This window comes from Silene latifolia, chromosome 10 (assembly GCF_048544455.1).
Source record: "Silene latifolia isolate original U9 population chromosome 10, ASM4854445v1, whole genome shotgun sequence".
NCBI classification, from domain to species: domain Eukaryota; kingdom Viridiplantae; phylum Streptophyta; class Magnoliopsida; order Caryophyllales; family Caryophyllaceae; genus Silene; species Silene latifolia.
In genome coordinates, this window is record NC_133535.1 from 73,898,001 (window position 1) to 74,186,358 (window position 288,358).

At 37.9% G+C, this 288,358-nt stretch overlaps 1 protein-coding gene, 1 long non-coding RNA gene and 4 other non-coding genes across 6 annotated transcripts; 2 read left to right on the top strand and 4 right to left on the bottom strand.

The window, feature by feature from the left end:
* Positions 1–204: 204 nt before the first annotated feature.
* Positions 205–152,150, bottom strand: LOC141605683 (uncharacterized). The gene is made up of 3 exons (XR_012526426.1): positions 152,072–152,150; positions 1,945–2,054; positions 205–405 (listed from the first exon to the last, which is right to left on the bottom strand). It is a non-coding gene; the product is annotated as an uncharacterized LOC141605683 (long non-coding RNA).
* LOC141610037 (small nucleolar RNA R71) lies at positions 19,364–19,470 on the top strand. Its single transcript, XR_012527932.1, has one exon. It is a non-coding gene; the product is annotated as a small nucleolar RNA R71 (small nucleolar RNA).
* Positions 152,151–187,633: 35,483 nt separating the features above from the next.
* LOC141610165 (small nucleolar RNA R71) lies at positions 187,634–187,740 on the bottom strand. Its single transcript, XR_012528061.1, has one exon. It is a non-coding gene; the product is annotated as a small nucleolar RNA R71 (small nucleolar RNA).
* Positions 187,741–204,092: 16,352 nt separating this feature from the next.
* LOC141610180 (small nucleolar RNA R71) lies at positions 204,093–204,199 on the top strand. The gene has a single exon (XR_012528075.1). It is a non-coding gene; the product is annotated as a small nucleolar RNA R71 (small nucleolar RNA).
* Positions 204,200–257,616: 53,417 nt separating this feature from the next.
* On the bottom strand, positions 257,617–258,456 carry LOC141607778 (uncharacterized). The gene is made up of 2 exons (XM_074427128.1): positions 258,252–258,456; positions 257,617–258,107 (listed from the first exon to the last, which is right to left on the bottom strand). Exons 1-2 carry the CDS (start codon positions 258,454–258,456, stop codon positions 257,617–257,619), a joined length of 696 nt encoding a protein of 231 aa, XP_074283229.1.
* A 28,859-nt stretch (positions 258,457–287,315) lies between these two features.
* On the bottom strand, positions 287,316–287,422 carry LOC141610163 (small nucleolar RNA R71). Its single transcript, XR_012528059.1, has one exon. It is a non-coding gene; the product is annotated as a small nucleolar RNA R71 (small nucleolar RNA).
* Between the last annotated feature and the right edge of the window lie 936 nt (positions 287,423–288,358).

Here is a 288,358-nt window from a genome sequence, read left to right on the forward strand (position 1 = left end):
GTGCACAAACGTGCGTCGGGAGCAACAAGCTCTGATACCATCTGTGACACCCTCATTTTTAGCGTTAAATAAACACGTAAATTGTACAGAAAAACTGACAGGATATGTTTGTAATTGGTTCAACTAGATAAAACCTGTAATTTTAAAAACGTTTCTAAACCATTCACAAACATTTCCAAATGAAGAGTGCCAAAACCTGCAAATACTAACAAACTAATTTACATAACATAGCTAAAGTCGCGAGAATATAGTGATACAAACCAAAGTAAAAGAGGGAGACATATGTCCCTCCAAAATATAAACACAACCATATGTTTAAAGGTTTACTACAAAATATAACCAAACTAGGTCCAAGGTTCTTTTGCTCACTAGCTCGTCCGTGTACCCCATCTAATCATCATCAACCTGTCAATCGCATTTTATACAAACACGAAAGCCACAATTCAGTGGGAAGTAACTTCGAGTCCTCCCAGCCACGAAATGTCATATTTAATGTAACATGTAAACAACATGATAATTAATTTAATTATCAAGTATTCTAACATATGAACACCAAACTAACCAATTTAAGCTATCATGTGAAACATATAACAAACAGTAATCCAAACTTTATCAATTGTAACCGGCTTGCATCTCACCTATTACAATTCATAAAATCACCATACAAGAAAGAACAATATATCAAAGACAGGCATAAGTTCTTAGCACGGTCAATAGTCACTCTGTAACTCGAGTCTATACCACGAGGTAGGGAAGGTAATCGGACCGGTATCTTGGCTCAGAGGTTCTATCAAAACATGGCCAAGACACAACACAACCCTAGTCCTAAATCTGCGCAGACCTAGACATGCGGATACACACCACCGCACCCAAGACCCACAATTTTAGTAAAACCATGTGAGTACCCTAAGGAGTCCACCAAAGGGTTGGCTAGTACTTAAGCTGACCACTTACTCTCAAAATAAGTAACGAGGTCATGCCCCAACTTGGATATAAACCCACCAAGTCAGGAACACAAAGGCTATTAAGCAGTGAACATATACTCGTCAAAGACTATAAAGGCCTATCTATGACAAACACAACAACCTGCAAGAAGTATTCAATACTAGTTCCATTTCAAGCAACATTAACAATATTAAAGGTTTCAGGGAATCTAGGGCCGTTTCTACAATATAAGAAACCATTCAAACCAATCAACAACACATGTGAAATAAAAACATAATAAGTGGCCTAAAACAAGATTAAGGCCAATTATCCATTTCTCACAATAATTCATCCAACCGAATTTTTACCCGCAACCCCAGCCCTGCGACAGGTACGGGTTCAATCGCGGCTGACCAATCACACAATTGACTGACATCGATTCAGTCAAAGGGACTAAGGACTCAGTTTTCGGCATAATCATCCAAACATTGCAATTATCGCTATAAAATTCATTTCTAGCATATTCATTACAATTTCATATCATAGCCTATCCTAACATGTGCAAACTACCAATATAAGCATAATTTTACCATCAAAATTATATTTACTACTAACATTATTCATTTCATATGATTACCCATATGTTACTTATACTAAATATAACATTAATAAACCCGAAACGACGAACAACGCATGAAAAATCGCGCAAACAAGCAACGGGCCGACCCGGGCCAACCCAGGGCTGCCGTGGGCCTGCACGGGCCTGCCGGGCCTGCTGGGCCTGCTGGGCCGCCACCCCTAATCCTCCGTTTCTCCGTTTTTGTTCATTTTAACACCGTTTTAAGCATCAATTAATCATTCCCATTTCATTTCCATACTAATATGTGAACTTATACTTATAAAAGACATGAATTTAACCCATATTTTCATGTGAAACAAACCACTTAAATAACATTCACAAAATCATACAAAAAGCAAAGAATGTGACATTTATTCGTCGAGTAACTCGAAATATGTTACCTTAAGCTAAGAATGAGCAATTAGCACCTTGAACACCAAACCCTAATATACATGCTAGCCACTATCTTCAACTATATACGAGTCTCCAAACTCGTCTTCTAAATCTTCACCTAAATAAACAATAAAAACACAATTATAAGCACTATAATCAAAACCCTAAAAATGGTGGACAAAATAAATTTAGGGCAAATGAATTTAATACATACTAGGATGTTGGAAATGAAGAGAGGATTCCAAATATGTAATCCTTATGAAATTTGGAGTAGAAACGAGTAAATTATGATGAAAATTAGCGGAGAAAGCTTAGGTTTTAGTATAAAAATGGTGTTTTTAGTTAGAAGGCTTTAGAATGTTCAAGGAGAGTGAAGTAGGAAAAGAAAAAAAACAAAGGGAAGGAGGGAGTAGTGGTGCCGCCCAAAAGGAGAGAGGAGACGGGATTTTTGGCGGAATTTCATTAGTCGGTTTTGGCTCGTTTCGATGATAATTAGAACCGTTTGTCAAATGCAAATTCCGATAATGCCAAAGTTCTTTAACACGAGATTACAAGAAGATTGAGTACTCATATGACCCATTTCCAAAATCGTTTGCCCAATTTTCACAAGAATTGCCATTTTTCCCGATATGCCCTTATTTCGAAATAAAAGGTTTTTACATGGTTTAAACTATTTTTAAACATTTCGAAAGTATCAAAATAAATACTTTACTTCAAAATATAATAGAATTATATTTCATTGAATTATTATTACTTCAAATACATTAATATTAAATTCAACTTGATTAATAAATTACTTCCGTAATATAATAACGGTCCGAAATTACGGGGTGTTACACATTTAGCTTGTTCTCACCGTTCTCACCGAGTATTCGGTCTCACCGGATCTTGACTCTCTCTCTCTCTCTCTCTCTCTCTCTATATATATATATATATATATATATATATATATATATATATATATATATATATATATATATATATATATATATATATATATATATATTTAGAATCGGGATCTTGTGCGAACTAAATTAGGGTGTGAACCCTACGAACTTATATAAACAATTAGTTTACGTCATTTTACGCCCAAATCACATATCCCAATCCACTTTATACCACTCTTTTTTACTTCTTCTTTCTTCTTTCCTTACCAGGCAGCAACTAACCAACAACCATAAACCTATGCTTCACCAAAGTTACCATCTTGCCATCAGAGCTCCGTCAACCACCGTCGTCGGCCTCACGTTATCTTTGCAGTGTTCGCTAGAATTCAGTATATTGTCTTTCCATTTTCCTTTTCACATGAAGCCCTCACCTTCCACGACTCCCGCTGGAGACCGACACCGTCTCGCCAATAGTCTTCGGTCAGCCAATAATGTTTCTGGATCGGAATTTTCCGACAAGGTCACAGGTAGGATTATTTAAAATTATTGTTCCTTTTTGTAGATTTAAAGGGTCGACTGGATTGGCCATTGATGCATGTCTTTTATGTAAGATTTTTACCTCATTTTTACACGCATTTCTTTGTTATTTACTTGGCATATTGCTACAAATTCCCCCGAATAGTCTACTTTGGTTTGTCTTGTATAAATTGCAGGTATGAGCTAGAAAGGAGCAAAATCAAGCCAAAACTTGTTCTAATCTCATGCATTTTGAAGAATGAGGAATCGGAGCTCGAAATCCGTCACTTAGGGATGCGTGAAGTGGCTTCGGAAGGTGTCTAGGAGTCCACCTGTGCTTATATAGCTCGATCGACCCATTTTGCTACTTAAAATGGTCGATCGAATGCTTTATACTCCAGAAATCACTCGATCGAGCTCTGCCTTCACTCGATCGAGATAGCCATCCTCTGAAGTCTTCGATCGAGCACCATGTTTATTCGATCGAACTGTTTGTCAAGATTTCTTCTCGATCGAGTGGTTTCATTCTACTCGATCGAGAGCCTAGGTATTTTATGCGGATCTTGAGTTTATTTCGAGATTGCTCTTTTGTATTTAGGATAAATAAGTGTGACGGTAGTCATTAGTTTCTGGCTTCTCCCCTCCTTCGACTTCTCTTCCCCTTACTCTCTCTCTTAGAACTTTATACTTGGAACCCTAGTTCTGGATTGTATTTCCCTCCTTCGACTTCTCTTCCCCTTACTCTCTCTAAGAACTTTATACTTGGAACCCTAGTTCTGGATTGCTCTTTTGTATTTAGGATAAATAGGTGTTTTATGTGGATCTTGAGCCTAGGTGTTTTATGCGGCGTTGATATGGTGGTTGTGGGGCAGTGGTGATTGTGGGACGGTGGTGGGGGTGGTGGCGGTTGGCGGTGGTGGTGGTTGGGTTGTCATGGTTTATGGTTGAGGGTTGGATACACAAACTACGAAGCCCGGATACACATGTTATTACTACCGGACATACAAATGATTTGTGTACCTCGTAGCAATATCATGTGTATCCGGTAGTAATACTATGTGTATCTGAGCTAGGAATATGGGGTATCTTGGTAGTTCGTACGATTCGTATTGATCTCAAGTTCGTACAAGTTACCATGGGTAATGGATGGTTATGCGGTAGTTGGCCAGAGGCAATTCTTATGAAATTCTGAGGTGACCGGCGATGTGGTCGGTGTGATGAAGTTTAGATCATCACAGAAGGTAGTTGGAATCTTGGAGTGTGCTTTAGTTGTTAGTTTGTTAAAAATGGTGGAATTAGTAAAGGTGATAACATGCTGCTTATGAACATAAATACATAATGCCATCTGAGATAAGGGGCTCTAACTCTCCAACTGTTATAGGAACTAAGCTAGCAAACAACTTTCATACTGCACTGATGATCTTATTATCGTCAAAATTAAAGTGATGGATTCGTCACCTATGCTATCACTGAGCAAGTCACAGTAGCTGATGTAGCCGCTGAGAATGCCATCGGTTCAATCTTATTGAAGCACTTTCCAGACCATGTTATCTACGGCGAGGAAAGCGGTTGGGTGATGCCTAAAAACAAATTGCCAGACTTTCTATGAGTCACTGATCTAATCGACGGAACCACAAGCTTCAAGAATGGGTTACCTTTATTCAATTTAATATCGACAGGAAAATTAATGGAATTACAAACATAATACGGAGTACAGGAAAAATACTTATATAAGCCTCAAAATATGAATTCCAACATGAATCCCATTTTCTATTATGCCAACAAAAACCATTATCTGGCAGTTCAAAATTGTGGCGTAATTTAAAGAATCGTAAAGTAATTGTATATCTCTAACAAGCTAGATACACATTCTTACCTTACTAGATATATATCTTTAGCAAGCTAAATGCATTTCTTAAAATTGTTCGATATACGCCTTTAAATTACTAGATACATACATTTAGCTAGCTAGATACACTTCTTTAAGTTAATAGATACACTCTTTTAAGTTATTAAATACATATCTTTAGCTAGCTAGATACGCTCCTTTAAATTACTAGATACACTCATTTACCTTTACTAGATACACATCTCTGGCGAGCTAGATACACTACTTTATATAGTTAGATACATTCTTTTTACCTTGGTAGATACACTCCTTTATTTATCAAGATATATCTTTGGTTGAACGTCGTCCTACTTAAAGAGCTTTTTTCGCTACTAGGTACTCCGTATGTTTTAAAACGTCATAGATTCGTTTAAATGGTTATTAAATACGTTTATCCCAAATGTCGGTTTCCCTTACTACGTAAGGAGCTCTTTCACCTACTAGGTACGTGTTAAAGGGTTCTTGATTCATTTAAATGTACGTTTCTCTCAAATGCTCATTTCTGTCTTTTTTAAGGCGCTCTTTTAGCTACTAGGTACGTTTCAAGAGTTCCTAGGTTCGTTTAAATGGCTACTACGTACGTTTCTCTTAAATTCTCGTTTCCTGTCTTATTTATGCTGATTTTTTAGCTAATAGGTACGTTTAAGGGTGCAATAAGACGCAATAATTCTTTTGGTTCATTCTCTTGATTTTGTACTTGCTAGTTGGTATGTTAATGGACCATCAAACTTTAACGTGGTTACTTTTGGAGCAATTATAGATGGAAAACATGATGATACTCAAGTACTGAGTACATTTCATTCTAACCAACACTAATTCTTGAACTTCTAAGTTTACAGCATCAGTCGGTCTGGTTGACTAAAATAAAACAAATGAATTTGGGAATCACATCCTAGAAAATGAGTATTGTGTATTTGGTTGCGATGATATGATTTTTGCTGTGTCCACGACCATACCCACACCTGCGATTTCTCCAACAACAAAGATGACACAAACCTATCACCTGGCCTGTCGCACCCTCGCCGGACATCCACCAGCCACCACAAACTCTTGCCATTGCCAAACAAATCAGGCGCATCCCCTACCCCACACGATTCCGGCAATAGCGAACGAAATATTAGAACTCTCCGACAAGCTCACCTTTACTAATATTTTTTGAAATTCTTTCTTTTTTTGTAGATCTACATGAAGAGTGAGAGACGGAAGGTATTTGTTGGTGGGAACAGACAAAAATGGTGGGAAAAGGGCGTAATGACGCACCGACAATGTTCCTCGCCGTCGATGGTTGCGGAAGTAACAGTAAGCTGTAAAAGAGGGAGAAAAGAGATAGGCGATCATAGTTATTGAGTGGTCTAGGTTAGTTGCCGGTGGTGCGAAAGAAGAAACTGGAGTGGTCGGAGGAGATACACCGGCAACGTTTCTCGCCGGCAGACGCGACAGTGACATCATGTGTGATTGTATCATTGTGAGAATTAATGAAAGGGAGGATAGCCTGGTGTTCTATTAAACAGAAGACAACAATGAGGGTTGACTTGGAAATCTTTAGGGATATTCTACATGGTACCCCTAATTTTTCGACTTTCTACATGGTACCCCTACACTTTTTAAAACATACATGGTACTCCTAATTATTGTCATTATCACTAAGTGTACCCCTAAATTTTATTTTCCGTCAATTAAACTCAGTTTAGGCATTAAGTGATTACTTGGACGCGTAACCAAGTTTGTCATTTATCATCTCATGACATAAGGACTCTATTAGGCTCAATATCCGGTGAGGCCGTTAATTATGGCGAGGCGGCCGGCCTCACCAAATTACTTCATGGTTTTGTGAACCCTGGACTTAATTTCGTGAATCCTAGACCCGAATTTGTGAATCTAACACATAAACAAGTGACATTGGACATATATTAGCATTGATAAATATATATTGTAATCGTATATTTATATTTGTTCATCTATGTGGGACTCGAACCCACACCTTGCGCAATAGCACAATGCTCTACCTTTTGAGTTAATAGATGATATCGTACCAAAATTAAATTATGCATCAACAAGTAACAAAGACATGAAAACATTAGTAACATTAAGTACATGTGAAACATGACACATTGACCTATACAATTATTTTTTACTATGAAATTAACCAATATAAGTCCTAGCTTCACAAAATCAGGTCCAGATTTCACAAAAACAACTTTCAAAAAATTAAGTCTAGAGTTCAATAATCATGACTAGGTTTCACAAAATCAGGTCTAGGTTTCACAAAATGAAATCCAGGTTTCACAAAATTAAGTCGAGATTTCACATAATAAGGTACAAGCTTCACAAAATCAGGTTCAGGTTTCACAAAAACAAGTTTCACAAAATTAGGTCTAGAGTTCACATAATCATGTCTAGGTTTCACAAAATGAAATCTAGGTTTCACAAAATGAAGTTTCACAAAATCAAGTCGAGATTTCACATAATAAGGTACAAAGTTCAAAAATCAGGTCCAGGTTTCACAAAATTAGGTTTAGAGTTCACATAATCATGTCTAGGTTTCATCAAATCAGATCTAGGTTTCACAAAATGTAATCCAGGTTTCCCAAAATCAAGTCGAGACTTCATATAATAAGGTGCAGAGTTCACAAGAGTAGCTCCAAGGTTCACAATATTAGCTTCAACATTCACAAAATCTTAACCTATAGTCGATACAAGTCATACAACCTGCAAATTTAGAGGGTTATGGCTAGGTTTGAACCCTTCTCGATCAACTGTGTCGAAAACCATAGGAATAATGGGGAGTTGGAAACAATTACGACATCACAAGGCAGGATACTTATGTATAGCTGAAAAGTGACAGACATACCAGTCCATTATCGCAATGTTGGATCCCTTATTTAGCCGCTTCAGAAATGATATCTTCAAAGCGACTATTTCAGCTTCTACCTTCTTTGTACTTTTCACTTGGTTTTTTAACTTGCTTGGTAATTCTTAAACCCTATAAATAATCAGCAACGATAAACTGTGATCAGAGTATCAGACCAATTCCTTGCAAGATGAGATCACTTCAAACTTCAGCATAAGCCGATATAAGAGCGCTTTTATTGCCAGTAATTGACACTTTTGCAGGTTTGTTATTGGACTATAATTGATTGTTCTATACTTCAGTATGTTTTAATCATTAAAAAAACACACACACACACATACATACACACACACAAATAGGTACATTTTTCCTTACAGTATTGCAACTATCCGGCTTTTGACACTTGGGGGAAGCTGAGGGATGTCAGCCTTGTTCTTGTCTTTCTCTTACCGAATATCAAACAAATAATAGTTATGTGTGCACAACATGTCGAAGGTCTGTGCATGTGTAAGTTCACCTGAATATTGAAAAGTATGCATTAGTACTTACATATCATAGTATTACCTTCATCGGAAAATAGATAGACATAAACAATAGAAGGAAAATTGGAAGTCTATGACGAAGACAATGCAACTAGAAGGAAGATCAAGATATAGCAGGGCAGACTCGGGTGTCATTGGCATATTCTATAGTAGATGGCTGCAATATCTCATGCACGAACCGACCTCAAATTTATCAGCAGCCATCAATACATTCAGCAAATTAGTGGCTGTATTTGGAGATAAAGTGTTGTTGTACATAAAGTTCAGAATCTCCATCAAAGCAGCTTCCTCTGTCACAAGATAATAAATTTAGTAATTCAGACATACATCATGTTTTTGTAGCAGAGGGAAAGGCAAGGAGATGTCAACTAGGTTATTTTGTAATGTCATAGTGATGGTTCGCATGACCTCAGTTCAAAATCCCTTAGCATAAAAAACTGCTTTCATGGCTCCCCTTACATAAAAAACATACAAAAAAGGCGTAACTGTGGCTACTACAATAGTGTGATTGTAACTACTCCAGATACGTAAGTCCTTTTTTTTTCCTTATCGCGTTACATTTTCAAGCAGATTGAAAACGAAACAAAGCTTTCACTTTCAGAGCACTACATATGTTTCACTAGAAAGAAAATCAAACTTACTATCAAGCAAACAGAAGTATAGTAGAGAGATCAACTACTACAACAATAATATTACCCCAATGCCTAAAAATACTCCTACAAATTGCAAGATAACGGGAAGTTTAGATCTACACAGCCATACCCATATGCTAGAAACACAAAGAGGCTGTTTCCAAATGACACAAGATGAAAATTGCGTCGAGAACTACATGAATGACTGGGACTTCACAATAAAAAGAAGAGCAGCTACTTTAGAAAGATCAAGTACTGAGGATAATAAAACTGTTCAACAGATAGCATGTAGACAAAACTGAGAGGGGAAGAAACAACTAAACAAGTAAAAAAGCTACTCACTGACTCACTCTATCCATGTTAAAAGTTCACGGCTCTTTGCGCATAAAAATAACAGAGTTTAAGACTCCATTCGTTGAATCCAATTCCGTATATTTGATTAAAATACTCCTCACATATATTACCCACATGTATGAAATTGAATTGAACAGAGGGAGTAATATGTACAGGAAAATTAAAGCTGGAGAAAGATGTGGCCGTTCACACTTTTAGAATGGCCACAAATATCAGGCGCCAGGAAAAAATTTCGAAGTAGGAACTTTAAAAGTGTATAAGCAAAAAAGCAAAGTAGGAACTTCGAAGGTAGATACACATAGTAACAAGTCAGGAAGTATTAATACTCTAAAAAAGGATCAGTCAAATATTGGAGCATATCAGATTCATTAATACGTAGAGTTACATGCCTCTATTCTGACTCCTTCATTCCATTAGAGAATAGTTGCAACAATAACATTACAAGTGTAAGTATACTCCCACATGGACAAGTACGAATTACAAATTGAGGCCTTTTAAAGAGGAAACCAACACTACCGCATTTGTCTGCTAAGCAGGTTGGGGAGTTTGGTAAGGAGGATGTGGACTACCTTGTAAAAAAATGGACTCTTGGCCGCTAAGATAGGTGAGATAATGTGCAAAGTTTGAACTCTAAGAATAGGTGTACATTCCATGCTCCATGAAGAATCATTGCTATTAGCCCCTTCATCACCTATACCACCACCAGAAAAATATAGATTTTGTAACAGCACAATCACAAATGAGCATTGGTTGTTCCAATAGCAAAATGTTATGGCAACTATGGTAAGCTATCAGCCAGTCCTGACTGTCTTACCTTTGTCAAGGGCAAACCTCTTACTCAGATCTGGTTGGAAAGATCCGACTGACTATTGCATAATATTTCAGTGATCAGTTTGATTTTGGTTTAAAAAAAAGCTTATTATTCTGATGGGAATTGAATGGCTCTAGTTTTAAAACAGGTTCCTGCCAAAAAATACAAAAAGTGGAACTTGACAATAGCCATTGGTTGTTCTAATGCCATCTGGCATGCAGATTTTGCATTTTGGATTGATATGAAATCAATTTTATACTAAGTCAAAGATAAATGAGCAATGTTATAGACGGTTTCACATAATCAGTACAAAGTTCACAAAACTAGCTTCAAGGGTTCACAGTACTAGCTCCAACATTCACAATATTAGCTCCAACATTCACATATCAATGTAATAAACATCAGAAACAAAGCTACGATAACCGAATTAACCTCGAAAATGACTAACAAATCAAGTTGATTGGTCGGACTATGTCTTTTCGGTAACTTGTCGTTAGGAGCACCTAGACCAAAACACAATTTATAACTTCACCAACAACTCTACAATTAGTAAAGAGGCAAGTAAAGGTCGGATCCCAAGGGATGGGAATTGAGATGAGATTTCTATTGCAACTAGTGGTGTCTTAGGGGGTGTCACAATTGGGGCTGATGTAGAAGATCACTAAACTAAATAGCAATGAAAGTAAACAAGCAAGATGAATTAAAAGGGATGTAAACAATTGATAAAAAGCACTAGGGTGTCATGGGGTCATAGGGGATTCATGGGAATTGATCATACAAACATGTTCTCAAATTATAAGCAAGCAATTATTGTTGTGATGGATCGAGTTGGTTTATATCTTACAATCCTAGGAAAGTTTGGGTCCCGAAGCCAAATCAATTAGATTGTACAACACCTACAAGTCGACTTAGTCTTCCTTACTCAACAACATGCATGGTCTAATGAGACTCGAATTGGTTTATGTCTTACAAGTCTCATTGAAAAGATAGGTGATACATAAAAAATGCAAGGATTCATAGGCTCACATTTCATCAAACATAACATGTGCATGAGTTGAGATCACAACAAGCAAGCAAATAAACTATGAAAGCATATTAATTTAAGCATGAATCATTCCCCATGTTGGTTTCCCCTAATTACCCATTTAACCCTAGCTAATGAACTACTCACTCATTATCATGTTGAACATGCTAGCAAGGTTGTCAATCATGCCAACAAAGTGAAACATGATGAATAAATGAAAGTAATTAACAATAATTAAAAAGGGATTAAGAGAATTATACCTACTAATGATTCCAATAATAAAGCAAAGAATAAAAGAAGTACTTGATGCTTGATTGGAAGGTTGTCAATCTCCCAATAATAACCCAAATAATCTTCAATTACCCAAAATAAAGGATGAACAAGAGAGAGATTAAGGAAATAAAACTTGTATTAAAACTTGATTAATTGTTGATTACAATATTAAAGAGAGATTTGATTGATATTAACTACACTAAAGATTGTTAAGAAGAACATGCTCTTCTAATTAGACTAATGGGGTATTTATAGTGGGGATTAGGTGGATGAATTAGGGTTAACTAAGGGCTTAAATGACGATTAAGTCCCTACTTAAGGAAATGCCGGTCTTTTTGGAAAGACTCCGGTCTCTAGGGAGACTCCGGTCTCTAGAAAAAGATGTGCATCCTTCCTTGAAGCTTGAAGAAGACGAAATGGGTCTGCCTGAGAATCCGGGCGTCTTTAGCACGGGACGGGCGGATTCAGTGGTTTCTGCCCGGGCGTCTTGGGGAGAAGACGGGCGTCTTCTGGAGCTTCTGTCCGGGCGTCTTGGAGTGAAGACGCACGAATTGTGGTGGTGGAGACGGGCGTCTTCTGGGGAAGACGCACGGATTGCTGTGCAGTCTTGTTTCTTCTTCTTTTCTTCCTTTTTCTTCATAAGATCCTTGGGGATTTCCTCAGGGATGCAAGGATCTTTTCTCATCATTGCCCATCTACTATAGTATGTACAAAGGCCTTCTAATCTTGTTTCTCCTTGATGCTTTATCATTGAATTCAATCAATTTAGTCTCGTTTTGCCATGAAAATGCAAGGTTTGCACTCCTTTCCTACCAAGGGATCAAAACCTCAAAGAATATGTAAAACAAAGAACTAAAGACAATAAATGACCCAAATATGCACTAAAAAGCATGGGAACAAGGCTAATTCGGGGACTAAATATGCTCTAATTATGGTCACATCAAATATCCCCAAACCGAACCTTTTCTCGTCCCGAGTAAAGAGGTGACAAAGACTAGGACCATTATTTAAACTAACCTAATAACATAGCCGATATGAGACAATTAGCGGGTCTCACTCCGCCCCTTCAACTCACAACAAGACAGCCATGAGGTAGGATGCCTTCTTGCAAGGCAAGGTGGGTCTTGCCAAAATGGCGACACATCCAAACATTAAGCACACAAAATCAAATAATGGATGCATCTACAAAAGAATAGCCACTTTCCTCATCTAAGTGGCGGAAATTATCTACAAGGGAAGCAATTCAAGGGTACACACTCCTTCATAGATGCAATTTCTTCAAACTACTAAGCCTAGAAGGATACCAATAAATCACCTCCAAGTTGTGTCAAGCTAGGGTACCTTCGTCCTTAATCGTTAAATGCTTTTGTCAAGAATAGACTCTCTATGGTGTTAGAAACACTGGAGGATCGCGGAATTCGCCCTCTTGCCTAGACAAGAAGAAGGGTCGTCCCCTCTCTACCATGCACAAAAATGGATACGATGGATAAAGGGATCGATAGATATTTGAGTTTCACTTTGGGAGTTTGCTTTTGTTTTTGTTTTTCCCCCCAATTTCTTGTGGCATATAACATTTGAGAACACTTTCTTTGCCATTTCTTTTTGATTTTTGGCATTTCAACACTTTGACAACTTTCAACTTTTCTTTGCATTTCTTTTGAAAATTTTCAAAGTCACCCCATATGTAGTGAGGGTGGCTTATATTTGAAGTTTTAGGAGTTCTATTTTTGCTCCTCTTTTTATTTGATGCATTTTTTTTTGCAAACTTCCTTTCACTTTTCATTTCATTGAACTCAAATTGATTTCTTTTTGTGCCCATTCCCTTTGATGACAAAAAATGTGGTAGAATATGGATGATGGATGGATGCATGGTTTCAAGGGTCACCTTGGAATAAACGGTAGCCAAGGAGTTATCACACCACAAGGTACTCTTAACTAGGCCTTAATCCATGGGTCAAAGGATACTAGCATGATACATCGTAGGGTGTTTTACGAATATTCTAACAAGCAAAGTCTTAAGAAGAAAAATCATCTACTAGGGCCTATATACACTTGTCAAACTTCCGAAGTAGACGGTTTCGCAAAATTTTTCTAACATGCAAACTACCTGCCATGATGCAACTAGCATATAAACATCCTAATGCAAATTATTCTACCAACTAATATGACATATACACTAAATGCAAGTTCTAAGTTCACATTGTTATACCGCATCAATCAAAATAAAGCCACATAGTCATTAACATAAAGAGGAAAAAGGAGATTGGAAAGATCATACCATGCGGTCTTCAATATCCTCATGTCTCGGATGTGGCGTAGTCGATCAATGTGAACAAGGATAAAATAAACACAATATATACATGACTACACTACAAAGGAAATGAATTTGTTTTTGGTTTTTCAAATTTTTAAATTTTTAAATTTTTTTGGATTTTTGAATAAAAGTTAAGTTAGAATTCCCCATCTCCACACTAATATGGGCATTGTCCTCAATGGCAAAAATGATGGGAAATCATGCAAGCATGATGCATGAATTCTACTCTAAATGCAAGCTACACTAATCTACACTACATGATGCATGGGTTTTTGTTTATGACGGAGAGCGTAATTTAGATTACCTCCCGTTGCGTATGCATGTACTTCCCCAAACCGAGTTAGACATTATTTCTAATGTCCTAAGGTTGGGTGTAGTTCATGCACACAAGATGCAATGCATGGAACTAAATTTGTCATTTTGGATTTTCAAAAGGTGGGAATAATGAAATAAGAACACCTCAATGGGGCCGAGGTGTGAGTCCTCTACGTTGCTAGGACTACTCCAACCATGATCAAGATAAATAAAATAAAACAAAGAAAGAAGTAAGCAAACCTCAAGAGGGTAGGAGACTCCAAAGCTTGCTAGTCTTCAATCATATCATCATTATCATCATCTTCCTCAATAGAAGTGGACTCATCACCACTTCCCTCTTCACTTTCTTGTTCACTTTGTTCATCATCCTCTTCTTATTCTTCACTAGCATCTTCATCAATGCTATCGACAACCGCATCGCCGACAACCTCATCGTCACCCGGAATCTCACCCCTAGATGCACTCGGAAAGAAGACTTCCCTATCCGCCCAACTAGGCAAAGGACATGAAGGATCAAGTAGTCCTTGCCTAGCTAAATGAAGGAGGGGTGGATATTGGGCTAAGTAAGCATCTTCCCGATCCTTAAAAGCTTGCTTGTGCATCTCTTGCATAAGAAGAGTCATATAATCTTTGCTTGCTTCAACACCTTCGGGTTTGAACTCTTGGTACTTGAAATGATAGGGTGGTGTGACAATGGAAGAGGAGGGCATTTCAACTTCATCCCTTTGTTGTCGGATAATATTTTCGGCTTCTTTTGAGAGGGGAAGGAGGGGCTTCTTTTGAGAGGGGAAGGAAGTAGATGGTCCGATGGACACTCAAACGACAAATCTTAGAAGGCAAAGTAAAAGATCTAGCCTCATTGGTGAGCCACCCATACTTGGTGTCAAGAGGGTTATGAGTGACCCACTTGTACTTGTTAATCATAGCATCCATATCAATAAGATGACCCCCCTTTTTCGCCACATACTTGCTATCCTTGTTGAAGTTCGGATCAAAGTACTTAGCTCAAAGATTGACTAGACCTCTATTCACAATAACGGTGGTGCCTTAGTTCCCACAATCAACATTTAGCCATCTATCCACCAAAATCCTTAGAGAATTGAAAGGCTTGGTGAATTCCCTTCCAATGTTTAAGGCCGACTCAAGAAGAACACAATCGAGCTTGGTAAAGTGGTTGGTGTCTTTTCTTGCAATGATGGTATTCCCTATGACCTTATGCCACACTCTAATGCCCAGATGGTGGACTAATAGAGTGCGACTAGCATGACAGTTCTCAAATTTTCTTCCGGAAATCGCCTCCCAAAGACGAGCGGGGTCATACTTTCCAGGATTCTTGAAATAAATATGTGAATCACTAAGACTTAATACTTTACCCAATTCCTCAAAGTTGATGCGCCTACTCACATTAGCTAGGCGGAACTCGATGTTTTCCATTGTCTCTACCTTAGTAACTTTCAAAGAACTCAATAATTCTAAGGTAAGGGAGGGTTATGTCAATTCTTTTGTTGCAAACAATTTTCCCAACCCCATGGCTTCAAAGAGGGATTTAGTTTGCTCAAGGACACCCAACTTATCTAAGGCATCTTCACAAATAAACTTGGTGGATAGAAAGGTATCATACTTGGTAAATGTTTCCCTATGGGAGTTAGAGATGAAAATTACCTCCGGATAGTTCGAAAGTTGAGCAATTTCCGGAGTTGTTGATGTTGTTGCTTCCAAGGGAGGTTGTTGTTGTTGCACTTCCAAGTTTGAACTAGCTATCACCATAGCCAATGAGGCTTTCTTTGCTTGAAGACTCTTTTGTCTTGTTGAGAGTGCCTTTGCCTTAGGTGCCTTTGTTGCTCCTTTTGTCCTTGCCATTGATGATTTAACCAAGAAAAGAGTAAAAATCTTCAATTTCCAAGTATACCCAAATCGATTTTAAGGTGAAAGGCTTTGCCTTTATAATTTCAAAAATCGACTCAAAGGTTGAAGATTTTGGTGCTTGGTTTGATTTTTGTTGAAAGAGGAGTGATTAATTTTTGTTAGAAGGATGTTTTGATTTGATTTTGATGAATGTGGTTGAGGAAATCTTGTTTTGGTGATGGAGAGGATGAGGGTTTTGAGTTTTGGGGTTTATGGGTAGTGTTTTAAATGAAGGAATAAAGAAATGAATGGGGGATGTGGTTTATAAAAGACCCGGAAAATTTTGAATTGCAGGGGGAAGACGGGCGTCTTTCCTTCGGGGCGCTCGGATTCTGCCTGTTTTGGCTTCAGAGTTCTAGCCTAAAGACGGGCGTCTTTCAGTAAAGACGCTCAGAAAGTTCAACTGCGGGACAGGCGTCTTTCACTGAAGGCGGTCGGATTCCTTTCCAGTGAATTTTCTTGTTTTTCTCAGCCAAAAAGACGGGCGTCTTTCCTTTCAGGACGGGCGTCTTTCTGAGGACGGGCGTCTTCTCTTGAAGGACGCTCGGATTTATCAACAGTCCCAAAATTTCGAATTCTCAGCTCAGAAGGACGGGCGGATTCTAACAAAGACGCCCGGATTGCCTGAAAACTGGCGGATTCCCTAGAAAACGCTTGGATTCTGCCCCTTTTACCCGGATTCAGTTCCATCCGTGTACTTGCATATCCCGTGTCATTTTTCATTCTTTAAAATCCCGTGTTCTTCATTGTGGGGGCACTACTAAGGCATGAATAGCCTAGGCAATTGCTATCCCCACACTAAGCTAAAGCACTACACATCAATTGAATCATTAGTCCCTCCCTCACTTCTCTAAAAAATGATAATTATCTTGATCAAGGCATAAAAATCCAAGAATGACAAAAATGCAATGTAAAAATTAAAATGCGAGTTAGAGTTAGAGATATTTACAAATGGTGGTTTAGGGAGGACTCCACCAAACTCTCATCCTTAGTGAGATGTCATGGGGGCATGTCCAAGGTGTTGTTGATGTTGCTCAACACCTTGAAGAAGTAATCAAAAGCTTGTTCATTATCATGATAAAGATCTTCAATAGATCTTTGCCCTTGTTGTCGGTCTTGATCGATAGCATTACCAATATAAGGATTGAAAATCCCTTCGAAGTCATCGTCCCAAAGACCACAAACTTCATCTACTTGATCACTAAAGATCTCTTGAGTTGATAGAGACAACTCTCCCACTTTCTTGTCTTGGCCAATGAGGCCATCCTCGTCATTGCTTGACTTTGGTGAGCTTTTCAAGCTCTATTTGTCACAATTCACTTGCTCTTTGAATGGAGCATCTTCGATTTTCTTCTTCCATTGGAGTTCCGACTTCTTCCTATCATCCTTCCGGCTATAATGATCAATCATAAAACATGGTTCATGCAAACAGGGAGCTCTTATGGTCTTGTCAAGATTGAAAGTTATGCTCTCATATCCCACTTCTAGAGTGAGCTCTCCATACTTCACATCAATCACCGCACCCGGGGTGTGTAAGAAAGGTCTTCCTAGAATGATTGGAATGTTGGAATCTTCTTCCATGTCAACAATGACAAAGTCCACCGGGATGAAAAATTTCCCAATTCTTACGGGAACATCTTCCCATATCCCTAATGGTGTCTTCGTCGATCTATCGGCCATTTTGAGTGTGATATTGGTGCATTTAAGCTCTCCCATCCCCAACCTTTTACTCACCGAGTACGGCATAACACTCACACTAGCCCCTAGATCACATAAGGCTTTGTTGGTCGTGGTGTCGCCAATGATCCACGGTATTGAGAAGCTTCCCGGATCTTTGAGTTTTGGAGGTGAACTCCCTTGAAGTATTGCACTACTCGCCTTAGTGAAGGCGATAGTCTAAAGCTTCCGGATCGACTTCTTCTTGGTGAGGATGTCTTTCATGTATTTTGCATAGGCCGGCATGTGATTGATTAATTCCGTGAAAGGAATTGAGACTTCCAAATTCTTCACAATTTCCATAAATTTTCCAAGTTGGTCATCAAATTTGGGCTTGGCTTGACGACTTGGAAAAGGAAGTCTAATCACAATGGGCTCCTTCTCCTTGACCTTGTCTTCATTTTTCTTTGAAATTTCTTCTTTTGATGGTTCTCCATCCTTGGAGTTTTGCACAATTTCTTCTTTGTCGCTAGCTTCCACAACTTCATCCTCAACTTGCTTCTTCGGTGCTTCATACCTTGTACCACTCCTCAAGTGAATGGCATTAACCGTTTCATGTATTGGAGGATTACTTTGAGGTGGTAATTGCCCCTTTTGTCTTTGTGAGCTTGAAGATGCTAGTTGGGTCAATTGGGTTTCCAACATTTTGGTGTGAGCTAGGATGTTGTTGATGGTGGTTTCCTTTGCTTGACTATCTTTTTTCATTTGAGTGAAAAACTCTTGTTGATTTTTTTGCATTTGAAGGACCAATTTTTGAACATCAAAACTTTGGTCATTTTGTTGATTGTATGGAGATTGATTTTGATAACCTTGGTTTTGGTTGTAAAAGGGTCTTTGATTTTGGTTTCTCATGGGAGGTGGGGTGTATGTTGTTTGAGGGTTTTGAACATTTTGGCTTTTGTATGACAGATTTGGATGGAATTTGGTGTTTTCATTGTAATAGTTTGAATAAGGGGTACCACTCTTGTAAGCTTGGAAAGCATTCATTTGTTCATTTGTTCCCCTACATTCACTTTGGTCATGTCCCAAAGTTTCACAATTCTCACATATCCCACTTGTGATTGATGAAGATGCCGTCATGACATTAACATGATGCTTTGGTGATTTTGAGGCTTCTTCAAGTCTAGCCATAGCTTTTTCAAACTTCAAATTGATGGTATCAATGTGAGCGCTAAGTTGAGCACCCAATTGAGTAATGGAGTCCACTTCATGCTTTCCTTCTCTAGTAGCCTTTCGAGGTCTACTATATTGTGAGTTATGGACCGCCATTTCCTCAATTTTATTCCAAGTTTGATTGTCATCAACTTCGGTGAACATTCCATTTGATCCCATGTTGAGAATGTTCCTTGAATCTTCATAAAGACCGTTCCAAAATTGTTGTACCAAGAACCACTCGCTAAGTCCATGGTGAGGACATGAGCGACAGATTCCCTTAAATCGCTCCCAAGCTTCATACAAACATTCTTCATCCCTTTGCTTAAAGCCCGTGATTTGAGCTCTTAGCATGTTAGTCTTTTCCGGTGGATAGAACTTTTTGTAGAAAGCTAGAGCCAACTTTTTCCAAGAATCAATTCCGAGAGTAGCCTTATCAAGGTCTTTCAACCGTTGTTTCGCGGTGCCAATTAGAGAAAAAGGAAATAAGACCCATGGAATTTGGTCTTGAGTTACACCGATTTGAGAAATCTCATCACAATAGTCACAAAAAGTCTCCACATGAGAATGAGGGTCTTCACTAGGCATCCCCCCAAATTGGCTTCTTTCGACTAATTGGATAAATGCGGATTTGGCAATAAAATTTCCGGTTAGATGTTGTGGTGTGGGAGTACCAATGGGTAGGTTCTCCTCGGTGGGTACGGAATGTGATGAAAACTTAGGCATTGTGGGTTGATTTTGTGTTGGATTTTGTGTTGGATTTCCCTCACCTTCTCTTGCAAAAGGGTTGATGAACTCAATAGTATTTGGTTGAATATCTACAACCTCACCAATACCTCTCAAATTTCTCCTAGCAAGTCTTCTATTGGTTGTCAAAGTTCTTTCAATTTCACGATCAAAGGGTAACAAGTCACCTTGTGACCTTCTAGACATGCAAAATATCAAAAAACTCGAAAACAATTAGAACAAACCTTGCGGAGTTTTACATCCCCAAGGCAAAGAAAGACACAACTAATAACAATATAAGAAAATCTAAATCAAGTTAACACCGTCCCCGGCAACGGCGCCATTTTTGGTCGGACTATGTCTTTTCGGTAACTTGTCGTTAGGAGCACCTAGACCAAAACACAATTTATAACTTCACCAACAACTCTACAATTAGTAAAGAAGCAAGTAAAGGTCGGATCCCAAGGGACGGGAATTGAGATGAGATTTCTATTGCAACTAGTGGTGTCTTAGGGGGTGTCACAATTGGGGTTGATGTAGAAGATCACTAAACTAAATAGCAATGAAAGTAAACAAGCAAGATGAATTAAAAGGGATGTAAACAATTGATAAAAAGCACTAGGGTGTCATGGGGTCATAGGGGATTCATGGGAATTGATCATACAAACATGCTCTCAAATTATAAGCAAGCAATTATTGTTGTGATGGATCGAGTTGGTTTATATCTTACAATCCTATGAAAGTTTGGGTCCCGGAGCTAAATCGATTAGATTGTACAATACCTACAAGTCGACTTAGTCTTCTCTACTCAACAACATGCATGGTCTAATGAGACTCGAGTTGGTTTATGTCTTACAAGTCTCATTGAAAAGATAGGTGATGGGTAAAAAATGCAAGGATTCATAGGCTCACGTTTCATCAAACATAACATGTGCATGAGTTGAGATCACAACAAGCAAGCAAATAAACTATGAAAGCATATTAATTTAAGCATGAATCATTCCCCATGTTGGTTTCCCCTAATTACCCATTTAACTCTAGCTAAGGAACTACTCACTCATTATCATGTTGAACATGCTAGCAAGGTTGTCAATCATACCAACAAAGTGAAACATGATGAATAAATGAAAGTAATTAACAATAATTAAAAAGGGATTAAGAGAATTATACCTACTAATGATTCCAATAATAAAGCAAAGAATAAAAGAAGTACTTGATGCTTGATTGGAAGGTTGTCAATCTCCCAATAATAACCCAAATAATCTTCAATTACCCAAAATAAAGGATGAACAAGAGAGAGATTAAGGAAATAAAACTTGTATTAAAACTTGATTAATTGTTGATTACAATATTAAAGAGAGATTTGATTGATATTAACTACACTAAAGATTGCTAAGAAGAACATGCTCTTCTAATTAGACTAATGGGGTATTTATAGTGGGGATTAGGTGGATGAATTAGGGTTAACTAAGGGCTTAAATGACGATTAAGTCCCTACTTAAGGAAACGCCGGTTTTTTTTGGAAAGACTCCGGTCTCTAGGGAGACTCCAGTCTCTAGAAAAAGATGTGCATCCTTCCTTGAAGCTTGAAGAAGACGAAATGGGCCTACCTGAGAATCCGGGCGTCTTTAGCACGAAACGGGCGGATTCGGTGGTTTCTGCTCGGGCGTCTTGTAGAGAAGACGGGCGTCTTCTAGAGCTGCTGCCCGGGCGTCTTGGAGTGAAGACGCACGGATTGTGGTGGTGGAGACGGGCGTCTTCTGGGGAAGACGCACGGATTGCTGTGCAGTCTTGTTTCTTCTTCTTTTCTTCCTTTTTCTTCATAAGATCCTTGGGGATTTCCTCAGGGATGCAAGGATCTTTTCTCATCATTGCCCATCTACTATAGTATGTACAAAGGCCTTCTAATCTTGTTTCTCCTTGATTCTTGGTAATTGAATTCAATCATTTTAGTCTCGTTTTTCCATGAAAATGCAAGGTTTGCACTTATTTCCTACCAAGGGATCAAAACCTCAAAGAATATGCAAAACAAAGAACGAAAGACAATAAATGACCCAAATATGCACTATAAAGCATGGGAATAAGGCTAATTCGGGACTAAATATGCTCTAATTATGGTCACATCATAGATTTACCTAGAAGACAACAAATTGATTCAACACAAACTAATTGATACAACACAAACTAATAAATTCTTTACAGCACTAGTCGATTGACCACTCAAGCAACAACACATTTAAAAAGACGAAATAGCTACTGAAATTTCATCAAACCTCTGAATATAAAACACGTTCTTTGAACGACAAGGTAATCACACTCAAGCGTCCAAAAACTCACAAAATAAAGCCGAAACAACTAAAATTAACTAAGAAACGGCAAGAGCAAAAGTCAGAGTAAGAGGTATATGCTCACAAACCTAGGTATTATGATCAACATTTCATAATGAGTGTTTCGTCAAAAACCTAGGATACATAAAATCGATCATAACTAACCGTGAACAATAACAACGAAACTTAAGTTGCGAGCATAATCGAGCAAAGTAAAAACCCAAAGAAATCGATGAAGTCAAGTGAAGGAAAATAGTAAAACAAGAGCAAAACTAGGAAATTAAACTAATTAAATAAGATCCTGACAAAAATTTAACAAATTAAGCAACAAAAATCAAAAACTAGTAAAGAAAGGGAAAGGAACATACGATGAAGCGGAGAAATCGATCAAAACCTGCATAAACAAGAGCGAGAATCAGTAATTAAATGAGTTGATAGAGGACTGAACAAATTAAATAATTTGATCGAAGTGTGATGGAAGCGCAATGAAATCGAAATGAAAATTAGGGGATCAAAATTACCTCGATACGAAAAGAAATTAGGATGATAATGACGATCAAAATCTCAGTGGTAAAATGGAGATCGAAATGCGAGTGAACGGCGAAGACGAGCTGAAGAACCGAGTTGAAGAAAACGTGCTGAAGAACCGAGTTGAAGAACAAGAGCTGAAGAATGAGAGTAAAGAGAGAGAATGCGACTGTGCGAGTGATTGTGTGTCGAGTAAATGAGTAAAATTGAAAGAGGAAAATGTGTGTGTGATGGGGTTTTGTATGGGGACATGTGGCATCATCTGGTGCATCTGTAATTTTTTAATTTGACGGTTTAAGATTGGTACAGCTACCTCACCCTAAGATGGGTGCCTCACATGATTCAATATATATACACGGTCCGGATCCAGTGAGGCCGTTAATTATGGTGAGGCGGCCGGCCTCACCAAATTCATTCATGTTGGGCAGACTGTGATATTGGGCGCTTCCTACTGGGCTTAAAATTTAGCCCACTTAAATTATTATATCTAAAATATAAAAATCAAACGACTCAAATTTTCTTCATCATCAAGCTACAGCTCTTCCAATACTTGCAGCCATCTTTCCCAAATCTGCTCCATAACCTAATCAATTGTAGCTGATTGTTCGTAGATTTCCAATTGCAGCGATTTGCCGATCAACAATCAATTGCAGAGATTTGATCAATTTGATCAATTTCAGAAGATTTTTATTCGATTAATTTCAGAAGGTAATTTTATAATTTTGATGAAAATTGAATATATTGATGATATAAAGTCCGAATTTGATCAAGTTGAGCGATTTCATAAATATAACGTTCGAATTTGATCAAGATTACGTGATTTTGCTTTACCTAACGATTTCATACAACTTTTAACGATTTTGCAGCTCGCTTAAGATCAAAAATTGCTATGGAGATTCTAGATATTACAATGCAAGTTGATAATAGCCGTGTTGAAATAGGTATTGTATAATCTCATGTTAAAAAATTGTTTTGTACTGTTGTTTTAATTTGTGAATCTTGAAAGTGATTTTGTGGATCCTAAAGTTTGTTTTGTGAATCCTAGAAGCTAATTTTATATAACTTGGTGGTCGTAGTGGTTAAAATCATCTTTTTAGCTCTATTCCTTATTCTGTTAATCTCAAGTCATATTCTGTGAATGTCAGACACTATTCTGTTAATCTTAGAGCTTGATTTGTGAACTTAGCCGCTAATATTCTAAAATTTTGGACATAAGTGACATGATTATTTTAGATAGAGAACAAACTAAATTAAAATAACAAGTTTATGAAAATAAATTAAAATAACAGGCAGCAATGCCTGATGATTATTGACACTTAAGAACAAACTCGCCAAACAACATTCTAAAAGCAAGATATGATATCTGATAACACAATTTGTTCAGTTAATAAAGCACCTATTTGCTCGAGGCAATGCACATAGAGCAATATTGATATAGCTATAGGTGCAACATTCATCTGCATCAGCTAGTGATCTTCCTGCGTGTTTAGACTCATATTGGACTCTTCTAAATAATGGAGTGTAGTTAAAATAATTTTAATCAAGCCTGGATGCAACCCACAGAAAGGGCCTCTGAACGGGGGAATAGGTAGCCCGCCATTTAGATCTGGTAACCCCAAATTGCTCGAACTTCTCCTGTAACTTAAAAGCCTGTTTGCAGCTAGCTTCATCTGAGCGAAATTGAATTAGTACTACTCTCATAAAAGGCACCAAAGACTCTATATAGTAACCTTGTCTCATTAAACAATCTGCCAATTTAGAGAGGTCGCGACAGACATACCGCCCTTGATCCATATTACCTGGAACATTTGCCAAAACACAAGTATAGGGGAATACAAATAAATGAGACAATGTGTACAATAGGTATTTTTGAACATTTTACAGAAGAGAGAAGGGAGGTTATTGTGATATACTATGTTTCAGAAATTAGAAATATATAGGCCTTGAATTTGGCACAGCTGATTGTTCAATGTCCTAGATATTAATAGTTTTTGGGAATGGAAGTGTTATTAACATATATCTTGATACATACAACCTGGCCTAAGATTAAAAGTTTAAAAGTGAACTTATAATCTGAACCAAAAATCAATATTAAAAGTGAACTAATAATCTGAACCAAAAATCTTTTTATTTATTTGTGAATCTCAGACCTTATTTAGTGAATCTTAGGCCTTGTTTTGTGAATTTTACAGCTTCTTTTGTGGACCTGGTAACACTGACTCTATTGTTAAGTTGTTGTTAAACGTTTGAATTGTTGTTAACCCGTGACATGATTATTTTAGATAGAGAACAAACGTAATTGACAATAACAAGTTTACGAAGCTAAATTAAAATAACAAGCAGCAACGCCTGATGATTATTGACACTTAATAACTAATACATACAACCCGGATAAGATTAAAACTGAACTAATAATCTGAACCAAAAAGTGAACTTGTGAATCTCAGTCCTTGTGTTTGTTAATCCTAGAACTTGTTTTGTGAACCATTTAGGAATAACCTATTTTGCTCTTTTTCTTTATTTGTGATTCTCAGACCTTGTTTTTTGAATCTTAAGGCTTAATTTGTGTAACTTGAAGATAATATTCCGAGACTTGATTTGTGAATCACCTATTTTGCTCTCTTCCTTCATTTGTGAATCTCGGACCTTATTTAGTGAATCTTAGGCCTTGTTTTGTGAATTTTACAGCCTCTTTTGTGGACCTGGTAACACTGTCTCTGTTGGTTAAATTTTTGTTAAATGTTTGAATTGTTGTTAAGCCGTAACATGATTAGTGAATGTGAGATGTGACTTTATGAACATTTTATTTTCTTAGGTGTTGATTCAAATGTCAACAACAGCACATAGGGTAGTGTGATGCCTCGTGTCAGTTATGGTGAGGTTCCTTGCTCAAATGTTGGTTCTGGTCAGGATGGTGAGGGTTCTACTGTTGTCTTAACAACCCCTACAATGCCATCTACTTCCACACCTACTACTTTGGTAACTTACACACCAGATGGCAGTGAGCAATGGATAAGTATGATTGATGAAAAATTTACACCCGTGGTTGGCAAAACATTTGTGGACTTAGAGTCAACAATGATGTTCTATAAAATTTATGCTATTGCTTGTGGGTTTGAAGCAAGGAAGTCTTCAACTAAGAGGTTTAAAGATGGTATTATTCAAACAAAATGCATGGTTTGCCATCATGAAGGTTTTAATAAGAGGAAAAGACGTCCTCCCCAAGCTGGTGCAAAAAAAACAACCGTTGAAACTGGTGACAAAACAAAAGTTGTTGAAATAAATGGAAATAGAAAAATAGCTGGTAAAATCGGTATGAAAATGTTGGAGTAGTGTCCTCCACAATAAGTGCGTTTACATATTAAATCTTGTACAAAGAATATAAGGGACTTATTATTTATTTGTCAGCTGGTCATCGTTAATCGGTAATGATTGGCTGACTAGAGTTTGACATTACTGTCGTGTGACGGCGGTGATCAGCTGATCCCTTTAGGTCACACCTATAGGATAATACCCAAAAGGAAAAAATAATTATTTGTATGAGATACAAATTAATTAAATCCTTGTATTTATTGACTTTTAATAAGTCGTGTGAGTTTATTATTTGATTACGGGTTACGAACTCGGGCCAAGAGGATTTATTATTTAATTATGTGATAATTAATTAATAAATATTTATTCGAATTTATTTATTAATAGTTAATTAATTAAATTTATACGGCATGTGTATATGTTTTGAGGCGGAGGTAATTAGCTATTTAAATTTACAAGAGGTTGTAAAATTAGCTAATAAAGGTTCACAAGATACATTTTATATTAATAAAATGGTCCAATAATTACTAAATGGTTAAGTGGTTATTAGTTAATTTGTATTATTTAATTGTTAAATAATTAAATTAATATTTAATTACGTAAGATAATTAAATATAAGACTTATAAGCATTTGGGGCACAAATGTCGGAAGTCGAAATGGACCCAATATTTATGTGTGCCGCCACATGTCATGATGTTAGATCATCATGTGATTAGGCTTATACCCACTAACAAATGTTTCATTCATTTGTTTACATTTGGGTTGCCTATATATAATCCACCTTAAACATTTGCATGTGATGATTTTTAGACCAAAAATTCTCTATAAACATCATTTTGGCCGGTCCATTAGAGTGAAGGAAAGGAGTCCATTTTCTTCATTTTTCCTCATCAAAACTTGATCATATATTCAAAATAAAATTCACAAATAATAATATATATTATCTAATATTATTAGTGTAATAATATTACATAATACAAGGTTAATTACTACTATTAAATAGTTAGTAATTTTAGTTGTGTTTTGGGTTGATTCTTGGGTGCAATCTTAGGTGGCTTTCTTCTTTTAGGGCTAAGGTTAAAGGAGGATCATCCATTCTATTTTAGCACAAGAAATACAAAGATAGGTGATCTTTGTGGTGCCCTTAACCATATACTTACCATTGTAAGGAACTTTTCACTCTTATTCTTTGCATGCATGTAGATTAGACCATTACATAAAATTAGCCAGTAATTTTACCGTCATAAAATGAGTATAATATGGTCTAATAACTAACAAGTGGTATCAGAGCATTGTTACATACATGCATGTAGTTATAAGACGATTTTATGAATTTATGACATAAATTAATAAAATTTGATATTTTGTTGTTAAAATTAGTTTTATCACAAAATATAGTCTTGCATGTATATAATATGGTCTTAAAATGATATGGGTTGAAAATTTAATTTTTTTAATATTTAATCACTTTTTATGACTTAAAATGGCATAAAATTGAGTAAAAATGCACTAAAATTAATTAAGAGTTAATTAAATTATGTTGCATGTTAATTCTATGCATATTTATTTAGAAATAACTACATGCATGATCTATTTATGAGAAATAGAAATTTTAAATTAATGTGATTAATTTAGGTAGTTTATGGATTTTTATTTGATAAAAGTTGGTAAATATTGGTTATTTTACAAATCAATATTTATTTAATTTTTGGGCTCGAAATTTTTGGATTTTTAGGTCCGGGAAATTGTTCCAAAGTGTAGAAAATTTTATTTTGAAGCCGTTTCAATTTTTATGATTTAATGTAGAATTAAATCGTAAAATTTGCCGTTTTACCGAGAAAATTGTAAAATTGTTTTAAATAAATTTCAAAACCAAAAAATTTTTCACATGCATGCCATTTTAGTGAAAGACCAGAATGTACAAAACTTTAAAATTTATTTTTCCATAAATATTTTAATTAAATGGAATTTTTCCATGATAATTATGAATTATTATGTTATTTTGTTAAAAAGTTTGTTTTAAAACCCATATTATTTCAAGATAATTAGTGGAAATAATTATTTTGATTTTAGACCAGATTAGTATGATAAGTTAATCTTAAAATTGTTTTAATAATTAATTATGGATTTTTTAATGGTAAAAATTACGTCAAAGCAAGCTCAAATGATAGTTGTTGGTAAGTTAGACGATTTGGCATGACATTTTTACATAATGCATTATTATTCATATATATGAGTGGTTTCTAGTACTTGAATCATGTAATTTCACCTAATATGGCCATAGGTAGAAGTTGGTATTTTTCGTAATGTAAGGGAATATCGACTTGTTTTGTAATTAATTGCGATTTCGCATCGCCCAATTTGTAATTAATTAATAGTTTTATTTTTATTACAAATTGTATAATAAGAAATTGCTATGTAATTTAATTATTAGTAGTTAAATGAAGCATCTAAAGACGGAGTTTTCATAAGGACTGTGTTTTCGGAAAGGCGTTCTGAAATCCTAAAGAAGGAGGCCATATTATTGAAGACTCAAGGGACCAAGGAGTTGGTTTCCGAAGTGTAATTTTTTTTAGTTAATTAGATTAAATAGGTGGCCATATTAGGGCTTGATTGTTTTAATTTTTATGCATCCATGCCAAATCGTCAATACATGTTTTATTTTTGTTGTTGTTATCGATTTAGTTGTCTAGCATTCACCAATTTTGTTCACTTAAAAGTGATAGACAATTTAATTGATAAGATCTCTCACTTTCAAATGAAAATTGAGATTAGCCTTACCCAATAATAGCACCTATGAATCTCTTCTTCATTAGAGGTAGGTTCCGATTACCGAGGTACACTCTTTTTACGTTGGGTAAGTAGGGTAATAAGAGTCATTACGCGTGAAAATTGGTCGGACTCAACGGGATTAATATGGGTTGAATCGGTCCACCGTGCCCATATTTAATTCTAGGGCTAAAAGATATATTTTAAGAAAATCCGTCGACCAAGAGTTCAAATAGTAGAATCAGTCAAAGTCGTTGACTCACCAAATTTATATAGATATGGGTTGAATCGGTCCACTGTGCGCGTGTTTATATAAAGATGGATCTTGGAATCATTTATATAATTCAGTGGAAGATCACAATATAAATGGGAACTTGATAAAATAGTTTTACAAGTAAAATGTTTAAACGATAAATGTTAATTTTCCTTTCATTTCCTTTTGTAGTAATCACGATGGCTTCTTCTAGTCAAACCGTCTCAATATCTAAAGATTCATGGCTTCGTTCTTTTATGGACAAATATGTTTTAAAAGCCGACGGTAGTAATTTTAAAGATTGGGAAGAACAACTTCGATTAGCTGCCGCAGGTGATGGCAAATTACACTACCTAGTCGATCCCTCTCCCCCTTTGCCTAGTACTAGGGCCACTGTCGATGTAAGGGAGGCTTTTAATGAATATCAAAGAGAATATGCTGCCATAAAAAATGTTTTGATTTTTGTAATGGATCCTCCCTTACAAGGGCAATGAGTCAAATTCCGCAATGCTCATGAGGTGTTCTCGAGGCTTTCTACCATGTTTTCTCAAGCCCCGAGGATAATCCAATTTGACACCGTAGTCCGTTTCTTTGAGGCTAACCTCAAAGATGGACAACCCGTGAGTTCACACGTACTTAAAATGATTGAGTACGTAGAAACTCTAGATGGGTTGGGCTGCAAGATCCCTGATGAACTTGTGGTAGACCGAGTACTCCACTCTGTTTCACATGTCAAAGGATTTACCCAATTTAGGGTAAATTATAATATGACAAACATGACGAATAGTTTACATGAGCTCCATTTTCTGCTTGTGCAATCAGAGAAGGACATGGGATTGAGTGGGAGTACGAGGAGGGATGTACTTGCGATTAACGTGAAAGGGAAGAAGAAGTTTAAGAGGAATGCAAGTAAGAAGCCCGTACAGGTAGAGGGTAAAGGTAAAGCTATTGCGAATAGCTCTACCAAGCCTAAACCTAAGAAGGGTAATCCTCTGAAAGACACTTGTAATTATCGTAATAACATGGGACATTGGAGGCGTGATTGCTCCAAATACATGGATGACATCAAACCTGGCATTCTGAATCCAACATGTAATTTCTCAACCCAATCTTTTATGACACACATAAATTACGCTTCAAATACAACTTGGGTATTAGAAACTGGTTGTGGTTCTCATTTGTGTAATCACTTGCAGTGCCTAAAAAGCGTAAGGAAGCTAAATAAGGGTGATGTTGATCTCGGAATGGGTAACGGATCTAAAGTAGCCGCCGTTTCAGTAGGAACCTCTGTACTTAATTTAGCTTTGGGTTTGCAGTTGTTTCTAAACAATTGTTATTTTGTGCCAACATTGTCTAGAAATATAATATCAGTATATGTGTTAGCTACATAAGGTTTTGATTTTGTAATCAAAGACAACTGTTGTACTTTTTCCCTTAATGTGATTGTATATAGCCAAAGCTATTTCAATCAATGGTATTTATATTCTAGACACTTGCAACGATGTTTATCATTTAGATAATAAAAGAGTCAAAACAGGTGATCCCGATCTATCTTATTTATGGCATTGTCGATTAGGACATATCAACGAGAAACACATTAAAAGACTAGTGTTGACTGGTATAATTAAACCATTTGATTTTGAATCATTTGGCATATGCGAATATTGTCTTCTTGGCAAGATGACTCGTGCACCTTTTCTAGGAAAAGGATCTGGAGCTAGTGAGTTGTTGGGTTTGATACACACCGATGTATGTGGTCCAATGACTATCACTGCTAGAGGTAATTATGACTATTTCATTACTTTCACCGATGACATGAGTAGATATGGGTATGTCTACTTAATGAGGTATAAAAGTGAAGCTTTTGACAAGTTCAAAGAGTTTCAGAATAAAGTAGAAAACCAATTAAATAAGAAGATTAAAACATTACGATCAGATCGTGGTGGGGAATATTTAAGCAATGAATTTAGAGATCACCTTAAAGACTGGGGTATTGTATCTCAGTTAACTCCTCCTGGCACACCACATCTGAATGGTGTGGCTAAAAGGAGGAATCAAACTTTATTAGATATGGTCAGATCAATGATGAGTCAAACTGAGTTACCTAAGTCATTTTGGGGGTTTGCCATTTTATCTGCTCTACGCTCACTTAATCAAAGTCCCACTAAAGGGTGGGATTTATCTGTATGCATCCCTTTAACTTTAAGGATTATAACGAATATATAATGATGAATGCTAGTATATGAACACAATGGATGTCCTATCCACGACCTGACACCGAATGTTTTTAAACATTTAGTACTCCATTACGTTGTCACAAAAATTTGTCCTACGAGGGATCGTTATAATCTCGTATCTATGATCGATCAGTCAACCGTTTGACTTATGGCTCATTGAACCCACCATCAATCGACTGCACAATATAATAGCCAGAGTTATCAGCTCATTAAGGTGATTATGGACCAAAGAAAATATAATGTAATTCAGTTCACTTTGTGGCGTTCAATGATGTCAGTACAATCCACATGAAAAACAAAATATTATATTAAAACGATGAAGTTATAAATAGTATATGAAAAAGATAATGTATCAAATTCATAATCAACTACTACAACTCAGGAACACGTTTAATTCCCATGGAAATAACGTGCCCTTCATGCTTGTCAAAATTCAACGGCTTAGTGAGAGGGTCCGCGATGTTATCATCCGAAGCTATCTTGTCAATCACTATCTCTTCTTGCTCCACGTAATCACAGATCAGGTGAGCTTTCCGATGTACATGTCTAGATTTATTGCTAGACTTTGGCTCCTTAGCCTAGAAGATGGCACCTCTATTGTCACAATAGATGGTGATCGGGTCATTCGAACTAGGAACTATCGTAAGTCCTTGTAAGAATTGACGCATCCATATCGCTTCCTTAGCTGCTTCCGAAGCGGCATAGTACTCGGATTCAGTGGTAGAATCTGCTACAACACTCTGTTTGGAACTCTTCCAGCTGACCGCAGCACCATTAAGAGTGAAGACGAACCCGGACTGAGATTTTGAATCATCTCGATCCGTTTGGAAGCTAGCATCTACGTAACCGATTGCGCATAGCTTAGTATCGCCTCCATAAGTCAATACCCTATGCTTAGTCCTCCGTAGGTACTTGAGGATATTTTTAACAGCTATCCGGTGTGTTTCACCTGGATTCTTTTGGTACCGACTCGTCATACTCAATGCATATGCCACGTCTAGACGTGTGCATATCATGGCATACATGATTGATCCTATTGCAGATGCATAAGGAACACGACTCATGCGCTCAATCCCTTCAGGCGTCGTGGGTGACTGAGACTTGCTCAACTACATCCCAGACGTCATTGGAAGGTTCCCCTTCTTGGAGTTGGTCATGCTGAACTTTTTAATAATCTTATCCAAATAAGACTCATGACTAAGTGATAACGTCCGTCGTGATCTATCTCGGTAGATACGGATTCCAAAAATGCGTTGTGCCTCACCCAGATCTTTCATCTGGAAATGGTTCTTCAACCATTCTTTAACCGAAGATAGGAGAGGAATGTCATTCCTAATCAAGAGTATGTCATCGACATACAATATCAAGAATACAATCTTGCTCCCACTCGACTTGATATATAAGCATGGTTCCTCGACCGATCGAGTGCCACCATACTCTTTTATCACCTGGTCGAAACGATGATTCCAACTCCGAGAAGCTTGCTTAAGTCCATAAATGGAGCGCTTAAGCTTGCATACTTTCTTAGGATGTTCTGGATCTATGAAACCTTCGGGTTGTACCACGTACAACTCTTCCTCCAAATAATCGTTTAAGAAGGCGGTTTTCACATCCATTTGCCAAATTTCATAGTCATGAAATGCGGCAATCGCTAAGATTATCCGAATGGAACGTAGCATGACTACAGGTGCAAAAATCTCATAATAATGCAATCCGTGCACTTGAGTGAAACCTTTTGCCACTAGTCGTGCCTTATAGGTATCTGATTGCGCGTCTACAGAATGCTTTATTTTGTAAAGCCATTTGCACTGTAGAGGTTTTACCTTATTAGGTAAATCAACAAGATCCCATACGTCATTCTCAAACATAGAGTCCATCTCGGATTGCATGGCTTCGAGCCATAGCTTTGAGTCGGAATAGGCCATATAACCTTTATAGATAGCGGGTTCATTACTCTCTCGGAGCAAAACGTCATTCTCCTCGACCATACCAATGTATTTGTCCGGAGGATTAGAGACTCTACCCGACCTCCTAGGTTCCTCAGGAATGTTAACCGTATCTTCTGTTAGAGGAACAACTTCCTCTATCTGTTCCTCGGTTGTTGGTTCTGGAATATCCGAAAGCTCGATGGTTCTATTACTTGTCTTGTTCTCGAGAAATTCTTTATCTAAGAACGTCGCACTAGCCGCAACAAAAACTCAATGTTCGGTAGGCGAATAGAAGTAATGACCAAAAGTTCCTTTTGGATAACCTATAAAGTATGTCTTGACCGATCACGGGCCGAGCTTATCCTCGTGTCTCCACTTGACATAAGCCTCGTAGCCCCAAACCCGAATAAAGGACAAGTTAGGGACCGTTCCATTCCATATTTCATATGGAGTCTTGTCGACAGCTTTAGTCAGACTTCGGTTAAGTATAAGAGCAGCTGACAAAAGAGCAAAACCCCATAATAAATCAGGCACTCCCGTGTGACTCATCATGGATCGAACCATATCATGTAAGGTTCGATTTCTCCGTTCGGACATACCATTTAATTGAGGTGTTCCAGGTGGAGTTAACTGTAGAACGATTCCACAGTCTTTAAGGTGTTGATCAAACTCATTTGAAAGATATTCGCCACCCCGATCTGAACGGAGTGCTTTAACCTTTCTACCCAGTTGGTTTCCATCCCTATTCTGGTATTCCTTGAATTTCTCAAACGACTCACTTTTATGCTTCATTAAGTAGACATATCCGTATCTACTCAAATCGTCCGTGAAAGTGATAAAATATCTATATCCATCTCTAGCGGTAATTGACATAGGTCTACAAACATCAGTATGTATGAGTCCTAATAGGTCACTAGCGCGCATTCCAACACCTTTGAAGGAAATTCGAGTCATTTTGCCAATGAGACATGATTCACACGTGCCATATGTAGAAAAATCAAATGCGGGAATAGTCCCATTATCGACGAGTTTTTTTACAAGTTTCTCATTTATGTGTCCCATTCGACAATGCCATAGATAGGTTTGATCTTTGTCACCAACCTTTAATTTCTTATTATTCACATGTAATACCTCCGTGGTTTGATCTAAGATGTAAATTCCATTCATGGAAACTACTTTGCCATAAATCATTTCATTGAAAGAGAAAATACAGCTATTATCCTTTATTAAAAATGAAAATCCGTCTTTATCAAGTACGGAAACTGAAATAATGTTCTTAGACAAACTGGGTACATAGTAACAGTTATTTAAAAATAACTCAAAACGACTAGGGAGTTGGATTACATATGTTCCCATCGAGACAACAGCAACTCTAGCTCCATTCCCGACTCACAGGTCCACATCACCCTTTCCGAGAGGTCTGATGTTTCTTAGGCCCTGCAAATGATTACACAGATGAGAACCACAACCACTATCAAGTACCCAAGCTCTGAAACTTGCATGGTTAATCTCAATCATATGAATATAAGATGACATACCAACAGGAACGACGCGGCCTGCTTTAATGTCCTCACGGTACACGGGACAGTTCCTCCTCCAATGTCCAGTCTTGTGACAATGGTGGCACTCAATGTCACCGCCTTTGCTCTTTGCCTTGCCCTGTGAGCCATTAGTCTCACCAGGCCCACTCTTACAGTTTCCTGGCTTCTTGAATTTTGGCTTACCTACAGCTAGGTCGCCTGGAGCTTTGCCCTTATCTTTACCCTTGTTGGAAATCGTGAGAACATCCTGCTTCATGCTCCCACTCAATTTCATATCCTTCTCGGTCTGTACGAGAAGTGAGTGTAGCTCATGAGGACTTTTCTTTAAGTCATTCATGTAGTAGTTCGCCCTGAAAAGGGCAAAACGATCGTGAAAAGAATGAAGCATACGGTCAATGACTATGCTCTCACTGATTTTACAATCAAGTGCCTCCAATTTCTCGACATTCTCAATCATGTTAAGAATGTGTGGGCTAACCGGTTGGCCCTTTTGGAGTTTCGCATCAAAGAAGCGACAGGTATGCTCATAAGTAACGATTCTCGGTGCTTTTGAGAACTCGTTAGTGAGCGTGGTGAAAATCTTGTTCGCACCTTGGGCAATGAAGCGTCTCTGCAAATTGGTTTCCATTGCAAAGATGAGTACGTTCTTTATCGCACCCGCTTCCATAACGAAATCACTATAAGCAAGTGACTCGTTAACTCCCGCATTGGGGCCTGGGTTTACCGGTATTGGCTCAGTTAAGTACTTGAGCTTACCGTCAGCAATGGCAGCATTCCGTAGAGCTGCCTCCCAGTCCGCAAAGTTGGTTCCATCATTCTTCAGTCGCGTGTACTGATATATGTTGTCCATAAAAACTTTCAGCCAGGACTCGCGTCTAAGTGTGGCACTTGGCATTGGGATTTCGTTATTTCCAGCCATTTGTTGTAACAGTAAAATAAACGTGTTCTACACTGCGAAAAGAAGAATAAATAATAAGCATGTGCATCGATTTTAATTTAAGTCTAATGTAATACTGTTATAACGCGAAGACTCATGCATTTATACAATTGGCCTTCCTCAAGAATTATATAAATGATCCCAAGACTCAATTATCTGTAAATTGATAAGCCAACCTTTTGACTAATTCTACTGTTAGAATTCTTGGTCGATAAATTTCTGTAAATTGTATCTTTAGTCCATCATAATCACGAGAAACTCTTCGGACTATAATGTTGAGATAAACTAAGTCAACACAAACTACTTACCCAACGTAGAAGGGGTCATATTATGCCTACCGACGAAGAAGGGATTCATAGTTGTTTGCCCTTATAAAGACTAATCTCAATTTCCGTTTTAGAGGAAGATCCCATCAACTTTATTTTAATTCATTTTAAGTGAACTAATATCTAGCATGCATGAATGAATAAACTAAGGTGATGGCTTAATAAACATGTGACATCTGTATGTCTATGAAAACTAACATACAACCTATATGTGTCAATTTTCATGCATTTTAGTAGGTGGTTTGGCTTTAGGCGGAATATGATGCATTAACTAGCATGTGAATGAAAAGCAATAAGAACGGTAAAACGTAAAAATAAATAAAGTCCTAGTGTGGCCTATCCTATCAAAATGAACATAAATACAACTTTGGAATCCATCCATGGACCCGAGAAGCTTGTCTTGATGTTCCATCTTGATCCGTGTAGCGGGAGTGAACTCCAATCTCCATCTTTAGTCTTCTCAAAAAAATTACAATTTAAAATTACATAATAAACCTATTTACATTCTAATTTCAAAACCGTAATAAATAAAGAAAACCAAACGGAGATACGAGATATCAAATTACATTAAAAATTATGTTCCCATCATTACGAAAACATAATTTGACTAAGGCCACACTAGGTATTACAAATTACAACCGATTGCAAAAATGCGTAAATAAAACCATTCAACGATTCATTCAACTATAATAAAATGCATCAACTAAAAAAATTAAACATGCAAGACATAATTCTTTAATTATGTAGATTAATTTTATCCAAACCACCTATTTAATTGATTAAATTAAGTGACAACTCCTCAATTACTCACTATAAATTTAATCTTAATTCATATTAAACTTGTAATATGAATTTAATCCATCAATATTTTAAACTGCTTTAAAATAATTAGGTATCTATGAATTATGAACCGCTTCACAATAATTAATTGGCCAAAAACAACGAAAAAAAAAATTTCTCGGTTCTACAGCTAAAACCGAATGAAAAAAAAACAGAATTTTTTTTTTTTAAAAAATCTGCCCAGCCGTGAACATTAATAGAAACATAAATTTTTTTTCTATCTTTTCCCGGCAGAAAAAAATAAAACAGCCCAAATTGTTTTTTTTCTTTTGCGGCTGAAAAACCCTAAAACAAAAACTCAAATTTTTCTTTTGAAAAACAACCGCACCCTTTGATCGGAAAAGCGGACAATTGTTTAAAGTTGGTATTAACAAGATTGGCATATTCAACTTTTAATCTAAATACATGTTCAAACTAGATTATTCAAATTTAACCTGTTAAAAGAATATCTAAATCATGATAAAACCGATTATCATAATTGATTTGAACTTTTGATAAATTAAGTTATATGCCAAAAAACAGCAAAAACAATTCATCAATCCGACAAAACCGATTTCCATTTACATCTCGATTTATTAAATCGAAACATCTACAAATTATCATATTATTATCTTAACTGATTAAAACAACAATATGAAAAATCAAAATGGAATTCAAAGCAACAAAAAAAAAACAAAAACAACTCGGCTGACTAGTCGAGGCAGTCAGTCGACCATGAGTACTGGTCGATCGACCACACCGAGAATCGAAAACAGCTACGGCAAAAAGATTTTTACAGTCGAAACCCTAATTTTTCGAGACCAATTTTGTTTACATCTAATTTTATGAAAATCATCAAAATAAAATTCGTGGCCTTGGCTTTGATACCACTTGTGGGATTTATCTGTATGCACCCCTTTAAATTTAAGGATTATAACGAATATATAATGATGAATGCTAGTCATAAAATAAATTACATAAACAAAAAGGTAGAGAATAAAGAAATCAACCTTCGGTCCTAGCAAAAACGGCCTAAGAACAATATCGCAATGATATTCACCTATCAGTTGCACCCAAGACGATATGAGATACGCCCTTGCTTCTTGCTAGAATCGATCCCTTAATTTTCTGTAAAAATTTTAGGGTTTTTCCGTTTTTGTGTTTTTAGATGAGAGGCAAGATTGAGTTAGAAAAATTAGGCCAGAAAAAAAACCTCTTAATCACCCTATAAACCGTGTAAGTATAGTGATTAGGGTAGATTTCCTTTTTAAATTTTTCGGCCCATTAATCCGAAACAGGTACATCAGTCGATCGACTGACACACCCGGTCGATCGACCATGTAGATAATGCATTATTTATAAATTGTGGATTTATTAATGCTTGCAGTGGATTTATTAATGCCGATCTATGACAATATCGTATAATATATACTTTAACTATAAATATCGCATATTTATAATTAGCTAATTAAATATAACCGATTATATTTAATTATGAATTAACATATTAATTCGTCCAAGCTAACATTATATACATTAATTAAATATAACATATTATATTCAATTACGAATTGACAGTTAATTCGTCTCAGCTAATATTATTTAATCGGCATTAAATAATCGTCTCATCAACACATTGACTAACTGTTTAGTCATATTAGGCATCAATGTGATTATATTTTCATACAATCACATCTCTCAAACACATCCTTTAGGTGTGACTTTTAGGAACCAGTTGATCACCGCAATCTGTATGATAATAACGTCAAACTTTCTAGCAAGCCAACCGTTATTAGGTAATCGTTAATCAACTGGTAAAATACGAAGTATACCCTTATGAACCTATAAGAGATTTATAAATGTTATCACCCTAATTTGTGGAGGACACAAGCTCCAACATAAAGCAAATGACAAAACTCCATATAAGATATGGAAAGGGAAGGTTCCGAATTTGCGATACATGAAAGTATGGGGTTGCATTGTGATGCTTATGTCAAGACCAAGTCTGGCGATAAGCTTGCACCTCGTTCTGATAAATGTATTTTTGTAGGCTACCTAAAGGAAACTTGTGGATATTACTTCTACAATAGTAACGAGAACAAAGGGTTTCTGGCTCGTGAAGCTGTCTTTCTAGAAAAAGAGTTTATTTCTAGAAGACAGAGTGGGAGAAAATTTGAACTTGATGAAGTTCAAGAGCCATAAACTGATGTGACGGTATAGGAAGATGTTCCTTCTACATCTGATTTGGTTATTGTTTCTTCTGAACCTAGGAGGTCAGAGAGGGTTAGTCGCCAGCCTGATAGATATCTTGGTGTTATTGAGGAAGATCGTGACTATGAGGTTTTACTTTTGGAAAGTGATGAACCTAAGTCCTACAAAGTAGGTATTACTAGTTCTGACTCTAAGCTATGGCTCGAGGCCATGCAATCCGAAATGGATTCCATATACGATAATCAGGTATGGGACCTGGTTGACTTACTTAAAGATGTTCGACCTCTTCAGTGTAACTGGATATTTAAGATCCAAATCGGCATGGATGGACATAAGGATGTATACAAAGCTAGATTGGTGGCAAAATGTTTCACTCAAGTTCATGGTTTACACTATGATGAAACTTTTACACCAGTTGCTAAGCTTAGATCTGTTCGGATAATGTTAGCGATTGCTACATTTCATGATTATGAGATATGGCAAATGGATGTCAAGACCGCCTTCCTGAACGGGTATCTGGAAGAGGAAGTGTTTATGACACAACCTGGAGGTTTTGTGGATCCTAAAAATCCTAACAAAGTATGAAAACTTAAGAGATCCATTTATGGTCTTAAGCAAGCGTCAAGGATTTGGAATCATCGTTTTGATCATGTTATTAAACAGAATGGTTTTTCTCGAAGTGTTGAGGAACCGTGTTTATACATGAAGTTTAGTGGGAGTAAAGTTGTTTTCCTCTTTCATATGTGGACGACATATTACTTATTGGGAATTATGTAGATATGCTTGCTTCTGTCAAAAAGTGGTTAAGAAATCACTTCTAAATGAAAGATTTGGGAGAAGCTCAGCGCATCTTGGGTATCCAGAGCTATAGGGATAGATCTAAAAGGATATTAGCTTTGAGTCAAGAAGCCTATATTGATAAGATTCTTGACCGATTCAATATGAAAAATTCCAAGAGAGGTTTTCTACGTATAGGTAGTGGGATTACTTTGAGTAAGTCACAGTGTCCTACTGAGCCTAAGGATATTGAACGCATGAAATCGATTCCCTATGCTTCCGCTGTTAGATCGATCATGTATGCTATGATGTGTTCTCGTCCTGACGTCTCGTATGCTTTGAGTATGACGAGTCGTTTTCAGAAAAATCCAGGTGAGAGTCACTGGATAGCCGTCAAGAATATTCTGAAGTACTTTAGAAGGACTAAGGATTCATTCTTAGTGTTTGGAGGAGAATATGAATTACGTATAAGAGGTTATACGGATGCCAGTTTCTAAACCAATAGGGATGATTTCAAATCCCAGGCTGGTTTTGTCTTTTTGATGAACGGAGGAGCGGTTTGCTGGAGAAGTTTTAAGGAGTCTGTGACTGCTGATTCTACAGTGGAAGCTGAGTAAATTGCAGCATCTGAAGCTGCGAAGGAAGTTGTTTGGATTAGGCAATTTTTAGAGGGACTGAAAGTAGTTTCGACCGCCGAAGATCCTATCACTTTATATTGTAATAACAGTGGGGAAATTTTTCAAGCAAAAGAGCCCAAGTCTAGTAACAAGTCTAGACACGTACTTAAAAAATTTCATGTAATTAGAGATTTAATTGAAAGGAAGGAAATTACAGTCTGTAAGGTTGGGACACCTAATAACCTTGCTGATCCTTTAACCGAGTCATTGTCTCAAGCTAAACATGATAGTCATGTAGTTTCTATGGGATTGAGACGAATGCCGGAACTATTATAAATTATACGATATGTAATAATAATAAGATATTGTATTTATTATTTCATATATGAAAATTATATTTATCGTTGTATTCAGTTTTTATATCTAAATTTAAATACTTGGTTTTGTCTAAATACGTTGTGGTGATAACGTCGAACCCTATTAAAGTGAACTGGATTAACATTATATTTTTGTCCCTTGTTACTTAATGAGGTGACGTCTCGGAGTGACTAGATTGTAAGGTGATAGATGACAAGTTCGACTGTTAGATGGCTGGTCGATTAACGAGGTAGATTGTGAGACGATTTGTCGGACAGTGACCATTTATAGAATCCTTAGTTGCTAGGTCGGGGCGAGGATTTCTATTTATTCTTTCGAGTCAATTCTTTAGACCGGTGACTTTATGACTGAGTTGGTGCGGTTTTCTGGTGGCTTAGGTTTTTGTTGTAGGTCGCGCCATAAAAGGAGGCTGATGAGCATTTACCGGGTCATTGTGATCTGTATCTAACGAAGAAAATAGATCAACAGGATTGTCCATTTATGTCATATTTTATCTCAAGGCCACTCGAGGAGAGGTGACTGGAAATGCGTGGCCACGCTCGGATGAGATCTATAGTAGATTATCCGGTCAGACAGTCATTCTCCGGATCGAGGAAACCACTTTATGATATGATCACGTGCAAGAACAACCTGAAAGACATCTTGCATTGAGTGGGAGATATTACTGGACAAGAGAATTGGTAACGCACACTTGTGTCAGACAAATGGGAGATTGTTAGAGTAGTTTCCTCGACAATAAGTGCGTTTATATATTAAATCTTGTACAAGGAATATAAGGGACTTATTATTTATTTGTCAGCTGGTCATCGTTAATCGGTAATGATTGGCTGACTAGAGTTTGACATTATTGTCGTGTGACAGCGGTGATCAGCTGATTCCTTTAGGTCACACCTATAGGATGATGCCCAAATGGAAAAATTAATTATTTGTATGAGATACAAATTAATTAAATCTTTGTATTTATTAACTTTTAATAAGTCATGTGAGTTTATTATTTGATTTCGGGTTCCGAACTCGGGCCAAGAATATTTATTATTTAATTATGTGATAATTAATTAGTAAATATTTATTAAAATTTATTAATTAATATTTAATTAATTAAATTTATACGGCATGTGTATATGTTTTGAGGCGCAGGTAATTATCTATTTAAATTTACAAGAGGTTGTAAAATTAATTAATAAAGGTTCACAAGATACATTTTATATTAATAAAATGGTCCAATAATTACTTAATGGTTAAGTAGTTAGTAGTTAATTTGTATTATTTAATTATTAAATAGGTAAAATGATATTTAATTATATAAGATAATTAAATATAAGACTTATAAGCATTTGTGGGACAAATGTCGGAAGTCGAAATGGACCCAATATTTATGTGTGCCGCCATATGTGATGATGTTAGATCATCATGTGATTAGGCTTATACCCACTAACAAATGTTTCATTCATTTGTTTACATTTGGGTTGCCAATATATACTCCACCTTAAACATTTGCATGTGATGATTTTTAGACCAAAAATTTCTCTATAAACATCATTTTGGCCGGTCCATTAGAGTGAAGAAAAGGAGTCCATTTTCTTCATTTTTCCTCATCAAAACTTAATCAAATTGTTGATCATATATTCAAAAGAAAATTCACAAATAATAATATACATTATCTAATATTATTAGTGTAATAATATTACATAATACAAGGTTAATTACTACTATTAGCTAGTTAGTAATTTTAGTAGTGTTTTGGGTTGATTCTTGGGTGCAATCTTAGGTGGCTTTCTTCTTTGAGGGCTAAGGTTAAAGGAGGATCATCCATTCTAATTTAGCACAAGAACTACAAAGATAGGTGTTCTTTGTGGTGCCCTTAACCATATACTTACCATTGTAAGGAACTTTTCACTCTTATTCTTTGCATGCATGTAGATTAGACCATTACATAAAATTAGCCAGTAATTTTACTATCATAAATTGATTATAATATGGTCTAATAACTAACAAGTGGTATCAGAGAAAAAGGGTGGAGGTGCACATGAGGCTGAGAGTTCCAATAAGCAAACAGGTACAAGAATAGCCAAAATTAAAAGGTGAGGTTGTGAAGCGATGATCAAATTCATGTTCCATGAAAACATGTACTAGATTGAACAATTCCGTGAGGGTCACAATCACCTACTGATCTTGGTGAAAAATAGGGAATTTGAGAAACTTGTAGAAAATATAAGTAATCTGAACGAATATCATAAGCAATTGATTATCCATACTTCGAGATTGAATGTCGGGGATAGTTTAACATACAACTTATGAAAGGAGCAAGCAGAGGGTTTCAAAAATGTGGGAGCTTCCCTTATGCAATTCAAGTATTTCCAATGGAATGTGAAGTGTCTACTTAACGTAAGGATGGACAAATGTTCGTGTCACGTTTAGAAACCCTCAGAGAAACAAAAAGGTTGGTATTTGCGTATGAAACAGATTCTGACAATGCTTTGACAAGGATTTTTTGGAGAAATGCGGTTTCCATAAGATGTTATGCATTGTTTGGTGATGCAATTTCATTCGATCCAACTTATGGAACTAACAAATATAACACGAAATTCGCGCCTTTCACTGGCATTGACAATCATAAAAAGTCAATAACATTTGGATGCATGCTTTTAGAGCATGAAGACGATGATTCATTTATTTGGGCGGTTCAGTAATTTCTGAAAACAATGGGTGGCAAAGAACCAAATTACATCATCAGTGACCAAGACCCCGGAATAATAAATACAGTTCCAGGTGTGTTTGTATATCTTACTTTTGTGAAACTAGTTATTTATTTGGTGAATCTAAGGACATTATTCGTGAATCTAGTTATTTATTTGGTGCTCTGTAACTTTATTCCCAGTATGGCAGGTTATGTTTTGAAATTAGTAGGTACTATTGTGAAACCTGGGTCTCATTATGTGAAACGTGGCCTTCAAATTTGTAAAATCATTTAGTTATTTTGTTGGTGAATCTAGGGACTTTATTCATGAATTAAGGTACTGGTTTTGTGAATTTAGTTATTAAAAAATGATCTTGAAAATAGATAATGTGATTTTGTGACTTGCAGCTGTGTTAAAAAAAGCAAGACATTGCTTTTGCATGTGGCATATTATGAAGAAAGTAACAGACACGTTTGGGAGCACAATTTGCAAAGAGACTGATTTCTTAAGCCGTCTGAACAATGTTATCTGGAGCGAGGACTTGGAGCCTGAGGAATTTGAAGAGATATGGGCTAAGGTCATTATCGAGTTCTCGTTTGAAGGAAATAAATGGTGGACTGGCAAGTTTGCCGAACGAGACAAGTGGATACCCGCTTATTTCAAGAATGTGCCGATGGGCAACATTTTAGAAACCACACAAAGATCGGAGAGTTCGAATAGCTTCTTCAAGAGATTTGAAAATAAATATGGGACTCTCGTAGAATTTTGGATGAGATTTGAGAGTGCCATGGACCAACAAAGGCACAATCTAAAGCTTCATGAAGCACAGAACGACAACTCAATGCCTGAAACCCTATTCGGGTCAAACTGGGAGGCCTATGCAATGAAGGTCTATACACATGAAGTGTTTTTCGAGTTCCAAGAGGAGGTTAAGTTTTCGGTAAATGCGTGTAGTGTTTGTAGATACACCCCACCAGATCCAGTAACTAACTTCCAAGTTTCAATTATTGAGGACGCAAACAAGAGAAAGAGATATGCAGTTGAGTACAATAGGAGAACAATGGATGTCAGTGTTGGAGTACGTGTCCTCAACAATATTGCGATCACATGTTTAAATCTCAAGATAAGAATACGTGAGGGATGATTCAGTTATATAGTCAACTGATCAACATTAATCGGTAAAGATTGACTAACTAGAGTTTGACATTACTGTCGTTTGACGGTGGTGATCAGTTGATCCCTTAAGGTCACACCTATAGGACAATTCCCTTAATAGATAAGTTGATTAATTGTATATCGATACAAGTTAATCAATTCCTTAAATTTGAACAATTATTTTGTGAGTGAGAATTTTTGTATCTTATTGTAATTTGCTTAAATAAGATTTATTTTAGTAATTAAAAGATTTTATTACTAAAATTCATTATTGTTTGTGAACCAATTAAATTAAGAACGATTGATTAATTATAATTGCAAAATATTGTGAATTATATTTATATGACCCATTTTATAATTGTGATCATAAATTACTAGCTAATTTGTCATATGTAATTAATTTATTAAGAAATGATATTTATTGTATATATATGCATTAAAATTAGATATGGGCATGGTGTGTGACACATGACCTAACAAATTACATTTGAAAAAATCACAAAAATAAAATGGTGTCCATTTTATGTAGGGTACAGGTTTTTGAAGAGGAAAATGGGTTTATTATGTGTGTTAATTTTGAATGGCAAGCATGATCATTACCCTAATTCACTAGCTTTACACACCTAATATTTAGAAAAGAGAAAAAAGAAAAGAGGAAGCCATGCATTGGCTTAGGGACACCACCCCAACCGGCTCCCCTCTCTTATCTTGAGAAAATTGTTCTCATTTCTCTCTTAATCATTTTTATCATTCACATCATCACAATTCACATCTCATCTCTCAAAAATAGTTTTAGAAACATTGCTTTATTGTTCATCTAAATTCTAATATCACATAATAATATTACTAGTGTAGTAATACAATTATTATTAGAATTATTAAGGAAATCATATATATTAATCTACTTAATTAGTATATAAGTTTTAAGGGTTTTCTTTTTGGTGCAACAAGAGTAGAATCTCTATACTTGGGATTTTGGAGGATAATCCATAATATTTAAGCTCAATAAAAAAGAGGAAGGTGTCCTTATTTGTGCCCAAAATTTTGAACCATATATAATGTAAGGAACATTATTTTTCTTTTTATCTCTTATTTTAGTTATGCATGCACTAGATCTTAAATCACCTATAAAATGTTAATTAATAGATATGATAAATGTCTAATAGTAAGTATATGAACCTAACAATTGGTATCAGAGCATAGGATATTGCATGCATAATAGATTTATAGTTTTTTCGAGTTATAAGTAACTTAATTTAAACAAAAATTTTGTGATTTATTAGATAATATCAGGAAATAATATTGCATGTTATATATTCTAGTCCTAAAATATATTTAGGTTATTTTGATGATTTATGGTATTTTATTGTTCATTTTAATGATTTTTAGTTATTTTATTACATTTTAATGACTAAAATGGTATTTAAAATGCTAAAAATAGTTAGACATAGTTTCTGACCTTGAAATTTTTATATGACCTCACATGCATATTTTACTTATTGTATGTAAAATTTCTTATAAATTTGATTTATTTTGCACGATTTATGATTTTTATGAGATAAAAATGGATTAAATGGAAGTAAAATGGTTAAAATTAGTTAAACTTCGAAACAGGCCATGAAACTTTAATATGTTGTCTCATGCACATTTTATTCACTATGTGTGAAATTTAAGATGAACTTGATTCATTTTGCATGATTTATGAAGTTTTAGTGTAAATATAACATAAATAGTGACTATTTTAGCAAATATAGCTAAAACAAACTACATTGCATTGGAAAATTATTTTAGGTTGAATTTATATCCCAATTATCAGATCTAAAGTAGAAAAATTGATTAGATTAATTTTCATAAGCTTTAGATGTTTTATTTGATAAAACCGATAAATCGCAACTACATTTTTCTCGAAATAAAATTCGAAAATTTTATCCATGATTTTTTATATTATGAGTGTCATGGATATATTCCAGAATGTTCAAAAATTTAAAATTTGAAATTTAAAATTATTGTAATTTAATTTGGATTTATTTCATAAAAGTTGTGATTTTAGGGTCAAAATGAGCATAAATATTATATCAAGTTGAATTATTGTCAAAAATTGAGTAATGAATAATTTTTGAGTTCTAAAAGAGTTAGGATAATTAACTTGGACTAAAATTATATTTTAGTATTACTTTGCGATTTTAAAAAGTTAAAAATCGTGAATTTCTATAAAACCGGGTTATATGTACGATATAAGTTAAATTGGGCGATTTGGCACATAATTGGCATGTTAGATACATATTATAATGCTGCATATTTCATTGTTGAATGACATATTTTATTTATGTAATTTTGAATTATGTAATTTTATCTTAGTATGGCCTTAGTTTTAATCGATATTACCCGTAATGTAAGGGGATATTGATTCGGTTGTAATTTAATGTGATCTCGTATCACTTTTTTTTTTTTTAATAGTTTTTCATATTACAAATGTATAATAGGAATAGCAATGTATTTTATTATTATTTGTAATTCCGGATTCCTTCAAGACGGTGCCATTCGAAAAGGCGTTCCGAAGAAGACGGTGTTCTTGGGAGGCGTGCCACTTGAAGATTCAAGGGACCAAAGGAGTTGGTTTCCGAATTTGTAATAGATTATTTGATTTTCTATTTTAGGAAGGCCATACTAGGAATTTATTATTTGCTTTGCATTTCTTTTAATATGTTGCATGCATTGCCAAATCGCCACAACAAAACATGCATATTATATTGAGTCTTCAACCGTGTCAATTATGATTATCGATAATTCGACTTTTAGCTCACTTAAAATTGATACATAATAAATTGTCAAGACCTTTATTTTTAAAAGATTGAGACTTAGCCTTACCAAATACTAGGAGCCTATGAATCTCAATTTCATAAGGGGTACAATACGATTTTTCGGGGTACTTCAATTGACGTTGGGTAAGTGGGGTAATAAATAGGTATTACACTTCGAAAGTTTGGTTAATCTCAACGAAGGTATTTTGCGACCGTAGCCGCAATAGGTTCGGGCTAAAGATGAACATAACGTAAATTCATCGACCGAGAGTTCTAATTGTAGAATCGGTCAAGAGAGTTAACCCACCAAGTTATATTAGTAAAGGTGTAGAGGGCCCGTTGGGTCACATCCAAGTTAATATGAATTTCGGATCTCGGAATCATTTATCATAGTTGGGTAAAGGTAACTATGTAAATGCTAAGACTTGTTTAAAATGTCTACAAGTTTTATTAAAACGATAAATATAAATAATTCATTCACTTTCTATTTTGTAGTTAATTTGATTAGTTAGCAATGACAAATCCAAATTCATTCGCATCAACTAGCGCAAACGCTCCACCACTCCCTAATGCTTTTTGGCTCCGATCCTTTATGGATCAATGTAAACTTGAAAAGAAAGGTTCTAACTTCGCCGATTGGGACGCGCAACTCCGTTTGGCCGCAGAAGGTGACGACAAGCTTTGTTACCTTACCGAAGCCGCTCCCGCTACACCTACTACTAGGTCAACCTCCCCCGTAAGGAAAGCTATGGGGCCTACCTAAAAGAGTCGGCCGCAATCAAGAACGTCTTGGTTTTCTCAATGGAACCCGATCTCCAAAGGAGTGCTATTAAAATGAGCACGGCCTATGAGATCTACACCAAGCTTGTGACCATGTTTTTGCAAGCTCCAAGGATCATCCAATATGAGGCGGCCTCCGCATTTTTCGAAATCAACATCAAAGAGGGCCAAAAGGTTAGCCCTCATGTGCTCAAGTTGATTGAGCTTGTTAAGACTCTTAAGATCCAAGGGGTTGACATTCCCGAACAACTCGTTATAGACCGAGTTCTACATTCCTTAAACAAAGTCAAAGCATATGTACAATTTATGGTAAACTGCAATATGCAAAATATGAAGACTTTTCTCCATGAATTGCACAAATTGCTTGTGCAAGCCGAGAGGGACATCGTTCTAAATGTTAGTTCAACCAAGGATTTGCTCGTTTTCAACAATAAGAGCAAAGGGAAGTTTAAGAGAAGTGCTAGCAAGGGCAAGAAAGCCACTCCCTTCAAGGGAAAAAGAAAAGCGATTGAGAAAAGCTCTTCTAAAAGGGGTGCTACTTCTGAGGACAAATGCCATTATTGTAATGGTGTAGGACACTGGAAGAGGAATTGCCCGAAGTATCTTGGTGATATCAAAGCTGGAAAGATTGTTCCTGTAGGTAATAAATGTAATACCCTATATTTTAGAAGATGGTTAAAGGTTTGGTCAACATCATTTTATTAAAATGTGATTTTTGGAAATGGATATTTTATATTAATTATTTATTAGTTATTGAGACATGTAATTATGAGACGGGAAATAACAATTAAATAATACATAATAATATATAACGGAGGATATGTATACATATGACGCATACTAGTATAAGTATATATGGTGACGGTATTATACGATAAATAAGGTAACAACTATTTTATATGGTATTAATACGGTATTAATATTAGATAATAATAATAATAATAATAATAATAATAATAATAATAATAATAATAATAATAATAATAATAATAATAATAATAATAATAATAATAATAATAATAATAATAATAATAATAATAATAATAATAATAATAATAATAATAATAATAATAATAATAATAATAATAATAATAATAATAATAATAATAATAATAATAATAATAATAATAATAATACCTAATAAGATAAGGAATGTTTCTCCACCTACCTATTAAGATAAATATAATATGACCCTCTACTATTCTTTTGTCACTTGTATTCACATATATCACAACTAAAAGTGAGAGATAGAAATAAGAAGGAAAAGGGAGCTTTATATCTATCTTACAACCGTCTTAAGGTAACCGTCTCATAAACTCTTTCTTATAATTAAATTATTAAAATAATATGTTTAGTCGACCCAAGACCCGACCTTGGCCATTGACTCGACAACCTAGTCTGACGTTGACCACCCCGTTGACCTGTTGACCGACGACCGTATCATAAAAATTATTAGGGCATAAGTCGGGTATGTGTTGTATACATGACCGATATAAAGACCCTTAGAACCCGACCCATATACTGTTTCGACCCAAACAAATTAAGGGCGGGCTAGAGTGGCGTATATGGGTCTTAGTGGTGGCATTGTCGGCGTAGATAAGGCTGGTAGTCGGTGGTGACGAGTGGTTTTGCAGGTACATGTCAAATTGTATATTTTCTTTTGTATGGCCCGTGTGGGACCAACCAGAGGGTGGCGAGCGTCCAGGTGTTTTAGTCGGCGTCAGGGAAGTGTTAGGGTGGAGAAAGGCTGCCACTTGGTGGTTGTGGTGGCCGGAGTGAGCAAAACAGAGGAGGCGATGGGTTGTGATGTCGGGTGGAGTTAAGGGATTAAAACCCAATGGTGGCGGCTTGACCTTGACCTTGGGGGTTGGTGTTACCAGTGGGTCAATCATGGATGGGATGAGGACCACGGTGGTGGCAGCGGTTGTGGCCACTGGTGGTAGGGCTGTTCATGGTTGTTGTTTGTCGTGGGTTGTGTATGAATGGGTGTGTTGGGTGTTTGTGTTTGATATAGTGGTGTAGGGTGACTAGGGCGGCATGGTGAGGCCATGGGTGGAGGCTGCTGGTGGTGACAGAGGACTGGTTGTCTAAGCGGTAGTGAGGGCTGATGGTGGGAGTGTTTGGTTGTAGTGCTGGTGACGTGTAGATGGTGTTTAAGGCGGGTTTGTGGTTTTCGGTTTCGGTGGATGCGTGTATGTTAGTGTATGTTAGTGTATGGGTATGTCGTGAGGATTTCTGGGTTTATGGGTGATAGTTCACATTAGGTTTAATTTATTTGTTCATTGAGTCGGGAAATTAATCAAGTCTAATTAAAATGAGTTGGGAAAATTAGTTAGTGAGTTATTAACTCGGATTTAATTAATTAATTAGTTTATATATTGAATTATTATTAGAATGTAATTATTGTTTATTATTATTATTATTATTATTATTATTATTATTATTATTATTATTATTATTATTATTATTATTATTATTATTATTATTATTTATTTATTTAGGTGTCGACCTTGTAAGACGGTAATATTATTATTACTTGGTTTGCATGCTTGTTATTCGGATTTGTTGAAGGAAGGGTTTGGATTATTATTTCGCTTGCTTGACTCAGATTTTCTATCGAGGTAGGATAGCTACTCAATCACTTTAATATTTACTCGAATGATGATATTTGATTGTATTGGTTGAATTACTGAATTAATTGAATTTGTGATGGATGGAATACGTTTATTGTATGATTGTATTGAGATGATTGATTTATGACTACCTCAGCTTGTGACTGAGATGATTTGACTATTGACTACCTCAGCTCGTGACTGAGATGATTATTTTGATTATTGGATTCCTGAGCTTCGTGTCTCAGATGGTAAGATTATTGTGTTGTGCATTTGAGTGCATTTTCATATCTTGAGCACTTGCATTGGATACCTCAAGACTGGTTCTACAGGACCTGTTTCTGGGATGATGAGACTACCTCAACTTCGGTTGGGATGATGAGACTACCCCGGCCAGGGATTAGCGGGATGAACGGGAGCGTCGGAGGATTGATCATGAGCATACATTGCATTTGCATTTAATATTGTTCTTGTATTCATTTATTGTAGTTGTTTGGCTATTCCTACTCAACCTTGGGTTGACGTGTACTCGGTAAACACCTGTGATGAACCATAATGGGGAGCAGATTTGACAGGTACTAAAGATTAGCTGACTTAGAAGCTTATGGGAATGCGTGAGGACTTGGCCAGTCTACCTAAAAGTCTAGACCACATAGATTATTAGTCACTTATTTATTTCCGCTGCGAGTTATATCTTATTTATATTAAGTTTAGTTGGTTTATTTGTAGTAAACATGTAATCGCTAAATTTTATCTAAAGTACTTTGGTTTGTTGTACTTTGTTATTCACTACCTCGGGAAACTGAGATGGTAACAGTCCTACATTTTTGGGAATGTCTTGTTAAAGGCTCCTGAATAAATCAGGGTGTTACAATAAATATATTTCTCCCTATCATTTATGTTTTGATTTCAATCTCAACTTTGGTATTTGGATACAAGTTGTGATTTTTACCCTTTCTAATTTGTTTTTAAGGGCATCCGAGCAAAGACAAAGGCAAAGACAAGCAAGCCTAAGGAGGGTCTTCGAGGGAAGCTAGAGTAGCCGCCCATAGTAGAAGACCTATGAAAGCTTGGCCTTTATTTTGATAGTCTTCCTTTTATTGTTTTATTTTGAATTTGTTGTTTTAGAACTCTTTTAATTTCCTAGTTGGACATGGATATTGGTTTATTTCCTTCTATTTTCAAGGACAAGTAGTTGTATTTGAATTTTGGTGACTTGGTTTTCAACCCAAGTCACTCGGTTTATGGAAATTTTCCGTTCTAAAACTTGTCATTATACACCTTTAAATATCAAAACATAAATTATGTTGACTTAAATAATCATAAAGAATTACAACGATTGGATCATCGTAATTAGTTCATAAGCAATGAATTGATTCTCACTTATACTTTTATGACTTAATATCACATCTTATTTGATATAACATAGAATGATTATAAAGTCAAATAGAGTTATTTGAACTCTAAAATGGGAAATTTTATAAACCAATTGGCTTGACCACTTATAACTATGACTTGTGACCCCTTATAAGACTCCATACAAGTTATGGGAGGACTTAAGACCCTAAAATTGTGTAAGACATGGATATGAGTCCAATCCTTTACCTTATAAGGATTAATCTATTTGAAGATAGATTACAATGTCTTTATGGAAGAGTCATCAATTAAGGTGATCATATGCGATATTTGCTTCCTTCACAATCAAAGTCTGAAATTGTTTGTTGTTTATAAGGCTAGCTTTCAAGAAAAATAGATGTATTTTTCAAAAGATAGAGTGGGAGAAAATTGGCAACAAACATACGACTGGTTAGGAACTAGTGAGGAGACCAAAAGAAAGCGTTCTTAAGTGAAACTCATGACGTGTGAGGCGACCAAAAGAAAGCTTTCTTAGGAATATCTTTAGACTAGTGAGAAGACCAAAAGAAAATGTTCTTCACATAATAAGATTATATAGTGGTGGTATCAAGTAAATTCAATTCTATTTTACATAAGATCCGTATGAACCAAAGTGAAATTTGTGCAAAAGGATAAAATTGTTTAGAGTTGCATAGACAGACATAAAAGATGTCTACAAAAGCTAAGTTAACATGTAACTATTCTAAGATCCATGATATCATTGCTACACCTCATAGTGTGTATGATCAAGTTATAGATGTTAAAACCAATTTCTAAATAGGTATTTAGAAAGGGGTGTGTGTGCGACATAAGCACAAGGTTTTAATTAACACTTAAGATAGCAATGATCTTTTCAATCATGTGATAAGAAAATGGTTTCACTCGAGTTGTCGAGAAACCATGTATATGCATGGATTTGAGTGGGAGTCAAAATTGCCACGTTTAGACATGAAGTTCAGTGGGAGAAATTGTCTTCCATGTCAATGCACTACAAGAAAAACTAAAACAGGCGACCGAAATTTGGCGACTGATAGAACTAGTCGCCAATTTGGCGACCGATTTTCAGATTGGCGACTGAAATCAGTCGCCAATCTGGCGACTGACTTTTTTAAAAAGGGAATCAAATTTGGCGACTGACATTTTAAATTTGGCGACTGATTTAGGGGTAGTCGCCAATTTGGCGACTGAATTTCAGTCGCCAAATCAGATTTCAGTCGCCAAATTTTTTTATACAAATCAGACCCCCCTCTCTCCTACTTTACTCTTTCGAAATCAAAAAAAAAAAAAGGCGAAACAGCGATGACACCCACGACGAGCGAAGAGCGACACAACTACACTTCCACCGCCACTTCCACCGCCATTTCCACCGCCACTTCCACCCTCTTTAATTAGGTTAGTTTTTTTTGTTTAATTTCAGTTTAATTAGTTTAATTTGTTAGATTAATTTGTAGTTAGTTTGATTAATTTGAGGTTAGTTGGTTAGATTTATTTGTAGTTAGTATGTTAGATTAATTTGTAGTTAGATTTAGTTTAATTTGTAGTTAGATTTAGTTTAATTTGTGTTTGAATTAAAAGGGAATGATTAAGGGGGTTTTTGTCTTGGTTTAGGGTTATGGGTGGGGGTGGTCCGGTGGGTGGCGGTCGGCCGTAGGTGGGCCGTGGTGGGGTGGGTGGCGGTTCGGGTCGTGAGGTGGTGTTTGGTGTTGGTAGCTAAGTGAAACCGTCTCATTATCATTAGTATTAAGCTAAGTGGAACCGTCTTAATTAATATTATTATTATTATTATTATTACTAATTTAAGTGAATTCGTCGTATTATTATTAATATGAAGCTAAGTGAAACCGTCTTTTGCATTAATGGAATTAGCTAAGTGGAACCGTCTTTTGGATTAAGAGAAATTAGCTATTAGCTAAGTGGAACATTCTTTAGGACTTGATTTTGATAAATTTAGTTTGATAATTCATGTTATTGATGAATTGAGGTTAAATAACCTTGTTTTTTTGTTTTTCTTTTCTCCTTTCAGGGTTGTCACCGCGCTGCTAGGCACCACCGTACGCGGTAGCTGTTGCTTCTTGTTTTCTTTTCATTTTTGCTTTTACTTGATTAGGTAACCTCCTCTTACCAGTTACCTTTTAAATTTACTAATTTTAGTTCAAATTATGCTACGGACTTTAGGATAGAAACCTTTATTATGTGGTTGAATTGTGCTATTGATTGACTTAATTAATTTAGTACTTGATTGTGTTGTTGTTTGATTTGATGTTGACTTAGTACCCGTTCAAGAATTACTCATTAGGAGCAATTCTTGAATAGTCCCCATTTTGGGACTGTCTTTGTATGTTTCAAGTCATTTAGGTAGTAAACACGTACTTGTGATTTATTAATGAGGAATGAGTTTGGTGGCGATCCCTTTAATGTTCTCCGAATACATGTATATGTGGAGTAATTAGTTATTCTACATAGATGTGTATTTGGAGAACTGAAAGGAATTGTTTGCGCCGAATTTTTTCCTCATTAATAAATTACAAGTGTGTTTGCTAGTGACTTGAAACGTACATTGACGGGTTTAGGTTGGAGTGATAAGGACCCCATTCGAAGATGGATTACTTATTGACAATATTTATATATTGTTTTCATATGTTTATTGTATAATGTGGAGTATAATGTTTAAATTTTGTATGTAATATTATTGTTATTTTTTAAAAATGTTTAAATTATTGTGGGGTCTTCTTTAGATTAAAATGAAGAGATTGGAACGTTCATGGATGTATGAAGGAAGATTAGACCATTCCAATAAGAAAAGACGTCCTACCTCTAGATTTATAAAGGGTGTTAGCGAGTTTATTGAATTTGCTAAACAACAAGATGAATATGACTTGGTAGACAAAAAACTTAGGTGCCCTTGTGCCAAATGCAAGAACCTGAAATACCAGCTTGACATTGTAGTAGAAGAACATCTCATTATAAACGGGTTTAAGCCAAATTATTACAATTGGATTTCACATGGAGAAACATATTCTCCAATTCATAAACAAGCTCACACCCAACAAATACAAAATGATGAGAACCCATATAGAGAGATGGTTGTTGATGCTATGGATTCCACTATTTTTAATAGTGATGACCATACAACTATTTCTGAAGACCAACCGCTACACCCACAAGCAAAAGCCTTTCTTGACATGTTAAAAGCCTCAGAAAAACCCTTGTATGAAGGAAGCAGAATGACATTGTTACAAGCCGCTTCTAGGCTAATTACCTTGAAATGTGAGTTTAATATGCCATTTGTTGCTGTTGATGGTATTGCCTCGTTCCTTGAGGAATCTTTCCCCGATGATAATATCATGACCCGAAGTTTCTAAACTACCAAGAAAGTAGTTAAAGGTCTTCAGTTACCGCATGAAAAGATTGATGCATGTCCTGAAGGATGTATGCTATTTTGGAAAGATGATGCTTTGCTTGACAAATGTAAAGATTGTGGGGCAGATAGATATGAGACAAGTGAAGGAGATACAGTTTTGGTGTTGAAAAAAGGCAACGGTAGTAAGAGGGCCAAAAAGAGTAAGAAACCAATAGCATGTAACCAATTGTTTTACTTTCCTCTCGCACCAAGACTTCAAAGAATCTATGCCACCAAAAACATTGCCGAACAAATGAGATGGCACAAAGAAAACCCACGTGCTCCGGGGAAGATGAGTCATCCTAGTGATGGGGAAGAATGGAAACGATATGATCAGATGTATCCTGATTTTGCCAAGGAACCCCGCAATGTACTACTTGGCTTGTGTACGGATGGATTTGATCCTTTCGGTAATTTTGGGAGGAAGTATTCTTGTTGGCCCGTTATGGTCACACCATACAATTTACCACCTTGGTTATGTATGAAAAGACCATTTATCTTCTTGTCACTTATTGTTCCCGGACCAAAAAGCCCGAAACGTAATTTGGATGTTTATTTACAACCATTGGTGGAGGAGTTGAAATATTTGTGGGAAGTTGGGGTGAAAACTTATGATGTGTCTAAAAAACAAAATTTTCAACTTAAATCTTCCCTTTTGTGGACAATAAATGATTTTCCCGCCTATGGTATGCTATCTGGGTGGTCTACACAAGGACAAAAAGCATGTCCTTGTTGCATGGAGGAAAGTAAAGCATTTTGGCTTCCCAATAGCAAGAAAATAAGCTGGTTTGATTGTCATAGATGCTTCTTACGAGAGGGAAATCCACATAGGAAGAACAAGAAAGCTTTCACAAAAGGTAAAGAGGTGCTTGATGCCCCTCCGAAACGAGTGCCTGGGGATGAGATATGGAAGACGGTATGTGATTTACCATCCCCTATTGATGGTACCGAGGAAGAATTTAAAGAATTGAAAAAGCAGAAAAACGGTTGGTTTAAAAGAAGCATTCTTTGGGACATTCCTTACTGGAAGACAATGTTGATAAGACATAATTTGGATGTAATGCACATAGAAAAGAATTTCTTTGAGCAACTAATTGACATGATCATGGATGTAGAAGGTGAAAAATGTGATAGCATTGCTTCTAGAAAAGATTTGCAGAAATTTTGTCATCGTCCCAAATTACACATTCGCGGCGACGGGTCTAAGCCAACATCCATTTTCACTCTCGACAAAGCTAAGAGAAAAGTATTGTGTGAGTGGTTACAAAATTTGAAGTTTCCTGATGGGTATGCATCAGATTTTAGTCGATGTGTTGATCTTAAGAAGCTGAAGTTGCAAGGCTTGAAAAGTCATGATTGTCATGTATTCATGGAGCGATTATTAGCCGTTGCTTTGAAACAACTCGTGCCGACAAACGTTTGGAATGCAGTTGTTGAGATTAGTCAATTCTTCCGAGATTTATTTTCCTCTTCAATATGTGTTGATGACATGATTCGTCTGGAAGAGAAAATACCACAGATATTGTGTAAGCTTGAAATGATCTTTCCTTCTGCATTTTTTAACTCCATGGAGCATCTACCGGTTCATTTGCCATATGAAGCCAAAGTTGGGGGACCCGTCCAATATAGGTGGATGTATCCATTTGAAAGGTAATTAAGATAATCTAGCTACTTTTAAATTAAAATTAATAATAATAACTAATCTATTTATTATATGTTAACTTTATTATTAATAAAACTCATCATTAACTTTTATAGGTTTCTTAATCATTTGCAGAAAAAAAATTGGTAATAAAGCTAGGGTGGAAGGTTCTATATGCAATGCTTATTTAACGGAAGAGATTGCAAACTTTTGTTCTCTTTACTTTGAAAAACATATAGAAACCAAAGTAAAAAACTTGAATGTTGAGAAACCGGATGAAGTAGACAGAAGTTTACCCGAATTTTTTCAAACTCAAGATGATGAAGGGTGTTCATCAAAGGGGCAAACAAGATATTTGGATAATAAGGAGTATAATCGTGCCCACCTTTACGTGCTATCTAATTGTGACCTCTTAGAGTCATACGAAACACAGTTTGTTAATGATTTCATTCAGAGGAATCCTAATATAAGTAAGGATGATGTTTGGGACAAACATGAGGACCAATTTCCATCATGGTTTCAGAAACATGTAATTGAGTTGAATATTCAAGATGATTTGATAAGAAGTTTGGCTTTTGGTCCTTCAAAAATGGTAAGAACGTGGAATCGATACTCGGTTAATGGGTTTAATTTTCAAACATTCAACCACGGTAAAGGTAAGGCTAGGTGCAATTGGGGGGTTACTATTTCTTCTCTTGATGACAACGAATACTATGGTATAGTTGAAGATATCTTTGAAATTAGTTATAGTGGACGTGACCGAGCTTATAAAACTGTCTTATTCAAGGTTGACTGGAAGGATAATTCTGTGGCTGGAATGAGAGTACATGAACAATACAAGCTTGTAGAAGTGAATCGTACTAGAACATACTCTAAGTATGATCCATTTATACTTGCACATCAGGCTCATCAAGTGTATTTTGCTACTTATCCAAGCACAACAAATGATAGAAATCAAAATGCGTGGTGTGCAATCTTTAAGACAAAGGCACGGTCACAAGTTGATACAACTTTTTTCCAAGAAGAAAACGTTTCAAATGAAACGCTTTTGTCTCCACCCGATGAAATCAACTATGAGCATGAGAATAAAGATGGTGAAGACATGGAAGAGGAAGAATATTATGATGTGGAAGAGAGATTGCCGGGGGAGGATGAGGCAGAGGAGGAGGAGGAGGAGGAGATAAGGGAAGAACAGGAGGAGAGGAGGGGGGAAGATGAGGTGAGGAGGAGAAGGGAGGAGGAGAAAAGGAGGAAGGACGAGGGGTTTGGAGATGAAGATGATTATGATGATGATGATGACGATGATGAGGATGAGGAAGAGGATGAGGACGAGGGGTTTGGAGATGAAGATGATGAAATTGGTATAATTTTGTATTCCTCAAGAGTAAATTATTAAAATTTAGAAGTCTGTATAATTTTCATTTATCATTATTTGTGTTAATTTTTATTTGTATTACTGTCGATGGCTGGAGCAGGTCGAGGTAGGAAGCGTGGAGGCGGCTCAGGTTCTGGATAGAGTACGCATCCGGAGGAGGAGGAGGAGGAGTTTGTGCAGGAGGATCCGATGCAGACAGACGGTGACGGTGAGGAGACTGACGCTACCGACGAGCCAAAGACGGTGCCGATACGGTACACTTCGGATCATCGGATGATTCTTGAGCCGGCGGGATTATGGTAAGTTTTATTCTTTATTAGTCTACTATTTTTTTTTTTTTTTTTGTAAAATAATAATTGTTTGTAATTTTACATGTTCAAAATAAATGCAGGTTTATGGACGATTGCGTGATACGAGGTGTCACGAAAAGCACGAAGACTAATTTCGTGGGTCCAATTTCTACATCGTGGACACAAGCTTCTAATGCACAAAGAGAGACGTGGTTCAATAACTTTCGGGTATATATTTTCCGTAATTCTTTGTTTTAGAAACCAAATAATTAATTTTGATAAATTTTTTAAGAACCAAGGTTATACTTTTATTTTATACTAATATGAAATTTTGTCGCTTTTTTTTTGTAGCTATCATTTGCTTGGTCACCGTCTCAAGAACAGAATGTCCGTAACAGGTACAATGACGTCGTTACTCGACGATATCGGGACGTGATCTGGAAGGTAATTAGGCGCCCAAAGGAACCAGAGCACATGAAAGGTATTTAATTAACTTGTTTTGTTATTTGTATTAATTAGCATATACTCTCTTATATTATAAATAATATCAGTAACTTATTAGTTATGATTTCATATGTGTAATTGCAGGTGACAAGTATGAAAGCTTAATAAAGCATACCAAAAGTGAAGCTTTTCAGAAGAAGTCTAAGCAAGCATCCCTCAACAAAAGAGGAGGAAAGGAAGACGCCGTGAACGAGCCTACTCATTACGCGGGTTCACGGTCGTTCTGGGATAAAGTATTGGTTGTAAGTTTGTCTATTATTTCACACTTTTTTTTTTGTTTTCAATGCAACATGTTTATTTTATGTTAGATTTTTTGTTGATTTTATAACATGTATGTTTTTTTTTCATTCAGAAAGGAAAGAAGAAGTCAAAGCCGATTGCGACGGACGGAACTTTTTCGACACGCATTCCAGGGTTGACCACAAAGGGGTTATAAGTTGGACTAAGCCAAAAGACAAGCAATTATATGTAAGTTTTCCCTAACACTTAATTTTTGTTAATTTATTCTCTTTTAAAATGTCGTATATAAGGTGGTTACCATATTAACTTACAACCATTTGTTTAATATTGTAGGAAGCATTTGAACAAGAAAAAGCAGCCAATCCAGAAAAACCGGATAATGACATATGGTATGAGTTGGCGGATGGCTTCAAGAAAGGGCATGTGTATGGTACCGGAAGTTCAACACCTGCTTTCTATGAGAAAACGCGTAGAAGATCGACTTCAACAATTCCCAGCAACACGTATCAACCGGGAATTATTAGTCAACTTCAAAGTCAAATAAGAGAGCGTGATGAACGTGATGCCAAACGTGATGAAGAACTTGCCAAACATGATGAAGAATTCCGCCAAATGAAGCAAAGAATGGAAATGTTTGAGAATTGGTGGCAAGGTTGTAACCCCGGACCTAGACCCAACTACGATCCAAATGATCCGCATGGTCCACATGGGGGGAGTGGAGCCGGTGTTGGCTTCCAAGTAAGATGATTTTAGCATGTAAGCTTGTAAAACTTGAACTTTAGACTTGAACATTAGAATAGCTTAGCTTGTAAAACTTTCATTTTCAATATATGAAATGAAGTTTGAGAAAATGGGAGGTGTTGGGTTGAAATGTATGGTGTTGTGTGTGTTGAAATTTGGGATGTATGGTGTTGTGGAACATCGGTTTGTATGCAGGTTGTAAATATTTGGCTAGCAATGAAAACGAAAAAAACCACCAAAACATACAGTAGCTTTGGCGACTGAAAAGGGATTTGGCGACTGAAATTCAGTCGCCAAATTGGCGACTGATTCATGGTAGTCGCCAAAATGGCGACTAAAATTCAGTCGCCAAATTTCCTCAGCCAAACTGGCTACGTCACCCAAATTTGGCGACTAATACCAAATTTAGCGACTGAAATTCAGTCGCCAATTTGGCGACTACCTCAAATCAGTCGCCAAATTGGCGACTATCATATCAGTGGCCATTTTAGTCATTTGGCGACTGATTTTTCAGTCGCCAAATTTGGCGACCGACTTTAGTCGCCAAAGTTAGAAAAGGCAACTAAGGTCCGCGACTGACGTTTGGCGACTGATTTCAGTCGCCAAAATCAGTCGCCTGTTTTAATTCTTTTTGTAGTGATGTCATTTTACTCATTGAGGGTGACATGCTAACACTTCCATCTACAAAGGAGTGTTTTGGTTTTCAATCCTCAATAAAAGAAAACATTATGCATTCTAAAATTCCAAATTTATTATGACATAGGGAATTTTAGATTGGCACTTAGATAAGTATCTTGTATTGATAAGATTCTTTATCTATTTAATGTCAACAAGGTTGAGTAGGTTATTCATACTCATGAAAGTGGAATTAATATGATAGAGTCATATTCATTCTCTGAACCTAATGAGTTGTTGATCTGACAAAATCGATTGCTAATGTTTCCGCCATTATATGCACATGCCCTGATTAATCATATGCTTGTAGCATGATAAGTCAATAACAAGTTAATTCGAATGAAGGTCATTTTAAAGCCTTTATGAACATCCATTAAAATTCTTGAGGGAAATTGGGTATTTGTTCTTAAGTTTGGATGACATACTAAGTTGTGTGTTGAAGGGTTACACAAACTCTGGTTTCCAAACCTATAAGGATTTGCCGAAATCCTAGGCTGGTTTTATTGACTTAGGAGTAACTGACTAGAAAATGTTTTAGTTTCAACCATGGCAAGTTCTACAAACAGAATCTAAGTATATTGTGATAAGATGGTCAACATAAGGTGTGAGAGTAGATCCCTCTACTAAAGACTTTATCACAAGTTATATGATAACAGTGGGAGCATCTTTCAAGTATAAGAGCCCAAGTCTAGTAAGAAGACTAGACATCCACGTAGATAAATTCATGTCAATTGATATAACATTGAATAGAAGAAAATAGCAATTCATAAAGTTGGACTGTATGGATACATGGTATATCCACTTGCCAAGTTTTTATTGCAATTTAACTGGTGTAATAAGGTATTGACTATTCATATATGATAATCACATTTATCGTTTGAGTTTCTTTAAACTCATCCATTACGTTGTTATATCCAAATGGGTTGTTGAGATAATATTAAACCCCATTGAAGTGAACTGGATTGACATAGTATGCGCCCCTAGTTAATTATAGGAGGTGACATCTCGAAGTGACAAGAGTGTGATATGATTGATGGCAAGTTCAAGGGCCATATGGTCATATGAGATAACTAGTCGATCACATAGACAGACTGTATGAGACACTATGTCGGGCAGTGACCGCTTATAGAGTTCAAAAAATTCATAAAGCCTGGTCGTGGCGAGAGCTACTATAATATTCTTATGAGTCAATTCTTTTGACTAGAGACTATTCGCCCAAGTTGACACAAGTTTCTGATTGGCTTTGATTTATACTCTACGACTGTCGTAACTGAAGACAAATGAGTATATTTTGGGTTATGATGAACTGTGGCTATACGAAGGGAATAGTGCGATAGTAATTGTCCACCCTCTTGTCAGGGTTGTTGGAAATCTTAGGGCCACTCGAGGAGTAGTGAACTTAAAATGTGTGGCCATGCTCGGAAAGTATCTATGGTAGATAATTCCGGTCAGACAGTTACTCTCTAGATCGAGGAAACCACTCAAGATATGATCAAATGTAAGTACGACCTGCAAGACACCTTGCATTGAGTGGGAGATTGTAATAGGACAAGAGAATTGGTGACGCACACTTGTTGCAGACAAGTGGGAGATTGTTGGAGTATGTGTCCTTAACAATAGTGCGATCACATGTTTAAATCTCAAGATAAGAATACGCGAGGGATAATTCAATTATATAGTCAACTGATCAACATTAATCGGTAATGATTGGCTAACTAGAGTTTGACATTACTGTCGTTTGACGGTGGTGATCAGTTAAACCCTTAAGGTCACACCTATAGGACAATTCCCTTAATAGATAAGTTAATTAATTGTATATCGATACAAGTTAATCAATTCCTTAAATTTGAACAATTCTTTTGTAAGTGAGAATTTTTGTATCTTATTGTAATTTGATTAAATAAGATTTATTTTAGTAATTAAAAGATTTTATTACTAAAATTCATTATTGTTTGTGAAATAATTAAATTAAGAATGATTGATTAATTATAATTGCAAAATGTTGTGAATTATATTTATATGACCCATTTTATACTTGTGATCATAAATTACTAGCTAATTTGTCATATGTAATTAATTTATTAGGAAATGATATTTATTGTATATATATGCATTAAAATTAGATATGGGCATGGTGTGTGATATATGACCTAACAAATTGCATTTGACAAAATCACAAAAATAAAATGGTGTCCATTTTATGTAGGGTACCGGTTTTTGAAGAGGAAAATGAGTTTATTGTGTTTGTTAATTTTGAATGGAAAACATGATCATTACTCTAATTCACTAGCCTTACACACGTCGTATTTAGAAAAGAGAAAAAAGATAAGAGGAAGCCATGCATTGTCTTAGGGACACCATCCCAACCGGATCCCCTCTTTTATTATGAGAAATTTTTTCTCATTTCTCTCTTAATCATTTTTATCATTCACATCCTCACAATTCTCATCTTATCTCTCTAAAATAGTTTTAGAAACTTCGCTTTATTGTTCATCTAAATTCTAATATCACATAATAATATTACTAGTGTAGTAATACAATTATTAAGGAAATCTTATATATTAATCTAGTTAATTAGTATATAAGCTTTAAGGGTTTTGTTTTGGGTGAAACAAGAGGAGAATCTCTATACATGGGATTTTGGAGGATCATCCATAATATTTAAGCTCAAGAACAAATAAGGAAGGTGTCCTTATTTGTGCCCAAAATTTCAAACCACATATAATGTAAGGAACATATATATTTTTCTTTTTATCTCTTATTTTAGTTATGCATGCACTAGATCTTAAATCACCTAGTTAAAATGTTAATTAGTACATATTAGAAATGTCTAATAATAGGTATATGAACCTAACAGTCAGTTATACATGTAAATTGTTTGAAAGAAAAGGTATTTTATACAACCACATCATTTGGATTTGCTCGGGAAAGTTTAAGGAAATACCTGAGAAATACATTTTGCGTAGGTGGAGTATGAATGCACTCAGAAACCCGGTTTATGATTTGAATGGAAATCTTCTGGAAAACTGCGTTCCTACTGGTAATAGTAAATTTGGAATGACTCGGGCGTGGTCTGAGATTTACGCAACTGTTGGTATGCTCAAAGGAAAAGAAGAGTCGGATCTGAGAGAGTTTTCCAAGCTAATTAAATAATTCCGAGAGAAGTTGGAGCCAAACCGAAAGCCTTTGACCAAAGAACAAGAATTAGAGGTCCTTCTCAACTGAAAAGCTCCAAAAGAAGTCAAGATCTTACCACCTAAAGTCTTTAAAAACAAAGGTAGTGGTAAAAGGTTGGTGAGCAGCAAAAATAAGGCAATTATGAAGGCAAAAAAATCGAAACGGTTGTGTGCTAATTGTAAACGCATGTCACACCATGATAAAAGAAATTGTCCAAATGAGTTTGCAGAGCATCCACCTGAGAATCAAGTATGTATTATTCTACTCTTGTCTTTTAATTTTATTATTACTTGAAAACGCAACTTCTTTTTTTGGTCTCATATTAGTTATGTCCTTGTAATATTTGTCTACTAACTTTTTTTAAAAAAATTTATCTAATTCAAGGTTTGATTCTTCACATAGGGAAACACATCAGAAGAAGAGGAAGAAGGGAAGAAGAGGAAGAAGCCGAGAATGAAGAATGATGTAAAGGAGTATTCTTAAGCAACGAGAATAGAGATGACGACTGAAGAAGACAAGTTTTAACTAAGTTTTATTTTGGTTTTGAACTTGAGCAGTTGGTTAGAAGTTTGGTTTTACATTGGGCAGTAGGTTTTGTTTCGCAAAGGAGTATTCTTTTACTTGGTGATTTTGTGATTCCTAGACCTTATTGTGTGAACCTTGAAGGTGATTTTGTGAATTGGACATGAATGGTTGATATTTTGATTTAATAAATTTCTTTTTCTTAATTTGCGAATCCTGGAACTTATTATGTGAAACTGGAACATGAAATTGTAAAACTTTGTCATGAATAGTTGATCTTCACCTAAGAAGTTTCTATTTCTAATTTTGTGAATCCTGGAACTTATTATGTGAAACTGGAACATGAAATTGTGAAACTTGGTCATGAATAGTTAATCTTCACTTAAGATGTTTCTTTTACTCAATGTTGTGAATCCTGGAACTTATCTTGTGAAACTGGAACATAAAATTGTGAAACTTGGACCTGAATGATTGAAATCGTTTCGTAGACTTTTAATTTCTTGTAGCATTACATTCTCGGCTACTCATATACACAACTCTTCAATGAGCGTTACACGAGATCATATACAAGATTAAAGACTAATCAATTCATGGTACCATTACAAACAAACAAGGTCATATGGCCGAATTTCACCATTTGGAATATTGAATACATCCACACAAGATATAGTCTGCTGAAGCAACAGACCTCCGCCATTGAACACATATCCATCTGAGAAAGATCATTTGCTTGCAAAAAGACTTTCACGTCATCAATGAAACAACTATACCATCAAAAACAAGTAACAGTAAACTTATTTACAAAATGTTCACCCAAGTTATGAACAAATGGACTTTGCATCAATTTTAAGACGGGGAGTACCGTTTTAGTATTTTTATCCCATTTAAGAAGTTCCAAAATTATCTTCTTTCGATATTCCGGCAATTTCTGCAAAAAGTGACGTAAATTAATGAAACTAAACCATTTGAGATTTGATGAACGCATGAGACACAAAAGCATTATGGGATTGGGTACTTGCTTTTGGTCAGAGAAGGACTATTGCAACAGGGGATCAAAACAGGATCAAATATGAAATTTTCGTACTCAATGAAACCAATCTAAAACACTAGGCCCTGCTCAACATATGATAGCATATGAATCAAGTAGTTATCTAACATCACCGTAGACTCATAGAGATATGCTTGATATATTTAATATGTAGTAATGGCAAGCTTGGAGGCAAAACCCGTCAATTTATACCAGCAAAAACCAAAATATTCACCGTTGGTCCATAAATTTTCGTATACTAATGAACTTACCACAAAATATTCACTGCTGGTCCATAAAATTTCATCGTCCCGCACTCAACCACTTCAGCACAAAAACTCCACAATCAAAACTTCACAAAAAACACATTTATGAGCGCAACTTAAAAAAGAATAAAAACACAAATATAACCTAAAAAACGAAGATACATGCTTACATATCATGTTGTTTGTTGAGGGACTTGAAGATTGTCAAGTCCGTTCATGTGCATCAACCGCAAAGATTCAAATGCAGATGAACCACCCAGAACAGATGGAACATTGTACAACTGAAAAGAAAAAGGCAATAAAAGATCAAAATATATTTTGGGTTATATTTTTAAGAGATTAAAGATAAATACTCTACAATATTTTGGGAATAAATCATACAATCTCTATGGCTGTGTGGTTGTCAGGATCCGCACGTAAATCGGTGCTTGAGTCGAGGATGAAATGTAGTTTCCGCTTTAAATAGCAAACGCAAACCCACCAATGCTGACTCTTATCGGTACCCATAGGGATTAAAACCTGAGATAGTAAATGTAAAAGACAAAACAATCAACAATACACATGAACGACAATAAATAAAGAAGAAAATAAATATCAGAAGAGGGATATTTCACCTTTTGGATATTGCTACCATCAAATGGAATGTAATTAGACTTCAGGTATTGACCCCAAATAGCTGGGTTACGCTAATGATTAACAGTCTGCATGCGACAAAAGTAGGACTAGTTTGTGTAATTTCATAAACCATAGCAATATTAAGAAAGCAAATACTTAAATATCAACATCCAAGGGATTTGAAGCTGACATATACTGTCGTTGACAAGTATAGGACATTTGTTCTACCCATTGTGGACTTAACTCCATGCATATAAATCACGTACAAAATAAAATTTGTTAGGAAAAAGAGACATTGAGTGAACAAAATGAAACATGAGAAGAAAAAGGAAAGGAAAATGATACTTATACTACTTACCTGGTCCAGAACTAAGCCACGCGGTCCAAGGGTCTGCAAAACATCTCTTGTGACTTCCATCCACGGAGTGGACACCATAGCATCACTTAATTATTGAGGAAATGAAATTAGTCGATTTATCTCTTGCAATATAACTTTTTTAAAAAAAACAATTTAAAAATCAAAGCAAAATCATTACAATTTAGTTTTCCTCGATTTGGGTCTGCAAACATAATCCAGCAATTACTGGTCAAAGTGAGGTAGTGGTCGAGAGCCACTGCCATAATACGAAAATATAAGATTATTTAATCAACTAAAGTATTGAAGAATGTAAAGGTTTCGCAAGAAAAACTTGATAATATTAAAAGAATAAGGTTGTTATAGCGGTACACGACTCCATTCTAGTGCATCTTTTTTCACTCTATCTCTTAATAAGTTTTTATCACATGTAATAATGTGATGGCACACCCTCAATGCAAAACGCTTCAGCTGAGCTTCCTATAAATGGAAAAAGCGGAATAATTATGTGTTGCAAACGTTTACAAATTTCTGTTTATCAATGTATAAATAAAGAATAAATGTTGAAAAAGTAATCTTACAGTATTTATGGGTATTGGATAATCACATTTATTTCCTTTGTAAATCTCCAATATGTTCAATAAATAGACGCCATTATCAATTTCATCAAAATTCATAATTGATTTTGGGATAAACACTTCGGGCATCGTCCAAATAATACTTGTCACTATTGGGAACTTTGGTTTAAGAAGCAGGATGAGCCTGTCTTTCTGTATGAACAAAAGAGAAATTAGTCTTTCTTATCATAGGTATGAACAAAACTTATTTTGTGAAATTTGTAAGGTGCTAGACTCTCAACACAGACACTAGCTAGGATTCATGTGAACCATACATCTTAGATTGTGAAACTTGGAGTGAAATGGTCAAGGACAATAAGCTACAAGAGCAAGAATTCAGTCCAAGTAGTAGAGTTTAGTTTCACAACTTCACACCACAAGTTCACAAAATAAGATTTAGGATTCACAAAATAAAGGCCTACTTTCACAAAGGCAACTCAAATGTTCACAACCCTGCATTGTAAGATTCACAAATTAAGTCCTATAATTTCTAATTAAACAAACAGCTCCAGAATAGAAAGATAGAGTGCTTTCTTGTAACCTAAGATTCAAAGACCTTTAGTGTTGGATTCACAAAATAAAGTCCTACTTTCACAAAGTCGATTCCTAGTAGAATGACAATAACACACATTTTCCTAAGCAAAATGGAAACAATATACGTACCACAAGTTTTATAAAACAAGAATAATCAATAGATGTGCCTTTCATAGGATGGATGATTTGTAATTTGCTATTGTGAGTTCTTATGTCGATACAAATCAAGAATAGTGAGAATCATGCGGAGACTATTGGAGCGCAAACCTTAAAAAAAGGACAAAAAGTCACTGAATTAAAAAGACAAAAATGTTTTGAATAAAAAAGACAAAAATGAACTTAAGTTGAAATATAAGCAGACCAAAATCAAAGACTTACTAATCCGCGGATCTGCCTAATCCAACCCTAAACTCTTTCCCTTGCTACTCATTCGAATGACAGCAAGAAAACAAGACACCCTAGAAGGGCCGGGTGAACCCTATTTTAGGGGACGGGATTAAAACTAGGGGGCCGGGTATCCTAAAATGGGACGGGAAAGGGTTTAGGGTTGGATTAGGCGGACCGCTACCGCAGATCCGCCTAATCCAACCCTAAACCCTTTCCCTTGCTACTCATTCGAACGGTAGCAAGATAAAAAAGACACCCTAGAGGGGCCGGGTGAACCCTTTTTTGGGTGACGGGATTTAAAGTAGGGGGTCGGGTATCCTAAAACGGGACGGGAAAGGGTTTAGGGTTGGATTAGGTGGACCGCTACCGCGGATCCGCCTAATCCAACTCTAAACCCTTTCCCTTGCTACTCATTCGAATGGCAGTAAGATAAAAAGACACCCTAGAGGGGCCGGGTGAACCCTTTTTTGGGGGACGGGATTAAAACTAAAGGGCCGGGTATCCTAAAACGGGACAGGAAAGGGTTTAGGGTTGGATTAGACGGACCGCTACCGCAGATCCGCCTAATCCTACCCTAAACTTTTTCCCTTGCTACTCATTCTAACGGTAGCAAGATAAAAAGGCACCTTAAAGGGGCCGGGTGAACTCTTTTTTGGGGGACGGGATTTAAAGTAGGGGGTCGGGTATCCTAAAACGGGACGAGATAGGGTTTAGGGTTGGATTAGGCGGACCGCAACCGCGGACCCGCCTAATCTAACCCGAAACCCTTTCCTTTGCTACTCATTCAAACGGCAACAAGAAAGAAAGACACCCTTGAGAGGCCGGGTGAACCCTTTTTTTGGGGGGGGGGGATTTAAAGTAGGGGGACGGGTATCCTAAAACGGGACGGGAAAGGGTTTAGGGTTGGATTAGGCAGACCGCTACCGCAGATCTGCCTATCCAACCCTAAACCCTTTCCCTTGCTACTCATTTGAACGGTAGCAAGACAAAAAGAAACCCTAGAGGAGCCGGGTGAACCCTTTTTGGGGGACGGGGTTTAAGATATGGGACGGGTGCCCTAAAATTTAGGACAGAATTATTTAGGACGGGAAAGGGTTTAGGGTTGGATTAGGCGGAACGCTTTCCCTTATTTGACGGAACCGTTTCCAAGTGCGCGTAAACAATTTCATAGAAAAGACATTGATGCTAATATTGAAAACAAAGTTGAATATTACATGATAAATGTTGTTATCTAAAATGTTAAATAAAGAACTACATTATTATACAAAAGGTTCCCACAAGAGTTACATAATTATACAACAATTATTCAAAAGGTTGACTAAAGAAGTACATAATTATACATAATAACTACTAAAAGGCTAAGAAAAGGGCAACTGTAAAACCTTCACGTATGAAGCCCTAAGTACACAGAGAGTACATTGGCAAAAAGTGTGGCAAACATGGGCTATATGTCGATCTCAAAAGGGAAATGAAGAAAAGAGAAATTTTCATGAGTTAGTAGCAAGTCTGTAGTAATGGCAATTGATATGTTTCGTGCCTCAGATGACATAGCCAAAGCACACAACAACTCTTTAACTTCGCCCAATACAATATCATTAAGATCGTTAAGATTGGGGCTCCGATTTTGATTTTTTGCTTGGTGATTATGGAGGATTAATTTGGATGTCTTATCCTCCGTCATAAAACATTTGCATCTTTTATAAACTATTCTAGGACCCCTACGAATAGTCCTTACACCATTGGAATCATTTATGACTAGAGAACGCAAGAATGCCATGTCAACATGAATAACAATTGGGTGGACAAGAAAGAATTGAGACCAATTTCTACAAACGATGGCCATATGTGCCTTATCTTGGTAAAAATCAAGGCGTGTGAAGATTTCATTCATTAGATCTTGATTATTGAAAACAACTTGTTGTTCTTGATAGCGTCTCCCATTGACTTTGACTTCCTTTAAGGGAGCAAATGAAAAACCCATAGCCGTTTGCTTTTCAGTTACATAATTTTCAACAAATCGTGCTTCATCTTCTGTTATAATATTCATAACCCACCCCTTGCACCAATTTTCCATAAATGTTTGTTTAGAGAAACGTAACTGACACTTAAATGGAATGGACCTAAATTTTAGCAAGTTAGTAAAAGACGTTTAGTTAGACACAATAAAACTCAAAATACATAAGAGAAAATTATAATTTTAGACTCAAAGTATTAAAAACATCAGCCAATATCATATCATCCTGCTGAATTCTGAATTCCGTGCAAGTAAGCAAACGAGGGGAATGGGTTCAACCGAGGGGAATTGGTTCAGAGGGTGCATATAATGGTTAGGTGAAGAAGCTGACAAATTGCGGGTGCATATAAATGAATTGACTACCCTAAGGAGTATAAAACTTCCACGTTATTTTATAGTTAAATTATTTATATACAACACGCTCAAACATTTTGTCCAGGACTAGAAGGTTACGTATGAAAGTTTTTAATTTTTTTTTTTTGTGTGAAGCAGAGACCTTAGTTTGTGACACTAGAAGGTTATTTTGTGAAACTTGGACCTCAATGGTTGATTTAGTGAAACTTGGATTGAAATGGTCACAGACAATATAACAAGAGAAGACAAACAGGGTTATAATAAGAGAAGACAATATCAGAAGAGAAGACAAACAGGGACACACAAAACCAAATATGCTAGCAGCCGAAAGCAAAGAACAACTAAAAGCTAGCAAGCGCATTCGAGGTATATACAACAACACTAAAATGCTAGGTGGAAGAATGCAAGCGCATTCGAAGTATAAACATAAGTAATGGATCAACGCAGATGAGATGTAGCTGTTGTAGCTACCCAACACTCAAGGAACAACACATTTTAAAAGACAGAGTAGCTACTGAAATTGATTCAAACCTCCGAAAATGAAACACGTAGAAAAATAATGACAAGCTAATGACAAAATATCGTACTCAAGCATCCTAAAACTCGCAAAATAGAGGCAAATTTCTAAAATTAACTATGAAGCAACAACAACAACAGGCAGACTGAGAGGTGTATCCTTAGAAACATAGGTATTATGAGAAACATTTGGTACACATGAGGTTCGTCACAAACCTAGGTTACATGAAATCGGTCATAAGGCTCATAACTAATAATGAACAATAACAATGAAACTTCAATTAAAAGCATAATCGAGCAGAAAAGGAACGCATAGAAATCCATAGAAGTCGAGTGAAGGAAAATAGGAAAACAAGAGAAAAACTCAGGAATGAAAGTAATGAAATAAGTTTTGTAACTTAAAATTGAACTAAATAAGCAAGAAAATGAAAATCTAGTAAAGAAAGGGAAAGGAACATACGAAGAAGCTTAGAAATCGCCTTCAATTGATTTTATGAGTTCCTACTGTGTTCACTGATGCGCATAAAATGATAAAACTTGCAATATAACAACGATAATTTTATAAATTCAATTAGTTGATTGAAATTAGGGTGAAAAATAAGAAATGAAGGCATGATGAATCGAAAGTAAAATTAGTAGATCAAAAATACCTATTTTGCGGATGATAATGGCAGTACAAAAGCCCACTGATAATGGCGGTGGAAAGATCAATGATATTGGCGCTGCAAAAGCTCGGTGATAATGGCGGTCTTCAACTCAGGGATAATGGAGACGGAGCTGAAGATGGAGCTCACTGAAGAGGAGTTGAAGAGAGAGAAAGAAGACAGAGTAAATGAGTTGAGTAAATAAAATGGAAATGGGTGGGTTAGTTAGAATTATGTAAGAGACATGTGGCATCATCTGATGACTTTATAATTTTTAATCCAATGGTTTAGGATGGGTACAACCGTCTCACCCTAACAAGGGTGCCTCACATGATTCAATTTTATATATATATATATATATATATATATATATATATATATATATATATATATATATATATATATATATATATATATATATATATATATATATAAGGGTAGAATGGTAGGTGTGGGGATGGCAGTGGATCCAGGACCCTACCCATATCCGCTAGATCGGACCCTGATGGACCGAATATAGATCTCATTTTTATTGATCCAATGGATATGGTCTATGGGTCAGATATGAATCTAGAAAAATTTACGTGGATATGGATATGGATTGGTCGCTTAGATCCAGATTCTACCCAAATCCATACTTTTTGTTTTATTTTTAGATTTTTAGATATATAAGAATCATTAACGTTTATAAAACTCATGTTTTCTTATCTTTCATTCAATTTACTTATGTCAGTTTTCTTATTTCATAGTCATTAACGAATTTAAAACCTAATTTAAATATTCGAGAAACAAGAAATAACTTTTTCATCGTAAAAATAATAATTTACGTGGTAATTTGTTACTTTATCATGATAAATATCGACATATTTAATATCCATAATTCTATTAAACATTCTAATGCGTGTTATGTAATTTTAATAGTGAAAATACATTTAGAAGATGAGGAAATTATTGAAAATTTTTGAAAAAGATCGGACTCATTTAAGACCCATATCCTACCCAGATCCTGTGGATCTTATGGATCTGGATATGGGTCTGAAAATTTTGGACCCTGTGGATATGGGTCGGATATGGATCCAACATATATAATATGGATATGGATATGGATCCTATAGGACCCTACCCAGACCCTACCTGTTGCCATCCCTAGGTAGGTGGGCGTATATAATACGTGTATTATGTATTATTATTATTATTATAATAATTATTATTTATTATACCGTCTCATAATCTAACACGCATAAAACATAACATAATATTATTATTATATCCTCCTTACTAAAATGTGGGTAAGGGATGTTACTGTTCCTAATGAACAGTACTCACACGCTCCACTTTTGCCTCTCTTCCCTAGAAACGTTACGTTTTGAGCATAACAAACCAACACCATAACCAATTTTATTTCCCCAACTATCAGTCTCTCACCTCAATTAATTTTTACCTCCCAAACTCTCACCCGGCCTCACCATCACCTTATCCTTCTTCTCTTTTCTCATCTCACCATTTTTCTTTCTTTCTAACCTTCATGTCTTTGATTAGAATCATCCTTTTTTTCCATAACGAATGGATTCGAAGTCCATTGAAGTATCAGTTTTAGAACTAAAGTGTCCACATTTAAATGACAACTTTAGGCAAAGACCATGATTGTTGAAAACAATGTTGTGATCATGAATATCACTACTTTAATTGTTGTGGTTTGGAGAAATCCCGACATTCTGGTACTCAAACTGGTACCGCTGAAGAATTTGTAAGGCCTATTTTTTATTTATTTAATTTTATCTATCTTTTCCCTCAACTTTTTCTTAACCATACATACATCTCCACCATTTTCCATGAACCCTAATTCTAATGACGGCTACAGCCTCAACTCTTCTAGCGGAGGCGCAAGGATCAACGACGAAGGACACGGTTTCGACGGAGGTGACGTTGAATTATTTTTGTCGAGAATTAGGGTTTATTGTGATTTGTGACCTTTTTATTGAAGAACCAGGGGTGATGTTTTTCCCTGAGAATGTTGTTTTGGGAGATTTCTCTGAAACTTTTTTCTGCAGGTTTTGTTGGGTTATCATTTAATTTGGAAGATTCTTGTTCAAAATTGAATTGTTAGATTCAGTTAACTATCATTATTTTATATTTAGAGTTTCATTGCTTTTCAGTACTTCTATTAGAACTTTCATGTATAGGATCTTAGATTCGAATCCGATTATACGAACTCATTGCCATCACAAATTTGGAATGAATTTTTATGTTTTGGGAGTCAAGGTTCATTTTTTGTTAAATACAACAAATACTTATATAGACAAACTCGCAAAATAATGTTTTTACCAATGGTTGAGGTCTGTTTAGCATGCTTAATATTTGGAGTCTTACCTCTTCGGAATACATTTTTATTTATTCTTATCCTAGATTGAATGATTTGAAATCGTCGGGAATTTTGTTAATTGCTGTGGTGGTTATGTTAACGTTAAAATATTTCTTTCACCTATGTGATTAGTTGTTACTCATTCAGGTTTCATGTGTCAAAAATCTTCCAGACGGTGTGCTAAATTTGTTGGTTATTAAAGTAGAGGTTGATAACGTGTCTACCTGTTTCCATAATAAATAGATGTATGTTTTATCTTCCTATCTTTGTTAGTTAGGCAATACAAATTAACAAAAAAAAAGGTGTGAGTGAGTGTAGAGCCTTCTATCATTTTAGATGAACAATACTATAATAAAAACAAATGATAGTTGTTTGTTCCTCGTTTATTTATACAATGCATGCATCGGTTTGATTAAGTTTTCACCATTTTTGTTGTCAAGCAGTGTGCCATCGATTGGGAAGCCAAAGCCCGAGCCAATCCTTTTGGAACTCTAACCTAAGTAGGCGTAGGAAATTTTTTTTTTTTTTTTTGGTAAAATGTGAGATGTATATATTATATATCAAAAGGAAATAATTACAAGGCTTAGAAAACAAAGGTTTTGGGTTCGAGGCTCACAAAGAGCCACTCTTACATATCATTTCCTAGACTCATTATCCAATTCTTCTCTGCACTTGACATGTGAATATCTTGTTTATGCCTGATACGATATTGCACATCTTTCTTTATCAACTGAACAACCCGTTTTGGACTAACCAACACTGCATTCATCCTATCATTATTTCTCTGTGTCCACTAGAGCATACACATTCTTCTGCACAGTTGAACCTGCACCACTTATCCCTCCTGCAGATGGGATTTGAAGTCTACACCAGGCACCAACCTGCATCATAATACTTTTGTTATACACACACTCAAAGAACAGATGTTCCTGAGTTTCTGATGCAGTATCACATGTGCAACAACTATAAAAACTGCAGCACCCAATCCTGAACAGTTTCTCCCTCGTGTTTATCCCTTTGTTCATTATAAGTCACGAGATTAAGGAATGTTTTGGGATGTTCCAAATGCACCAAACAATCCCATACCAATTAGGTTTGGTATTGTGTGGTCTCAGCCAGGCATATCCCCTACTAACTGTATAACCCCTAGCATCAGGGGCCCATTTTCCATCAGAATAACCAATTTTCATGATCTCCTTGACTTTACAAATATTCTTCCAAGTCCAGGTAGCATCAGCAGGCGGCTTGTATTCATGCCAGGTCTGTTGTTTTCCATAGTTCAGCATTTTTAACCCCAAGACCTCCTTCATTTTTTGGCAGAGTTACATTGTCCCACTTTACCAGTGGCACCCTGTGGTATTCTGCATATCCATCCCAGAAAAAATTTCTACAAACAACTTTTATTCTTCTAATCACATACTTTGGAAGAATGAAAATATTTGCCCAATAAGCATAGAGAGTGTTAAGAACGGAGTTGATTAGAGTCAGTCTTCCAGCATAGGAAAGATTCCTGGCACCTAGGCTTCCGATTCTTCTCAGTATCTTCTCTGTAAGGACAGTGCATTCTTTTTTTATAATTCTCCCTGGCTGAATAGGAAATCTTGGCGTAGGTAAATCTTTAGTGTTTTCTTGTTAAACTAGCCGATGTGTTACTTTCACACTGATGTTTTAGCTTATAGGCTATTACTGAGTTAAAGAAAAAAGTAATGCCTTCAATGACCTTACATATTTCTCAAGCCGAGGCTCTTTATAATGTTGTCTGTTTGCACAAAGGATATTATAAATGTGATGTCATCTTTAGCTTCTAACAAAACTGATGCTACATTAGAAAAGATGCCATCTTTAGCTTCTAACAATCCTCGGTGCATTGAGAGGTGTGTGTGAACAATTGTTTTATATTCTTTATCTTTGCTTCATAATAGATCATGGCCACTTAGTCATTTTTCATGCCTAAGAGTTGACTTGTACATGGTATACATTTAATCCTTGATATTAGTAAATGATTACTCTTCTGAAAGAGAATCCAATGTATAAGGTTTAAGAACTGAAGAGGCAAAATGGATAAATGACTGTTCGAGCTTCCCTAATTAGTATGACCACCATAAACTTTTATACACATTGGTTAAGAGCCACTGAACATTTCTTTTTATTTCTATTAGTTTCTGGTGAATGAGGACACAGAAGAACTTACAATGAATGAGGATCTTCAAATACCTCCCGCGTCCCATCAGGTGGAAACGATTCTCGCCAGGTTTGTCTCAACATTGGCAAGAATCTATAACTCTCTAATTTATATACGCTTTCAGTTTTATGATCTTAACGAAGACTATAAATGACTTTGATTTTTTCGTCTTTTTGTTCCCAAAGGTTTCATGATAAAATTGAACAAGTGAAGGATACTTCAGAATTCATTAATGAATACCTAAACAAGATCAGAGAAGAATCAAGTAAATATTATGCTCATGTATCTCAGATGGAGGAGGCTCAGATAAAGTGTATTTCTGAATTTCAAAAAGTATTTAATGTTTTCCATTAAAAACTTATTACCAATATGACTGACTTTGAGTCACTAGACTGACTTAGTCACTAGCCACATTCGCCGAAAATAAAAAATGGTACGTGGGCCTCTTTGCACTCAAGACCTTTTGTTTTCCATTTTCAATTTTGTGACGATATGTAGATTTTATAAATGAGTGTGCAGGTGGGTGAAAGGCTTGGTAATATGGCAGAAACTGATGTTACAAACAAATCTTGATGGATTTAGTTGTGATTAAATGTAACAGTGTTTATTGTGGTTTACTTCGCCTGTTATTCAAAATTATTTCGACAATTGTTGAGAATTTCACTTGGATTATTGTAGCTGCCTTCTATAAGCTAATTAGTTGAGAAGTTGCTCATTTCATTTGTGGTTAATTAAACGCAATAAGTGATTATTTCCTTTTGATGCCTCTTATAGCTTTACTTTCGACTGCTTTAATAATTTAACTAATTTCTCGATCTTATATGTGTTCTCTTGTTAGATCTGGGTTCTATGAACTGTGCTTACGGTTTGGATGCAGGACTGAGCACCCTAGCCAAGAGTTGTTCACATGATGTCAAAACAGTGGCAGGGGCATGTTCAGGGGTTTCGTTCCGGCGCCCATTTTTCAAGGCATGAACTATAATGGTTTGGGGGTGTCCAGGCAAGGCAAGGCAAGTATTCCCCTTCTACTTTTGCTTAGGTGGAGACAATTCATTAGAAACAATACTAATTTGGGTGGTTCATTTGTTGGAAGGTGATGTCGAATGACAATTTAATTTGTCGTAATAACATCGACTCTTCGAGTGTAGTTAATAGGATTTAAATATCATGTCTAACTTAGTGTCATTAGCCCGGTCGTTTTTCTTGGTGGATATTTTTATTGCTCCAAACAACCAAATGCGTTCACATTTATTTGTGTTAAAGGACTTAGGTATCGTGCTGGTTTCTTTGGCATTGTATTGTGTTGGTTTTGTAGATACCCAGTATCTCTCGAGTCTCTAACAAACACTCGATGATTATCGGTCTACAACATGTTTAGGAATCGCAACGTTTAATCGACAGTTTTGTATAATTATACGTCGGAAAACTTAAAACGATTTCGAACACAAAAATTTTCAAAACTTTTCAAAAGTACCTGGAGTGTTTAATGCACGACGACGCGGTCGCAATGACACTAACTAGAGTCAAAACTGACACCGGACCAAAAATCGACTCAAAAATTCAAATCCCGACTCCAACAACGAGTTAAACACAAAAAAACAAACTTCTCAAAACTTCCATGTTAAGTATTCCCGGAATGCTTGATTGTCAAGTACAAATCATGTCATCCAAAACATAGGATAGAACAAATCATGGTTTCAATTGCGTGATAGTGACAAGACAGCTCGAAGACCAGCGAAATGGCTCGCGCCTCTTCGAGTAGCCCATGCGACCACGTCGCTCAAAACGCACACAACCACCCATTTCTCTATAAATACCCACCTTCACACACCATAATCCTTACGCGAGTGTCCGCCCCCTCATTTCCCCCTTAAAATACAAGCCTTACACATTGTTTGGTACCGTTATCATGCATTAAATCACTTGACCGACCATCTCGACCAACTACACCATCACTAAACTTAACAAAACACTTTTTTACATTGCTAAAACGGTTTTCAAACCGAGTTTTCCGATCAAACAAGTTGATTCATTTTCGTCGATTTCTCGTCTCAAGCCTAGCATGTAAGTATGAGGGTGTAAAGATCCTCTTCTATCATTTTTTTCTTCTGTTTTATGACTATAACATGCGAAAACATGCATAACATGATTCAAGTATAGGTTAGATCAGCGAAAACCGGATTTTGGCCGGAGACAGGGGCTGCTTCTATAACAAGGAGGCTCGCGCCTCAATGCCCTCTCAGGCTTTAATCCAGCCGTGTTTGGTCTAATCTTTCCTTTTTTTATTTCATTTCTTATTTGCAATCGGTTTTTACCATTTCAAATATTTTAAATCATTTTTCATGGTAAATTTTTAACCATGTTGGTTTCTCATAGCATGACGGTTTAATCTGTGTTTCGGTGATAATATTTGGTTAATTACATTTTAAAAGGTATTTTAAAACCTTTTATTTCATTTCTTTACATTTCAAAACAAACATATTAGTCACAAATACAAAGTCATCCATGGTTCCATATACCATGTCGGTTTTCAACCCGAGTACGATGATAAAAATTAACTAATTACAAACAAATGAACTTAAAACAATTATTTCATAATCATTATCAAAACTATTCATGTCAAGCTCGCAAAACCGAACCCGACATCGAATATTGTCAATACAATGATGATTATTCAAGTCCCATTCCTCACATTAACACAAAAGCGGTCTAAACGACCTTTTCAAATCAAGACGGGTTCAAATACCCTCTTTTCAAACCATTTTACAAAAAACTTAATAGTCAGAAGACGTCCCTTGCATCGCTTGATGGCTCGCGCCTCAATAAACCGCCTGATGCAGACCCTGTTTCCTTTCCAACACTTGTCTAGGACGATCCCGACTTCGGTTAACCCGAATACAGGACGGATCAGATGACAAATCTCCCCTTTTACATCGTATTTGCAAAAACGCCTTACTAAGACAAATGGATCACGTTATGCACCATAAACCTAACTCGGTAAATGGATGTTTAATTTCCGTCTTGCATGCAAATCAACATTAAATCCAACTTGACATCAATTACTCGATATTTGGATAAACAACTGACATAGAAAGTGGTCGGACTAAATCTTTTCGGTAACTTGTCGTTAGGAGCACCTAGACCAAAACACAATTTATAGCTTCACAAACAACTCTACAATTAATAAAGAGCCAAGTAAAGCTCGGATCCCAAGGGACGGGAATTGAAATGAGATTTCTATTGAAACTAGTGGTGTCTTAGGGGTGTCACAATTTGGGTTGATGTAAAAGGTCACTAAACTAAATAGCAATGAAAATAAACAAGCAAGATGAATTAAAAAGGGTTGTAAACAATTGATAAAAAGCACTAGGGTATCATGGGGTCATAGGGGATTAATGGGAATTGATCATACAAACATGTTCTCAAATTATAAGCAAGCAATTATTGTTGTGATGGATTGAGTTGGGTTATATCTTACAATCCTAGGAAAGTTTGGGTCCCGGAGCCGAATCGATTAGATTGTACAACACCTACAAGTCGACTTAGTCTTCCTTACTCAACAACATGCATGGTCTAATGAGACTCGAGTTGGTTTATGTCTTACAAGTCTCATTGAAAAGGTAGGTGATGGGTAAAAAATGCAAGGATTCATAGGCTCGCATTTCATTAAACATAACATGTGCATGAGTTGAGATCAAAACAAGCAAGCAAATAAACCATGAAAGCATATTAATTTAAGCATGAATCATTCCCCATGTTGGTTTCCCCTAATTACCCATTAACCCTAGCTATGGAACTACTCACTCATTATCATGTTGAACATGCTAGCAAGGTTGTCAATTATACCAACAAAGTGAAACATGATGAACAAATGAAAGTAATTAGCAATAATTAAAAAGGGATTAAGAGAATTATACCTATTAATGATTCCAATAATAAAGCAAAGAATAAAAGAAGTACTTGATGCTTGATTGAGAGGTTGTCAATCTCCCAATAATAACCCAAATAATCTTCAATTACCCAAAATAAAGGATGAACCAAAGAGAGATTAAGGAAATAAAACTTGTATTAAAACTTGATTAATTGTTGATTACAAAACTAAAGAGAGATTTGATTGATATTAACTACTCTAAGAATTGATAAGAAGAACATGCTCTTCCAATTAGACTAATGGGGTATTTATAGTGGAAACTAGGTGGATGCATTAGGGTTAATTAAGGGCTTAAATGACGATTAAGTCCCTACTTAGGGAAACGCCGGTATTTTCTGAAGGATGGGCATCTTTCTTGAAGTTTGAAGAAACGAATTTGCGCTGTCTTGGAATCCGTGCGTCTTAGGCTCGGGACGGCCAGATTCCATTGTCTCTGCCCGACCGTCTTTGGGAGAAGACAAGCGTCTTCTGGTAGCTGCTGCCCGGGCGGCTTGTATGGAAGACGCACGGATTGTGGTGCTGGGGACGGGCGTCTTCAGGACAATCCGCACGGATTGCTGCTCAGACTTGTTTCTTCTTCTTTTCTTCCCTTTTCTTCATAAAATCGTTGGGGATTTCCTTGGGGATGCAAGGACCTTTCCTCATTATTGCCCATCTACTATAATATGTACAAAGGCCTTCTAATATTGTCTCTCCTTGATGCTTGGTCATTGGATTCAATCAATTTAGTCTCATTTTGCCATGAAAATGCAAGGTTTGCACTCATTTCCTACCAAGGACACAAAACCTCAAAGAATATGCAAAACAAAGAACTAAAGACAATAAATGACCCAAATATGCACTAAAAAGCATGGGAGCAAGGCTAATTCGGGGGCTAAATATGCTCTAATTATGGTCACATCAAATATCCCCAAACCGAACCTTTGCTTGTCCCGAGTAAAGAGGTGACAAAGACTAGGACCATTATTTAAACTAACCTAATAACATAGCCGATATGAGACAATTAGCGGGTCTCACTCCGCCCCTTCAACTCACAACAAGACAACCATGAGGTAGGATGCCTTCTTGCAAGGCAAGGCGGGTCTTGCCAAAATGGCGACACATCCAAACATTAAGCACACAAAATCAAATAATGGATGCATCTACAAAAGGAATAGCCACTTTCTCATCAAGTGGCGGAGTCAACTAAAAGAGAACAAATTTAAGAGCATATATTCCGTCACAAATACTAGTTCAACAAATCACTAAGGCTAAGAGGATGGCACTAAATCACCTCCAAATGGTGTTAAACTAGACTACTTTCGTCCTCAATTTCCAAATACTTTCGTCAAGAGCGATTGGATGGCGTGGAATGATGATCCCCATGATGCTAGTAGCATATGACATGACAAGTCTCGAGTTCTCTACAAAAGTAAAGGTCATGGATCGTCCCAAGCTCGACAAAGTGGCTTGACAAAAAGGCTTTTTGGGAATGAAATGCTCAAATCGTTGTAAACAAGGGTACATATGACTAGCATTCAAAAATTGACCTTATTCAACTTTCACATTTCAAAAATTAGAGATGGGGTTTGTCCCTTCCGTGCTAATGTCCTTTGGTTTCACCAATCGCTTATTAGGAAACCGGTTAACCTCTAGACAATAGCTTTTCGGGGTGATAGTCACTCTGTCTTTGGGCGGTTGAATTCACAACCGTGTGGGGGCCCAATTCAATGGATCCCTCTCCAAAGCACATCGAAGTGGTACGCCTCCATCAAAACGACTAAAATTCTCAACATTTCAACATTTCATAACATTTGAGGTTTGCTTGGCAATAAAACGTTTCCACATACAAAATCTTTGAAATGAGCACTTCAAACTTATTGATAGAAAGTATTTTTGGGTTGCCATACCACAAGGTCAATCAAGGTCAGCTAGACAAGTTAACCAAGTCCACATCGCATCACGGGGTTGGATAAGTGACTCACATGCAAACCCTTGACTAGGCTTTGGGTCATGAGTCGAAAGACACAAGTATGACACAATCTAGGGTGTTTTACATCCATTCTAGTAGGCGAAGTCTTAAGTTGAAAAAGTATTTGTAATGGCTTAGTTGCTCTTGTCAAAGTTCTCAATTAGGCACTTTTCAAAATATTTCATCTAAATGCAACTATATGCCATGATGCAACTATTATATACATCCTAATGCAAGTGATTCTACCAACTAATATGACATATAAACTAAATGCAAGTCCTAAGTTCATATTGTTATACCGCATCAATCAAAATAAAGCCACATAGTCATTAACATAAAGAGGAAAAAGGGGATTGGAAAGATCATACCATGCGGTCTTCATTATCCTCATGTCTCGGATGTGGCGTACTCGATTAATGTGAACAAGGATAGAACAAACACAATATATACAATAATATATACATGACTACACTACAAAGGAAAAGAACATGTTTATGGTTTTTCAATTTTCAAATTTTAATGGTTTTTCGAAATTTTTCAATTTTTTTGGATTTTTGAATAAAACTTAGATTAGAATTCCCCATCCCCACACTAATATGGGCATTGTCCTCAATGGCCAAAATGATGGGAAATTATGCAAACATGATGCATGATTTCTACACTAAATGCAAGCTACACTAATCTACACTACATGATGCATGGTTTTTGTTTATGACGGAGAGGATAATTTAGATTACCTCCCGTTGTGTATGTATGTACTTCCCCAAACCGAGTTAGACATTATTGCTAATGTCCTAAGGTTGGGTGTAGTTCATGCACACACGATGCAATGCATGAAACTAATTTTGTCATTTTGGATTTTTAAAAGTGGGAACAATAAAATGAGAACACCTCAATGGGGCCGAGGTGTTAGTCCTCTATGGTGCTAGGACTATTCCAACAATGATCAAGATTAATAAAATACAAGTTAACAAAACACAAACTTCTTTTCATGAAACTTCGAAAATTAAAGAGAGGAGATGAGGAAACTTCACTTAAACTTAGGTGGGTGCCTCTCGCCCGCTCCACCTAGCTATGAAGTAATCCTGTAGAGATCGGCATCATCTCCTTCTAGATCGCTATCCTATATCTCCTTTGATGCATCACTCATACTCGGGTCCATGAACTCGTCCTCTTCACTTTCAAGCTCCACCGTGTCCCCTCCGCAAGAATTGTTGCTTCCCTCCTCTTGTCTCCCGTTTGCCCCTTCGTTTGTCCTCTCCGAATTGGGGAAGAGTAAGTCCATTTGAGCCCATGAGGGAAATGCTCCCTCCTCACTAATCATTCACTTTTGAACCATATCGTGGTATTGAGGATAGAGTGCATAGTAATTGTCCACATTGGTTTCATATTGGCGGTAGTGCAAATCTTGTAGAATTCTCGTGACAAAGTCGTCACGGGGGAGGATGAAGGGGTTGGGATGGTTATACGGTTGATAAGAAAATGGGTAAGGAGGCACTTTGATCTTCTCATCTTGAGATTGTTGCTCTTGTTGTTGTTGTTGATTTGGAGCTGGTGGTGCTTGTCTTGGTTGGGTTGGGTTTGGAGGGATGAGGTAGGATGGTATTGGAGACAAAGGTCCTCTTCTCGGGGAAATCCATGGTAGGCCGGTCATTGGAAGATAAATCAGATCACTTCCTTTCGTTATCCACTTGATGCGGTTTTCAACCCCCTCAAGGGTTATCCAATGATGATGAATGAGAATAAGGTCTTCATTTATCCTCGTGTTTCCCGAAAGAGGAGCATACTCATTATTCTCATTGAACCTCGGATTGAAATGCTTTGCAAGCCTAGTAATGAGTTCTCCATTCACAATGTGTTTCATCCCGTCATCATCACCATTCCTAAACTTTGCCCATTTCTCGAGTAACACTAGAGGTGCATTGAAGTGGGACACACTTCTTCCTTGAATATTGAGGTAGGATTCCATAAACACAAGGTCTAATTGGTTCACGATCGCCGGATCTCGGCGAGCAAAGAGGGTGCCCGAGAGGAATCGATAAGTAAGTCTCAAGATCGGATTTTGAATATGAAAAGCGAGACATTCCTTGGTGTGTATGAAATGCCGACCGGTCATGGCCCTCCACAAAGGTTCAACACTGTATTTCTTTGGCTTCGATGTTCGGGTAGGCGAAACATCGAGTCCAAACACATTTGCGAATTCTACAGGGTCATCATCCTTGAAACATTTTCTAACCTAAATTCTATGCAAATTGTTTTGTTCAAGGTTGTAATCTTCAAAAAGCTCAAAAACTCAAGTACAAGGGATCGGTAAGTTTGCTCATGCATGTGAAAAAGGGTAGAGAGTCCAAATACTTCAAAGAGGGCTTCTACTTTGTGATAAATTCCAAGTTTCCTCAAGGTATCATGACATAAACACTTAGTAGGGAGAATGTTCTTACTTAGAAGCCGGTGGAAGACTAGTCTTTGCACATCATTGATAAACTCAACATTTGAGAAGTCATCAAGTCTTGTAAGATCCACTATTTCTTCATGCTCCCTTCTTAAAGTGTTGACATGGGAGGTGGAAGAACTTTCCCTCATCCTTGGTCTTCTCCCATTCCTAAAAGAAGATCTCCTTGGTGCCATTCTTTGATTATTGAGCTGGGATTTTTGATTTGTTAAAGAATAAAGATGCTCCTTGTAAATTGAATGTTGCCTTTGGAAACCCAAGAAAATTGGGGCTTTTTGATTTTGTGGAGTAAAAGAGTGATTTGGATATGCTTTGGGGTCATAAGGAGGTGGGTTTTATAATAAAAGTGGAAGGAAGGGTGATGTGTCACTAAATGTGTGGTGGGGTGTAATTTAATTAAGAAAAGACGGGTCAAATCACCGCAGGAAGACGGGCGGATTCGAGCAGAAGACGCTCGAATTCAAGTTCCACGGGACGGGCGGATTCTGGGTAAGATGCCCGGATTCTGTCACAGCTAAACATTCCAAAATATGACGCCACGCTCGCCCAAGCGAGGTGTTCTCTTTTTACCTTGAGTAAGTCGGGTGGTAAGCGGTTATCACACGCCAAAATTGGTTGGACTCAACGGGATATAATAATAAAAGCTTTTACTAAGATTAGTTAGTAAACAAAATAAAATAATTACTAAGATTGTTAGTATTATTTACATATGATCAAGGGTTAATTTTACAAGTATCTAGTTAATACTTGTAAGATAATTTTTGGGTGTAGTTCTTGGGTGCAACTTGAAGGAGACTTTCTTGTTGAAGGTTTTTCTAGGAGGATCATCCATCTTCATTTAGCTCAAGAACAAACTAGAAAGGTGATATAGTTTGTGCCCATATTACCATAAAAATCAATGTAAGGAAATTGTTTTTCCTTAACTTTTATTTTTATGCTTTTATTTTTGCATGCATGTTACATAGATCACCAAAATGATAAATTATGAGATAATTTAATTTTTATTAGAGAGTCTAACATGGATCTATGATCTTTCATGTCTATCACACGATACCACTTATCGTGAGGTTAGAACCTCACACAAACGTTTATACACATCATAGACCCATAATCACATCCAACTAGTCAATTCTGATCACGTAAGTTACCACTCAAAAAGGTTACCTGTCGCTCGAGCTTAACTCATATGCCCCTCATAACATATTCCCCCATTCGCATAACCATCACCTCCTGCCAAGTATAACCATACCATTACCATTCAACTATTAGCATCCGCCTCATCTAACCACATCTTATACTCTCTCACAACCAAACACATCAATCAGGTCTCTACAAAATCAACCTCTTTAGAATGACCATCTTTCCTATTTATAATCACTCTTAACCACCAGTGACAACACCTAAACACTACCATTGTTCGGACATCAAGCCTCTTACACTCATCTCTAAACATCACGATTTCCTTTCTATCTTTGGTTAACATCCCAAATCATGACATCAGATCCACCAACAAAATTTACCTCAACTTTCTTCCCAATACCATCCTTAATTGTATCGTCACTCAACTCACCACCAAGATCTCATATCGTGCAAATTATTTACCCAACTTTTACTTTCTTTAATTCCTCGAAACTCATGATTATCATGTCGTCCTGGAACTTCTATATCACATGACCTCAATGAACATGTTCCTAGTTTTTACTCCCCTCATTCTTTTCTTTTACACTCGACAAAATTAATTAATAATTCAACTCTTCATTACTTCTATCTAACTCTCTAGTGCTTCGGTTACCTTCACATTGCTCCAAACTCAAATCCCATTATTTTATGTCGATATCATCTCACTCTTTCTTACCATGGATCTTCTCTTATTATGCTATAACTCACAATTGTCACTAATCTATCCATAAAATCAACGTTCACTGTTCAAACAATTTCATTTCAAGTCGTTAATTGCCCAAGGAAATCACACATTAGTTTCACCTCTTGATAATACAAATTCCCAAACTCACTCACAATCTGCAAATTCACGTCGCGACATATTTCCATTAAGTTCACTATATACCACTCTTCTCCATCCCTCTAAAATGACCTTTCATTACATATATTCTTAACCAACACAATTCCTAACCATCTCCCTCCATAATCCCTTACGAATCTCAAGTTACCACCATTCGCATCCCTCATTTCAATCTTTTCATTCTCACGTTCCATAAACTCATATCATCTCTTGCCCACATTCACTTACTTTTACATTACTCAACACACAATCATATCACTCATCTTATCTCACAAAACATGCTTCATGCCTCAATCAGGTAATCAAAGTTAATTTCCTTTCTCCACTATCTATCGGAACCACATATAACTCATGTCCTCCCACCGAACTCACACTCACTACAGGTGCCACTCTTTACATCATAAGATTGGGTAACTTATGCATCAGGACCAACACATACGTTAAATAACGCATAAAAAAGCAAAAAGGAACACCTTTAAATTAAACATAATAGTCAAAGAGTCAAAAGATGAGCATATGACCCAAAACAGGGGTCACTAGATCGAGTACCGGCCACTCGATCGAGTGAGTGAGTTACTCGATCGAGTAGGTGAAGGTCAGAGACACGCATAACAAATTACTAGGGCTACTCGATCGAGTAAGGGCTACTTCATCGAGTAACAAGAGGTGCACTCGATCGAGTAAGGGCCACTCGATCGAGTACCCTACGCATTTCTCAGCAATGTCCAATTTTCGTAAAACGGTCATAACTCACTCGTTTCTTGGTCGTTTTAGGCGTGTGACCTATCGTTAGAATCGTAAAAGAACAGGCTATCACCTCCAATTGGAATCACATCAAAATCATATATAAATATTATGTTATAACAGTTTAAAGACAACCTCTCTATAATCGAAAAACACAACTACTTGATTTTCACCTCCAAACAACTTAAACAACAACAAGGTAGGCAAAAACAACTCAATACTCATAAAACCAGTATTCCTAATCACATGTTACTATCTTCAAAAGCCAAGCAACAACATCCATTATGTACATACATCATTCAACTTACCAAGCATGTATTACCTACATGTTTTTTATTCTATAACTTTACGTAAACAAAATCACAAATATATAACATCAAGTCTCCTATTCACATGTTACTAGCATAACAACATTATAAAATCTCTTCCATCATACCACATGCTTTATCCGAAATCATATTATCATGCAACAATTATTCATCTTTTTCCACCAATTATTCATGCTCTTACTCAAACTTTCAGCTATCTAAACTCGTACAACGACAACCAACAACATGTATATATACACATAATTCTATGTAAAACTCAAACAAAACAATCTTTCTTCTGTATCTCTATAATGCAATATCGTAAAACAATTATCATGCTTTCAATCAATAATGTATACCATCACCTTATTATTATCTTTCTCTACACATTCCCCATTCTCCAGATACATACATCCACCGATTTATACCACACTTTGCTACAAAGATACACAATTCACAAGATAAACACATAGCGATCCCGACTCATATCCCATGGTGACCGGTTCAAAATTGTAGGGCAAGTTCGCGACTTTAGGACGTCTCCCAAGTCTTTGCATTAGCTCCTACAACTCCTACCTGAGTTCATTTTAGTTAGACTCCCTAGGTTCATTAGATTCATTGGTTATAGGTTTCAGGATCATCGCTCTGATACCACTTTGTAACACCCCTATTCTTCAAGTGCCTTACTAGGACCACTTAAGGGATAGAAGTGCTACCATCTCGGTTACCGGAGGCAATGATAATCATAAGACAATAAAGAAACATACTTTAAAAGTAAATATAGTTTAAGCGATTACATGTCTCAAACCAAAACTGTTAAATGAAATACAATCAAACCAATACTGTCTGCTAATAAAACTGAACAACTAAAGGACATCATCTGACACAGTGGAAGACTCTTCTAACTGCAAGTGATGACTCATCCAGCTAGCCCAAATGCATCGTATCAAACCTGCTGAACAACTGCTCACCATCCCCGAATGGATCACCACAGTTTTTAAAACAATTAAACGGGGTCAGTACTAATTACACGATACAAACAAATATGAAGCAAATAAAAAGCAGCTCAATCAACACATCAAACCCCAGTCTCCATCATCAATCTCCACACAACTGACTACACACTAAAGTGTGTAGCCCTGCCAGAGTACCCATCGCAACAGGTACTCCACACCGCCTGTAGGGGACCGCAGCCGTTCCCACCTAAGCCCGGCTCATCTCATCGAGCGATAAACCCATGTTCCTTAATGTGCACATCCCTTCTGTGGCGGGTTCCACAGAAGGCGAATCAAGGGCGTGAAGCCACTCACGCAAGTGACTCCACTCAGCCAGGGACGCACCCCGAAGATCACAGACAGTTAATCAGTAATCACCACACAACCTCAACAACCGTCTGAAACATTCAACATTACAATATCACAACCGTCTGAAACAATCAACAATACAATATCACAACCTTCTGAAACAATCAACAATTACTATCTACAGCACAATCACCACACACATCATGTAACTAATACTGAGTAGGGAAACCCTACCTGGAAAGCAACATGAAATAAGACGATCACAAACCTGACTCAGAATCTCTCCTCAACAAAGCCTCCTCCTAAACATACACACATATTATCACTACCGTAACCATATAATCATAAAAAAAACCCCAAATCCCCAAATTAGGGTTTAAGCAATATTAACCAAACGATATAATCAAGATATGTAGAGCTTAACCTCGACGCAAGGATCACAAAGGTATAAAGAACGACAAAATCCGACACTTCTAGCTCCGGGATTTGCTAATAATGCGGCGAGGATGATTCAACGTAACTTCCAATCTTCTCTTGAAGGTTTTTAGATTGTAAAAGTGTTTTGAGAAAAGTGACGAAAGCCTTATATATCATTCCCTCATTATTAACAAAATCCGTCAAATATCACCCGTAAACCCACTTACTCGATCGAGTAAGACACTTACTCGATCGAGTGCCCTCTACTCGATCGAGTACCCAACCTACTCGATCGAGTACCCTACAGGTAGACTACTGTTTTGCGTGAAAAACTAATTACTCGACAGAGTAAACCCCACTCGATAGAGTACCCAAGACACATAAAACCGTAGTATTACACTGGGAGCTTGTTTCAAACCATATAAGGCTTTATCTAATTTATAAACGTGGTTTTGAAACTTGCTATCCATAAATCCTGGGGGTTGCTCTACAAAAACTTCATCATTAAAATAACCGTTAAGAAATGCAGTCTTAACATTCATTTAAAATAATTTCATTCTTTTGCGAGCTGCAAAAGCTATTAATAATACAATACCTTCAAGACAAGTAACGGGAGCGAAGGTCTCGTCATAAACAATCTCTTCTTGTTGATTGTATCCTTGTACAACCAATCTAGATTTGTTTCGCACAATAACTCCCGTGTCATCCAGTTTGTTTCTGAACACCTATCTGGTGCCAATAAAAGATCTATATTTAGGTCTAGGAACCAAGGGCCACATTTTATTCCTTTTGAATTGTTCCAATTCTTCTTGCATGGCAACGATCCAATCTGGTTCAGCTAGGGCTTCTTTGATATTGGTAGGTTCAATGGTGGAGATAAAGAAGTAGAAGGAGAAAAAGTTGTTTCAAACCTCAACGAGTTTGAACACCTTTCCTTAAATTTCCAAGAATGTTCTCCATGGGATGATAATCTTTATATCTCTATTTCTTAGAGACTGAAAGCACATCATTATCGTTTGACACGAGCTCACCTTCTTCAAATGATTGAGATCCAAGAGTTGCTCCTCCCAAGTTCAATCCTGGGGTTACAGTAGAATCAGGTATAACTCTTGATTTTACACCTTGGTTTGGATTTAAAGTTGTAGCTTCATCAGTTCTAACTTCATTTTCAAGGTTCTTGTTTGGAGAGGAGGTTATAGTATCATCAAATATAATCTCAGCTCCCTTTCCGTTTTTAGTTGAAGGATCTCCACGTTCATCATTCGTGCCTTCAATTTCTTTATCTTCTTCATCCAGCTCTGGAGGATCATCTCTAGATAGACAGAAATCAGGTTCATTCATATCTTCTTCCTCATCCTGTTCAGCTTTATCAAACATATTATTCTCATAAAAATAACATGAAGACTTTCTTCGATGCATAAAGTTCTTTTATTAAAAGCTTTATATGCTTTGCTATGATTAGCGTATCCAACGAAAACCGCTTCGTCACATCTGGGATCAAATTTGCCTCAACGGTTTTTGCCATTATTATGGACGGAACACTTACTCCCTAAGGAACATAGATGAGATATGTTAGGCTTTCGTCCTCTAAGGAGCTTATAAGGAGTCTTCTTAATGATAGGTCTAATCAAAGCTCGATTATGAACATAGCATGCAGTACTAATAGCTTCAGCCAAAAAATTGCGAGGTAGACCACTACACAATAACATAGTGCATGCCATATCCTCAAGGGATCTATTCATACGTTCAACAACACTGTTGTGTTGTGAGGTTCGTGGTGCAGAAAAATTGTGACCTACACCATTTTCCCTACAAAATTCTATGAATGCATGAATATCAAATTCGGTGCCATGATCGGTACGTATAGAAACTAATTTTAGTTTGTACTTATTTAGGGCAAGCTTCATTAGAACTACAAACTTACCAAAAGTTTCATCTTTTGAATTTAGAAAGAGAGGCCAAACGTACCTTGAATAATCATCAACTACAACAAAAACATATCTGGATCCGCCTCTACTTCTTACCTTCATTGGACCACACAGATCCATATGTACTAGTTCTAGTGGTTCTTTGGTGCTTACCACTCTCTTAGGTTTGAATGACGATCTCACATGTTTGCAACGACTACACGAGTCACATAGAGTTTCTTGATTAAATTTGATCGACAACAACCCTTCCACCAAATCCCATTTTTGAGTTTATTCAATATGGTGGAGCTAATGTGAGCAAACCTTTTATGCGATAAACAAGGATCGTCTAAAGTAGCTTTCATGCATGTAAACGAGTTAGTAGGAATAGCATTCAAATCAATCATATAGACATTCCTTTTACGTTGATCCTCAAGAATAACACTACTAGTTTCTTCAATTATACGATAAGTATCTGAGTGAAAAACAACTTTATTTTCCTTTGTCACATAATTGAGAAATACTTAGTAGATTATGCTTGAGTCCTCTAACAAGATAAAAATCACTAATAGCATGAGAAGTAGATATACCAATCTTGCCAACGCCAACAAACTTAGCTTTCTTGTCATCCGCAAAGGTAACCTTACCTCTACAAAGGGTTCAAGTGAAAGAAATAGGTTTATATCTCCAGTCATATGCCTTGAACAACCACTATCAAGGTAAAATAGATTGTTTTATTTCCCCTTAACTTGCAAGAAGATTAGATACAGGTTTTAGGTACCCAAGCTATGTTGGGTCCTTTGACGTTAGTCACTCTAAAAACTAGGTCTTTCCTAACCCATACTTGTCGAATGATTTTCTATTTATTGAACACGAAGGTTTGTCTATTAGATGTCCTAGAGTATGCCTTGGGTTTTTCATGGTGTTGACTTTCAGGTTGTTTTGGGGGAGTCTTAATCTTATGAGACTCTTTAGGCTTTTGTGGTTGTTTTGATTCATCGTTCTTTTTCTTGTAATCAAAACTCATATCATAAAACAAACGAAAGTTATTATTTCTTTTTTCATTCAAGTTTGGTTCATTTGTGGGAATATCATTTTATTCAACTACTGTATCAGATGCTTTAAAAAATTGAATGCCTTTTCGTAAATCTTGCATGCATTTAACACAGTTGTCTTGAATATGTCCCGTATAACCACGGTAATTGCAAATCAATTATTCAGGTAAATTAACATATTTTCTCTTCCTAAAATCTCGTTCGGAAGGAGTTGATTTGCATTTAGAGTGGTTTCTACGACTCTAGCACTCATGTCCTAAACCCATTTTCATATTATTGTTTTATTTCTTAGTTAGAAAATTTAGGACTTTCGTGCTTCCTTCCCACTTATCATGAACCTTTCTGGCATGTAAGAACAAATCCTTTAAAGATTTAATTTCCTTTAAGCATTTGGAATGATCTAGTTCCACATCTTTAGAGGGATTATTCTCTTTATATTTGTCACGAAAATCCTGGAATCTTTTGTTAAGAACTCGTACCATCTAAGAATGTATTTCTTTGTATCGGATAACAAGGTTTTAGATTCTTTCAATTGCTGATTCAGATAATCTATTTCCTTCTTTTGATATGAAACTATAGCTTCTCCAGATATAACCTTAGATTTAAGAAGCTCTTTGACTTTTCTCAATTTTAAGGTTATAGCTTCATTAGCTATATAAGCTTGGCTTGGGGATGCTTAATGTTGAGTTTTAGTTCTAAGGTTATAGCTTCATTAGCTATAACTTTAGACTCAAGAGCTATCTTAAGCTTCTCAGCATTTATCGAATATGAAGTTGTAGCTATATTAGTTGTAACTCTAGATTTAAGCTTCTTGGCTTTAGCCTTTAGAAGGTGATTCTCCTCAGCAATATTTAGAATCTGTTCTTCCAAATCTTTCAGTTCCAGATCTTGTTTGTGACAATTATCAAGACTTTTCTCGAAGTATTCAATTACAGCTTTCTTGGACAGTTTCTTAACTTCTTTCTTAAGTACAAGATAACTTACCTCTTCTTCTTCATCGTCTGAGTCAGATTCTCCTAGAAGACGAGATTCTGAACATGAACTCCTACTATCATCGTCACTGTCAGAAATTAAGTCAAGACTGACGTTGCTTAGGCATAGATTAACAACTTCTTCATCTTCAAACCCCTCATCATCTTCTGTGTCGAGATCTCCCCAACATGATGCCATCATGACTTGTTTAAATTCATTTTTGGTCTTTTCACACTTAGTCTTGTCCTGGATTTTCTCCCATGTGGGACAGTCTTTGATCATATGATCAGACTCTCCGCACTTGAAGCATCCTCTATTAATGAACGATGTTTTTGACTCAGTTGGTTTTTTATTGAAGGATTTATTATTGTTATATGACGGCTTTGTTTGCATGTTTCTGAAAAGTTTCTTTTTGAAACATCTAGGAAACAAGACCGTATCATCCTCAATGTCAGAATCAACCTTTTCACTTGCTGATGCTTTCAGAGCCATGCTCTTATTTTTACTTGGTTCGGCATCTTCGTTATCAAGGACGAGCTCGTGAGCCATGAGAGCTCCTATAAGCTCTTGATAAGATAGAGACTTAACATCTATTGATTCCTCCATTGCTGTGATCTTAGGACACCATTTTTTGGTTAGACTCCTAAGAACTTTTCTAGCAATGTCCTCAGATTCAAACATTCTACCAAGATTTTTGAATTCATTTATAATGCTGGAAAATCGTGCAGACATGCTAGCAAGAGATTCGTTTGGCTCCATTTTAAAGAGCTCATATTTTTGAATCAGAAAGTCAATACGATATTTCTTAACAATTGTCGGTCCCTCATAGGCTAATTCAAGACCATCCCATATTTCCTTTGCCGAGGTACAAGAAGAAAAAAGATAAAATTCATTTGACCTCATGCCGTTTTGCAACAGGCTTATAGCTTTCGAGTTTTTCTCAGCCTTCTTGTAATCAGCCTCCACATAGTCTTCTTCCTTTTTCTCATAGGTAGTGCCTTCAGTATATCCGACCAAAATTTTATTCAGTCTATTTTATATGATCTTTCAGCACTCTCAATCATGTCCTTTCAGATAGTGTGTCATCATGTTTTTCCAAAGTCAATAATTCTTCCTATTAAAGAAGGGACACTTTAGTTACATGAAATCCATTTCACACGTGTAAGGTAGCGGAATAGAAATAAAATAAAAATAAAAAGAGATAGACGGATCGTCCTCTTTGCGGTTAGGCAATCAAGAGCACGAGGCTCTGATACCAATTAAGGAGTCTATCGATCCGAAATACTCAAAGGGGGGGGGGGGGTGAATTGAGTACAAAAAATTTAGCACACTTTTTAAATTGACCATATCAGCGTGAATTAATAATTAATTATTTAAAGTTTATTGATCAAACTTTAACTAATTAATTAAACAGATTAAAACGTAAAGAAATAAACGAAAGAAGATAAGTGACACACGTGATTTTGAAGTGGTTCAGTTTCACAAGTCGAAACCTACGTCCACTATTCGAGATTAATAATTTGAGTACCTTTCTACGGATTACAAAATTACTAACCCACTCGTATAACTAACTCTAGTTGTAATTCAATTGAGTACTGTTAAATACTCGGTTTTGTCGAACTTGCGTTAATAAGAAAGCACTTGATTGTTCTTCTAATTTATTCACACAATTGAACGAGTAAGAAACAATGTGAAGTACTATTATCCAATAATGTAATCTATGAAAGTAAATAACAATATGAAGCATGACTTTTCGTAAGGATTTTCGAATTACAAAAACAAATTAATTACTTGATAAAGTGTTTACTCGATTTGTTTGCCAAAAGGATGTTTAAGATTGCGAAAAGTTATTTTTAAATAATGAAGTACTTGTGTATATATAGTAGAGAGGAGAGCTAGAGTTTAACGAAATCCTAGAGGTGTCATGCGGGCCTAATGAATTGTTTCACAAGAAACAAATCTTATCTTCTCTTAATTTAATTCACATAATATCATATTATAAGTAAATAAGATAAATCTATAAAGTTGTTAAGATAGGAAAATATCTTACAACAACTTATTCTAGATTTAACCTAATAGATTACTTGTACAAAGGGCTAGTACGAAGTGGATGATGGCTCATAAGCCTATCATCTTATTTCGAAACCTTAGATGAAATATTGATGCATGAATTAGGGTTTAGATCTAGATAAATTTGAGAACTCTAGATAGCATGACAACTCATAAGCTGTTTTACTAATCAATAGGATATCCATAAATTTATTTGATCTAATCAAAATCGTATCTCCTTTATAATATACACACACATATTTTCGAAAAGTATATTGAAGATGTGAGTTTCGAAAATCGATTTTAAAACCCTAAAATTGTGACTTCATATTTCAGCCTAAAGTAAAAGGTCAAATGACTATAACATTAAGCTTGATAAGTAAAGTTATAGGGGAAATATCTATAACTTTACCTTCCCAACATTACTTCCAAATACCGTTAATGGACGATGTCCTATACTAGCTAATCTTCCTGGAGATCTTCAATATATGGATCATCTCTTCATCTTGATCATAAGCTCTTTATCTTGAGCTTCTTAAAGGCTTGATCAAGCCTTTTTCCTGAGTGATCATTGTAGTTGAGATATTCACAACAATGGTTTAAGAATTTTCAATGTTATCGCTTAAGCAGCTATAACATTACTTTAATGATGCTTCCCAAATCTTCAATGTTATAGTCACGAAGGCTATAACATTCCTTGCTTATATTGTAATCCTTATTCAATCTAACCAAGACTAAACAAACGACTACGAGCAACAGATATTTACATATTATAAAGTACACTTGTCATTATCAAAACATAACATATAACTATATGGTCCTACAATCTTATTGGAAATAATTCCTAAACCAACTCGATTCTCCGTCTTGCTAGAATTACCTTATACTACCACTTCCTAATTCTATATCTTTGTTTATAATTAGGAAAACTAGAGACTATGTTAATATTGTATTTTCCTTAAACTAGAAATAAAAATTTAGGAAAATAGAGTCCCATTGTATTAGTATAAATGAAATACTTCGGCTTTATGTGCTGTTGGGTATTCTATCGAGTAAGTGAGTTTTGCGTGCAAAATAGTGTGCTGTCTGATGGGTACTCGATCGAGTAGGAGCCACTCGATCGAGTAGGGGGCACTCGATCGAGTAAGTCAGTTTTACGGGTTCTTTTGCCGGGTTTTATTAGCAATGCGAGAAAGATATATAAACATCTTTCGTTAGTTTCTTTTTAACTTTTATCTTTTTTATAAAACTTCACAAAGCTTAAACAAGTTACGTTGCTTTCTCTTTCGCATTGCTATCAAATCCTATGGGCTAGAGTCGTCGGATCATTGAGTTCTTTACGCCATTGAGACCGTCGCGTTGTGGGTAAGATAATAGTATAGTTTTTATATCGTTTATTTGATTTTTGTTAAAACCCTAATTGGGTAATTTGGGGGTTTTGGGGCTATTTTGATATTAGATGGTGACTGTATGATTGTGTGTTTGATAGAAGGTGATTTCGTAGAGTAACATTTCTGATTAGCTTATTGTGACGATCTTGGTGATTGCTTTTCCAGGTAAGGTTTCCCTACTCGGTTATTGATTACATTATATTTGATGGTTGATTGTGGTTGATTGTTTAATGTTGTTGATCTATATCATGTTGGTATTGGTAATTGGAAATCGTTGTTATATAGTTGGTTGGTTGTGTTTGTCTGTGTTTCGTGAGGTGCGTCCTTGGCTGAGTGGAGTCACTTGCGGGAGTGGCTTCATGCCCTTGATTCGCCCTTTGTGGTTCCCGTCACCAAAGGGATGTGCATATTAAGGAACTTGGGTTTTCGCTTGGTGTTGATGGGTGGGGCTTAGGTGGGAACGGCTGCGGTCCCCTACTGGTGGTGTGGATTACTGGTTGCGACTGGTAATCTAGGAAGGCTAGACCTTCTGGCTAGTCAGGTGATTGGAGATATGACGGAGTTGGGTGATTGTGTGTACTTTTGATATTGTTGTATCTTATATTGTGTAATTAGTAACTAACCCCGTTTAATTGTTCAACAACTGTGGTGATCCATTTAGGGATGGTGAGTATTTCTTGAGCAGATATGAGATGGATGCGCATAGGATAGCGGGGATTGAGTCACCAAGTGTCACTAGAGTCTTCCGCTGTGTCGTTGATGAACTTATATTTCTTTTAGTTGGTTTGATTTTTGCAACAGTTGTTTCACTTTACAGTTTTGGGATTTTGTCATGTAATGATGTGACTCCTATTTAAGCACATTTATTCCCCTAACTAGCCTAGTTCCTATGCTTTTTAGTATGTATTAGGGTTGTTTCTTGTCTTTAGCCTCCTTCTATGCATGTTCTATGAGGTTTGGTGTCCTTTATAGTAGAAGAGCACTATCTTGACTAGATAGAGTGAAGCAAAGCTAAAATGATAGCATATAACAACCAAGCACCAAAAAGGAGACTAACACTAAAGGCATAAGATAATAAATCAAGTAAAAAAGGGAAATTATGAAGACCCCCATGACCCCTCAACGAACCTCACGGTTCTTGAGGCAGTCAAAGAAGAATAAACCATGCTGGCTCACGATCTGGACATCTCAAGCCCAGTCCGGGCATCTCAGTGACCAATCCGAGCGGCCCGAGCATAGGATGAACATCTCTCCCTGCCTTTTAAACATCCAAACAAAGTCAAGATGTGAGGCTCTTCCTGAGACTTGCAATGCTCTAATCTCCTTCTAAAAGGGTCTAATCGTCATTTAAGCCCCTATTTAACCTAATCCTTGTATTACTATAAATACCTCTTTTGTAATAACCAAGAGATTAAGCCCTCTGAGTGGATACAAAGCTTTCTTCGATTATACTAGGAGTAGATTAGAATAGATTAATCTCAATCATTCCACAAAATTGCACTTTAATATTTCCTTAATTATTGTTCAAGATTTATTATTGGGTAATTGAAGACTATTAAGTTATTATTGGAGAATTGACAACTCTTCATCAATAAATCAATTTTTCTTCTATTATTCTTTGCTTTCTATTTGATCATCCTAAGTTGGTATAATTTCTCTACTCTTTACTTAATCCTTGTTTGTTGTTTTACTCCTTCAGCATGTTTAGACTTGTAAATATGATTGACACTCTTGTTAGCATGTTTTCCATGATCATAAGTGAGTAGTTTCCTAACTAGGAATTAGTAGGGGATTAGGGGAGTTAATCACGGGAAAGATTTATGCTTAATGAGTTTATATGAATGCTTGCTTATTGTTTTCAAACTTATGCACATGTCATGTTTGATGAAATGCTCGATTGACAACCTAGCATGTTTCTCTTATCCTTTCAACAAGACTTGTAAGACATAAACTAACTCAAGGCTTGTTAGACCATGCATATAGTTGATTAGGAAGGATTAAGTTGATTGTAGGTGTTGTACAGTCTTGACCGACCCGGCTCCGGGACCCAAACCTTCTTAGGACTCATTTATGTTATCTCACTATGAATAGGGAAAATCAAGTCGACTTGTAGGTGTTGTAAAGTCTTGACCGACTTGGCTCCGAGACCTAAGTTTACCCTAGAAATTGTAAGAGAGGCACTAAATTGATTCCAACAAATAATAATTGCTTGCATCTACATGATTCATTTATGCTATCTTACCATGATTCCCCTATGATCCATAATTCCCTAGTATTGTTTATCATTTGTTTTCATCCTTTAATTTATTACTTGTTTTACTTTTAATCGCTATTTATTGCTTTCATTAGTTTAGAACACAACTAAAAACTCAAATCAATTGTGACACTAGCACAAATTGAGATAGATAGACTTAGAACCCAAAGCACATCGTCCCATGGATCAACCTAGACTTAACCACTAACTAGTTCTTTGTTAGATTATAAATGTGTTTGATGGAGTGAACAAGGACTCGCTCAACATCAAAATGGCGCTGTTGCAGGGGACGGTGTTTTGTGATTAAGTTTTTACTTGTTTGTCTATTTTTAATTGTGCTTTAACCTTGAGGAACTTGTTCCTCTATGTCTTTTTTACCGTTTTATTGTAGTTTCTATGATTGTAGTATGTGGTGGATATTGTGAGTATGACTACAATGGGTATGGGGAGTTTGAGGAGCAAGTCAACACAAACCTACCTTACAAATCATACAATGAACATCCGAACTATTACCCCAACTTTCCCCGCCAAAATCACCACATCCAATATCCACAACAACCACCCTCCCAATACCCACTTTACAACCAATTACAAATGCCATAATACGACCACTTTCACACCCACACACAACAAGAATATGAACCCAACTTTAACATTCAAAATATTGTTCTCCAAATTATGGGAGATCAACAAAACTTCTTCAAAAAAGTGCTAGAGGAGAGCCAACACAGGGACAATGTTCTTCAAAGTATTGCTACCTATGGTGAGGAGTTGGCCATTCGAATTACCCAAATGAAGGCGACACAAGAAACCACCAAAGCAACCACTCCTCGCCAATCCTTGAGCATTATTGATCATGAATGTGAATTTGAGGTAATGACCTTTGATGAAGAAGATGTGAAGTGGGAAGAGCCAATCTCCTTGAGCTTTTGTGAGTATAAAAGTATGGTATTTGATGAAGAAGACATGAGGATGGGTAAGCCAAATACTCTTAGCCTTTGTGAGTATGAGGGTGTGACTTTTGATGTGAACATTGAGATGGTGGATGAAGAGTAATTGAGAAGAAGTGAAGCCCCTATTTATGATTCATATGGAGAAAGCTATGATGACGCATCTATGGAAGAAAATGATGAGGGAAATATGGACTCAAATGATGAATAGAGTTATGGGATTAGCTTGCTTCAGGAATCCATCCTTGAGAAGTTTGAAGACTATTTCAATGAAGAGGAAGAATGCCTCTTCCTTATTGAGCATGAGGACCTTCTCACGCCCACTATGGAGCCCATGATAGTTGGAGATGACATTACGGACCTTTCACGAAAGTCAAATCGTCATACAAGAATTACTTAGTGGAAAAGCTCAAAGACAAAGCTAAGAAGGAGCCCACTTGTGGAAACTTGGCACCCACTATCCCAACTCCCAAGACACCTCATCATCAATGCCATGAAAGTTCACCTTCTATCCTTGAAGGGTCGATTGATCCAAGTATTCTCATCATCAACTTGAAAAGAAATATGAGCAACCGGAAAACCCCCTATGACAAGAATCTCAAGTTTTGTAGTTACAAGAGCCGGGAAGGCCATTATGACAAAGCAAAGGAGAAGGGGAAGGAGTTCAAAGGGAGGTCCCTTATTTATTGGCCCTACTCTATTTTAAAATGGTTCAAAACTTACGCATGCTTACTTGAGGACTATTCACAAGCTTTTGACCAACGTTTGCGAGCATTAAGCTCTATGGATAATGGAATTTATCACTTCAACTTAGTTCGGTGGAGTCCTATCTCCAACCACCATTTGTAATTTATTCTTTCCAAACCTTGCATTGTATAAAAATAGTTATATTTTACATATAGTCTTTACATGAGAGTTGTGAGGGAGAGCTTTTCTCTACTCTTTAAGCCATGTTTCAGGAAAAAAACTCAATGATAAGAAGGGATCACAAAGGGTGCAAGGGAAAGGCTTGACTCAAAGCCTTCAAACTCGAAAGTAATAGTGTGGACGCGGGCCCACGGGGGTCGCTCGGGAGAAAACGAGCAAGTTTTGCATTTGTGGAGTCTCCACCAATTTATGGTGGAAAATTGGAAACCGTTGGAATACCTCATGCCATGTCAAGACACAAAGTAGTGACATGAACACCAAGAACTCGTTACCCTTAGCATTCTATATCCAGAATGACTCTCGTGGATGCCAATGAAAACGAATGTTCACAGAGATCTGGAGTAAGTGGTGAGGGTACGTATTAGGAAGCTCTTTTGATCAAACACCTAATCCCGCCCGCCTCGATAGCGGCCTTTACTAATGATTAGGGAAGTTATCTATACTCGATATGTTGAAGGTTATATGCATTCTATGCAACATCCATTAGATTAATCCTATCATGTGAATTTAGATTATGTCGGTACACACGTAATTTAACATGCATTAATGTCGAAATAGAAATTTAAGTTGATTGCATGTGAGAGCATACAAACAATATGGTAATAAAGAAATACAATAATTGAAAATTGCAATAATTACAACGGGTTAATTGATCTACGTCGAAAATACATTTAAAACGGATAATTTGAGGAAAAGAAAGGGAAAATAAATTAACGAACAAATTATTAGGTGATAATACGAGTAATAGTTAATTAATACGTAATCTAATAATTATGTCAAAGCAACAACGGAAGTTCAGGGACAGAATTCAACTCGGAACACGCGCAACAGAGTTGCGTCCTTTGGAAGAGGCGCAATGCTTACTGCGTCTGTTCCTGAGGTCAACTCTGGCTGTGAAGCCGGAATTGCATATCGTTAATGTTCATCGGTAATTTAATGCTCGATTATCGATATTTGACTCGGATAGAAGTGGATTAATATATTATTTACATGTGAATTGGTCATAAAAACAATAAAACATGAGATAAAACTAATTAAGACAAATTAATTACTAGATTAATTACAAGGTTGATTACAATTTAACAAACTAGTTAGGTTATTAATGCTAAACTATTGATGATGATGACGATAATTAACAGATGAAAATATACAAAAGCTGAATTTGAGAGACTTGATATGGATGAATCGAATCTCTAAAACCCGGATTTGATTTTAATGACGAAAACCCGCAAATATTAGTTAATTGGGATTTAAGTCGGGAATTAAAAGATGATAAATTATTAACGAACATATGTTAAATTATCATGCTAATAAAATAAGAACAAGCAAAGACGAAACAAGATAAACAGACGAATTACACAAAAGACGAAGGAAGAAGAAGGAAAGCAGGAACTGCGACAGCCTCAGGAAGAGGCGCAGCAGGTATTGCGTCCCTTCGAAGAGGCGCAGCAGTTGCTGCATTCCTTCTCGACATCTGTCTCATATTAATCCGTAAAAAGGGTTTGAATAAAGGTTTTGTAAATCGGTTTTGAATATGTTTTCGACGTAAACCTTTACAATAATGATTACAAAAATAAAGTACAATAATAAAAGATGGGATTTACACCCTCAGACTTACATGTTTGATGAAACGAGATTAACTAAGTTAACGTTTAGTGATGCTCGACTCGAATGTACGACGAAAGTGCCCTCTAAGAGGAAGTTAAATAAGATTGATTAAGTTATTTGATGTGGAGTTGGTCAAATTGGCCGGTCATGCAAAACGAGGCTGGTACTCAGAAGGATCCGAGCTTACGTGGTCGAAAGTTTAAGCACGTAGACGCCAAAAATCATGAGCGTGGTCTTAGAATGCAAAGGGAGAAGAGAAGGGCGGATACTCGCGTGATAAATATGAGGAATGAAGGTCCCTATTTATACTAATCACACGAAGGAACTAGGGTTTCGGTAAAACTTTGGAAGTAAATCTCGAAAAGATCTTAAAATACACAGAAAGGAGCTGGGGAAGAGGCGCACCAACCACTGCGTCTCTTGGAAGAGGCGCATCACCTGCTGCGTCCTTTCCCCAAGGGTTTCCTCATGCGGAAGAAAGATTTTCCGCGTTTCTATTAGGGAATTGTGGTTTGATCTTAATTTCCTTATTATTTAAAATATAATTCCGGAAAATACTTTACCAAATGATTAAAAGATTGAAATATGGAATAGAAATATCTGGAACATTCCAGAATATTCTGACTTGGCATTTTAAACGGTTATTAGAAAATGAAGACGGTTTTTGACCCGGACTCCAAATATACTCTAATTACTATCAAAACGACCGTAATGGCGCGTAGATGACGACCAAGGGGTAGAGACAAGTATTTGAGCTATCACTTGACGCTAAACTTACGAACTGTCATAAATCGTTACGTGTACCAAACATGCGGCCCAATCATCACCGGATGGTTTGCGGGAGATGCAGAAATGAGGTATCTACAGATCCCCCACTTTTACTGAGGCTTGGACAAGGCGAAAGTCAAAGTACAACCATCAGGTCAATTGAAGATTATAACCTGACGACTATGGCGACGCGAGGCAGCTCAAGGGGTCTGAGCCAAGGACCTGTCGTCGCGAACATTTTAGAGTATGTCGACTATCGGGGAGGGTTGTTTAAAGTCCTTTAGACAACGTAAGGAGGCTTGCCAGCCATAAGAAGAGACCATACCTAAGATTCCTTGGAATCCGACAGACTCCTTACTCTGTCGGATTCCAAGGGGAAACGAAACGTAAGATTGAAGGATCGAAGAGGGCAGCAGGACGTTGGTAGGAACTGCTGGGAAAAATCTGCTTGGGTCGGTCTTCAAACAAACTTCGGTAAAACTTGAGATTAATGTTGAACTCCACGTGTTGAGAAGGACAATTGGCTGTCTTGAACTCTCGCTGGGGGAACATAATTGAGGCGTGTCAAAACACCTGTCAGAGGATATTCGCTCGTTGTGGCAAGCGAGGTCTTGATAAGGTCCAGCTACAGTTTGCAGTTGGCTCGAAAATACGGGTTCGGACGAAGAATAAATATCAAATGGACCAAATATACGATATATGATATTGAGGAAAAGGCGCACCAAAGATGGGCCCACAAATAACGAACTTGTAACAAATTTTCAAAAATTGATTTGGAGGGAAGCTGAGGAAGAGGCGCAACAAGAGCTGCGACTCTTGGAAGAGGCGCAACACCTGCTGCGTCTTTTCCTGGGTGTGTCCCTGTCTGATTAAAAACTCGATAAAAAATCGTGTTTTACTTCATAATTTCAAAACATAATTTCATCAAAACTCTCTCAAATTCCAACCATTTTCTGTCAAAATTTGATCAAAATCTTGCATTTGCCATGACTAATAGAGGTATGTGTTCTATTCTTGTATTAATCATCCGTATTTGCTTGATTTAAGTCGAGAAAATTAGGGTTTTCAACCCAAATAACTCGAAAATTTGGGGCTTTTCCACCAAATGAATTTTCTTTGTGAAATTGACATTGGAAATGGATAATTGGTAGTATAAGGATCATAACCATGTGTTCATTTCAAATTTTCATCGAGCATTGAGCATTTGAGTGAAATTGTGACGGTCTGACCGCTGAGTCGTAAATTGCTTCGAAAATAGCCTTAGGATTGCCCATTCGCGACGAAACATCATATTTGGAATCCTTGTGTGATGGATAAACTTCCTACCATCTCGGAATTTTGATTTGTGACGGCTTTTTCAGGACACTTTTCTAGGGCATAATCACCGTTATAACGAAATGCTGTCGAAATTCCGACTCGAACCCATGACTAGGCTTGAACTTAGGCTTGACTTGACCCATATTACCATATGAGCAGTCGGGTTTCGGGAGAAATGGCCAAGAATGGCGAGAAAAGAGCGATTTCGGAGCTTTGAAAGCTTGAAAATCCTCTAATTAAGGCTCGTCCTCACTTGACGCGGTCTAATTCACTTTAATTTCGCAGGTGATAAGGCTTCTACGTCAGGGAGGGCTCCCATGGACGTGGACACTGTTTTCGACCCCTCTCTTACGTTTGAGGAGACTTTTGCTGCAGTGGCGGTCGCGGAGGAGGTTGTTGAGGAGGAGGCCCCGAGGCGGGCCAATGTCGGACGAGGCGGTCATCAGCTGAGGGGAGCACCCGAGTGGGCTGAGAGATGGGATAGCCGACATCTCAGCTGGGCAGCGGAGAGTCACCTGTCCTACAGGACGGTGAAGAGCTTGGTAAATCGAATTCAACATTCTTTCATTTACCTTCTTTTATCCTTCTTTTGCTATTCCTTTTCTCTTTCATTCGAGCTAAAGATAGCTCTTACTTTGAATCAAAATAGGAGGCTGGGAACATCAAGTCCTTTTCGGGCTATACTACGATGATGGAGGCTTACAGGAGGCTGTCAGCGGAGGAGCAAACTATCATCGAGTTGGGAGCTTTTGGAGCCTTGGTACGAGTGTGGAGGGACATCAAGGGAAGGAAGATTCGGGCTAAACTTTGCCTGCTCCGAGCTTTCCTTGATCGGTTCTGGGACACGACCTCGACCTTTCACATGCCTTTTGGCTAGGTTGGGGTCACGTTGGAGGATTACGGCATGATTTCTGGTTTGCGGTGTGGGACTGAGGCTGTGGTGTGGCCGGAGACAGCCATGAGAGTGGACTCGGCTGAGGCTAGGAGCTTGATCGGTTGGAACCTGGCGGCGAAAGCTACTGCGGTTCCCGGGTTGGTGCCGAGTTCCTACGTCAGGGATTACTTTGCTGGCAAGGTCCCGACGGTGGTGACGATCGATGGAAGGGATGTGGAAAATATCGGTATACTTCCTGTATAAATTTTCGGATTATAACGAAATTATAATTATAAAAAACTAGTCATAAACAAATTTACATAAACAAAAGAATAGAGATTAAGAATCAACCTTCAGTCCTAGCAATATGGCTTAAGAACAATATCGAAATCGATATTCGCCTAATCGTTGCACCCAAGATGTTATGAGAAATGCCCTTGTTCTTGCTAGAATAGATCCCCAAAATTGTTAATTAATTTTTAGGGTTTTTGTGTGAATGATGAGAGAATTAGGTCAAGAGAATTACGAGAAAAATCTCTCTTTTTCTCCTCTTCAAACCGTGTAAAATGAGAGTGAATTAGGGAAGATTTTATTCTTCCCTTTTTCTCTCTTATTTCGGTTTTCCCACCAACCCCAAAAATAATGAAAAATTATCTTCTTATTTTAGGTTGGTTTATGTAATGTATAAAATGTGTATATTATTTCAATTGTCATATTTATGTCGACATGTATTAATAAGTCTACACACAACAGTTTGTAGTCGATTTATTAATACCGGTCTGTCAACATTTTATTATGACAATTCCGCATAATATATACATTAACTATAAATATCGCATATTTATAGTTCGCTAATTAAATATAACTAGTTACGTTTAATTACGAATTAACATCTTAATTCAATATAACAATTCCGCATAATATATACATTATGACGTTTAATTACGAATTAACATCTTAATTCAATATAACGTTTAATTACGAATTAACATCTTAATTCAATATAACAATTCCGCATAATATAACTAGTTCGCTAATTATGACAATTCCGCATAATATATACATTAATTAAATATAACAGTTTATATTCAATTTACGAATTTAACAATTAATTCGTCTCAGCTGGTATTATTTAATTGTATTAAATAATCGTCTCATCATCACATTGACTAACTGTTTAGTCAAATACATGGACTAACCTTTTAGTCAGGCATCAATGTGATTATATTTTCATACAATCACATCTCTCAAACACATCCTTTAGGTGTGACTTTTAGGGACCAGTTGATCACCGCCATCAATATGATAATAACGTCAAACTTCTAGCAAGCCAACTGTTATTAAGTAAACGTTAATCAACTGATAAAATACTAAGTATACCCTTGTGAACCTATAAGAGATTTATATATGTTATCAAACTAACTGTGGAGGACAAGAGCTCCAACAATCTCCCACTTGTCCTCACAAGTGTATGTGCTATAACCGATTCTGATATCCTAAAATTTCTCCTACTCAATGTAAAACAATTTGCAAAATCCGTATTCACAAAGGTCGTATTTTAAAAGTGATCAATATCAAGATTGGTTTTCCTGACTAGAGAGTAACTTAACTGATAAACGAATCATCATTCGAGCATGGCCATGCATCTCAGTTACAACTCCTCGAGTGGCCCTCAGAAATAACTATACCTGATAAAGGTTGGATATTTTCTTCAACTCGAATCCTACAGATATAAGAACAGTATGAAATGACCCAGAAAAAATCTGCTTAGCCTCCAGTTACGGTCGACCATGAGAAAGAAGTCAAAGTCACCCAAAAACTGCCTTAATCTCAAGAGACAGTCGATAGTCAAAAGAATCGACTCTAGGAACACAATGGACGTCCAATCCACGACCTGGCACCGAATGTTTTTAAACATTTAGGACTCCATTATGTTGTCACAATTTTGTCCTACGAGGTATCGTTATAACTCACATCTGTGATCGATCAGCCAACCGTTTGACTTATGGCTCGTTGAACCCACCATCAATCGACTGCACAATATAATAGCCAGAGTTATCAGCTCATGTAGGCGATTACGGACCAAAACAAATATAATGTAATTCAGTTCACTTTGTGGTGTTCAATGTTGTCGTACAATCCACATGAAAAACAAAATATGAAATAAAACGATGAAGTTATAAATAGCATATGAAAAAGATAATGTATCGAATCCATAATCAACTACTACAACTCAGGAACACGTTTAATTCCCATGGAAATAACGTGCCCTTCATGCTTATCATAGTTCAACGGTTTAGTGAGAGGGTCCGCGATGTTATCATCCGAAGCTATCTTGTCAATCACTATCTCCTCTTGCTCCACGTAATCACGGATCAGGTGAGCCTTCTGATGTACATGTCTAGACTTGTTGCTAGACTTAGGCTCCTTAGCCTGGAAGATGGCACCTCTATTGTCACAATAGATAGTGATCGGGTCATTCGAACTAGGAACTATGGATAGTCCTTTTAAGAATTGACGCATCCATATAGCTTCCTTTGCTGCTTCCGAAGCGGCATAGTACTCCGATTCAGTAGTAGAATCTGCTACAACATTCTGTTTGGAACTCTTCCAGCTGATCGCAACACCATTAAGAGTAAAGACGAATCCAGACTGAGATTTCGAATCATCTCGATCTGTTTGGAAGCTAGCATCTGCGTAACCGATTGCACGTAGCTTAGTATCTCCTCCATAAGTCAATACCCAATCCTTAGTCCTCCGTAGGTACTTGACGATGTTTTTAATAGCTATCCAGTGTGTTTCACCTGGATTGCCTTGGTACCGACTCGTCATACTTAATTAATATGCCACGTCTGGACATGTGCTTATCAGGCATACATGATTGATCCTATTACAGATGCATAAGGAACACGACTCATGTGTTCAACCCCTTCAGGTGTCGTGGGTGACTGAGACTTGTTCAAATGCATCCCACACGTCATTGGAAGGTTCCCCTTTTTGGAGTTGGTCATGCTGAACCTTTCAAGAATCTTATCCAAATAAGACTCCTGACTCAGTGATAACATCCGTCGTGATCTATCTCGGTAGATATGGATTCCCAATATGCGTTGTGCCTCACCCAAATCTTTCATCTAGAAATGGTTCTTCAACCATCCTTTAACCTAAGATAAGAGAGGAATGTCATTCCCAATCAAGAGTATGTCATCGACATACAATATCAAGAAAACAATTTTGCTACCACTCGACTTGATATATAAGCATGGTTCCTCGACCGATCGAGTGAAACCATACTCTTTTATCACCTGGTCGAAACGATAATTCCAACTCCGAGAATGTAATACTCCGTATTTATAAGTCTTGGGGTACTCTATCGAGTAGGCCTTATTCTGTCGAGTAAGGGTAAGTTGCGTTTTAGAAAAGTTTCTGACCTGTTGGGTACTCGATCGAGTAGCTGGGGCACTCGATCGAGTAAGGGGGTACTCGATCGGGTACCTCGGGTACTCGATCGAGTAGCCGGTTTTACGGGGAGTTTTCTCGGGTTTTGTTAATTATGCGATTAAGGTATATAAGCTTTGTCGTCATTATTCTAAATCACTTTTGCAAAACCTAAATTACTGTTTAAGAGAGAAAGCAAGCAAGTTCTTCATCCTAATCGCATTATTAGCAATACCCGGAGTTTGGAAGGTCAGTTCTTAGCGTTGATTATACCGTTGAGTTCCTTGCGTCGAGGGTAAGATCTATGTACCCTTTTTATTGTCTTTCCTTTGATTTGGTTAAACCCTAATTTAGAGATTTGGGGGTTTTATGTGTAGTATGTGATTTGGTAGCCTTTATGTGTTGTATGATAGGAGGAGGGTTCATAGAGGAAGCTTTTTGATTCAAAGAAGAGAGACCGTCGATTGTGTGCTTACCGGTAGGATTTCCTACTCGCATTAGTCCCATAATGGGATATTGGTTGATGTGTTGAGATTGATTGTTGATATAGTAATTGTATTGTGACGGTTGTGATTGCGATTGTGTTTGTGATTGTTGTCTATGGTTCTCGAGGCGTGTCCTCGGCTGAGTGGGGTCACTTGCGGGAGTGGCTTCACGCCCTAGTTTCGCCTTCTGTGGAACCCGCCACAGAAGGGATGTGCACATTAATGGACAGGGTTATCGCTCACTATGTGGAGCGGGGATTTGGTGGGTACGGCTGCGGTCCCCTACTGGCAGGGCTGGTCCAGTGGACAGTCAGTGATTGAGATGATTGGATTTGGCGTGATTGTGTGTGTGTGACAGTTAAGCTGTCTGTTTATCTTATTGTTAGTATATATTGAATTGTGTGATTAGTACTGACCCCGGTGTTGTTTTGTAAACCTGCGGTGATCCATTCGGGGATGGTGAGCAGATATTGAGCAGGTATTGAGATGAGTTCTGGGATAGCTGGGATGGCCACGACATGATGATAGGAGTCTTCCGCTGTAGCTTATTAGTTATTTACATTTCGATTAGAAATATCGATTGAGAACATGTATTGCATTTTGGTTTGGTTTTGAGAATTGTACTCTTCACTAAGTATTTATATTTAAACGTTGTTTCTTCATTGTTTATTTGATTATCATTGCCTCGGGTAACCGAGATGGTAATGTCTTCATACCTGAGTGGTCCTGGTAAGGCACTTGGAGTATGGGGGTGTTACAGAGAAGCTTGCTTAAGTCCATAAATGGAACGCTTAAGCTTGCACACTTTCTTAGGATTTTCAGGATCTATGAAACCTTCGGGTTGTACCATGTACAATTCTTCCTCCAAATAACCGTTTAAGAAGGCGGTTTTCACATCCATTTGCCAAATTTCATAGTCATGAAAAGCGGCAATCGCTAAGATTATCCGAATGGAACGTAGCATAACTACGGGTGCAAAAATTTCATCATAATGCAATCCGTGCACTTGAGTGAAACCTTTTGCCACTAGTCGTGCCTTATAGGTATCTGGTTGCCCGTCTACAGAATGCTTTATTTTGTAAAGCCATTTGCATTGTAGAGGTTTTACCTTAATAGGTAAATCAACTAGATCCCATACGTCATTCTCATACATGGAGTCCATCTCGGATTGCATGGCTTCAAGTCATAGCTTTGAGTCGGAACAGGTCATGGCACCTTTATAGGTAGCGGGTTCATTACTCTCTAGGAGCAAAACGTCATTCTCCTCGACCATACCAATGTATCTATCTGGAGGATTAGAGACTCTACCCGACCTCCTAGGTTCCTGAGGAATATTTACCGTATCATCAGTTGAAGGAACAACTTCCTCCATCTGTTCCTCGGTTGTTGGTTCTTGAATCTTCGATAACTCGAAGGTTCTATTACTTGACTTGTTCTCGAGAAGTTCTTTCTCTAAGAACTTTGCACTAGCCGCAACAAAAACTCGATGTTCGGTAGGCGAATAGAAGTAATGACCAAACATTCCTTTTGGATAACCAATAAAGTATGTCTTGACCGATCGCGGGCCGAGCTTATCCTCGTGTCTCCACTTGACATAAGCCTCGCAACCCCTAACCCGAATAAAGGACAAGTTAGGGACCGTTCCCTTCCACATTTCATATGGAGTCTTGTCGACATCTTTAGACGGACTTCAGTTAAGTATAAGAGCAGCTAACAAAAGAGCAAAACCCCATAATGAATCAGGTACTACCGTGTGACTCATCATGGATCGAACCATATCAAGTAATGTTCGATTTCTCCTTTCGGACACACCATTTAATTGAGGTGTTCCAGGTGGAGTTAACTGTAAAACTATTCCATAGTCTTTGAGGTGTTGATCAAACTCTTTTGAAAGATATTCGCCACCCCGATCTGAACGGAGTGCTTTAACCTTTCTTCCCAGTTGGTTCTCAACCTTAGTCTGGTATTCCTTGAATTTTTCAAAGGACTCACTTTAATGCTTCATTAAGTAGACATATCCGTATCTACTCTAATCGTTCGTGAAAGTGATAAAATATCTATAGCCATCTCTAGCGGTAATTGACATAGGTCCACATACATCAGTATGTATGTGTCCTAATAGGTCACTAGCGCGCATTCCAACACCTTTGAAGGAAATTCGAGTCATTTTGCCGATAAGGCATGATTCACACGTGCCAAATGTAGAAAAATCGAATGCGGGAATAGTCCCATTCTCGACAAGTTTCTTTACACGTTTTTCATTTATGGGTCCCATTCGACAATGCCATAGATAAGTTTGATCTTTGTCACCAACCTTTAATTTCTTATTATTCACATGTAATATATCTGTGGTTTGATCTAAGATGTAAATTCCATTCATGGAAACTACTTTGCCATAAACCATTTCATTAAAAGAGAAAATACAGCTATTATCCTTTATTGAAAATGAAAAACCGTCTTTATCAAGTACGGAAACAGAAATAATGTTCTTAGATAAACTGGGGACATAGTAACAGTTATATAAATATAACTCAAAACAACTTGGGAGTTGGATTACGTATGTTCTCTTCGAGACTGCAGCAACTCTAGCTCCATTCCCGACTCGCAGGTCCACATCACCCTTTGCGAGAGGTGTGATGTTTTTTAGGCCCTGATAATGATTACACAGATGAGAACCACAACCACTATCAAGTACCAAAGTTCCGAAACTTGCATGGTTAATCTCAATCATATGAATATAAGATGACATACCAACAGGAGTGACGCGGCCTGCTTTTATGTTCTCACGGTACACGAGACTGTTCCTCCTCCAATGTCCAGTCTTGTGACAATGGTGGCATTCAATGTAGTAATTCGCCCTAAAGAGGGCAAAACCATCATGAAGTGAATAAAGCATACGGTCAATGACTATGCTCTCACTGATTTTGCAATCAAGTGCCTCCAATTTCTCGACATTCTCAATCATGTTAAGAATGTGTGGGCTAACCGGTTGGCCCTTCTGGAGTTTCGCATCAAAGAAGCGACAGGTAAGCTCATAAGTAACGATTCTCGGAGCTTTTGAGAACTCATTAGTGAGCGTGGTGAAAATCTTGTTTGCACCTTGGACAATGAAGCGTCTTTGCAAATTGGTTTCCATTGCAAAAATGAGTACGTTCTTTATTGCACCCGCTTCCATAACGAAGTCACTATAAGCAATTGACTCGTTAGCTCTTGCATTGGGGCCTGGGTTTGGCGGTATTGGCTCAGTTAAGTACTTGAGCTTACCGTCAGCAATGGCAGCATTCCATAATGATGCCTCCCAGTCCGCAAAGTTGGACCCGTCATTCTTCAGTCGTGTGAACTGATTCATGTGGTCCATGAAATATTTTAGCCAGGACTCGCGTCCAAGTGTGGCACTTGGCATAGGGATTTCGTTATTTCTAGCCATTTGTTGTAACAGTATTATCAATATAAACGAATTCTACACTGCGAAAAGAAGAAAAATATAATAAGCATACTCATCGTTATGATTTAAGTCTAATGCAATACTGTTATAACACGAAGACTCAAGCATTTATACAATTGACCTCCCTCAAGAATTATATAAATGATCCCAAGACTCAATTATCTGTAAATTGATAAGCCAACCTCTTGGCTAATTCTACTATTAGAATTCTTGGTCGATAAATTTAGGTAAATTCTATCTATAGTCCATCATAATCACGAGAAACTCTTCGGATTATAATGTTGAGGTAAACTAAGTCAACACAAACTACTTACCCAACGTAGAAGGGGTCATATGGAGAGTAAGGTCCTATATGCCTACCGACGAAGAAGGGATTCATAGTTGTTTGGCCTATAAAGACTAGTCTCAATTTCAGTTTTAGAGGAAGATCTCATCAACTTTATTTTAATTCATTTTAAGTGAACTAATATCTAGCATGCGAGAATGAATAAACTAAGATGATGGCTTAAAATTGTGTGACATCTGTATGTCAATGAAAATTTAACATCCAAACTATATGAGTCAATTTTCATGCATTTTAGTAGTAGGTGGTTTGGTTTAGGCGGAAAATGATGCACTAAGTATCATGTGAATGAAAAGCAATAAGAATGGAAAAACGTAAAACAAAAACAAAGTCCTAGTGTGGCCTATCTACCAAAATGAACATAACTACAACTTTGGAATCCTTCCTAGGACCCGAGAAGCTTGTCTTGATGTTCCATCTTGGTCCATGTAGCGGGAGTGAGCAATCCAATCTCCATCTTTAGTCTTCTCAAAATTACAATTAATAAATTACAAAATAAACCTATTTACATTCTAATTTCAAAACCATAATATAATAGAAAACCAAACGGAGATACGAGATCTCAAAATTACATTAAAATTATGTTTCCATCATTACGAAAACATAATTAACTAAGGCCACACTAGGTATTACAAATTACAACCGATTGCAAAAATACGTAAATAAACCATTCAACTAAATAAAAAATGCATCAACTATAAATTAAACATTCAAGACATAATTCCTTAATTATGTAGAGTAATTTATCCAAACCACCTATTTAAATGATCAAATTATGTGACAATTCCTCAATTACTCACAATAATTTCAATCTAAATACATATTAATCTTGTAATATGAATTAATCCAATATTATTTTAAACCTCTTTAAAATAATTAGGGATCTTTAATTTGTGAACTTTTTCACAACAATTATTATACATTATAGATAATAATGTATAATCAATATTGGCCAAAACAAAACAAAAAAAATTATTTTGCTCTCGGCATAAATAAAAAAAACAGAGAAAAACAGTTTTTTTTTTATACTCGGCATTTAGCCCTAAAAAACAAAAAAACAGTTTTTTTTTTTCGTTCTTTTTCACTTGGCCTTTGCCAAAAAAAAAACAGCCCCCTTTTTTTTCTCAGCTCACGGCAAAATTTAAAAAAAAAACGAAAACAACCTATTTAAATTCTTATATCGAAAAAAAAACATTTAGATGAACAAATTGTTTAATGTTGGTATAAGAACAAGATTGGCATAATCATGATCTTTTAATTCAAAAATAGATTCAAACTAGATAATCCAATTTAACATCTTAAAATGAATATCTAAATCATGATTAAATCGATTATCTGGATATTTGATTCATCACAATTGATTTGAACATGATTAAATTAACTTGTAGCCAAAACTATATAGCAAAAACAAATCATCAACAAACAAAAAACGATTTCCATTTACATTTCAATTTAATTTTCATTAAATCAAAACATCTACAAATTATCATATTATCATCTTAACTAATTAAAACAACAATATGAATAAATCAAAATGGAAACACAAACATCAAAACCGGAAAAACAACTCGGAAATTTTTTTTTTCCCGGCAAAAAAAAAAATCCTCACGGCCGAAAATTTTTTTCTTCAAAAATTTTTGTTTAAATTCATTTATGAAAATCATACAAAATAATTTCGTGGCCTTGGCTCTGATACCACTAGTGGGAAATATCGGTATACTTCCTCTATAAATTTTCGGATTATAACGAAATTATAATTATGAAAAACTAGTCATAAACGAATTTACATAAACAAAAGAATAGAGATTAAGAATCAACCTTCGGTCCTAGCAATATGGCCTAAGAACAATATCGAAATCGATATTCTCCTAATCGTTGCACCCAAGATGCTATGAGAAATGCCCTTGTTCTTGCTAGAATAGATCCCCAAAATTGTTAATTAATTTTTAGGGTTTTTGTGTGAATGATGAGAGAATTAGGTCAAGAGAATTAAGAGAAAAATCTCTCTTTTTCTCCTCTTCAAACCGTGTAAAATGAGAGTGCATTAGGGAAGATTTTATTCTTCCCTTTTTCTCTCTTATTTCGGTTTTCCCACCAACCCCAAAAATAAAGAAAAATTATCTTCTTATTTTAGGTTGGTTTATGTAATGTATAAAATGTGTATTTTATTTCAATTGTATTATTTATGTCGACATGTATTAATAAGTCTACACACAACAGTTTGTAGTCGATTTATTAATACCGGTCTGTCAAATTTTATTATGACAATTCCGCATAATATATACAATAACTATAAATATCGCATATTTATAGTTCGCTAATTAAATATAACTGGTTCCGTTTAATTACGAATTAACATCTTAATTCGTTTAAGCTAACATTGTATACATTAATTAAATATAACAGTTAATATTCAATTTACGAATTTAACAATTAATTCGTCTCAGCTGGTATTATTTAATTGTATTAAGTAATCGTCTCATCATCACATTGACTAACTATTTAGTCTAATACATGGACTAACCTTTTAGTCAGGCATCAATGTGATTATATTTTCATACAATCACATCTCTCAAACACATCCTTTAGGTGTGACTTTTAGGGACCCGTTGATCACCGCCATCAGTATGATAATAACGTCAAACTTCTAGCAAGCCAACTGTTATTAAGTAAACGTTAATCAACTGATAAAATACTAAGTATACCCTTGTGACCCTATAAGAGATTTATATATGTTATCACACTTACTGTGGAGGACACAAGCTCCAACAAGGGAGACGGCTCCTCCTTGTACTGCGGAGCAGAGAGTTCGTCTGTGGCGCTGGTAGTTCTTGTCTTCGCTCTACCTCGGAGACAAGGGGGAGAGGCTGTCGACGAAGCTTCTTCCATTCCTTTCTGACTTGAGTGGCTTAGGTCTTTGGGACTGGGTCACTCCCGGCTTTGCGGTCCTCACTCGCTACATAAGGGCCATGGTTCGTCCTGAGTTGGTGGAGAAGGGAACTTCTCCTGCCACTGTTGGTCCTAGACTGCTGCTGGAGGTATGAACCTTCATTTCCTATCATGAAAGATCATTTCCTTTCCTTATCGAATCACGAAAGATCGTCATTGATTACCTTATTTTGCAGGCGTGGGTGTACTCCTACTTTCCGAACTTCGCACCCAAGAGGACGGAGCCGGAGGAGAGAACTTATCCCGTTGTGAGGGATTGGGTGATGTGTCGCAAGAAGAGTCAGCGTTCTTCTCACGACGTCTGTCGACGGGACATGAACGCCCTGCAGCTGAGTGGCGTGAGTATCACTTTCCTTTATTTGCTTTATCATCGCTTTCTTTTAGAACTGATCATAAGAATAACCTCTTATTTGCTTATCTTAGTGGGTGCCCAGGCCTTGAGCGGACTACACTGGCGCCCCTCCTTTTGTGGCTGAGGTCCTTCGACCTAGAAGCTCGAGCCGGTTACTGGTGAGGACGTCGATGGGTCCCGTGTGGTACTTGGGCGAGCGTTTAACTCGCCAGTGCTCTCGAGATGTCTTCACGGTCCCAATCGATCCTCCTCGGACGATGTTTAGGGAGCCTTCCGATGCTGAGAGGGAGGCTGACCTGGCAGACGTCGGCGGTGACGCTCTCCTTCTTCCTGATGAGGACTACTTCGCGTTCCTCCACCGGAGGTTGGCGTACTGGCCGGTTGTGGTGAGTGCTTTACTTTTTTTTTCGATTGGCTTGAAAACAAGATGAATGATCAGCGATTAATGGAAACCATTTGAATTTTGCAGGAGGTTGAGGCGGAGGGCGTCGAGCCCTGAGCGTACCCCGAGACCCTCGAGTACACTGACGCGGCGGGGATGACGACGGTCTCCGAGCTTTGCGACTTCGGCTAGGCGGTGACAGATGCTGGCCTGGACGAGTGGCAGCATCTGATTCGGAGGGTAAGTTCTCCAACTTAATTAACTTTTGTATAATAATACATTTGTTTAATTCTTGTCCAATCATTGAGAATCCTTGTTTATTGAAATGCAGGTAGCGCCATCTCGGTTCGTGGCTTTGTGGAGGGTAGCCAACCGGCTACGGGCTACTGTCGTCGAGGCACTTGCTGGCGGTCGAGGACGTCAGGTTATGAACCTTTCGTTTACTTCGTATTTGAATTTTCTACCTTTCTTTATGTTTGAAATGATTGACATGAGCCAATTATTGTCATTTGCAGAGGGAGCGCGACTTGGAGCGAGAGCTAGCGTAGTCCCGGGAGGAGACAGCTCGCCTACTGAGGGAGTTGAGGATCCGCGACACCGAGATCGCTGCTCTCGAGGCGAGAGTTACTGAGCTAGGCGGCGACCCACAGTAGTTTGTTTCTTTTGTTGTTTTTGTTGCTGGCTGTACCGCACACACTTTTTTACATCTTAGGACTTTCATTTTGGACTTTTGAACTTTGTTTCGGGCACGAGCCACTAGTTTGGTGTACATATTTCCTTTTCGTTGAATATATGGCGGCCTGAGTGCCTTTGCTGCTGGGTTGCCTTGTTTGTACCTGCAGGTTAACTTTGAACAGGTTTGGTAGATGATGGTTTATGCCGTCATGCTGCCGAAATTCACATAGAAATCGCACATAAAACACATATTTGTACACATGGCCTAGATTAGCGCAAGACAAAGACTCGAAGAAAATGCAAAAAATTTGCCGAAAATGACCGGACGGTGTTGGAAAATGTGTCCTCAACAATATCATAATTAAATCTCATATAAAGAATACGTAAGGGATGATTCATTATATAGTCAACTGATCAACATTAATCAGTAACGATTGGCTTGCTATAGTTTGACGTTACTGTCGTGGGACGGTGGTGATCAGTTGATCCCTTAAGGTCACACCGAAGGATGATGCCCTAATCTGCAAAGTTGATTAATTGTATGATGATACAAGGTAATCAATTCCTTAAAATTGAACAATTTACCTGTGAGAGAGAAAATTGATATCTTATTGTAATGGGATTAAATAAGATGTATTTTAGTAATAAAAATGGTTTATTACTAAAATTGTTTATTTCTTGAGAAACAATAGAGATAAGAATGAATGGTTAATTATAATTACAAGATGTTGTGAATTATAATTAAATGACCCATTTTATTCATGTGATCAAGTATCACTAGTCAATTTTTGAATGTAATTTAATTAAATTGTAAAATGATATTTATGTGATAAATATGCATATAATTAATTAATAACATGTAACATACTACATGTGATATATTGTGTGACAAATGACAAATTGACAAAATAAAATAGTGGTCCATATTATGTGAATGAACCGATATGGGTGTGGTATTAGTGGGTGTGGATATTTTATTTTATGTGATGAAAAATAAAATAATGATACCTATACCTACTAGCCTTACATACCTAAGGTTTTTAGAAGACCAAAAGAAAAAGTGAAGGACCATATATTGGTCCTCCAGCCCTCCATAACCGGTACACACACTACACACAAACTAAGGACACTTTGTTCTTTATTCATTCCTCTTTATGCATGTTCATTCATTCACATGCATTCTCTCTTACTCATATTCATTTCTTCTTCATCAAAACATGAGAAGTCTTGATTAAAATTGTTCTATAAGATTATTAATATTATTAATGTAATATATGAGTATTAGTAATCAATTTTAAGATAAACTACTAAACAAATATCTAGCACATATTATTTAGTAGAGATAAGGGATAATCTTGGGTGCAATCAAGAGGAGTGCCTTCTATACTTAAAGTCTTTGGAGGATCATCCTATTACTCATCATAGCTCAAGAACAAGTGAAGGTAGGAGACCTTACTTATGCCCATAAACCGAAATCTACAATGTAAGGGACATTGTTTTCTTATAAATCTTTTATTTTGTTATGCATGCACTAGATCTAAAGAACAAATAATTAAAAAGTTAATTAGTTCTTTATTAGAGGAGTCTAATAATAGGTAAATAAAACTAACAAGTGGTATCAGAACATAAGGATGTTGCATGCATAATCGGTTATTGTTTTTCCGTGTTAAAAAGTTAACATATAAAACTAAAAATTTGTGATTTATAAGTATAAGCCACGAAATCATCATGCATGTTTTATATTCTGGTCCTAAAATATTTTTAGGTCATTTTTATGATTTATCGAAATTTATTGCTCATTTAAATGATTTTTTTGGCCATTTTATTACATTTTTATGACTAAAATGGGAATTAAAATGCTAAAAACGTTAAACTAAGTCTCTAACCTTGAAAACTTTATATGACCTCACATGCATATTTTACAAGTTGTGTGTAATATCTCGTATTAATTGGATTAATATTGCATGATTTATGATTTTTATGAGATAAAAATGGATTAAAAGAGGTTAAATGGTTAAAAATATTTATACTTCGAATTGGGCCATGGAATTTTAATATGTTGTCACATGTATAATTTAAAGAGTGTATGTAAATTTAGAGATTAAAATATCTCATTTAGCATGATTTATAAATTTTTAGAGTAAAAATGGCATAAATAATGACTATTTTAGCATAAATAGCTAAAACAATTTGCATGACATGAGAAAATTATTTTAGGTTACATAAATATCCCACTTATCAGATCTAAAGTTGTAAAATTAATGGGAGTAATTTTTAAATACTTTAGATGTTTTATGAGAAACAACCGATAAATTGCAACTATATTTTCTCAAAATTAATTCAAAAATTTTAACCATAATTTTTGACATTATGAGTGTCATGGAATTATTCCAGAATGTTCAAAAATTTAAAATTTAAATTTTGTAATTTTTATAATTTAATTTGGATTTATTTCATATATATTATGATTTTAAGGTCAAATATGAGCATAAAACTAAATCAAGTTGAATTATTATCGAAAATAGAGTGATGACTAATTTTTGAGTCCTAAAAAGTGTTAGGATAATTAACTTGAGCTTAGATGTGATATAAGTGTTAATTAGTGATTTTAAAAGGTTATTATCACGCATTTCCATAGAACCGGGTTATATATACAACATAAGTTAAATAGGGCGATTTGGCACATCATTTGGAATGATAGGTACATATTATAATGCTGCATATTTCAATTGTTGAATCTCTATTATTTATATAATTTTGAACTATGTAATTTTATCTTAGTATGGCCTTAGTTTTAATCGATATTACCCGTAATGAAAGGGAATATTGATTCGGTTGTAATTTAATGTGATCTCGTATCATTTTTATTTTTATTTTATTAGTTTTTCCATTTTACAAATGTATAATAGGAATAAATTTGTATTTTTATTATTATTTGTAATTATGGAGTATCTTCAAGACGGTGTCATTCGGAAAGGTGATCCGACGAAGACGTTGTCTTGGGAAGCGTGCTATTTGAAGATTCAAGGGACCAAAGAAGTTGGTTTCCGAATATGTAATAGATTATTAGATTTTCTATTTTAGGAAGGTCATACTAGGAAATTTTATTATTGCTTTGCATTTCTTTTAATATGTTACATGCATTGCCAAATCGCCATAACAACACATGCATATCATATCGAGTCATCGACCGTGTCAATTATAATTATCGTAGTTCACCGCTTTAGTTCACTTAAAACTTGATAAATAATAAATTGACAAGACCTCTCACATATATTAATTGAGAATTAGCCTTGCCAAATAGTAGAAACCCATGAAGTACCAATTTCATAAGGGAGTTGAGCCGGCTTTACCATAATACAAACCTTGTTACATTGGCGAAGTGGGGTAGTAAAATGTTTTTACATCGAAATTTGGATTGAGCTCAACGGATGTTTTCGTGACCGTAGTCGCATGTGTTCCGGGCTAAAGATGAAAATTAGAGTAATTTTTATCGACCGAGAGTTCTAGAAGTAGAATCGATTAAGGGGTTAATCCACCGAGTTATATTAATAAGGGATGACTCGACTTACCGTACCCATATTAATATGAATTTGGATCTCGGAATCATTTATATTAGTTGGGTGGAGGTCACTACAAAGATGCAATACTTGTTTACAAATATACGAGTATTATTAAAAACGATAGATGTTAATTATTTCCTTCATTTCCGTTTTTGTAGTTAATTATACGCAATGAATTCATCTAATACTCCTACACCAATCACCGTTGATACATGGCTCCAATCATTTGATGAAAAATGCTCCGAGTATGACAATGATAAGATTAGAGAATTACGCGTTGGCATTGGTCAGGATGGAAATTTTTTCTTCTTTACCACCTCCACTCCACCCACTCCAATATTATTGCCCACCACCTTGGAAAGAAAATCTTGTGAAGAAAAACTTACAAAACCCAAGGCATCCTTGTTTGAAGAAACAAAGAGAAATGTTAAATTCAGTGGGAGTTCTAGCAAGAGTGTCCTTGCAAATGAAAGGAGTATTGGTATTGATAAAGGGAAGGCAAAAATGGGCGAGAAACCCAAACCTGATTATGAATTGGAAATGGATAGTGGGACTACCAAGACCAAGACCAAGAAGGGTGTCAAATCCTATGAGGAATGTCATTATTGTAATGTCATGGGCCATTGGAAGCGAAATTACCCCAAGTATTTGGGAGATATCAAAGTTGGACTTATTACTCTAAGTGGGACTTGGAAATATGGAAAAGCTAAACAAGAGTAATATAAATCTCCGACAAGGAAACAGAGCTAGGGTAGCCACCACTTCAAGAGGGACTTATGTACTTGTTTTAGCTAAAAGCTTTGAGTTGTAATCAACATAGTTGTTATTATGTACCGATTATGTCTAAAACATTATTTCCATTTCTATGTGAGACATGAAAGGAATTATATTTTGCCATCAAAGACCATTGTTATATTTTGTTGAAAATAGACATTGCTGTGAGCCATGTCACTTATCTTTATGATATACAAGTTTTAGACACTTCCAACTCAAGCAAAGATATCTTCATAATACGATCCAAAAGGACTCAAAGTATTAATCCAAATGATTTGTACTTTGGCTTTTTCAATTAGGTCACATAAATGAGAAACGCATTAAAAGGCTAGTGTCGACTAGATTTATTGAACCATTTGATTTTCAATCATATGGAATATGCGAATCTTGGCTCCTTTGCAATATGATTTGTACTTCCTTTAGTGGTAAAGGGACACGAGCAACTGATTTGTTGGGACTAATACATGCCAATGTATGTGTTCTAATGAGCATCACCACAAAGAGAATTTATAACTATTTCATCACTTTTACAGATGATTTAAGTAGATATGGGTATATTTACTTAATCAAATATAAAGTGAAACATTTGAGAAATTTGAGAAATTTCTAAATGGTGTAGAGAACCAATTGAAGAAAACACTAAAGCATTACGATCCGATCGTAGTGGCAAAGTCTAAGTAATAAATTTTATTTATTAAAGATGGATTATGACCTAGTGTCACTACCCATAAGATCAAACTAATATGAGTTGGTTTGAGTTGTTGAACACAATTTTGGGAATTTGCAAAACGGACAAGTAATTCTAAACGGATGGTCAACCATGAGATACGTAGAATAGAGAGTCTATTAAACAGTTGAAATGGATAAGACTCTTATATGAATCAAACTGCCATGTTTAGGGGTGTTCATTGGTCCGGGACCGGACCAGACCGGACCATATTAATATTGGTCCGGTCCGGTCTGGACCATAAAAACACATGGACCGGACCAGACCGAAGCAAATGGACCAAATATTTTTGTCATTGACATGTTTTAGCATCTAAAACTAGAACTCGAGAAGTTCCTAATGAACAAAATAAACAACATTATTTTCTTACTAGAGTTAACTACATAGTTACACATCTTATAATATGTGTAAACAAAGTAGAAAATAAAATCAATAATATTACAAATTTAAAAATTCTTTTATTACATAACTTCGGTCCATGGTCCGGTCCGCGGTCTGTTCGGGTTAGTCCAGGACCGGACCGAAGACCAAAGTAGAGTAAATAGGTGGACCGTGGACCGGACCAAACCAAATTCGGTCCAGGCCGGTCTGGTCTTTGGTCCGGACCACTGAGTGAACAGCCCTAGCCATGTTAGGGATGGCCTTTTGAAAGCTAATACATAGTTTAGATAAACTTATAAAAATCCACCATATATATATGTTTGTAACTCACAAAGCTATCTCTCAAGAAAATAGATGTATTTCCGAGAGATAGAATGGGAGTAAAATGGATCGTTACAAACATGTCTTATAGTGTTACTTTGTGAAAGTAATAGAAATATAAAGTGGGTGTGTAGTTGAACTCTAGTCTATAAAGATAGAATGGGAGCATAGTTCAGTGGGAGTTTATCGCACATGTCTTATTGTTAAAATATTACTTTGTGAATGTGATAGTATCATGACCATGTTACATACGAGCCATAACATAGTGGAAGTTTATCGCACATGTCTTATTGTTAAAATATTACTTTGTGAAAGTGATAGTATCATGACCATGTTACATACGAGCCATAGCATTACAATCCGAAAATTGTTACTCAAGAGTAGATTTACTTTAAAGCGAGAGTCTTTTTAAAGGTAAATAGAGCTTCAGAGTATTCAAATGCATAAGATTGACATAAAGATGTTGATCAAGATTAATTTTGTTAGGAATTGCCGCATTTCATTTTAATGAAGAATGGGAAATAAAAATTCACTTTTCGAAAATGAGAATTTAGAGAAGGAAGTGTTTCGAACACAAAATCTTAGATAAAAATTTAAGAATCCTAACATCTTATGCGTAGCTTTCTTAAGTGATCCTAGGATGGTCTTAAGCAAGCATTAAAGGATTGTACTTTTCGTTCATGTGATAATAGTGAATGGTTTCATTCACATGATTGAAGAATCGTGATTATACATGAAGTTAAGTGGCAGCCAGAATCATTTTTCCATGTCTTATATATTGAAAACATATTACTTATTCAGAATAATGTACCAATTCTCTCTTTTGGGAAGAGTGATTGGGAGACTAGGAAAGTGTGCAATATACTTTAGATTACCGAATCTATGTGAGAGTATATTGGCATAGAGTTGAGAGTCTTATGATAATAAGATCTTTCGTATCTGTTGCACATCAACAAGGTTGAATAGGCTATTCATGTTGATGGAAGTAGAATTACTATGATGGAGCCATAGTCATTCACTGAACCTATTAAGTTGTTGATCACATGAAATCGAATTCTAATGTTTCTGCCATTAGAATGATCATGTATACTAACAGACGCACATGCCATGATGTCATTTATGCCTAGGTCATAATAAGTCAATAACAAGATAATTCCCATGATATGGCTTCTGGAAAGCCATATAGAACATCCTAGAGATTCTTGAGAAGAATTAAGGATTCGTTCATATGTTTGGATGATAAACTAAGTTAGGTGTTAAAGGGTTGCACAAACTTTATTTTCCAAACTTAAAGGGATTTGTTGTAATCCTAGGATGTCTTATTGACTAAGGAGTAAGAGACTAAGAAAAGTGTTTTACTTTCGCGCATTGCAAATTCTACAAAAGGAATCTAAGTAAATTGTGATAAAATGGTCAACTTAGGGATTAAGGGTGAATCCCACTACTAAATGACTTTATCCCAAGTTATGTGATAACAGTGAGAGCATCTTTCAAGTTAAAGAGAGCAAGTCTAGTAAGATGTCTAGACATATACTTAGATAAATTCATGTCATTAGAGATGACATTGAATGGAAGGAAATATCAATTAATAAAGTTGGAATAAATGGATATCGGGTATATCCACTTGCCAAGCTTTTATTGCATTTAAACTAGTGTTAATAATACACTAAAGATTATAAGATATGAAGTAGTAATAGTATATTGACTATTCATATGTGATAATCGCATTTCTCGTTTGAGTTTCATTAAACTCACCCATTACCTTATCGTATCCGAATGGGTTGTAGAGACAAATTGAACCCCATTAAAGTGAACTGGATTGACATGGTATTCGCCCCTAGTTACTTATATGAGGTGACGTCTCGAAGTTACTAGAGTGTGATGCGATTGCTGGCAAGTTCAAGTGCCATAGAGTCATATGGGATGACTAGTCGATCACATAGGCAGACTGTATGGGACACTCTGTCGGGCAGTGACCGCTTATAGAGTTCTGGTAATTCTTAAAGCATGGTCGTGGCAAGAGCTTCTATAATATTCTTATGAGTCAATTTTTTTGACGAGAGACTATTCGCCCAAGTTGGCACAAATTCCTGATTAGCTTTGATTTATACTTTACGGCTTCGTAAATGGGGTCAAACTGGGTATATTTTGGGTTATGATGGATTGTGGCTGAAGGAAGGGAATAGGGCGATAGGAATTGTCTACCCCTTGTCAGGGTTGTTTGAAATCTCAAGGGCACTCGAGGAGTAGTTAAATGGAAATGCGTGGCCATGCTCGGAAGGTATATATGGTAGATAATTCCGGTCAAACAGTTACTCTCCAGATCGAGGAAACCACTCAAGATATGATCAAGTGTAAGTACGACCTGCAAGACACCTTACATTGAGTGGGAGATTGTAATAGGACAAGAGAATTGGTGATGCACACTTGTCTCGGACAAGTGAGAGATTATTAGAAAATGTCTCCTCAACAATAGTACGATCACATGATTTAATATCATAATTAAATATCATATAAAGAATACGTAAGGGATGATTCATTATATAGTCAACTGATCAACATTAATCGGTAATGATTGGCTTGCTAGAGTTTGACGTTACTGTCGTGGGACGGTGGTGGTCAGTTGATCCCTTAAGGTCACACCTAAAGGATGATGCCCTAATCTGCAAAGTTGATTAATTGTACGATGATACAAGGTAATCAATTCCTTAAAATTGAACAATTTACTTGTGAGAGAGAAAATTGATATCTTATTGTAATGGGATTAAATAACATTTATTTTAGTAATAAAAATGCTTTATTACTAAAGTTGTTTATTTCTTGAGAAACAATAGAGATAAGAATGAATGGTTAATTATATTTACAAGACGTTGTGAATTATAATTAAATGACGCATTTTATTCATGTGATCAAGTATCACTAGTCAATTTGTTGAATGTAATTTAATTAAATTGTAAAATGATATTTATGTGATAAATATGCATTAAATTAATTAATAACATGTAACATACTACATGTGACATATTGTGTGACAAATGACAAATTGACAAAATAAAATAGTGGTCCATATTATGTGAATGAACCGATACGGAGGTGGTATTAGTGGGTGTGGATATTTTATTTTATGTGATAAAAAATAAAATAATGATCCCTATACCTACTAGCCTTACATACCTAAGGTTTTGAGAAGACCAAAAGAAAAAGTGAAGGACCATATATTGGTCCTCCACCCCTCCATAACCGGTACACACACTACACACATACTAGGGACACTTTGTTCTTTATCTATTCCTCTTTATGCATGTTCATTCATTCACATGCATTCTCTCTTACACATATTCATTTCTTCTTCATCAAAACATGAGAAGTCTTGATTAAAATTGTTCTATAAGATTACTAATATTATTAGTGTAATATATGAGTATTATTAATTAATTTTAAGGTAAACTACTAAACAAATATCTAGCACATATTATTTAGTAGAGATAAGGGATATCTTGGGTGCAATCAAGAGGAGTGGCTTCTCTACTTGAAGTCTTTGGGGATCATCCTATTACTCATCATAGCTCAAGAACAAGTGAAGGTAGGAGACCTTACTTGTGCCCATAAACCAAAATTTATAATATAAGGGACATTGTTTTCTTATAAATCTTTTATTTTGTTATGCATGCACTAGATCTAAGGAACAAATAATTAAAAAGTTAAGTAGTTCTTTATTAGAGGAGTCTAATAATAGGTAAATAAACCTGACAGACGGTAGGGAGGGTTACCCCCTAAAAAAATGAAAATAGAAACATATAAGTTTGAAATGTAATATGAAACGGGAGTGAAATGATTCCCCCAAAAGAAAAAATAAAAAGAAATGGGTAAGTTTGAAAATAAATTGTTAAATTGGTGAAATGATTCCCCAAAAAAGAAAAAAAATAAAAAGAAATGGGTAAGTGTGCTTGTATGACGAAAATGTCGTTTTTGCCTTGAAAAGCGTGGCCGTAAGATTAGGAAACCCGAAATATGGTAATTCGACGGAATTACCAAAAATAATAACCCATATGAATAGGAAATTATGCTTAAGGAATTAGGAATGATCTAACGCGGAAAATCAAAAAAAAAAAACTCTGAGGAAGAGGCGCAGCACGAGCTGTGTCCCTTGGAAGAGGCGCAGCACGTGCTGCGCCCTTTCCTCAGTGTGTGCGTCGTGGCAGATTTTGGGAAACAGCATTTAGTATAAATATAGACGTCGATGAAGGTTTTATTCACATAATCCTTCCGTCTTTCTTCCGTCTATTACATAAAAACTCTCTAATTAATCATACGACATGGATACTTTAGAAATCCGTCTCAAAGAATGGACAAACGAATTCTCAAATGTGGAGAAACACGATATAGGTGCCTAAAACTTTGGATCGATTTTGAGCTTAAAACTAGTTAAGGTGGTCAAACCGTTCTTGGATGCTTCTCTTGAGTATTGGGACCTTAATTTCCACATGTTTGCCTTCCCCGGAGGCGATATCTGTCCGTTTCCTGAAGAAATTGCTACAATTGGCGGTTGGGACCCAGAACATATGCCTGCCATACCCTCTACTTCTTAAAGGTATAAATACAAATTTAGGGATTTGCTTGGATTAACAAGGGCTGCAGTTGACCGTCTTGTGATCTCAAATGGAGTCCGAATGCTTGATTTCATCGATCGGTTCATAAATAGGGCAGACCCTTCCATCTCCCATGTTGCAAGGCGTAGGGCATTTGGGGTTTGCCTATTGCATGTTTATGTCCTCCAAGGGCATGTTGATAAGGATATGAGAGGTGATTCTCGCTATTTGAGCTTAGTTGAGCAAATGGAGCTTCGTAGGAGCCCAAATTGCCTACGTTTAGGAGAGATCCTATTGGGGTTGGATAACAGGAAAGCCAACCACGACCTTCCTTATTTAGGAAGTCCTATCATTTTACAGGTAAAAGAATACACTCCTTTTTTCTTTTTCTTTTTTCGTTTTTTCGTTTTTTGTGTTTTCGTTTTTTCGTTTTTTGTGTTTTTGTGTTTTCATTTTTTCGTTTTATTTTTTTTTTTTATACTAATGCCTGCTTTGGTAGGTTTGGCTTATGGAGCGTTTGCGGTTGATCGAGCCCCTAGTTAATGTTCCTTTTTATCATGCTCGCTCAATTGCAATGAGGACCAGGCTTTATATGGTGGATTTCACTCGGGTTTGCAACTATTGGGAGAACAAGTTGAAGAACGGGGATGGTCCCCTGATTAGATGGATTGTACCATGGTGGCATGTCAAGTCCGTTGCTGGAGTATCGTCTTTGGATCCTACTCGATCAGTGCACATTCCTCGCTTGGAGTTTATGTTATGCATCTTCCCCGAGAGGCTGATAAGGCAAGTTAGCTTGAAACAGATGATTCCAAAGCTTGATATTGTTCCTCAGACTGCCATGGCGCTTATTACTGAGAGTCGAAGAGAGTGGGCCATCAAATGGGCTCAGAGAAATATGTGGTTCCTAAACTCTTCTGTTAGCGCATTATGGGTATCAGATTCCTACTTGAAATAGAGGAAGGCTACTACTCCTGAGGAGTGCGAGAGGCTAAGGAAGCGCGAGCCTGTTGATTACAAGGTTCGTGATGTAGAGAAAGAGAAAGAGAAGCATTTGACCGAGGGAGAGGAAGAAGTCGTATTCCGAGTTGTTCATCCGTCGAAGAAATCGAAGACCTCTCTTGTCGTTGAAAAGGTGGTTGATAAGAATGGTAAGGCCAGACCACGAGAGAGACCATTGGTGATTAGGTCTGAGATAGCGCAGGATTGCCCGACTCGTGGTCGAGATAAGAAATATGACAAGAATGACAAAGGCAAAGGGAAAATGGAAGAATAGCCTAAGTCTTAGTATTATTTATTATTATTATTACTTGTAATAAAATGGTGGGGTTTTTAGAATCCTAGCCTATTTATCTTAGCATTATTTTTTATTATGTGGCATATTATTATTATTATGAATAAAAGATTGATTGGTTATGAAACCGTTGTGATTTTCTTTTATTATTCTTGTCGAATTCCAAATGCATATGCAAATGTCCTTCTATTTACATTTAAAAAAAAATGGGTTGTATCCTGTGAAGGACTGCCTACATATTCATTTTAAAATGAAATCAAACACTCGCGTATTTCAAGTAAATGTAAAAGAATAATTGTTCTAAGCAAGAGCTTATAATGAACTAGAAAATAAGCATGAGCTTTACTTACTCATAAAGCACAATTCAGTTTATTTGATGATACGAGCAAGACGAATTGTCAAAATGTAAGAGCAAAGTGACATATGATTAATTTCAGCTGGCCAGGGGCGACTTTTATTTTGTGCCACATGAGCGACACGTGAGGTTACGCGAGGTGCGTTTTTGTTCCTATTCTAGGCATAATATCGTTTTAGTTGGTCGAGGTTAGTTGGGTTGGCAAATTCATTCCCATCTAGGTCTGTGATTCTAACCGCACCCCCCGGTAGTATGGACCGGCCCGTTTGGGTTTGAACTTTCCTCGTGGGTCGACAGATAAAAGAGCTCTAACTGATTTGAGAACTAAGTCTTCCTCTTTAATGTTTCTTGGCTTAACCCTTTTGTTGAAGGCTCGTTTGATACGTTCCTAATATGTTTTCACATTGTGTAATGCGCGCAATATTTGTTCATCCAGGAGGATGAGTTCTTCATATCTATCCTTCTTCCAATCGGCTTCTGGGATTTGACTTTCGAGTAGAATACGCAAGGATGGTATTTCTAGCTCAACTGGTTGCACTACTTCCATGCTGTAAGTCAAATAGAAAGGAGTGGCCCCAGTGGGCGTCCTAACAGATGTGCGACATCCCCATAAGGCGAATGGTATCTTGCTTGGCCAATCTCTATAATTGTCAATCATTTTCTTGAGGATTGTGACAACATTTTTGTTTGCTGCCTCTACTGCGCCATTAGTTTGTGGTCTATATGGCGAGGAATGGTGGTGTTTGATCTTTTACTTGGCTAGCAATTGCTCAGTCTTAGCCTGGAAATGTGACCTATTGTCACTGATGATCTCGTTTGAGCAACCGTATCGACAGATGATATTGACTTGTATGAATTTTGCCAAGTTCTTGGCTGTGAAACTAGTGTAAGTGACCGCTTCTACCCATTTGGTGAAATCATTGATTGCCACCAGAATAAAACAATGACCTCCAGTTCCGGCTGGGGTGATCTTCCCGATGATGTCGATTCCCCAAGCATAAAATGGCCAAGGAGACGTCATGGTATACATTAACGAAGGAAGGACATGTTGCACATTCCCGAAGATTTGACAGTTGTGGCAATGTCTAATATATTTGATGCAATCAGATTCCTTCGTTGTCCATTAATACCCCAAACGCGTGATTTTCTTTGCCATCATTGGTCCACTCATGTGAGGGTCACATTCTCCATCATGGACTTCTTTCATCACTTTCCGTGCCTGTGAATGATTAAGGACGTATTGGGAGGCTAATAAGCGTATTGGGAGGCTAATAAGCGTATAGCACGTTGTCCCCTCTTATCCATATCTGGTGGATAAGTGCCATTGAGTTTGAAGTTCAGAATTGCTTGGAACCAAGGTTCCTCTGGGTTTTCTTCCTCATCCGTAATTTGGTGCAAATAAGCTGGCTCTGACCGTCGTTCGATGCATAAAGGCATTTCTACCATATTATCCGGCATATTAATCAAGGATGCGAGTTTTGCAAGAGCATCTGCATATTGATTCTCTTCTCGAGGTAGGTGTAGGTAAGTTACTTGATCGAAGAATTGGGCCACTTGGTCTATTTTGGCTTGATAGCGTGCTAGGCTTTCACTCCGAATTTTCCAAGATACCGTAATTTGGTTGATGATCAATGATGAATCTCCATGTACTCGAAGATTCTTGATGCCTAAACCTACTGCTGCTTGTAGCCCAATGAGGCAAGCTTCGTATTCTGCTGCGTTATTTGTCACCTCGAAGTTGAGTTTGACAGAGAGTGGTGTATGCTCACCGTCAGGAGAAATGAGCAACACTCCTATTCCAAATTCTCTTAAGCTCGACGCTCCATCAAAATAGAGGTCCCAGGAGTCTACCTCGGTTTTGAGTATATCCTCATCCGAAAACGACCCTGTGTCTATTGTTTGTGCATCATTGATTGGATTTTCTGCGAAGAACTCGGCGACAGCGCGTCCTTTTATAACTTTCAGAGGTATATATTTGAGATCGAACTCTGAGAGCATCAAAGTCCATCTCGCTAGGCGTCCATTGAGAACGGGTTTTTCGAAGAGGTATTTGACAGGATTCATTTTGGAGTATATTTTAACGGAGTAGCTAAGCATGTAATGGCGTAGCTTCTTCGTTTCCCACACAAGAGCGAGGCATGTCTTTTTGAGTGGTGTGTACTTGCACTCATACTCCAAGAACTTCTTACTAAGGTAGTAGATAGCTCTTTCTTCTTTTCCCACGGTTTGTGCTAGCATAGCTCCCATGGCTGTTTCAGTTACTGTGAGATATAAACCAAGAGGTTGATCTCGTTGGGGTGGCATGAGCACTGGTGGTTTGTCTAGTATCTCCTTGATTCAGCCGAACGCCTTCGGACAGTCATAATCCCATATGGTGTGATCTGGTTTCTTTAGCTTTTTGAAGATAGGTTCACATATCATGGTGAGTTTCGATATGAATCGACTTATATATTGCACTTTGCCCAAGATTCCTTTAACTTCCTTCTCTGTTTGAGGTTGCCGTATTTCGATTAGAGCTTTGATTTTGGAGGGCTCTATTTCTATCCCTCGTTGGCTAACGACGTACCCCAGGAGTTTGCCGGATGTTACCGTAAATGCACATTTCTGAGGGTTGGGCCTCGTATTGTACTTTCTTAGTCTCGAGAAGAATTTGCGAAGGTTCGCAATGTGCCCCACTCTATCCTTGGACTTGTCAATCATATCATCTACGTTCACCTCAACTTCTTTATACATCATGTCATGTAGTAGCGTAGTTGCGGTGCGTTGATACGTGGCTCCGGCATTGATTAACCCAAATGGCATAACCGTGTAGCAATAGGTGCCCCATTGAGTGGCGAAGGCGGTCTTGTGCATGTCTTCCACGACCATCTTGATCTGGTTATATCCCGCGTATCCATCCATGAATGACAACAACGTGTGATCTGCTGTATTATCCACCAATATGTCGATATGTGGTAGAGGAAAGTCATCCTTTGGACTCGCTTTGTTCAAGTCTCTGAAATCAACACAAACACGGATTCTCCCATCCTTTTTGGGTATGGGTACTATGTTGGCAACCCAGTCTGAGTACTTGGAAACTTTGATGAACACGGCTTTGAATTGCTTCTCAACTACTTCTTTGATCTTAAGAGCCCATTATGTCCTCATTCGACGAAGCCTCTGTTTTACGGATTTGAAACCTGGTTTGATTGGGATTTTGTGCTCTGTGATATCCCTGTCGATCCCTGGCATGTCTTTGTAGGACCAAGCAAAAACATCCTTGAACTCGTGTAGGAGGTCTATAAAAATGGCCCTTTTGGCGGGGCTGAAGGTCGTCCCTATCCTAAGTTCTTGGGGCTCTAGTTCGGTTCCCACGTTGATGGGTTCGGTGTTTTCTATGACTAGTCCCCCTTCCCCCTCTTGTAGTATTTCTGTAGCTATGTAGGGAGGTATTTCAATTGAGTCTGGGTCTGGGCCATCCTCATTATCATCGTAAACAGAATTGCATTTAGATTAACACAAAGAGTAAGCAGAACCTGATTTATTCATGTTAAAATTTGAAAAAAGTTGAAACAAAGAAGCCATATGTTCGGTAGTCAGTGGCGGTAAAGGGACAGCGGTTGGGACATTTCCCGAACTACTATTACTACTTGATGCTAAGCTAGGAGAAACAAGGGGAGTGGGAGTGACGACAGGAGGAGACTCTCTAGGGACTTCTCTAGACTCCGAGTCTGATTCTGACTCTGACTCTGACTCGAATTCATCGTCTTTTGTTTCTCCTTTGAACATCTCTCCTTCTCCAGTGGTGAGCTTGAAGAGTCTTCCTTGGTTGTTCGTCCACTTGATCGACTTTCTCCATCCTTTTTGCTGATTCGAACTGGTTGCGGTGCCTAGCGTGGCAATGATCTCATCTATGATGCTTTTGGCTTCTTTGATTAAGGGAAGATCCTAGAGGTAGACATCTTCCTCGCTATCTGTCCATATCCCGTTGATTACCTTCTCTTTTGGGGAGATAAGATGTGAACAATCTAAGGTAGATTCGTCACTTGTAATCATCAGAACTCCAAGAGGATTCTGAGTATTGTTTGGCTTCCCTCAAGGCGGTATTGGTAGGGGACCGTCTTCAATCATGTCCTGAAGTACATGTTTTAGCTTGTAACATTTTTCTGTATCGTGTCCCTTACCTCTATGATATTCGCAGTACGAATTCTCGTCCCATGACTTGGATTTCTTTTCTGGTTCGGGTGTAGGCCCTATGGGTTGGAGCTTACCCTGTTTTATCAATCTCTTCAGAGCGATGGAGTATGTATCCCCAATGTTTGTGAATTTTCTTTGTGGGTTACTCTTCTTTGATGGTTCGAGAAAGTTAACCTCATCAGTCTTGCTAGTAGAGCCGTAAGAATGACGTGTTGAGCCTTGATATCCACGACCTACCGTTTTGGACAAGAGTCCTTTACGGATGTCAACTTCGATCCTTGTCCCTAGTACAATTAAGTCCTTGAAGGTTTTGATGTTTTGGTACCTCAAATGCTTTGTATAAATAGGCTTCAAGTTCTCCACGAATTTTTCCACGAGGGTAGCTTCATCTGGACGCTCGACAAGTTGGGTACTAGTTTTCCTCCACCTACTTAGGAAGTCGGTGAAACCTTCTTTCTCATTTTCGGTAAGAACCTCTAAAGTGTGCATATTGACTTGGATCTCAGCATTATCTGCATATTGTCTAGCTAACTCAATTGCGGCGTCATCCCAAGTGGTGATCTTCTTGTGTTCTAGGGAATAGAACCATTGCTTCGGGATGGTATCAAGATATGAAGGAAAGATCCTTAAGAAAATCTCGGATTTAATGCCTTTGATTGACATGTAATCCTTGAAATCACGGATATGGTTCAAAGGGTTTTCATGCCCCTTGAATTTCGGGATATCCGTCATGTTGAAGTTGGTTGGCAATTTGGAACTCACGGCCTCATACCTGCGATTGTTTTTCCTATAGATATCATCCCCTTTGAGGTACATCAATTGTTCCTCCAAATACTGGAGTCGTTTTTCAGCTTCAGTCAGACCTACGGGAGGGTTGACTTCTTGTGCTCCCACAAAAGGTAGAGGATTATCATTCACGAAATCATTCACAAAATCATTAGGCACTTCACTTTCTGCAGGAGGCAACCTAGTTTCTACAGCAACAATTCGGCCCTCGATCGTGTTGAGGCGATCATACACTTGGTCTTTGCTAGTTTGGAGATGAGCGAGCGCGGCTAGGATTCGATCATTACCATTCTGGGGTTGACTGTTGCTTGTGGTGCTAGTGTCAGGCATCTTGGAAACTGGACAAGAGATCGATGATGAATCCAAACATGATCGACCATTCTAGCACACTTACTCAAAAAAGACTCGACTCGGGAAGTGGGAGTGTGCCACTTATGTCAGTGAGGTTTGAAAATGATAAAGTTTTGAAATGTTGGTCCTATTCAACTATAGTGTAGTTGTAGGAGTGGAGTCGAAGTGCGGTTTTGAAATGGGCTTTGTGGCCCGAATTTTGACTCGACAATTGGACAGAGTTTTGACTGGTTTTGCGCTAATATTAGGCCTATTTCGAAAATTTACATTTTTAAAAGAGGTTTTAATTTTACAAAATTTGTCATGGTTTCGTTTAGAAAATGGTGATCACATATAATACAAGCATTTATACAGACATTATAACGAGATGCTGAGTGCATTTAAAAGGGTTTTGGTTTAAAGGGTGGGTTGCCATACCGAATAATCAAACCTGGGGTCTGTGGAGAGGCTTGTACCAAACAGGAGTAAGGCTGATTCCTAGTCCATTTCCTCGAGTAGTGAAAGTCTTTGATACAAACAAGAGTAAGTGTCATGGTATGGTTGACGTCAATCACTATTCATCCTTAGGCCCAAATAAGAATTTGGACCGTCTAGATGGGACGATTGGTCGAATGGGTTGGGTTGGGCCTAGGAAGGCCGAATAAACGATCTAGGAAGACCGAGTTATGAAAACCGACAACTATCTTGTACAAACTATTCCCTAACCTTGTTCAAGCTTTACCCTTAGCTACACGTAAGTGTATTATCCCCAGTGGAGTCGCCAAACTGTGGACGCGGACCCATGGGGGACGCTCGGGATAAAACGAGCAAGCTTTGCATTTGTGGAGTCGCAACCAATGTATTGTGGAAAATTGGAAACTGTTCGAATACCTCATGCCATGTCAAGACACAAAGTAGTGACATGAACACCAAGAACTCTTTACCCTTAGCATTCTATGTCTAGAATGACGCTCGTGGATGCCAATGAACACGGATGTTCACAGAGATCTGGAGTAAGGGGTGAGGGTACGTATTAGGAAGCTCTTTTGATCGAACACCTAATCCCGCCCGCATCGATACCCGCCTCTACTAATGATTAGGGAAGTTATCTATACTCGATATGTTGAAGGTTTTATGCATGCTATGCAGCATCCATTAGATTAATTCTAGCATGTGAATTTAGACTAAGTCGGTAGACACGTAATTTAACATGCATTAATGTCGAAATAGAAACTTAGGTTGATTGCATGTGAGAGCATACAAACGATATGGTAATAAAGAAATACAATAATTGAAAATTGCAATAATTACAATGGGTTAATTGATCTACGTCGAAAATACATTTAAAACGGATAATTTGAGGAAAAGAAAGGGAAAATAAATTAACGAACAGATTATTAGGTGATAATACGAGTAATAGTTAATTAATACGTAAGCTAATAATTAAGTCAAAGCAACAACGGAAGTTCAAAAGCGAATTCAACCGAATAAGTAGCGCAGAGCGCGTCCTTTGAAGAGGCCGATTAACTTACTCGCGTCTGTTCCTGAGGTCAACTCTGGCTGTGAAGCCGGAATTGCATATCGTTAATGTTCATTGGTAATTTAATGCTCGATTATCGATATTTGACTCGGATAGAAGTGGATTAATATATTATTTACATGTGAATTGGTCATGAAAACAATAAAACATGAGGTAAAACTAATTAGGACAAATTAATTACAAGATTAATTACAAGGTTGATTACAATTTAACAAACTAGTTAGGTTATTAATGCTAAACTATTGATGATGATGACGATAATTAACAGATGAAAATATACAAAAGATGAATTTCAGAGACTTGATATGGATGAATCGAATCTCTAAAAGCCGGATTTTATTTTAATGACGAAAACGCGCAAATATTAATTACTTGGGATTTAAATCGGGAATTAAAAGACGATAAATTAATAACGAACATATGTTAAATTATCATGCTAATAAAATAAGAACTGCGGCAGCCTCACGAAGAGGTGTTGCGTCCCTTCGAAGAGGCGCAGCAGTTGCTGCGTTCCTTCTCGACATCTGTCTCCCATTAATCCGTAAAAAGGGTTTGAATAAAGGTTTTGTAAATCGGTTTTGAATATGTTTCGTTTAATAATGATTACAAAAATAAAGTACAATAATAAAAGATGGGATTTACACCCTCAGACTTACATGTTTGACGAAACGAGATTTGCTAAGATAACGTTTAGTGATGCTCGACTCGAATGTACGACGAAAGTGCCCTCTAAGAGGAAGTTAAACAATATTGATTAAGTTGATTGATGTGGAGTTGGTCAAACTGGTCGGTCATGCAAAACGAGGCTGGTACTCAGAAGGATCCGAGCTTATGTGGTCGATAGTTCAAGCACATAGACGCCAAAAAGCAAGAGCGTGGTCTTAGAATGCAAAGGGAGAAGAGAAGGGCGGACACTCGCGTGAGAAATATGAGGAACGGAGGTCCCTATTTATACTAATCACACGAAGGAACTAGGGTTTCGGTAAAACTTTGGAAGTAAATCTCGAAAAGATCTTAAAATACGTAGAAAGGAGCTGGGAAAGAGGCGCACGCAGCAACCACTGCGTCTCTTAGAAGAGGCGCAACAACCACTGCGTCTCTTGGAAGTGGCGCAGCACCTGATGCGTCCTTTCCCCAAGGGTTTCCTCCTGCGGAAGAAAGATTTTCCGCGTTTCTATTATGGAATTGCGGTTTGATCTTAGATTCCTTATTATTTAAAATATAATTCCGGAAAATACTTTACCAAAAGATTAAAAGATTGAAATATGGAATAGAAATATCCGGAACATTCCAGAATATTCTGACTCGGCATTTTAAACGGTTATTAGAAAATGAAGACGGTTTTTGACCCGGACTCCAAATGTACTCTAATTACTGTCAAAACGACCATAATGGCGCGTAGATGACGACCAAGGGATAGACACAAGTATTTGAGCTACCACTTGACGGTAAACTTGCGAACTGTCATAAATCATTCCGTGTACCAAGCATGCGGCCCAATCATCACCGGGTGGTTTGCGGGAGGTGCAGAAATGAGGTATCTACAAATAGGCCAGGACGGCCGGCCCCAGAACAAGACGCTTAGCCCGTACCTCGGAGAAATAGAGAAATGCTTGCTGGACTAAAATCCGCACGATTTATGCTGGAGACGCCCGACTCAATATCTGAGTTGCCCGGCCCCAGAACAAGACAATAATAGGCCAGAACGCCCGGCCCTAGAACAAGACGCTCGGCCCGTACCTAGGAGAAATAGAGAAAAGCTTGCTGGACTAAAATCCGCACGGTTTATGCTGGAGACGACCCGCTCAATATCTGAGTCGCCCAGACAGACACCAGGACGCTCGGCCTAAACCTGAACTCAAAGTAAGGAAATTCACTGAATGAAAATCTGCGCGGTTCTTCCTCAGGACGTCCGAGCCAATCCACGAGTCGCTCTGACCGATATAGAGACGCCCGGGTCTGAATAGAAAAATTGCAGGCCTCTTTTGCTGGACGCCCGAACCCAACTCGAAGCCCGTTCGTCCCAACAGCTTTTCCTCGATATAAACATCCCCCACCCTCCCTATTCCCTTATCTTATCAACATTACAACCACATCTCATCATCCTCCTTACAATCTCCATCACAAAAACCCCATCACAATCATCAATCCAAGGTTTTTTAACCAAGTCCCTACTAACCACGTCAAGCAAGAATGTTTCTAAGGAGCAAAAGAAAGAAGGCCACTGAGACCGCACCCAAATGCCGCAAGGGTGCTACTTGAACCGCCTCAAGGGAGGAAAGGGGCCGAGAGAATGAGATGATACCGGAGGTTGAACAACTTGAGCATTTTCCGGAGGTGTAATACCCCGTATTTTAATGATAAGTTATGAGAATAGTTTATGCAATTTAATAATTAATTAAAGGCATTTCTAATAATGAATTACAAATAAGACGATAATTAAATAATAAAATAAGTAAAACAAGTCGGGAATTGGGCTTAGCTAATAATTGGGCATTGGACCATGTGACATTAAGTAATTGGACTGAAATTTAGTATAATAAGGTTAGAGTATAATCGGGATTTGCATCGGAAAATAATTATAATATAATATGGAAAGGTAGTAATTATATTATTACTAATAATAATTTATGACAATAATAAATTAGTAAAGATAAAATAAGGGAATCCTACCTGTGATATATGTAATAATAATAATATAATTGTGATAATAATAATATAATGATAATTATAATAATAGTAATTCCTATATTAATTGGAATAGGTAAATTAAGATAGTTTTCCAATCGAACTCGCTTTCTCTATAATCTTACACTATAAATACCACCTTAAATCTGAGAAATAATTCATAAATTAAAAGAAGGAGCTTTTGGAGACGGAATTAGCAAGCGGTAATTAATAGGTAACAATTTATAATCTTGTTTTATTTTCTTATACAGCTGAATGTCAGACGATCTTAAGACACTTAGAAACTGACCCAAACCTTGACGGAATGAGACCAAACTTTGGGAGGTGGTTCGTGGGGTTCCAAGGGTTGGAATGGGTGTAGTGGTGGTGTCTAGGCAGGCCTAGGGTAGTGGTGGCAAGCGGCTAAAGGTGGCTGGTCAGGGGGTGTTGCGGTTTAGGTCGTGGGTAGTTTTAGGGAGTAATTGAACCCTCTAATGGCCAAGAGTTGACCTAGGTATGGTAGGGTTGTGATGGGGGGAGGTAGTCGACCATGTTGTTGGTGTTGGCGTGGCGGCAGGTGGTGGTTTTTGCGGGTGGTGGCCGAAATTCGCGAAACAGGGGAATTAATGGGTGTTGTGTTAAGACCTCTTAAGACAGATTGTTACCCTTGTTGCCATGGCCTAGTTGGGGAGACTTTGGGTTGTTATTGTTGTGGGTAGTGAGGGGATCACGGTGGTTGTCATGGCTGGTGGTATGAGTGGTGTTTGGTAGTCGGAAATCGAGTTCAAAGGGAGGTGCACGGGTTGTGTTTATCGTGTTTATCGTGTTTATAGTTGTCATAGGTGTCGTGTATGGTTGGGTGTTTATGTTGTCGTGGGTTTTGGGTTTTGGTGGATGGGTTGGTTATTTACTAATTAAGACGGGTTGACTCGGGTTTTGGTGGGTAATCGGGTTTTAAATTTAATAAATGGGTATATCTTTAGTTGAGTCGGGATTAATTAATTAATTAATAATCGTTGAGTCGGGTTTCTATGTTGGATTTGATGCGGGTTTTCGTATATCATAATAATTAATCATAATAGGTTGTGAATAAAATATGATAATTAATAATGATAATTATTAATGAAGTATAAATAAAGTAAATAATTGAATTGAATTGAATTATAATATTTTGATTAGGTGACGGTTGTGAAGAATTATAATCGAATAAGATTGCTTTATTTATTGGATTGCTTGAGCTGCGTAATTGGAATTGCTTGCCAGGTAGGGATAAATCCTACTCAACTTTTACTCGATAATGTTTGTTGGATTGTTTGTATTAAAGTGAATTGATCATATGAGAATTGTGTTGGTTGATATAATCGTAATTGTTGGAAGGGAGAAGTAAATTGAATATCGGTTATTTATATGACATTTTGTGCTGGAATATACGTTGGACGGATTTAAGCCTTTGGCTGGTTGGTTTAGTTATGACGGATGGTTGTCTTGGCAGACGTCGTGTAAGAGCCTTCGGGTGACGTATTTGATTTATTCGCGGACGATTTTAAATCGTGATTTCTCGAGCGGGCCCCAGTTGGTCTGCAGGCCATCCGGTGGATATTTAATCAACTATATGTTGAGGCGCACATTACCTTTGGTAATGTAGTTTGTGTTTACTCACCTTCGGGTTGAGGTCGCCCGACCGGGATTGGCGGGGATGATTAGTGTAACGAGTAGTAAATGAAAGGAGCACGTTGTCAGGGGGTTGTGCAATGAAAAAGGAAATTAGATTGTTTATCGTATGCTTTTGTTGTTAGTATTTATTCCTACTGAACCTCGCGGTTGACTGTGTATTCATGAACACCTGTGGTGAACCGTTTTATGGGGAGCAGATTTGACATGTACTAAAGATTAGCTGACTCGGGAGCATTGGGATGAGAGCTCGACTTGGACCATAGTTGATGACTAGATCACATAGAATAATTATATCACTTTATTTATTTCCGCTGCGAGTTGTAAATATTTTATATTAAGTTTTAGTTGGTTAAATTTGTAATAAACATGTAATCGCTAAGTATTAATGTAAAGTACTTTGGTATTGTTGTACTTTGTTATTCACTACCTCGGGAAACCGAGATGGTAACAGTCCTATTTATTTGGGAATGTCTAGCTAAAGGCTCCTGAATAAATGGGGGTGTTACAAAGGGGTATCAGAGCAAAACGATCCTCAGGCCTAACTAATGAATAATAATGAACTTAGGATGTGTCTAATAAAATGAACCCGGGTAGATACTGTTTAGGAGTCCCTTATTAGGTTAGGGAGACGTCCTTGATCTGGCCCTTACAGTTTTGAACCGGTTACCTTGAGAGATATTGAAGTGTGGGGTAATTTAAAATGAATGTTGTTTCTTTTCTTAGGAGTTAATTGTTTGCTTTGGATGTGTGTTGTTGTTATTGATGATTGCGGTTACGAAGACGTAACCTTGCTTTTATGAGGAACGGAATGTGATAATAATTGATTTTAAGTATGGATATAAAGTGTAGGGGTATGAAAAAGTGTGTTGGTAAGTATGTGGAAGTGTAATCATGATTAACATGTGAAGTATTACGGAAATTGTGTGAAAGTGAAAAGAATGTGATTTTGGTTGGTTTCTCGAAATTTTATCGCTTGATTGTTTTGGCTGCTATTTACTGTCGGTTTAAAATTCGTGCCCGACATTTTTATGTGTGATACCCTTGTGAGTTAGCTTTCATATGCCACTGGTCTCATGATCCAATAATATACGGTTTAGGAGAAATAAATATTTTAGTGAACAGTAGTCGAAATATTCCTGTACAGTGATGTTTTTGCGCCATGTTTTTGTATAATTTGCCATTTAAAAACTACCAGTCTATTTAGTGTAATTTCAACTCCATTCTTTAAACGATTCTTATATGTTTCTAAATTGATAAGCCACGTTACAAGGTAAATTTTTGATAATTAATAGTGATTTTTACAAGTTGACCTAAGTTTCTGACAAGTTGCTGTAAAATTTCTGTTTCGACAAAGTTGTTTGTAAAATGCATTATAAATGGATCTTTTGAGTTTTTGACTTGGTTATTTTTCTCATGGTTTATTAACTCTCTATATTTTCTAAAAAGTATAAGTTCTTTAGACTTAATTATGTTATTATTTATTTATGATTTTTAGAAGTAACAACATGTTTTCTTAGCCTTTGGGAAATATGTAAGTCTTGTTTCTTGTCTTTTGCACTTGATACTATGATGTTGTCAATTATGTGAAGTAGGATGACATGTCTAGTGATATGCGGAATGTGTTTCCCTAAGCCCAAATATTTATATTAGTTGCATGCATGTTTATGTTAGATATCATTATAAAGAAAAGACTAAACCATTATGTGTATTTTGTTATAGACTATTATTTATTTTGGCTTGTATTCGCCAGTAGTTAAGCAATAAGTTGGAATAAAGATTAATTCGAATATCTTATATGATGTGATTTGCTAGTAATTAAAATTTTGTTATTTATTCAATCGTTAATTCATGTTGGAAGCGATAAGTGTTCTATATTACAATATGTGTTTCATGGTTTTGTGGCATTATAATAATGAATTGATTGTTCCTATTTTTAGTATTCCAAACTTCGAGGACGAAGTTTATTTTTAAGGAGAAAGAATGTAATACTACATAAATTTTGAATTATTGTTTTGATCTGATTGATGTAGTTGATGATCGAAGTTGCTTAGTAATGTTGAATGGTGTGATGTTGTGAATGTTGTGGTTGTAGTTATGGGCGAACTTCGGGACGAAGTTCATTTTAAGGGAGGAAGACTGTAATACCCCGTATTTTAATGATAAGTTATGAGAATAGTTTATGCAATTTAATTATTAATTAAAGGCATTTCTAATAATGAATTACAAATAAGACGATAATTAAATAATAAAATAAGTAAAACAAGTCGAGAATTGGGCTTAGCTAATAATTGGGCATTGGACCATGTGACATTAAGTAATTGGACTGAAATTTAGTATAATAAGGTTAGAGTATAATCGGGATTTGCATCGGAAAATAATTATAATATAATATGGAAAGGTAGTAATTATATTATTACTAATAAGAATTTATGACAATAATAAATTAGTAAAGATAAAATAAGGGAATCCTACCTGTGATATATGTAATAATATTAATATAATTGTGATAATAATAATATAATGATAATTATAATAATAATAATTCCTATATTAATTGGAATAGGTAAATTAAGATAGTTTCCTAATCGAACTCGCTTTCTCTATAATCTTACACTATAAATACCACCTTAAATCTGAGAAATAATTCATAAATTAAAAGAAGGAGCTTTTGGAGACGGAATTAGCAAGCGGTAATTAATAGGTAACAATTTATAATCTTGTTTTATTTTCTTATACAGCTGAATGTCAGACGATCTTAAGACACTTAGAAATTGACCCAAACCTTGACGGAATGAGACCAAACTTTGGGAGGTGGTTCGTGGGGTTGCAAGGGTTGGAATGGGTGTAGTGGTGGTGTCTAGGCAGGCCTAGGGTGGCGGTGGCAAGCTGCTAAAAGTGGCTGGTCAGGGGGTGTTGCGGTTTAGGTCGTGGGTAGTTTTAGGGAGTAATTGAACCCTCTAATGGCCAAGAGTTGACCTGGGCATGGTAGGATTGTGATGGGGGGAGGTAGTCGACCATGTTGTTGGTGTTGGCGTGGCGGCAGGTGGTGGTTTTTGTGGGTGGTGGCCGAAATTCGCGAAACAGGGGAATAAATGGGTGTTGTGTTAAGACCTCTTAAGACATATTGTTACCCTTGTTGCCATGTCCTAGTTGGGGAGACTTTGGGTGGTTATTGTTGTGGGTAGTGAGGGGATCACGGTGGTTGTCATGGCTGGTGGTATGAGTGGTGTTTGGTGGTCGGAAATCAGGTTCAAAGGGAGGTGCACGGTTTGTGTTTATCGTGTTTATAGTTGTCATAGGTGTCGTGTATGGTTGGGTGTTTATGTTGTCGTGGGTTTTGGGTTTTGGTGGATGGGTTGGTTATTTAATAATTAAGACGGGTTGACTCGGGTTTTGGTGGGTAATCGGGTTTTGAATTTAATAAATGGGTATATCTTTAGTTGAGTCGGGATTAATTAATTACTTAATAATCGTTGAGTTGGGTTTCTAAGTTGGATTTGATGCGGGTTTTCGTATATCATAATAATTAATCATAATAGGTTGTGAATAAAATATGATAATTAATAATGATAATTATTAATGAAGTATAAATAAAGTAAATAATTGAATTGAATTGAATTATAATATTTTGATTAGGTGACGGTAGTGAAGAATTATAATCGAATCGGATTGCTTTATTTATTGGATTGCTTGAGCTGCGTAATTGGAATTGCTTGCCAGGTAGGGATAAATCCTACTCAACTTTTACTCGATAATGTTTGTTGGATGGTTTGTATTAAAGTGAATTGATCATATGTGAATTGTGTTGGTTGATATAATCGTAATTGTTGGAAGGGAGAAGTAAATTGAATATCGGTTATTTATATGACATTTTGTGCTGGAATATACGTTGGACGGATTTAAGCCTTTGGCTGGTTGGTTTAGTTATGACGGATGGTTGTCTTGGCAGACGTCGTGTAAGAGCCTTCGGGTGACGTATTTCAGATTTATTCGCGCACGATTTTAAATCGTGATTTCTCGAGCGGCCCCAGTTGGTCTGGCAGCCATCTGGTGGATATTTAATCAACTATATGTTGAGGCAGACATTACCTTTGGTAATGTAGTTTGTGTTTACTCACCTTCGGGTTGAGGCTGCCCCGGCCAGGGATTGGCGGGATGATTAGTGTAATGAGTAGTAAATGAAAGGAGCACGTTGTCAGGGGGTTGTGCAATGAAAAAAGAAATTGGATTGTTTATCGTATGTTTTTGTTGTTAGTATTTATTCCTACTCAACCTCGCAGTTGACTGTGTATTCATGAACACCTGCGGTGAACCGTTTTATGGGGAGCAGATTTGACAGGTACTAAAGATTAGCTGACTCGGGAGCATTGGAATGAGAGCTCGACTTGGACCATAGTTGATGACTAGATCACATAGAATAATTATATCACTTTATTTATTTCCGCTGCGAGTTGTAAATATTTTATATTAAGTTTTAGTTGGTTAAATTTGTAATAAAAATGTAATCGCTAAGTATTAATGTAAAGTACTTTGGTATTGTTGTACTTTGTTATTCATTACCTCGGGAAACCGAGATGGTAACAGTCCTATTTATTTGGGAATGTCTAGCTAAAGGCTCCTGAATAAATGGGGGTGTTACAGGAGGTATATTTTGTCAAGAATGAGAACACCGTCAACAATTTGAGCAATTTCTAGGTAAGGCCTATGAACCCACTCAATTCATTGATCTTGAGGTGTTAGAAATACTTGGTATGAGGCATCAAATGGAGGTATTCTTCAATGGTTTGGGTCTTGAGAAGTTGTTTTATGCCCATGAGGACACTTACTTAAGCCTTACACTAGAGTTTTTATGTAGCCTCCGTGTTGTCACTATTCGGCAAAATAATGTCGGTATGGTGTTCCGTCTTTGAAAAACGGATCATATAATAACCTTAGACCACTTGAAAGGATCTTTGGTCTTGAGGTACCAAGGAGTGACACCGACAAGCCCTCCAACTTCATTGTTAATCACCTTTGGAGGGCTGTTTCCGGGAGAGAATTTAATTCTTACAAACAATGCTATACTTTTGCAATCCAGCATCCGGTGACTAGGATTAGTGAACGGTTCATGGCCGAAACTATAAACGGAAGGCTAGAACAAGATAAATGCACCTTTCTCGATATGACCTTTCTAGAGTCTTACTCGAATGTACAAGGGACGCGGCCTTACAACTTCAACACCCCCCTTGAGATGATTACAAGGTTTAATGATTTTGCAAAAGGGAATTCCGCAATCAAAACCTTTGTGATGGGAGGCCTAATAAGAATTTTGGTTAATGAACTCTGCCCTGGGTTCAACTTTGATGAAAGATATACCAAGCTCGAGGGAAGCACTTTGATCGATGAGCATACTATCTTTTACCACCACCGGTGGTGTAGATATAATAATGTCGGGAGTGTCGAATGGCTCACTAGGGGATGCACTCTAGTTGTACTCATGGGGTGGAACATTCCGCCTACCGAGCCCCGCTTGAGCCGGTAATCCCCAAGGCCAAGTTACCTCCTTCCTATCGAAATCCTAGATCACCCACTACCAAGGGAAGAAGCACCTCATCGACCTCGCGAGTTGCCGGAACGGGGTGATACACCATCATCCTATGTACCCATTTTACCCCACCCCACACCACATGTGCCATTCACCCCTCAAGATCCGGGAGCTCCATCAATGGGAAAATTGATGAAGCTCATGCAAAATGTTGATCTTAGAGTGCACGATGGAAGAGTTGACAACTACTTGGACCAATACCCCTCCTACTACATTATTGCTCAACAAGGATACATCAATCCCAGAGTCCCCCATCCATCTTGGGCTCAACCGTATCTCTTGTTCCCTAACTATGGCAACCAAGGAGGGAACTTTGTTGACAAAAGTGGGGGATACTATAGCCAAGGAGGAGGCTACGACCAAGGAGGATATAGCGGACATGGAGGCCACAATAATGATGAAGATGATGACGAGTGAAGTGGCTAGCCACACCACCTCCATTTGTATGATACCTCTTCTCTCCCTCTCTTATGTATAGTTGCATTTTAGATTAGTTTGCATTACTTCTCACATGCTTCATATAGTTAGTTGCATATAGACTAGAATTCATGCATAATCACTAATGACCAAACCTATTCCTTTCTGCACTAGAAATAGTGCTTAAATCGGTTTAGGGAGGTTTTATCATAGGTGATCATAGCTTGATAGCGAACATGCATCATTTAGTATAGTTTAGATTGCATTCATTTGTTATATATGAATTGCACTTACTTAGAGCATGCATTCATTCATATCATTGCATTTGCATTTGTACTTCAATTTCCATAAATTCAAAAACATGTATTTTTTTTTTCATTCCTACTCCTACATGTACATTGAGGACAATGTCCAAAATAAAGTGGGGGATGAGAATTTATATTCCAAAATACATAAAAAGTTGAAAATTCTTGAAAATCCAAAAAATTATGTTCTTTAATTTCATAAAAACAAAATCTATAAAAATTTTAAAATTTTAAAAATCAAAAACGTGTTCTTTAATTTAGTAGTGTAGAATTGTATATACTTGTGTTTTTGTTCTCTTATTACAAAGATACAACACTACATTTGAGCCATTGTCAAGGGAATATGAAGAGTACTTGGTATGATCCCTCTAATATCCATTTCCCTTCCATTTATTTTAATATGAAGAGGATGGGCTTTCATGTCAAGGAGGATGCGGTGTATTTTGTTGTTACGGTTTGTGTATCTATGTGTTGTTAGGAAATGCATTCTAGATTATTTGGCATAATATTTGATAGAAGCATATGCATTAGAGTTGTATATATGATAGTTGCATCATGGCATGTAGTTTTCATGGTTAGAAAATTTTGTGAAAATGCCTATTTGGGAAGCTTGACAAGTGTATATAAGGCCCTTGTAGATGATTTTTCTCCATGAGACTTTATTTGCTAGAATACCCTCAAGACACCCTAGGATGTGTCATACTAATATCTTTTGACCCATGGACTAAGGCCTAGTCAAGAGTACCTTGTGGTGTGATAACTCCTTGGCTTCCGTTTATTCCAAGGTGACCTTTGAAGCCATGCAACCATTCTTACACTTCTAGCATCATATTTTGTCAACAAAAAGGGAATGGGCATAAAAATATCAAATTGAGTTCAATGTCAAAAGTTTGCAATTGCATCAAATGAAATGAGGAGAAAAAATAGACTCCTATGCTTTAATGAAAAGTACCCTTGCTACAAAATGGGGTTACTTTAAAAAATGTTCAAAAATGCAAAAATTGAAAAATTTGTCAAGTATCAAAATGCCAAACATAAAAAATGGCAAAGCAATGTTCTCGAAAAGTCAAATACCACAACAAATTGGAGGGAAAAACAAATCAAAAGCAAACTACCATTGTGAAACTCATGCATCCTTAAACCCTTTATATTCTCTGATGATCCTACTTTGTTGCATGGTGGAGAGGGGACGACCCTTCTTCTTATCTAGACAAGAGGGGGAATTCCGCGATCCTACATTGTTTTCTAACACCATAGGGACTTGGGTCTTGACAGAAGCATTTAGCAATTGTGGAAAAAGGTAACCTAGTTTAACAAAACTTGGAGGTGACTTGTTTGCATCCTCTTGGACTTAGTAACTAGGAGAACCAATATCTATGATGGAGTGTGTACCCTTGAATTGCTTCCCTTGTAGATGATTTCCGCCACTTAGATGAGGAATGTGGCTATTCCTTTGTAGATGCATCCATTACTTGTTTTGTGTGCTTAAAGTTTGGATGTATCGCCATTTTGGCAAGCCCCGCCTTGCCTTACAAGAAGGCATCTTACCTCATAGATGTCTTGTTGTGAGTTGAAGGGTCAGAATGAGACCCGTTAATTGTCTCACATCGGCTATATTATAAGATTAGTATAAATAAAGGTCAAAGTTTTAGTCACCTCTTTACTCGGGACGAGCAAAGGTTCGGTTTGGGGATATTTGATGTGACTCCTATTTACGCACATTTATTCCCCTAACTAGCCTATTTCCTATGCTTTTTATTATGTATTAGGGTTGTTTCTTGTCTTTAGCCTCCTTCTATGCATGTTCTATGACGCTTGGTGTCCTTTGTACGAGAAGAGGACTAACTTGACTAGATAGAGTGAAGCGGAGCTAAATTGATAGCATATAACGACCAAGCACCAAAGAGGAGACTAACACTAATGGCTGAAGCTAATAAATCAAGTAAAAAGGGCAATGATGAAGACCCTCATGACCCCTCAACGAACCTCACGGATCTTGAGGCTGTCAAAAAAGAAGAAACCATGATGGCTCACGATCCGGGCGTCTCAAGCCCAGTCTGGGCATCTCAGTGACTAATCCGAGCGGCCTGAGCATAGGACGAGCATCACTCCCTGCAGTTTAAACATCCAACCATAGTCAAGACATGAGGCTCCTCTTGAGACTTGCAAGGCTCAAATCTCCTTCTAAAAGGGTCTAATCGTCTTTTAAGCCCCTAGTTAACATAATCCTTGTATTACAATAAATACCTCTTTTGTAATAACCAAGAGATTAAGCCCTCTTAGTGAAGGCAAAGCTTTCTTAGATTAAATTAGAAGTAGATTAGAATAGATTAATCTCAATCATTCCACAAAATTGCACTTTAATCTTTCCTTAATTATTGTTCAAGATTTAATATTGGGTAATTGAAGATTATTGGGTTATTATTAGAGAATTGAGAACTCTTCATCAATCAATCAAGTTTTCTTCTATTATTCTTTTCTTTCTATTTGATCATCCTAAGTTGTTATAATTTCTCTACTCTTTACTTAATCCTTGTTTATTGTTTTACTCCTTCATCATGTTTAGACTTGTAAATATGATTAACACTCTTGTTAGCATGTTTTCCATGATCATAAGTGAGTAGTTTCCTAACTAGGGATTAGTGGGGGATTATGGGAGTTAATCACGGGAAAGATTTATGCTTAATGAGTTCATATGAATGCTTGATTATTATTTTCCAACTTATGCACAAGTCATGTTTGATGAAATGCTCGATTGACAACCTAGCATTTTTCTCTTATCCTTTCAACAAGACTTGTAAGACATAAACTAACTCAAGGCTTGTTAGACCATGAATGTAGTTTATTAGGAAGGATTAAGTCGATTGTAAGTGTTGTACAGTCTTGACCGACTCGGCTCCGGGACCCAAACCTTGTTAGGACTCATTTATGTTATCTCACTATGAATAGGGAAAGCCAAGTCGACTTGTAGGTGTTGTAATGTCTTGACCGACTCGGCTCCGACACCTAAGTTTACCCTAGAAATTGTAAGAGATACGCTAAGTTGATTCCAACAAATAATAATTGTTTGCATCTCTAAGATTCATTTATGCTATCTTACCATGATTCCCCTATGATCCCATAATTCTCTAGTATTGTTTTCATTTGTTTACATCCTTTAATTTATTACTTGTTTTACTTTTAATTGGTATTTACTGCTTTCATTAGTTTAGAACACAACTATAAACCCAAATCAATTGTGACACTAGCACAAATTGAGATAGATAGACTTAGAACCCAAAGCACACCGTCCCGTGGATCAACCTTGACTTAACCACTAACTTGTTGTTTGTTGAGATTATAAATGTGTTTGATGGAGTGAACAACGACTATATCAACATCATGTAATCATTTAAACTTAATTATTTAAAGTATGTTCTTTTATGGTCAATTTGATATACATTTCCTCGGGTAACCGAGATGGTAGCACTTACATGCATTAGGTGGTCTTGGTAAGTGTAGATACCCAGTATCTGCACCTTCCAAAAACCACCCGATGATGATCGGACTATAACGTGTTTTTGATATGCGTACGTGGATTGGCTATACATGAGACGGTTTAATGCACTACTCAAATATGAAAAATGATTTCAAAAGTTTTCTAACTTCATTTGCATTAAAATAACACTATTTAGAGTTAAAACCGTCTTTGGACCCAAAATCGACTCAGAAACCCGCAACTCGAGTCAACCTGATTCAACCCGAGTAAACCCAAATCTCGAATGTCAAAAATAATGCCATGAATGTTTTCATCATGTCATTTCCATTAAAATGACCCTAATTAGAGTCAAAACCGACACCGAGCCAAAAACCGACTCCAAATTCAAATCCCGACTCACACGGGTCAAACCCGAGTCAAGCACACAAAACATCTACCTCAAGTAACACCTAAAATCATCTTATTTGATGCCCATATTATTACACGACATCTTATATGAATACCACATATCAACAATGGATAGAGAATAGGCCACGTCCAAATTGAAAGGGACAGTACACCCCATTGAGTCACGGGGTGGCTCGCGCCTCAATGGGGTGTCTCCTTAGCCTCCAAGCAAACACAACCGACCTACCATTCCACATTTCTCTATAAATACCCACCATCACACACCATAATACTCACGCGAGAGTCCGCCCCCTCACATCTCTGTGACACCCTCAATTATCGCGGAAAAGTAAACACGTAATTCTAGAATAAAACTGTATGGATATGTTTGTAATAGGTTCAATTGGGTAAAAACCTGTAATTTTAAAACCTGAACCTGTTATAAAGATATCCAAATTGGAAGGTGTCAAACATACAAGGTCTAACTAGAAGTTTCATAACATAACCATCGCTAAAGTCGCGAATAGCAAATTATACAACCAATGTAAAGAGGGAGACATATGTCCCTAAAATGTATGTGACATAAAAAGTGTTTAAGGGTCACCATAAAATAAAGCCAATCTAGGTCCCAAGGTTACTTTGCTCGCTAGCTCGTCCATGTACCCCATATATGCATCACCTGTAGGGTAATATCCGTATAAAACCCTTAAATTATAGGATTATAACGCAAATTTAATACGTGATTTATTGTCATAAACGAAAAACAATGAAAAATGATAAAGCACAAGAATTAACCTTCGGTCCTAGTGCAATTCGGCAATGAGAGATCAAAGTAGACCTCCTCCTAATTGTTGCACCCAAGATCGTCTGAGAAATGCCCTTGTGCTAGAATGTATCCTCTAATTGCCTTGCAATATTGAGAGGATTGTTATGTGAGTTTTGTTTAGATGTGAGATCTAAAGTTTTGAGAGAAATGTTTCTCAAAACCCTAATCTTCTTTTGCAAATGATAATTAGGTTAACAAAGAGGAGAGGCTCTCCTTTTTGTTCTTCTAATTCGGCCAAACCGAGTGGATTAGGAGGAAATGGGCTTTCATTTTCTCCTTATTTTAACTCGTGGTCCGATGCTAAAATGTATATGACGCGGTCTTTATTATAAATCGTCATCGGTTATCGGTTATTAAAATATCAACTAATAACACGGATTAGCTGAATTATTAATACATGTCCGACAAAGACAATATCGTATAATTAATTTATTCAATATACATTAATCAAATATAAATCGCTTTATATTTAATTTACGAATTAACCGCTTAATTCGTCTTAGCCATTTTTATTTAATCCGTATTAAATAAAATATCTCAACATCGCATTTTGACTAATTACTAGTCAAATAACTCGGACTAACTGGTTAGTCAAATTTGGCATCAATATGACTGTATTTTCATACCGTCACATCTCTCAAACGTATCCTATAGGTGTGACTTTTAGGGACCAGTTGATCACCGCCATCTGTATGACAATAACGTCAAACTTATCTAGCAAGCCAACCGTTATTGATAAACGTGGACCAACTGATTATAATACAAAAGTATACCCTTTGATCCTTTTAGAGATTTATAAGTCCTTGCACTAACTGTAAAGGACACCAGCCCCAACAAGCTCCCACTTGTCCGTACAAGTGTATGTGCAATGACGTTATCCGCACTAACTGGAGGACACAACTCTAACAAACTCCCACTTGTCCGTACAAGTGTATGTGCGATAACCGATTCTCATATTCATTTAAAATTTCTCCCACTCAATGTAAAACAATTTGCAGATCCGGATCCGCAAAGGTCGTATTTTACAATCGATCTGTATCTAGAGTGGTTTCCCCGACTAGAGAGTAACTTAACTGATAAAACGAATTCGTATTCGAGCATGGCCATGCATTTCAGTTACAGCTCCTCGAGTGGCCCTGAGAAATATCGAGTACCTGATAAGGGCTGAATATTTCCTTCAACTCGAACTCCTTCCGATCTAAGCACAGCATGAAATGACCCAAAAACAATCTACTTGGCCCCCTGTTACGGATGACCGTGAGAAAGAAACCAAAGTCACCCAAAATCTGTCTTAGTCTCAAGAGACAGTCGAGTCAAAAGAATCGACTCTTAGGATCACCATGGAGGTCCTATCCACGACCGGGCACCGAATGTTATAAAACATTTAGGACTCCACGTTGATGTCACAATTGTGTCCTACGAGATATCCGTATAACACGCTTCTGTGATTGGTGAGTCAACCGGTTGACTTATGGCTCGTTGAACCCACCATCAACCAACGTCACAAAATGATTACCTTGAGTTATCATCTGACGTGGGCAATTAAGGACCAAAATTATAATGTTTGTTCAGTTCACTTTGTGGTGTTCAAAATTTGTCATACAAATCCACATGAAAAACAAAATATATAAAATATCAAAACGATGACGTCGTATAGAGTACAAAAGAGAATGAATCTAATCCATAAAAGAGTACTACAACTTAGGAACACGTTTAATTCCCATGGAATTAACATGCCCTTTATGCTTATCTTGTCGTAATGGTTTAGTGAGAGGATCTGCTATGTTATCATCTGTAGCAATCTTTTCTATCACTACTTCCTTTTGCTCCACGTAATCTCGGATTAGATGAGCTTTCCGTTGTACATGTCTAGACTTGTTGCTAGAATTTGGCTCCTTAGCTTGGAAGATGGCACCTCTATTGTCGCAATAGATGGTGATCGGGTCATTCGAACTAGGCACTACGGATAGTCCTTGTAAGAATTGACGCATCCATATCGCTTCCTTTGCGGCTTCGGACGCGCATAGTACTCGGACTCGATCGTAGAATCTGCTTTGTAACACTTTGTTTGGAACTCTTCCAGCTGACTGCAGCGCCATTAAGAGTAAAAACGAATCCAGACTGAGATTTGGAGTCATCTCGATCCGTTTGGAAGCTAGCATCTGCGTAACCGGTTGCGCATAGCTTTTGATCGCCTCCATAAGTCAATGCCCAATATTTAGTCCTCCGTAGGTACTTAAGAATGTTCTTGACAGCCATCCAATGTGATTCACCTGGATGCTGTTGGAATCGACTTGTCATACTCAATGCATATGCCACGTCCGGACGTGTGCATATCATGGCATACATGATTGATCCTATAGCCGAGGCATAAGGAATCCGTGTCATGCGCTCTTTTTCTTCCGGTGTCTCTGGTGCCTGAGACTTGCTCAAATGCACCCCTGGAGCCATAGGAAGAAGCCCCTTCTTGGAGTTAGTCATGCTGAATCTCTCTAGGACTTTGTCTATGTAAGACTCCTGACTGAGAGATAACATCCGTCGTGATCTATCTCGATAGATACGGATGCCTAGAATTCTTTGTGCCTCTCCCAGATCTTTCATCTGGAAATGGTTTTTCAACCATACTTTCACCGAAGTTAAGAGAGGTATGTCATTCCCAATCAGGAGTATGTCATCGACATACAATATTAGGAAGACAATCTTGCTCCCACTCGACTTGATATAAAGACATGGTTCCTCGACCGATCGAGTAAATCCATTTTCTTTAATCACATGGTCGAAGCGATGATTCCAACTTCGAGATGCTTGCTTAAGTCCATAAATGGAACGCTTAAGCTTGCACACTTTCTTAGGATGTTCAGGATCGATGAAACCTTCGGGTTGTACCATGTACAACTCTTCCTCCAAAAAGCCGTTTAAGAAGGCGGTTTTCACATCCATTTGCCAAATTTCATAGTCATGAAAAGCGGCAATCGCTAAGATAATCCGAATGGAACGCAGCATGACTACGGGTGCAAAAATTTCATCGTAGTGCAGACCTGGCACTTGGGTGAAACCTTTAGCAACTAGTCGTGCTTTATAGATATCTTGTTGACCTTCCACAGAATGCTTTATCTTGTAAAGCCATTTGCATTGAAGGGGACGAACCTTAGCAGGTAAGTCAACAAGATCCCACACGTTGTTCTCATACATATAGTCCATCTCGGATTGCATGGCCTCAAGCCATAGCTTTGAGTCGGAACTAGTCATGGCACCTTTATAGGTTACGGGCTCACTACTCGTTAAGAGTAGAACATCATCTATGTCATGTTCCTCGACCATACCAATGTATCTGTCTGGAGGAATAGAGACTCTTCCCGACCTCCTAGGTTCCTCAGGAGTATTAACCGCAACTGGGATTGAGGAAACTGGTTCCTCCAATGGTTGCTCGGTATTTGGTTCTGGAATCTCCGACAGGTCGAAGGTTCTATCACTCTTTGCATTCTCGAGAAATTCCTTCTCTAAGAATGTCGCACTAGCCGCAACAAAAACACGTTGTTCGATTGGCGAATAGAAGTAATGACCAAGTGTTCCTTTAGGATAACCTATAAAGTATGTCTTGACCGATCGCGGGCCGAGCTTATCCTCGTGTCTCCACTTGACATAAGCCTCGCAGCCCCAAACCCGTATAAAGGACAAGTTAGGGACCGTTCCCTTCCATAGTTCATATGGAGTCTTGTCAACACTTTAGACGGACTTGATTAAGTATTAGAGCAGTGACGAGAAGAGCATAACCCCATAATGAGTCTGGCAACACGGTGTGACTCATCATGGATCGAACCATATCAAGTAATGTTCGATTTCTCCGTTCGGACACACCATTCAACTGAGGTGTTCCAGGTGGAGTTAACTGTAAGGCAATCCCACAGTCTTTAAGGTGTTGATCAAACTCGTGAGAAAGATACTCGCCACCACGATCTGAACGTAGTGTTTTAATCTTTCTACCCAATAGGTTCTGTACCCTATTCTGGTATTCTTTGAATTTCTCAAAGGATTCACTTTTATGCTTCATTAAGTAGACATAGCCATATCTACTTAAATCGTCCGTGAAAGTGATGAAATACCTATAGCCTTCTCGTGCGGTGATTGACATAGGTCCACATACATCCGTGTGTATGAGACCTAATAGGTCGACAAACGCGCATTCCAACACCTTTGAAGGAAATCCGAGTCATCTTACCGATGAGACATGATTCACACGTGCCAAATGATTGAAAATCAAAGGCCGAGATAGCTCCATTTTTGATGAGCTGTTTAACGCGTTTCTCATTAATGTGTCCCATACGGCAGTGCCATAGATACGTTTGATCTTTGTCACCAACCTTTAACTTTTTATTCATTACGTGTAATATTTCGGTGGTCTGATCTAAAACATAAATTCCGTTCATGGAGACTGCCTTGCCATAAATCATATCGTGTAATGAGAAAATGCAAGTATTATTCTCTATTACAAATGAAAATCCAAGTTTGTCAAGTGCGAAAAACCAAATAATGTTTTTGGAAAGACTTGGTACATAATAGCGATTATATAAAAATAACTCAAATCCGCTAGGAAGTTGGATCACATATGTTCCCCTTGAGACGGCAGCCACTCGTGCTCCATTCCCAACACGCAGTCCACCTCACTCTTTACGAGGGGTTCGATGTTTGAGCCCCCGCACATGATTACACAGATGAGAACCATAACCAAAGATATCAAGTACCCAAGTTCCGTAACTTGCATGGTTAATCTCAATCATATGAATAAAAGTAGAAGAGGATGAAGACATACCAACAGGTTTAACGCGACCTGCCTTTAAGTCCTCATGATAAAGAGGACATGTACGCCTCCAATGCCCAGTCTTGTGGCAATGATGGCATTCCATGTTTTCATTCTTGCTCTTTGTCGCGCCTGATGAGGTGCTCGACTCACCAGGCCCACTCTTACCTGAACCCGACTTCTTGAACTTCGGTTTACCTACTGCTAGGTTTGCCTGAGCTTTGCCCTTACCCTTCCCCTTGTTTGTCACAACGAGAACATCCTGTTTCAAGCTCCCACTGAACTTCATGTCCTTCTCGGTCTGTACGAGAAGGGAGTGCAGTTCATGGGGACTTTTCTTCAAATCATTCATATAGTAATTCGCTCTAAAGAGCGCAAAACCATCGTGGAGTGAATGAAGCATGCGGTCAATCACGATGTTCTCGCTGATTTTACAATCAAGCGTCTCCAGTCTCTCGACATTCTCAATCATGCTGAGAATGTGTGGGCTAACCGGTTGGCCCTTCTGGAGTCTCGCATCAAAGAAGCGAGTGGTATGCTCATAGGTCACAATTCTCGGTGCTTTCGAGAATTCCTTGGTGAGCGTGGTGAAAATCTTGTTTGCACCTTGGGCTATGAAGCGTTTCTGCAAATTGGATTCCATTGCAAAAATGAGTACGTTTTTAATCGCACCCGCTTCCATGACGAAATCGTAATAAGTGGCGATCTCGTTAGCTCCAGCCGTGGGGCCTGGGTTTGACGGCATGGGCTCTAGCAGAAATTTGAGCTTCCGTCGGCGGCGCGGCATTCCGTAATCTTGCCTCCCGATCCACGTTTGATCCATCATTCTTCAGTCGAGTTGACTGATTCATCTGATTCATGAAGATCCGAAGCCAGGACTCACGGTTCAATGTGGCACTTGGCATTGGGTCGTCAGCACGGCCAGCCATTTTGTTATTTGCAGTTTAAGTGATCGTGATTTACACTGAAAAAGAAAGAAAAACAAAAACGAAATAAGAAACTCATCGAGGTGATTTAAGTCTATTTAAAATTCATTTTAATCGTGTAGACTCATTGCACTTGCATAATTGATCTCCCTCAAGAATGATACAAGTGATCCCAAGACTTAATTTCCGTAAATTGATAAGCCAACTGTTTAGCTAATTCTTCCGTAAGAACTCTTGGTCGATAGATTTCCGTAAATCCTATCTATAGTCCACCATGATCACGGGATCGCATTTGAGTGACCATAGCGTTGAGATAAAATAGGTCAATCGGTTCCAACTTACCCGACGTAGAAGGGGTCATATTATGCCTACCGACGAAGAAGGGACTCATTGGAGTTTGACCTATAAAGACCATTCTCAATTTTGGTTTATACGAGGAAGATCCCATCAACTAAGTTTGAATTCATTTTAAGTGAACGAATAACTAGCAACTGCGTGAATGAATTAATTTAGATGATGGCTTAAATCGTGTGACATATGAATGTCATAGAAAACTAACGCGTGACCTCTATATGAGTCAGTTTTCATGCAATTATTAGGTGGTTTGGTTTTTAGGCGGAATATGATGCAATCTATCGTTACGATAAAATAAATAAATGAATGCAATACGTAAATAAAAATTCCTAGTGTGGCCTATCCTAGTAAAAAGAACATAATACAACTTTGGAATCCACCGTTGGACCCGAGAAGCTTGTCTTGATGTTCCATCTTTGTCCATGCAGCGGGAGTGAGCATCCGATCTCCATCTTTAGTCTTCTCAAAATTACAATTAAAATTTACAAAATATAAACCTATTTACATTCTAAATAAAAACTGTAATTAAAAGAAATAAAAAGGGAGATACGAGATCTCAAAATACAACCAAGACCGTGTTCCATCATTACGGTAACACGTTCTACTAAGGCCACACTAAGTTACAACCGTTTGTAAAAATAAATAAATAAATACGTAATTAAAAGCATTCAAAACAATCTAAATAACGTTAAATAAAATGCATCAACTAAATTAAATTTATTCGTGACATAATTCCGTAATTATGTTAAATTTATCCAAACCACCTTTAATGATTAAAATTATGTGACAAAACCGCTTTAGTCAAGTTAATTTTAATCCGTGATAATCCGTTACTTTAAATCGTTTTAAAGTAACTAAATCGTACGTGGGTGAACCGTTTCACTATCAAGCGAATGCACAAAATTCGTATTGTGCACATGTTTTGGCCGAAAAAAAATAAAAATAAAAACTGATTTTTTTTTTTTTTCTTCACGGTCTGACCGTGAACAGTAAAAAAATTTTTTTTTTTTTATAAAGTTGCTGAAAACCGAGAGCAACAAAAAAAAACAAAACGGCTCAAAACGAGAGCAACAAAGATCAAAACAAAACGATTTGTTAAAACCCAATTGCAATTTTAATCTAATCCGTATAGAATTGAAACTACAATTGATACATCTTTAACATATTGCAACAATTATCGATTAAAATTACAATATGCAAAGAATAAAAAGATAACAAAAGATCGACAATGCAACCGTGTAAACTGGACACGGTTCCCAAAGAAAAACAGGCCGTGGCACAAAAAAAAAATTGCCGAGACCTAAAGGCCACACGGTCTATCAAATTTTTATACAAAAATTATCGATTTGATAAAAACCAATTGCGATATCACCTAATCCGTATAGAAATGAATTTGCAATTGATAGATCTTTAACATATTACAATGAATATCGATTACAAAATAATATGCAAAGATCAAAATCGAAAACAAAAAAAAACAATAAAGCAATGCACGGAATTCAAGGCAGCTGTGCAAAAAAAAAAAAATAGCCGTGCTAAAAAAATTTTCAGCCGTGTGGTTTTTAAGCAACAAAAAAATTATCGATCCATTTCGTTTGATGAAAATCACATAAAAAAATTACGTGGCCTTGCTCTGATACCACTTGTAGGGTAATATCCGTATAAAACCCTTAAATTATAGGATTATAACGCAAATTTAATACGTGATTTATTGTCATAAACGAAAAACAATGAAAAATGATAAAGCACAAGAATTAACCTTCGGTCCTAGTGCAATTCGGCAATGAGAGATCAAAGTAGACCTCCTCCTAATTGTTGCACCCAAGATCGTCTGAGAAATGCCCTTGTGCTAGAATGTATCCTCTAATTGCCTTGCAATATTGAGAGGATTGTTATGTGAGTTTTGTTTAGATGTGAGATCTAAAGTTTTGAGAGAAATGTTTCTCAAAACCCTAATCTTCTTTTGCAAATGATAATTAGGTTAACAAAGAGGAGAGGCTCTCCTTTTTAATCTTCTAATTCGGCCAAACCGAGTGGATTAGGAGGAAATGGGCTTTCATTTTCTCCTTATTTTAACTCGTGGTCCGATGCTAAAATGTATATGACGCGGTCTTTATTATAAATCGTCATCGGTTATCGGTTATTAAAATATCAACTAATAACACGGATTAGCTGAATTATTAATACATGTCCGACAAAGACAATATCGTATAATTAATTTATTCAATATACATTAATCAAATATAAATCGCTTTATATTTAATTTACGAATTAACCGCTTAATTCGTCTTAGCCATTTTTATTTAATCCGTATTAAATAAAATATCTCAACATCGCATTTTGACTAATTACTAGTCAAATAACTCGGACTAACTGGTTAGTCAAATTTGGCATCAATATGACTGTATTTTCATACCGTCACATCTCTCAAACGTATCCTATAGGTGTGACTTTTAGGGACCAGTTGATCACCGCCATCTGTATGACAATAACGTCAAACTTATCTAGCAAGCCAACCGTTATTGATAAACGTGGACCAACTGATTATAATACAAAAGTATACCCTTTGATCCTTTTAGAGATTTATAAGTCCTTGCACTAACTGTAAAGGACACCAGCCCCAACATCACCTACCTGTCATTCGCATTTTATACAAATACGAAAGCCACAGTCAGTGGGGAGTAACTCCGAGTTCTCCCAGCCACGAAATGTCATAATTAATATAACATGTAAACATAAGAATATGAATACGAATCACACACTGCCTTAGCATATAGATGCTAGACAATCGTGCTTATCATGTGAACAACAATATAACGCCACATAGTCCTAGCATGTGAATACTAGACCGACTCATACTACACTATCATGTGAATCACAAAACATCCAGGAATCCAAACTCTATCAACCATAGCCGGCTTGCATCTCACCTTCTATGATTCATAGAATCATCAAACAAGAAAGGACAATATATCAAAGACAGGCATAAGTTCTTAGTCCCGTCAATAGTCACTCTGTAACTCGAGTCTATGCCACGAGGTAGGGAAGGTAATCGAACCGGTATCTTGGCTCAGAGGTTCTATCAAAACATGGTCAAGACACAACACAACCCTAGCCTAAAATCTGCGCAGACATAGACATGCGGATACACACCACCGCACCCAAGACCCACAATTTTTCTAAAACAAAGTGAGTAACCTAAGGAGTCCACCAAAGGGTTGGCTAGTACTTAAGCTGACCACTTACTATCAAAATAAGTAACGAGGTCATGCCCCAACTTTAATATAATCCCACCAAGTCAGGAACACAGAGGCTATCAAGCAGTGAACATACACTCGTCAAAGACTATAATGGCCTATCTATGATGAAGGCCGAAATACTCACCTAGGACCTAAATAAAACCAATCTAGGTCCCAGCTTGAATACTTTAGCCCACACCACACAAGACAAGTAGGATACCCAATTAACCATAAAAGGGGCAAAGAGTCCAACTTACCAACATAAATGCTAACATTCTATCTTGTGAAAGGACGATATTAATGAATTATCTTTATATAAAATATGAGACGGAAATTAATTTAATTATATTTTAAATAAACCAAACTAGCGTCAAAACAATTTATAGACACGGCTCAAAAGTTATAATGACAACCTCAAACTCGGCCTAACCACCAACTACACATGGCCTCAAACTCGTGACTTAGCTAGGCCACTGCCTAGGCCACGGCCAGGCCATCATAAGCTACTGACCAGCCATGCCAGGCCATCAGACTCGCCTAAAAGCAAGCCACAAAGAGTCCGACACGACCACCACCCGACTACCCATAGCCAGCCTTCACCCTACTTCATAACCTGACCCAAAAATTAGTCCAAAATAGAACCCAAAAGGTGCCTAAGTTCGACCCCAACTCCAGTCCTCAAATGCAAAGTGAAAACCCACGATGACAGTTCTCGTCCCTGCCCAAAATAGAGTACCAATCGTCCCCTTAAGACTCCATTCTCGCGCCTAAAAACAGTCCTAGCTGAGCCAACTAAGTCAGCATTTAAAACGGTTTTAGAGTGGAAATTCACAAGTATAAAGCAACTCAAAAACAGACCCTAAAGACTACAAAAATCGCCCCAACACAGAGTCCAAATTAGTCCAAAACAATCTCTACATGTCAGTATACACCGTCTCAACTATAAAACACACCAATTATCACCCAAAACAATCCATACATGTCAGCATAAACCGTCTTAAATATACCACTTACTTGCTAGCATCCCAAATGATCCATAGAGGTCAGTATACACCGTCTCAACTATCTCCACATATCAGTATACACCGTCTCAACTATACAACTGACTAATTAACATCCATAAGGATCCCTATATATAGTTATACACCGTCTTAATTATAAAACAGACTAACCAGCATTCGAAATAAACATATTTTACAAGTAATATTGAGTAATCTATAATTGTTACCTTTTTCCGATTGAACTAATCATTTATGACTAACAAATCTTCTACAAGACCGTCTATCTTAGCATCTACAACCGTCTTATAATAAATAAAGCTGAAAATATAAATGGGTTTGTAAAAATACATGACGAAAATGAATTTTTACTTACAACGGATTGACGAGAACGACAAAAGGAGCGCTATGGAACAAAAATAGTTGAAAACGGATGACAAACGGAGCATCGACGATCAATTTTGAAGATCAAAATTAAAACGAAGGAAAAGAAGAACAAAGAAGGGAGGAAGAAGACGTGAAGGGATGAAGAAATGAGGCAAAGACCGCCAGCCACTTTATATTTATTATACGTACGTTTCTTCGTTGTTAAGAAACTTCGATAGTTATTAAAACCGTTTCGAGTTAAATTTAACCGGTTTTAGTAAAAGTTTCAGTAATAAAACGGAATCAATAATTAATAAATTTAATGAGTGAAAATAAAATAAACTCAGCTAGTTAACGTAAATAATAAGAAATCGGCTTGAAACGGAATTATTAGCGATTTTTACGAAACTAACGGATATTAATAAAAAATTGCTAATTTAGTGAAATAAGCTCAAAATAGCTAATTGGACGGTTTTGTTCCCAAAATCCATCTCGGGTTCAGTTAAAACAACTTTCATAAGGACTCGTAAAGAAACGGAAATTATTAAATAAATAAACTCGAACTAAGTTCAATAAACTCGAACTAACTTTAAATAAACTTATTAATGATTATTAAAATTAACGTATCGAATTATGATGAAATTAATTAATTAGCTAAGCATATATATATAAATCGTTAAATGATGTAATTAAATTCAAAATAGCAATTAAAAGAATTTTATCCAACTTAATAAAATACGGGGTGTTACAATCATCCCATCTTTTAAAAAGTTTCGTCCTCGAAACTTGAAAGTATAAATGAAAGGTTATAAAAATAAAACTGAAATTGGAATCGGTAACCAAAACATTTAAAAGGTCACTTATCGTAAGAATCAAAATTCTTTCAAAAGTTTCAAATAAAATTTTCCGAAAATTGAACTGATTCTCTTCAAAGGAACGGAAGTGCTCTCGTTGCGCATTCAAGAACATCACATTCCAAATCCAAGATAAGGTCAAAGGCAAATCATTTGTATAAATCAAAAATCAAAATACTTTCGAAAACATTAATGAAGAGTTTTCAAAAGTATAAGTCTCATTCATGGAACGAAATTGCCCTTGTCGTGCACACAAGAGCGCTAACTTTCCATGTCAAAGACAGATTTAAAATAAAAATCATTCGCCGATAAGCGCAGGGCAAGTTATTAGACGCCTTTAATAACGAGTCCTAACATCCCATCAACGTTAAAATCAAAATAAGAGAAAGGTAATCTACTCAAATTTTCTTTTGCAAAAAGCCAAAATAGAAATAAAGGTTTCACCTTTAAACTAAAAGGGAGTTAAATTCCTGAAATATAATATTAAACTTTAACAAAGGCATCATGATTAGATCAAAGTGAATAGAAATTGGATAAAATTTACAAAAATCTCAGGTTTAGCAACTCAAAACCATGATAAAGAAGTCTATACTCAAAGAACAATTAGAGAATTAAATCGAATTTTCATTTTCAAATCTTTAAAATAGGTTAGGTTTGCAGAAGTGACATAAACTTTTATGAATGAATCGAAACTGGTAGCTTGAAAGTTTAGAAGTCGTACAAAAAAAGGAAAGTAACTTAGATAGCATAAAAACAAAGTATGTTAAGAGAGCTCAAACTTAAGCAACAAGAGAGCTATAATGAATTTCATAGGGTAGAAATTGAAGTCAAAATTACAAGGATGTCAAAGATAGAGTTTCACAAGATACGAGTGTCAAACTTAAAGGAGGAGCAAGATGAAGCGAGGAAATGAGGTATGAACGGTAACGCTTATGATCAAGGAGAAAAGAAAATTAGACAACAAGGAAACGCCAGATACTCAAATCTCAAACAACAATGTCATCACTCCACTAAGGAAACAAAGGGTAATAACCAGTCGAAAATGATAGGAAATTTAAAAAGGAATATATGAACATGTCAAGATGTGAGACTAAAAGAGTCGAATCATAAAGATAACTAGTTACCAACCAGTAAGAGATATTAGAATTAGGAAGGTATTCAAGACAAGGAAATAACGAGTAAACTTTTATACTTAAGAATCAAATCCAACCAAGGTATGAACGAAAGGGAGGAAAACGATTAATGGTATGAAAGATGATTTTAAGGCTTAATCCATACGCTTCCTAAAACTTAAGGTTCTTTCTAACAAGGTCACGCCTATTATGGTATTGTACCTTCATGACAAAACGATCAAATCCCAAACAAGGGTCAAGGTAAAATAAACGCTCGTTTAAGGGGTGATAAATCGGTTAGATACTTCTTCCACCTATCTTATCACATATTAGGATTTCCTTAAAGCAAATCTACCACTCAAGTATAAAAGCATCTCTTTATCTCAAGCACTCGACACAACCTCAATGTTTTAAAAACCAAAGAATGAATTGACAAAGACTTCTCAACAAAGTTCTCAAGAAACAACTAACACCAAATCACATTCCCAATCTATACGGGATTGTTAACATCTAAAAATGGGTTTTCTTCCAAATTCATATTCTAAACTTATCTCATGTTTACTCCTAAGGCGACGACGCTCAACCTACTAAGCTTTCAAATCCCAAACATAAACAACAAAGCCAAGTTCTATAACTTTAATCACATAGGCAACTCATTCCTAACACAAAGAATCCACCAATCGATTATACTTACTTTGTCAAGGAACTAGGTATAAGAATCACTAAGTATGTCTCATCACCTTACCTAAGTCTTTCTAACATCACATCCCCTCAAAACCAGGGTTAAGGGTCAGACACAAACAATCTCCTCAAAAGTCGAATTTTCCAACCAAGGTCAACATTCCTCACAAGAAAGAGTACTATCTAATGGCGTTAAGGAAGGATAAGCAAAGAACAAAGGACAAGTTAGGAGTACAAGCGTAGCTTTTAAAGTAAAACAGAAGGGAGTTTAGAAGGAGGATAAGCACCAAGAGATTAAGAATAAGGCGAGATACAAAAAGAACGAGAAACATCTTCAAGGAAGTAGAAGCATTCTTCAAAGGTTGAACAAATCTTCAATCCTCAGCAATAGGCACTAAATCTTGATCTTCTTAAAGTATAAGTGTCCTTTCAATGGAACGGAGATACTCTTGGCGATCACTCAAGAGCATCAATATTCCAATTCAAAGACATAAAAATACATTTTTACACCAACAAATGATAAAACTAATTATCAGACGTCTCCAATAACAAGCTTTAACACTAATTGACGTTAAAACCAGTGAAAAACATTAAAATATTTTCAAAACCTTTAGTTCAATTTTTTTTTTTTTATAATAAGGGTAATAACTCCATTAGCTATAGATAAGCTCACGGTCATTGATCCAAGAACGCAACAATTATTAACTGACAGTCAACAAACATGTTAGTACCTAACAACGAGCAAACACAAAGAGACTACAACATAAGGTCCTAAGTCTAGCCATCTTACCCATCTCTCAAGTTTATTATTTTAAGGTCAAGTTATTTATATTGGGGTGCACAAACGTGCGTCGGGAGCAAATATGCTCTGATACCAACTGTGACACCCTCAATTATCGCGGAAAAGTAAACACGTAATTCTAGAATAAAACTGTATGGATATGTTTGTAATAGGTTCAATTGGGTAAAAACCTGTAATTTTAAAACCTGAACCTGTTATAAAGATATCCAAATTGGAAGGTGTCAAACATACAAGGTCTAACTAGAAGTTTCATAACATAACCATCGCTAAAGTCGCGAATAGCAAATTATACAACCAATGTAAAGAGGGAGACATATGTCCCTAAAATGTATGTCACATAAAAAGTGTTTCAGGGTCACCATAAAATAAAGCCAATCTAGGTCCCAAGGTTACTTTGCTCGCTAGCTCGTCCATGTACCCCATATATGCATCACCTACCTGTCATTCGCATTTTATACAAATACGAAAGCCACAGTCAGTGGGGAGTAACATCGAGTTCTCCCAGCCACGAAATGTCATAAATAATATAACATGTAAACATAAGAATATGAATACGAATCACACACTGCCTTAGCATATAGATGCTAGACAATCGTGCTTATCATGTGAACAACAATATAACGCCACATAGTCCTAGCATGTGAATACTAGACCGACTCATACTACACTATCATGTGAATCACATAACATCCAGGAATCCAAACTCTATCAACCATAGCCGGCTTGCATCTCACCTTCTATGATTCATAGAATCATCAAACAAGAAAGGACAATATATCAAAGACAGGCATAAGTTCTTAGTCCCGTCAATAGTCACTCTGTAACTCGAGTCTATACCACGAGGTAGGGAAGGTAATCGAACCGGTATCTTGGCTCAGAGGTTCTATCAAAACATGGCCAAGACACAACACAACCCTATCCTAAAATCTGCGCAGACCTAGACATGCGGATACACACCACCGCACCCAAGACCCACAATTTTTCTAAAACAAAGTGAGTACCCTAAGAAGTCCACCAAAGGGTTGGCTAGTACTTAAGCTGACCACTTACTATCAAAATAAGTAACGAGGTCATGCCCCAACTTGGATATAATCCCACCAAGTCAGGAACACAGAGGCTATCAAGCAGTGAACATACACTCGTCAAAGACTATAATGGCCTATCTATGATGAAGGCCGAAATACTCACCTAGGACCTAAATAAAACCAATCTAGGTCCTAGCTTGAATACTTTAGCCCACACCACACAAGACAAGTAGGATACCCAATTAACCATAAAAGGGGCAAAGAGTCCAACTTACCAACATAAATGCTAACATTCTATCTTGTGAAAGGACGATATTAATGAATTATCTTTATATAAAATATGAGACGGAAATTAATTTAATTATATTTTAAATAAACCAAACTAGCATCAAAACAATTTATAGACACGGCTCAAAAGTTATAATGACAACCTCAAACTCGGCCTAACCACCAACTACACATGGCCTCAAACTCGTGACTTAGCTAGGCCACTGCCTAGGCCACGGCCAGGCCACTGCTAAGCTACAGCCCGGGCCCACATCGCAGGCCATCGACTCGCCTAAAAGCAAGCCACAAAGAGTCCGACACGACCACCACCCGACTACCCATAGCCAGCCTTCACCCTACTTCATAACCTGACCCAAAAATCAGTCCAAAACAGAACCCAAAAGGTGCCTAAGTTCGACCCCAACTCCAGTCCTCAAATGCAAAGTGAAAACCCACGATGACATTTCTCGTCCCTGCCCAAAACAGAGTACCAATCGTCCCCTTAAGACTCCATTCTCGCGCCTAAAAACAGTCCTAGCTGAGCCAACTAAGTCAGTATTTAAAACGGTTTTAGAGCGAAAATCCACAAGTATAAAGCAACTCAAAAACAGACCCTAAAGACTACAAAAATCGCCCTAACACAGAGTCCAAATTAGTCCAAAACAATCCCTACATGTCAGTATACACCGTCTCAACTATAAAACACACCAATTATCACCCAAAACAATCCATACATGTCAGCATACACCGTCTTAAATATACCACTTACTAGCTAGCATCCCAAATGATCCCTAGAGGTCAGTATACACCGTCTCAACTATCTCCACATATCAGTATACACCGTCTCAACTATACAACTGACTAATTAACATCTATAAGGATCCCTATATATAATTATACACCTTCTTAATTATAAAACAGACTAACCAGCATTCGAAATAAACATATTTTACAAGTAATATTAAGTAATCTGTAATTGTTACCTTTTTCCGATTGAACTAATCATTTATGACTAACAAATCTTCTACAAGACCGTCTATCTTAGCATCTACAACCGTCTTATAATAAATAAAGCTGAAAATATAAATGGGTTTGTAAAAATACATGACGAAAATGAATTTTTACTTACAACGGATTGACGAGAACGACGAAAGGAGCGCTATGGAACAAAAATAGTTGAAAACGGATGACAAACGGAGATCGATATCAATTTTGAAGATCAAAATTAAAACGAAGGAAAAGAAGAACAAAGAAGGGAGGAAGAAGACGTGAAGGGATGAAGAAATGAGGCAGCAGCCTGCCAGCCTGCTATTTATTATACGTACGTTTCTTCGTTGTTAAGAAACTTCGATAGTTATTAAAACCGTTTCGAGTTAAATTTAACCGGTTTTAGTAAAAGTTTCAGTAATAAAACGGAATCAATAATAAATAAATTTAATGAGTGAAAATAAAATAAACTCAGCTAGTTAACGTAAATAATAAGAAATCGGCTTGAAACGGAATTATTAGCGATTTTTACGAAACTAACGGATATTAATAAAAAATTGCTAATTTAGTGAAATAAGCTCAAAATAGCTAATTGGACGGTTTTGTTCCCAAAATAACTTTCATAAGGACTCGTAAAGAAACGAAAATTATTAAATAAATAAACTCGAACTAACTTCAATAAACTCGAACTAACTTTAAATAAACTTATTAATGATTATTAAAATTAACGTATCGAATTATGATGAAATTAATTAATTAGCTAAGCATATATATATAAATCGTTAAATGATGTAATTAAATTCAAAATAGCAATTAAAAGAATTTTATCCAACTTAATAAAATACAGGGTGTTACATCTCCCTTAAACTTCTATACTCGACTTCCTAAGTCACAAAATCGACACGTGTTTACGACCTACCGATCGTAAGCACAAGCCTTACACATATTGTTTGGTACCATCGCCGTGCATTCGACCGACCCATTCGACCAACTCAACATTAATCAACATGTTTTAATTAACATATTTTCAACTCATTTTCAAAACAAAATCCTTTTTTAAGGCACTCTTTTTAACTTCTTGATCGTGAGTAGTCGCTACGAGAAAACTTGTCTCTAAAGTCGTCTATGTCGCAAACATCATACATGTAAGTTTGAGGGTGTAAACAACTCACTTTATTTCATGTATTTACTGTTTTAATGAGTCTATAAGCATGAACAATGCATGACACGATTCAAATATAGGTTAGACGAGCCAAAACCGAGTTTTGGCCTGAGGCAAAAGCCCCTTATGGTGCAAAGTGGCTCGCGCCTCAATGGGGTGCCCAGGTCAGACTCATCCGTGTTTGTTCTCGTCTTTCCTCTTTATTTCATTTCTTATTTGTAATCGGTTTTTACCGTTTCAAATGTTTCAAATCATTTTTATGATAAACATATTTTGACCATTATAAAAATCATCCTTGGTTCTTTATACCATGTCGGTTTATTCCGTGACTCGGTGATATATTTGGTTAATTACATTTTAATGGGTATTTTAACACCCTTTTCTTTTATTTAGCATTTTTCTCATTTGCTTACATTTGTAAACATATTAGTCATAATTCATAATCATCCTTGGTTCTTTATACCATGTCGGTTTAATCCGAGTACAATGACAAAATTGACTAATTACAAATAATTGAACTTAACATAATTAGTTCAAATCAACATTTTACTTTTTTATTTGTAAACTATGCTTTTCAAACATGCAAGTCCGACAACGGATATTACTAACATAATAGTAATTATTCCGAGTCATACAAACAATACTTGAAAATATTGTTTCACAAATACGGTTTTAAACAACCTTTCCCAAAACCAGGAGACGCCCCGTTGGGTCGGCTCATGGCTCGCGCCCCAAGAGGCCGCCTGTTTTCACATTTCAAAACCAGGGCAGAGCCCCTTCCATCGCCAATAGGCTCGCGCCCCAATGGGGCTGCCTGGCGCTGTTCTGCCTCGTTTTTAGCACTTGTCTAGGACGATCCCGATTACGGTTAATCCGAATACATGACGAATCAGATTGACAAGCTTACGTTTTTACACATTGTCATTTTACATCCTTTTTAAAATAAATGGATCGTATTAAACATTATAACCCGAATTTGGCAAATGGATGTTTAATTTCCGTTTTCACATGCAAATCAATCTAAATCCAACTCGACATCTTATGCTTGATACTTGGATTAACAAACCGACTTAGAAAGCTCACATGTTAGATTAAAACTTTTGGATGTGCATTCATGCATTTTAACCGTTCTATCAACTTTTGCACTTAAACAACCACGATCGATCAGTAGAGGCCACTAACGCGGGCGGGATTGGGTGTCCGATTAAAGGGCTTCCCAATACGTACCCTCACCCCTTACTCAGAACCTTTGGATAGTGGACGACCTTATCCAGGGCGTATGAGAGTCATTTTAGGCATAGAATGCTAAAAGGGGGACGAGTCTTTATCTTTAGTACCTATGTCAAACATTGCTTTGTGCTTCGTTTGATTGAGGTATAAAGTGGATTCGAACGGGTTCCAAGCATCCCACAAATGCTTGGTGGCGACTTCGAACATCTCTAATCGTTTCGAGACCCTTACCGAGACGAAACCGACCGATCTAAAGCGATCCGGACGAAAGCATTTCAACGCCGCTGAGCGTGGCTTTCAATAGACCTCTGCATGTCCACAGTTTGGTTGGGCGTGCAGGTGGCCCGTGACCGCAGATCGGTGGGTGGACCCCCAAATCCACAGACCGAGACGTGGCCCATGTCCACAATAAGGCACCTTGGTGTATGAGGGTGTTATAAAGTGGTATCAGAGCGACGATTTTGGAACTTGTAACTAATGAACCTAATGAATCTAGGGAGACAAACTAAAATGAACCGGGTAGGAGTTGTTAGGAGCTAATACAAAGACTTGGGAGACGTCCTAAAGTCGCGAACTCGCCCAGCAACTTTAAACCGGTCACTATGGGGTGTCATGGGATCGCTACGTGTTTACTATTGTTCATGTGCATATGTGGGATGAATATGTTGGATAAGTATGTTGGATGAATATTATCGTTGAATAATAATATGATTTATGGTTAAGCATGTTTTATGATAGAAGTGATTTTATAATGGTGTTATGTTAGAAACATGTCAATAGGGTATTTGATGTTGTATATTATGTTATTTTTTTTACGTAAAGTTGTAGAATTAAAGAATGTGGGTATTACATGATTAATAAGTTGAATAATATATGTGCATGATGGATGTTTTTATTTGGCTTTTGTAGATAGTAAAATGTGGTTAGGGATACTTATTTGATGAGCAATGAGTTGTTTTTGTTTACTTTGTTGTTGTTTAAGTTGTGTGGAAGAAAGAATCAAGTAGTTATGTTGTCCGATTATAGAGAAGTTGTCTTTCAACTTTTATAACATGAGATGCATAAATGATATTGATATTATTCTACTTCGAGGTGATAGCATGTTATTTTTCGATTCTAACGATAGGTCACACGCTCAAAATGACAAAGAAACGAGTGAGATATGACCGTTTTACGAAAATTGGACAGTGCTGAGAACTGCGTAGGGTACCCGATCGAGTAGCACTTACTTGATCGAGTACACCTCTTGTTACTCGATCGAGTACCCCTTACTCGATCGAGTAGCCCTGGTAATTTATTGTGCGTGCTTCTAACCTTCACCTACTCAATCGAGTAGGCTGTACTCGATCTAGTAACCCCCATTTTGGGTCATATGCTTATCTTTTGTCTTCGTCACATATCATGGTTAATTCAAAGGTGTTCTTTTGCTTCTTTATGCATTGTTTTACGTATGTTTTGGTTTTGATGTGTAAGTTACCAGATCTTATGATGTAAGGAGTAGCACCTTATGATGGGTATGAATTTGGTGGGAAGAACATGAGTTATATGTGGTTGTGATAGATAGTGGAAAAAGGAAAGGGAAGATTGACGACCTTATTGAGGATGGGAACATCTTTTGTGAGATGTGGTGAGTGATATAATCGCGAGTTTGAGTAATGTAAAGGTAAGTGAATATGGGCAAGGGGTGAGTAATTGTAAGGAACATGAGAATGAAAAGATTGAAATGAGGGATCCGAATGGTGGTAACTTGGGATGTTTAAGGATTATGGAGGGAGATAGTATAACTGGGTTGGTTAAGAATATATGTAATGAAGGTCATTGTAGTGGGATGGAAATGAATGGTGTATAGAGAGCTTAGATTAAGTTATGCCGCGATGTAGATTTGTTGATAGTGATTGAGTTTGAGAATTTGGATCATCAAGAGGTGAGCCTAGTGTGTAATTTTCTTGGGCAATTAACGGTATCAAATGAATTTTGTTTTCTAGAGATGTAAAAGGGAGATGCAATTGATTTAACAGTAAACGTTGATTTTGTGGATATATTAGTGACAAGTGCGAGTGAGTAGTATGATGAGAGAGGACCCATGGTAAGAAAGAGTAAGAAGGTACCGATATGAATTAATGGAATTTGAGTGTTAGAGCAACGAAAAGGTAACCGGATTACTAAAGAGTTAGGTACAAGAAGTAAGGAGATAAGCTACTAATTGGTGTTGTTGAGTGTAAAGGGAAAAGAAGGATGAAAGTAAGCTGAGAGAACGTCGACCAGAGTTAAAGAACATGAAAGTAGGGAATCATGGAAATGTGCGATAGCATCATGAGACGGTGTGAGTTAATGGTTGTATAGGAGTTTCAGGACAACATGTTAGCCATGAGTTTCGAGGAATTAAGGGAGTAAGAAGTTGGTAGAGTATTTGCACGATATGAGATTTTGGTGGAGATTTGGGTGACGAACAGTGGTGTTGTGGTGGTGTCACTAGTGGCTAAGGGTGATGATTTATAGGAAAGGTAGCCATCTTAAAAAGGTTGATTTTGTAGAGGCCGGATTGGTATGTGTGGTTATGATGGAGTATAAGATGTGGTTATAGGAGACGATTGCTAGTAGTTCGGTATCAATGGTATGAGTACTTTTGTCAGAAGATGATAGTTATGCGAATGGGAGAATGTGCTATGAAGGTCATACGAGTTAAGCTCGGGCGAGAGATAACCTAGCTTTATCAAGTGGTAACTTACGTGATTGGGATTGACTAGTTAGATTTGATTACAGGTCTATGATATGTGTAAATGTTTGTGTGAGTTTCTGACCTCACGAGTAGTGGTATGGTGTGATAGTTATAAAGTCGTTATTTGAGTGTTCCGCGTCATTTGTTGTGTATGGTTACCTAATGGGATGATATTCAAAAAGTGATAATTTGGGTGATCTGGAATGGCTATGTAACACCCCAATTTATTTAGGAGCCTTTAGCTAGACATCCCATGTAAATAAGAGCGTTACCATCTCAGTTTCCCGAGATAGTGAATAACAAAGTCTAACTCACCAAGGTACTTTAAATTAAAATTTAGCGATTACATGTTTATTACAACTTAACCAACTAAAATTTGATATAAAATTATTACCACTCGCAGCGGGAATAAATTAAGTGATTAAATATTCTATGTGGTCTAGACTTCTAGGTAGACTGGCCAAGTCCTCACGCATTCCCATAAGCTCCCAAGTTAGCTAATCTTTAGTACCTGTCAAATCTGCTCCCCATTATGGTTCATCACATGTGTTCACGATTACACTGTCAACCACGAGGTTGAGTAGGAATAAACACTAACAACAAAAACATACGATAACAATCCACTTTCCATTCTCATAGCACAACTCCCTGACAACGTGCTCCTTTCCATGACTTAGCACACCTCCCTTAACAACGTGGTCACATTACTTTGGTACCCCTCCCTTAAAAACGTACCATCATCATGTAATAGTACCCCTCCCTCACAACGTACATATTACCATAAACCTAGAGTACAAACTCCCATAACAACGTACATCTGACTGTCGCACAGCTTTTCACAATTTCCACATTCACAATCAACGATAATAATTAATTCACCACATCACAATTATTCATATCAACCAACACAATGAAATATATATCTCCCATTCCAACAATTATGATAATATAAACCAACACATTACAATATAATTCTTCCTTCCAACAATTACGATAATATCAATCAACACAATAGACATATGATCAATTCCACATTAACATAAACCATCCATTATACCAAACATTATCGAATAAGAGTTGAGTACGATTTATCCCTACCTAGTAAGCAATTCCAATTAAGCAGTTCATGTGTTCCAAATAATTAAAGCAATCTAAACCCGATTATAATTTCTTCACAAATCGACCAATCACAAATATTATACTTCAATTATTATTTATTTAATTCATTATATTAATTATTCAATTGTAATTTAATTATATTAATTATATTAATTATTTTCCATTTAAATTATTATTACGTAAACACCCGTCTTAAAACTAAATAAACCAACTCATAAACAAAACCCAACATCCATGCTAAACACGTGAAACATTCCAACCCTACGTCCCATGTACCCACGACTAACACCCCAACAATACCCGTGTTTTGACACTACCAACACACGGCCTCCACTCCAACCCAGCCCACACAGTGAGTCCCTTCTACCAGCCTCCCGACCACCTGCAACGACTACCCCAAACAACCAGCAACCCACGGCCCTATCAGCAACAACCACACACATCATCAACAATACCGAAAACCCGACTACTAACTCCTCCAACACTAGCCCCACCATGACTCTACACCATCACTCTCACCGTGGTTGGCCACCCATCCCACGGTGTCCCTGGACTATCCAAGCCACCAACAACCCCGATATAACCAGCCACAACTCACGCCCTAAACAACCACTCACTAACTATACAAATACAACATTCACCACACCCTACACCACCACCCAACTCGCCTTACCACGGCCACCACAATGCCCCATACCACTCACGACCACCACCATTGTCACCTCTGACACACAGTGGTTCCATAGGTGGCATCCACTTCCCCTAATCGTAACTACACTGGTCATAGTAGCCGTCTTAAGACGGTCACACACTCGCCCTTGTTTTCCGCTGTTTTAGCGCAACTCCGGCCAACCACCGCACGAACCACCGTCTATAGCCACCCCAATACCACCACCATGGTCAACCCAGCCACCACGACCCATCCTACTCAATCTAGGTCAGTCATGTCTCGAGTATGGGTCCATAAACCATAAAAACATGTATAACGACCACCCACAACAACCCCCTTCAAACACCCTTTCCCGCCAGTCTATGGTGGTCAACGGAGGGCAACGAAGGTCCCTGGTGGTCCACGGTCACAGTCACGGTCACGCCTAGTCTAGAGGTGGTCTAAATAACAAGTTATAATGAAGCGAAGTGTATACATGAGACGGTCTTAAAGTATTACCTTCAGGCGATAATAAAAGTTAATTCCTTTTATTTTCTCTTCCTTAATTTCATTATTCTTTCTTTTAGATCTCTTACTTCTTCTTTTTATGAATTATTTTTCATATATCATGGTATTTATAGTCTAAGTTTAGAGAGTATATGAGGCCAATTAGGAAACTATTACTATTTCCTTATTCTAATTATTATAGGAATCATTATTATTACCATTACAAATTATAAATATTATTATTATTATTATTAAATATTACATTAGCCTTACCATAAGTAGGATTTCCACATACTATCTTTACTAATTTTCTTATTACTATAACACCATTATTATTAGGCCTATTATTGATATAATTATTATTACCTTTACTTATTATTATTTCCATATTAGTATTATTTCCATATTATTATTATTAAATCCCGATACAAATCCCGATCACATTCATACTAGATTAATAAATTTCGGTCCACATAACTATGGTACACAGCCAAAAGCTTAATTATTAGCTAAGCCCAATTCCCGACTTGGATACTTAATTTATTATTCAATTAACGTCTTATTTGAAATTATTATTATTATTATTATTAAAAGTGCCACTAATTAATTATTTAATTACATAAATTATTCTCATAAATTATTATTAAAATATGGGGTATTACAGGCTAGTTATACTTGTATGTGTATTCATGTTATATGTAAGTGATAGTGTGAGGTTCCTACCTAATGAGTAATAGTATGGAAAAGATTCATAAGGTTATTACCTGTTTATTCCATGTAATATGTTGCGTTCTGATCTAGTAAAGCGGTTTTAAGGAAGTTATACTGAGTTAGTGTTTATGGGATTGTATAAGTTTTGATGACTATCGATGTGGTTGATGTGCCTCGGGTGGCGATCCGGGCATGGTACTTCCTCTTGTGATGCGGGTACTTTTGCGTTGTGGTGCGGTTGTTGGTGGCGGTGTTGCGATGCCGTCATCGGTTGTGGTGGAGTAGACGTGATACTTATGAGGCGAGTTTTCAAAAGTGTATACCAGTTATATAGATTGTTGTTTTTTTACTACTATTTCTTATGAGTTTCGTTTGGACATATAGACTGTTGTTTTGTTTGTTGATGTTTCTTACTAGTTTTGGCTTGGGGGTGAGGGTGGAGTATGATATGGAAGAAAGTTGCGCATGTGGTCGTTGTTGTCAAGGTATATACATATTCTATTAGTGGGACACAGTTGTGAGAGGTCGTTAGAGTACTTTTGATCTTGTTTTATATGAGGCATGGGTTGACATAGTTGTGGCAAGAGATTTGTGGAACGTTTCTACTGAGCTGGAAGCGGCAAGTGGTTCACATATTTATTGGGACAGTGATTCTAGGGTGTTGGGAATTAGTATCATGTTAAGTTATGGATGGGTTTTGCGGTAATAAAAGGAAAGAACTTGAGGATCTAGAGTGACTGTGTGTAACAATTATGGATTGTGAGTTATGATTATGGAGATAAGTGCATGTATAGAGGAGTATGTCGTTTTGATGGTAATGTGAAAGAATTGGAGTATTGGTTATGCTAAGGATTTGGTGTTATAGGTTAGGTGGTGTGCCGAACTAATTAGGGTATGAGAAATGTTAGAGTAAGAGAGCCTTGTATTTACGAATGGTTATAGGTGTTGAGGCTATAAGCGGTTATCATTGACATGCGGTGGTGATGAGGATAATGAGAACATATAGCTAAGGATCTAGTATTATTACTGAGTTACAAGGACGTAACATTTATCTTAAGCGGAGTAGTATGCGACAAAGAGAGTTTGATGGTTGTACATGTTTTAGTAGATGTGGAAGTTTGAGTCTTGGTGGAGAATAAAGGATGGATTTGTATTGTGGCTGATATTGTTAAAGGTCATGGCCGTGCTTGTAGTAATGTGATGTTTAGGAGGGTGAGTAAACTTCGATAGTGTTAAAATTTTGGGCGATGATATTTATGTTTATGAGTAAACTTCCAGGCCGAAGTTCATTTTAAGGGTGGTAGAATGTATCATTCTGTTGAGTGGTTGATCTCGCTTGGTGGTTTGTCTTGATATTGGATTTTCTAGTGGATAATAAGTTAGTGAGACAGAGCTAGCGGTGTTTTTGGATGGTATTCAGTAGTGTATGGAGTTAGTGTAGAGAGCATATAATGTAGGCGATAAGATATCGTGAGCTAGGTTGTGGAGGTAGGCAAAGTTGGTGGAGTTAGTGTTAGGAGTTCATGTTTTATAGGTTGGGTTTGAACTTCGGGGACGAAGTTCGTTTTTAAGGAGGGAAGACTGTAATACTACGGTTTTATGTGCTGTTGGGTACTCTATCAAGTAAGGCTTACTCTGTCGAGTAAGTGAGTTTTGCGTGTGAAACAGTGGGCTGTCTGATGGGTACTCGATCGAGTAGGAGCCACTCGATCGAGTAGGGGGCACTCGATCGAGTAAGTCACTTAATCGATCGAGTAAGTCGGTTTTACGGGTTATTTTGCCGGGTTTTATTAGCAATGCAAGAAAGATATATAAACACCTTTCGTCAGTTTGTTTTTCACTTTTATCTTTTTCTAAAACTTCACAAAGCTTAAACAAGTTACTTTGCTTTCTCTTTCACATTGCTAACAAATCATAAGGGCTAGAGTCGTCGGATCGTTGAGTTCATTACGCCGTTAAGACCGTCGCGTTGTGGGTAAGATCCTAGTATAGTTTTTATATCGTTTCTTTGATTTTGGTTAAAACCCTCATTGTGTAATTTGGGGGTATTTTGATATTAGATGGTGATTGTATGATTGTGTGTTTGTTAAGACGTGATTTCGTAGAGGAACGTTTCTAATTAGCTGATTGTGAGGATCTTGGTGATTGCTTTTCCAGGTAGGGTTTCCCTACTTGGTTATTCATTACATCATATTTGATTGTTGATTGTGGTTGATTGTTTAATGTTGTTGATCTATATCATGTTGGTAATGGCAATTGGAAATTGTTGTTCTATAGTTGGTTGGTTGTGTTTGTCTGTGGTTCGCAAGGTGCGTCCTTGGCTGAGTGGAGTCACTTGCGGGAGTGGCTTCTCGCCCTTGATTCAGCCCGTGTGGTTCCTGTCACAAGAGGGATGGGCACATTAAGGAACTTGGGTTTTCCCTCGGTGTTGATAAGCGGGGCTTAGGTGGGAACGGCTGCGGCCCCCCACTGGCGGTGTGGATTATTGGTTACGCCTGGTAATCTGGCAGGATTAGACCTTCTGGCTAGTCAGGTGATTTGAGATGTGACAGAGTTGGGTGATTGTGTGTGGTGTTGATATTGTTGTATCTTATATTGTGTAATCAGTAACTGACCCCGTTTAATTGTTTTAAAAACTGTGGTGATCCATTCGGGGATGGTGAGCAGTTCTTGAGCATGTATGAGATGGATGCGCTTGGGATAGCTGAGATTGAGTCACCACGTGTCACTAGAGTCTTCCGCTGTGTCGTTGATGAACTTATATTTCTTTTAGTTGGTTTGATGTTCTGAACAGTTGTTTCACCCTACAGTTTTGGGATTTTGTCATTTAATCATTTAAACTTAATTATCTAAAGTATGTTCTTTTATGGTCAATTTGATATACATTTCCTCGGGTAACCGAGATGGTAGCACTTCCATGCATTAAATGGTCTTGGTAAGGCACCTTGGTGTATAGGGGTGTTACAATAAATATACATGATGTATGATCAAATTTATTCGTAAGCCACCGACAATGTCGTCTTCTTCCACTCAAGCCAACTCTCATGAACCGCCCTCCCTCTTATCCTCGTAAATTTGTCCATTGTCGACAAGTTGACACCGCTTACCTATTACCCTTGGAAAACCAAAGTAGAATCCATTCTATTTTCCTACGACCTCGTAAAGTTTCTTGATGAGACACACCCTATGTCGTCACCAATGTTGTTCACCACAAACCTACCCTCCACCGAGGAACCTAAACCCACCACTGCGATCACACCCAACCCTGCATACCACACATGGTCTCGCCAAGATCGCCTCATATTTGGTGGCTTTCTTAGCACGCTACCACCCTCCATATCTCCTATTGTCATTGTTGGAGTAAGTGTCCTCAACAATAGTGTGATCACATGTTTAAATCTCATGATAAGAATACGTAAGGGATGATTCAATTATATAGTCAACTGATCAACATTAATCGGTAATGATTGGCTAACTAGAGTTTGACATTACTGTCGTTTGACTGTGGTGATCAGTTGATCCCTTAAGGTCACACCTATAGGACAATTTCCTTAATAGATAAGTTAATTAATTGTATATTGATTCAAGTTAATTAACTCCTTAAAAATTGAACAATTTGTTTTGTGAGTAAGAATAAGTATCTTATTGTAATTTGATTAAATAAGATTTATTTTAGTAATTAAAAGATTTTATTACTAAAATTCATTATTGTTTGTGAAACAATTAAATTAAGAATGATTGATTAATTATAATTGCAAAATGTTGTGAATTATATTTATATGACCCATTTTAATACTTGTAATCATGTATTACTAGTAAAATTGTCTCTAAAAATAGTTTTTAGATCTCACAAATTTTATGGGTAAGACAAAGGCCATGCATTGGCCACTCTCACCTCCTCTCACCCGGCCTCCCAAGGCTCAATAAGAGTATCTTTTGCTCTTATTTTTCATTCTTACATAATTTTTAGGTTTTGGTTATCAAAACCTCTCTTATTCTCTCTAAAAATAGTTTTTAGATCTCACAAATTGTTCCACCATATTCTAATATCAAATTATATTATTACTAGAATAGTAATACACATATTATTAGAATCTTTAAGGATAACTAATATATTAGTCTAGTTAATTAGTATCTTAGTATTAAGGGTTATTGTCTTGGTGCAACTAAGAGGAGGTATTCCACTATGAATACTTGAAGTTTTGGAGGATCATCCAAATATTTTATTTAGCTCAAGATCTTGATTTGGAAGGAGTCCAAATCTAGTGCCCTAAATTTCGGTCCATATGAAATGTAAGAAAAATTGTTTTTCTCCTGATTCTGATTTAAAACATATTGCATGCAACTAGATCCACATGACATAAATTATGAGTAATTTATAAAAATCAATTAGATAAGTCTAATAGGGGTTAATGAACCTATCAGTTGGCATCAAGAGCTTTGGTGTTGCATGCATATCATTTTTATTGATTTTTATGAGTTATTTGATAACAAAATAAAAACTAAAATTTGTGATTTATAAGAATAAAGCCACGAAGTTTTTTGCATATAATATATTCTGGTTCTAAAATATTATTAGGTCATATTGATGATTTATGGATGATTATTGCTTATTTTAATGATTTTTAGTAAAATAATTACATTTTAATTAGTATAATGAACTTTTATTTACTAAAAATAGTTAAACTTTACTACTGGCTGTAATTTTTTAGTATGACCTCACATGCATATTTTGCATATTTAATGTAAAATTTCGGATCATTGTGATTAGATTTGCATGTTTTATGATTTTTATGTGATAAAAATGGTATAAATGGAGGTTAAATGACTAAAAATAGTTTTCTTCAAAACGGGCCATGAAATTTTAATATGATGTCACATGCATATTTTACTGATGTTATGTAAAATTTGATATAAATGTGATTTATTATGCATGATTTATAATTTTAATGGTTAAAATGATATAAATAGTGACTATTTTTAGCAAAAATAGCTAAAATGAATTTTATGGCTTGAAATTTCTCCCTAATGTTGTATATATGATATGGACATCAGATCTAAAGTTGCATGATTAATTTTGATTGATTTGGTATGTTTATTGATTTTTTTGTGATAAAATCGATAAAAGGGCAACTTTATAAGTCATAAAAACTAATTCGAAATTTTTTGTTGAAATTTTGCCATTTCCAGGTTCTGAAAATTATTTAAGAATATTCAAAATTTTGATTTTGATTTTTTTTTCATAGTTTTTATGTTTAATTTGGAATTAAATGCTAAAAGTTATGATTTATACGATTTATTAATGAAGTAAATTATATATATTTTGTGAGCAAATTTATTGAGTTTTTGGAATCTTGATAATATTCCAGAATTTGCAAAAGAGTGATTTCAAAATTTTTCAAATTTTATGATTTATTAGGAATTATTTCATAATTGTTATGATTAAGAGAAGTATAATAAGCAATAATAGAAACCCAAGTTAAATTATTGTCAAAAATTGAGTGAAGACTAATTTTTGAGTCCTAAGAAGATTAGGGTAATTAACTTGGGCTTAAATTTGATTTACGTATTGATTTGTGATTTTTATAAGTTATTATCACGCATTTCTATAAAACCGGATTATATACGATATAAGGTTTAAATAGGGCGATTTGGCACTTAATTTGGCATGTTAGATCATATAATAATGTTGCATATTTCTTTGATGAATGTCATATTTTATTTATGTAATTTTGAATTTTGAATTATGTAATTTTATCTTAATATGGCCTTAGTTTTAATCGGTATTACCCTTAATGTAAGGGATTACCGATTCGGTTGTAATTTAATGTGATCTCGTATCATTTTTATTTTTACTAGTTTTTCATAATGCAAATGTATAATAGGAATAGAAATGTATTTTATTATATTTGTAATTCCGGAGCTCCTTCAAGACAGTGCCAATCAGAAAGGCGTTCCGACCAAGACAGAGTCATTGGGAAGCGTGCCATTTGAAGATTCTAGGGACCAAAGGAGTTGGTTTCCGAATTTGTAAAACATTATTGGATTTTCTATTTTTAGGAAAGGCCATACTAGGATATTTATTTATTGCTTTGCATTTTTCTTTATATGTTACATGCATTGCCATATCGCCATTAACATCACATGTATATATATATCGTCTTTTCGACTGTGTCGATTATAATTATCGTTTGTTCACTAATATAGTTCACATAAAAGTGATAGATAATATATAAATCAACAAGACCTCACACATATTTAAAATTGAGATTAGCCTTTCCAAATAGTAGGACCCATGAATCCCTTTGACGTTTGGGGTAGATTCGGTTTCCCGGGGTACTTTCATTTTTCATTGGGTAAGTGGGGTAATAAAACGTTATTACACGCGAAATTTGGCTGGACTCAACGGGATATAAAGACTAGTCTTATGTTCCGGGGCTAGAGATGGAAATTATGAAATTCATCGACCAGGAGTTCTAAGGTAGAATCAATTAAAGAGTTAATTCACCAAATTTATGCAAGTATGGGATATATCGGTTTACCGTGCCCACGTTTGTGTGAAGATGGATCTCAGAATCATTTATATAATTAGGTGGAGGTCATTATATAAATGCTAAAACATGCTAAAATGTTTTCATATATTAACGATGAATGTTTCTTTTCCCACTATTTCGTTGTTTTATATTGTTCTTTATCATCGCTCCTACTTATATACGATATCAATTCAATTGTAACACGAGTCTCCGCTAAACCACTATTATATTACTAACGACAAATAGAATCACTTTCAGAATCCTCTAATGAACCGTTTAAATAGAGCATGGACTAGTTCCATAGGAATCGTTCTATTCCATAGAACTCCATAGGAGTTGTCCTATGTCATATAAGATTAGTATCTTAAAATCCTAATAAGCCTATGTATGATTTCTTGTGAAGATGTGTAAATAGAAGTAATGATTAGTCAAAATATGTTTTAATAATATCTTCTATGCATCCACAGTTCAAAAGTCTTATTGCTCAACTTAAACACTTGTCATCAAGCACTTAAGTTGTTAAGAACATGACAATGTTAAATTGGTAAATTAATTTGTTAGAAATTTTGATTAACCAAATACCACAATAGAGTTAACCCTTTTGAAGGATTAACTAGGAATTTAAATGAAGAGAAGTCTTCATCAAGGAGAAATTCTTGAAGTCAGTGGGAGCAATAAGAAGTAAGTACCTATCTTAATTGTTAAGGATAGAACTAGGCTCGAAAGAGAAAGTGTTAGATACTAAAGTAGAGACAAACCCCAAATAAGTTGGTCGTGTGACTCCAACATATTCCTTCTCGAAAATCTATGACATTGACATTGTATTCTTGCCAAATACCACATCATGAGTATTTGATACAAATTTGTGGATTTCGTCATGATATTTGGCATTATCGTGTGACTATTAGCAAAAATAAGTCCAGAAATTTGCATAAATGGAACTAGTGTAGTTGCCATTTCATCCATGACCATATGAATGTTGTAGCGTACTCATTTTAGTTTTGTATTTAGAAATGTACCTCAATAATTGTTATGATGTACAATATGTGTAAATAAGAATATAATTCAAGTTTTTGTATATAACGCAAAGGGTTTCACTATTATGCAATTAAAACAAGCGTTGTGCCCCAACATACCACGATTAAGTTTATGGTGAGACCATACAAATCGAAGTAATTATATTCAAACTAAAAATAAATGTCATATATATACAAAACTCAAGTTGGTGACCCCAATCATTTCTCAATTCTTGATTGAAAATCATATTTAGAAACTAGTTTTGACTAGTCTCCCAAACCATTTGATTGGAGATGTTTTGGTGTGTGCGAATCTTGTATTCAAAGCGAGATTAATTCATGACTTCTTTCAAGAAAAGGATTATGAATAGAATAACATATTCGCCTTATTTACACTTTGAAGTGTATTGTCGAATACATTTTCAATCAGAAAAGGTTAATACTTCTTCATCTCTTTTACCGACGAACTAGGTAGATACATGGTATCCACTTAATGAGGTAAAAAGAGAAATTCTTTGAATATGTTCAAATGAATGTTTAAAAAATATCAAAACCTACAGATTATACGATCAAAGTATTAGTACTTTCTTAAGGATGGGAACTATAAAGTAGTGACTTTGATTTAAACCACATAGAGTGTGATATAGTATCACAAAATCACTTTCATAATCACACACTATTAAGATAAGGTGTGTTAGAAAGTTACAAAGAAACTTATGCGATATGATTGAATCTTTACTATAAAGTTGGAGGTAGTTTCTATCACAATTTGTCTAGCATTTATATTTTCAACTAATATAAAACATGGTTAAAGCAATCATCTACTTTTCATATGAGATATGGTTACACATGGTACCTAAATTGCAGCTTATTTCGATAGTAAAAATGTGATCTCTCTTCCTACATGATCACGAGAACAAAGGGTTTGTGGCTCGTGATGCTATCTATTAAAGAAAAGTGGATTATTTCTTAAAGACAGAGTGGGAGAAAATGTTCAGGAGCCACAAACTAAGAACCACAAACTGAGAATAAGACGTAGGAAGATGTTCCTTCTTGGTAAAAATCAGTAATTATTTCTTCTGATGTGACCATAATTGGCGCATATTTAGCCCCCGAATTAGCCTTGTTCCCATGCTTTTTAGTGCTTATTTGGGTCATTTCTTATCTTTAGTTCTTTGTTTTGCATATTCTTTGAGATTTTGATCCCTTGGTAGGAAAGGAGTAAGAATCTTGCATTTTCATGGCAAAACGAGACTAAATTGATCGAATTCGATGACCAAGCATCAAGGAGAGACAAGATTAGAAGGCATTTGTACATATCATAGTAGAAGAGCAATGTTGAGAAAGGATCCTTGAGTCCCCAAGGAAATCCCCAAGGAATTTATGAAGAAAAGGGAAGAAAAGAAGATTTGTTGCTGACTGACAATCCGAGCGGATTGTCACCAATCCGTCCGTCCCGCAGCAGCACAATCCGAGCGGCTTCGCCTTAATCCGCTCGGATTCCACCTCCACAATCCGCCCGGATTCCCCTGAATCCGCTCGGATTCCAACGCCAGAATCCGCCCGTCCCGACCCTATTCCGCCCGGATTCTAGCACAGCACGGATTGTCTTCTCCAAGCTACGAAGAAAGAAGCCCTTCTCTCAGAAAATACCGGCTCCTCCTTGCTCAACTTAAAAAGTGTAATTACTAGTTTAGCCCTTAGTTAACCCTAATGCATCCTCCCTAATTTCCACTATAAATACCCCATTAGTCTAATTAGAGGAGCATGTTCTTCTTATCAATAATTAGTGTAGTTAATATCAATCAAATCTCTCTTTAATATTGTAATCAAGTATTAATCAAGTTTTAATCCAAGTTTTAGTTATTCAATCTCTCTTTTGTTCATCCTTTATTTTGGGTAATTGAAGATTATTTTGGGTTATTGTTGGGAGATTGACAACCTCTCAATCAAGCATTCAAGTACTTCTATTATTCTTGCTTTGTTATTGGAATCATTAGTAGGTATAATCTCTTAATCCCTTTTTAATTATTGTTAATTACTTTCATTTATTCATCATGTTTCATATTGTTGGTATGATTGACAACCTTGCTAGCATGATCAACATGATAATGAGTGAGTAGTCTCTTAGCTAGGGTTAATGGGTGATTAGGGGAAACCAACATGGGGAATGATTCATGCTTAAATTAATATGCTTTCATGTTTTATTTGCTTGCTTGTTTTGATCTCAACTCATGCACATGTTATATTTGATGAAATGCTAAGCCTATGAATCCTTGCATTTACTATCATCTCCTATCTTTTCAATGAGACTTGTAAGATATAACCCAACTCGAGTCTCATTAGACCATGCATGTTGTTGAGTAGGGAAGATTAAGTCGACTTGTAGGTGTTGTACAATCTAATCGATTCGGCTCCGGGACCCAAACTTTCCTAGGATTGTAAGATATAACCCAACTCAATCCATCACAACAATAATTGCTTGCTTATAATTTGAGAACATGTTTGTATGATCATATCCCATGATTCACCTATGATCCCATGACACCCTAGTGCCTTTAATCAATTGTTTACACCCCTTTAATTCATCTTGCTTGTTTATTTTCATTGCTATTTTAGTTTAGTAACCTTCTACATCAACCCAATTTGTGACACCCCTTAGACACCACTAGTTACGATAGAAATCTCATTTCAACTCCCGTCCCTTGGGATCCGACCTTTACTTGCCTCTTTACTAATTGTAGAGTTGTTTGTGGAGCTATAAATTGTGTTTTGATTCGACCGTGACCAACGACCACATCTTAATTTGTGAACACTTAGCGGAATCGCATCAAAAATGGCGCCAGTGCGGAAGTAAAACTCCTCAAGGTTTGTTCTAATTGTTTTCGAGTTGTTTGATATTTTGCATGTCTAGAAGGTTACAAGGTGATTTGTTACCTTTTGACCGTGAAATCGAAAGAACCTTGACGAACAATAGGAGACTTGTTAGGAGGAATTTAAGAGGTATTAGTGAAGTTTTCCAACCCACTAGTGAGTTTGTCAATCCTTTCGCAATAGAAGGAGAAGAAAACCCATTACACAATACCCCACAAAATCCACCTACAATGCCAAAATTCTCGTCACACTCCGTACCCACCGAGGAGAATCTACCAAATGGTACTCCTACACCGCAACATCTAACCGGAAATTTTATTGCCAAGTCCGCCATCATCCAATTAGTTGAGAGGAGCCAATTCGGGGGGATGCCTAGTGAGGACCCTCATTCTCATATGGAAACCTTTTGCGACTATTGTGATGCAATCTCTCAAACGGGCGTGACTCAAGACCAAATTAGATGGGTCTTATTTCCTTTTTCCTTAATCGGCACCGCGAAGCAATGGTTGAAGGGCCTTGATAAGGCCACCCTTGGAATAGATTCTTGGAAGAAGTTGGCTCTAACTTTCTACAAAAAATTCTACCCACCGGAAAAGACTAACATGCTAAGAGCTCAAATTACGGGGTTTAAGCAAAGGGATGAAGAGTCTTTGTATGAAGCTTGGGAGCGGTTCAAGGGAATTTGTCGCTCATGTCCTCACCATGGACTTAGCGAATGGTTTTTGGTACAACAATTTTGGAATGGTTATATGAAGATTCTAGGAACATTCTCAATATGGGATCAAATGGAATGTTCACCGAAATTGATGACAATCAAACATGGAACAAGATTGAGGAAATGGCGGTCCATAACTCACAATACAGTAGACCTCGCAAGGCTACTAGAGGAGGAAAGCATGAAGTGGACTCCGTTACTCAATTGGGTGCTCAACTTAGTGCTCACATTGACACAATCAACTTAAAGTTTGAACAAGCTATGGCTAGACTTGAGGAAAACTCAAAATCATCAAAGCATCATGTTAATGCCATGACGGCATCCTCATCAATCCCAAGTGGGATATGTGAGAATTGTGGAACTTTGGGACATGACCAAGGTGAATGTAGGGGAACAAATGAACAAGTGAATGCTTTCTAAGCATAGAAGAGTGGTACCCCTTATTCCAACTTTTACAATGAAAACACCAAATTCCATCCAAATCTCTCATACAAAAGCCAAAATGTTCAAAACCCTCAAACAACATACACTCCACCACCCATGAGAAACCAAAATCAAAGACCCTTTTACAATCAAAACCAAGGTTACCAAAATCAAAATCCATACAATCACCAAAATGACCAAGGCTTTGATGTCCAAAAAGCGGTCCTCCAAATGCAAAAGAATCAACAAGAATTTTTCACTCAAATGCAAAAAGATAGCCAAGCAAAGGAAACCACCATCAAAACCATTCTAGCTCACACCAAGATGTTGGAAACACAATTGACTCAACTAGCATCTTCAAGCTCACAAAGACAAAAGGGGCAATTACCACCTCAAAGTAATCCTCCTAGACATGAAACGGTTAGTGCCATTCACTTGAGAAGTGGTACAAGGTATGAAGCACCGAAGAAGCAAGTTGAGGATGAAGTTGTGGAAGCTAGGGAAAAGGAAGAAATTGTGCAAAACTCCAAAGATGGAGAATCATCAAAAGAAGAAAGTTCAAAGAAAAATGAAGACAAGGCCAAGGAGAATGAGCCTATTGTGATTAGACTCCCTTTTCCAAGTCGTCAAGCCAAGCCCAAATTTGATGATCAACTTGGAAAATTCATGGAAATTGTGAAGAAATTGGAAGTCTCAATTCCTTTCACGGAATTAATCAATCACGTGCCGGCCTATGCAAAATACATGAAAGATATCCTCACAAAGAAGAAGTCGATCCGGAAGCTTGAGACTATCGCCTTCACTAAGGTGAGTAGTGCAATACTTCAAGGGAGTTCACCTCCAAAGTTAAAGGATCCGGGAAGCTTCTCAATACCGTGTACCATCGGCGACACGACGATCAACAAAGCCTTATGTGATCTAGGGGCTAGTGTGAGTGTCATGCCGTACTCGGTGAGTAAAAGGTTGGGGATGGGAGAGCTTAAATGCACCAACATCACACTCCAAATGGCCGATAGATCGACGAAGACACCGTTAGGGATATGGGAAGATGTCCCCGTGCGAATTGGGAAGTTTTTCATCCCGGTGGACTTTGTCATTGTTGATATGGAGGAGGATTCCAACATTCCAATCATCCTAGGAAGACCTTTCCTACACACCGCCGGTGCGGTGATTGATGTGAAACATGGTGAGCTCACTGTAGAAGTGGGAGATGAAAGCATAACTTTTAATCTTGACAAGACTATGAGAGCTCCTCGTTTGCATGAACCATGTTTCATGATTGATCATTATAGCCGAAAGGATGAAAGGAAGAAGTCGAACTCCAATGGAAGAAGAAAATTGAAGATGCTCCATTCAAAGAGCAAGTGAATTGTGACAAGGAGAGCTTGCAAAGCTCATCAAAATCAACCAAGGAAGAAGAGGATGGCCTCATTGGCCAAGAGAAGAAATTGGGAGAGTTGTCTCCATCTAAGCAAGAGATTTTCAATGATCAACTCAATGAAGTTTGTGGTCTTTGGGACGACGAATTTGAAGGGATTTTTAATCCCTACATTGGTAATGCCATCGATCAAGACCAACAACAAGGGCCAAGGTCTATTGAGAACCTGTACCATGATAATGAACAAGCTTTTGATTACTTCTTCAAGGTGTTGAGCAACATCAACAACACCTTGGACATGCCCCCTTGACATCTCATCAAGAATGAGAGTTTGGTGGAGTCTTCCCTAAACCACCACTTGTAAATATTTCTAACCCCCTAACTTACATTTCAATTCTTGTATTGCATTTTTGTCATCTTTGGATTTTTATTTACTTTGATCAAAATAATTGTCATGTTTGAGAGAAGTGAGGGAGGGACTAACGATTTCAATTGATGTGTAGTGCTTTTAGCTTAGTGTGGGGATGACAATTGCCTAGGCTATCCATGCCTTAGTAGTGCCCCCACAATGACGAACACAAGACTTGAAGAAAGAATGGAAGAATGGTATGGGAAATGCAGTGTGCACGGATGGAACTGAATCCGTGTACACAGGGGAAGAATCCGAGCGGATTCCCGAGAATCCGCCCGTCTGAAAGAATCCGAGCGTATTGCAGAAAAGACGCCCGTCCTGAACTGAGCTGAATTTTGAAAAATTCTTGACTGTGACTGAATCCGGGCGTCCTGTGAAGAATCCGCCCGTCTTGTAGAATACGTCCGTCTTGTACGAAAGACGGCCGTCTTTGCAGCTGAGGAAAACAAGCAAAATTTTCTGGACTGAAATCCGTCCGTCTTTAAGCAAATCCGCCCGTCCCGTGTTCAGCAAATCCGAGCGGATTGTCACAAATCCGCCCGTCTTTAGGCGAGTTTTGCAAAGTTCAGAAAGAGCAGAATCCGCACGGATTGGGCAGAATCCGCACGGATTGCCCCTGCAGATTCGAATATTTCGGTCTCTTTAAAACCCCTCCCACCTTCATTCATTCATTCATTCATTCATAAACACTACCCACAACATCAAAACCCTCATCCTCTCCATCACAAAAACAAAAACCCTCAACAACATTCACCAAATACAAATCAAACCATCCTTCCAACAACAAATCAATCACTCCTTCCTCAACAAAAATCAAAACCAAGCACAAAAATCTTCAACCTTTGAGTCGATTTTTGATTTCATAAAGGCAAAGCCTTTCACCTTCAAATCGATTTGGGCATACTACAAATTGAAGATTTTTCATTCTTTTCTCGGTTAGTTCATCAATGGCAAGGACTAAGGGAGCAACAAAGGCACCAAAGGATAAGGCACTCTCACAAAGGCAAAAGGCTCTTCAAACAAAGAAAGCATTAGCTATGGTGGTAGCAACACCAAACTTGGAAGTGCAACAACAACAACAACCTTCTATGGGAGCAACAACACCTTCTACTCCGGTAATTGATGAACTTTTGCATTATCCGGAGGTAACTTTTATTTCCGATACCCATAGAAATACCTTTGTCAAGTTTGCTATGAAGTCATTACAATCCACCAAATTCATATGTGAAGATACCTTAGAAAAATTGGGTGTTCTTGAGCAAACAAAAGCCTTTTTCAATGCCATGGGGTTGAAGAAATTGTTTGAAACAAGGGAATTGACATACCCCTCCCTTACCTTGGAATTTTTAAGTTCTTTAAAAGTCACCAAAGTTGAGAATAGGGAGAATCTCGAGTTTCGTCTAGCAAATGTTAGTAGACGCATTACCTTTAGGGAATTGGGTGAAATTTTGGGTCTTAGTGATGAACCGAGTTATTTTAAGAGTTATGGAAAGTATGACCCCGAACCTCTTTGGGAGGCAATCTCCGGGAAGAAATTTGAGGATTTTCATGCGAGTCGTGCACTTTTGGTCCACCATCCGGGCATAAGAGTATGGCACAAGGTCGTGGGTAACACCATAATTGCTAGGAAAGATACCAACCATTTCACAAGACTTGATTTTATTCTCCTTGAATCGGTTTTGAATATCGGAAGAGTACACACCAAGCCTTACAATTCTTTGAGGCTCTTGGTAGATAGATGGCTCAACATTGATTGTGGGAAGAAGGGCACGACCGTTATTGTCAATGGCGGCCTAGTCACACTCCTAGCTAAGCACTTTGATCCTAACTTCAATAAGGATAACAAGTACAAAGCAAAGGAGGGTGGCCATCTTGTTGATATGTATACTATGATTCACAAGTTCAAGTGGGTTGCTCATAACCCCCTTGACACTAAGTATGGATGGCTCACTAGTGAAGCTAGATCGTTCACCTTGCCTTCGAAGATTTGCCGTCTAAGCGTCCACCGGACCAATTATCTACTTCCCCTTTCCAAAGAGGCCGAGTATATCATTCAACAACAAAAGGGTGATCTTGACATGCCCTCCTCTTCCACTGTCATACCACCTTACCCCTTTAAGTATGAAGAGTTAAAACCGGAAGGAGTTGAAGTTGGGAAAGACTATGTGACTCTTCTCATGCAAGCAATGCACAAGCAAGCCTATGAAGATCGGAAAAATGCCTACTTGGCTCAATATCCACCCCTCCTACACTTAGCTAGGCAAGGACTACTTGATCCATCTTGTCCTTTGCCTAGTTGGGCGGATAGAGAAGTCTTATTTCCGGGTGCATCTAGGGTCGTTTTGGGTGACAATGAGGTGGTTGGAAATGATGAAGAAGTTGATGATAATATTGAGGAAGAAGCAAGTGAAGGAGAAAAGGATGGTGAAGATGATTATGAGGAAGATGAGGAAGAAAGTGAAGAAGCAAATGACAAGGAAAGTGGCAATGTGACCACTTCTCATGAGGGAAGTGATGGTGATAGCATGATGGAAGATTAGCAAGCCTTGGAGACTCCTACCCTCTCATGGTTTGTCTATTTCTCTCTTTGTATTTTATTTAATTTTGATCATTGTTGGAGTAGTCGTAGCCCCATTAGAGGACTCACACCTCGATACCATTGAGGTGTTCTCATTTTATTGTTCCCATTTTCAAAATCCAAAATGACAAATTAGTTTCATGCATAGCATAGTGTGTGCATGAACTACACCCATCCTTGGACATTAGCAATAGTGTCTCACTCGGTTTGGGGAAGTTAATGCATACACAACGGGAGGTAATCTAAATTATCCTCTCCGTCATAACAAAAACCATGCATCATGTAGCATAGCTTAGTGTAGATTGCATTTAGTATAGAAATCATGCATCATCTTTGCATAATTTCCATCATTTTGGCCATTGAGGACAATGCCCATATTAGTGTGGGGATGGGAATTCTAACATTTAACTCTTATTCAAAAATCCAAAAAAATTGGAAAAATTTCAAAAATCATAAAAAAATTTGAAAATTGAAAACCCAAAAACATGTTTATTTCTTGTTGTAGTCTTGTATATATTGTCTTGTATATATATTGTGTTTGTTCTATCCTTGTTCACATTGATTGACTACGCCACATCCGAGACATGAGGATATTGAAGACCGCATGGTATGATCTTTCCAATCTCCTTTTTCCTCTTTATGTTAATGACTATGTGGCTTTATTTTGATTGATGCGGTATAACAATGTGAACTTAGGACTTGCATTTAGTTTATATGTCATATTAGTTGATAGAATAACTTGCATTAGGATGTTTATATTAGTTACATCATGGCATGTAGTTGCATGTTAGAAATGTTTTGAAAAATGCCTATTTAGGAACTTTGACAAGAGCAACTAAGCCATTATAAATACTTTTTCAACTTAAGACTTTGCCTACTAGAATGGTTGTAAAACACCCTAGATAGTGTCATACTAGTGTCTTTTGACCCATGACCCAAGGCCTAGTCAAGGGTTTGCATGTGAGTCACCTATCCAACCCCGTGATGCGATGTGGACTTGGTTAACTTGTCTAGGTGACCTTGTTTGACCTTGTGGTAAGGCAACCCAAAAATATTTTCTATCAATAAGCTTGAAGTGCTCATTTCAAAGAAATTTTGCCATGTGGAAGTAATGTAATGCCAAGAAAACCTCAAATGTTATGAATTGTTGAAAGTTGAGAAAGTTAAGTTGTTTTGATGGAGGCGTACCACTTCGATGTGCTTTGGTGCGGGATCCATTGAATTGGGCCCCCATACGGTTGTGAATTCGGCCGCCCAGAGACAGAGTGACTATCACCCCGAAAAGCTATTGTCTAGAGGTTAACCGGTTGCCTAATAAGCGATTGGCGAAAGCAAAGGACACTAGCCCGGAAGGGACAAACCCCATCTTAAATTTTTGAAATGTGAAAGTGAAATGAGGACAATTTTGAATACTAGTCATATCCACCCGTTGTGAATAAAGATTTGAGCATTTCATTCCCAAAAAGCCTTTTGTCAAGCCACTTGGTCGAGCTTGGGACGATCCATGACCTTTACTTTTGTAGAGAATTCGAGACTTGTCATGTCATATGCTACTAGCATCATAGGGATCATCATTCCACCACCATCCGATCGCTCTTGACGAAAGCATTTGGAAATTGAGGACGAAAGTAGTCTAGTTTAACACCATTTGGAGGTGATTTAGTGCCATCCTCTTAGACTTAGTAATTTGTTGAACTAGTATTTGTGAAGGATTACATGCTCTTAAATTTGTTCCTCTTTAGTGCCTCCACCACTTGATGAGGGAGTGGCTATTCTTTTTGTAGATGCATCCATTATGTGTTTTTGTGTGCTTAATGTTTGGATGTGTCGCCATTTTGGCAAGACCCACCTTGCCTTGCAAGAAGGCATCCTACCTCATGGTTGTCTTGTTGTGAGTTGAAGGGGCGGAGTGAGACCCGCTAATTGTCACATATCGGCTATATTATTAGGAGAGGTTAGTATTGGTCCTAGTCTTTGTCACCTCTTTACTCGGGACGAGCAAAGGCTCGGTTTGGGGATATTTGATGTGACCATAATTAGCGCATATTTAGCCCCCGAATTAGCCTTGTTCCCATGCTTTTTAGTGCTTATTTGGGTCATTTCTTATCTTTAGTTCTTTGTTTTGCATATTCTTTGAGATTTTGATCCCTTGGTAGGAAAGGAGTAAGAATCTTGCATTTTCATGGCAAAACGAGACTAAATTGATCGAATTCAATGACCAAGCATCAAGGAGAGACAAGATTAGAAGGCCTTTGTACATATCATAGTAGAAGAGCAATGTTGAGAAAGGATCCTTGAGTCCCCAAGGAAATCCCCAAGGAATTTATGAAGAAAAGGGAAGAAAAGAAGAACAAATTGTTGCTGACTGACAATCCGAGCGGATTGTCACCAATCCGTCCGTCCAGCCCCAGCTCAATCCGAGCGTCTTTGCCACAATCCGCTCGGATTCCACCTCCACAATCCGCCCGGATTCCCAAGAATCCGCTCGGATTCCAACGCCAGAATCCGCCCGTCCCGACCCTATTCCGCCCGGATTCTGCTCCAGCACGGATTGCCTTCTCCAAGCTACGAAAAGAGAAGCCCTTCTCTCCAAAAATACCGGCTCCTCCTTGCTCAACTTAAAAAGTGTAATTACTAGTTTAGCCCTTAGTTAACCCTAATGCATCCTCCCTAATTTCCACTATAAATACCCCATTAGTCTAATTAGAGGAGCATGTTCTTCTTATTAATAATTAGTGTAGTTAATATCAATCAAATCTCTCTTTAATATTGTAATCAAGTATTAATCAAGTTTTAATCCAAGTTTTAGTTCTTTAATCTCTCTTTTGTTCATCCTTTATTTTGGGTAATTGAAGATTATTTTGGGTTATTGTTGGGAGATTGACAACCTCTCAATCAAGCATTCAAGTACTTCTTTTATCTTTGCTTTATTATTGGAATCATTAGTAGGTATAATCTCTTAATCCCTTTTTAATTATTGTTAATTACTTTCATTTATTCATCATGTTTCATATTGTTGGTATGATTGACAACCTTGCTAGCATGATCAACATGATAATGAGTGAGTAGTCTCTTAGCTAGGGTTAATGGGTGATTAGAGGAAACCAACATGGGGAATGATTCATGCTTAAATTAATATGCTTTCATGTTTTATTTGCTTGCTTGTTTTGATCTCAACTCATGCACATGTTATATTTGATGAAATGCTAAGCCTATGAATCCTTGCATTTACTATCATCTCCTATCTTTTCAATGAGACTTGTAAGATATAACCCAACTCGAGTCTCATTAGACCATGCATGTTGTTGAGTAGGGAAGATTAAGTCGACTTGTAGGTGTTGTACAATCTAATCGATTCGGCTCCGGGACCCAAACTTTCCTAGGATTGTAAGATATAACCCAACTCAATCCATCACAACAATAATTGCTTGCTTATAATTTGAGAACATGTTTGTATGATCATATCCCATGATTCCCCTATGACCCCATGACACCCTAGTGCCTTTAATCAATTGTTTACACCCCTTTAATTCATCTTGCTTGTTTATTTTCATTGCTATTTTAGTTTAGTAACCTTCTACATCAACCCAATTTGTGACACCCCTTAGACACCACTAGTTACGATAGAAATCTCATTTCAACTCCCGTCCCTTGGGATCCGACCTTTACTTGCCTCTTTACTAATTGTAGAGTTGTTTGTGGAGCTATAAATTGTGTTTTGATTCGACCGTGACCAACGACCACATCTTAATTTGTGAACACTTAGCGGGATCGCATCATCTTCAAAACCTATAGTGGACAGGGGTCATGTTATTTTTGAAAGTAACAAAGCTGTAACTTATTAAGATGCTTTATTTAGTTTTAACTCCGCAAAAGTATGAACTGAACATAAACATTAAGATGTTTCTATAACTTGGTTGATTGGTGGTAAGAGGTTTAAACCAATTACAACACTTCATTAAATTCGGATTTAATAATATTATTTGACTGTTGGATTTTAAAATCATCTTGCATGAGTTTTGTAAATCGCAACTTGATGCGATCCCGCTAAGTGTTCACAAATTAAGATGTGGTCGTTGGTCACGGTCGAATCAAAACACAATTTATAGCTCCACAAACAACTCTACAATTAGTAAAGAGGCAAGTAAAGGTCGGATCCCAAGGGACGGGAGTTGAAATGAGATTTCTATTGTAACTAGTGGTGTCTAAGGGGTGTCACAAATTGGGTTGATGTAGAAGGTTACTAAACTAGAATAGCAATGAAAATAAACAAGCAAGATGAATTAAAGGGGTGTAAACAATTGATTAAAGGCACTAGGGTGTCATGGGGTCATAGGGGAATCATGGGATATGATCATACAAACATGTTCTCAAATTATAAGCAAGCAATTATTGTTGTGATGGATTGAGTTGGGTTATATCTTACAATCCTAGGAAAGTTTGGGTCCCGGAGCCGAATCGATTAGATTGTACAACACCTACAAGTCGACTTAATCTTCCCTACTCAACAACATGCATGGTCTAATGAGACTCGAGTTGGGTTATGTCTTACAAGTCTCATTGAAAAGATAGAAGATGATAGTAAATGCAAGGATTCATAGGCTTAGCATTTCATCAAATATAACATGTGCATGAGTTGAGATCAAAACAAGCAAGCAAATAAAACATGAAAGCATATTAATTTAAGCATGAATCATTCCCCATGTTGGTTTCCCCTAATCACCCATTAACCCTAGCTAAGAGACTACTCACTCATTATCATGTTGATCATGCTAGCAAGGTTGTCAATCATACCAACAATATGAAACATGATGAATAAATGAAAGTAATTAACAATAATTAAAAAGGGATTAAGAGATTATACCTACTAATGATTCCAATAATAAAGCAAAGATAAAATAAGTACTTGAATGCTTGATTGAGAGGTTGTCAATCTCCCAACAATAACCCAAAATAATCTTCAATTACCCAAAATAAAGGATGAACAAAAGAGAGATTAAAGAACTAAAACTTGGATTAAAACTTGATTAATACTTGATTACAATATTAAAGAGAGATTTGATTGATATTAACTACACTAATTATTGATAAGAAGAACATGCTCCTCTAATTAGACTAATGGGGTATTTATAGTGGAAATTAGGGAGGATGCATTAGGGTTAACTAAGGGCTAAACTAGTAATTACACTTTTTAAGTTGAGCAAGGAGGAGCCGGTATTTTTGGAGAGAAGGGCTTCTCTTTTCGTAGCTTGGAGAAGGCAAGCTCGACCAAGTGGCTTGACAAAAGGCTTTTTGGGAATGAAATGCTCAAATCTTTATTCACAACGGGTGGATATGACTAGTATTCAAAATTGTCCTCATTTCACTTTCACATTTCAAAACTTTAAGATGGGGTTTGTCCATTCCGGGCTAGTGTCCTTTGCTTTCGCCAATCGCTTATTAGGCAACCGGTTAACCTCTAGACAATAGCTTTTCGGGGTGATAGTCACTCTGTCTCTGGGCGGCCGAATTCACAACCGTATGGGGGCCCAATTCAATGGATCCCGCACCAAAGCACATCGAAGTGGTACGCCTCCATCAAAACAACTTAACTTTCTCAACTTTCAACAATTCATAACATTTGAGGTTTCCTTGGCATTACATTACTTCCACATGACAAAATTTCTTTGAAATGAGCACTTCAAGCTTATTGATAGAAAATATTTTTGGGTTGCCTTACCACAAGGTCAAACAAGGTCACCTAGACAAGTTAACCAAGTCCATATCGCATCACGGGGTTGGATAGGTGACTCACATGCAAACCCTTGACTAGGCCTTGGGTCATGGGTCAAAAGACACTAGTATGACACTATCTAGGGTGTTTTACAACCATTCTAGTAGGCAAAGTCTTATGTTGAACAAGTATTTACAATGGCTTAGTTGCTCTTGTCAAAGTTCCTAAATAGGCATTTTTCAAAACATTTCTAACATGCAACTACATGCCATGATGCAACTAATATAAACATCCTAATGCAAGTGGTTCTATCAACTAATATGACATATAAACTAAATGCAAGTCCTAGATTCACATTGTTATACCGCATTAATCAAAATAAAGCCACATAGTCATTAACATAAAGAGGAAAAAGGAGATTGGAAAGATCATACCATGCGGTCTTCAATATCCTCATGTCTCGGATGTGGCGTAGTCAATCAATGTGAACAAGGATAGACAAACACAATATATACAAGACAATATATACAAAACTACAAAAGGAAATAAACATGTTTTTGGGTTTTCAATTTTCAAATTTTTATGATTTTTGAAATTTTTCAATTTTTTTTTTTTTTTTTTTTGAATAAGAGTTAAATGTTAGAATTCCCATCCCCACACTAATATGGGCATTGTCCTCAATGGCCAAAATGATGGAAATTATGCAAAGATGATGCATGATTTCTATACTAAATGCAATCTATACTAAGCTATACTACATGATGAATGGTTTTTGTTATGACGGAGAGGATAATTTAGATTACCTCCCATTGTGTATGCATTAACTTCCCCAAACCGAGTGAGACACTATTGCTAATGTCCAAGGATGGGTATAGTTCATGCACATACTATGCTATGCATGAAACTAGTTTGTCATTTTGGATTTTAAAAACGGGAACAATAGAATGAGAACACCTCAATGGTACCGAGGTGTGAGTCCTCTAATGGGGCTAGGACTACTCCAACAATGATCAAAATGAAATAAGATTCAAAGAGAGAAATAGACAAACCATGAGAGTGTAGGAGTCTCCAAGGCTTGCTAATCTTCCATCATGCTATCATCATCACTTCCCTCATGAGAAGTGGTCACATTGCCACTTTCCTTGTCATTTGCTTCTTCACTTTCCTCCTCATCTTCATCTTCATCATCTTCACCATCCTTTTCTCCTTCACTTGCTTCTTCCTCAATATTATCATCAACTTCTTCAACATTTCCAACAACCTCATTGTCACCCAAAACGACCCTAGATGCACCCGGAAATAAGACTTCTCTATCCGCCCAACTAGGCAAAGGACAAGATGGATCAAGTAGTCCTTGCCTAGCTAAATGTAGGAGGTGTGGATATTGAGCCAAGTAGGCATTTTTCCGGTCTTCATAGGCTTGCTTGTGCATTGCTTGCATGAGAAGAGTCACATAGTCTTTCCCAACTTCAACTCCTTCCGGCTTGAACTCTTCATACTTAAAGGGGTAAGGTGGTATGACAATGGAAGAGGAGGGAGTTTCAAGATCACCCTTTTGTTGTTGAATGATATACTCGGCTTCTTTGGAAAGGGGAAGTAGATAATTGGTCCGGTGGACGCTTAGACGGCAAATCTTTGAAGGCAAGGTGAACGATCTAGCTTCACTAGTTAGCCATCCATACTTAGTGTCAAGGGGGTTATGGGCAACCCACTTGAACTTGTGAATCATAGTATACATATCAACAAGATGGCCACCCTCTTTTGCTTTGTACTTGTTATCCTTATTGAAGTTAGGATCAAAGTGCTTAACTAGGACCGTGACTAGGCCGCCATTGACAATAACGGTCGTGCCCTTCTTCCCACAATCTATGTTGAGCCATCTATCTACCAAGAGCCTCAAAGAATTGTAAGGCTTGGTATGCACTCTTCCGATATTCAAAGTCGATTCAAGGAGAATAAAATCAAGTCTTGTGAAATGGTTGGTATCTTTCCTAGCAATTATGGTATTTCCCACAACCTTGTGCCATACTCTTATGCCCGGATGGTGGACCAAAAGAGCACGACTCGCATGAAAATCTTCAAATTTCTTCCCGGAGATTGCCTCCCAAAGAGGCTCGGGGTCATACTTTCCATAATGCTTAAGATAACGCAATTCATCACTAAGACCCAAAATTTCACCCAATTCCTTAAAGGTAATGCGTCTACTAAAATTAGCTAGACGAAACTCGAGATTTTCCCTATTCTCAACTTTGGTGACTTTCAAAGAACTTAAAAATTCCAAGGTAAGGGAGGGGTATGTTAATTCCCTTGTTTCAAACAATTTCTTCAACCCCATGGCATTGAAAAAGGCTTTTGTTTGTTCAAGAACACCCAATTTTTGTAAGGTATCTTCACATATGAATTTGGTGGATTGTAATGACTTCATAGCAAACTTGACAAAGGTATTTCTATGGGTATCGGAAATAAAAGTTACCTCCAGATAATGCAAAAGTTGATCAATTACCGGAGTAGAAGGTGTTGTTGCTCCCATAGAAGGTTGTTGTTGATGTTGCACTTCCAAGTTTGGTGTTGCTACCACCATAGCCAATGCTTTCTTTGTTTGAAGAGCCTTTTGCCTTTGTGAGAGTGCCTTGGCCTTTGGTGCCTTTGTTGCCTTTGTTGCTCTCTTAGTCCTTGCCATTGATGAACTAACCAAGAAAAAAATGAAAATTCTTCAATTTGTAGTATGCCCAAATCGATTTGAAGGTGAAAGGCTTTGCCTTTATGAAAACAAAAATCGACTCAAAGGTTGAAGATTTTGTGCTTGGTTTTGATTTTTGTTGAGGAAGGAGTGATTAATTTGTTGGAAGGATGGTTTGATTTGATTTTGGTGAATGTTTTTGAGGGTTTTTGTTTTTGTGATGGAGAGGATGAGGGTTTTGATGTTGTGGGTAGTGTTTATGAATGAATGAATGAATGAATGAAGGTGGGAGGGGTTTTAAAGAGGCCGAAAATTTCGAATCTGCAGGGCAATCCGTGCGGATTCTGCCCAATCCGTGCGGATTCTGCTCTTTCTGAACTTTGCAAAACTCGCCTAAAGACGGGCGGATTTGTTACAATCCGCTCGGATTTGCTGAACACGGGACGGGCGGATTTGCTCTAAGACGGACGGATTTCTGTCCAGAGAAATTTGCTTGTTTTCCTCAGCTGCAAAGACGGACGTCTTTCTTACAAGACGGACGGATTACACAAGACGGGCGGATTCTCTGGAATCCGCTCGGATTTTAGCACAGTCAAGAAATTTTCAAAATTCAGTTCAGTTCAGGACGGGCGTCTTTTCTGCAATACGCTCGGATTCTGTAAGGCGGGCGGATTCTCTGGAATCCGCTCGGATTCTTCCTCTGTGTACACGGATTCAGTTCCACCCGTGCACAGCGCATTTCCCTTATCGTTCTTCCATTCTTTCTTCAAGTCTTGTGTTCTTCATTGTGGGGGCACTACTAAGGCATGGATAGCCTAGGCAATTGCCATCCCCACACTAAGGTAAAGCACTACACATCAATTGAAATTGTTAGTCCCTCCCTCACTTCTCTCTTACATGACAATTATTTTGATCAAAGTAAATAAAAATACAAAGATGACAAAAATGCAATACAAGAAATGAAAAGTAAGTTAGGGAGTTAGAAATATTTACAAGTGGTGGTTTAGGGAGGACTCCACCAAACTCTCATTCTTGATGAGATGTCAAGGGGGCATGTCCAAGGTGTTGTTGATGTTGCTCAACACCTTGAAAAAGTAATCAAAAGCTTGTTCATTATCATGGTAGAGGTTCTCAATAGACCGTGGCCCTTGTTGTTGGTCTTGATTGATGGCATTACCAATGTAGGGATTAAAGATCCCTTCAAACTCGTCGTCCCAAAGACCACAAACTTCATCGAGTTGATCATTAAAAATTTCTTGCTTAGATGGAGACAACTCTCCCAATTTCTTCTCTTGGCCAATGAGGCCATCCTCTTCTTCCTTGGTTGATTTTGATGAGCTTTGCAAGCTCTCCTTGTCAAAATTCACTTGTTCTTTGAATGGGGCATCTTCAATTTTCTTCTTCCATTGGAGTTCCGATTTCTTCCTTTCATCTTTTCGGCTATAATGATCAATCATGAAACATGGCTCATGCAAACGAGGAGCTCTCATAGTCTTGTCAAGATTAAAAGTTATGCTTTCATCTCCCACTTCTAGAGTGAGCTCACCGTGTTTCACATCAATTACCGCACCGGCGGTGTGTAGGAAAGGTCTTCCTAGGATGATTGGAATGTTGGAATCTTCCTCCATATCAACAATGACAAAGTCCACCGGGATGAAAAACTTCCCAATTCGCACGGGGACATCTTCCCATATCCCTAACGGTGTCTTCGTCGATCTATCGGCCATTTGGAGTGTGATATTGGTGCATTTAAGCTCTCCCATCCCCAACCTTTTACTTACCGAGTACGGCATGATACTCACACTAGCCCCTAGATCACATAAGGCTTTGTTGATCGTCGTGTCGCCAATGGTACACGGTATTGAGAAGCTTCCCGGATCCTTTAACTTTGGAGGTGAACTCCCTTGAAGTATTGCACTACTCACCTTAGTGAAGGCGATAGTCTCAAGCTTCCGGATCGACTTCTTCTTTGTGAGGATATCTTTCATGTACTTCGCATAGGCCGGAACGTGATTGATTAATTCCGTGAAAGGAATTGAGACTTCTAAATTCTTCACAATTTCCATGAATTTTCCAAGTTGATCATCAAATTTGGGCTTGGCTTGACGACTTGGAAAAGGAAGTCTAATCACAATGGGCTCCTTCTCCTTGGCCTTGTCTTCATTTTTCTTTGAACTTTCTTCTTTTGATGATTCTCCGTCTTTGGAGTTTTGCACAATTTCTTCCTTTTCACTAGCTTCCACAACTTCTTCCTCAACTTGCTTCTTCGGTGCTTCATACCTTGTACCACTTCTCAAGTGAATGGCACTAACCGTTTCATGTCTAGGGGGATTACTTTGAGGTGGTAATTGCCCCTTTTTTCTTTGTGAGCTCGAAGATGCTAGTTGAGTCAATTGTGTTTCCAACATCTTGGTGTGAGCTAGAATGTTGTTGATGGTGGTTTCCTTTGCTTGGCTATCTTTTTGCATTTGAGTGAAAAATTCTTGTTGATTCCTTTGCATTTGGAGGACCGCTTTTTGGACATCAAAGCCTTGGTCATTTTGGTGATTGTATGGATTTTGATTTTGGTAACCTTGGTTTTGATTGTAAAAGGGTCTTTGATTTTGGTTTCTCATGGGTGGTGGAGTGTATGTTGTTTGAGGGTTTTGAACATTTTGGCTTTTGTATGAGAGATTTGGATGGAATTTGGTGTTTTCATTGTAAAAGTTGGAATAAGGGGTACCACTCTTGTATGCTTGGAAAGCATTCACTTGTTCATTTGTTCCCCTACATTCACCTTGGTCATGTCCCAAAGTTCCACAATTCTCACATATCCCACTTGGGATTGATGAGGATGCCGTCATGGCATTAACATGATGCTTCGATGATTTTGAGTTTTCCTCAAGTCTAGCCATAGCTTGTTCAAACTTCAAGTTGATTGTGTCAATGTGAGCACTAAGTTGAGCACCCAATTGAGTAACGGAGTCCACTTCATACTTTCCTCCTCTAGTAGCCTTGCGAGGTCTACTATATTGTGAGTTATGGACCGCCATTTCCTCAATCTTGTTCCATGTTTGATTGTCATCAACTTCGGTGAACAATCCATTTGATCCCATATTGAGAATGTTCCTAGAATCTTCATATAAACCATTCCAAAATTGTTGCACCAAAAACCATTCGCTAAGTCCATGGTGAGGTCATGAGCGACAAATACCTTTAAACCGCTCCCAAGCTTCATACAAAGACTCTTCATCCCTTTGCTTAAAACCCGTAATTTGAGCTCTTAGCATGTTAGTCTTTTCCGGTGGGTAGAATTTTTTGTAGAAAGCTAGAGCCAACTTCTTCCAAGAATCTATTCCAAGGGTGGCCTTATCAAGGCCCTTCAACCATTGTTTCGCGGTGCCGATTAAGGAAAAAGGAAATAAGACCCATCTAATTTGGTCTTGAGTCACGCCCGTTTGAGAGATAGCATCACAATAGTCGCAAAAGGTTTCCATATGAGAGTGAGGGTCCTCACTAGGCATCCCCCCGAATTGGCTCCTCTCAACTAATTGGATGAAGGCGGACTTGGCAATAAAATTTCCGGTGAGATGTTGCGGTGTAGGAGTACCATTTGGTAGATTCTCCTCGGTGGGTACGGAGTGTGACGAGAATTTTGGCATTGTAGGTGGATTTTGTGGGGTATTGTGTAATGGGTTTTCTTCTCCTTCTATTGCGAAAGGATTGACAAACTCACTAGTGGGTTGGACAACTTCACTAATACCTCTTAAATTCCTCCTAACAACTCTCCTATTGTTCGTCAAGGTTCTTTCGATTTCACGGTCAAAAGGTAACAAATCACCTTGTAACCTTCTAGACATGCAAAATATCAAACAACTCGAAAACAATTAGAACAAACCTTGAGGAGTTTTACTTCCTCAAGGCGAAGAAAGACACAACTAATGACAATAAAAAGAAATCTAAATCAAACAAACACCGTCCCCGGCAACGGCGCCATTTTTGATGCGATCCCGCTAAGTGTTCACAAATTAAGATGTGGTCGTTGGTCACGGTCGAATCAAAACACAATTTATAGTTCCACAAACAACTCTACAATTAGTAAAGAGGCAAGTAAAGGTCGGATCCCAAGGGACGGGAGTTGAAATGAGATTTCTATTGTAACTAGTGGTGTCTAAGGGGTGTCACAAATTGGGTTGATGTAGAAGGTTACTAAACTAGAATAGCAATGAAAATAAACAAGCAAGATGAATTAAAGGGGTGTAAACAATTAATTAAAGGCACTAGGGTGTCATGGGGTCATAGGGGAATCATGGGATATGATCATACAAACATGTTCTCAAATTATAAGCAAGCAATTATTGTTGTGATGGATTGAGTTGGGTTATATCTTACAATCCTAGGAAAGTTTGGGTCCCGGAGCCGAATCGATTAGATTGTACAACACCTACAAGTCGACTTAATCTTCCCTACTCAACAACATGCATGGTCTAATGAGACTCGAGTTGGGTTATGTCTTACAAGTCTCATTGAAAAGATAGAAGATGATAGTAAATGCAAGGATTCATAGGCTTAGCATTTCATCAAATGTAACATGTGCATGAGTTGAGATCAAAACAAGCAAGCAAATAAAACATGAAAGCATATTAATTTAAGCATGAATCATTCCCCATGTTGGTTTCCCCTAATCACCCATTAACCCTAGCTAAGAGACTACTCACTCATTATCATGTTGATCATGCTAGCAAGGTTGTCAATCATACCAACAATATGAAACATGATGAATAAATGAAAGTAATTAACAATAATTAAATAGGGATTAAGAGATTATACCTACTAATGATTCCAATAATAAAGCAAAGATAAAAGAAGTACTTGAATGCTTGATTGAGAGGTTGTCAATCTCCCAACAATAACCCAAAATAATCTTCAATTACCCAAAATAAAGGATGAACAAAAGAGAGATTAAAGAACTAAAACTTGGATTAAAACTTGATTAATACTTGATTACAATATTAAAGAGAGATTTGATTGATATTAACTACACTAATTATTGATAAGAAGAACATGCTCCTCTAATTAGACTAATGGGGTATTTATAGTGGAAATTAGGGAGGATGCATTAGGGTTAACTAAGGGCTAAACTAGTAATTACACTTTTTAAGTTGAGCAAGGAGGAGCCGGTATTTTTGGAGAGAAGGGCTTCTCTTTTCGTAGCTTGGAGAAAGCAATCCGTGCTGGAGCAGAATCCGGGCGGAATAGGGTCGGGACGGGCGGATTCTGGCGTTGGAATCCGAGCGGATTCATGGGAATCCGGGCGGATTGTGGAGGTGGAATCCGAGCGGATTGTGGCAAAGACGCTCGGATTGTCTTTGGTGCTTTGGACGGACGGATTGGTGACAATCCGCTCGGATTGTCGATCGAAAGAACAATTCTTCTTCTTTTCTTCCCTTTTCTTCATAAATTCCTTGGGGATTTCCTTGGGGACTCAAGGATCTTTTCTCAACATTGCTCTTCTACTATGATATGTACAAAGGCCTTCTAATCTTGTCTCTCCTTGATGCTTGGTCATTGAATTCGATCAATTTAGTCTCGTTTTGCCATGAAAATGCAAGATTCTTACTCCTTTCCTACCAAGGGATCAAAATCTCAAAGAATATGCAAAACAAAGAACTAAAGATAAGAAATGACCCAAATAAGTGTTGGAATATGTGTCCTCCGACAATAATGCGATCACGACTGTTGATCATGATGATCACATGTTTAAGTCTCATTAAAATGAATACAATTGGGAAGTAATATTGTTACTGTCAACTGGTCAACATATATCGGTAATGATTGGTGACTAGAGTTTGACATTACTTGTCGTGTGACGGTGGTGATCGATTGACCCCTAGGTCATACCTAAAGGGCAATTCTCTTAATTGATTATTTAATTAATCGTATAATGTTACGAGTTAATTAAATTACTTGAAAATTGACGGACAATTTTGGAAGTAAAATTTACGTATCATATTAAAATATGATTAAAAATGATACGGTCTGAGTGATTGAATTGTATCATTACTCGGATGAAATAATTGTTTAATGTAACAATTAAAATTGAATGAATTGTTATAAATACAATCAGTTGTAATTTATAATTGGTAAAATATTTTGGTACTAGTAATTGTGATATTACTAAGTCGATTTTTGTATGTGACGTATTTTTATTAATGCGTTGATTTTTAATAAGTTAAAAATTACATAACAAATATATGTGACATGTGACATGTAACATATAGACAATTGACAAAAATAATATGAATTCCATATTACCAAATGGACCGAAATATAGGAAGTGGATTAAGCTAATTAATTGTTTAATTAGTAGCTAAACATAATGATTGTTTTGCTTTTTAGCCATGCAACCCTACTACTCCTTGTGAAGACAAAAGTGTTCATGCATTGGCTCCCCTAAAAGCCTTCCCTTCCACCCGGTTTTTTATGTGAAAAACCATCATTGGTTTTTCAATTTAATTTACCTATTACTCTAAAATGTGTTAGAAATTAATTCATTCTACTAACTCATCCAAAAACATTGTTTTAGAGAGAAGAAAAATCCTCCTAATTATCTCTCTAAAAACCGAAACTCATAAGTGTTTTATAAAAGTTTTGGTTCAATTTTCTACTAAGATTAATATTATACTAGTATTATAATATTAATTAGATTAAGTGAAAGCCTTGGGTATTAAGCTTAGGGAGAGATCTTACACTTAGATCTTTGTTCTTCCATTAGAAAAGCTCAAGAACAAGAAGAGAAAGGAGATCTCTCTTGTGCCCTAATAGCCGAAATTTACAATGTATGGACATGATTTCTCCTCTATTTATTTTATTGTTTGCATGCATAAGATCCGTTTTAATTTTATGACAAATTATTTAGACATATAAGAGTATGTTAAATATGTATATGAATCTACATTTCCTTCAATCGGTATCAAGAGCCACGGTTGTTTGCATGCAAATTGGTTAAAAGTTTTTCCGAGTTATATGAATAACAAAATAAAACTTGTAAAATTTGTGTTATTATGATATATCACGAAATAATTACATGCATGTTAATATTTCTGGTCCTAAAGTGTTTTAGGATTTTTTGGTTAATTTTTCGGATTTTTATTGTTCATATTTAATAATAATGGCATTTAAATGTGATTTTATGAGTAAAAATGTCATTTTTGGTCGAAAATTAGCTATACTTCGAATTTTAAGTTGGTTTTTGGATATGTTGTCACACATATTATTTTGAGATAACCTGTAATTTTTCATAATTTTTGCACTTGTTATGCTCGAAAAATGAATTTTTCATTATTAAATATGGATTTAAGAGAAAAATAGGTTAATAAGAGTTAAATTTCGAATCTGGTCATAGAAAATTTATATGTTGTCACATGCAATTTTACAAGATGTGTGTAAAATAATTGGCTATAAAGAAGTCTTTTAGCATGATTTATGAATTTTTGAAGAAAAATGGCATAAATAGTGACATTATTAATGAAAATTAATAAAATATAATCTATGACTTAGGAAAAACGTCTAATGTTGCATTTTATTATATTTTTCAGATCTAAAATTGAAAAGTTAATGAAAATAATTTTTTCCATGTTTTTTTTATGATTATTTTATTAAATATCGATAAACCGCAACATTGTTTTTCCGGAAAATTTTCGAAATTTTTAACCTAAGATTTTGAACATTATGAGTGTCATGGAATTTTTCCAGAATGTTCATGAATTTAAATTTTGAATTTTGAATTTATTTGGAATTTTTGGATTTATTTGAAGTTTAATAGCTTAATTTTGTATTTTTGGCCCATTTATGAACAATTTTGTAAATAAAAGTTAATTATGGTCAAATTATTAGTGAAGACTATATTTTGAGTCCTAAGAGGTTAGGGTAATTAACTTATGCATAAATATGAGTTTATGTAATTTTGTGATTATAAAATGTTGAAATCACGCAAATCCGTAAAAACCGAGTAATATATGATATTGGCTAATTAAAGGCGATTTAGCATAAAAATTGAGCATGTTCATTCATATTATAATGCTGCATTTTTCCTTTATGATTGTCATAATTTTAATTTATGTAATTTTGAATTATGTAATTTTACTTAGTATGGCCTTAGATTTTAATTGGTATTTCCCGAAATGAATGGGAATATCGATTCGGTTGTAATTTTTATTGTGATCTCGTATCACCGTTTTGTAATTTTAATAGATTTATTTTATTTTAGTTACAAATGTATAATAGGATTTATGTAATTTATTATGTAATTTTATTCATTCCTAATTCCTAAAGACGGATTTCTTCAAGAATGGCGTTACATAAAGACGGTGTTACCTCGAGATGCGTGCCACAACCGAAGTTCAAGGGACCAATGGAGTTGGTTTCCGAATATGTAATAGATTAATAGTTTTTCTATTTTAGGAAAGGCCATACTAGGATTTATTTATTCTTTTATGCTTGCATTTTATTTTATGTTACATGCATTGCTAAATCGCCATAACTAAACATGCATCGTCATTTGATCGAGTTCATCGACCGTGTCAATTAGAATTATCGTAGTTCACCACTTTAGTTCACTTAAAACGTGATAGATAATAAATTGACATGACCTCTCGCTAAAACAATTAATTGAGATATAGCCTTACCAAATAGTAGAAACCATGAAAACCTATTTCGCGAGGGAGTGCACTCGGCCCTACCGGGTACAAACCTTGTTACGTAGGGGAAGTGGGTGATGAATGTTAATCCACCGAATTCATGTTGATAAGGGATGTATCGGCCCTACCGTGCCCAAGTTGATATGGATTTGGATCATGGACACATTTATTCGAAATTTGGATTGACCTCAACAAAAGTTTTTGATAAGGGATGTATCGGCCCTACCGTGCCCTTGTCGAATGTGTTTTGGGCTAAAGATATATGTTAATGTAATATTATCGACCAAGAGTTCTAAGAGTAGAATCGATTAAACGTTAATCCACCGAGTTATATTGATAAAGGATGAATCGGCCCTACCGTGCCTAAATCGATATGAATTTGGGTCTTGGAATCATTTATCTAGTTGGGTAGAGGTCACTAGAAAAATGCTTAAAACTTGTTTAAATCATACATTTTTACGAGTATTATTAAAACGACAATTGTTTTACTCCTTATATTTTGTTTTGTAGACCACTTCTTTTTCATAACAAATGGCAACACCAACACCAACTCCTAATGCTACACCTCTCGCTACTTCATCTTGGCTCCGATCCTTTATGGATCGATGTAAACTTGAAAAGAATGGGTCAAATTTCTCCGAGTGGGATGCCCAACTCAAATTAGCCGCCGAGGGTGACGACAAGCTTCGTTACCTTACCGAGGCCTCTCCACCCGAGCCCTCCACTAGGTCCACCGCGGCCACTAGGGAAGCCTATGAGGCTTACCAAAAGGAGTCCGCCGCAATGAAAAATGTATTGATATTTGCGATGGAGGCGGAACTCCAAAGGAGAGCCTTCAAAATGGGCAATGCTAATGAGATTTACTCCAAACTTGTGACCATGTTTTCACAAACTCCGCGGATCGTCCAATATGAGGCGGCCGCGGCATTCTTTGATCTCGACTTCAAAGAGGGCCAAAAGGTTAGCCCTCATGTGCTCAAACTCATGGAGCTTGTCGAGACCTTGAAGATTCAAAAGGTTGAAATCCCCAAAGAACTCATCGTAGATAGGATTCTACACTCCTTGTCTAAGGTTAAGGCATATGTGCAATTCCAGGTGAATTTCAATATGCAAGACAAGGATGTGTCTCTTGAGGAGTTGCACAAGTTACTTGTGCAAGCCGAGAGGGACATGGGGTTAAATGTGAACCCTCCCAAGGATGTGCTTAACATAAGCACTAAGAGTAAGGGGAAGTTCAAGAAGAATGGGAGAAAGGGCAAGAAGCAAGCTCCCACATTCACCAAAGCTAAGTCTTGTGAAGCTAGCACCTCCAAAGTCAAGAAGGGTCCTCTTGACAAATGCCATTATTGTAATGGCATGGGACATTGGAAGAGGAATTGTTCCAAATACCTTGGTGATATCAAAGCTGGAAAGATCACTCCAGTAGGTAAATGACTAACCTTCTTTTATGTTTCAAGTTCAACTAAGGTAATATGATGCAAAGTTGTGATAATGTATCTCCCTTTTTATTGTAAATAGGGCCTCCACCAAGCAAAGACAAGGGAAAAGAAAAACAAGCATAAGATACCATGGAGAAGCTAAGGATAGCTTTTATGGAGCTTTGTTTTTCATTGTCTTATTTTAAGTTATGTTTTGAATTTTAGAACTTTAAGTTTCCGTGTTCGACATGGAAAGGTATTTTGGATAATGGTTTGTATTTTGGATGATGGTGACTTGGTTTGCAACCCAAGTCACCCGTTTTATCATTTATCCTTTTAATGTTCTAAATTTCATCTTTAAATTGCTTGCGTTTTGAAACATAAGATTATTCACTTAAAGTGATCTAATAGACAAATATAATGACGGGTTTCATTATATGTCCACATGCTTAATGCTTGTGTATGATCATTTATAAAGCGATTTTGAGTCTATGAACTCTCTTAAAAGTATGTCAATCACCAAGTACACATATGAAATCAATAACTATTAGTCTATCTATGAGATAGTTCTCCTTATACTTCAACATCATTAATTTGTGTCTCATATGCTATCTTTGAATGTTTAGTGTATTCATTCTAAAGATAGAGTGGGAGAAAAATAAGGACACAACACACAAGGCAAGATATAATTGTGTACTTGTGTAAATGAAGATCTACGCAAGACTTGTGTAAATGAAGATCTACGCAAGAGAGAATGATTTGAATGAAGGTACATCTATTTAAATAGTATACCAAATAGATGAGATCTATAGTCTCAAGTTAGTTCTAAATGACTTAAGAGACCAAGTGAAGTAATCATAAGAGTTTATTCTCAAGATAACTACACGAGGAGACCAAAAGAAGTTTTGGAAGAAAAATGACTAATGTAAAGTCTTAACAAGCTTTTGACTAAGGTTATGAATCAATTGACCAATAGTTTCAATCATGAGTTTTACTTAAGAGCCTAAATGAGTCATAGTAACATACTAGTTATGATCAAGTTGCAAAGATTGATATTCCGATATCTTCAATAGCCAACGTTTTAACCACGCAAATGTCATTGTTTAACCTCGCTATGAAATGGTTAAACCTCCTTCCGAAAGGGTATTCCAAAGGACCTATTCTGAATATTATTTGTATTTGAATAATGACATTGCTACACATCATTATGACATGAGTGTGTTAGAGATTTAAAATCTCTTTCCGTAAGGTTGAGATGAGACCACTTCAAAATAGGCATTTTGAAAGGATATGATGGGAACATATATGGTTTTATCCTAGTAACTTGGCAAAGCGATTTATATTTATATTCTTGACAAATTTCGATTGAGAAGTCAATTTCGAAATATGTAGAATTGAGTGGGAGTTAGGAAATTCTCATGTGAAGACATGGGATTTAGTGGGAGCTATCATCCTTGAATGTATAAAACTCATTACTCATTAAAGAATGACGAGCTAATACCTTCTTTCATAAAGAAGCTTTCGAGTTTTCAATTCTGGATGAAAATGGACAATGATGAATTCAATAACATCATGAGATGTTGGATTAGTATTAAAGAGATACACATCGTATCAACATATACATAGGTTATTCATATGAATGAAAATGGGATTACCATTAGCAGTCATGGTAGTTCATTGAACCTAAGAACGGTTGATCTCATGATTATTAGTAACTAATGTTTCCGCCATTAGAATAATCATATACGTGTCCAATTATGAATCATATGCATAAGAGCATGATGATTGGTTGGTGAGCCATAAAAGAAACGTCATGGATTCTCGAGTAGAATCCAATGAGCGATTTCAGTGATTGACGGAATGTTCCATTGTGTGTTAAGAGGTTGCACATACTGTAGAAAATCCGAGCACATATGAGGATTTATGAGAATCCCAAATCTTTCAAGCTTAGAAAGAGAAATGAGAAGTTTAGGAAAGATGCTTGGTTGAATAAGAAGTTATTCAAGATAATCTTTCCTAGTTAAGCTAGGACCTGTGAGAAGTACTAAGCTAATAATCTTGTCAATTGTTACAAGATTCTACAAAACATATACCTAGTGCATTGTGTGTGGATGGAATACTTGATCGGTACAAGTTATATTATTCATCGCAAATTCGTTCGTTATGAGATGAGCGATGAGAAAGTTCTTTCAAGTTAAAGAACCAAAACCAAGGTCAAGAACCTTAATGTGTGCTTGGTAAAATTCATGGTATGAGAACATGAATGTGAAGGAAATTGCAAGTGTAAGAAGTTTGAACACGTGGACACATGGGATGTTAAACTTCTATTGCAATCAATAAGTGTTTACACTTATGATATACATCACAAGGTTGTAATATGATATTGACTACCCGAGTGTGATGTCGACACTTGTCATTTGAGTTATTATTAACTCACCTTGAACATTGTTATATCCAAACAGGTTGTAGAGACAATTGAACCCCGTTAAAGTGAACATGGATTAACATTGTTTTTGCCCATAGTTACTTATATGAGGTGACGTCTCGAAGTGACTAGAGTGTGAGGCGATTGATGGCAAGTTCAAGTGCCATACAGTCATGAGAGATGACTAGTCGATCACATAGGCAGATTGTTAGGAACATTTTGTCGGGCCTTATGACCGCTTATAGAGTTCTGGCAAATTTATATAGCCTGGTCGTGGCGAGAGCTACTATAGTATTCAAAATGAGTCGATTCTTTTGACTAAAGACTATTCACCTAAGATGGCACAGTTTCAGATTAACTTTGATTTGTGTTACTACGACCTTCGTAAATGGGGTCAAATGGGCATATTTTGGGTTATGATGGCTGTGGCTAGTCGAAGGAATGAGTGCGATAGGAATTGTCCACCCCTAGTCGTGTCATAACAATATCTCGGGGCCACTCGAGGAGTAATGAATCGGAAATGCGTGGCCACGCTCGGAAGGTATCCGAGTTGATAAATCCGGTCAATCGCTTATACTCCGGATCGAGGAAACCACTCTCGATATGATCACTTGCAAGTACGACCTGAAAGACACCTTGCATTGAGTGGGAGATAGTAATAGGACAAGAGAATTGGTGACGCACACTTGTCGAGGACAAGTGGGAGATTGTTGGAATATGTGTCCTCCGACAATAATGCGATCACGACTGTTGATCATGATGATCACATGTTTAAGTCTCATTAAAATGAATACAATTGGGAAGTAATATTGTTACTGTCAACTGGTCAACATATATCGGTAATGATTGGCTGACTAGAGTTTGACATTACTGTCGTGTGACGGTGGTGATCAGTTGACCCCCTAGGTCATACCTAAAGGGCAATTCTCTTAATTGATTATTTAATTAATCGTATAATGTTACGAGTTAATTAAATTACTTGAAAATTGACGGACAATTTTGGAAGTAAAATTTACGTATCATATTAAAATATGATTAAAAATGATACGGTCTGAGTGATTGAATTGTATCATTACTCGGATGAAATAATTGTTTAATGTAACAATTAAAATTGAATGAATTGTTATAAATACAATCAGTTGTAATTTATAATTGGTAAAATATTTTGGTACTAGTAATTGTGATATTACTAAGTCGATTTTTGTATGTGACGTATTTTTATTAATGCGTTGATTTTTAATAAGTTAAAAATTACATAACAAATATATGTGACATGTGACATGTAACATATAGACAATTGACAAAAATAATATGAATTCCATATTACCAAATGGACCGAAATATAGGAAGTGGATTAAGCTAATTAATTGTTTAATTAGTAGCTAAACATAATGATTGTTTTGCTTTTTAGCCATGCAACCCTACTACTCCTTGTGAAGACAAAAGTGTTCATGCATTGGCTCCCCTAAAAGCCTTCCCTTCCACCCGGTTTTTTATGTGAAAAACCATCATTGGTTTTTCAATTTAATTTACCTATTACTCTAAAATGTGTTAGAAATTAATTCATTCTACTAACTCATCCAAAAACATTGTTTTAGAGAGAAGAAAAATCCTCCTAATTATCTCTCTAAAAACCGAAACTCATAAGTGTTTTATAAAAGTTTTGGTTCAATTTTCTACTAAGATTAATATTATACTAGTATTATAATATTAATTAGATTAAGTGAAAGCCTTGGGTATTAAGCTTAGGGAGAGATCTTACTCTTAGATCTTTGTTCTTCCATTGGAAAAGCTCAAGAACAAGAAGAGAAAGGAGATCTCTCTTGTGCCCTAATAGCCGAAATTTACAATGTATGGACATGATTTCTCCTCTATTTATTTTATTGTTTGCATGCATAAGATCCGTTTTAATTTTATGACAAATTATTTAGACATATAAGAGTATGTTAAATATGTATATGAATCTACATTTCCTTCAATAAGCACTAAAAAGCATGGAAACAAGGCTAATTCGGGGGCTAAATATGCGCCAATTATGGTCACATCACAACTATCCTAAGGTAGGATACGAACTTAAGAAGAAATGTTAAGTAGAAGTTAAGGAGTTGAATTGTATGTTTGTTAATGTGATAAACTTTTCTCGAATTGTCGAGTGGTTATGTTTATACATGAAGTTTAGTGGGAGTACGGTGGTATTATTAGTCTTATATGTGAATTACATATTGATCACTGTGAGTGATGAAAAACTTAGGAGAAGATTAATACATCTCTAAGATATCCAGTTCGATGGATATTAGCATAAAGTTAATATTCTTATGTTAATAAGAATCTTGACAAGTTCAAAAGTATTGAACATGAAGAAATTGAATCCATTTTCTTCCGCTGCGAGATTAATTCATTACTCTAAGATGTATTACCATTCTTAAACTTCGTATACTTGGAGTATATCGAGATGTTACAAATCGAATCCTTGAGAGAAGTCTCTATATAGCCACGTAGTTCATTAGTTAGTACTCAGGAAGTACTAAATATATGAAGCTAAGCATTTAGATATGAGATGGATTTGTGTGCAAGGAGTTACACAAAAACCATATTCTAAACACATAAGGATGGTTAGAGAACCATCTTGGCTATATTATTTAAGGAGGATATCTTCTATAGACATCATAGGCAGTTGAACAAATGAGATATACACAACGGAAATTGAGTACGCTTGCAATAATGAGATGTGCAAGAAGGAAGGGATGATATTAGGATTCGGTTTTCTAAATTGGAGGAACTATGGTAGTTGGTTCGAATTACCAAAGGTCATATCCCTGCTCACTATGAGGACAGTGGGAGCTATCCTAAGGCAAGAGAGCCTATGTCTAGATTGGATCTAGACACGTACTCAAAAGTTTTATAATAAAGATTATACATAACATAGGGAAATAGTATATAGTTAGGTTAGTAAAGTGCAAAGTGTTACTAAGACTTACTAATCAAGGCCTTCTCATAGGCTTAGCAAGATGTGTCATGCCATTTCAATTGAATTGAAATGATCCACTATATACGAGATTCAAAATGAATTATAGATTATGTAGTAATTGATATTGTATAAATTTTACATATGTGATAATGCAATCATCGTTTGAGTTTTATTTAAAAACTCTTTTCTTAAAATACTTTGTTTTCCAAATAGGTTGTCGAGACAATATTGAACCCTATTTAAGTGAACTGGATTAACATAGTATTGGCCCCTAGTCCCTTATATGAGGTGATGTCTCCAAGTGACTAGAGTGTCAGTTGATTGATGGCAAGTTCAAGTGCCATAGAGTTATAAGAGATGACTAGTCGATCAAATAGGCAAACTGTATGGGACACTCTGTCGGGTAGTGACCGCTTATAGAGTTCTGGCAATTTTATATAGCCTGGTCATGACGAGAGCTACTATAGTATTCTTTTGAGTCGATTCTTTGAATAGAGACTATTTTCCTAAGTCGGCACAGTTTTTGATTGACTTTGAATGATGCCTCAAGCCATTCTGTCAAAAGGGGTGAGTGTGCATCTTTTGGGTCATGATGAACTGTAGGTGTACGAAGGGAATAGTGCGATAGGAATTTTCCACCCCTTGTCAGGGTTATTTGAAATCTCAAGGCCACTCGAGGAGTAGTGAACTGAAAATGCGTAGCCACGCTCGGAAGGTATCTACAGTAGATAATTCCGGTCAGACAGTTACTCTCCAGATCGAGGAAACTACTCAAGATATGATCAAATGCAAGTATGACCTACAAGACACTTTGCATTGAGTGGGAGATTGTAATAGGACAAGAGAATGGGTGATGCACAATTGTCTCGGACAAGTGGGAGATTGTTGGAGTAAGTGTCCTTAACAATAGTGCGATCACATGTTTAAATCTCATGATAAGAATACGTAAGGGATGATTTAATTATATAGTCAACTGATCAACATTAATCGGTAATGAATGGCTAACTAGAGTTTGACATTACAGTCGTTTGACGGTGGTGATCATTTGATCCCTTAAGGTCACACTTATAGGAAAATTTCCTTAATAGATAAGTTAATTAATTGTATATTGATACAAGTTAATTAACACCTTAAAAATTGAACAATTTGTTTTGTGAGTAAGAATAAGTATCTTATTGTAATTTGATTAAATAAGATTTATTTTAGTAATTAAAAGATTTTATTACTAAAATTCATTATTGTTTGTGAAACAATTAAATTAAGAATGATTGTTTAATTATAATTGCGAAATGTTGTGAATTATATTTATATGACCCATTTTAATACTTGTAATCATGTATTACTAGTAAAATTGTCACAAGTAATTTATTTATTATAAAATGATATTTAAGGGGTTAAATATGCATTAAAATATTTATGGGCATGGTGTGTGACACATGACCTACTTTATTACAAATGACAAACTGACAAACTTAAAATGGAGTCCATTTTATCTTAAGAGGCCGAAAAAAATGGAGGGATTAAGGAGTTAGTGGATGTTTTATTTTAATGATAAAATAAGCATGATGATTACCTACACTAACTAGCCTTCACCCTACATTTTATGGGTAAGACAAAGGCCATGCATTGGCCACTCTCACCTCCTCTCACCCGGCCTCCCAAGGCTCAATAAGAGCATCTTTTGCTCTTATTTTTTATTCTTACATAATTTTTATGTTTTGGTTATCAAAACCTCTCTTATTCTCTCTAAAAAATAGTTTTTAGATCTCACAAATTGTTCCACCATATTCTAATATCAAATTATATTATTACTAGAATAGTAATACAAATATTATTAGAATATTTAAGGATAACTAATATATTAATCTAGTTAATTAGTATATTAGTATTAAGGGTTATTGTCTTGGTGCAACTAAGAGGAGGTATTCCACAGTGAATACTTGAAGTTTTGGAGGATTATCCAAATATTTTATTTAGATCAAGATCTAGATTTCGAAGGAGTCCAAATCTAGTGCCCTAAATTTCAGTCCATATGAAATGTAAGAAAAATCGGTTTTCTCCTTATTGATTTCAAACATCTTGCATGCAACTAGATCCACATGCCATAAGTTATGAGTAATTTATAAAAATCAATTAGATAAGTCTAATAGGAGTTAATGAACCTATCAGTCATCCGTGCTTCCCCCTCCCATTAAGCATGGAAACTTCTCGCCAAAATATATGCAAACACCTCTCGTGGTCACATACGCCAAGTTAAGGATTGTCTTGACTCCCTCACCAAAAACACGCTTACCATATCCGAGTATATGCAATCTATTAAGCAAGACACTGACTAACTTGCCATTATGGGCAAACCAATGGACCTCGAAGACATAAACACAAAGACTCTCAGAGGACTTGACTATGAAACCTACAAACCTATTATCCAAGCCGTCCAAGCTGGCGACGAAACCATAAGCTATGAAGCTCTTCATGATAAACTTATCAACTTTGAGCTAACACTCAAACAAACCACCACTCCATCACCCTTCTCTGCCACTGCATACGCTACCCAATCCTATCCTTCCACATCGAACAACCGCTATCAACATCGTCCCTCTCCCATCACTTCCTCCCCTGCCCAAAACCAACCTTCCTCGTCCACCTATACCCCCCCCCCCTATTAAGAGAAAGCATAAATTCTGCCGCATAATAGGTCATGTCATTAGAGCTTGTCCTAAATTCAAGCGTCTCTACCCTGATGTCGTTTTCTAATCTCAAACTCCCACTACTCGCACTAACCCACCTCATGTCCACCTTGTAAGTCACGCGTCGACTTCGTCCTCAAGCTCTTTTGTGCTTCACAACGGTGCCACCTATCACCTTACCAATGATCTCAACACACTTTCTATTCATGCTCCTTATGACGGTCTTGATGATTTTATATCGGCGATGGCTCTAGTATTTCTATTACTCACATTGACTCCTTTACTTTATTCACTAACACGACACCATTATATTTAAAAAACGTTTTATGTGCTCCAAAAATTTTCTCATAATATTCTTTCCGTTTCTCAATTTTGCAAAGATAATAATGCTTACTTTGTTTTCTCAAAAAATTCTTTTTGCGTCGAGGATATCAAGATGGGTCGTCTTCTTCTGAAAGGACAAAGTAATGGTCATGGAACATACGAATGGTCCCCGGACAAGTAAGAAGTTCACGCTGCTACTCTTGCTCCGAGTCTTTGGCATCATCGTCTTGGTCATCCGGCAACACCTATCCTTAGTTTTATTAATAAGCAATTTAATTTACCTAGGCTTTCAATTACGTCTTCAAATTGTAAATCTTGCGATATTAGCAAGAGCCATAAGCTTTCGTTTTCACATAATTCAATAAAATATAATGCTCCTGTTGATATTATTTTTACTGATATTTGGACATCCCCCGTATTTTCGTTTGACAAATTTAAATATTATGTTATCTTGGTTGATCATTTTACTAAGCATATATGGCTTTATCCGCTCAAAAATAAATCCGATACAGCCAATGTTTTTGTTCATTTCAAAGCCTCAGTCGAAATTTTTTTTAATCGTTCTATTCTACAAGTTTTTTCTGATAATGGGGGTGGGTATATCAAACTGTCTCACACTCTTTCTGACAATGTTATATCTTATATCACGTCTCCACCTCACACGCCCAACCAAAATGGTTATGTCGAGCATCGCCATCGTCATATTGTTGAAACCGGTCATGCATTACTAAGTCACGCCCGTCTTCCCTCAACCTTTTGGCCACATGCTCTTACCACTGGCAGTTATCTCATCAATCGCCTACCCACTCCGCATCTTAATCACGAATCCCCATATCATAAACTCTTTGATAACCCTCCCAATTACAACAAGTTGCATAGCTTTAGATGTCTGTGTTACCTTGACTTTACCCGTGGCTTTTCCCTTACACTGCTCACAAACTTGATTATCGCTCCCCCCTTGTATTTTCATAGGCTACTCTCCCACCCAGAGCCCTTACTACTGTTTTAATCCCATCACCTCCAAAATTTACACTTCTCGAAACGTTCTTTAAGCTTGTTGAGAATGACTTTCCTTACCTTGACCTTGGCTCATTACCTCTGTCGTCTTCCACTCTTACTCCTGCCCACTGGTTCCATGAGCACGTTACCACCTCCATAACCCCACCTACTATCCCTTCACCCGCTAACCTTACCCCTGCCTCATCACTTCCCGCTTCTCTAACAACCACTCTTGCCTCTCCTACGAACATACCCCATCAGTCCCCTGTATTGTCCATGCTTGCCTCTCCCATAATGACTTCCTCTCCTTCCCCGTCCCCCCCCCACCTCATCCACCACCACCTCCTCCCTCTCGTATAGTTGTTACCCGTCTCAGCCATAATATTCGTAAGCCGATCCCTAAGAATGCCAAGCTTGCCCAACTCATCCACCCTTCTCCTCTTTCCACAACCATCAAACAAGCCCTCATAAACCCTCTATGGCGTGCTGCCATGGTTGATGAGTTTGATGCTCTCAGGAGAAATCAAACCTGGCCCCTTATCCCTCCGGAACCTTCCTATAATGTAATTGGTTGCAAATGGGTTTTTCGAGTCAAATATAATGCTGACAATACGATAGAGAAGTATAAAGCTCGCCTTGTCGCGAAAGGTTTCACCAACGCCCCGGCGTTGATTATTTTGATACTTTAAGTCCTGTTGTTAAACCAACTTTAGTTCGTCTTATTTTATCTATTGCCCTCAGATGTGGTTGGTCTCTTCGACAATTCGACGTCAACAACGCTTTTCTTTAGGGTACTCTAAATAAAATGGTCTATATAACCCAACCACCAGGTTTTGTTGATCAAGCTAATCCATCTTTTGTTTATTGTCTGTCGAAAGCTCTCTATGATTTAAAGCAGGCCCTTCGTGCCTAGTATTCAACCTTAAAAAAATTTCTTGTTTTGTTTTGGTTTTGTTGCGTCTATTGCTGACCCATCACTCTTTCTTTATCATCGTTCCTCTGTTTGTCTCTATTTGCTCATTTATGTTGATGATATTATTATCACGGGTACCCAACCAGAGTTTGTTACGTCCTTTATTGCTACCCTTGCTACAAAAATGTCGCTCAAGGAGCTTGGTCCGTTATCCTATTTTTTGGTTGTGGAAGTTACTCCAAACTCGCATGGACTCTGCCTCACACAAACCAAGTATATCCATGATTTACTTGGTAGGTTTAAAATGCTTGACTCTAAACTCATCTTTACTCCTATGGCGGCTTCTTTCTGTAATACTACGGTTTTATGAGTCTCTGGGTACTCTATCGAGTGGGCCTTACTGTGTCGAGTAAGGGTGTTTTGATTTACGAAACAGTATTCTGCCTGTAGGGTACTCGATCGAGTAGTCTTGGTACTCGATCGAGTAAGTGGCACTCGATCGAGTACGTTAGTTACTCGATCGAGTAGCTCGGTCGACGGGTTATGTTTTGACAGGTTTTGCTAATAATGCGGATTAGTATATATATTATGTCGTCATCTTTATTAAACACTTCTATAAACCTAATACACTCATAAAGGAGATTGAAACTACGTTGTTCTCTTCATCCGCATTATTGACAAATCCCGGAACTTGAGAGGTCGGATTTCATTGTTCTTTGTGTCTTTGTGATCCGTACATCAAGGGTAAGTCCTACATACCAATTTTATAGCATTTGGTTAATATTGTTTAAACTCTAATTTATGGGATTGGGGGTTTTATGATTAGTTGTGTATGTAGTAATTGTATGATTATGTGATAGGAGGAGGATTCGTAGAGGAATGGTTTTGAGACAGCTGCTAAGATCGTCTGCTGTGTGTGTTTGCATTCCAGGTAGGGTTTCCGTACTCAGTATTAGTCACATGATGTGGATTGGTGATTTGATCATTATTGTTGTTAAAGTATATTGTTGGTATTGTGACGGTTGTTGGATTTTATCATTATTAATTGTTGTTGATTGTATATGTCTGTGATCTTCGGGGTGCGTCCCTAGCTGAGTGGAGTCACTTGCGGGAGTGGCTTCATGCCTATGATTCGCCTTCTGTGGAACACGACACATAAGGGATGTGCACATTAATGGACTTGGGTTTATCGCTCGATGGAGATGAGCGGGGCTTAGGTGGGAACGGCTGCGGTCCCCCACTGGCGGTGTGGAGTACCTGTTGCGATGGGTACTCTGGCAGGGCTACACACTTTAGTGTGTAGTCAGTGATGAGGTGTTGATTATAGAGTTTGGGTTGATGTGACGGATGAGCTGTTTTCTTACTTGACTTATTGTGATTATATTGTGTGCTTAGTACTGACCCCGTTTATTGTTTTAAAAACTATGGTGATCCATTCGGGGATGGTGAGCAGTTGTTGAGCAGGTTTGACTAGAGGCTTTTGGGCTAGCTGGGATGTGTCACCACGAGCTGATTAGAGTCTTCCGCTATCACCTTTTAGTTGTTTAGACATTTGATTTTTGAGAACATGTATTATATCTTTTGTCAGTTTGGATTTGGAATTGTAATCACTTTAAACAGTTTGGCTATTTAAATTCTGTTTCTTTATTGTCATTTGATTATCATTGCCTCGGGAAACCGCGATGGTCACGTTCTTATACCTGAGTGGTCCTGGTAAGGCACTTGGAGTATGGGGGTGTCATAAAGTGGTATCAGAGCGACGATCCTGAAACCTGTAACTAATGAATCTAATGAACATAGGGAGGAAACTAAAATGAACACGGGGTAGAAGTTGTAGTAGCTAATGCAAAGGCTTGGGGGACGTCTTAAAGCCGCGAACTCGGCCTGCAATTTTGAATCGGTCACATGGGGTATGTGTCAGGGTCGTATGTGTTGTCTATTGGTTTGTATGTGTACATAGTGGCATGTGTAGTGAATTGTTGGATGTTGAATGTGGAGGATTGGAGGTATGGAAGTTGAAAGATAAGTGTTTTATATGTTGAATTGGATGAAAAGCATGTTGTATGTTTATGATGTGGCAAATTGATAATATGAATAAATCGTTTAATGATTACATAATGAGTTGCGTATATATGTACATGTGTAGTATGGTTAATTTTATTGAAATTATAAAGGCTATATGTTGTGTTGGGAAGTAAGATGCACATGCGGGTAGTGTATACGAGTCTGTATGACTCGATCGAGTGGAGGGCACTCGATCGAGTAGGTGAGGTACTCGATCGAGTGGGTGTAACTCGGTCGAGTAGGTAGCTTGATGTTTTTCTGGTCAGAATCATGTTTTTGGGTACTCGATCGAGTAGGAGACGCTCGATCGAGTGGCTGGTCAGCTCGGTCGAGTATGTTTATGATCAGGAGGTCTGATTAGGTTCTGGAGTCGAGGCACTCGATCGAGTAGGGTGGGCACTCGATCGAGTAGCCTCAACTCGATCGAGCGGGTTCTGGTACTCGATCAAGTGGGTCTGTGCAGGCTATATACGTGTTTTGGGTTATAGTATGCGTGTTTATATCTACCTTTTCTTATATAGTTACAAGATGCCGCCAAAGAGAAACGCCCTTTATGCTAGAGCTGAGAGTATGTCAGTCGATGACATAGTAAAGATGTTGGAGCACCAAGATGCTCTCACAGATGCGTTGAAGAGAGTGGGGAAAGATAAGGAGGTTGATCATTCAAAGATTAGTCTTTATATAGCGAGGTTTAACCCGAAAGAGTACAAGGGGACCGGGGAGCCAATTCTTCTAGATAATTGGCACAAAGAGATAGAGAACATTCTGGAGTTGGTGCACTGCCCGGATGAGATGAAAGTGGAACAAGCTGCGTTCTACTTGAGGGAGGCGGCATGAGACTGGTGGGATAAGGTAAAGGTGAATGCTAGAGATATGTATGCGAAGCTGGGGTTACCTGCTAGTCCTTGGGAAGAATTTAGAAAGGCTGTGAGGCGAGAGTTCGTGCCGGAGCATGTGAGGAGTAAACTGAGAGAGAAGTTTGATGGGTTTAAGATGGCATCTGATATGACGGTGACTTAGTACTACCGACAGTTTAATGAGAAGGCGAGGTACGCTGATGATATGGGGTTGAGTGAGGAGAACCTGGCGTTGAGGTTTGAGAAGGGGTTGACCCCCAACATAATGCAGAATCTACCTGTGGGAGTCCTTACAGATGTTAATTAAGGAAGCTTGTGAGAGAGCGGGGAGAGCTAAGAGGTTGGTGGAGATGACCCGAGAGAGAGGTGCTGAGAAAAGAAAGGCTGAGAGCGAGGGTGGAGGCCAATCTAACTACAAGAAGGGCAACCACACTCAGGCTAGAGTATATTCATCTGGCTCGGGGTTTAGTGCTGAGGCTTCCTATGGGCGTGGCCGTGGGAATAGTAGTAGTAGCTGGGGAATGACCTGGTTAAACTGTGGCGGTGTAGGCCACAAGAGACATGAGTGCACCATTACGGTGAGTGGGGGTTTCCAGAGGCCGGGACAAGGAAGTTTTTAACAGGGGCCGGCACAGAGTTATGCGAGCAACAAACCAGCTGGGTCATGGAACAACAGGGGAGGCCAGAGCAACAACGGTGGGGGTAACCGTAATGGCGGTAATTCTTATCAGAAGCCAGCTGCGAACACCAACAACAACCAAGGGTCGGGTGCTAAGCCGACTACCTCAGCCAGTACTGTCCAGGGAGATGGGTAGAAGACCAGTGGAAAGCTGTTTATGATGGAGAAGAAAGCAGCTGAGGACGACGCTCATATTATCACTGGTACTTTTCTTGTTAATGGTGTTTATACCTTTGTTTTGTTTGATTTGGGGGCGTCACAGTCATTTGTATCTTCGAGTCATGTTAAAAGGTTGGGTTTGAGAGAGTATGAGTCTGTAAGAGAGGAAGTTTTTATACCTTCGGGTGAGTCTGTATCATGTGGGAGATTGTATAGAGATGTATCCATGTTGGTTGGACAAGTTGATCTACCTGAAGACTTGCTAGAGTTTCCTTTAGACTGTTTTGAGATGATAGTCGGGATGGATTGGTTGGGAAAGTACAAAGCTAAGACAAATTGTCATCAAAAGAATGTTTCGCTGAGAGGTCCTAAGGGGATTATTGTGTCTTATCATGGGTTTGTGGTCAAACCCAAAGTCAAGTTAATTGCAGCTGTGACCTTGAAGTCTTATCTGAGGAAGGGGTGCCCGATGATCTTGTGCCATGTGAGAGATAACAGGATGGAGAGTCCGACAGTTGAGCAGATACCAGTTGTGGGGGAGTTTCCATATGTCTTTCCAGAGGAGATTCTGGAGTTGCCACCGAAGAGGGAGATACATTTCAGTGTTGAGTTGAAACCGGGGACGGGGCCAATCTCTAAGGCACCGTACCGGATGGGTCCTAAGAAGTTGGAGGAGCTCAGGAAGCAGTTAGATGATATGATTGAGAGGGGATACATTAGACCTAGTGTATCACTGTGGGGAGCACCAGTTCTGTTTGTGAAGAAGAAGGATCGGAGCTTGAGGTTGTGCATAGATTACAAGGAGCTGAACAGAGTGACGGTGAAGAACAAGTATCCTTTACCAAGGATAGATGATCTGTTTGATTAGTTGAGTGGTGCAACAGTCTTTTCTATGTGTGGACATGGCCCACCTGCAGGTCCGGTTCGATCTGCGGACATACAGCGATCTTTTTGAAAGCCACGCTCGGCGGCGTAAAGGTGCTTTCGACCGGATCGTTTTTAGATCGGTCGATTTCGTCTCGGTAAGGGTCTCGAAACGATTAGAGATGTTCAGAGTCGCCACCAAGCATTTGTGGGATGCCTGGAACCCGTTCGAATTCCACTTTATACCTCGGTCAAATCGAAGCACAAAGCGGCGTTTGACATAGGTACTAAAGATAAGGAAATCTTCCTCTTTAGCATCCTATCTCTAGAATGACTCTCGTACGCCCTGGATAAGGTCGTCCACTATCCAAAGTTTCTGAGTAAGAGGTGAAGGTACGTATTGGGAAGCCCTTTAATCAGACACCCAATCCCGCCAGCGTTTAGCGACCTCTACTGATCGATCTTGGTTTGTTGAATGTAAAAGTTGATAAAACGGTTTAAATGCATGAATGCGCATCCAATGATTTAAACCTAACATGTGAGAGCTTTCTAGGTCGGTTGATTTAATCCAAGTATCATGTATAAGATGTCGAGTTGGATTAATGATTGATTTGCATGCAAGACGGAAATTAAACATCCATTTACCGTATTAGGTTTAGGGTGCATAACATGATCCATTTGTCTTAGTAAGGCATTTTGCAAATGTGGTTTGAATAGTCATCTGATACGTCCTATATCCGAGTTAACCGGAGTCGGGATCGTCCTAGACTAATCTTTGGAAGGAACAGGCCCTGTACCACGGCTATAAGAGGCGCGAGCCAGCCGGCGGTGTAAGGGGCCTCCCTCTGGTTTTGAAAATGAGAAAGAAAAGGCCTGCTTGAGGCACGGGTTAGCCAACGGCTGTATGTCGTGTTCTGACTGTTTAGAAAACGTTATGAAACGTGTTGAAGACGGGTATTTGAACCCGGTTTGATTTTGAAAGGGTCGTTTAGACCGTATTTGTCGATTTGAAGAACTAGACTCGAATAATCATCATTGTTCGATAATATTCGGTGTCGGGTTCGGTTTTGACAAGCTTGACATGAATAGTTTTGAAAAATGGTTATGGACTAATTGTCTTAAGTCCATTTGAATGTCATTAGTCGATACTCGTCATCGTACCCGGGTTAAAATCCGGCATGGTATATAGAACCAAGGATGATTTTGTGTTGGTGACTAATATGTTTGTTTGAAAAATGTAAAGAAATGAAATAAAAGGCTTTAAAATACCTCTTAAATGTCATTAACCAAATATTATCACCGAAACACGGATTTAACCGTCATGGTATGAAGATCCAAGGGTGAAAAATGCTTTACGGTTAAAACATGTGAAATGAAACAAAAAGGTTTCGAAAATACCTGAAATGGTAAAAACCGATTACAAATATGAAAATGGATTAAGGGAAATGACGAGAACAAACACGGTTGATGTCAGGTCTGAGCACCCCATTTAGGCGCAAGCCAGTTGGCGACCTAAGGGGCTTCTGCCTCAGACCAAAAATCAGTTTTGGCTCGTTTATTCCATGTTTTAGTTCATGTTATGCATGTTTTAGCATGTTAAAGTCATGAAGCAAATGAAAACATAATAAAAGAGGATTTTTACACCCTCATACTTACATGTTTGGTTATGGTGAGTGATCGACGTAAGTGTAAAAACTTGTTTGATCGAAAAAAACTCGGTTTAAAACCGTTTTGGTAAGTAAAAGAGTGTTTTAGAAGTTTAGTGATGGTGTAATGGTCAAAGTGGTCAGACAAGTGATTTAATGCACGATGACAGTACCAAACAATGTGTAAGGCTCGTATTTACGATCGGTAGGTCGTAAATACGCGTCGGGTTGTGACTTTAGAAGTCGAGTCGAGAATTTTAAGGGAGAAAAAAGGGGTCGGACACTCGCGTAAGTCTCAAATGGGTGGCATTTGAGGGGTATTTATAGGAGAATGAGTGGTTGTGTGAGTTTTGAGCGACGTGGCCACCTGGGCTGCTCAAAGAGGCACGAGCCACGTCGAGGCACTTCGAGTCGTGTGGTCACTATCACAACAAATGCAATCATGATTTGTTCTATCCTAGGTTTTGTAGTCACATGTTTGGTATAGAAGGCTTGAGATATTTTGGTTTTTGTGTTTGACTCGGTTTGACTCGTTTTTGGAGTCGGGATTTGAATTTTTGAGTCGGTTTTTGGTCCGGTGTCGGTTTTGACTCTAGTTAGCGTCATCGTGACCCCGTCGTCGTGCATTAAACACTCCAGGTATTTTTGAAATGTTTTGAAATGTTTTGTTTTCGAAATCGTTTTTAGTTTTCCGACGTAAAGTTGTACACAAACTGTCGATCAAACGCTGCGATCCCAAAACATGTTGTAGTCCGATAATCATCGGGTGTTTGTTGGAGTCCCAACAGATACTGGGTATCTACAGAGCCCCCACTTGGACTGAGGCTTGGACAGGGCGAAAGTCAAAGTAGAGTCCCCAGGTCAATCGAAGATTACAGCCCGAAGACCCAAACGACGTCGAGGCGGCTCAAAAGGATTCGGGCCAAGGACCTGCCGTCGGGAAGGGCGACGCCAAGGCGACTCGAGGGTACGAGTCAAGGACCTATCGTCGGGAACAGTTTAGAGTCTGTCGACTGTCCGTGCGGGTCGTTTAAAGTCCATTAGACTACATACAAAGGCTCGCTAGTCATAAGAAGGAGTCATACCTGAGGCATCTTCGGATATGTCCTTGCATGGTTGCTGATAAATGCTCGCCAGCTGTGGTGCGTACGTGAGGAGGGCTCGCCAGCCACGGTGCATTGTAAGGCTCGCCAGCCGTGGTAAGGAAATGTACCCGAGGTATCTTCGGGATCTGTCCTTGAAAGGTTGCGGACAAAGGCTCGCCAGCCAAGGTAAGGAAATGTACCCGAGGCATCTTCGGGATCTGTCCTTGAAAGGTTGCGGACAAAGGCTCGCCAGCCAAGGTAAGAAAATGTACCCGAGGCATCTTCAGGATCTGTCCTTGAAAGGTTGCGGACAAAGGCTCACCAGCCAAGGTAAGGAAATTTACCCGAGGCATCTTCGGGATCTGTCCTTGAAAGGTTGCGGACAAAGGCTCGCCAGCCAAGGTAAGGAAATGTACCCGAGGCATCTTCAGGATCTGTCCTTGAAAGGTTGCGGACAAAGGCTCGTCAGCCAAGGTAAGAAAATGTACCCGAAGCATCTTCGGGATCTGTCCTTGAAAGGTTGCGGGCAAAGGCTCGCCAGCCAAGGTAAGGAAATGTACCAGAGGCATCTTCGGGATCTGTCCTTGAAAGGTTGCGGACAAAGGCTCGCCAGCCAAGGTAAGGAAATGTACCCGAGGCATCTTCGGGATGTATCCTTGATGTGTTACGGACAAAGGCTCGCCAGCCAAGGTAAGGAAATGTACCCGAGGCATCTTCGGGATGTATCCTTGATGTGTTACGGACAAAGGCTCGCCAGCCAAGGTAAGGAAATGTACCCGAGGCATTTTCAGGATGTATCCTTGATGTGTTGCGGACAAAGGCTCACCAGCCAAATGTGACGGTCGGTTAATAGACCATGGGAAAAGCCGCGTCGAATGGGCTTGTTTTGAAAGTAGCGAACTCGTGATGTCGCTGGGGAAATAGCGAGTATGGATTCTCACTATCACTATTTTTGGAATGAGCGGGTTTCGCGAGGAAGCCCCCTGCTGGCATTTGAAGGAATAGTGAATTTGGAATTTTCACCATTCGGTTTGAATTTGCAGTGGCGGTCTCGATCGCCGTTTGTCTTAATTTTGAAAGGAAATAGAAAATTTTAAGTCTGCTATTACGTTTGAAGTGACGGTTTATGTGCCGCCGTTGACATTTTGACAGAAATAGTGAATTTGGAATCTTCACTATTGATTGAAGTGACGGTTTATGTGCCGCCGTTGACATTTTGACAAAAATAGTGAATTTGGAATCTTCACTATTGATTGAAGTGACGGTTTATGTGCCGCCGTTGACATTTTGACATAAATAGTGAATTTGAAATCTTCACTATTGATTGAAGTGACGGTTTATGTACCGCCGTTGACATTTGAAAGAAATAGTGAATTTGGAATTTTCACTATTGATTGAAGTGACGGTTTATGTGCCGCCGTTGACATTTGATGGAAATAGTGAATTTGGAATCTTCACTATTGATTGAAGTGACGGCTTATGTGCCGTCGTTGCTTGAAAAATAGCGGTTTTTGAATTTTCGCTATTATTTTGGAGTTGGCGGTTTTGATTGCCGTTTGCTCGAAATTTGGAGAAAATAGCGGTTTTCGAACTTTCGCTATTATTTTTTGAAGTTGGCGGTTTTGATCGCTGTTTGCTTGAAAATAGCAAGTTTTAAATTTTCACTATTTGTTTTGTTCATTTTCGAGGAGATGACGACATTCATATCGTCAACGAAAATTTTGAAATTTGTTGTGGGAAATTGGACCACAGCCCAAATTTCGCTGAAAAGCAAAAGGGGAAGTTTGGTTTAGGCGCGAGCCACCTGGCGATGCAAGCCGGCTTCCCTATTTCTTGTTAAAAAGACGCGAGGTTGAGCTGCGGATGATTATTCATCTTCAACCTCAAAATCTCGCCAATTCGCCATTAACGGACCTTCTAGCTTGCTTTTGCTTGTGCCATTGTCAACAAATGTCATCTCAAGGTAAGTATTTCCTCTTGAATCCTTTCAAATTTGTTGATTGTTAGCTTAGTTGAATTAGGGCGGATTTTTCCCTAATAAATAGAATTGGGCGTTTTTGATTGAGCCAATTTCGAGTGAAATTGATGTTTGCATTAGGTTAGAAACCTGTTTAGGAGTATAGTGGTGCTTTTAGTTTGCATTTTGGTCCCCGTTCCCGCTCCCTATGCTCGAAAAACGTGAGTGAGGCGAGAAACCGTCTCATTTCACAATGCCAAGTTTATTTGCTTGGGTAGTGGGTCCCACTAGGTTGCATTGTAATTGGGAAAACCCGTGTTTGCCATTTAAGGACCTTCATTGGATGTTTTGTGGGCAAAATTGAATTTTTGCCTTTTGCGGCGGTCTTACGTCTGACAAAATAAGCGTCTGTTTGGGCTTGAATTGAGTCAGTTTGCCTTGAAATGGACCTTATTGGTATTTTAGGTCACCTTGGGGCGTGATAAAATCACGTTTGCCTTTTTGCGGTCGTTTTTTGATTTTGACCGGTTTGGGGCTCAAATTAGCGTATAAATTGCCTTTTTGAACCGTAGAAAAATCCCCATTGTGTCGGGCATGTATTTTGGGTTGTTGGCAGACCTTGTACGGGTCTTGAAATGTCGTTTTTGTGGTTTTGACTCGTCTTTTGCTTGAAAAGAGGGGGCGAGTCGTTTTTGCTTGTTTTTTTTTTTTTTGTGAATGGTTTGGGGGCGGGATTGCCCCTTGATTTTGTTTTTTGGTTTTTGGATTTATCCATTTCATGCCGTCGTAATGCCGAAATTTCGGCTGACGTTTTTTGCTTGTTGTTTTTTTTTTTATGACAGGGTATCATCTGGGACCGATGGGGTCCGTTGTCGAGGCTTTGGAGGAGGAAGTCTATCCTGGAGGGGATGTAGTGGCCGAGGAGGCTGCCGTACTCGAGGCGGTGGTGGAGAATGCTTCCGTAGAGGTGGATAGGCGGCTGATATGGCCGGTTTGTCCTTTTCGTTGTGGCTCATAGACAGGGTGGCTGATGAGTGGGGTTCAGTATCGGAATGGTGCATCGCATCATGGTTCTTGGCCTCCTCATCATCCGAAGTCTGCAAGACACTGTCTTCTTTTTTGTCATGGAGCAGGAGCGGAGGGTTATCGTCATGGTAACCTCCTCTGCTTTCGCTGTTGCTCCTCTGTTTCCCCTGTTGCTCTCTGTCTTTTCCATTTGAGAGGATAGAGAGTGCTTATTTCGGTAGGTGGCGGATAGCCCCCAGTTCGTTGTCTTAGGCCAGTGTCTGTATGATAGACGTTTGTTTTAGGCCAGTGTCTGTATGATAGACGTTTGTTTTTTGCGTAAGGCGGTTTGTATGTATGTGTTTTTGGATTGTGGTTTATTTTGTGATTTTGGCTTTTTTGTGTTGTGTTTCGGAGGAGCGCTGTCGGCTGTTGATTCTCCATTTGCTTTGCACCAGTTCTTGCATCGTTAGTGTAGAAAAACAGGCAACAGATAGCACGTACGCATAAACGTAAACACGTAGAAGCATTTGATTGAGACACGTAAAGCATTTGAAAATCAAAATTAACCAAGATGACTTGAAGTTAAATTTGAAATTTTGAAATGAATTTTGAAAATTCCGTGACAAAATCGCCGCGTTTGGAATTCAAAAGGAATTGTTGAAAATTTGAGCAATTAACTCGTGTTGTGAATTAAATTGCATCGAAATTTTGAAAATTGACTCGAAAAAATATAAAAAACTCAAACCGTCAGGAAAGAATTTTAGGAAAGGATTTTTGCGAGTACATTTGGCTTTTGAGGTCAAGACTCGAATTTGTGAGTGCTTGAATTTTGAGGAAAATTGATTTCGTGTTATCAATTTTTGATTTTGATTTTTGTTTTGCGAAAAAGCTTTCGGAATTTCGTCTGACATGGAAACGATCCGTTGAGGATCGGGGCGACTAGCCCTTTCCTCCTTAAAAAAAGAAAGAAAAACCCGTATGTTTAAAGTTGCGTCATGGAAACCGTGTCGGATTTCGTAAAACGCGAAAACAAGAAAATGTGAGTTTGAAGAAACACAAAATTTCCCGGATCATCCCGAAGAGGCGCGAGGTTCCTGGTGGGAGGTTTGAGGTGTCAGGAGAAAACACATGATGAAAGAGACAAGTCCACAGCGGGAATCCTGGAGAAGCCTCAAAGAGGCGCGAGAAGCCTGGCGATGGAAGCCGGCTCTCCTCTTTTTCTGGAAAAATGCGCTGGTCATTTTGTATAAATAGAGACGTTTGCGCTTCATTGTTTCAGCATCCGAAACACAAAAACATCTCTACAAAACCTCTTCTTCTTCCACAAAAATATTTCATGGATGCTTTCGAGAACGCGTTGCAACAATGGTGTCAGGATTTGTCGCCTCCCGAGAAGTATCAACTTGATTGCATGGGAGTTGGTCAATTGTTGGTGCTTCGTCAAATCAAGGTGCAACCTTCGCTTCTTGAAGCGTGTTCTCGGTTTTGGGATTCGAAAAATCATGTTTTCGTTTTCCCGAAAGGTGAAATTTGTCCTCTTGCCGAAGAAATTGGATTCATTGGTGGGTGGCCGGTTTGTGCTCCGGTGCTTCCTCCGACTCGGTTGTGCTACAAGGAGAAATTCCGTTCCATATTGGGCTTGTCAACAAGCCAAGTCAACTATCTTCATGCTCCACATGGTGTGGATATGTTGGCTCTTATCAACATCTTCTCGAATCGGTTAGATGCTAATGTCTCGGAGGTGGCTAGGAGAAGGGCTCTTGCATTTTGCCTCGTCCATGTGTACCTCTTTGTTGATGTCTTGAAGAAGGAGGGGCCAAGATGTCATGGTAGCATGACCCTCATCCATGCGATTGAGCAAATGGAGCATGGTAGAGATCCATCATGATTGGTGCTTGGAGAGATTATCCAAGCTTTAGACAAGGAAGGCTCTTGTGGAGAAGCTCCCTCTTTTGGATCGCCATGGATCCTCCAAGTGTGGCTATTGGAGAGGCTAAGGTATATAGAGCCTCCGGTTAATCCTTCTTCTTATTCCTTCCGTCACCTTACTATGAGGAAGAAGTTGTACCCGGATAGTTTTGCTTCCACCGAGGCCTATTGGGCCGCAAGATTGGCGGAGGACGGTGGTCCTCATATCCGTTGGGTGGTGCCGTGGTGGCACTTGAGGTCCTTCACAGGGCTGCCCGCTTCGGGTGCTAGTCCTCGTTCTTTAATGGTTGTGGGTTTGAAGGTTGTTTCCTTCATTTATGCCGAAAGGCTCATGAGGCAAATGGGGTGTCAACAAAAGGTGCCCGCTCAAGATACTCTTGTCTAAGAGAATGTTTTCCAGAACTCCGAGCTCGTGGAATTCTTTGAAAGGTGGTGGGCCACTCGGCCGCTTTGGGAGGTGCCAAACCCCGTTGCCACGACATGGGTGACTCCCGCTTATGTCAATTGGTCACGTGCTCCGTCCTTGGAAGAGAGATCCAAATTCCGTAAGGACGAGGTTGTCGACTTGAAGTACCGAGAGGTTGGCAGGGCCAACCGTGCCTTCTTTGAGGAGTATGTTGATGGAGCTACTTCCAATGTGATGAGACCACCAAAGAGGAGGAGTTCCGTGCCCAAGAGTATGGTGGGCCGTGTATTGGCTCGCCTTGGGTTGAACATGGGGTCTTGTGCTAGACCGGAGGCCGTCGCCGTCTTAGATCCGGTTAGGATCCATTCCGAGGAAGAAGTCCATGCTAGGCGGGCCAACAAGAAGAATAAGGGGAAGATGTACCCCGAAGGAAAAGGCAAGGGTAGAATGGAAGAGTGAGGACCTCCGTTACCCACTTTATTATTATGTTGTATTATTGTTGTGAGTTTTTATTATGTTGTACTAGCTAGTTATTGTGTGTTTTGTGCTAGTTTTACTATGTGAGGTGTGTTAGTTGACACCTTAGCTTTGACAAGTTGTAGACTGGTCGGGCTTTATTTGTTGTAATTGTAATTCCTCCCATTATTAATTAAATAAGAGGATTGCTTATGTCGAAAGTTGTGGACGCTTGTTTCTTCCATCCATTTTGTGAAGGCAATTCGATTTGAATCGTCCTCAGCATTTGCACTTGGGAAAGTGGTATTTTGAGGAAAGGGACAAAGGCTCATTTTTGTATTTTGTGGGGAAAGGGAATGGTTTTCCCTTTTCTCCTTTTCTGATGGGGATGTTTTTTTGTGTATGGGTAATGTTTTTTTGTGTATGGGAATGGTTGTATCCTTCTTGTGTAAGAAAGGACTGCCTACGTATCCACCTGGAGAGGTGAAATCAAACCATGATCGTAGTTCGAAATGTTTTGTGAATTTGAATTGGGTTTTGTGGTTGTATCCCTCAAGCATAAAAGGGACTGCCTACGTATTCACCTGAAGAGGTGAAATCAAACCATGCTCGTAGTTCAGGGGGTTTGTTTTTTGTAGTGCAAATGGACGTTGCTTTGACGGATCAAAGGACATTCGAAACGGGCAAGGTGCCGCAGCTTAGACTCGATAAAACATGCAATTTCAAATCAGAACATATTGAGGAACTTGACTTGAAAAAGGGTTGAGGTCGGTGCTAGTTGCAAAACTAGGCTAGGTTGTTGGTTGATAGAGTTCAAGGGTAGTATTTATTGAGTTGGTCTAGGTTGGTCGGGTTTGTAAAGTCCTCCTTATCTAGGTCACTCAGTCTCACTGCGCCCACCGAAAGTATTTTCTTGACCAGGTATGGCCCGGCCCAGTTGGGTTTGAATTTTCCCCTCGGATCGACGGGTAATGGTGCTCGAACTGACTTGATGACCAAGTCGCCCTCCTGGGTGTTTCTGGGTTTAACCTTCTTGTTGAATGCCTGTTGTATACGTCGTTGGTATAGCTGGACGTTGTGAAAGGCGTTGAGTCGCCGTTCGTCTAGAAGAGTGAGTTGTTCGTACCTCCGACGGGTCCATTCCGCCTCAGGGACTTGACTCTCCAGTAGGATGCGTAGAGAAGGGACCTCTAACTCTACCGGCTGAACCGCCTCCATACCGTATGCTAGGTAGAAGGGTTTGGCGCCTGTCGGTGTTCGAATGGAGGTTCGGTATCCCCAGAGTGCGAATGGGAGTTTGCTCGGCCAATCGCGGTAGATGTCTTTCATTTTCTTGATAGTGGTAACAAGAGTTTTGTTCGCTGCCTCCACCGCTCCGTTGGTTTGGGGACGGTTGGGGATGATCGATGTCGTTTGATCTTGTATTTGTCCAGCAAGGCTTGAGTTTCCACCCGGAAGTGAGAGCCTTGATCGGTGATGATCTCATGGGGTACCCCATATCGGCAGATGATGTTGTTTTGAATGAACTTGGCCACTTGTTTGGCTGTCAAGACTGCATATGACTGTGTTTCCACCCATTTGGTGAAGTAGTCGATGACGACGAGGACGAAGCAATGCCCCTTGGTGCCTACCGGGTTGACTTTCCCGATGATGTCGATGCCCCAGGTTGAGAATGGCCAGGGTGATGTCATGGTGTATAAAAGGGATGGTGGTATGTGTTGTTTGTTGGCGAAGATTTGGCAATTGCGGCAATGTTTGACGTAGTTACGGCAATCGGCTTCCATGGTTGTCCAGTAGTAACCTAGCCGCATGATTTTCCGTGTAAGCATCATTGCACTCATGTGAGGGCCACATTCTCCGTCGTGGACCTCTCCCATGACTTTCTTGGCTTTGTGATGGTCAATGCAAAGGAGGAGAATTCCTTGGGGTGTTCTTTTGTAGAGTTGATTTTGGTTTATCACGAATTGTGATGCAAGTAAACGGATCGCTCTTTGTCCTCTTTTATCAGAGTTGGGAGGGAATTCGTTTTTGGTTTTGTAATTGAGGATGGCTAGGTACCAAGGTTCATCATGGCTCTCCTCATCGTCGATAATGGCACAAACGTGAGCTTGCTCACTCCTTCTCTCGACACAAAGGGGCATCGATGTCATGTCGTCAGGTATGTTGACGAGCGCGGCAAGTTTTGCCAGGGCATCAGCAAATTGATTTTCCTCTCGCGGCAAGTGGAAGTAGTCGACTTGGCCGAAGAACTCGGCCTCTTGATTGATATTTGCTCGGTAGGGAGCTAAGCTGTCAGATCGGATTTTCCATGATCCGGATACCTGATTGATGATGAGTGAGGAATCGCCATGGACCCTCAATCTCTTGATGCCAAGTGTGATGGCTGCTTGTAAGCCGATGAGACATGCTTCATATTCAGCGGCGTTGTTGGTGAAGGCGAAGTCTAGCTTGACCGAGATCGGAACATGTTCTCCCTCTGGTGAAATTAGAAGGATTCCTACCCCGAAGCCTCTCAGATTAGATGCACCATCAAAATATAGGTCCCATGCGTCGGAGTCGGCACAAAGGAGGTCTTCGTCAGGAAGTGACCATGTGTCGGTCGTTGGATCCTCGCTGACGGGATTTTCTGCTAGGAAGTCGGCAACTGCTCTTCCATTGATAACCTTAAGGGGTACAAACTTGAGATCAAACTCGGACAGCATGAGTGTCCACCTAGACAGCCTTCCGTTTAGCACGGGTTTTTCGAAGATGTATTTGACTGGGTCCATCTTGGAGTAGATGTGGACCCAGTAGCTAAGCATGTAATGCCGCAGCTTCTTTGTTGACCATACTAGTGCAAGGCATGTCTTTTCCAGTTGGGTATACCTCGTCTCGTACTCAATGAACTTTTTGTTGATGTAGTAGATGGCTCGCTCTTCGTTGCCAACTGTTTGTGCTAGCATTACTCCAATGATTGTGTTGGTTACAGTCAGGTATAGGGATAGGGGAATCCCCGGTTGAGGTGGCATGAGGACAGGAGGTTTGGATAGGATTTCCTTTATCCTGTCGAATGCCTTCTGACAGTCGTCGTCCCAATCGGTGTGATCGGAGGCGCGAAGCTTCTTGAATATCGGTTCACAAATCATAGTGAGCTTGGCAATGAACCGGCTGATGTATTGAACCTGACCGAGAAATCCCCGAATCTCCTTCTCGTTCTTAGGCCGAGGCATTTGTTGAAGGGCTTTGATTTTGGTTGGATCAATCACAATGCCTCTTTTGCTGACGACATGTCCCAAGAGTTTTCCGGAGGTGACCCCGAATGCACACTTCTGAGGATTTAGTCTCATGTTATATTTTCGCAGACGAGCGAAGAATTTCCAGAGGGCATTGATGTGGCCATCCCGTTCTTTTGATTTGACGATCATGTCATCGACATATACCGCATCCTCCTTGTGCATCATATCATGTAGGAGAGTAGTAGCGGTTCTTTGATAGGTTGCTCCGGTGTTGATGAGGCCGAAAGACATGACCGTGTAGCAATATGTACCCCACTGTGTAGTGCACGCAATTTTGTGCATGTCTTTCTCAGCCATTTTAATCTGGTTGTACCCGGCATACCCGTCCATGAATGATAGGAGAGCATGTTCGGCAGTGTTGTCTACCAGAATGTCAACATGTGGCAAAGGGAAGTCGTCTTTTGGACTCGCCTTGTTCAGATCCCTGAAGTCGACGCAAACCCGAATTCGTCCGTCTTTCTTTGGTACCGGCACAATGTTGGCCACCCAGTCAGAGTATTCAGACACTTTGATGAACCCAGCCTTGAACTGTTTTTCCACCTCTTCTTTGATTTTTAGGGCCCACTCAGGACGCATCCGGCGTAGCTTCTGTTTCACAGGTTTAGCCGCTGTTTTGATGGGTATCCGGTGTTCTGCAATTTCTCTGTCAATCCCAGGCATGTCTCTGTAAGACCAGGCGAACACGTCTTTGTATTCGTGGAGGAGGTCAATGAACTGCTGTCTTTCCGAGGGGTCCAGGGTTGTCCCTATCCTAAGTTCTTGAGGTGTATTGTCGGTTCCTACGTTAATAGGCTCGGTTTCCTCAATGATGGGGGTTCTGGTTTCCCGTTTGTCAAGTTCTTTGGCTAAGTGAGGTGGGTAGTCACTCAAGTCAAATTCCTCATAATCATTCAGAATCGCATTGCAGTTAAATTGAGACGAGTCATAAGCAAACTTAGCGTTCATTAAGTTGACACGAGCGAAAAGCTTGGAGAGGACAGACATCTCGTGGTCAGTCAGAGGCGACACGACAGAGAAAGTGGCCCCTGGAACAGACTCCAGGTTATCACCTTTCATTGGAGTGGGGGTGACCCTAGTAGACTCAGCCTTTGAATCAGCCACGACTTTGTCATAAAACAGTGGGAAGGGGACCTTGACTGGGACATCTGGAGTGTTAGGAGCTATAACAGACCCTGACTCCGACTCGGACTCAGACTCAGATCCTTCATCACTTCCCTCCTTCAACATAGGGCCTTCTCCAATTGTTATCTTGAGAATGCAGCCTTGGCGCTCGGTCCACTTGATGGTTTTCCTCCAGCCCTGGGTGGCTTTCTCCGGGTCAGTATCGGAGATCAAGGCGGTTGGATCAAATTGGTTGTCTTTCAGGGCAATGTTGATAATGTCCTCATAGTCGAGGTGTTTGACGTTATCTTCCGCAAATAGAAGTGTGACAGCTTGTCCGTCAAGGCATGGTGACGGCTTGGACTCAGTTGACGCGGCTTCGATGTTGTCGGGGATAAAGTAGCAGTCCTGGAAGACTTCCACTCCCGGATGTCTAGCCCTGGCCACAGAGTCATAGATAGGCTCTGGAAAGCCGTGGTAGAGTTCAGACTCTCCCTCGGGGACAAAGTATCCGTTGAGAGTCAGATGGTAGGGACGGAGGATAACCCCGTGCTTCTTGCATTTACGGATTAGGAGGTTCATCTCCTGGATGTCTTCATTGGTAGGTTCGTATCCCAGCCCAAAGGGAATGTTGGGGACGTTAGCCTATTTCAAGGGAGGCAATGGGTCCTTTAGTGGATTGAGCGGCAAACCCGGGAAATAACCCTGACGCATCATGATACGTTTGATCATGAGGTTGGCGAACGGGTCACATTCAGAGGTTGTTAGTTCATCGGTTATGGCGTTCACGGCTTGGAAACCCCACATTTCATTGTCGTCCTCCTCAATGGCTTGGGAGGCTACCCCTCTTCTCATGACTGCTTTGATTGGGGAAGCGGGGATCGTGATCGTTTTCCCGTTGAAGGGGACTCTGATCTTTTGGTGGAGCGTTGAAGTGACCGCCTTGACGGCGTGAATCCAGGGACGTCCCAGGAGCATGTTGAAGGATGCGTCGATGTCGACCACTTGAAAACTGGTTTGTCTTTCTAGTGGCCCAGTTGTGACGGCTAGAGTGATAAGCCCAGCGACCTTGCGACGAGTGACGTCGTAGGCGCGTACTCCTTGATTCGTTGGGATTAAATCAGATTCCTTAATACCCAGCATGTGAGCAGTTTTGAGAGGGATTACATTCACGGCGGAACCGTTATCCACGAGGACCATTGGTACATTCTTTTGGAGGCATTGCACGGTGATGTACAGGGCCAGGTTATGGTTGGCTTCGAACAGGGGGATATTCTCGTCGGAGAAGACGACCGGGTTGCTCAGATTAGGGGCGTCTCTTATCATGTGTGCCACTATTTCTTCTGGGGAAGAGGTGGAGGGTACGGTTAATTTTCCCAAGGCCTGCAGCAGGGCATTCCGATGCTCAAAAGACGTTGCGATCAGTTGCCAAATTGAGATCTCAGCCTTTGCTTTCTGAAGTTGTTTCAGTATTGAGTTCTCAGGAGCCTTTGGTTGAGTGTCCGCTTCCGGGACGATTTGGTCATTCGTTGTTGGAACGACCGCTGGGTTGCTCGGATTCTGATAGGGACGTCCGGACCGGGTGAGATGTCCGATTTCCTTCGTCCGCTTATCCTTTCCTAGGACGACATAGACATCCTCAACATCATCCCGCCATATGCCGTTAATTTCAGGGTCTCGAGGATACCTTGGAGGGGTATTCCTCGGTGGGTTGTTCTTGTGGGGAATATTTTTGTTAGGGCGATTCTTGTGGGGGTACTTATTTTGGGGGTAGTTATTTTGAGGGTAATTATCATGAAGGTGGTTATTTTGAAGGTGATTATCGTGGGGTCTATGCCAGAATGGTCGCGGGAGCAATCCATCCTGGGGTGGGTAGTTTTGAATGCTTGGGGAATTCTCCCTCGGACATCGTGCTGGGGGATTGAAGATGAGTCGACGGTAGGCGTCGTCGAGTCGGGTGATTCACTCAGAAAGGCTGGCAATGGCCTCCTCAACTTGCTGAAACATAGTGAGCATAGTGGCAGCACTGAATACGAACACTCCGTCTGAAGGATCCTTTTCCAGAACATTCACCTCGTCGTCAATTGGCAAGATGAGATGAGAGCAGTCTAGGGTCGGCTCATCGCAGCGATGGCGTGAATTCCAAGAGGATTCGTCTTGTTGTTTGGCTTAGTTGGTGGGAGTATAGGAAAATCTCCCTTCTCAATCATGTCTTGAATGAGGTGCTTGAGTTTGAAGCAATTTTCTGTATCATGCCCTTTCCCCCGATGATACAGGCAGTAGGCGTTGGGGTTCCAAAATCGGGATTTCTTGGCATCGGCCGGGTCCGGGGTGGGCCCGATCGGTTGTAGCTTCCCTTGGTCCATGAGCCTCTTTAGGGCACTTGCATAAGTTGACCCTATGTTGGTGAACACTCTCTGGGGGCGTTCAATTTTCTTGGCAGATGGTTCGACTAGGTTAACCTCATTAATCTTGTTTGTCTGACCGTAAGGGCGAGATCCGGTTGAGGTGGATCCTTGATAACCCCTGCCCGTGGTCTTTTCTAAGACGCCCTTTCGGAGGTCGTCCTCAAAACGTGTCCCCGGAATCTGCAGATCTTGAAAAGGTTTAATATTTTGATACCTCAGCAGGTTGGCATAAACCGGGCGGAGGTTGTTGACAAATTTCTCCACCAGAGTTGATTCACTCGGCTTACTAACCAACTGAGTACTCACCCTTCTCCAACGGGTTAGGAACTCAGTGAACCCCTCCTTGTCGTTTTGGGTTAACACCTCGAGAGTATGGGTGTTGGCCTGGATCTCGACATTGTTTGCATACTGTTTGGCAAACTCAACTGCGATCTCATCCCAGGTGGTAAGGTTTTTCGGGTCCAAGGAGTAGTACCATTGGTGAGGAATTGGCTCCAAAGAGGATGGGAAGATCCTGGTAAAAAGTTCCTGTTTGACCCCCTTAATGACCATGTCGTCTTTGAAAGCACGGATGTGGTTGAGTGGGTCCTCCACTCCCTTGAACTTAGGCACATCAGTCAGGGTGAAGTTGTCAGGTAACTGGTCCGCAACAAGTTCGAACCTTCGGTTATTTTCAAGGTGGATGTTGTTACCCCGGGCTAGGAGCTGTTCCTCCAGAAGTTTCAGCCTCTTCTCAGTCTCAGTCAGTGGTAGGGTATTATGTTCCCCAATTCCCTTGTTCTCGAGGGCGTCGATACGGGTCTCGACGCGATCCAGGGTGACCTTAAGAGCAGTAACCAGGCTGGCTAGCTGATCAGTTGTGACATCTCTGTTCTTATCATTGTTGTGATGGAGTGGTAAGCAGACGGTGCCATGGCTCTCAGGCAAAAAAACGGCTCACATTACCACTCCATCTGACACAGTTCCAAGACTGGACGCAGACAACACAGAGGACGAGACCAAGATCGACTCAACAAGACGGGGTGACCGTGTGTGGTACCTCGGTGCTGACTAGATTTATGACGTGACAGTGTTTGACCGAACCTTTGACACGAGTCCAACATGACGGCGTGACGCCATTAGACGGGTCTCGTGGTGAGACGACTCATAAGTAAAGACCCATAAGTACGTTTGCTTTGACTTGATAGACACGAAGCAGAATTGGAATGGTGGACTGAAGTTTTCGAAAATAGAAAATTTCAAAAAATTCATTTGTCGCTTTAATGGGCGGCTTCCGAAGATAGAGATCTCCGCAAGTCCATCAGTTGAAAAGGGTTGTCTTAAGTTTATTTGCAAAAGACGGTTTGAGTTTGAGTCGGCTCGGAGAACAGTGCATTGTTTCCCAAGACGGTTTTGAAAATCAAAATTGTATGTTTTGAAAATCGAGTTTGAAATGTTTGAAGAGGTCTCGGGGACGGTATACGGTCCTCGGGATCCCGAAAGTCTTTCGAGAAAAGGGTGTGTGCTTTTCTCGGGTTTTGAAAGAGCCATTGTCGGCGCGAAACGGGTTAAAATCCGTGTCTAGACGCGGCGATTATAACGGCGTAAAATGGTGGATTTAAAATGGTTATACAAAACCGGGTTTGAAAATCGTCATTACGACGGCCTAGAAAGGCGTGTTGAAATGGTTATACAAAACCGGGTTTAAAAATCGTCATTACGACGGCCTAGAAAGGTGTGTTGAAATGGTTATACAAAACCGGGTTTGAAAAACGTCATTACGACGGCCTAGAAAGGCGTGCATCGGTCGACGAAAGACCGAGGTTTGAAATGGCCATTATAACGGCGCAAAAAGGTGATTTGAAAGTTCGAAAATGACACGGAAGGACTTATGATCAAGTAGCACATAAGCACTCACAGTTTAATTATATTATGCATCATGCAGACAAGGGTTTTGGCTTAAAAAGGTGGGTTACACACCAAGTAATCAAACCCCGATTTGCGAGAGGGATACCAATCCAAACAAAATGTGTAAGGAGGGTGCCCTAGCCTCGTGCTCGAAAGTGATGAAAGCTCTTTGACGAAACAGAAATGTGTAACGTCAATGGTATGCTTGACTCAATCGGGATTCGAAACGCGGGGATGAGAAAACTCACGCCGACGGGACGAGCCAATTGGTTGAAAAGGGTTAGGTTGTGGGCCCGGACAAGGAACCCGACCGTGACCGTAATATCAATTAATGCATTCCAACCAAGACCTCGTTCGAGTCTCACCATCTAGGGATCACAAAGACGTAAGTGTCCTAGTTATCCCCAGTGGAGTCGCCAATCTGTGGACATGGCCCACCTGCAGGTCCGGTTAGATCTGCGGACATACAGCGGTCTTTTTGAAAGCCACGCTCGGCGGCGTAAAGGTGCTTTTGACCGGATCGTTTTTAGATCGGTCGGTTTCGTCTCGGTAAGGGTCTCGAAACGATTAGAGATGTTCGGAGTCGCCACCAAGCATTTGTGGGATGCCTGGAACCCGTTCGAATTCCACTTTATACCTCGGTCAAATCGAAGCACAAAGCAGCGTTTTGACATAGGTACTAAAGATAAGGAAATCGTCCCTCTTTAGCATCCTATCTCTAGAATGACTCTCGTACGCCCTGGATAAGGTCGTCCACTATCCAAAGTTTCTGAGTAAGAGGTGAAGGTACGTATTGGGAAGCCCTTTAATCAGACACCCAATCCCGCCCGCGTTTAGCGGCCTCTACTGATCGATCTTGGTTGGTTGAATGCAAAAATGGATAAAACGGTTTAAATGCATGAATGCGCATCCAATGATTTAAACCTAACATGTGAGAGCTTTCTAAGTCGGTTGGTTTAATCCAAGTATCAAGTATAAGATGTCGAGTTTGATTAATGATTGATTTGCATGCAAGACGGAAATTAAACATCCATTTACCGTATTAGGTTTAGGGTGCATAACATGATCCATTTGTCTTAGTAAGGCATTTTACAAATGTGGTTTCAATAGTCATCTGATCCGTCCTATATCTGAGTTAACCGGAGTCGGGATCGTCCTAGACTAATGCAGGAAGGGAACAGGCCCTGTACCAGACGGCTATAAGAGGCGCAAGCCAGCCGGCGGTGTAAGGGGCCTCCCTCTGGTTTTGAAAATGAGAAAGAAAATGCCTGCTTGAGGCGCGGGTTAGCCAACGGCTGTATGCCGTGTTCTGACTGTTTAGAAAACGTTATGAAACGTGTTGAAGATGGGTATTTGAACCCGGTTTGATTTTGAAAGGGTCATTTAGACCGTATTTGTCGATTTGAAGAACTAGACTCGAATAATCATCATTGTTTGATAATATTCGGTGTCGGGTTCGGTTTTGACAAGCTTGACATGAATAGTTTTGAAAAATGGTTATGGACTAATTGTCTTAAGTCCATTTGAATGTCATTAGTCGATACTCGTCATCGTACCCGGGTTAAAATCCGGCATGGTATATAGAACCACAGATGATTTTGTGTTGGTGTCTAATATGTTTGTTTGAAAAATGTAAAGAAATGAAATAAAAGGCTTTAAAATACCTCTTAAATGTCATTAACCAAATATTATCACCGAAACACGGATTTACCGTCATGGTATGAAGAACCAAGTGTGAAAAATGCTTTATGGTTAAAACATGTGAAATGAAACAAAAAGGTTTCGAAAATACTTGAAATGGTAAAAACCGATTACAAATATGAAAATGGATTAGGGGAAATGACGAGAACAAACACGGTTGATGTCTGGTCTGAGCACCCCATTTAGGCGCGAGCCAGTTGGCGACCTAAGGGGCTTCTGCCTCAGACCAAAAATCTGTTTTGGCTCGTTTATTCCCTGTTTTAGTTCATGTTATGCATGTTTTAGCATGTTAAAGTCATGAAGCAAATGAAAACATAATAAAAGAGGATTTTTACACCCTCATACTTACATGTTTGGTTATGGCGAGTGATCGACGTAAGTGTAAAAACTTGTTTGATCGAAAAAAACTCGGTTTAAAACCGTTTTGTTAAGTAAAAGAGTGTTTTAGAAGTTTAGTGATGGTGTAATGGTCAAAGTGGTCGGACAAGTGATTTAATGCACGATGACGGTACCAAACAATGTGTAAGGCTCGTATTTACGATCGGTAGGTCGTAAATACGCGTCGGGTTGTGACTTTAGAAGTCGAGTCGAGAATTTTAAGGGAGAAAAGAGGGGGCGGACACTCGCGTAAGTCTCAAATGGGTGGCATTTGAGGGGTATTTATAGGAGAATGAAGGGTTGTGTGAGTTTTGAGCGACGTGGCCACCTGGGCTGCTCAAAGAGGCGCGAGCCACGTCGCGGCACTTCGAGTCCTATTGTCACTATCACAACCAACGCAATCATGATTTGTTCTATCCTAGGTTTTGTAGTCACATGTTTGGTACTTGACCAACATGAATCCGGGAAAAATTAGTATAGAAGGCTTGAGATATTTTGGTTTTTATGTTTGACTCGGTTTGACTCGTTTGTTGGAGTCGCGATTTGAATTTTTGAGTCGGTTTTTGGTCCGGTGTCGGTTTTGACTCTAGTTAGCATCATCGCGACACCGTCGTCGTGCATTAAACACTCCAGGTATTTTTGAAATGTTTTGAAATGTTTTGTTTTCAAAATCATTTTAATTTTTCCGACGTAAAGTTGTACACAAACTGTCGATCAAACGCTGCGATCCCAAAACATGTTGTAGTCCGATAATCATCGGGTGTTTGTTAGAGTCTCAGCAGATACTGGGTATCTACACTATGATTGATTTGAGGTCGGGGTACCATCAGGTGAAGATTAGGGAGGAGGACATACCAAAGACATCTTTCACGTCGAGGTATGGCCATTATGAGTATGTGGTGATGCCGTTTGGGTTTGATGAACAGAGTCTTCAGTTAGTTTTTGGATAAGTTTATGGTGGTATTCATAGATGACATCTTAGTCTTTTCTAAGACTAAAGAAGAACATGAGAAGCATCTCGAGATAGTGTTGCAGACCTTGATAGAGCATGAGTTGTATGACAAGTTGTCCAAGGGTGAGTTCTGGTTGGAGAAAGTTGCCTTTTTGGGCACATGATTTCTAAGGAATGGGTAGCTGTGGATCCTGCAAAGATCGAGGCAGTTACCAAGTGGGAAGCACCAAAGAATGTAGCCGAGATTAGGAGTTTCTTGGGTTTAGCTGGGTATTACATACGGTTCGTGAAAGATTTCTCCAAGATTGCTAGACCTATGACGGCTTTGATGAGGAAAGAGAACAGGTTTCGTTGGGATGAGAGTTGTGAGACGGCGTTCCAAACATTAAAGGAGCGTTTGACCACTGCTCCAGTCTTAGCATTGCCTGAAGGGAGTGAGAACGTTGAAGTGTATACAGATGCTTCAAATAATGGTTTGGGATGTATGTTGATACAAAATGGTAAAGTGATTGCCTATGCTTCTAGGCAATTGAAGCCTTATGAGGAGAATTATCCTACACACGATCTAGAGTTGGGTGCAGTTGTATTTGCTCTCAAGATTTGGAGACATTACCTATATGGGGCGACCTTTAAGGTATTTTCAGATCACAAGAGTCTTAAGTACATCTTCACTCAAAAGGAGTTGAAAATGAGACAGAGGAGGTGGATGAAGTTGATTGGAGATTATGACATGGATATTATCTACCATGAAGGGAAAGCCAATGTAGTTGCAGATGCTTTGAGCAGGAAGAGTGTACATTCTTTGTGCACAACTATATCGTTGTTGAGGTTGAGAGATGAGGTTGGGAGGTTTAGGATACATATGATCCAGAAAAGGGATGCCATGGGAGATTTGACAGTGCAGCCTGATTTTTATGATGATATTCGCGGTAAACAGGAGTTGGATCCCAAGATGGTGGAGTGGAGAGCTGGAGTAGAGAAAGGGACAGTGTCTAGATTCTATATTCATACAGATGGTAGTTTGAGGTTTGATGGGAGGTGGTGTGTCCCTAATAATGAGGAGCTGAAAAAGACAATCATGACAGAGGTACATTGTACACCATATTCGGTACATCCAGGGGGTGACAAGCTGTATAAGGATTTAAAGAAGACTTTCTGGTGGCCTGGGATGAGGAAAGAAACAGCTGAGTTTGTGGCCCGTTGTTTGACATAGCAGAGAGTTAAAGGAGAGCAGCGACGACCACAAGGTAAGATTCAGCCTTTAGAGGTACCTGAGTGGAAGTGGGAGTCCATTTCTATGGATTTTATCGTGGGTTTGCCAAAGAGTCAGCAGGGTAACAACATGATATGGGTTATAGTGGATCGACTGACCAAGTCAGCTAATTTTGTGCCAAAGAAAGATACATTAACTAAGGCACAATTAGCTATGGCTTATCGGAAGAATGTGTTAAGATTACATGGAGTGCCTAAAGACATAGTATCTGACAGGGATTCGAGGTTTATCTCAAGGTTTTGGAAAGAGTTGCAGGAGTTTTTGGGAATGACATTGAAGATGAGTACAGCATTTCATCCTGCAATAAATGGTCAGACTGAGAGGACAATCAAGACTCTTGAGGATATGTTACGAGCTTGTGTGATGGATTTTGGTGGTAGCGGGGAACAGAGGTTAGATTTGATTGAGTTTTCTTACAACAACAACTATTACACCAGTATTGGCATGGCGCTATTTGAGGCCTTATATGGGAGGAGATGTAGATGTCCGATTTGTTGGGATGACAGTGCTGAGACAGTGGTTTTAGGACCACGGAGGGTACATGAGATGGTTGAGCAGATTAAGCCGATCAGGGAAAGGATGAGAGCGGCTCAGGACAGACAAAAGAGTTATGCAGATCTACATCGCCGGGATATAAAGTTTCAGGTTGGGGACAAGGTTCTTCTGAAAGTGTCTCCTATGCGTGGGGTCATGACATTTGGGAAGAAAGGCAAGCCGAGTCAGAAGTTCATAGGACCATATGAGATATTAGACCGGGTTGGAGAGGTTGCTTATCGTTTGGCTTTACCGTCTGCTTTAGATAGAGTACACAATGTGTTTCATGTATCTCAGCTGCGGAAGTATGTGAGTGATCCGTCACATATGTTAGAGGTGGAGAACATAGAGCTAGATGAGTCCTTGTCTTACCTTGAGGTGCTTAAGCAGATCGTTGACCGGAAGGTTAGGAAGACTAGACATGGTGAGACAGTCTTGCTTAAGATTCTTTGGTCTAATCATGAGGTCGAGGAAGCTACATGGGAGGCCGAGGAGGCCATGAGAGACGTTCCTTTTTTATCAGGTATGAATGGTTACGGGGACGTAACCTTGTTTCTTTTAGGGAGGTAGAAGATGATCGCGAAGAGTTTTTGCATCTTTTTATGTTGTCTTTGATATAGTTGGTAGTGGTTAGAGTCGGGTTGAGAGTGGGTTGGTAGTATGTGTTAGAGTTTTTATATTGAGTTTTGTTTTTGTTGTTGCGTCGGGATTATGTTAGCATGTTTTTATTTTGTTGTGGTTTGAACTTCGGGGACGAAGTTCTTTTTAAGGACGGAAGACTGTAATACTACGGTTTTATGAGTCTCTGGGTACTCTATCGAGTGGGCCTTACTCTGTCGACTAAGGGTGTTTTGATTTACGAAACAATATTCTGCCTGTAGGGTACTCGATCGAGTAAGTGGCACTCTATCGAGTACGTTAGTTACTCGATCGAGTAGCTCGGTTGACGGGTTATGTTTTGACATGTTTTGTTAATAATGTGGATTAGTATATATATTATGTCATCATCTTTATTAAACACTTTTATAAACCTAATACACTCATAAAGGAGATTGAAACTACGTTGTTCTCTTCATCCGCATTATTGACAAATCCCGGAGCTTGAGAGGTCAGATTTCATTGTTCTTTGTGTCTTTGTGATCCTTGCGTCAAGGGTAAGTCCTACATACCAATTTTATAGCATTTAGTTAAGATTGTTTAAACCCTAATTTATGGGATTGGGGGTTTTATGATTAGTTGTGTATATAGTAATTGTATGATTATATGATAGGAGGAGGATTCGTAGAGGAAAGGTTTTGAGACGGCTGCTAAGATCGTCTGCTGTGTGTGTTTGCATTCCAGGTAGGGGTTCCCTACTCAGTATTAGTCACATGATGTGGATTGGTGATTTGATCATTATTGTTATTAAAGTATATTGTTGGTATTGTGACGGTTGTTGGATTTTATCATTATTGATTGTTGTTGATTGTATCTGTCTGTGATCTTCAGGGTGCGTCCCTGGCTGAGTAGAATCACTTGCGGGAGTGGCTTCACGCCCATGATTCGCCTTCTATGGAACCCGCCACATAAGGGATATGCACATTAATGGACTTGGGTTTATCGCTCGATGGAGATGAGCGGGGCTTAGGTGGGAACGGTTGCGGTCCCCCACTGGCGGTGTGGAGTACCTGTTGCGATGGGTACTCTGGAAGGGCTACACACTTTAGTGTGTAGTTAGTGATGAGGAGTTGATTATGGAGTTTGGGTTGATGTGACGGATGAGCAGTTTTGTTACTTGACTTATTGTGATTATATTGTGTGATTAATACTGACCCCGTTTATTGTTTTAAAAACTGTGATGATCCATTCGGGGATGGTGAGCAGTTGTTCACCAGGTTTGACTAGAGGCTTTTGGGCTAGCTGGGATGTGTCACCACGAGCTGATTAGAGTCTTCCGCTGTCACCTTTTAGTTGTTTTAACATTTGGTTTTTGAGAACATTTATTGTACCTTTTGTCAGTTTGGATTTCGAATTGTAATCACTTTAAACAGTTTGGCTATTTAAATTATGTTTCTTTATTGTCATTTGATAATCATTGCCTCGGGAAACCGAGATGGTGACATTCTTATACCTGAGTGGTCCTGGTAAGGCACTCGGAGTATGGGGGTGTCACACTTTCTCTCTTACGAAGACTTGGGGCATTTTCCATCCTGATCCAACTGCCTACCGTGCTGCGATTAGTAGTTTAAAATATCTTTCAATGACTCGTCCGGATATCGCCTTTTATGTTCTTGCTCAATTTATGCAAGCACCCATCGAGGCTCTTTGGCAGGCCTTGAAACGTTTACTGCGCTTTCTTCATGGAACTATGGGTGTTGGTCTCCAACTTTATCGTCATACTCCACTTCGTCTTCATGCTCATTGTGATGTCGATTGGGCTGGTGACACGGAGTCGTATATTTCTACAACAGGTTATGTAACCTATCTTGGTCGCAACCCCATTTCTTGGGTCTCTCGTAAGCAACAAGCTTTGGTTCGTTCTTCTACTGAGGCTGAGTTTCGGGCCGTCACTGATACAACCGCTGAACTTAATTGGCTACTTCTTTGGAAAGTGGACTTCGTCATTCTGAGTGTGTTTCCTCTACCATTTTTTGTGATAACTTGGGAGCCACTCACTACTCTGCTAACCTGGTTTTTCATTCTCGAATGAAACATCTGGCCCTTGCTTTCCATTTTGTATATGCTTAAGTACAGGAAGGGAAGCTGTGTGTTTCACACATCTCCGGGGATGATCAACTTGTTGACTTGCTTACTAAATTGTTGCCTCGTCTGCGTTTTAACTTTCTGTGTTCCAAGATTGGCCATGGTCCTAGACCGTCCATCTTGCGGGGGCGTATTGAAAATAATTCCTAAACCAAGTCGGTTCTCCGTCTTGCTAGAATTACCTTATATTACCACTTCTTAATTCTATATCTTTGTTTATAATTAGGAAAACTAAAGACTATGTTAATATTGTATTTTCCTTAAACTAGAAATAGGAATTTCGGAAAATAGAGTGCCATTGTATTAGTCTAAATACACGTGATGTATGATCGAATTTATTCAAGCAATAAAAGACAAACCTTCTCTATATCTTACACATCTCACATAAACATAATAGACTAGCATCTTTCTTAATCGCTACTACGTGGCCTATCAATAGAGGGATCTATCTCAAGACGGAGCCATAATAACAAATTTAATTGTACAATTTTTAAAGCCTAATTCATAAGATATCACTACTACAAATGAGCACTTGGGCCACGGCTAAATTCGTGGCGCAAGTGGTAAATTTCCGTGGCTAAATTATTTTGCCACGGGAATACCTACCGTGACGCAAGTAGCCGTGGCAAAGAGATAGCCACGGGAAAAACAAGAACGTGACTATTATTGAATTTTTTGCCACGGTTTCTCTCGTGGCTAATAACTCCCGTGGCCAAAAAAATTTCCCGTGGCTAAAAAATGATTCTCGTGGCAAACAATATATATGAAAATTAAATAAACAAAACGTAAAATAATTTGTTTTTTTTTTCACAATGGATATTTTATCATATATGGAACCGTGACAATCTAGGTACTTGTTTCGCTAGTTATCTTGATTCATTTGAACGTTAACATGTTTTCAACAATCATGCATCCATGCGCATCAGATAGGTTTTTCAGGAGGTCACCTATCCCAACACCAGTCTCACCTGAGCACCCTTAACCATAGAGTTCTTTTGATGTGCTACCGAAATTGAAAGTTAACTTTGTTGATATAATTAGCGTTTTGAATCCTTTTAAGTTTATTTTTTTTCTTTCAATATTTACCTTTAATACTATTTAATTACAAAAATGTTACATGATTTACAAAATTTTGCGAGAAAAACATTGTTTTGCCCAAAACAATCAAATTTTTGATGTTAACCTCCCGACTATAATTTTAGCAAAACCGTTTTCGCCAAAAAGTAAACTTAATCCTGTTTTCCTAACATTTTATTATTTCTTTAGTTTATCAACATTCTTATTTTTATTTCTCGTGTACTCATTTTTTCGTATATTTTTCTATGCAAATTCTTTAGTATGACTGTCGTACTTGCGATATGAAAAATGTGACCATTTTTTTTTTGTAAAATAATGACCGCTTTTTATAACTAATGGTCTTTTTTCCCCCCAAAGTGGTCAGTATTAACCAAAAATTAATCACTTTTTACCCAAAAAACACGAAAAAGACTGTCGTACAATAGAATCGCTTATTTGCCTAAACTAATTTCTCTTTGTTATAATTTATCGTTTTTTTCTCAAAAATTTCACATTATTTACACTTGTGACTTTAAATTATTATAATTTCTATATTTTCCATGTTATGCACTCATTTTGAATGAAACAATTCAATAAAATTCACCATATTGAATTTTTATATTAATAATTTTTCAAATATGTTTTTTTTAATTGATTTGTGGGAGATCATTTTTTTTACTTCCATTTTTTAGCGCACTTATTTTATTTAATCAATTTTTTAATCTAATTTTTGTTTCTTTTTCACTCCTAAAAAAAAAATTCCCAAATTTTTTTCTCAACGGGTTAAATTTTATATCAAAATCAAATTTTTCTATAAATATCTTACAAATAAAGTTGTAAATCTGATTTTGAATGAAAAGGCTTGACAATATATTAATTTTAGATTTCTCTAAGACATATGGTAAATAACTTATTTATTTAGTTTGATATGCTATGTCTTTAAATGTGATACGATCATTTAAGATTGTTATTCAAGATTATATTATCGATTATTACTTGTTGCAATATTTCGATCTTTCATTTCTAATAAGTAACAAAGTTGATTGTTTATTCCGCCTTATTAGATCTAGTTTTCCTTCACCTACATTACCAACTAAGCTTGTAACATTATGGCGTTGTTTGGTAAATGGTATATTGGCCAAATTTCAGCATATTGGAGAGGTTTATCATGTTTGACTTACGAATATGCTATTTAGAGCGTTTGGTTAATGGCATATTGAAATAGCATATTGGGGTCCAATATGCTATTTTGCAATATGTTGCTCCTACCAGCATATTAGGTTTGCCAATTAGAAAGAAGAAAAATTGTCTTCTTTATCCCATTGAAAAATATTAACCTTCCTTTTATATATTTAATAAATAATTTATTCATATCCTTATTTATCATTTAACAAAGGAAATAAACAATCTGCTAATCTAAAACTGTAACTTACCAAACAACTCTAAAACAATTCCACTAAATGAATCTGCTAGTCAAACATGCTAAATCATTATGCTAGTTAAATCTGCTTTCTAAATCTGCTTCTTCTAATATTAATCCGATGTTTACCAAACATAACCTATAACACATACTCATATGCGACCATGTTTATGCAATTTTGTTATTATAATAAGAGTCTTTCATTTGCAAAATAAATGATTGTTATTATGGTTACGTTTCAGACTAAGATGCTATCATTTTTACACAAATCACCTTCTTTGCACTGTGACTATTCGAGTTCATATATGTTATCAATTTAAGACCTCTTTAATATGGTTAATTTTTTAACTAAGTTGGTAACATTATAACACATACTCATATGTGACAAATGTTTATGCAATTTTGTTATATCATTATAAGAAGAAGATTGAGGAAGTGACCTTACTGAGTACGCTTGTGTTTGCATGGGGAAACCTTTTATTTTTACTTTTTTTATTGTGTATTGTCATATCAGTTTTTAATATATTAATACACAAAATGGCCCACTTGTATCCATATTAACATAACATGATATGTATATGCTCCGTCTCTCCCTTGTGACGGATAGTGCGTGCGTGTCACAAGGACGACTAATTATTATAAAAATTGGAGGGAATTATTTGTTCTATACTCCCTCCAAATTTTTAGAGTCTTCCCTTTGCCTTTTGCACCTAAAATAAGAAAAATAATAAAGAATGGATAAAATAGTTTGAATTGTGGAGAGAAAAAATAATAAAGAATGATTAATGAATAAGGCCTCCAAAGGCCAAATTTGCAGGCTTAAGCATTCGTTATAAAGATTTTTAACGAACAATATGAGATTTATTCAATTAAAACATGATTACTCCTTATTCATAAAGTTCACCTCTGCTAATTTTACTACTGATAAATTACGGAAACGTGAACCTTGCCTCTTCCATTACGTTTATGAAATATATATAGTACATACGATAGATAGAGTTACATTACTACGAGCCCATTACAATCATAAGACGATACTAGGCTAAGGTCCATAAACACGACTCTGTTACCCCCTCTCAAGTTGGAGCATTGGGATTCAAAATGCCCAACTTGCTAACTAAGAATACAAACTGAGACACACCGAGCGACTTGGTCAAAACATCAGCTCATTGCATCGAGGTAGAGACGTGGGACATGCAATTAAACCATCTTGAATAGCGTCACGAACAAAGTGACAATCAATTTCAATGTGTTTGGTCCGCTCATGAAACACGGGATTTTACTTCACACGTAATCGCAGCAAGTGCCCTGTACTCGGCCTCAGCGGATGAAAGCGTGACGGTGGGTTGCTTTTTGGTTTTCCAGGAAAGAGGAGACGACCCGAGAAAAACAAACCAGCCTGTGAGAGACCGTCGAGTAAGTGAACAAGCAGCATAGTCGGAATCGCACCAACCTGAGAGTGTCAAGGAAGCACGAGAACTCAAGAGGATGCCTTGACCGGGTGTACCTTTAAGGTATCGAACAGTACGCAATGCGGCATTCCAGTGATTTTCACGAGGTTTGCTCATAAATTGAGATAGGATATGTACTGTATAAGACCGGTCCGGCCTATTGACAGCCAGGTACACTAATCGACCCACGAGGCGACGGTATTTTTCAGGATCAACAAGGAACTTACTATGAGAGGAACTCAGTCGATGATGTTGCTCAAGCGGGGTGGATGCCGGCTTACAGCCGAGGAGACCCACTTCAGCAATAATGTCTTAACGCATACTTTCGTTGGCACAGAAAGAGGCCGTCTGAACTACGAGCCACTTCAATACCCAAGAAGTACTTTAAATCACCCAAGTCTTTCATGTGAAAACAAGAGTTCAAATATTCTTTAAAGCTGGAGATAGCTTGCACGTCATTTCCGGAAATAATCAAATCATCGACATATACTAACACATGTAATCGAACATTACCTTTCACATATATGAACAGTGAGTAGTCAGAATAACTGTGAGAGAACCCATACTTCTTCAAGGCCTGACCCAGCTTAGAGAACCAACACCGTGGCACTTGCTTGAGCCCATATAAAGATTTCCCGAGCCGACACACAAGGCCTGGAACCGAGGATTCAAAACCCGGGGGCAGCCTCATATATACCTCGTCCTCCAAATCACCATGGAGGAATGCATTATGAACATCCATCTGATAAACCGGCCACTTCTTTACTACAGCAATAGCAAGGAATGCACGGACAGTGGTCATCTTGGCAACCGGGGCGAACGTCTCATCATAATCGACCCCCTCTGTTTGGTGATTCCCAAACACGACGAGGCGAGCTTTTAATCGTTCAATAGTAGAATCTGATTTATATTTTATTTTGTATAGCCATTTACTACCAAGAGCTTTCTTCCCTGGCGGAAGTTGACCCATGGTCAGTGTACCATTATCAATAAGAGCTTTCATTTCCGCTTCCATGGCCTTACGCCACTCCTCACTTTGCACGACTTCTTTAAAATTGCGAGGCTCTGTGTGCGTCATCAAGGCTGCCAGGTAAGTACGATAATTGGACGAGAATTTGTGACTAGAAAGATAATTAACTAAAGGATAAGGCGTACCTGAGAGAGACGATGACACGGTGAGCGAGGATGCACTGGACGAACTACTACCATGGCCTGGAAGATTAACAACATAGTCTTGAAGATGCTTAGGGACTGATTTGGGTCGATGTCCACGACCCATCTCCGCAGGAGGTACCACGTCTTCAACCATGGGAGTGGGGTCACCGGCCTGGGCCGTGGAGGATGGGGGAGTAGGAGCACTAGCTTCTTCTTCAATACTACCCCAATCAATGACAAGGTCGTCCGAGACCTCTGTATTTGTCGAAGTCGAGGTCACTGTCGAGGGCAATGGGTCCAAATACGGGAAATTATCTTCGTAAAATGTAACATCCCGTGAGACAAAAAACTCACGTCGGTCAAGATCATATAAATACCAGCCTTTCGTTCTGGAGGGATATCCCGTAAATATACATTTACGACCCCGACTAGCAAACTTGTCACCCCTAGCTCTTTGATTATGAGCATAATATAGGGACCCAAAGACTCGTATACTTTCAAAATCCGGGGGTTGACCAAAAATCATCTCATATAGTGTCACACCATCGAGAATACGAGAGGGTGTACGGTTTATCAAATACGCAGCGGCTAAGGCACATTCACCCCAAAATTCCACAGGAAGCCGGCTTGGAACCGCAAGGCTCTGGCGACATTAAGAATATGTTGATGTTTACTCTCTACCCTACCGTTTTGTTGTGGTGTCCCAACACAAGACGACTGAAACAATATACCCTGACTATCGAAATAAGATTTTAATGTGTTGAACTCCGTCCCATTATCACTTCTAACAATTTTTATATCAGCTAAAAATTGTCTTTTTAGCATAGCAACAAATAGCATGAACTTAGCATATACGTGAGTTTTGTTGTTCAACAAGTAAATCCACACACCCCGAGAAAAGTCATCGACCAACGTTAAAAAATAGCGCGCACCGGAAAACGAGGGAGTGTCATACGGTCCCCATAAATCACAATGAATCAATTCAAATGCACACGAAGCTTTATTATTACTTATCAGAAAACTACTACGAATATGTTTAGCTTGGTGACACACCTCACACGGCTTTGACAAAGACTGTTTATTATTGCAAAAGAAAGGAAGTAATTGAACAACTTGCTCAGACGGATGTCCAAGGCGCTTATGCCATAAATTAAAAGAGGATGAAACGGCTATGGTGCTCAAGACGGTTGACGACGGTGCTTGATGAAGGTAGTATACTCCATCTAGGCGATCACCCGTGCCAATCATCTCCCTCGTAGCCCGGTCCTGAATAATGCACAAAGCCGAATTAGTCACAAATTCACAATTCAAGTCGTCACTTAATTGTGAAGCAGAAATTAAATCGCAATTTAATTGAGGTACATAAAGCACGTGTTCAAGAAAAATAGTCGAGGTTAAGGTCACACGACCCACTTTCGAGGCACCAATTTTCGTACCATCAGGCAATCCGACAATGCGTTGAGGAATATTTCGCACATTACAAAGAAGATCAAAATTACCCGTGACATGATGAGAACATCCCGTATCGATAAGCCACTTACCAGAATGAGTGTGAGAGGGCGTACCATACACAGTGACTAGAGAAGCAGACGACACAGGTTCTTTGACGACGGACGAGGTACGTTTCTACGTTATGGCTGCTTTCGACCTTGGAGATATTTGTTTCAGCAGGACTACTACCCACATCACGAGACTGGTAACCTCCTCGCCCCCCTCCACGACCTGACCCACCTCCACAGCCACGACCAAGACCATACCCGCTGCCACGAGTGGGTTTAGTGAGACCTTTTAGTTCATACCACCAATCAGGTCGCTCATCCATCAAATCGAATTACATACTCCTATCATGACCATCCCAATTACAATTGTTACAGTGAAGCTTTTGTCTTTCAGTCCGATTCATTTGTGAGGGTGCTTTTGCAGGAGGTCGAGTTTTGGAATTAACATGAAAATTTGCAATTTCAGTGGCGGTTTCATTCGCTTTATCGAAACCCCTCACCCTCTCCTCTTGACTAATCATATGAAATGCCCTAGCCACAGTGGGCAAGGGATTTTGGGAAAAAATAACAGAGCGAAGGGAAGCATACGGGCCGGGAAGTAAACCGAGTAAAAAATGATGAAGACGGTCAGAGTCACGACGGGCAGCGTATTGTTTTCTACTCGTGCAACTGTTACAGCACTTGGAATCTATGATCGGTTCATGTTGATCAAGATTGTCCCAAAGTTGACACAATTTTCCATAGTAAACGGCAGCTGACATACTTTCATTTTGACGACAATCACAAATACCAGCCTTTATTTGTTGAATTCGAGAACCATCAACTACGCCAAAATGCTCATGGAGATCGTCCCACAAGCATTTCGCGTTTTCGTATTTAAGGTGAAGCAAATGTACCTCGGGAGAAATCGTGGTTCTCAGTCACGAGACTAACATTGAATGAATGGTTTCCCAGTCATCGGATGTACACGGTGCTTTAGGTTCGTTAATGGTACCATTAACGAAAACGTACTTACGACGAGACTTCAAGGCAACACGAACGCCATGAGCCCATTCATCGAAATTGACTAACGTGAGACGAATAGGGGTGATAGAGTCACCCAGTTTATCTTGTGGACCAAGATAGTACGGGGAAGTGGCATCGATTTTGGTACTACCTTCGCCGTTTGTCATGGCGGCTAGGGTTAGGGATTTTAGGATTTTAATTTTGTTTAGTAGTTCACTGATACCATGATAAATTACGAAAACGTGAACCTTACCTCTTCTATTACGTTTATGAAATATATATAGTACATACGATAGATAGGGTTACATTACTACGACCCATTACAATCATAAGACGATACTAGGCTAAGGCCGATAAACGCGACTCTGTTAACTACTGTCCTCGTTTACGCTAATGAACTATTAATACCAAGTTTTAGCTCACATTATCATTCTCAAGTCAAAGCTGTTTTAGATTCTCAATTTACAATTCAAAGATTCGGGAGTCCGTCGATATTTTCCTGCCTTGAAATTGCAAGAAATCAACAAGTTTAATGCTTTATCAACAAAAATATATACTACATTTGCTCAATGATATAGGTTTTGTTGCTTCACCCCATCAGTTATACACATTTCAAAATGAACTAAGTTGTTTCCTAATCAAGCTGCCCTTGATGACCTTCTCCCTGATCCTGAAACTTATGGACAATTCGTTGGTCGAATGTAGTATCTCAACCCAACGCGTCTAAATATTTCTCTCTGTTAAATGGCCGAGTTAGTTCCTGAGTCAACCTCATCTTCCATATTATAATGCTACCATTCATATAGATAAGTACCACAAAGGCAGTTTTGACCATAGCCTTCATTACCTGCCACTTTAGATTTTGTTCTTCAAGGGTACTCTGATGCTAATTGGGGTAGTTTTCCCTTTTAGTTCGATCATTTACTGGTTATTATTGCAACTTTTGGGTTATTCCTTGATTTCCTGGACACCAAAAGTGAAGATTTTATGGATTCTAAGTACCTAAGAGGGGAGGGGGTGAATTAGGTAGTGTTTTAAAATTTTTAACTAAACTTAATTGATTTACGTTAGTCAAATGAAATGATATCTCAAGTATCTAACAAACACCCCTTTTAAATGAAAGTTAAAAGGTGTATTGTTGACCTAACTAGAGGAACAGTGAGACAGACTGTTACTAGTTTGCTTCTCAAATGTTGTAAGCAACAGACCAAACCGACAGTATCGCTGACTGTTATGCTTAAGAACAATGAATGAATTTAACTGAAATTTTCAACCTAATATTTATTGTTTTAATGTAAGTTGATTGACAATATGAATGTTAAATGGTTACATTAAATAATTTGAATGATTAAGAGTGTATCACGATTCCCAAAGTAAGTTATTGAAATCAGGAAGCGACAGTTGTTCAGACTGTTACTTATTTCTCTTAGCAAGTGAAGTAAAAGCTACAGACCAGAAGTAACAGTATTCAGGACTGTTGCTAACTAAAGCGTGAATGAAGAACAAATAAGATAAACTGCAGCGGAATTAAAAGCGAAGTGAGATCAACACAATGATTTTTGAATTGGTTCGGCAAGAACTCAAGTGCCTACGTCCAATCTACTTTTTATTGATTGATTTAGTGATCTACTCCGACTACTAAAAACCCGTACAATAAAAAGAACTCGCAACCTACTCCGGTTACCACATAATTTCAAGGACTACTCCGTCCTAGAACTCAACAACTCACAACCTACTCCATTTGCCACAAGAGTTAGAGGACTACTCCGTCCTAGAACTCAACATCTCACAGCCTACTCCGGTTCCCACAAGAGGTAAAGGACTACTCCGTCCTAAAACTCTACACTCTAACATAGAACGTTTACAAGGATCAAGTTTTCACGGACCGATTCTTTAACAAGAATTGATATGGACAACTTACAAGATCAAACGGTTCATAAGAGAGAGAGTTTAATATTTAAAGCAACAGTTGTTATGACTGTAACACTTGAAGACTTTGAAAGCTTTTCAAAATATCAAAACGATTTGAAAACTTGAAAACAATTTTGCAAACTCTACACTCTAACTAGAATGTTCACAAACCAAGTTTCCTTAGACTGATTCTTAAAAAGAATTGAGAAGGACAACTTATTGGTTCAAATGATTTCCAGAAGAGAGGATACAACACTGTGAAGTAACAGTAATTTCGACTGACTCACTTGAAGACTTAGAAGATTTTTTGCAAAGAAAATTTCGAGTTCTTAAAAACTGATTTTGCAAAAATACTTTTGATTTCTCTGAAAATTCTTGCTTTCAAAGTAAGGAGAAGGGTTCCTTTTATAGAGAGGGTAAATAAGGTAGATGAGGTAGGGTTTGTGAGTCAAAAGTCTTCACATGTGATGAAGACTAACTCTTTCCCAAACTTGCACAAAAGAGGGCACTCTTTTGAGAAGCAAAAGAAGAAAAGAAGGTTTGTAATTTATCCAAAATAAGCCTTTGATTTTTCAGAAAACAAAGAGTGGAAAACAAGTCATAAGATGACAAGCTTATACAAAATGGCATAGAGCAAACTTTGTTTTATAAAAGACCAAGGAAACAAATTGGCATAAAGAAGGAAACAATTTGAATTGATAATTAGCTAAACCTCTTTTCTAGAAACCCAACTCTTAAAAAGAAATATGAAAGTCATCATTTAAATCCAAGCCATTTAAAAAGATAAAAAGGATTTTCGAAAGATAAAATCAAGTTTCAAGTGTTACAGACCATGGTAACATTCGAGGCTATCGTTACTTGCAAGAGTAACAGTTGTCTTGACTGTTGTTATTGCGTTTAAATACTCTACTCCCTAACATGTACATTAGATGACACAATTGACTCTAAATCTTTCGGTGAACAATTTATCAACCATTCTTGACTTTGATATTGATTAATTCTTGCTCGAGGAGGTTGCATTATTCCTGAAATGGTACACTTAGAAACACGATTAAATTGGGCATGTCATCATCAACAAATATGTCCTAACAAATTCCCCCTTTGTTGATGACAAGCCCCATAAAATTAATGTTTCCATTAAGTTCCCCCTTAAGTGGTCAATCCAAGATAAATCATGAAGGTAGAAATAAGAGCAATGTAGACTTAAGAAACACACAAAGCCTAGAAAAAGACTTAAGAAACACACAAAGCCTAGAACAAGATTACTAACATATATTTTCCACCACATAGCAAGAGTTTAATCAATAAGCAAGTAGAAAGAACATTAATTTTCCCTTTTCCCCCTCTTGACATCATCAAAAGGTAAGAGGCTACCCCCGGACACAGAATAATCATGCATGAGACGTCACATGAAAGACAACCATGGTTGTGTCATAATAACAAGGTCAACACAAAGCAAAGGTTTAAACATGAGTTCAAACACAAAGTTCAACAAGGCTAAACCATAGTTTAATGAGTACACCACCGAATGATAATGAGAGAGGGACAAGAGGTGGAAGGCAAAAGACATGTTTTATTATGGAAAATTTAGGGTGCGGAAGTTTGGTCATCGTTTTTGAGGATAATGAAGAAGATAGCAAAATGATTGAGGTTTGACAATGAATGTCTGAGTCACAGTCATCTCTACAGTTGCAGTGGACTTTGTATATTGAAACCACCAAGGTATGCACCAAATAAGTTCTCAACATGTGATGAAGGAACATCAATTTCTTATATGTTGCTCTCATTTCATGAAAATTCTTGACAAATTTGATCTTGACCTTTGAGCATAGCAACAGTGGCATACACTATGAGTTCCTTTTAATTTCTTCCAAATTTTTTGCTTTACTTCTTTTCTCAAGACCATCGCATTTTTCAATTTCATATATCTCGTTTCCAATAATCACTTTGACATTTCGCATATTGCCTTCCCATTTCTTTCCACTTTTTTTTTTGTTTTTGTTTTTTTTTTCTTTTCATATATCTCCTTTTTTCTAACCAACTTCAATTTTCAATTTCATCTATCTCCGTTTTTCTAACCAACTTCCCAATCATCTCTTAATGCATATATAGAACATGTAGTTGTTTGGTTCTTTGTTTCACATAGACCTTTGCAACATAAGTGAATTGAATGTGAAGGAGTGAGGTCTTTGGGTATTGAAAATGAAGGATTGTGAGCAATTTGAAGAGTAAGAGAAATCCATTTGAAGGTGGTTGAAAGGGTTGGTATTTGGATTGATTTGAGAGGGGAGGTGTCCTCATTCAATAGGGTATGAGCCATTAAACACAAGACTAGACATGCGGTTGAGTGATTATCAAGCACATAAACGGTTTATCGATGATGGACATAACATGGAATGAATAAACTAGAATAAAAGATAGCAAACCCGTTCTAGTCAATCATATGAGGGATTAGTTAAATTCACACAAAGACTACATGCAATAAATTAAACAATTTGTAACCTAAGTTTTTCAAATTGTTCACATGCAAGTGGTTTAGTAAATATGTCGGCAATTTGATTTTCGGTTTAGCAAAAAATAAGTTTAATATGCCTTTTTTCTACATGATCACGAATAAAATGGTGACGAATCTCAATATGCTTAGTCTTAGAATGTTGAATCGGATTTTTGGAAATATTTATTGCACTCGTATTATACAACATGATGGGAATGGAGTCGTAAATAATTCCAAAGTCAAGAAGTTGTTGTCTTACCCAAAGAAATTGAGAACAACAATGTGCGGCACTAACATACTCACTTTAGGCCGTTGAAAGAGCCACCGTATTTTGTTTCTTTGAGCCACATGAAATGAGACAAGGACCCAAGAATGTTGCAATTCCGGATGTACTCTTTCGATCTACCATGCAACCCGCATAATTCGCATCGGAAAAACCTATAAGATCAAATGGACAATATAAGGGGTACCACAAGTAGAGATCTTGTGTCCCAATCAAATACCGAAGAATTCGTTTAACGGCTTTAAATTCGGATTTGCTTGGAACCTAGCACATAAATATTCACTAAAGAGAATGTCGGGATGACTTGCGGTCAAGTAAAGAAGTGAGCCTATCATACCTCCATACACCTTTGCACTAACATTCTTACCGAGTTCATCTTTGTCCAATTTGGGCCCGGCTACCATAGGTGTATCATGAGACTTACCATTAGTCATACCAAATTTCTTAAGCATTTCCTTAATGTACTTTTGTTGATGGATCATGATTCCATTCTTTGTTTGCTTGATTTGGAGCCCAAGGAAAAATCCTAGCTGACCCATCATGCTCATTTCAAACTCCGATTTCATTAGTTCCGAAAAATACACATAAAGGAGTTCATTTGTTGCACCAAATATAATGTCATCAACATATACTTGGAAAACCAACAGTTCAGCAGACTGTGACTTTAAGAACAATGTCTTGTCAACGGAGCCTCTTTTAAAACCATTTTCAATGAGAAATTTAGACAATCTATCATACCAACACCTAGGTGCTTGTTTTAGACCATAAAGAGCTTTGTCTAATTTGAAAACATGGTTCGGAAAATCATTGTCCTTAAAGCCCGGAGGTTGCTCCACAAATACATCCTCTTCCAAATATCCATTAAAGAAAGCGGTTTTGACATCCATTTGGAAGAGTTTAATGCCTTTGTGAGCCGCAAAAGCTATAAGTAATCGTATGGCTTCATGTCTAGCTACCGGTGCATAGGTTTCATCATAATCAATACCCTCTTGTTGGTTATAACCTTTCACCACTAGTCTAGCCTTGTTCCTTACAATTTCTCCCGAGTCATCAAGCTTGTTGCGAAAGACCCATCTAGTACCAATGGTGGTACGATTAGATGGTCTAGGGACTAAGTGCCATACCTCATTCCTCTTAAATTGATTGAGTTCTTCTTGTATGGCTAATAACCAGTCAGCGTCAGTCAGAGCGACTGTTACATTTTCTGGTTCCACTTAAGAAAGAAAGGCATTGTGGGCACAATACTCGTCAAGATGAGCAAGATTGCTGAGGGAGGATCTTGTTCGAATTCCAGAGTTAAGATCACTTGTGAGATTTGAGAGTGGATGAGAGCTTTGATGTTTCCACTTCTTTTGGACAATGGTTTCTTGTTCCCCCCTCAGTAGTGGCTGTCTCAGTGACTGTTTCCTTCTGATTAGAGTAGTCATCATCAGTGCTGTCCTAAGTTGTTTCATTTCTGGAGGTGGAGGCAACAATTATTGGGTCTGTTGTGTCCTGAGAAGAAACAGTGGCAGTGGAGATACCACGTGTTCCCCCTGAAATGTTGTTGACACTGGCAGGTAACTGTCCATCTGTCTGTTGCAGGGCGTCATTGTTTGGAGCTTCCTCATCCGCAAACATAAAGTCTTTTCTCACAAAACCAATCTCAAATTCATCCTCATCATCTTCATCCTTATTTTGTACCTATCCAAGAATGATAGATTCATCAAATTTGACTTGTACACTTTTTGGATTTAAAGGAGCTTCTAACATGTTTACATCTAGCACATTCATCACATAACTTATCAAATTCAAACTTCATGTTAGGAAAACCTTCAACTAGGTCAAGTCTTCTAAGGGTATTAAGATTTTTAGCACTAACATGACCAAATCTTTTCTGCCACAACCAACAATCATTTTTTATTACACTTATGCAAGACATAGTATGACCGGATAGCATGTTCAAATCGGTTAGGTAAACATCTTTGACACGTCTACCTTCAAGAATCAACTTATGGGTTGTAGTATCAACAATACGACACAAATTAGCACTAAATTCAACAATATTACCCTTATCACAAAGTTGAGAAATACTAAGGACATTATGCTTCAAACCTTTGACAACCCACACGTTGTCGACACAAAGTAACGATGACTTACTACCCTTTCCAATGCCTATTACTTCACCTTTTTGTTGTCACCAAACGTTACCGTGCCACCATCATGAGCTTTAAGTGAGAGGAATTGGCTTCTATCACTCGTCATGTGATGAGAGCATCCACTATCCAAGTACCAATTGCGGCCGCCTGCACTACAACAAATTGTCACTTGCGCCACGAATTATGCCACGAGAATTTATAATTCGTGGCTAAAATCGGCTTAGCCACGGGAAAAATTTATTCATTATTTTGGAAAAAAATTTATGCCACGGGATGACTTTTCCCGTGGCAAAAAGTCACTTGCGCCACGAAATAAGCTACACCCGTGGCAAATAATCATTTTAGCCACGAACTATGTCACTGTAACACCCCGGTTTATGAAGGAGCCTTTGGCAAGACATTCCCCAATAAACCAGACTGTCACCATCTCGGTTTCCCGAGGTAGTGAATAACAAAGTACAACAAAACCCAAGTACTTTAAATTAAAACTTAACGATTACGTGTTCATTACAAATTATCCAACTAATACTTAATATAAGATAAATACAACCCGCAGGGGAAAATAAATTAAGTGATAAAATCTTCTATGTGATCTAGACTTCTAGGTAGACTGGCCAAGTCCTCACGCATCCCATAGCTCCCAAGTCAGCTAATCTTTAGTACCTGTCAAATCTGCTCCCCATTATGGTTCATCACAGGTGTTCACGAATACACAGGGTCAACCACGAGGTTGAGTAGGAAAAAAAAAAATGAAACAATAAACATGATATGCATGCTCCTCCGTCACCTCCATCTCCATCTCAACTCATATCTCATCTCATACCCCGGACAACCCAGCCATACCGATCCCCGGTAGACTATATATATATCGACCGTAGCCGATCTGCCAGCTCGCAGCTGAGGACACCAGGGCAAGTCCTGCAGAACCCGCCTGGGCCTTATCACAACATCACATCGTATCCCAACATCGTCACCACCACATCCTCCTCCAACTCCAATGCATATGAAATGCTCAACAGTAATTAATGCAATGCAGTATGTATATAAATCACTGAACTGATAAATCATAAAGTCATGCCAGTTACCCGATGTTGTGATATCATACTCAATACGATAAATTCAGTCAATCACTTCCCGTATATAAATCATAACGTAAGTCAACAACCAGGAATCAAGTCAACACAACTCAACAACGACGATAATAAGACAAGTGTATTTCCCTACCTCATAGTGCCAGCAAATCCAATTAAGCAGTTAAGCAGTCCAGAAATAAAGCAATGAATTTGATTATCAATTCTTCACGAATTCGTCACCTAAAACAATTATAATAATAATAATTACTAACTACTAAATATGGACATTTCCCAAAATGGAAACTTTCCCGATATAGTAACTTTTCTATTAAACAAACCCGACTTAGAATAATTAATTATGATTAATTATTATTTTATTTTAATAACTCGGAACTCAAATCAAATGATAATTAAAGGATTAAACGAATTCCGCGATTTAATAAAAACCCGAATCAATCATTTGAATAACTTAAACAACCCGACTTAAACCCGTCTTCAATTATTTTAATCAACTCGGGAATTAAATTAATTAATTAAAAGTACGACCGATTAACGAATATAATGATTAACTAATAAAACCCGCTACAAAACAAAACAGCCCGTCATCGCACTACCCCCCTTCACACGCACTCACGCACCACCACGCACCACCTCACCACCGTGTCAACCACCAGGTCAGTCCCTCACTTCAACCCCACCACCAAGGACCACCCCCACGACGGTCGACTCTCGCCGGCGAGTCAGACCGTGGCCTTCTTTTGGCCTGGTTCCACGCCGTGCCTCACCAACACCCACTGTTTCTCTCCTTTCCTCCACCGCAACCAACACCCTATCCCTGCCCAACTACCACCGTGCTGCTCACCGTCAGCCCACGAGTCCAGACGACATGGCGCCACCGTTTCGACCTCCCCCTAGTCCACGGTGGCGCCACCCCAAATCTAATCACTAAACTCGCCTGAAACCGCACCTGTTAACCCGTTTGTCTACCCCTGTCAAAGCCGCCTTTCACGGCCACCATCACCACTCAAAACCACCATAACCACCACCACTGACCTCGTCACTAACCACCCTTTCCCTATACCCCGTCAACAACCACCCTAGACGCCATTACAAGACACGAAACAACCCACCAAAAACCCGACAGAAATGGAAAACAGAGAAGAAGGTGCTGAACCCTTACCTTTTTCCGCCACCATAACAGCCACCACAGCCGCCTAAGAACGTCGACGACCACCCCTAGCCCTTCCTTGCTGCACCGTGACCACCCATGCTCTCTCTCTCTCTCTCGTTTTGCGTGAAAGCCGAGATCTAAGCTGAAGAAAGGAGGGAGGCGGTTGAGGGAATGTGAGGCGGGTTGTGTTAGGGTAGAATTAGGTTAAACTTAGGTTAAAATTTGGTTATATGGTAAATGGGTAAATGGGTTATAACATTTGGTAAATGGGTTATGACATCTTGACCCAAAAATGCCACCTAAAACTATAAACCCGACTCGTCTTACAATATGAATCAATTTATTACTTTTACGATACTACTAAATAATAATATCTCGCTCAAATAAAATACGGGGTATTACAGTCTTCCCCCCTTAAAATGAACTTCGTCCCGAAGTTCGCTCCCGTACTCAAACATCAGCAGGGCATTATATATCGTACATACGGACGTCACGCATTTCTAACGCGGTTAACACACACTTTTGACACCTCAATTAACATAACAAATACGGAATGTTACATTCTGCCCTCCTAAAAATAAACTTCGTCCCGAAGTTTACCTCGTCGTTACTTAACTCAATTAACTACGACTAATAACTACCTGAGAACACAACTGTATAACAACTAAATATTCATCTGAGAACACCGTGGTCTTCCATCTAAATTCCGATCTCGAACTCAAGTAACTCAATAACCATGATCACACTGGACCGTAAACATAACTCGGCACACAGGCCCCACAACTCAATACTAGGGCCAATCTCAATCTCAATATCAATAGTTTACTACACTCTTCTTTTACACATCAACCAACTAACAGAAGTAGGAACAAACATATAGAACTCATTTGCATAGGTACCCCACAACGGAACATTTACTTGATCAAAACCACCATCTACAAATAAGTGCAATACAAACATTAAGATTTTACAATCCTACCCGACTAGAAACATGGTTACGTCCTCGTAACCTCTTTTCAAATTTTCATATACCTATGCAACAAGATCATTATCAACCACACGTGACAGGAAAGAATACATGATAAGAGGTTGCGCATCAACATTAAGGTCGAAACAAGGTTTTGTTAAGGAATTAACTGATTGTCAACACGTAACATTTATTACTAGCTCATGCGTAACTTAAAAACACAACTTCAACTAAAAGAACAACACGAAAGGAATCATGGTTTACACGGTTTCACAACTAATAAATTTGATGATCAATTATAGACTATGAACGAGCGAGAGCAAAATCAACAAAACAATTTAAGAACTTCTCACATTTGTAAACATATCACGGAAATAGATCTACCACTACTATCTATCACAATCGCAGGGTCTTATTGACATGTCCATACAACCCTTTACTCACTCACTGGTTTAGGTCACGAATTAGGTCGATGAATTTAAGCAATCAACAACATACTCATAATTCATATCTTAAATCATAAAAATTGTTTGCACGATATCAATTCTGAAAACATGTTTCCCAATAAAGGTAACTACATATGATCTATGACAACGACAACATTACTTCCATATCACACCTATGTTTCACATTTTAGCAACCATATCATTCAATTGTGTCCAAAGAACTTAGTATAATTCATTTTCAAAGAAAACAAGAGATATTGTATAAAGAGTTTAAACATATACATTTGCCATCATATACTTTGTAGAACACTAGCTATGATAAAAGATTAGCAACTAGAACCACTTCTCTGATTTGCATGATTGAATAATTAGGCAACTCGTAGGCTCAATTAAATGTAACTATAATGACTATCATTTAAACCAATGCATATCATGTGAATCATCAAAAGAGTTATCCCATTATAATTGCTAACATAGTTATCATGACAATTTTTTTATTGTAATATAATTGATAGTAACGACTTGAGTATATAGATATGCCAATTGTCATGTTATATCAAACAGTTTCCTTTATATCATACCCATACAATTGCAAGAATCACTTAAGCATTTTATGACAATATAATAACGAACATATTCAATAAGGAATAACAACATTGTTTATTATCATGTTATAATTTTAGGTCCAACTGAAATAATTTAATGTGATGAAGGTAATAAATATAACTATTGGCACACAACTCATATGAAAGACATTAGAACTTAGATGCAACCTACATGTGTGACATTTGGACATACTCATTACTATCATCCATGTGTAAACGTTTAGACATAATTATTATAATTATTCATGCGAGTATATTAGAACAATCAAATTAACTTTTAACGCCATCAACTTTACCAAGATATGAGAACATAGTTTTATATTTATATATATCCGACCACCATGCAAATATGATGAACATACTAGAGATATTACAACATGCCAAACATACATAAAATATGCAACAACTGGACTCGTATAAAATATTTCACCCTTGATTAAGAATCAATTTAAGCTATCCAATTTTACTCACGCTATCATGCCAACAATGTTATCAACTAGACTTTAATTTTATCGCCTGTTAAGGTACATAACTACTGAACATGCGTGCTACTATCATCATATAAAACATTATAAGATCACATTAATAAGGCTCATGAAATAACCAAACAATTATATGAAAACTCACATAGTACGCACATTTTACAAGTCATGATTCACGTTGTAACTTTCAAAAATCACAATAAATAACCGTCCAACGAATACTTGAGTTAGATTACTTTTTATAACATACCGAGAGTTAAAAACACAGGGGAAAAAGAATTATGTCTAAAGCACAAGAATTTCATTTTTAAGGCATTTTACAACTCAGTTGTTCCAAATAAGTATGTGACGGCAATTGGTTCGAAACTTGGGTCAGTTTGCAAAACGTACCATTTAATATAGAAACCTCAAGAATTTTCGTGGCTTACAATTTGAAAACATATGCGAATCTTCTGACCGATGGAGTTGGAATTATGCAAAAATTATCAGTACAATTTAAATGAGGATTTTTACAAAATCATTGGTCAAAACATCACTGCACAGGAACTTCCTGACCACAGCCCACTAAAATATTTATTACTCCTAATCCGTATATCATATAAGTATGAAACCAACGCCAAATGAACACTAACTCACGAGGCTATCTCTCACAAAATTTTCATCCATAGGGGATTAACAGAAAAGAATTGACAGCCAGATCAATTAGGGAGTAAAATCAAACAAACTTGTTTCAGCACTAGGTCATTCACCTACTATGTTCCAAGCTCTTACAACCACACTATCGATACTAACTCATCCTAACTTAAATCTCACACTGTATACCTTCGTAACATCTACCCCATAGAATCCCGTTGCATCTCGATCTACTCCTTACATCTAATCACGATTGCTATGACTAGAAACATGCAGTTCAATAGTGTTTCTTATTACTATCACAAGACTATACTAGCATGGCTTTGGGATCACATAACCGCATATCACTAGACATAATAGTACTATCAGCACATCATTCAACATCCACCTAGGTAAATATCATAATTTCGTAATTATTTTCACGCTCACGATTACCACATTCCAACACTTCACTGATTATCAATCTGAACACGAAGATTTATTTCTCATTTCCACAACATCATATGATCACATCATCATTCATACAAAATACCTACCGTAACGTTGTCCTGTAGAATGGTTAGAACATATGGGTCTCAAGGTGTACATCCACTCGATTATATTCAAGGTTTTTCCTTCTAACTACCCATTCACTCAATTTCTCTCGGGTTACCTGGTTCAAAACTGAGAGGGCAAAAGAGCACGTATTAAGGGCGCCGTCTTAACCGCACTGTGAGCTCCTATCAGTTTATTCCCAGGGGTTCATTTTACTTGGACACATCCTACGTTCATTGGGTTCATTGGTTTAGGCCTGAGGATCGTTTTGCTCTGATACCACTTTGTAACACCCCGGTTTATGAAGGAGCCTTTGGCAAGACATTCCCCAATAAACCGGACTGTCACCATCTCGGTTTCCCGAGGTAGTGAATAACAAAGTACAACAAAACCCAAGTACTTTAAATTAAAACTTAACGATTACGTGTTCATTACAAATTATCCAACTAATACTTAATATAAGATAAATACAACCCGCAGGGGAAAATAAATTAAGTGATAAAATCTTCTATGTGATCTAGACTTCTAGGTAGACTGGCCAAGTCCTCACGCATCCCATAGCTCCCAAGTCGGCTAATCTTTAGTACTGTCAAAATCGCTCCCCATTATGGTTCATCACAGGTGTTCACGAATACACAGGGTCAACCACGAGGTTGAGTAGGAAAAAAAAAAATGAAACAATAAACATGATATGCATGCTCCTCCGTCACCTCCATCTCCATCTCAACTCATATCTCATCTCATACCCCGGACAACCCAAATGCCCATACCGATCCCCTTAGACTATATATATATCGACCGTAGCCGATCTGCCACTTCACAGCTGAGGACACCAGGGCAAGTCCTGCAGAACCCGCCTGGGCCTTATCACAACATCACATCGTATCCCAACATCGTCACCACCACATCCTCCTCCAACTCCAATGCATATGAAATGCTCAACAGTAATTAATGCAATGCAGTATGTATATAAATCACTGAACTAATAAATCATAAAGTCATGCCAGTTACCCGATGTTGTGATATCATACTCAATACGATAAATTCAGTCAATCACTTCCCGTATATAAATCATAACGTAAGTCAACAACCAGGAATCAAGTCAACACAACTCAACAACGACGATAATAAGACAAGTGTATTTCCCTACCTCATAGTGCCAGCAAATCCAATTAAGCAGTTAAGCAGTCCAGAAATAAAGCAATGAATTTGATTATCAATTCTTCACGAATTCGTCACCTAAAACAATTATAATAATAATAATTACTAACTACTAAATATGGACATTTCCCAAAATGGAAACTTTCCCGATATAGTAACTTTTCTATTAAACAAACCCGACTTAGAATAATTAATTATGATTAATTATTATTTTATTTTAATAACTCGGAACTCAAATCAAATGATAATTAAAGGATTAAACGAATTCCGCGATTTAATAAAAACCCGAATCAATCATTTGAATAACTTAAACAACCCGACTTAAACCCGTCTTCAATTATTTTAATCAACTCGGGAATTAAATTAATTAATTAAAAGTACGACCGATTAACGAATATAATGATTAACTAATAAAACCCGCTACAAAACAAAACAGCCCGTCATCGCACTACCCCCCTTCACACGCACTCACGCACCACCACGCACCACCTCACCACCGTGTCAACCACCAGGTCAGTCCCTCACTTCAACCCCACCACCAAGGACCACCCCCACGACGGTCGACTCTCGCCGGCGAGTCAGACCGTGGCCTTCTTTTGGCCTGGTTCCACGCCGTGCCTCACCAACACCCACTGTTTCTCTCCTTTCCTCCACCGCAACCAACACCCTATCCCTGCCCAACTACCACCGTGCTGCTCACCGTCAGCCCACGAGTCCAGACGACATGGCGCCACCGTTTCGACCTCCCCTAGTCCACGGGCGGCGCCACCCCAAATCTAATCACTAAACTCGCTTTGAAACCGCACACCGTTAACCCGTTTGTCTACCCCCACAAAGCCGCCTTTCACGGCCACCATCACCACTCAAAACCACCATAACCACCACCACTGACCTCGTCACTAACCACCCTTTCCCTATACCCCGTCAACAACCACCCTAGACGCCATTACAAGACACGAAACAACCCACCAAAAACCCGACAGAAATGGAAAACGAGAAGAAGGTGCTTTGAACCCTTACCTTTTTCCGCCACCATAATGACCACCACAGTAGCCTAAGAACGTCGACGACCACCCCTAGCCCTTCCTTGCTGCACCGTGACCACCCATGCTCTCTCTCTCTCTCTCGTTTTGCGTGAAAGCCGAGATCTAAGCTGAAGAAAGGAGGGAGGCGGTTGAGGGAATGTGAGGCGGGTTGTGTTAGGGTAGAATTAGGTTAAACTTAGGTTAAAATTTGGTTATATGGTAAATGGGTAAATGGGTTATAACATTTGGTAAATGGGTTATGACATCTTGACCCAAAAATGCCACCTAAAACTATAAACCCGACTCGTCTTACAATATGAATCAATTTATTACTTTTACGATACTACTAAATAATAATATCTCGCTCAAATAAAATACGGGGTATTACAGTCACACCCGTGACGAAATTTTAATTAGCCACGAATTGTTCCGTGGCAAAAAAAAAATTTAGCCACGAACTAACAAACTCCCGTGGCGACTATCTTTTCCGACTTAAATTAAGATATTTTCATGTTAAAGCAAACCTAAAATCTAAAAGAAAAATTTAATCAAATATAAATAATATGAAAATGCATTTAAATATAAAATTTTGCAAAAACTTTGATTAAGTTAATTAATATTTTTTTATTGTTTTATTTACTTTAATAAGATTGTAAAATTTTATAAACTTATATGCAAGCAAAGAAAAGTTTATCGTCTAATTTTTTTTATTCTTTTAGAAATCACAATTACGTTTTGAAGGTTTTTCAAAACATTTCTAATTTAAGAAATTTATTTTAATATATAATTCTGTTTATTAGAGTCGTGAGTTTCTTTTAATTTTTTAATTAAAACATTATAATCTTAAATAACAATCTTAAATGATCGTATCACATTTAAAGACATAGCATATAAAATTAAATAAATAAGTTATTTATCATCTATCTTTGATCAATCTAAAATTAACATATTGTCCAATTGGTTCATTCAAAATTTGATTTACAACTTTATTTGTAAGATATTAATAGAAAAATTTGAATTTGATATAAAATTTAACTTGGTGAGAAAAAAGTTTGGCAAAAACTTTTTTAGGAGTGAAAAAAAAAACGACAATTAGATTAAAAAAATTGATTAAATAAAATAAGTGCGCTGAGAAATAAAAGAAAAAAATGATCTTCCACAAATAAATTAAGAAAAAAACATATCGGAAAAATTATCAATATAAAAAATTCAAGGGTTAATTGATAAACAGTAATAATATAAGGACCATTTTTCATAATCAGTACCAACATAATCAATAATAAGTAATCACTACCAAAATATTAACTTTTTTCTACGATCGGTACTAAGTCGCCTGAAAATCTAATCTCAACCTACTTGAAAAAGTCCAAAAAGCCATCATTCAAGTACAAATCTCCACTCGCCCACTTCCAAAATCCCTCTCTTAGATGAAAACACCTTTAAAATAGGAAAAAAAAATTGGAGTAAGAAGGCGACTTGGTACCTATCGTAGAAAAAAGTTAATATTTTGGTAGTGATTACTAATTTTTGATTATGTTGCTATTGATTATGAAAAAGATGACTAAACTTGGTAGTTTTATCAATTTACCCAAAATTCAATATGGAGAAATTTTTTTCTTTGAAAATGAGTACATCACAGGGAAAATATAGAAATTATAATAATTTAAAGTCACATGTGCAAATAATGTGAAAAATTTGAGATAAAAACGATAAATCATCACAAATAGAAATCAGTTTAAGAAAATAAGAGATTCTATTGTATGATACTCCAGTATTTTTCGTGTTTTTTGAGTAAAAAGTGACTACTTTTTGGTTAATAGTGACCAATTTGGGGGGGAAAAGACCTTAAGTTATAAAAAATGGTCATTATTTTACCAAAAATGCTTAATTTTTCATATCGTAGGTACAGCGGTCATACAATAGCATTTGCGTAAAAAAATATACGAAAAAATGAGTTGAAGAGAAATGAAAATAAGAGTGTCAATAAACTAAAGAAATAAAAAAATGTTAGGAAAACACTATTAAATTTACTTTTTATAGAAAATAGTTTTGCTAACTTGGGCAAAAAAATGACGTCAAAATCATTAGTCGGGAGGGTAACATCGAAAATTTGATTGTTTTGGCCAAAATGATGTTTTTCCCGCAAAAATTCGTAAATTATGTAACATTTTTGTAATTAAATAGTACTAAAGGTAAATTTTGAAAGAAAAAAAATAAACTTAAAAGGATTCAAAGTACTAATTATATCAACAAAGTTAACTTTCAGTTTCGGTAGCACATCAAAAGAACTCCACAGTTAAGCGTGCTCAAGTGAGAGTAGTGTTGGGATGGGTGACCTCCTGGGAAGCCTCTTTGATGCGCGCGAATGCATGACCGGTGAAACCAAAGAACGTTCAAATGAATCGAGTTAACTAGCGAAACCAGTACCGAAATTGTCACGATTCCATATATGATAAAATATCGATCGTGAAAAAAAAATTATTTAACATTTTATTTATTTAATTTTCATATATATTTTTTGCCACGGGAATTATTTTTTGGCCACGGAAAATTTTTTGGCCACGGGAGTTATTAGACACGAGAGAATCCGTGGCCAAAAATTTAATAATAGCCACGTTCTTGTTTTTCCCGTGGCTATCTCTTTGCCACGGCCACTTGCGTCACGGAAGGTATTTCCGTGGCCAAATGATTTAGCCACGAAAATTTAACACTTGCGCCACGAATTTAGCCGTGGCCCAAGTGCTCATTTGTAGTAGTGCTGTCACCAAGCCCTACACAAGATTAGACTTTGAGTTTAGGAACCCAAACAAACTTGGGTCCCCTTTTATGATCAACATATCTCACAATGTATTTCCTAATCCACATTTTCTTTACAACTTTAATGTTCTTGTTAATGTCATTATGTCTTTTCCTGCAAGCATTAAAGACATGACCATTATAACCACAATAGTTGCAAATAATGTATTCGGGAAGACCAACATATTTCCTTCTCCTAAAGTCGGGTTTAGGCTTCTGGATGTAACAGTCAGACTGACTGTTCCATTTAAAACCTAGACCGGCAACCTTATCACATCTTTTAGGCTGATTTGTGGGAAATTTTAAAACATTTTGGCCACCTTCCCAATTCTTTGAAACATTCTTAGCTTCAACAAGTTCCTTGTCTAGTTCCTCGACTTTGAAGGTGAGATACTTGTTTCTTTCTTTAGAGCTTTCAAGCTCCCTTTTCATTATGTCATACTCGGATTTAAGCTCCATGAAAGTTTCAGATTTTTGTTGAAGATTAAGCTTAAGACCCGAGATGCATTTATCTAGATGAATGATTTTAGAACTAGATGAACTACATTCGGGAGAATCATGTTGAAATTTGACAAATTTTTCGTGAAGCATTCTAAATTTCCTTTTGTAGGCATCTATGTTAACCTTAAGACATTCATTCTCCTTGGATAAGTTAGTGACAAGTTCATTTGAGACTGCATTGTTACTTTCAGAGGTGACAGTCTAAGACACTGTTACTTTAGGTTCTTCTACCTCATCAACTAGGTCATTAATGACGCCTTTGAAAACAGATTTTTCTTTTAAAAGTTCATTATTGTTTTCAATTTCTATAGACAATCTTTTTTCCACTATGAAGTCATGAGTGTGAGCATTGAGTTTCGACACAAGGTATCCAATTCTTTCTTTAGAGTCCTCATACTTAGATGTCATTTTATCAAGACGTTTGTTTAGATCAACCAATTCTTCGGATCTTTTGTGATCATTAGACTTAGAAGTGCTACATTCGGGCATACCCTTTTTGAAAAAGGCAAGCTTTTCATGAAGAACTTCTATTTCTTTCTTGTGATCACATAATTCAATTTTAAGACGCTCCTTTTCATTGACAAAATGTTTGACATGTTCATTTGACTTAGCTAGATCTTTGTTGGAAGCAACAGTTTCAGATAATGTTTCTCTTAAGTCAATTATCTCAACCACTAGGTCATCCAATTCATCTTTGAGAACATCTTTGTCCTTCAAAAGGTCATCACGTTCCTTGGTTAGCAAGGAAACTTGCATCACCAAGGTGGTGTTGACATTTTCAAGGTCAGAGACATCATTGGGAGTCGACCTAAGACACTCTAGTTCTTTAGTCAATTGTTTGTTCAACTTGTTGACTCTTTTTACATCATCATATGCCTCAGAGGTGACAATGACACTGTCTGTTGCTTTCAGTTCATTTTTAAGGTTAAAGTTTTCTTGTGCAATTTCTTCAATTTCGTCTTGCATGACATCAAGCTTATCATTTTGTGAACGACACTTATCAAAGAGTTTGTCAAGAAGCTTACATACCTTTTCTTTGGAGTAAGATCTAACCTTGGCTTTTAGATGTTTTACCTCATTGTTGGAGTCCGAGTCGGAATCATCGAGGTGAGGCATGAGACATCTAAGAAGTTCAATTTTAGAAGTTTTTGAGACTTTGTCCTTGAGATGACTTGTAAGACACATTTTAGCCTCTAGTTGCTCCTTGATGAGTTCCTCGGAGTCAGACATTCCCCAAATAGCGTTCATGACTCTATGTTTGTAGTCATTTTTAACTTTATCTCGTTTTTCCTTTGATTTAATTTCATCCCACATTGGACATTCTTTAATTTGGTGAGTTTTATCACCACACTTAAAGCATCCCACGGTGGAACTAGGTCGTTTCTTAGGAAAGCGTTTTTTCGAGTAATTATTATTGAACCTTTTATTTTCTTGACCATTGACTAACCCGGCTAGATTCCTTGAGAACATAGCAAGCTCGTCTTCCTCCTCGCCTTCTCCATCGCTTGGAGAGGACGTGAGAGCAAGACTCCTTCCCTTTGAAGACTCACTAGAATGCTTGTCGAGATTGAACTCGTGAGCCATTAGTGATCCCATTAGTTCATGAGGAGATAGGGTTGACAAATCTTTGGCTTCCTCTATAGCGGTAACTTTGTGGTCGGGTTCGCTTTGAGCTTAGATTTTGGTTACTTGTCGTTAGGAGCACCTAGACCAAAACAATATTTATAACTTCACAAACAACTCTACTACTAGTAAAGAGGCAAGTAAAGGTCGGATCCCAAGGGATGGGTATTGATGTAGGATTTTCGATTGCAAGTAGTGGTGTCTAGGGGTGTCACAATTTTGGTTGAGATAAGAAGATCACTAAACTAATCAACAATTAAAGTAAACAAGCAAGATGACTAAAATGAGATGTAAACAATTGATTAAAAGCACTAGGGTGTCATGGGTTCATAGGGGATTCATGGGAATTGATCATACAAACATATTCTCAAATTATAAGCAAGCAATTATTGTTGTGATAGGATCGAGTTGGCTTATATCTTACAATCCTAGGAAGGTTTGGATCCCGGAGCCGAATCGATTAGATTGTACAACACCTACAAGTCAACTTAATCCTCCCCACTCAACTATATGCATGGTCTAATGAGACTCGAGTTGGTTTATGTCTTACAAGTCTCATTGAAAATGTAGGTGATGGGTAAAAAATGCAAGGATTCATAGGCTCGCATTTCATCAAACATAACATGTGCATAAGTTGAGATCACAACAAGCAAGCAAGTAAATTATGAAAACATATTAAATTAAGCATGAATCATTCCCCATGTTGGTTTTCCCCTAATTACCCATTAACCCTAGTTAAGGAAACTACTCACTCATTATCAAGTTTAACATGTTAACAAGGTTGTCAATCATATTAACAAAGCAAAACATGATGAATAAATGAAGATGATTAACAATAATTAAAAAGGGATTAAGAGAGTTATACCTAATGATGATTCCAAAATAATAATGCAAAGAATAATAGAAGTACTTGATGACTGATGGAAGGTTGTCAATCTCCCAATAAACCCAAATAATCTTCAATTACCCAAAATAAAAGATGAACAAAAGAGAAATTAAGGAAATGAGATTTGTATTAGTATTTGATTAGACCTTGATTACAAGATTAAAGAGAGATTAGAATAATATAAACTACACTAAAGATTAATAAGAAGAAGATGATAATCTAATTAGACTAATGGGGTATTTATAGTGGGGATTAGGTGCATAAATTAGGGTTACTAAGGGCTTAAATGACGATTAAGTCCTTGAGGAATCGCTTCTCTCAAGAAAAGATGCGGGTCTCCTTTTAGCTAGTCTTCCAAAAATATGCGTATCTCAAATGAAGAAGGAAGAGGACGTGCCCCTCTGGAGTACAATCCGAGCGTCCAAGGGTCGGGACGGGCGGATTGGGGAGCTGTTGGATGGGCGGCCTGGTGGCTTGGACGAGCGTCCTGGGGAGCTGTTGGACGGGCGTCTCGATTGTTGGGATGAGCGGATCCCGCCTCAGCTTCCTTTTCTTCTTTTATTCTTGTCTTCTTCGAACAATCCTCCGGGATTTTGTGGGGGATACAATGATCTTCTTCATCATTGCCCATCTACTTCATTATGTACAAAGGCCTTCTAGTCTTGTCTTCTCTTTGATGCTTGGTCATTAGATTCGATCAATTTAGCTCTATTTTGCCATGAAAATGCAAGGTTTGCACTCCTCTCCTACCAAGGAAACAAAACCTCAAAGAGTATGCCAAATAAAGGACTAAAGATAGTAAATGACCCAAATATGCACTAAAAAGCATAGGAACGAGGCTAATTCGGGGACTAAATATGCTCAAATATTGATCACATCAAATATCCCCAAACCGAACCTTTGCTCGTCCCGAGTAAATAGTTGACAAAACTAGGACCCTTATTTAAACTATCCTACTAATATAGCCGATATGAGACAATTAGCGGGTCTCACTCCACCCCTTCAACTCACAACACGACAACCATGAGGTAGGATGCCTTCTTGCAAGGCATGGTGGGTCTTGCCAAAATGGCGACACATTCAATCATTAAAGCACGTAAAATCAAGTAATGGATGCACCTACAAAAGAATAGCCACTTTTCTCATCTAAGTGGCGGAAATTATCTAAAGGGGAAGCAATTCAAGGGTACAGACTCCTTCATAGATATGGTTTCTTCAAACTACTAAGTCTAGAAGGATACCAATAAATCACCTTCAAGTTGTGTCAAGCTAGGGTACCTTTGTCCTCAATCGTTAAATGCTTTTGTCAAGAATAGGCTTTCTATGGTGTTAGAAACACTGGAGGATCGCGGAATTCCCCTTCTTGCCTAAACAAGAAGAAGGGTCGTCCCCTCTCTACTATGCACAAAAATGGATACGATGGATAAAGGAATCAATAGTATTTGAGTTTCATGTGGGAGTTTGCTTTTGTTGTTTTTTTTCCCCCCAATTTCTTGTGGCATCTGACATTTGAGAACACTTTCTTTTTTTTTTTGCCATTTCTTTTGATGTTTGGCATTTTCAATGCTTGACAACTTTTCAACTTTTGCATTTTCTTTTGAAAATTTTCAAAGTCACCCCAATTAGTAATGAGGTGCCATAAATTTGAAGCATAGGAGTTCTATTTTTGATACTCATCTTTTCTTTTGATGCAATTTGCAAACTTTTTGACTTTTTATTTCATTTCTTGAACTCAATTTGAATAATTTTTGTGCCCATTCCCTTTGATGACAAGATGTATGGTAGAACATAGATGAATGATGGTTGCATGGTTTCAAGGGTAACCTTGGAATAAACGGTAGCCAAGGAGTTATCACACCACAAGGTACTCTTGACTAGGCCTTAATCCATTGGTCAAAGGATACTAGCATGACACATCCTAGGGTGTTTTACAAGTATTGTAACAAGCAAAGTCTTAAGAATAAAAAGCATCTACTAGGGCCTATATACACTTGTCAAGCTTCCCAAATAGACGGTTTCACAAAACAATTTTCCTAAATGCAACTATATGCCATGATGCAACTAACATATATACATCCTAATGCATATGCGTCTACCAACTAGTATGTCATATAAACTGAATGCAATCCTAAATTCACATTGTTTATACCGCATCAATCAAAATAAAGGCACATAATCATTAACATAAAGAGGAAAAAGGAGATTGGAAAGATCATACCATGCGGTCTTCAATATCCTCATGTCTTGGATGTGGCGTAGTCAATCAATGTGAACAAGGATGAACAAACACAATATATACAAAGAATATTTATAAGACTACACTACAAAGGAAATGAACTTGTTTTTGGATTTTGAATTTTTCAATTTTTTTGGATTTATCGAAATTTTTGATTTTTTTGGATTTTGAATAAAAGTCAAGTTAGAATTTCCCATCCCCACACTAGTATGAGCATTGTCCTCAATGGCCAATACGATAGGAAATTATGCAATGAGTATGCATGATTTCTAAACTAAATGCAAACTATACTAAACTACACTACATGATGCATGTGTTTTTGTTATGGCGGAGAGCATAATTTAAATTAGCTCTCGATGCATATGCATGGAATTCCCCAAACCAAAATAGACATTATTTCTAACGTTATGAATTTCGAGGGAGTTTATGCACATGGAATGCAATGCATGAAACTAAAGATTGTCATTTTGGATTTTAGAAGTTGGGAACAAAGATAAAGAACACCTTAATGAAGCCAAGGTGTTAGTCCTCTAATGTTGCTAGGACTTTACAAAATAAATGATCAAAATAAATATGGTACAATAAATTAAGAAAACATCAAATTCTTTTCATGAAAGTTAAAGAGAGAAGGGATAAGGGAAACTTCACTTAAGCCTTAATGGGTGCCTCATGCCCGCTCCATCTAGCTATGAAGAGATCTCTAGAGACCGCCGTCATCCCCCTCTAAGTCACTATCCCAAGCTTCTTTGGATGCATCACTTGCATTGAAGTCCATGAACTCATCTCCCTCACTATTGAGCTCCACCGTATCTCCACCACATGATTTATCACTCCCTTCCAGATAGACGGACTCTTACAGATATCTTGCCTCCCTGAGGAGATCGTCCTGACTTCCCTAGCTATATAGTTAGTTTAGTTAGTTATTTTTGATAGGTATACGACAGCCCTGTCAAATTTTGGCGCCGTTGCCGTTGCTTCATTTGCTTCCATTGATGCCTGATACCCTTCCCCTGTCGGTGTTTACTTGTTACCATTCGACTTTTTGAGGAAATTTTGGGAAATTTTGGGCTATAATCGAATTTTTCGACTGGTGAGGGGAATTGTCATACTGTTTTCACGCTTTTTTTAGCTGTTATTTTCTTATCAATTCCCCTGCCCTATCTGTTCAGGATGGATTCTAGCTCTATGCCTTCTACGAGCTCCGCTTCTAGTCCATCCTTGTCTCTGTTTGAGAGGGTAGTCCTTGCTGCTACTACTGTCTCCGCACCTGCCAGTACTTACGTTTTTCTAGTCTCTATTGCTGGTACGGTTTTTATTGCCGCTAGCACTGCTGCTAGCCTTGTTTCAGCTGCCACTACAGTAACAACCACTACTACTGCTAGCACTGCTGCTAGTCTTTCTTCTTCAGTGGCGGTCACAGCAGCCACAACTTCTACTTCAGCCACGGTGAGCACACCTGTGGCGGACTCACCAGTAGTTGCAGTTGCTTTACGGGCGGCCCTAGTTCCTCGTACCGTCACTGGAAGGTCTTCTACCTCAGGTTCTAGAGGCCAGGGCCGAGGTCGTGGTCGTGCTCGTGCTACTCGAGCTCCTAGTACTTCTGTTACTCCTTCTGGCACGGTCACTGTCCGAGGGGACGACTCCCACCTTGAGTACCCGCAGGTAATTTTCGGTTATGGTGTACATCGTAAGAGGTTTTATAACTTAGTTGGCTGCGAGTGTCTCCCTACCCGATTCTTAGACCGTCCAGCAGTTGAGAGGCTCGGTTTCTATGAGCCTGTTTATGAGCTTTTACGGGGCACGGGGATGGCCGGACTCATCACTATGAGTGGCCATACCTTTCTGGAGCTGAGCCTTGAGTTCTTCAGCTCCTTCACCTTCTCGTCTGGGGCACACGATGATGTCCCCACTAGTCTTTCCATGTCTTTTCGGTTGTTCAACCGGACATTTTCGATGACATTGGAGGAGTTTGGTACCAGACTCGGCCTTTCCTTTACGGGCGACATTGTTGCCTCTAGGAACTTCATTCGTCAGCTTTGGCGGACCTTAGCCCAGACCACCTTTCCTGAGCGAAAGCTCGCTCAGGTCCACTTCCCCATGCCTGCTACTTTCTTAGACTGATGGGGAGTACCATTTTTGGCCGAAGGGAGCCAAACAACATCAACAACAACGAGCTCTCCATCTTAGGCGGTTATCTGAACATTGACTGTGAGGGTCCTTTTACCCTCAAAATTGCCTATCTGACCGCCCAGTACTTCCACGCCCAGGGGGAGAAGGTCACGGGATCTATTGTCTGCGGTGGCATAGCCACCATTCTTGCCTGTTCCCTCTTTCCTGCCTGGCCTCGTGACTTACCGTACCTAGAGGGAGATAGGTACCTGAGCCTAGCGTCTATGCACTCTCAGACCTGGCTTACTTCTAACTATTGGACTTGGAAGATAGAGGGTTCCTTGTCCGTGGACCTACCTTGTGACACCCTGCCTCGTCTAGCCCCTTTGCCCACTGTTGCACGAGGCGCCCGTCTACCACCCTTACCTGACTACCACCTCCAGGTCCGCCCACCTACTACTTTGCCCGCCACTAAGAAGCGGCGTAGACTTGAGACCGGAGAGGGATCCGCACCTTCCACGGGTGGCCAGACTTCCACGGCCACAGCAACCCCGATCCCTACTCCTACTCCTACTCCTACTCCTACTCCCGCACCCGCTGACCAGACACAGCCGGTCTTACCGGCTAATTTTGTACCTCCACCACCCTTTCAGGCGTCCTTTGTCATGGACCAAGGGCGCCGTGACGGTTTGTTAGTTGAGATTGCAGAGAGACGTGCGTGAGAGTGCCGAGGAGGCTGACGAGTAGCTGCTGGTCTACTCACTTCCCCAGTTTTCTGGCTGGTTTGGGGAAGTTCGTGTTTTATATGTCCATCTAACTCTTTTATTTATTTTGTCTCCTTTTTATTTTATTATTTTTCATTCTTTATTGGTTGTATATTCTCGTTCCCGTGTATATATCTGCTGGTGTATGCTGGAGGACAACGAGGGCGTTGTCCGTTTTAGTTTGGGGAGGGTATTGCATCCTTTTATTGCATCCTTTTGAGTCTGCATTTGCATTTGTTTTGCATTCACGTTTATTTATTTCAGCTTGCATTGAAAATTTGTTTGAAAAAAAAAATTTCAAAAAAATTAGAAAATTTCAAAAAATTCAAAAATATTCACGTTTATTTTTACATATAGGCTGAGTCAGAACGGTTGAATTCCGTGATGATATTGCACTATAACTTTTCATTTTACTTGAGCCTTGCACTTCTATTGATGGTTATTAGCTTTGTCATACGCATAGTCTACGAGTTTTTGTTCAAATATAGTTGATTGTTTAGACTTGACCTATAAATTGGCAACCTACTTTACAATTTCTGAGGTTTAGAGCCCATAACTGGTGACATTCATGACCAGTTCATTAGGAATTCAGAGTAGTACTTCTTGCATAGCATGTTCATCTTTTTTGCACTTTTATGACATTCGATTTCTTGTCAAATGCACACATTCGGGTTTGTGGTCGGTGTCACATGCACGGAGGTGCTTGCCAATTTTCTCCTTTTCCCTATATTTTTGATGTGACCATAATTAGAGTATATTTAGTCCCCGAATTAGCCTTGTTCCCATGCTTTTTAGTGCATATTTGGGTCATTTATTGTCTTTAGTTATTTGTTTTGCATTTTCTTTGAGGTTTTGTGTCCTTGGTAGGAAAGGAGTGCAAACCTTGCATTTTCATGGCAAAACGAGACTAAATTGATTGAATTCAATGACCAAGCATCAAGGAGAGACAAGATTAGAAGGCCTTTGTACATACTATAGTAGATGGGCAATGATGAGAAGAGATCCTTGCATCCCCGAGGAAATCCCCAAGGATTTTATGAAGAAAAATGAAGAAAAGAAGAAGAAAGCACGCTGCATGACAATCCGTGCGTCTTCCTAAGAAGACGCCCATCCACCAAGCCACAATCCGTGCGTCTTCCTTACAAGACGCCCGGGCAGGAACCCCAGATGACGCCCATCTTCTCCCAAAGACGCCCGGGCAGCAACTCACGAATCCGGCCATCCCGTGCCTAAGACGCACGGATTCCAGGACAGCACAACTTCATTTCTTCAAGCTTCAAAGAAAGATGCCCATCCTTCCGAAAATACCGGCGTTTCCCTAAGTAGGGACTTAATCGTCATTTAAGCCCTTAGTTAACCCTAATTCCTACACCTAATCCCCACTATAAATACCCCATTAGTCTAATTAGAAGAGCATGTTCTTCTTAGCAATCTCTAGGGTAGTTAATATCAATCAAATCTCTCTTTTATCTTGTAATCAACAATTAATGAAGTTTTAATACAAGTTTTCTTTCCTTAATCTCTCTTTTGTTCATCCTTTATCTTGGGTAATTGAAGATTATTTGGGTTATTATTGGGAGATTGACAACCTCTCAATCAAGCATCAAGTACTTCTTTTACTCTTTGCTTTATTATTGGAATCATTAGTAGGTATAATTCTCTTAATCCCTTTTTAATTATTGCTAATTACCTTCATTTGTTCATCATGTTTCACTTTGTTGGTTTGATTGACAACCTTGCTAGCATGTTCAACATGATAATGAGTGAGTAGTTCCATAGCTAGGGTTAATGGGTAATTAGGGGAAACCAACATGGGGAATGATTCATGCTTAAATTAATATGCTTTCATGGTTTATTTGCTTGCTTGTTATGATCTCAACTCATGCACATGTTATGTTTGATGAAATGCGAGCCTATGAATCCTTTCGTTTTTTACCCATCACCTATCTTTTCAGTGAGACTTGTAAGACATAAACCAACTCGAGTCTCATTAGACCATGCATGTTGTTGAGTAGGGAAGACTAAGTCGACTTGTAGATGTTGTACAATCTAATCGATTAGGCTCCGGGACCCAAACTTTCCTAGGATTGTAAGATATAACCCAACTCAATCCATCACAACAATAATTGCTTGCTTATAATTTGAGAACATGTTTGTATTATCAATTCCCATGAATCCCCTATGACCCCATGATACCCTAGTGCTTTTTATCAATTGTTTACAACCCTTTTCAATTCATCTCGCTTGTTTACTTTTATTGCTATTTAGTTTAGTGACCTTCTACATCAACCCAAATTGTGACACCCCTAAGACACCACTAGTTCCAATAGAAATCTCATTTCAATTCCCGTCCCTTAGGATCCGACCTTTACTTTCCCCTTTACTAATTGAAGAGTTGTTTGTGAAGCTATAAATTGTGTTTTGGTCTAGGTGCTCCTAACGACAAGTTACCGAAAAGATTCACTCCGACCAAAAATGACGCCGTTGCCGGGGACGGTGTTAACTTGATTTAGATTTTCTTATATTGTTATTAGTTGTGTCTTTCTTTGCCTTAGGGAGGTAAAACTCCTCAAGGTTTGTTCTAATTGTTTTCGAGTTGTTTGATATTTTGCATGTCTAGAAGGTCACAAGGTGACTTGTTACCCTTTGATCGTGAAATTGAAAGAACTTTGACAACCAATAGAAGACTTGCTAGGAGAAATTTGATAGGTATTGGTGAGGTTGTAGACATTCAACCAACTATTGAGTTCATCAACCCCTTTTCAAGAGAAGGTGAGGAGAACCCAACACAAAATACAACACAAAGTCAACCCACAATGCCTAAGTTTTCATCACATTCCGTACCCACCGAGGAGAACCTACCCAATGGTACTCCCACACCACAACATCTAACCGGAAATTTCATTGCCAAATCCGCATTTATCCAATTAGTCGAAAGAAGCCAATTTGGGGGGATGCCTAGTGAAGACCCTCACTCTCATATGGAGGCTTTTTGCGATTATTGTGATGCGATTTCTCAAACCGGTGTAACTCAAGACCAAATTCGATGGGTCTTATTTCCTTTTTCTCTAATTGGCACCGCGAAACAATGGTTGAAGAGCCTTGATAAGGCCACTCTCGGAATTGATTCTTGGAAAAAGTTGGCTATAGCTTTCTACAAAAAGTTCTACCCACCGGAAAAGACTAACATGCTAAGAGCTCAAATTACGGGTTTTAAGCAAAGGGATGAAGAATCTTTGTATGAAGCTTAGGAGCGGTTCAAAGGAATTTGTCGCTCATGTCCTCACCATGGACTTAGCGAGTGGTTCTTGGTACAACAATTTTGGAACGGTCTATATGAAGATTTAAGGAACATTCTCAACATGGGATCAAATGGAATATTCACCGAAGTTGATGACAATCAAACTTGGAACAAAATTGAGGAAATGGCGGTCCATAACTCACAATATAGTAGACCTCGTAAGGCTACTAGAGGAGGAAAGCATGAAGTGGATTCCGTTACTCAATTGGGTGCTCAACTTAGTGCTCACATTGATACCATCAATTTGAAGTTTGAAAAGGCTATGGCTAGACTTGAAGAAGGCTCAAAATCACCAAAGCATCATGTTAATGCCATGACGGCATCTTCATCAATCCCAAGTGGGATATGTGAGAATTGTGGAACTTTGGGACATGACCCAAGTGAATGTAGGGGAACAAATGAACAAGTGAATGCTTTTCAAGCATACAAGAGTGGTACCCCTTACTCCACTATTACAATGAAAACAACAAATTTCATCCAAATCTCTCATACAAAAGCCAAAATGTTCAAAACCCTCAAACAACATACACCCCACCTCCCATGAGAAACCAAAATCAAAGACCCTTTTACAACCAAAACCAAGGTTACCAAAATCAATCTCCATACAATAAACAAAATGACCAAGGATTTGATGTTCAAAAAGCGGTCCTTCAAATGCAAAAGAATCAACAAGATTTTTTCACTCAAATGCAAAAGGATAGTCAAGCAAAGGAAACCACCATCAACAACATCCTAACTCACACCAAAATGTTGGAAACCCAATTGGCTCAACTAGCATCTTCAAGCTCACAAAGACAAAAGGGGCAATTACCACCTTAAAGTAATCCCCCAAGATATGAAACGGTTAGTGCCATTCACTTGAGAAGTGGTACAAGGTATGAAGCACCGAAGAAGCAAATTGAGGATAAAGTTGTGGAAGCTAGTGACAAG

What these genes read in the sequence shown, in the direction of transcription:
- LOC141607778 (XM_074427128.1), bottom strand. Translation starts at nt 258,456, where the DNA reads ATGACAAACGGCGAAGGTAGTACCAAAATCGATGCCACTTCCCCGTAC. An exon ending in TAACGAACCTAAAGCACCGT is followed by an intron (nt 258,108 to 258,251) that starts GTACATCCGATG and finishes ATTTTGGCGTAG; the next exon opens with TTGATGGTTCTCGAATTCAA.